The sequence below is a fragment of the Acomys minous genome, assembly GCF_964271855.1.
Source record: "Acomys minous genome assembly, chromosome: 12".
Classification (NCBI taxonomy): domain Eukaryota; kingdom Metazoa; phylum Chordata; class Mammalia; order Rodentia; family Muridae; genus Acomys; species Acomys minous.
In genome coordinates, this window is record NC_140493.1 from 111,065,341 (window position 1) to 111,326,080 (window position 260,740).

The 260,740-nt window shown below is 53.7% G+C and overlaps 7 protein-coding genes across 17 annotated transcripts; 5 read left to right on the forward strand and 2 right to left on the reverse strand.

Annotated features, from left to right (window-relative positions):
- The first annotated feature begins 4,130 nt into the window (after positions 1-4,130).
- On the forward strand, positions 4,131-34,488 carry CARD14 (caspase recruitment domain family member 14). 2 transcript variants are annotated; one of them, XM_084750593.1, is made up of 23 exons: positions 4,131-4,265; positions 4,945-5,179; positions 9,512-9,707; positions 11,372-11,591; positions 12,889-13,026; positions 13,776-14,101; positions 15,778-15,945; positions 17,419-17,538; positions 18,092-18,217; positions 18,709-18,858; positions 20,470-20,586; positions 22,689-22,831; positions 22,988-23,076; positions 23,900-23,960; positions 24,154-24,343; positions 26,989-27,115; positions 27,387-27,624; positions 28,013-28,076; positions 28,710-28,821; positions 30,283-30,456; positions 31,887-32,008; positions 32,859-32,974; positions 33,425-34,488. In XM_084750593.1, exons 4-23 carry the CDS (start codon positions 11,381-11,383, stop codon positions 33,630-33,632), a joined length of 3,000 nt encoding a protein of 999 aa, XP_084606719.1. In that variant the 5' UTR covers positions 4,131-4,265; positions 4,945-5,179; positions 9,512-9,707; positions 11,372-11,380; the 3' UTR covers positions 33,633-34,488. The 2 variants fall into 2 exon arrangements, with proteins under 2 accessions (XP_084606719.1, XP_084606718.1); XM_084750592.1 differs by having other exon boundaries at positions 4,132-4,265; positions 24,151-24,343.
- Positions 34,478-45,059, reverse strand: SGSH (N-sulfoglucosamine sulfohydrolase). 3 transcript variants are annotated; one of them, XM_084750604.1, is made up of 8 exons: positions 44,902-45,059; positions 41,719-41,879; positions 40,299-40,404; positions 39,622-39,709; positions 39,182-39,338; positions 38,765-38,846; positions 36,716-36,919; positions 34,478-35,308 (listed from the first exon to the last, which is right to left on the reverse strand). In XM_084750604.1, the coding sequence occupies exons 1-8, from the start codon at positions 44,990-44,992 to the stop codon at positions 34,749-34,751; spliced, it is 1,449 nt and encodes a 482-aa protein (XP_084606730.1). In that variant the 5' UTR covers positions 44,993-45,059; the 3' UTR covers positions 34,478-34,748. The 3 variants fall into 3 exon arrangements, with proteins under 3 accessions (XP_084606730.1, XP_084606729.1, XP_084606731.1); XM_084750603.1 differs by having other exon boundaries at positions 39,622-39,772; XM_084750605.1 differs by having other exon boundaries at positions 34,884-35,308; positions 36,744-36,919; positions 39,622-39,772.
- Positions 45,054-64,620, forward strand: SLC26A11 (solute carrier family 26 member 11). Of its 5 annotated transcripts, none has more exons than XM_084750598.1 (17): positions 45,054-45,149; positions 46,113-46,466; positions 47,375-47,567; positions 48,131-48,216; positions 50,364-50,443; positions 51,597-51,739; positions 55,464-55,639; positions 56,194-56,266; positions 57,287-57,337; positions 59,434-59,494; positions 60,440-60,495; positions 60,731-60,871; positions 61,589-61,716; positions 61,965-62,064; positions 62,472-62,605; positions 63,539-63,611; positions 63,816-64,620. In XM_084750598.1, the coding sequence occupies exons 2-17, from the start codon at positions 46,284-46,286 to the stop codon at positions 63,905-63,907; spliced, it is 1,770 nt and encodes a 589-aa protein (XP_084606724.1). In that variant the 5' UTR covers positions 45,054-45,149; positions 46,113-46,283; the 3' UTR covers positions 63,908-64,620. The 5 variants fall into 5 exon arrangements, with proteins under 5 accessions (XP_084606724.1, XP_084606728.1, XP_084606725.1 ...); XM_084750599.1 differs by having other exon boundaries at positions 45,074-45,149; positions 46,092-46,466; XM_084750600.1 differs by having other exon boundaries at positions 45,074-45,145.
- An 11,336-nt stretch (positions 64,621-75,956) lies between these two features.
- RNF213 (ring finger protein 213) lies at positions 75,957-171,196 on the forward strand. 3 transcript variants are annotated; one of them, XM_084751160.1, is made up of 70 exons: positions 75,957-76,006; positions 76,916-77,029; positions 80,505-80,668; positions 85,276-85,404; positions 88,983-89,423; positions 90,038-90,157; positions 90,485-90,654; positions 91,074-91,229; positions 92,108-92,328; positions 94,273-94,553; positions 94,934-95,193; positions 96,349-96,549; positions 98,235-98,457; positions 99,619-99,674; positions 100,469-100,622; positions 101,374-101,538; positions 104,923-105,012; positions 107,684-107,806; positions 109,167-109,347; positions 111,002-111,175; positions 111,987-112,136; positions 113,161-113,735; positions 115,032-115,197; positions 117,000-117,217; positions 119,533-119,673; positions 119,773-119,940; positions 120,939-122,088; positions 122,611-122,804; positions 122,962-123,117; positions 124,615-128,214; positions 130,657-130,793; positions 131,110-131,205; positions 131,839-131,957; positions 133,018-133,161; positions 133,521-133,645; positions 134,113-134,263; positions 134,471-134,609; positions 135,953-136,144; positions 137,241-137,273; positions 137,869-138,014; positions 138,435-138,589; positions 141,475-141,687; positions 141,937-142,118; positions 142,636-142,756; positions 144,898-144,998; positions 145,106-145,288; positions 146,816-146,985; positions 147,074-147,179; positions 148,300-148,411; positions 148,932-149,142; positions 149,321-149,511; positions 149,913-150,035; positions 150,601-150,711; positions 151,586-151,825; positions 152,615-152,696; positions 153,749-153,783; positions 154,838-154,932; positions 156,168-156,327; positions 156,966-157,128; positions 159,662-159,753; positions 160,230-160,481; positions 162,862-162,994; positions 163,216-163,299; positions 164,031-164,211; positions 164,402-164,603; positions 165,676-165,753; positions 166,193-166,387; positions 167,018-167,107; positions 167,200-167,378; positions 169,508-171,196. In XM_084751160.1, the coding sequence occupies exons 2-70, from the start codon at positions 76,924-76,926 to the stop codon at positions 169,662-169,664; spliced, it is 15,612 nt and encodes a 5,203-aa protein (XP_084607286.1). In that variant the 5' UTR covers positions 75,957-76,006; positions 76,916-76,923; the 3' UTR covers positions 169,665-171,196. The 3 variants fall into 3 exon arrangements, with proteins under 3 accessions (XP_084607286.1, XP_084607287.1, XP_084607288.1); XM_084751161.1 differs by lacking the exon at positions 137,241-137,273 and having other exon boundaries at positions 85,258-85,404; XM_084751162.1 differs by lacking the exons at positions 85,276-85,404; positions 137,241-137,273 and having other exon boundaries at positions 75,958-76,006.
- On the forward strand, positions 101,633-104,906 carry LOC311579744 (uncharacterized protein; the record flags this gene model as incomplete). Its single annotated transcript, XM_084750568.1, has 3 exons — positions 101,633-101,684; positions 102,653-103,958; positions 104,079-104,906. 3 exons carry the CDS (start codon positions 101,633-101,635, stop codon positions 104,197-104,199), a joined length of 1,479 nt encoding a protein of 492 aa, XP_084606694.1. The 3' UTR covers positions 104,200-104,906.
- A 3,673-nt stretch (positions 171,197-174,869) lies between the features above and the next one.
- On the forward strand, positions 174,870-191,150 carry ENDOV (endonuclease V). Of its 2 annotated transcripts, XM_084751168.1 has the most exons (9): positions 174,870-174,940; positions 175,243-175,414; positions 182,173-182,307; positions 182,636-182,675; positions 183,376-183,488; positions 185,119-185,187; positions 185,443-185,571; positions 187,734-187,807; positions 188,917-191,150. In XM_084751168.1, exons 1-9 carry the CDS (start codon positions 174,885-174,887, stop codon positions 189,140-189,142), a joined length of 1,014 nt encoding a protein of 337 aa, XP_084607294.1. In that variant the 5' UTR covers positions 174,870-174,884; the 3' UTR covers positions 189,143-191,150. The 2 variants fall into 2 exon arrangements, with proteins under 2 accessions (XP_084607294.1, XP_084607295.1); XM_084751169.1 differs by lacking the exons at positions 174,870-174,940; positions 175,243-175,414 and adding an exon at positions 180,000-180,109.
- Positions 191,151-223,332: 32,182 nt separating this feature from the next.
- Positions 223,333-232,417, reverse strand: NPTX1 (neuronal pentraxin 1). The gene is made up of 5 exons (XM_084749584.1): positions 231,764-232,417; positions 231,276-231,483; positions 229,235-229,479; positions 227,872-228,051; positions 223,333-227,216 (listed from the first exon to the last, which is right to left on the reverse strand). The coding sequence occupies exons 1-5, from the start codon at positions 232,205-232,207 to the stop codon at positions 226,995-226,997; spliced, it is 1,299 nt and encodes a 432-aa protein (XP_084605710.1). The 5' UTR covers positions 232,208-232,417; the 3' UTR covers positions 223,333-226,994.
- Positions 232,418-260,740: the final 28,323 nt, after the last annotated feature.

Sequence of the window (260,740 nt, forward strand, 5' to 3'; positions counted from 1 at the left end):
TAGGTTAAGTTACTGAGTTTCTGGTCTTACTTGGTGGCTGGAGGAAAATGTCACCTGACTTGAGAGGAGGTGTTCATAGTTACACCCAGGGACGCGGTGTGAAGGCGGCGACAGTCAGAGTGAACATAGGCACGGTGAGCTGCAGGGAGGGCAGACATGAGAAGGGCCGCCAGGGTCTGGCAGACTGACTGATTGCCACAGTGCCCCTTTCAGATGGGGCAGGGATGGGCGATGAGCTGGCTGCACCGAGAGATGGCGAGGAGACGCGGCAAGCTCTGAAGAGCGGTGGTGTCTGCTGTCTGATTCTGTGGAAATTTTACACGGAAGTTTACAGAGCTGATAGTTGGCTGGCCTGGGTGGGGCTGTCAGGATTACAAAAATTTCTGGGTCATGAGATAGGAGACTGTGGTGCCTTGTATTAGGGGGTGCGACAGGAGCTGCTGTCATGGAGTTTCCCTTCGTGGTAAGTGGTGTGAGGGAAATGTTCTGGAACAGTTGCGTGAATATTGTCTGATTGCCGGCGTGAACAAATAAAGCTTTCCTGAGCACCTGGATCCTGCTGAAGTAGACGCCGGTCAGGGTGGAAGGATGCGCAGTCTTCTGTCTGGACAGATGAGGGGTGCTCTCCCTGGTCACAGCTGAGATGAGTCCCCCTGGGGCGGAGAAGGCCACAGAGGCTCTGCCAGGATCGCAGCTTCAAACAGAACAGGAACTAATGTCACCACCTCTTGGCCTAGGTTGTTGCGCCTCTGGGCTCAGGCTCCTCACCCCTCTCCACCAAAAAAATCTCCTGCCTCATGGTAGGAGGGCTTATCTCCTGAGACCCCTGAATAGAAAGCCTCAATAGTTCTAGAAAATGCATGGAAATGCTACCATGTCAAGTGAAAGAGGGAGCCCACGAAGTTCAGCCCTAAGAACCAGAGGCCAAGCACGGTGGCACACGCCTGTAGTCCCTGGTACCCAAGAGACGACGAAGGCCACGCACAGTGGTACACAGGTGTAGTCCCTCGTACCCAGGATACGGAGACAGGAGGAAAAGGAGCTTATAACCAGCCTGGGCTTTGGGGGCTGGGAGAGCTCGCATGCACACACAACTAAGCATCCCCAGTATGATGGTGCAGGCTGCAATCTGGTACTCAGGAGTCAGAGGCAGGAGTATCATTCAAAGTTCAAGGTCGCCGGGTGGTGGTGGTGCACGCCTTTAATCCCAGCACTTGGGAGGCAGAGACATGTGGATTTCTGTGAGTTTGAGGCCAGCCTGGACTACAGAGCAAGTTCCAGGACAGCCAGAGCTGTTACACAGAGAAACCCTGTCTCCAAAAACAAAAACAAAACAAAGTTCAAGGTCATTTTCAGTTCCAGGACAGCCAGAGCCAGACAGCCATCTATCTCAAAATAACAATAAAATTCTGAAAGACAAAAAAGAAAACATAAAAAGAAACATATAACCTGTTTAGACTCACAAGGAGCTACAGACACAAGTCAGAAGTGAGGGTGAACTCCTGTCTTAATCACCACAGTGCCCAGGAGCGGTTACCTTCATTCACAGGGTAGTAAGGTGTGTCTCTGTCTATTCGGATGGTTGATTGCTTGACCCTCAAGGAGCTAAATGCTAACCGATTCTGGCATTGTCACTGCTACTGAAGAATCTCCTCTCTCAAAGTTGTGTAAAAATTGTTCTCCATCATCTTTGAGTGGTCAGTAAAGAGAGCTGAGCAGCCGATAGTGGGCAGGAGAGAGTAGGCTGGATGTGTGATCCCAGTGGAGGGGGGTCCCAAGTGGAGAGGGAGGGAGAGAGGGGAAGGTCGCCAGGCCCTGGGGAGATGATGGCCCTGAGGAATGAGGAGTTCCCATAAGGACATGCTTGGAGTGGAGCAGCCAGGGCAAGCCTGGATGGCAAGCAACAGGGGCACGTGGCTGGGAACAAGGCCCAGCACAGCACAGTCGGCTTAGAACAGCTGAGAATCTATCTGCCCAGCCGTAGTTCTTTTCTATTTATTTATTTATTGGGTTTTAGGAGGGGGGTGTTTTGTTTTGTTTTTGAGACAAGGTTTCTCTGTGTAGCCTTGGCTGTCCTGGACTCACTTTGTAGACCAGGCTGGCCTCAAACTCACAGTGATCTGCCTGCCTCTGCCTCCCGAGTGCTGGGATTGAATACAGCTGTAGTTCTTAAGGCTTTAAATTATGTAACAGGTCTCCGTCTCATTATTTGGGAGCTTGAACAAGTATCAGAAAAAAAGCCCCAATTATATTTACAGAGCACCCCACTAATAGTTATCTGGTATCCCTTAGGATTGCTACCGGGAGTCGCTTCCAGGCACGCTAAAACAGTTTTTCTGACACCCTGAAGCAGCGCACAGGTGGGTGGGGTAGGCTGAGAGCAGCCGGCGTCTTGACAACATGGCCCGTAGGGGTGGTGAGCATTGAGGACAAAGGACAGAAATGGGACCCAGGCTAGCCAGAGGACAACTCTGGGCAACATTACACGTAGCTGCAGTGTTCTGGAGGTAGGTCTTAAAATCACAATGTTAGCGTGAGTGGAGGCAGAGGAACCAGGCAAATGGGAGGCCCTGGGGGAGGAAAGATTCGGCAAAGCGGGGCAGGGGTGACACGCAGGACTGGTGTGTCACAAATACGGAGGACTATCCTATTCCTGCTCACCACTCATAGCTTCTTCCAACACAGCATCAACAGTTGCTCAACACCCAGCTGGAGGCCTGAGCAGGCACCTGATTCCCAGCCCACCACCGGGCGCCAATGCTGTGCCAAGGCAGGGCAGGGCAGGGCAGCAAGCCACTGTTTCCTGGGAGCATCAGGCAGAACGGGTGTCTCTCTGCTGCTACCTGAAGCTCGGGGTGCGTTTGAGTACTGTTCACCCGACGACCAGCCAGATCACATTTTGACACTGATGACAATTTTCTTCCTTAAAACTCTGGTAAAATTCACACCACTTGTAATGAGTGGGTTAAAGTGGAGGACTTGGTCTCCCAGCCCCCATAAGAAAGTCAGTCCTCAGGGCCATGCCAGCACACTTAGCATGCTTTCTTGTGTGCGCAGGAGAACCCCCTTTCCCCACCCCAACCCTCATAGCCTAGGCTGGTAATGGTCCTCCCGACTCTGCCTCCTGAGTATCAGAAGCTACAGGTGTGTAGCTGGCCTCTGCACATGGCCTCTGTACATGTAACTATATGAACATGCCTGGCCTCTGTGTTTTAAGAGCAGAGTTTCGTGGCCTTCTTTTGTCATGGGAGTTTCTTCGCAATTCTAGAACTATGTAGGCTTTCTATTCAGGGCCTTGGGTATGTAGCCTTGGGGAGATGAGCCCTCCTACCATGAGGCAGGGCCTTTCTTTTTTTTTTTTTTTTTTTTTTTTTTTTGAGACAGGGTTTCTCTGTGGTAGCCTTGGCTGTCCTGGACTTGCCTTGTAGACCAGGTTGGCCTCAAACTCACAGAGCTTAAAGGTCATGACTCCACGCCGGCTTGTGTGTGTGTGTGTGTGTGTGTGTGTGTGTGTGTGTGTGTGTGTGTGTGTGTGTGTGTTCTACCTGCATACACACCTGCAGGCCAGAAGAGGGCACCAGATCACATTATAGATGGTTGTGAGCCACCATATAGTTGCTGGAAATTGAACTCAGGACCTTTGGAAGAACAGCCAGTACTCTTAACCTCTGAGCCATCCCTCCAGCCCCGAGGCAGGGGCTCTTTAGGTGGAGAGGGGTGAGGAGCCTGGGCCCAGAGGCTCGACAACCTGACGAAGAGGTGGCGACATTAGTTCTTGTCCTGTTTGAAGCTGCGATCCTGGCAGAGCCTCTGTGGCCTTCTCCGCCCCAGGGGGACTCATCTCAGCTGTGACGTGGGAGAGCACCCCTCATCTGTCCAGACGGAAGACTGCGCATCCTTCCACCCTGACACAGTTTTGCTCGCTCACTCAGGCAACGTTCATGCAACTGTCTGCTCTAGGGGCGGGGCCGAACAGAGAACAAGAAAGACAAGAGTTGCTGTCATGTGCCACGAGGGAGGCAGGGAACCAGGCGGTAAGAGAGATCGGGCAGACAAGTCCGACAGAGAAATGCAACTGACCCAACGGGGAGGGAGGGCCCAAATGAGAAACCTGCAGTTTAAAATAGAAAGGCCTGGAAGGGCCGATTTATGGGAAGCTGGGCCTCGAGTGGCATCGGAAGGAGGTGAGGGGAAGGTCTTGGCAGCAGGAACAGCAGGAGCAAAGTCTGGAGTGGGAGTGAGCCCGGAGCCACAGACCTGGAAGGGTGAGAGGAAGGTGCTCGGTGCCGTCAGCAGGTGCCCCCTATGTACCCTGGGCACTGCAGACTTGAGGACCTGCACACTGAAGGGAGTGCCCAGGTCCTACTTATGCCCTCACAGGGTGTTACCGCCTGCTGTGTTGAGTGCTGGCAGTGGAAGGGGTCTAAGAGGCATGGATGTAGCCTCTTACATACCACACATGTAAACTGATTGGACACTGGAAAGAGACTCACCAAGGCTTTCGTCACAGCATAAGACTCTGTGGGAGCCAGGTGTGGTGGTGCATGCCTTTAATGCCAGCACTTGGGAGGCAGAAGCAGGTGGATTGCTGGGAGTTCCGAGGCCAGCCTGGTCTACAAAGCAAATCTAGGATAGCCAAGGATACATAGAGAAACCCTGTCTCAAAAAATAACAATAATAAATAAATAAAAATAAATAAAAGACTCCATAGGAAACGTTGACCTTTGATGGATCTGTTAGAGTCATTACGTAATTCCTATATTGATCATGGGAACCAGGAAGCTTCCTAAGTCATCTTAACCTTGCTAGGTTCTTTCCATGAGCTGAGGCTGATGACCTGGGCTGACTGCTCAGGAAGGAGGGAGGGGTCTCCTGGCCTCCACCACACCCTCTGTCACTGCCTTCAGCGGGGAGGTCCAGGCAATACCTGGCATTTCTCCACAGGTGATGGTGACTCTCACATCATCCACCCAGACATGGGAGGAGGGAATGTGCCGTATATAAGGCCTGCTTCTCTAGGCAGAGCCAGATGACTGCGCCCGTCAGACCTGCTCATCAGTTTCTGTTCAACCCAGCCCAGCCTGGGCCTGAGCCTCCGACTGTCACTGCTTTAGGACAGAAAGGCAAATGCAGCCTGTCCCACCAGAACCAGTCAACGTGCCAGAGCGGCTGTGAACAGGTCAGGACAATGGGCGGGTCAGGATGGGGCCCCGGCTGTTCTGAAGCTGGAGGGGCTATCATAGCCCACATAGGAGTGGGGGTGGTGCCTGGGTTGGGGGGGGGGAATGAAGGGAACAGCTTGTCTCATTGCACTTAATCAAAGTTCTGGAACATTCTCTGGTTACTGCATGTCTCTCATAGAGCCACAGGGGCTGGGCAGGTGAAAGGAATGTCGGGATTTACAGTCATACCTACTGAGTTGTTTTGTTTTGGTTGTTGTTGTTGTTGTTTGTTTTTTGGTTTTGTTTGTTTGGGTTTTTTGTTTGTTTGTTTTTTTGAGACAGGGTTTCTCTGTGTAGCTTTGGCTGTCTTGGCACCACTTTGTAGGCCAGGCTGTTCTCAAACTCACAGTGATTCCCCCTGCCTCTGCCTCCAAAGCACTGGGATTAAAGGCATGCACCATCATGCCTGGCTTCACACCTCCTGGTTACTGAGGTTGAACAAAGTGGAAAGCAGGTGTGGAGGCAGGGGTAGAGTGAGTCTGTCCTCAGTGGGACTCAGGTGTGGAGGCAGGGGTACAGTGAGTCTGTCGTCAGTCGGACTGAGAGACGGATCTGAGCAGAAGACTAGAAAGGACCATCCTGCTTTCTTTGTTTGATGACCTTCTCCTTGGCTGCCATATTTGTCAGCTGCTTTTTCTAACCTTCTTCGGGAAAGAGAGAGAGAAAGAGAGAGAGAGAGAGAGAGAGAGAGAGAGAGAGGGAGAGAGAGAGAGAAGGGAGGAGGATGGTATATGTGTGTATGAGTGAGTGGGAGAAAGAATGTGTATATGTGTGAGTGTGTGTTTGTGTGAGAGTGTGTGTGTGTGTATATGCGTGAGTGTGTGTTTGTGTGAGAGTGTGTGTGTGTATATGCGTGAGTGTGTGTTTGTGTGAGAGTGTGTGTGTGTGTGTATGCGTGAGTGTGTGTTTGTGTGAGAGAGAGTGTGTGTGTGTGTGTGTGTGTGTGTGAGAGAGAGAGAGAGAGAGAGAGAGGGAGGAGGATGGTATATGTGTATATGCGTGAGTGTGTGTGTGTGTGTGTGTGTGTGTGTGTGTGTGTGTGTGTTCTCCTGCCAGACAAAACAAGAGGCTGAGCTCTGGGGTCTGAGAAGCCTGACAAGGAAGGGGTCTGCTAAGAGGAGGAGGATACTTTCAGGAAGGCTGCTCTAGTGTTGGGCAGGGTGAGAAGATTCTAGAGAGATGAGGCTACCTTGAGGGGTCACATGTGGAGCAATTTTGATTTCTCACTAACACTCACCCTGATCTAATCTCATAAACACAGCCCCGAGCCGGGCACGGGGGTTCACACCTTTAATCCCAGCACTCGAGAGGCAGAGACAAGTGGATCTCTGTGAGTTCGAGGCCAGCCTGGTCTACAAAGTGAGCCCAGGACAGCCAAGGCTATACAGAGAAACCCTGTCTTGAAAAACCAAAACCAAAACCAAAACCAAACCCACAGTCCCACTTTCTGTTTGTTTTCTGAGATCAAGTCACGCTCCCCTGCTCAGGCTGGCCTCTAACTCTTAAGCTTGTGGGTGCTTCCCAAGTAGCTAGGACCACACCCAGCCATCGTGTGTGTGTGTGTGTGTGTGTGTGTGTGTGTGTGTGTGTGTGTACGCACGCGCGCACCCAAGGACCTCAGTAAATGCTCTCCTACTGAGCCGCATCCCAGTCTCAAGCAATAGCTTCCCTGATTTGTGTTTTTCTTGAGTTTTGTTTCCTTTTTTGTTTTGTGACAGGGTCTCGTGTAACCAGGTTGCTGTGTAGCCCAGGCTGGCCTAGAACTCCTCTTCCTCCAGCTCAGCCTCTCACGTTCTGGGTTGTAGCCATCACCCCTGCCTGGTTCTCCTGCAGTAGGACTTACCATTAGCCAATCAATAGCAGGCCAGGCCAAGGCCACACAAGGGACCCTGAGGCACTGCCCGGCTGCATCCACTTACATCCTCATCCTGGGCTGGCTTTGGGGCTCCAGAGGCCTGGGACAGAGCTAGCATCTGAAAAGCCCTGGCTTTCCAGTTCACCTTGACAGCGAAAGGGTCAGCCCAAGGGTAGGACCTTGAAGGGAAGAAGAGATGCGGACAGTCATATTAGCTAATGCTCCCAGAGCCACCGTGTCCACTGGGACCTAGTCTTGGAAGGCTCCAGAGGTCCTCATGGAGCTCAGCTCCCTTTTCTCCAGCCATGGACCTCAGGCCCTACTGGAGGCCAAGGTGTTTGGGGCGCCTGAGTTTCAGCTGCAGGCTAGAGTGTGGCTGTTGGCATCAGCTGGCATCCTGAGTCCTGATGTAGGGGAGAGCAACGTAAGTGTGATTTGCTACAAAGAAGTGAATATCCCTTGAGCCCTTGTTTGGGCTCACTTGGTGCCAGTTTAATCACAGAGCCGCCTTTGTCTGCATCTGCAGCTCAGGCGGGGTCAGGCTCTGGGTTGAAGTGAATGATGCCTCTGGACAGGCCCAGGTAAACACGATGCACTCTGTGCTGTGTGGGAAGTAAAGGAATCCGGTCCCGACAGTGACATCTTCCTGACCGAAGCTGTGCCGGGCAACCATCTCCTTTCTTGTGACTTTTCCAGAACTTTCCCCCACCGCAGCCAGCAGCTGCTCTCAGAGATGAGACAAACATCTAAAGAGGAAATGACCCTCTTGGTGGCCCTGCTGCAGAAGCTGCAGGGAGGGGTGCAGTCTGCACTCAACCCACTGTGCTCCCCTCTGGGTGGGAAGGGAGGGGGGAGGCGCGATAGCAGCCCAGCCCTCTCTGCCTGGGACCCCCTCCTCCTGGTACTGAGGCTGGTTTCAGGGCTCCTAGCCACCCCCGAACTTTCTCCCAGGTTGTTTCCCCTTTTCTGATTTTGTGGCTGCTTTTTTTTTCTCCTTTTAAACTTAATCTCCCCCATTTATTGGAGGAGAGGGACACTGGTGGGGAGGCCACCATGTGGCTCTCAGGGACTGAACTCAGGTCACCAGGCTTAGTGTCAAGTGCCTTTACCAGCTGAGTTTACTTGGGTCCCCACCTCTTTCATTTTTTTCTCCAAGACAGGGTTTCTCTGTGTAGCCCTGGCTGTCCCGGGCTCACTTTATAGACCAGGTTGGCCTCGCACTCACAAAGATCCGCCTGCCTCTGCCTCCCGAGTGCCACCAAGCCTGGCTTTATTTTTACTCTTCACCAGGCTTTGCAGGCTACACCTGACCCTGACCCTGTCCTGGTGTGGAGGTGAACACTGTCCTTTGATGTGTCCCATGACTGATATGATGACAGAGGGCCACACACCCCGGGAGTCTGGCCATTTCCAAACCTCCTTGCCCTGTGTGTCTAGTATGGTGAAGAGAGAGGCTCCAAACTACAGGTGTCTCTGTCCTCCAAGCTCCAGATGTGCCTAGGGCCCCTCTGGGAACGGCTGCCTCATGTTTCTGAGTTTCTGTGTTGCTAGAAATCTTCCTGGCAGCTTGGCTTGGCAACCCAAGGCTGGCTTCCTCTCCCTGGTCAGTGCCCCGCCTCTACTTTTTTTTTTTTGAGACAGGGTTTCTCTGTGTAGCCTTGACTGTCCTGGACTCACTTTGTAGACCAAGCTGGCCTCAAACTCACAGAGATCCACCTGCCTCTGCTTCCCAAGTGCTGGGATTAAAGGCATGAGCCACCATTGCCCGGCCTCTCCTCTCCTTCTTTAAAGGACCCAATGAGTCTAGAGAGCTCACCAACTCTGTCAGTGAAAACCTACTTCCAACAGGCTCGCTCTCACAGGTCCTGTGGGGATGTTCCCAAGCCCAGGTCAGTGCCAGCAGGAGCCCAGGAGTGAGCTGGTGGAGCTCATGACTGCCCTCCGCTCATCCTCACATGACCCTCTTCCTTGTGACAGCTCCGGCCTGCCACCTCCTCTCCAGAGTTCTCTCTGCATGAGAAGTTCAGAGGAAGGGTGTTCACGGAGCCTGGTCACTGAGTGGCCTATGAACACTGGGTGGCAATGACACCTACTCTCTCTCTCTCTCTCTCTCTCTCTCTCTCTCTCTCTCTCTCTCTCTTGTGTTCTGGAGTCCAAGCTCAGGCTCCATCCAGAACCTGCCATGGGTCAGAGGTGTCTGCAGCAATTTCTGAACTCAATCTTGTGCTTTTGTTTTGTATTTTTTGGTTTTTTGAGACAGGGTTTCTCTGTGTAGCCCTGGCTGACCTAGACTCACTTTGTAGACCAGGTTGGCCTCGCACTCACAGAGATCCACCTGCCTCTGCCTCCCGAGGGCTGGGATTAAAGGCGTGCGCCACCACCTCCCAGCTTCTGAACTCAATCTTTTTACTGTTTCTCTTCCCTCTTGCTTTAGTCTTTGGTGCTCGGACTTTGAGTTTTGGAGCAGGTCATGTGCTTTGAAGTAACTTCACAGCCCTTCCTGCCTGGCCTCGGCCCATTTCAGCGTGTGGAGAAAGAGCCAGTGTGACAGCTCATCAGCCGGGTTGGGAGACACCAGGCCCCCAGCCAGCTACAAGGAGGCTCTGTAGAAGCAAGCCTGGACGCCTCTGGTGAGTGGCTTGCTGGAGCCATGCTCCCGGCAGGCTTCATTGGCTGTTCCTCTTGATGCTGTGGAGAAACAGGTGGTTTGGGTTCACGGTTTGGGGATCAGCCCATCGCCGTGTGGAAGGTAGGACAGCAGGACAGCGTGACAGAAAGGACGCAGAGAGATGCATGCAGCTCTTCAGCTGGCTTCCACCTTTACGTTCAGTCTGGGCTCTCAGCCCACAGCCACAGTGGCACCCACACCCTGGGCAAGTCTTCACTCCTCGGGTAGACCTCTCTGAAGACGCCTGTTTACAGACATGCGCGGAGTTTTGTTTTTGTTTTTCTTTTTGTTTTTCTTTTTCTTTTTTTCAAAGTTTTGTTTTTTAAGGTGATTCTCAATGCAGTCCGGTTGATGGTCCAAGATTAGCTGTCCTGGATGGAGTGAGTACTGTTCGTGGGGACAGGACACTCCAGCCATCCTTTTCTGTTTGTAGTAAGCCACAGAGGGTGGCTTGCTATGGTTTTTGGGCCTCTTCAGAGCACAGACCTCTTCATGGAATTCTCAACGCCAACCGGCCCAGCCTGTTAGGCCAAGGGGAAAGAGTCAAACCGTCATGATCTGTGCACCCGACACTGCGCCTGCCTGTACTCAGAGACGCACCAGGATGCCACAGGGCTGTGTGGATGGGGAACCAGAGTGGCCCGGTGACCATCCACAGGAGCCTCTCAGGAGCAGCTGCTTTTATGTTCTGTTGTTTTTCGAGACAGGGTGTCTCTGTGTAGCCCTGGCTGTCCTGGACTCACTTTGTATACCAGGCTGGTCTTGAACTCACAGCGATCCGCCTGCCTCTGCCTCCCAAGTGCTGGGATTAAAGGTGTGCGCCACCATGCCCGGCCTGGAGCTTTAAGTGGACGACTCTGTGCGACTTGATCCTCCACAGAGGCAGGAACCAGCTATGACAGACGCTGTAGCAGTCGTTATTAAATGTCCAAAGATTGGGGAGCTATGTGCTGTGGTGCCCTTTCCAGCCCCCTGGCTGGTCTGAAAGGCACAGGTTTTTGTTTGTTTGTTTCTCTGTTTAACAAGGTCCAGGCGGTACATGCGCCTTGACTTTTATGCAGCCGCCTTGAGCCTCCCTCTGACTCCTGACAGGCAAATTCAGTCCTGGGCAGGTGCTCTTCCTCAGCCCTGTTCCTCACCTGACCCTTTCTGCCTGTAGAACAGCAGCCTTGTTACCAGCTGCCAGACACCCCCCAAGCTTACTCCAGAACACTCTCTCCACTGTGTGTGTGTGTGTGTGTGTCTGAGTGTGTGTGTGTGTGTGTGTTGCTGAGGATGGACCCTACACCCAGCACCTCAGCAATGCCAGGTACATACTGTAAAATACTGTAGCACTGAGCTATGCGCCCAGCCGCTGACTGATTTTTAGTATCCTCTTTAATTAATGAAGTCCCTGGTCCACGAACGGCAATTGGCAAAATGTGGTTTCACCAAGTGAAGCCTACTGCCTGCCTGAGGAGGTGAGGAGTCGGGAGTGAGCCTACTGTTGATGCAGGGCGTTCCTCTGAGTCTAAGTTGGACGCTGTTTCTCTACAAGAGGCGTGGGGCCAAGAGGGCTGGAGCAGAAACCCCCCTGGCCTCGGAAGCCCAAGCCCAGTGTTTGATCACGTCTGTCGCGCCCTCCAGAGTCCAAGCATGGCAGAGCTGTGCCGCATGGATTCCACGCTGACGGCTCTGGACGAGGAGACGCTCTGGGAGATGCTGGAGGGTCACCGCTGCAAGATCGTGCAGAGCATCTGCCCCAGCCGCCTCACGCCCTACCTGCGCCAGGCCAAGGTGCTGGGCAAGCTGGATGAGGAGGAGGTCCTCCACAGCCCCCGCTTCACCAACAGTGCCATGAGAGTTGGTGAGTCCGTAGCCGTTGGTCCTTCCCTGAGTCGCCTGGGCTACAGCTGGGATCCTCCTGCTCGGCAGCTCTACAAGGCTTGGACTATAGCCGTGGGCAGGCGGAGGGCTTCAACAGCAAGGGTGGCTATGCCTATCATCCCAACGCTCCGAGTGACTGAGGCAGGAGGGTTGCCACAAGTTCAAAGCCAGTCTGGACTACAGTGTGAGACCCTATCAAAAAATGGGGGAGGGAATGTAGCTCTGTCGGTAGAAATCTCTGCAGCAGCTGGGTGTGGCAGAGGCAGGCAGATCTCTGTGAGGTTGAGGCTAGCCTGGTCTATCAAGTGAGTCCAGGACAGCTAGGATTATAAGAGAAACCCTGTCTCGAAAAACCAATGATGCTGATGCTGCTGCTGATGATGATGATGTAAAAAATAATAAGAGAGGGGCTGGAGAGATGGCTCAAAGGTTAAGAGCACTGACTTGCTCTTCCAGAGGTCCTGAGTTCAATTCCCAGCAACCACATGGTGGCTCACAATCATGTATAATGAGATATGGCGCCCTCTTCTGGCATGCAGGTGTACATGCAGGTAGAGCACTGTATACATAATAAATAAATCTTTTTTAAAAAATAATAAGAGAAACCTTTGCAGCATACACACAACACTGAACTAAATCCCCAGTACCAGACATGATAGGGTCCACCTGTAACCCAGGCATCATCGCGGGGTGTGTCTGTACTGTAACCCCAGAACCTGGGGGGGGGGGTGGAAACGGGGAGATCAGAAGTCTCAGGTCATCTTCAGCTCTGACTCTGAAGTTCTAGGCAGCCCGGGGTTTTTGAGATTCTGTGTCAAAACACACACACATGCACTCGTGCATGCACATGCACACGCACACACACACACACACACACACACACACGAGAGAGAGAGAGAGAGAGAGAGAGAGAGAGAGAGAGAGAGAGGGCGCACTCAGCATAGTAAGACTATGTCTGCACGTGTCCCTTTGTACCCAGCTCATAGAGAACATTTTCTTGCCCCTGGCAGGGGGCCAGCTAATACCGATCTTGCCTCTTAAGTTGATGCTGCGTGAATAAAGGTAGTGTGTACAGAGCCTGCCCGAGCAGTGAGGGTGCACCTTGCTGCCAAGGATCCCAAAGAACTCCAACCCTCAGAAGTGCAAGGAGGTCCACACCCCTTGGTGGCTCAGGCGCTCTCTCTCTCTCTCTCTCTCTCTCTCTCTCTCTCTCTCTCCCCCTCTCTCTCTCCCCCCCCCCCCTCTCTCCCTCTCTCCCTCTCTCTCTCTCTCTCTAGGACACTTGCTGGATCTACTGAAGGCCCGAGGGAAGAATGGTGCCGTGGCCTTTCTGGAAAGCCTCAAGTTCCACAACCCTGACGTCTACACCCTGGTCACTGGGCTGCAGGCCGACATTGACTTCAGCACCTTCAGTGGTGAGAGCTGGTCAGCACACTGCACTGCAGCACTCACCCCGCACAATGGGCTTTGGCCCTGGGCTTGGCTCTCCCAGTTCATTGCAGTGGGAGAGGGTAGGCAAGAAGCCCCTGGACCTTGGGTGCTTCAGGGCCCATCGTCAGTGACCCTACACGGTGAGGAGACCCTGGGGGGCCGGCCATGCATTCCAGAAGCTGCCCTCCATACTGCTTAAGAGGAGGCCTAGTGCCTCTCGTCCCCGGGGTGGAGTGGGATGGTGAAGCTAAGACTTCCGCGGGCGAGCTCAGTCGTGCAGGATAGGCGGAGCCTGCGTGGTGGGGCACATGGTCATGCTCAGGAGCTGACGGACTTCTCCGGGAGTTGCTCAAGGATTCGGATGTTAAAAGAACAGGGCTCTTAGGGGACTGCAAACAGCAGCTATTAAGCTACCTGTTATCGTTTGGTGCGACAGAGGCGCATCCTTACCAGCAGATCTGTGCCTCCGCTGTGCTTCCCTTGCTAGCTCTGAGTCGTCCAATCAGCTATAAGGGAAGCTGCATGAGCATGGTAGGGTCAGGCAGGAAAGCCTAGAAGGGCAGCCCACATCATGACAAAAATGTGGAGTCCCCCCCGCCCCCCCCCAAAGCAGGAGGCTTTTAACGAGACCAACAGAGTAGGCTTGTAGGCTCTCAAAGGTCTGATCATGGGGTACAAGACCCTGGGGGACCCTGGGAGGGCAAGGTGACAGAGAGCAATCGCCCACGTGCAGGTCTCATGGAGACGTCCAAGCTGACGGAGTGTCTGGCCGGGGCCATCGGCAGCCTGCAGGAGGAGCTGGCCCAGGAGAAGGCGCAGAAAGAGGCACTGCTTCGGAGGTGCCAGCAGCTGAGGGAGCACCTGGGCGCCGCCGAGTCCCGCGCAGAGGGTCTGCGCCAGCTGGAGGCCGACCACAGCCGCATGAAGCGCGAGGTCAGCGCCTACTTCCATGAGGTCCTGAAGCTGAAGGATGAGATGCTGAACCTGTCGTTGCACTACAGCAACGCGCTCCGGGAGAAGGAGCTGGCCGCCACCCGCTGCCACAGCCTGCAGGAGGAGGTACCCGCACCGAGGAGCCCGGCAGCCAGGGGGTGGAGGGGAATCCAGCAGAACGTCTCTCTCTTGACCTCATCCGGGGAGCCCAGTCCACCGCCTGCAGACCTCCTGGGTTTCCCTCACGCTGTGCTTCCTTCCAAGGACGCCAGACCAACATAAGGGGGGCGGGGCCTTGGAGACCCGTTTCTCTAGGGCCTCTGGGCAAAAGAAGAAGACGGGCAGCTTGATCTAGCTGGGCAGTTTGGGGGTTCAGGACCCTAGACACACACAGACCCCTGGACCCTGCAGGTTATCACAGGAAGCTCTGCTTGACTGAAAGACCCAGTTCCTGTGGCTCTCAGCATCCCTAGCCCTCACTGGCTTGACCTTGTTGGTTTGTTGCTGTTAATTCAACTTAAAAAAAAAAAGATTTATTTAGTATTATGTATACAGTGTTTTGCCTGCATGTACACCTGCATGCCAGAAGAGAGCATCAGATCACACTATAGATAGTTGTGAGCCACCTTGTGGTTGCTGGGAATTGAACACAGGACCTCTGGAAGAGCAGTCAGTGCTCTTAACCGTTGAGCCATCTCTCCAGCTGCCCATTAATTCATCTTTATGAGTCCACATTCTCTCTGTAAGAGAAATTAGCAGAATACAAGAGGGCAGTGAAAATGGGGCCACTAGTGGCCATCAGTGTAACTGTAGAGATGGGAGCTGATACTAGGCCTCCTTGGTCTGCTCAAAGGGACTCAAGCCACTAGCTTAAGCATTGGATCTTATCCATAGCAAAATAAAGCTAACAAGCCTTTGCGTGACAAGATGGCTCAGTGGCTGTATTAGTTACGTTTCTGTTGCTGCAATAAAACATGACCAGAGCCGGGTGTAGTGGCTCACACTTTTAATCCCAGCACTCGGGAGGCAGGGGCAGGTGGATCTCTGTGAGTGCGAGGCCAGCCTGGTCTACAAAGCGAGTCCAGGGCAGTCAGGGCTACACAGAGACATCCTGTATCGAAAAACCCAAACTAACCAACCAAACAACATGACCAAAATAAATAAATAAATAAATAAAAGGAGGAGCTTGTCTGGGCTTATGGCCCAGAGGGAGTGATGGTAGCACACAGGCACGGTGGCCAGAGCAGGAAGTAGACAGATTGTAGCCTGGACTACAAAGAGGAAACCGACAGTGGGGCAAGCCTCCCCATAGTGACACGCCTCCTCCAGCAAGCCCTGCACCTCCTAACTTCCCCCAAATAGCACAGCCAACTGGGGACCAAGGGTTCAAACAACGGAGACAAAGGGGACACTTACCATTCAAACCATCACAGTGGTCAAGAGTGCACCCTGTTTTTCCAGAGGACCCACGTTCAGGTCCCAGAACCCACACTGGGCAGCTTATACATAACTCCAGCTCCAGGGGGATCTGACACCATGGGCCCCTGCAGGCAACCGCACTCACACGCACATGCCCACACACAGATACACACATATATGTAATTTAAAATAAATACTTTTAAATGCCCCGTCTTCCCACGAGGGTGTGGGAGGTTGCCCAGGAGGTAAACCCATGTGTGGTGCCTTGGAAGCTCAGGGCTGAGTCAACATCAGAAGCGGGGATGGGCAAGCTGCACCCCACCAACGCTTAGCGGAGAGACCGTCCCCACAGAGCGACCCTCCTCCCGCTTTCTCCCACACAGCTCTACCTGGTGAGGCAGGAGCTACAGCGAGCAAGCCTTGTGTCTTCATGTGAGTGGGAATCTCACGAGAGGTCCCTGAAGATGGCCAGTGACCTGGAGTCTGAGGGAAAGGAACTGAACCGCCTTAAGGAGGAGAATGAAAAACTCCGTTCGATGACCTTCAGCCTGGTAGGTCGTGGACCCTCAGGAGGCCAGATGTCCCTGCTGATCTGGAGAGGCCGTGTCCTTAGTGTCGGTGGGGGCCTATGGACTGTGAGACTGCTCACAGATGGTTTAGCTCAAGTGAGGGGCACGCCAGCCCCTCCTGTACATCCCAGGCGGTACACGCCTTTAATCCCAGCACTCCATCCCAGCCCAGAGGCAGTTGGATCTCTGTGAGTTTGGGGCCAGCCTGGTCTACAAATAGCCAAGGCTATTACACAGAGAAACCTTGCTTCAAAACACCAAACCAAACCAAACAAACATGCAAAAAGCAAAAAACAAAAACCTTGTCTCTATATTAGCTAATCCTATGGGAAATGTACTTTGTCCACATTATTCCACAATATTCCACGTGTGAGGCTGGGGTCTGCCGCGCGTGGTGGTACCTGTACTCCCGGCGTGAGAGCCTGAGGCAGAGATCCTGTAGCTAAGATAAAATAAAAGGCTGCATGAGCCATGAGGATCTGGAAAAACAAATCTGGCCTGCCTGTGAGACTTTCTGCATCTTGCCATCCATGATGTGGGGAAAGCCCAGGAACTAGGGAGCACCACGAAGCCCTGGAATTCTGAAAACACTTTACTTCTTCCCTTTGATTTCTTTCTTTCTTTCTTTCTTTCTTTTTTCAAGACAAGGTTTCTCTGTGTAGCCCTGGCTGTCCTGGAACTCACTCTGTAGACCAGGCTACCTTCAAACTCAGAGATCTACCTGCCTCTGCCTCTCAAGCACTGGGATTGAAGGCATGCGCCACTGCCCAGCTCCCTTTGATTTCTTTTAATTAAAAAAATTCACGGGGGGAATGGTACTGGAGAGATGGCTCAGCATTTAAGAGCACTTGTTGCTCTTACATTGACCTAAGTTTACTTCCAGCACCCACATGGCAGTGGGAACTCCAGCTCAAGGCAGTCTAGTGCCCCCTTCTGGCCACTGCAGGCATTGCATGCACATGGTACCCATACATCCACATAGGCAAACACTCATACATATAATCTTTTTTATAAATTCCTTCAAGCTCTGCTGGTGAAGCTATTGAAGAAGAAAGGCTAAATGATCCTAACGAGGAATTGGAAGAATTGTCTTTTCAGGGGTTCTGTCTCCTCGACCAGTTAAACCCAAAATGCCTATCTTCTCACTTATGACTGGCTTGGGTGGGTGTGCCTGCATGTGTGCGTGTTTCTGGCCACTGATGCCAGGGCCCTACATATGGTATGCACTCTCACTCCAAAATGCATCCATAGCCCTCATTTTTTTTTTTGAGTCAGTGTCCAACTAGCCTAAATTAGCCTTGAACTCAAGCCTAGGCTTGCCTCAAACCAGCAGCCTATAGTAACGAAGCCACACTATCTAACCTACACACAGCCTTGGGCTTTCCTGCGCTGTGTCCTTGGGACTCTGTTTCCCCACTGGCTCTGCAGAGGTTGGCTAACTTCGGTCTGCACCAGGTGGAGAAGGACATTCTGGAACAGAGCCTGGATGAGGCCCGGGAGAGCAAGCAAGAGCTGGTGGACCGCATCCACTCACTGCGGGAGCGCGCGGTGGCCGCGGAGAGGCAGCAGAAGCAGGTGACACCACCGCAGCACCCTTCCTCGGAGGCGTGACCCTCCGTATCGGGCGAGCTCATTTGTGGGACAGACAGACAGACTCATTCAATCATCAACACGCTTTGGCTTTGCTTATGTTACCCCGTAGCCCAGACCTCATCGTCAGGCAAGCAATGGAGGAGCATAGGCCACGTCAAAGGCTTAGAGACCATGAGAGCCCAGGCCTTAGACAAAGGAAGAAGAAGGGGGGGAGGCAACAGTGGCAGGGGTGGGGTGGGGTGGGGAAACAAAAATGGCACGGGGGTTGGGGGGAAGGCAACAGTGGCAGGAGGCAATCACTTACATATTTAGAGCCGTTAAACAGCGTGCGCTTCGGTGCACGTGTCTGCACAGTTGCTTGTTTGACTTTGTGGCTCTGTAGACAGACCTCTAAACCTGGTCCAGCAGGAAGAATATGAATTCGCCTCACTCCCCAACCAAGCCCCGTCTCCCTTTCCCTCATCTCCCCCGCCCCTACCTTCCCACCTAAGCGCTCAGAGCCTATGAACACCATGGGTGTGTCCCCACTCTACAGTACTGGGAAGAGAAAGAACAGACCCTACTGCAGTTCCGGAAGACCCAGGTGGACTGTGAGCTGTACAGAGAAAAGATGACCACGCTGCAGGGCCAGGTGGCCGAGCTGCAGAAGGAACGTGACCAGGTATCCTAAGCGTTGGGGGACAGACCTGCGGGGTTGGGGCTGGGGCGGGGAGATGTAGGTGTGTGCCCTTGCAGGCACTGAGCAGGACGGCTCCCCTGTCCCCTGCTAGTGTGTGAGTGAGACAACGGCTGCTGGTTCAGGGGATGGGATTCAAACTTCGGGGTTTGTTTCCTTGGTTCATGAGAGGTTCCTTTGCTCCCTTGCAATGCACAACCCCAGGCTTTCTGCCATTCTCCTAGCCTTTGCTCCTGACCCAAGATGTAGATTACCCGCCCCAGCTGATTAAAACAGTCTGCATACTCAGTGTGAGCCCTGGTTACTGCTCTCTGTATGAGTTAGTGTGTACCTTTACACGTTCATGGTAAGTACACACAGCGTGTTGTAGGGGGTGGCTGTTGCAGCTCAGAAGCCTGGTTCGTTGTTCCTCCAGCTGTAAACCCCCCCCCCGCCCCCGTAACTGCTCCCACCTGTCTCTTCTGTCTTGGCCGCAGGCGTACACAGCAAGGGACAGGGCCCAGATGGAGATTTCTCAGCGCCTGGTGGAGAAGGATGCCCTCCGCAGGAGAGTGTTTGAGCTCACGGAGCAGGTCTGCGAGCTGCGAACCCAGCTGCGCAAGCTGCAGGCAGAGCCCCCAGGAGGAGTGAGTGCTCACCCCCACTTGGGTAACGGGCTGCATGGGTGGCAGTGATGCTAAGCTGGAGAGACCGGGACAGAGCCCACACAGTCCTCCACATAGCTGTCTGCCCCTTGTCAGCAGTGGAGCTGTGAAGCCCTGAGCACACAGGGCAGGGCCAGCTTGCTTCTGCATCTCTTCATGTTGCTTGAGGAGAAGATTCTGGAACCAGTAAATCCGGGTGTGTCGAGGCATAAGAGGCTGTCCATATGTCCGCTTTGTATAGATGGTTTTCCCAAAGAAAAAAAATCCAGGAGCTGAGTGTCACAAGTGCTGTGGCGAGGGACCTGTGTGCTCCCGGGCTGTGAGTGTCACAAGCCCTGTTTGGTCCCATGGGCAGCATGAGACTGACTGAGCACCTATGGTCCAGGTGGGAGGCACTGTCAGAGACTCTCTCTCGTCCCAGCTCTTCCTGTGTATATGACCCACCTCCTCCTATGTGTATGAGTATACACGTGCACATACATGTGCATGTGCACGTGAGTGTGGTCTCGTGCCATACTCACACTTGGCAAATATTCTGCTACTCAGCAGTATATATCCCCGGCTCTCCCCCAACCTTTTAAGAAACTTTTCTCATTTTTGGAATGGGCTCGCTAAGTTACCCAGTCTAGCCTTGAACTTGTAACTCTGCTTCCTCTATCTCCTGAGGGGCTGAGTGCACAGGTTGGCCCAGCTTATGATACGTACATACACACATGTGTACATGCAAACACTAGCAAGATGACTCAAGTCAGGGCACCTGCGACCAAGCCTGACAACCTGAGTTCAGCCCCATGAACCCCATGGTAGAGGGAGAAAGCCAACTCCTGCAGGGTGTCCTCTGACCTCCACGGGCATGTCACGGTGTGTGCGTTGTGCACATATGTGTACACAGAAAGTAAATATAATCTACACATGCTATTTGAAAATATGTGTGAACATATACCTATTTTATGCATTGTGTATATGTGTCCAGACACAGAAGAAAGAAAGAAAGAAAAAAAAAAAGACTGGAAGAGCAGACACCAAAATACAAACTGCGTATGTGTAATTTATTTTATTTTTTGGTTATGCGTGTGTGCCTGAGCACATGGATATGCACCATGTACACACAGGAGCCTGTGGAGGCCAGAGCAGGGCATCACAACCCCTGGAACTGGAGTTAAGAGGTGGTTGTGAGCTGCTGTGTGGGTGCTGGGAACAGAACCTGGGTCCCCTGCAAGAGCAGCCAATGCTCTTAACCACTGACTATCCAAACTAACTGCTCACTCTGAGTTTGGGATGGTGGCCAATTTTATTTTCTTCCCTTTTCTGATCTGTTCTTCACCCACCCTCATCTTCTTCGTAGCATATAAATATATACATATATGTATATACACACTAGCAAACGGCAGCACACAACATAGGAAGACTGAACTGCACTTTTCTCAAGCCGGGTGGATGTCATCTCCCTGGTGGGTAACTACTGGGAGCGTAGCGACACCAGCACTTCACGCAGGAGCTGAGCCGGGAACCTGTCCATGTGGGGCGGGTGGGCGGGGGCAGTATTCAGGGGAAAGTTCCTGGAGCTGAGGAGCCATCTGGCCTCTTTGCAAGCCCAAGCAGGAAGGTGGTGCCCGGGAACTCTGCCTTCGGGGCAAGCAGAGGCTTGTACGGATGCATGCTGTGTGCCCACCAGATGACGGCAACTGCAGCCTCCTCAGCTCCACCGAGGTATGTGCTCCCACCCTTGTTCCCCCTCCCCCTTCCCCCTCCCCCCTCCCCCACTCTCTGCCCTCTGCCCTCTGGTGGATTCAACCCAACATCATCTTGGCTAAGATGTCTCCAGGAACCTTATTGCCATAGAGAAGAATTGATACCATTTCAAACAGGAAACCTACTCCCTTAGGGTTCTGGGAGCTGGAAACTGAAAATCAAGGTGCCAAAGGGACCACACACCTGGTGGCTTTGGGGGAGGGCCTTTTCTATCCCTCCAGCACTGCTTTCCCAACAGTGCTTGTCTCTCCAACCTCCACATCCACAGTCATGTGGAGTTCTCCAGATTTCCTTCCAGTGGCTCTCTCTCACGCTCTCTCTCATTTTATTTTGTTTTGTTTTGTTTTGTTTTTCTTTTTTTGTTTTTTTGAGACAGGATTTCTCTGTGTAGCCCTGGCTGTCCTGGACTCGCTTTGTAGACCAGGTTGGCCTCGAACTCACAGCGATCCGCCTGCCTCTGCCTCCCGAGTGCTGGGATTAAAAGCGTGCGCCACCACGCCCGGCCTTATATTGGTTCTCAACCTTCCTAATGCTGAGACCCTTTAATACAGTTCCTTATATTGTGGCTACTCCCCCAAATTATCTTCATTGCTACCTTATAACTTTAATTTGAGACTGTTATGAATTACATTTTTTGGAGATAGAGGTTTCCAAAGGGACTGCAACCCATGAGTTGAGAACCACTGATTTAGAAGGCACATCAGCCAGTTTCCCTGAGATTATCAACTTACATGGAAAATGTTTGTATTCAGTTCAGAGGTTTCATTCACAGTGGCTCAGGCCTGTGGTGAGGCAGAACCTCCCAGGAGAGCAGTTAGGAAAGCAGACAGACATACAGACAACAGACACACACATGCACACACACACACACATACATATGAGAGAGAGAGAGAGACAGAGAGAGAGAGAGGAGGGAGGGAGGGAGGGAGGGAGGGAGAGAGAGAGAGAGAGAGAGAGAGAGAGAGAGAGAGAGAGAGAGAGGCAGTCAGACAGACAGACAGACAGGATCTGACTTAATAACTCCTGCAGGGGACACTCCCAACAACCTAAATTCCTTCCATAGGCCTCCTCCTAAAGTTTCAATTATCCAAAAGCACCAAAGCTGGTAGACAAGCCTTAAACACATAGTCTTTAGGGGGCACCTAAAACTCCAAACTACAGCATCTAAACTACAGCAGCTGGAGAGATGGCTCAGCAGTTAAGAGCCCTGACTGTTCTTCCAGAGGTCCTGAGTTCAATTCCCAGCAACCACATGGTGGCTCACAACCATCTATAATGAGATCTGATGCCCTTTTCTGGCCTGCCAGTGTACATGCAGGCAGAGCACTGTATGCATGGGGATTTTTTTTTACCACACTCTGACCCAGTCTGACTCCTCAGCTTTGTTTCGTGCCTTCAAGTCAGGCCACAGTCAGAAGTTGTGGAGGGACCTGACTCTCAGGAGACATGGGTCCACCCTGCTCAGTCCCCCCTGGGATGTTTTCTTTGGGGTTGTGGCCGGGATGGGAAGGAACTTTGGGGCACAGTACTAACTTCTGGTTTGCCTCCTCATGCACACACACATCCACTCTTTAATACCTGAGGCGTGGGATCAGCTGCCCTGCCTAGCTCTCCTGTATACTTCAGGATGTGGCCATCTTTGCTCCGGCTTCCTCCCACAGTGCGGGCTCTGTTGTTCATGAGGCCGCACCCTCCTGCACTGGGTTCCTCTGTCACTCCCTCCAGGAAGCCTGCCACACCCCGGCATGTTGTTTTCCCCTGTGATCAGTTCCCCCTCCCCAGGGGATGGTGCCTGTCGTCCGTACCAACAAAGGTCCGGATCTCTAGAGCTGCTGTCCCACTAAGTGGACCGAGGTCATCTCGGTGCCTGCTCAGAACTGGCTCCGCCCTGAGCCTTCAGCTTCTCCCCTCCCCCAACCCTGGGACTCACTGCTTTATGTGCAAAATACCAAACACCCAACCTAGAATGTATACAGTAGGCAATCTACAAGCATGACTGAATGCCACTCTTCCTCTGCTTTCCTTTTCTGCGCTGTCCCCTTCTGTCCACCCGCCACCAGTCTCGCCTGTGGTGGGACCTGAATTCTACCTCCAGCCGTGAGCAGATGGACAGCTTCCGGTCCAGTAGCCCCATGCCTCCCAGCCAGCAGTCCCTGTACAAGCGGGTGGCAGAGGACTTCCTGGAGGACCCCCAGTCTCTAAGGTAGGACATGGTACAGGCTTGGGGGCCAGCTTTCGAGGGATGCTAACTAGACCAAGAACAGCCTGGGCTTTGGGCACAGCGGCTTGGGAAGGTGCAGGTCAGCTGCAGTGGGCCGTGCTTCCTGGCTGTCAGCTAACTTCCTGTGCTCGGTGACAGCTTTCCAGAGGCCCTCGAGGTGTGCCTTCAAGGGGCTACGGGGGATGACACAGACACAGACCTGGAGTATGAGATGTTGGACGGAGCAGGTGAGCGAGCTTGCGCCACGCAGGGATCTCTGGAAGTGATCGCCAAGGCTCCCACAGCCCAGCTGAGCTGTTTGCTGTTGTCTTTTTAATTTTCACATAGAGGCCAAGAGGGTTGTGTTCATGGCCACACAGGGCTCAGCATGTGTGTTCACAGGCATGCGTGTTCTCCTCCCTCACCTCCCGGTGAACAGACACCCAGGAGGCAGCAGGGGCTGGTGCTCAGTTGCTTCAGGCACATCTGCGTCTGAGAGAGCATCCCTTCTCCAGGCCACTGGCCCCCAAGGCTCTCTCAGCTCGCTTTATTTCCTCACATCTGTGATTGAACTGGTCCCTTGCCCTGCCGTCCACGAGCCCTTCACTGATTAGCACACTCTCACTTTCCACCTCACACCTGGGGCCACACCTGGCTCTCACAAAGGTGTTTGGCTCCTGTCCAGAATTCACCCCACAGCCACCAGAGGGCGAGAGTGCCCTGCGTTGTTCAACACAGTGGACCAAGTGACCAGAAATCTGCTCATACCATTGAGCCATCTCTCCAGCCCTTCAATTTGATCCCTAATTGAATCCAGAGATCTAGATGTTAGAAGTTTCCTCATCCTTAAGATGGGGTTCAGGTATTGCAGAATGATGCATGCAGCCCTCACCACGGATGAGATCAAAAAGCCAAGCATCAAGGAGGAGGGGATGCAGTAGGGGACCGAGCTAGGTCTGCTGGTACCCATGGCCAGAGGAGGAGGGCTGAGGCTGCAGCAGGGGGGCGGGGCAAGGAGCTGCTGCGCTTAGGCTCTGGCTGCTGTGTACCCCGTTCCTTGTTTCTTTCCAGACCTCTCCCAGGCAGAGGACAGCCTGCACGAGTCTTCACAGAGCCTGAATGCCTCAGAAAGGTGAGCTGCAGGCTGGGGACACCCTCCCGACCAGATAGCCAAAGCCTGGACTTGGTAGAGCAGAGTGTGACTGTATCTGCTCACTGTGGGTGGTCACAGCATTTCCAAGAGGATAGGCCAGAGCAGAGAGAGTTCCAGCATCTGGGGCTTTCCTCACCTCTGTGCTCAGGTTGTGCCTGTCTGCCCACAGCAGCGTCCCCGTGAGGCGGAGGCCAGCCCGCAAGATCCTAAGCCAGGTCACAGTGCTGGCGTTCCAAGGGGACGCGTTGCTGGAGCAGATCGGTGTCATAGGTGGGAACCTCACTGGTATCTTCATTCACCATGTCACCCCTGGCTCCGCAGCCGATGAGATGGCCTTGCGTCCTGGCACCCAGATCATCATGGTGAGCAACACAGGGAGGCCGTGCCCGCCTGTGCCAGGCTTCCTGGCCAGGGGAGGGGTTGGCAGGAGGGCCTCAGGTCTGTTCTGGATGAGGGTCACGGAAGGGAAACACAGCCCCCGAGCACAGAAACTCAGAGAAGGCCACTGGGTGGCGGCAGGTCTGGAGGTGAAGGGGGCGGGGCGCTTGTACCTGTCAGACAGATGATCAGCACCAAGCCTCAACACAGCCTTGACCCACTTGGTAAGGTCATTCTATTGCAGGTAGAGCTTTGGCTGTGTTTCTTTTTACTATGAGGATCTTATTGTCACTTTGCACGTGCACAGAAAAAAACATACATGACCTAAATTCACCTAACTACTGAGTTTTATTGCAAAATGTCCAAATCTGGATAGAGCACAAATTATATATATATATTGTAAAATAAATAAATATATATATCATAAATTGTTCTTATAAGTGAATACATGCATGAAGAGGATGATTTAGAAGTGGCATAACAGCATAATTGTCTTCAACTATGCCTGTGTGTTTGTGCATGCATGTATGCATGTATGGTATGTGTGCGTGAGTGTGGCTGCACAAATGTACAGCACACATGTGGGGGTCAAAGGACAACTGCGGTAGTTGTGTTCTCGTCTTCCACCTTGTTTTGAGGCAGGCTCTCTCTTTTGTGTGGTGGCGCCTGCACTTTGAGGGCAAAGGCAGGTGGCTCTCTGTGAGTCGCAGGCCAGCCAAGGGTACATAGAGAAATCCTATCTCAAAAATTTTTTTCATTATGTGTAAACCGGGCATGGTGACACACGCCTTTAATCCCAGTACTCAGGAGGCAGAGGCAGTCGGATCGCTGTGAGTTCGAGGCCAGCCTGGTCTACAAAGCGAGTCCAGGACAGTCAAGGCTACACAGAGAAACCCTGTCTCGAAAAAACAAAAACAAACAAAACAAAAACCCTGTCTCGAAAAATAAATTATGTGTTAGGGTGTTTTGCTGGCATGTATGTGTATGTATCATGTGTGTGCCTGATGCCCATAAAGGTCAGAAGAGGGTGTTAAATGGCCTGGAACCGGAATTACAGGAAGTTGTGAGCCTCTATGTGGGAGCTGGGAACTGAACCCTACTTTTTTTGGAAGAGCAGGCAGTACTTTAAGCACTGAGTCATCTGTCCAGTCCTTACTTATAGGTTTTGTTGTTGTTTTGTTTTATGTTTTTTTGAGAGCCTGGCCCCTATTTGTAGTTTTAATTATGTGTATGTGTGTGGGATGGATATGTGCACATGACTGCAGGTGCCTGCAGACACCAGAACTGGACAGCTGATTGATCCCTTGGAGCTGGAGTCACAGACACTTGTGCGCTGTTACGTAGGTGCTGGGAACAGAACCTGGGTCCTCTATAAGAGCATCAAGTTCTCTGAACCACTGAGCCAGATTTCTAACCCCAGTCTTTAAGCCTTTTAAAAATATCAAGAAACTGGAGCCAGGTGTGGTGGTGCATTCCTTTAATCCCAGCACTTGGGAGGCAGAGGCAGGTGGATCTCTGTGAGTTCAAGGCCAGCCTGGTCTACAAAGCCAGTCCAGGACAGCCAAGGCTACACAGAGAAACACTATCACAACCCACACACACACAAGAAGAAGGAGAAGAAGAAGAAGGAGAAGGAGAAACGAAACGGAAACTGGGATAGCCTTGGTCAACAAAGAGAGTCCGGACAGTCAAGGCTACACAGAGAGACCCTGTCTCGAAGAACCAAACCAAACCAAACCAAAAACATCAAGAAATGTGCCAGCTGGGTCTCACCCTATCCCTGAGGCTCACCTGTTGGCCTCAATGAGAGAAGGCTGGGAGTGGGCAGAGCCCCTGGGTGGGGGCATCCCCTTCAGAACAGGTGTCCACAGTGAAGCCAGAACATTCCTGAAGAGCCCATATGCTCCTCGTACAAGACATGCCTGTCCTCCTACATACAGATGCGAGGAGCTCTCTGAGAGTGTAGACCTACAACTGAGAAACCACTCATGCTGCAGAGGTCCTTCCTCTATGGCGTTTGAGAGACAGTCGCATCATCCTGGGGCTACACTGATCCGACAGCCCTAAAATGCATCACACACACACACACACACACACACACACACACACACACACACACAGCACATAGGAGCACATGGCTCCTTCAGGGAGGCCTCATGGAAGCCCCACCCAGTAGGGTTTCACAGCTGGGGAGATAAGGATGGGGCACTCTGGCCCTGAGTGGGTGAGCATCAGTGATGCCATTCAGCAGGCCCATGGCACAGGATGGTGGGGCGCCCAAACATACAGGACCCTGATCTAGAATGATCGGGAATGTTCTGGAGCCCCTCGAGGTCCCTGTTCGAGACAGGGAAGTGGCTATGACAAAGAGTCTATCCTCTTTGTGGAGGCGTTAAGATGGGTTGATGGGCAGCTCCTCAGGCCAGGGGTGTGTATGGTGCACGTGGGTGCAGTTGATGTCCTAACAACACCGTCCCCACACACGGCTTGTGACAAGGGCCATGAGAAGCCAAGATGGGTGAGTGGGTGGCTGAGGAAGGCCAAGGGGTCCTCTGCAGGCTCCCACTCCACCTTGTCTCAGCTGCCATACCGTCTCGGTGAGAAGTCCTCCTCCACTCTACGCCCTCAGGTGGACTATAAGCCGACTGAGCCATCGTTAAGGGCCACCCTGGAGAACACAACACTGGAGCAGGCTGTAGGCCTTCTCAGGAGGGTGAATGGTTCCTGCTACCTGTCCGTGAAGATCAACACTGAAGGTACCTGCACCACCCTGACACCTGCTCGACTCCCCGCTCCCCTCCTATGACCCTGTTGCACCCCAGAACCCAGGCCTCCCAAGACCAAGGCAGAGTCCAGCCATCTCCCTGAATCCCCCAGGATCCAAAGAACTAGAAACTTCCCTCTTTTACACTGGGCCTAGCACCAAAATGGCTTCCATGACGTTTCCTCCTATTTTCACATTCTGGAACCTTCCTTGTAAGTTCAGGGGGTCCAGGACTGTCAGCTCCCGCTGTCTTTTTTAATCAGGTTATAAGAGCCTAATCCAGGACCTTGATGCCAAAGTGGTGACCTCTGGGGACTCATTCTACATCCGAGTCAACCTGGCCATGCAGCGGAGGGGAGAGGGAGAGCTGCACGCGCGCTGCAATGACATCCTGCATGTCACCGACACCATGTTCCAAGGCCGCGGCTGCTGGCATGCCCACCACGTGAACCCCTACACCATGAAAGACATGGAGCCTGGCACCATCCCCAACTATTCACAGTGAGTAGCAGGAGTCCCAGGGAGAACATCTGCTATCACACCCCCAATGTGGAGGTTCCTCCTGCCCGGGAGGAAGCAGAGACCTTGCAGAATCTTCCCTGTCCGATAGCGGAGCGCCTGCCCAAGGATAGAGGGTCAAGGAAAGGTTTGCTTCTAAGCATGGGGGTCTCCTGGTGGTAGACACTTCTGTGTTATAGACCTGGCTTCTCATTAGTCCCCATTGGGACCAGTGTGGGACAATTAAATTAGCACGTTCCGGCCTGGGCTGAGGCTTGGGAGATATTTTCAAGGCCCAGAATGCAGCGCTTCTGCCCCAGCCTAGGTGTCCTTGGCCTTGGAGCCGCTGCTGCATCCGGCTGTCAGAGCTTCTCTTTCTCCCCCTGCTCAGGGCTCAGCAGCAGCTCCTGGCCTTCCTCCAGGGCATGACTCAACGGTGCACACTTCCCCGCAAGGTGAGGCTCTCTCCCAAGGGCACGGTCCCCGTGGGGTGGGCTGGAAGTGGGATGCTGTGGAATCCCGCGTGGGGAGTGTGAACCACAGGGCTGAGCGGGACAATCTGGACCCTGCGTACCCCACCAAGCCCTCAAAGGCCCGCGCGTGGAATGGGCCAAGTGAACAGGCCTGGCCTCACTCTCAAAGCTGCTCCCGCTCTCCCTCACTCTTCCGGTCCCCTGTCACCGACTCCCTTCCCTGTTGTTATTTCCTCTGAGGTTGGGCATCTTGTTCTCTTGGGACACAGAGCATCTTTCACTTTGAGCACCCATCTGTCCCTGAGCAAGGTGCTAGGAGCACGCATTCCTGCCTGGAGCACGCTAAGTTGGGAGGGGCCTGCTCTTCTCTCTGCCTTTTCTACGGGACTCCTCCCTGCAGAGCCTCGTTGCCCAAGGCCCCTCCCCTGCCTTCCACACCCTGGTGTGGGGCCTGGGGAGCCTGGCTGCTCCAAGGCATAGCCTGATTGTTCACAGGCTGTTCCGGACCTGCTTATGTGGCAGGGTGCCAAAGCTGGGAGGGGGTGCCAGGCCCTAAACCTGGTCTTGCTGGCTGAGCCCCGTCTCTTTCCTGTCCCCCTTCTCCTCCTGTGACAGCCTTCTGGAGGACCACAGAAGTTAGTACGAATTGTCAGCGTGGACAAGGCCAGTGTCACACCTCTGTCTCCATCCTCAGACCAAGGCCAGCTAGATTCCTGTAGGGAGGAAGGTGAGGCCTGGCTAATAGCACAGCGACCATTGGGCATTTGGGGGGGGTCACTTCTGGGCAGTGCCATCAAGGCGGTGTCCCTCACTAAAGCCGGGGGCTGTTATCATTTATTTACTTATTTATTTGTGTAGGTGCTTTGCCTGCATATATGTATGTATGTGCACCATGTGCATGCAGGGGCTCTGGAGGCTGGAAAAAGGCATCAGATCCCTTGGGACTTGAGTTACCATACTGGGATTGAACTCAGGTTTCTTTGGAAGAGCAACCAGTGCTGCAACAGCTAAACCATCTCTCCAACATCTACACCCCCCCCCCCCAGGCCAGGCTTTTTTTGTTTGTTTTTTGTTTTGTTTTTTCAAGACAGGGTCTCTCTGTGTGACTGTCCTGGACTGGCTTTGTAGACCAGGCTGGCCTCGAACTCACAGAGATCTGCCTGCCTCTGCCTCCCTAATGCTGGGATTAAGGGCATGCACCACCATGCCTGGCAGGCCAGGCTTTTTTATGGATCATAATAAATGTCTACATGCCTTCTGGACAGCAAATGAGCAGCACATTTGATGCTCTTTAGATGGCCATGCCCCACTCTTGAGACCTGACCCAGTGCAATATGCAGAAGCTGATCGTACACAGTGCGTGCAGGGTCTCCCTGGAACAGCGCAAACTGCCAAACTCCCAGTGTCACAGAAGGGAAGGTCACTAGGTGACCAGTGTATGTGCATGCTCACGATAGAGGTCTGACTGGTTGGGCCCGCAGGTAAAACTGCAGAGTGACGCTGATCAGGAGTGATTCTGGTAGAAGACAAATCATTCAGTTTCTTTAAGAAAGTTGGAGTGCATGATATAAGGTAGATACTGAGGCTGGGGAGACCGATCTGTTCACGAGGACACAGTTTGGTTTCCAACACCCAAATTAGACAGTTCACAACCATCTGAACCCCAGTGTCATGGGATCTAATGGTATCATCTGGCCTCTGCAAGCACTGCTGTACACACACACACACACATGCAAACCACTCAGACACAAAATAAAAATAAATCTGTTAGAAAACAAGATAGATGTTGAAGACAGGAAGAAGATAAATGAGCCTGGAGAGGAGCAAAGGGTCTAGGAGGGAGGAGGCTGGGAACCTGAGGGGCAGGGCTGGGAACCTGAGGGGCGGGGCTGGGAGCCTGAGGGGCGGGGCTGGGAGCCTGAGGGGCGGGGCTGGGAACCCGAGGGGTGGGGCTGAGTCCATAGGAAAGGAGGCTGAAGATGATGAGTGAAAAGAGGCCCCTACTCATCTTCCTTCAGGAGGAGGGACCAGGCTTCTCGCCTCAGAGGCTCACCTTGAAGAGCTGAGCGCTCTGTAGCAGCTGTGCGGGCATGCGCAGTTAGCAGCGTGGAAGCTGAGCCCGTTCTCCTGTATCAGTCTCCGGGCAGGGACAGAGGTGGGAGGCACTCACAGCCTCTGTCCTCCGCAGGTGGCTCCAGCGTGTGCTTCTGGGCAGAGAGCTGTTTCACCCTGGCACCATACACCCTGGTGCACCCCCACAGGCCCGCCAGGCCCCGGCCTGTGCTCTTCGTGCCCAGAGTGGTTGGAAAGATCCTGAGCAAAAAGCTATGTCTCCTCCAAGGGTTCAAGCGGTGTCCGGCAGGTGCGTGTTCCTCGGTCACATGGCCAGGGGCTGTCTGATGTGGGACACCGGTCAGTAGGTGACCGTGCGTTCAGGGATATGGTAACAGAGGGCTGCAAACTGGGAACACCAAAAGGTCACGACGATTGGATTGTCTCACTGTTCCCTGGACGTCAGGCCTCTGGGCCTCAGCAGAGCCCTGCTCTCTGGGTGCTGCAGGTGTGGGTCCTTCCTGGCTCTTCAGCTCCTTAGGGATGGGGGATGTCCCCATTCTCACCTTGGCTTTGGTCACTGCTGCTCTTTTTCCTTCTACGTGTCTTTGTCTATACATAGACGTCATAACCCAGCATTGTCTCACACAAAGGCCCTGTTTCCACAGAAAGCCCGTCCTGGGTCCTGATGGCATTAGTGGGGTAGGTCACTATTCCCCCCTTCAACACTGTCACTGTGAAGACAGGATGCACTTAGCAGGGTAGCATGGCTGGAGGGTTCTACCAATTTGCTACTTCGTGGAAGTGCTTTCTAGTCCCCAGGCCCATGTGGTGACTGACAGGGGTGGGTCACCCTGTGGGGTCCATCCTGCTCTCTTTGCTTTCAAAAGAGAGAAGGAAGCAGGCACCACCAGCGAGGCTCCTCCACTGAGCACCTCCCTGGGCCAGCCCGCGAGTTCCTCTAGAAACAGTCACCCTGAGGGCAGTTGGGGCAGACCAGTGGGACAAAGCTACAGACGGTAGGCTCTGCACTTGCCAGGGAGGGAGGGAGCTACCGCAGAGATGGAGGGCTGGCTGACAGGGGTTGGGGGTGTCTCTCCGGAACCCAGGGTTCCCAGCAATGCTGCGGGGGAGGGGAGTCCTGAGATGGGTACAGTTGGGGTGCCTCGACAGACACAGGCTAAGAGGACCAAGCTGGAACCATGAGGGGCCTGCTCAGGACGGCTCCCGAATGGGATCTCCACCTCAGCACCCCGACACCTGTGGCTGTAGCTCTCTATTGTGTAGCTGTCCTGAGCACTTAAGGATGTTTGACAGTTACCACTCACACACATACACAATAGAGAAGTGCCCGAAACACTGCCCAGTGTCCCCTGGGGGCCAGGACCATGCTGGGTGGGAAAAGGTGATTTAAGGGACGGGTGGGAGTCCTCAGGGTTAGTGGTTCTATTCCCCCTATAAGTCTGGGGCACGGGAAGTGCTGTGGAACACCGTCCATCTGTCTACTGCTGGCTTATCTATGGGTCCGTCCCTCCATCTGCCCTTCCCCCAGAGTCCACACATGCTGGTTCATGGCCGGGGTGGTGTTCCGCAGACTTCTGGTTGGAGGTGGTGTAGATTTCTACGTGACCACCGTGGGGGGCGTCTCCTGAATGTGGTGGGAGACCTCCAACGTGGGGCGCTCAGCAGGGCTCCCTCAGGATCCTGGTAAGTAACCACCTCATCTTATGTCACCACCAGAGTACCTGAGCCAGGAGGAATATGTCACATGGAACCAGAGAGGGGGCATCATCCAGGAGGCGGAGGCCGTCGGTGACCACCACTGGGTCACCCGGCATGCTGTGGAGTCTCTCATGAATACGGTAAGGGAAGGGTTCAGAGGCCACTCGGGTGGGGGGCAGCTCCTGCCCAGACTTGGGGAGTCACTTGTGGGCCCTACATAACCAGCTTCATGCTCTGTAGGAGGGACACAGAAAGATTCACGCCTGTTCCCACCACTGGGGAACCATGCGCTGATGCGAGACCTTTGGGCCTCAGTTCCCTTAACTTGGGGTGTTTAATAGATGTTTGTTAATAAATCTATTTATTAGAAGTGAATGGAGACATTAAGACTGTCTCATTTTACAGCTCTCAGTGAGCTGTTAAGTTTCATACTTCCACGAGGAGCAGGAAAGTCACCCCCTCCCCCACCATCCTCCCCGACACACACACACTACCCCCCACCCCCTCCATGGAGGGCTAGCACTGTCTGATTTTTAAAAAAGATTTATTATATAGTGTTCTGCCTGCATGTACACCTGCACACCAGAAGAGGGCACCAGATCTCATTATAGATGGTTGTGAGCCACCATGTGGTTGCTGGGAATTGAACTCAGGACCTTTGGAAGAGCAGCCAGTGCTCTTAACCTCTGAGCCATCTCTCCACCCCGCCCCACCCCCACTGTCGTACTCTTATGGTTTGCACTCCATGCAAAGTCTACCCCAATGCCAAAGGCTTGCAATTCCAGATCTCCCCAGGGACAAATCAAATGCCTATCACCCTGTAAGTCAAACGGCTATCACCCTGAGAGACCTACAGCAGGCGCCCTGTGCTCGCCAAGCTCACCTCTATCCAGGTCTCTTCCGAACACGCCCTGCTGCCCAGGGCTCCTCTCACTTCCTCCCAGACCTGAGGCCCATGAGCTTAACTTGCTTCTCTATGCCCTCCTGAAGAGCACCCACGCCCTGCTGGATGTCCGGCTGGAGAGCGTCCGCGTCCTGCACAGAATGGACATCTTCCCCATCATCATCCATGTCTCCGTCAATGAGAAGGCGGCAAAGAAGCTCAGGTAGTTGCTTGGGGAAGGCTGGGCAGCGGGGTCTAAACAGGTGTCTGAGCTATGGAAAAGCTTGTGGGACACAATAGCACTCTTTCTGCTCCAGCCCCGTCATGTCCCTACAACCTCAGGCCAGAGGTCCAGCTTGCCCTCAGGAGAGAGCCTGTTCCCGCCCCAGGGCACATTAGGCCCACGAAGCCAAATCCCACCCCACCTGGCTGGGACAAACACCCTGCTGCCCTTATCCTCTGGGAAGTGTGACTTGCACTGCACACTGCAGCAGTGGATGCCACCTGCAGCTGGGGTCCTAGCTTCTGTGGGAGCTTCCCTGGACAGGACGCCCACGCTTGTGCGCAAGAGCGCAGGCCGAGTCCGGACTCCTACAGTGCTCTGTACCGGAAGCCAACAGTGTGCTTTCCTGGCTACCTTGCTGTCCTCAGGCTCAACACCTCTGCTTTGCAGGAAAGGCCTGCAGCGGCTTGGTGCCACTGAGGAGCAGTTCCTGGAGGCGGCCCGGCAGGAGGAGGGGGAGCTGGACAGAGTGCCCTGTCTGTACAGCAGCCTGACCCCCGACGGCTGGAGCGACGTGGACGGCCTGCTCAGCTGTGTGCGCCTGGCCATTGCTGATGAACAGAAGAAGGTGGTGTGGACGGAGCACAGCCCCTGCTGAAGCCCGGACCTGGCTTAGGACTGTGGGGACCTCCCTGTGCCTGTTAAGGCTGTCAGCAAACAACCCCGCTTCCTCTCTGGTAGGGGCCTGACCTCACATGCTCCAGCAATCATGGTGTAAACGAAGCTACCTTCACACAGTACGACCTGGGCTTATGGAGGACCGGTGAACACTCTGCTAAGCCGGGGTCCTTCCTGAGATCAGCCCAGGCCAGCGCCCCAACCTCCTGTGATAACAGGAAATACTTCATGGGGGCTGTCCCCTCCTTTTACATTTCCAATACCAACGGAACTTTGCCAGCTCACTGGAGCTGTCCTCCCGCTCAGGGCAGGGGCACAGACTCTGGGCACAGCTGACCTACCTGTTTTAGCTGCTAAGAGCCAAGTGCTGCCACTGACACTGCAAACCAGACAGACTTACTTGAGTGGCTCTTTGACTCACAGCCTCTGTGCCCGGCCGCAAACACTGGGTTGCTTTGGTAGGTGTCCTGGACAGAGCCAGAGGACCCTTCCTGAGTGAAGACTTGACTCTCAAACTGACATTGCCCCTGGTCTTTCTTAGGGTGCATTACACCCCACTTGGTTCAAGCCTCTGCCTAGCCATAAGCAGAGTCATTTTTACCGAGTATTTGAATCTCACTGCCTAAGACCTACTGTGCTACTATGAAGTTCTGTATACTGTTTTTTTTGTTTGTTTTTGTTTTTTTTTTCCGAGACAGGGTTTCTCTGTGTAGCCCTGCTTGTCCTGGACTCACTTTGTAGACCAGGCTGGCCTCGAACTCACAGAGATCTGCCTGCCTCTGCCTCCCAAGTGCTGGGATTAAAGGCGTGCGCCACCACCGCAACTGGCTTTCTGAGCACCGTTAATACTGTTGTCAAAAGGTTTTCTGATGCTGAGGCCCACGGCTCTCACTGCCTCCCCGGATGGAATTGACAGGGGCACAGGGGACAGGCACTGTCTTTCTAGGTTCCTAGGCTGTGCTTCCGACCCTTGGCAAGTGGAGGAGGAAGAGGAAAGCTGGGGTCACATGCTGGGGTCACTCAGAGAGGCGACTGTCGGCACCGCCTCCGTTGGCCCCTCTGTGTCTCGGAGGGCTGGCAGGGGCCCCAGGGACTGTCAGAGCTCATTGTGAAGGGGCTGGCACTGAGGTGTAAGCTTTTCCTCTAGGACCCCGTCAGGGGCGCACACCCATGGGTCATGCGTCTCCCACTGCCACTTGACCAGCTGAGCTTTCAGCATCTCCAGCACTTGGGCGAAGTGTGGGTCGGCGGCCAGGTTCTGCGTCTCTCGGGGGTCCCGGCTCACGTCGTAGAGTTCCCAGCGTTCCCGGTAGTAGTAATGGTGGAGATCCTTGTACCAGCCCGTGGGCTGGCCGGATGTGGTGCGGTTCAGGATATCCTGGAAGGTCGGCGAGACATAGAAATCTTGGTCGATGGGAAACGGCATCTTGAAGTTGAGGTTGTGAATGAGGCGGAAGTTCTGGTGGTGCACGGAGCGCATGGGGTAGGACATGGTGACCTCGTGGTGGCTCTGGCTGCTGAACACGGTGGCCCACGGGGGCTCCATCTCCAGCGCGGGCAGCAGGGATCGGCCTGCGAGCTGGACCGTCTTTGAGCCGAAGATGGCGTAGCTGGGGTACGGGATGGAGAACCAGTCCAGGATGGTGGGGGTGAGGTCTGGAAAGGAACAGCCTCTTAGCAGGGGTCCCCGAGGGCTGAATCTGAGTCTCTCTAGAATTCCCATGCTTTCCCCCACCCCCGCCTCCCCACCCCTGTCAAGGATCAGACAACCAGTGGGGAAGGGCTCCTCCGGGCTGCACCTCTCATCACTGGTCACTTCTTGCCTGTGAGGCCCTGGCTTGCCGATATCCAGGGACCTTGTGGGGTCATGGCCTGGTGCTTTGTATTAGATTGCTAATTACTACCCCTACCCCCAGCCCCCCAGGACACACCTGAAAGTGATGCCTAAGAAATTATTCCAGGCTGGCTGATTAAAAGGCCTAACCCCCCCCTCCCCCCTCCGGGCAGGGCAGCATGGGGTAGGTGTGGCCAAAGTTCTCAGGTTTGGGGGAGAGAAGGATCTTGGGAGGAAGAGGGAACGGCCACCAAGGTTAGTGTGGGAACTGCACATAGCAGGACCGGCATGGAGGGAGGGAGGACATTAGCAAGTATTTGTGGATGGGAGGCAGCCCAGGTGGGATTTATTAGAGCAGATGCCATGATACGGGGGCTTGGGATGTAACGGAAGGTTGCTTAGGAGGTGATGTCTGCCACGCCCCAGGTGAAGTAAGGCTATTCTAAATTGATCAGGTGTCTGTGTCTTTACCGACTGTGAAGGCGGGTTGGATAACAATGCTGAGATAATTATAAACATGATAATAAACATTATTTAGGAAATGCTTTCTTTTTTTTTTGGTTTTTCGAGACAGGGTTTCTCTGTGTAGCCTTGGCTGTCCTGGACTCACTTTGTAGACCAGGCTGGCCTCGAACTCACAGCGATTAGGAAATGCTTTTAAATTAACAACAGGGCCTTCCAAAATCCTATGCATCCAGAGAGCCCTGGGTATGGAGGGTTCAGTAGTCACTCAGGGTCGGTCACATGGTTCCCTCACTCATGGTTCAAGGGCCACGGGGAGAGGTGGCTCCTGGGCTGGAGGGAGCCTATCTCGTAAGCCCCAAGAAGAACACAGGGGCTCTCTCCAAGCAGTGAGGGGCACAGCACGCGTCTGCCTGGGTTGTCTAACTCTCTGTTCCCCATACCTGCGGGCTTGGTCCCTCATGGCGAGGAGCTGGATTGCCAGCGCCTCTTAGAGCTAAGTCACGAGAGGCTCTGGATCCCGAGAAAAACGGAGATGGTTCTCAAGTGGGTAACCCACAGCCCATTGGTACCACCTGGAACCCACCAGACGCTCTGAGGGGGTCATGACCCGACAGGAGCAGGCCTCCCAGTCCCTACCCAGGTGGAAGAGCACTCCCTACATCAGGGAGCACTCCCTACATCGGGGAGCACTCCAGCACCTGACCCGTGCCAGTCCCACTGGACTGCACTTCTCCCCCATGAGACAGACAGACAGACAGCCATACCCAGAAGGCTCACGTAGGCCTCGCTGACCTGGCCCCAACGTTGTGGGTGCTCTGGGGATGACACCAACAAGGGCTCAGCTGTGCCGGGCCAGTACAGATTGGTCCTGCCACTGGGGAAGGGGATCCCGTTGTCGGACGTGAAGATGATGAGGGTGTCGTTGAGCACCCCGGCGCCTCGCAGCTCCTGGAGCACCAGTCCTACCCCTGAGGAGAGGAGGAGGGAGAAGGCTCGGGCACGTGTGTCCGTTCATCCCTGGGCTGTTACCTCCTGGCCCTCAAACACCCCTCCGGTCCTCCCTGCAGGCCAAGCCCCTTGCCTCCAGCTCACAGCCCCTGTACTTGAGCAGGCCACATGGCTTCCAGGGACCCCTCATCCCTCAGAACTGCTGTCACATTGCTGCTGCTATTGCCGAGCTAGTTTCTGCGTTTTAGAATCTTGTGTCTGTCCCATGGAGCAGAGAGTGACAGCTTGGGCAAGACACTGCTGTTAGGGACCTTTTCTTTCTTTCTTTTTTTTTTCTTTTTGGTTTTTGTTTTTGTTTTTGTTTTGTTTTGTTTTTTCGATACAGGGTTTCTCTGTGTAGTCTTGGCTACCCTGGACTCACTTTGTAGACCAGGATGGCCTCGAACTCACAGTGATCCACCTGCCTCTGCCTCCCAAGTGCTGGGATTAAAGGCGTGTGCCACCACGCCCAGCCCTTTTCTTTCTTTCTTTTCTTTCTTTTTTTTTTTCCTAGACAGGGTTTCTCTGTGTAGCCCTGGCTGTCCTGGACTCACTTTTGTAGACCAGGCTGGCCTTGAACTCATAGCGATCCGCCTGCCTCTGCCTCCCGAGTGCTGGGATTAAAGGTGTGCACCACCACGGCCTGGCGGGACCTTTTACTAGCACACCAGCAGGGATGTGATCCCAGTACCACCCCCTGCAGGCTTGGATCCCACCCCTAGGCATGTCTACAGGAGCCTGTCAGCGCCCTCTTCCTTAGAAGACAGACTTAGCAGATAGATGCAAGTTAAGGATCCATGGAGAAGGGGCCAGGCGTGGTGGCGCATACCCTTAATCCCAGTACTCGGGAGGCAGAGGCAGGTGGATCGCTGTGAGTTTGAGGCCAGCCTAGTCTACAAAAGTGAGTCCAGGACAGCCAGGGCTACACAGAGAAACCCTGTCTTGAAAAACAAAAACAAAAAACAAGAGAGGGCACCCAGAGACAGCTTAGCCACTGACATGCTTGCCATGCAAGAGTTAGGATAGCAGTTTGGATCCCAGAAACCCACATAATTGCCAGGTGGGTGAGAGAGCTTTCCTGGAGCCCCAGCAGTGCCCAGCAGAAACAGGATGCCCAGAGCACGCTGGCTCAGAGGACCAGCTCTGTCAGCAGCAGCTCTGGGTTTGACTGACAGGCTCTGCCTCGGAAAGTAAAGTGGAAATGAGACTGTAGATGAATTCCAACACCAACCTCGGGCCTCCATGCGCACACACACATTTGTACATCCACATATGTGTAAAAACGGGCATGCACAAACACATGCACGCATGAAAAATAAAAGAAACAATGTAGTTTAATTAATGAAAAGAATGTGGCTGGAGAGATAGTTTAGTGGTTATGAGCACTGGCTGCTCTTCCAGAGGACCTGGGTTCAATTCCCAGCAACCACCGGGTGGCTCACAACCGTCTGTAACTCCAATTCAGAAGATCTGTTGCCCTTTTTTTTTTTGGTGGGCACTGCATGCATGTGATGTACTTACATACACGTAGGCAAAACACCCATACAAGTAAAATAAGTGTTTTTTGAAAAAGAAGAAGAAGAAGAGCAACAGACAAAAGGGCAGAAGACGCACAGCTAAGCAGGCGACGTGAAGCTGGGGCTGGAGCTTGCCGTAACGTGGCCGCGAACCCAGGGATACCGAGGCCGCAAAAGCAACGACTCGGGCCCTCGACACCAACCCTGGCTCACACTATGTTCCTACTGGGACCCACTTGAGTGGAGTCCAGCCTGGCTAGAGGTCCCTGGCCTGTGATAAGAAAGACAGCCTCGGTCGCGGGGACCCACCTTGGTCCATCCGGCCGATGGTGGTATACTGAGCTGCTAGGTCTGCTCGGGCTGCTGGTGTGTCAGGGACAAAGTAAGGCACCTGAGGGAGAAGGCAGGGGCAGAGCGCTTGAGAATGGGCGGGGCCAGGGACCGGACAGGTCGCGGTCAACACCGGCCATTTCCGACTGGGTAGGAGGCAGTGCGCGTCCTTCCCCCATTCTCCCATGAACAGACCGGTCGGTGCAGCTTTACTCTGCACACAGTCAATCGCTTCGTCTCCAGGGTCCAGGGCTCCCTCTGCAGCCCGCACACAAGGACCTGGAGCCAAGTCCCCTCATCCTGGGGGTGAGGTCTGCAGCTCTAAGGAGCCCAGGGCCCTGGATTTAGAGCACGGTGGGTCATAGGCCTTGGAAACGTTGCAAGGCCCCCTCCTACCGTCACGTCCTGAGGGTCGTAGGTCTGGGGTGTCCAGTCTGGAATGCGCCCCATGCCGCTCTCCCCACTGCCAAACTTCTCACAGAAGGTTCCGTACTGGGGCTGGGAGTGCCCGCAGCGGTGGGGGTCGTGGAAAGCCACGTAGAGGAAGAAAGGCCTGAACATGGAGGGATGGGTCAGTGTGGGTGCCAAGGCCAGGCCACTGTCCTGGCCCCATGAGCCCCCGTTCTTGGGTCGGCACACTTTGGCTTGGCTTACTCTTACTGGCAAGTCACCCCAGCTCCCTTTTCTCCTGGGCATCTAGAATGTTTTCCTCTGCCCCTGCCACAGCCACCTGTGAGCCCTGGGATGACGGCCTAAGCCCACCTGAGAGGTCTGGCCCCCCCAGAGGGTTAGCAGGGCAGAGCCTCCCCTTACCTGCCACCCTCCCACCCTCGTACCTGTCGTCCCGAGTCTGCAGGAATTTCTGGACTAGTTGCTTGATTCTAGTGATGTTCCTCCCCACTTGCAGCACAGAGCTGTTCTCCTCTGTGAATGCAAAGTCGAAGGGGTACACCGCCTCTGGACCCACGTGCTTTTTCCCAACGATGCCTGAGGGTGGGCAAGAGGTCTGTCTGGGATCCACTCTGTCCCCTTATCCTGCCCAAACCCCAAACGTGTGGCTGCTACGGATGGGCAGCTTGGAGCCTCCCTCTCTAAGAGACTAGAAAGGATCACAAAGTGGCCTCACCTCCCCTGTGTACACGCTGGCCTGGCTGAGCAGCAGGTTACACAGGTTGGTACAAACAACGCTGTTAGGGACTTTCTTTTCCTTCTTTTTCTTTTTTAAAAAGATTTATTTATTTATTTATTATGTATACAGTGCTCTGTCTGCATGTACACCTGCAGGCCATAAGAGGGCATCAGATCACATTATAGATGGTTGTGAGCCACCATGTGGTTGCTGGGAATTGAACTCAGGACTTCTGGAAGAGCAGTCAATACTCTTAACCCCTGAGCCATCTCTCCAGCCCCTGTTAGGGACTTTCTAATAGCACCAGCAGGGATAGGATCCCGGTACCATCTCCTGCAGGCTTGACTCAGACCTGCAGCTTTGGCTGGGGGGGGCATGCCTCACCTGTGCGCACTCCGGCCTGGCTGAGCAGCAGCGGTAGGCTCCGCACCTTGTCGAAGGAGGTGAAGTGATGCACATCCTGGTGCAGCCCGTACATGCCATTCTGATGCTGCAGACAAAGGCACCCGATGCTGTGAGGCTGGGCTCTGACACCCCATGGCTCCTCCCAGGCCCCTTCAGGATGCTGGCCCTAGGGGACTCCGCCCTGCTCTCCCTCCTGTGCCAGGGGACACCAGCAGGGAGGAAAGGATCCAGGGAGGATGTGTTCCACTCCCCACCAAGCTACAGTGAGTCTGAGGCAAGTCTGGGCCTAGACCCTGTCTCCAAAAAGGTTGGGGTTTGTGCAAGATAGCTCATCTGGGAAAGCGTTCAGCCTGTGATGCACCACTCCTGATGTATTCACATGGTGTGAGGGAAGAACCGATTCCCAAGCCAGGTGTGGTGGCACACATTTTTCAATCCCAGCTCTTGGGAGGCAGAGGCCAGGGGATCACTATGAGTTCGAGGCCAGGCTGGTCTACAGGGTAAGTCCAGGACAGCCAGGGTTCTGTGTAACAGAGAAATCCTATCTCAAAAAACCAAAACCAAACAAACAAGCAACACTGACACAGGGTCTCTGCATGTAGCCCCGGCTGCCCTGGAACGCACTCTGTAGAACAGGCTGGCTGTGAGCTGCCTCTGCCTCCCAAGTGCTGGGACCCAGTGCTGGGATTAAAGCCAAGCTAACCATCTTCCACCCCAACAAAGATCTTGAAAAAGATTAGTAAGTTCTGACAAGGGCTACAAGGAGCAGATCCCACAGAGACTCTAAGCTCAGTGTCTCCACCAGTCATAATAGCCGAGCAGGAGGTGGTTCCACCTGCAAGAGGGCCCTGAAGTCATCAGATTTAGACAGAGTGGAGGGCGGGGTCATTCTGGCAGCAATGGCGTTGGTGGTATTTAATGAGGAGAGAGAATCTCAGCTAAAGCAACTTGTAGGGTGCCTGTAGTCATGTGAGCGTGTTTCACAGCACTGACCGTGCTGTTGAGATGGCAAACTTTATGTTTTGTGTACTTTACCATAACAACAAAAAAAGGAAGTGCCTTGACCATACACGGGAGCCCACCCACCATGCAGGGCACTTTCCCCACACAGCCATGCTTGGCCAACCCCACAATGACCCGTGAGTGACATCTCACTGTACCCATGTCACAGATGAGGACACTAAGGCACTGAGGGGTATGCTGTTTGTTCACAGCCACGGAGCGGCAGAGCCAGCTGAGCTGAGAGGTGGTAAGGCAGAGCTCTGGTTGCACCTGAGACCTCTGGGCTGTATCTGCCCCTAAGGGAAACCAGGCAGCACCCAGGGAGAGAGGCCAGTTCTCCTGGGCCCTAGAGTCACCTATCTACCCCTCCCAGCTCCATCCCACTAGCTACTCTTACCTGGGGCAGGCCAGTGAGGAGGCTGGCACGGCTGGGGGAACAGCTGCTGACTGAGGTAAAGGCGTTACGGAAGATGAGGCTGCGGCAGGCCAGGGCGTCCAGGTGAGGGGTGGTGATGGCGCTATTGTTATATGCGCCACTCTCAAAGCCTCCATCATCCGCTGAGAAAGTCAGAACAGAGGGCACGTTGGCTGGGCTCAGAAGAGACAGTCGAGGAGGCCACGGCGGGGGTGGGGAGGGGGGGGGCACACGACATGACAGGGTGGTACTGTTGAGAAGGCCTGGCCCTGTGATGCTCAGAACAAGATACTCCCAGAAGGCAGGATGCCTACCTGAGAGCTATGATGCCAGGCACAGTGAGACAGGAGCTGTGAGCAAGCAGGGACCACACAGTCAAGGAAGATTCCCTGGGTGGATGTGCTGACATGGGACCCAATGCTGGGCACTCAGGTGGGAATGTTAACAGTGGGCTAGTGTGCGGAGCACAACACCCCAGAAAACGTGGTGTCTTTGCAGGCATGTTAGCGGGTGGTAGCTGAATGCAGTCATGGCAGGCTACTGGGCCTCCCTGGGCTTTGCAGACACCTCACAAGGTGACAGCCAGGTGGGAGAACCATGCCCAGGACACAGCTGAGGTGCGTGTGTGCGCACAGCACATCGCTGCCTGTCGCTGAGACACAGTCCTCTTCCCTGAAGGCTACAACCTTGCAGATTGTGTATTTTTCCTTCCACCCTACAGGAGGCACCAGAAGTCTGGAGCGGTGAAGCTCCACAGCCATTGCTGGGCAGTTGAAATGGGGGAAGGCCACCCAGATCCTGCTCTGCAGGAGAGGGCAGCAGGGGCACTCCAGGAGTAACTGAGGAGAATCCCGGTGGCAACATGTCACTCACCTGCCTCAGAGGCAATGCAATCCTTCAACAAAGGCCAGCCTCCTGGCCAGCTGTCACCCGGTACCCCACTGGACCAACCATGCAAGAACCAAAGACAGCTGAGCAGGCAGGGCGCAGGGACAGGCGGGAGGACAGATGGGAGAAAGGGGGATGACAGGTGGGAGGAAAGGGGGGAGGACAGGTGGGAGGACAGGGGGAGGACAGGTGGGAGGACAGGGGGGAGGACAGGAGGGAGGAAAGGGGGAGGACGGCGGGAGGACAAAGGGAAGGATGGGGGGAGGACAGGGGGAGGACGGGTGGGAGGACAGGGGGGAGGACAGGGGGGAGGACAGGTGGAACCACTGCGTTAGGCGTGCCTTCTGCTGGAGGCCAGGAAGCAAGCTGCTTCTGCACACAAAGGTCCCAGCACCCGCTTATGTCACTGATACAGACTGAACTGCATCCTTCCAAAATTGATGCTGTCCCTGTCTGAATCCACAGTCCGTTAACGGTTAAATGGGGGTGGTGGTGGGGTCCAATCCAAGGGGACTGAGGCATTTCTGTCATGCTCAGGAATGAGAAGGCTGCCATCAACAAGCCAGGAAGGCCTCCCCAGAGCCAGACGGAGGAGCCACTGGCTGCCTGGTCCCAGTCTCCATATTCTGGAATTGCTAGAAATACATTTGTTTAGGCCAGGTGTGGTGGCGCACACACCCTCTCTCAAGAAAAAGAAAAAAAGAAAAGAAAAGAAAAAAGAAATACATTTGTTTGTTAAGATGGCCTGTAAACTGGGCAGTGGTGGCACACACCTTTGATCTCAGCACTCAGGAGGCAGAGGCAGGCACATTGCTGTGAGTTCGAGGCCAGCCTGGTGTACAATGTGAGTCTAGGACAGCCAAGGCTGCACAGAGAAACCCTGTCTCGAAAACCAAAACCAAACAAAAAAACCAACCAAAACAAACAAACAAAACAAAACAAAACCATGGCTCTGTGTGTGTGTGTGTGTGTGTGTGTGTGTGTGTGTGTTTTAACTTTTATTTTGTGCTTTGTGAGTATTTGGCCTGCATGTATACATGTGTGCACCCTGCCTGGAATGCCCACAAAGATAAAAAGGGATCATCAGATACCTTAGAAGTGGAGTTAAAAATCCTGTGAGGGGCTGGAGAGATGGCTCAGTGGTGAAGAGCGCTGGCTGCTCTTCCAGAGGACCTGAGTTCAATTCCCAGCACCCACATGGCGGCTCACCACTGTCTCTAACTCCAGTTCCACCGTCACACAGATATGCAGGCAGGACACCAAATGCACATAAAAATAAATAAATCTTAAAAAAAAAGAAAAGAAAGAAAGAAAAAGGAAAAGAATCGCTGTCAGATGCCATGGAGGTGCTGGGAATTGAACCTGTGACCTCTGGAAAGGTGGCAAGTACTCTTTTTTTTTTTTTTTTTTTTTTGGTTTTTCGAGACAGGGTCTCTCTGTGTTAGCCTTGGCTGTCCTGGACTCACTTTGTAGACCAGGCTGGCCTCGAACTCACAGCGATCCGCCCGCCTCTGCCTCCCGAGTGCTGGGATTAAAGGCGTGCGCCACCACGCCCCAAGCCTCTTGGGTTTTTGTAGTTATGGCTGTCTAAGCTGAGACAGGGCCTAAGCAGGCTGGGCCAGGCTCCGAAGGTTCCAGCATCGACCCTATCCATGGATGTGCACTCTGCGCAAATCTTCACTAGTGCCCCAGAGAGATGTGGGGGGTCGTGGTCCCGAGACAGCAAAGCACTGTTTATGTTACAATTAGCCAACTGGCCTGCCCAGACACCACAAAATTTATCAGAAAGTGTGGTCCTGGCCCAGGGCCAGACCTCAGAAGGCCTGGGTTGTCACAAGCCAGGCACTGATCACCCAAACAGGAAGTCTCGTGAACGCAGGAGGAACTTGGTGGTTTCTAAGAGGGGCTGAGGGAGTTTGGATGGCCAATGGAGTACTGTACCTCTGGGCCGGGAGTTGGAAAAGGGCTGTCCCAGGACACGCTGCAAAGACTCGGGGACTCAGGGGCCAGCCTCGAAGCTTCTCAGGAGCCTGTAAACCCCCTATGCCACGGGGTCTCCCTGGCAGCTCTGACTACAGATGTGGGAGTGCTGGGCCAGACCGGGGAGGGCAGAAGCGGGAGGACCAGACGCAAGAGACAGGAGGGATGGCAGTGGGGCTGCAAGGGAGCCGGCCGCAGGGGTCAGCACCGACCAGTGGCTGGGAAGAGCCGAGGGGCCGCTTCTGGGGCAACAGCAGGTAGCGGAGGACGGCCACGGAAGAGACGGGCGGCACTCACCAACAATCAGCAGCACGTTGCGGGAGTGCGCGCCGCCGCAGAGTCCCAAGAGCAACAGCACCGCGCAGCGGGCCAGTCCCGGGCTGTGCATGGCTGCGCCGGTCAAAGTAAGCGGTTCCGGCTCGCCCCTCCACCCCACGGTCACGTGCGTGTTAGGCCCCGCCCAGGTCCTGCCCACTTCGCCCCTGAGATTCCTGCAGACTCAGCTAGGGCCACCTCGGGAGACTCCGAGCCTCAGCGTCCGGTGGGTGAGTCTGGGTCCGTGGAGTGGAGAGAGGGAGTGCGTGGCCCTGCTGGGCTGCAGTCACCAGGGGCCGTGGACACGGGGCCAGCGCTGCGTCTCATGGTGCACCCAACACCCGGGCCCCTCCCCACCGCGTCCCGTTGGAGTCCCGGCGCCCTCAGCCTTACTCCAAGTTCTCCGACTTGCTTGTGGTCCCTACTGGCACCTCAGGGTCCTCACTGGACTCCGGGATCCCCCGCTAGCGGCTGTGTGTGAGTGGGGAGGAGTGGGTTTTGTCCAGAGCGGCACATCAAGGGCTGGGCGCGTGAACCAGTAGTGGGGAAGCAGCTATGGTGCTGGGACGTGTGTGTGTGTGTGTGTGTGTGTGTGTGTGTGTGTGTCCGCGCGCGCTCTTGTGTCCACGTCCCAGGATTTTAGCGGATGCTACGCGCCTAGAATTAATTCTAGAATTAATTCGGGAGTTCTACTTGGTCTTTGGAAATCAAACTAGTATCTTCAGGGCCCAACTCAGGCTGTACATGTCACAGGTGGGAGCTGGGTAAATCATGTGAGCCACCCCGCCCCGCCCCCATTCCTCCAACTGCAGCCCTCAGTGGTGGGTGGAGCCCTTCCTCCGCGGTGACTTGGTGCACACTTGTAAATCTTGGTTCCCTTGGGGCCTCCAGGCTGCCCACCCACACACTCTTTCCTGAGCCTGCAGGACCAGCTTCTCTCTGGGCTGGTACAGCCAAGTTCCCTGGGGAGGGGGCAAAAGAAAGGAAGGGATTCTTCAGAAGTGAAAATTCAGCCTTTAGGCATCCCATGAAGAACTAGTTTACCAGGTTTTGTTTGTGGGAGTGGGTAATGGAGAGACACTGAGGCTTGGGGACAGTGGGGTTCAGGGACAGTGGGTGAGAGGGGGAAAGAGAGGCCTTCCTGAATCCTTAGTCCAGGCTCATGTGCACAGGTTGCTGGCTTCTTTTTCCAGATCTTCACAGTTTGGGGAACTTGGCCGCTTGGCTCAGCCTCCCTTCACAAAAGACAGACTGGTCCCGAGGCCCTTGGGAAAGGGTCACTACAGGTCAAATCGCCACCTTCTCCCAAGCTCTGATCACTGCTCCCTGGAAGGTCTGGGTAAGCCAGATCCCCCAGCCTGGACATGGCACCAGACACCCGCTGTTGCTCTCGAGTGGCACTGCAGAGAAGGCTGCCCATCCTGGCCTGGCTGCCTGCCTACTCTCTGCACTGGCTGAGGATGGACTTTATTGCTGGACTCTCTGTGGGACTGACAGTCATCCCCCAGGCGCTGGCCTATGCAGAAGTGGCTGGACTCCCACCCCAGGTGAAGTGGCCATCCCCTCTCTCTACACGGCCTGACCCCTTCCTGTCCCTCAGTGTCTGTCTCGAGGCAGAAACAGTGGAGTCCGACACTTCCATGCGGATGGCCCCTTTGCGTCTAATCTTTTAGCATGTGACTGCCTTTTGGTGCCAAGCTGGTCCTGGGTTTTTTCAGCTGGGACCCAAATCATGCCTCAGGGTGACCTTAGGAACAGCCAGGTACTGGTGGCGTGTGTCTAGACATCCCAGCTCTTGGGAAGTTGAGGCAAGAGGATTGAGAATACAAGGCCAACCTATCATAGCAAGACTCAGTCACGAGACAACAGGTTTTGTTTTGTTGGGTTTTTTTTTCCCCCAAGACAGGGTTTCTCTGTGTATGTAGCCTGGGCTGTCCTGGACTTGCTTTGTAGACCAGGCTGGCCTCGAACTCACAGAGATTCTCCTGTCTCTGCCTCCTTGAGTGCTGGGATTACAGGTGTGAGCCACCACAGGCCCAACTAAGACAACAGATTTTTTTGTTTGTTTGTTTGCTGTTCTTGCAGAGGACCTGGATTCAGGTCCCAGCACCCACCTGGGGCAGCTCATACAGGGCATCCAGCACTGGCCTCTGAGGTCACCTGCACTCACATGGCACACACACACACACACACACACACACACACACACACACACTCATAGGCAGAATACTCAGGCACATAAAATTTAAAAGAAAGAACACTTTCTCAGACCCAGACCCAGACCCAGAGATATAAACAGCTCTCCGAGCGCTCCCCCACCCCACCCTTGGTAGTTAACAGAAGGAGAGAAGAGCACACCCTGGTGTGTGCGGGATTGACAGCTTAACAGCAGAGACATCGATGCATACTGACCAGCCCGGGCCTCCTGGGGTTCACTGTAGTCTTTCCCCAACAGTACGGCCTCTACTCTGCCTTCATGGGATGCTTCGTGTATCTCTTCCTGGGCACCTCCCGGGACGTGACTCTGGGCCCCACGGCTGTCATGTCCCTCCTGGTGTCCTTGTACACTTTCCGTGAACCCGCCTATGCCGTGCTGCTTGCCTTCCTGTCTGGGTGTGTCCAGCTGGCTATGGGGCTCCTGCAGTTGGGTAAGACTCCACTTTCCTGCTGTGGGATGTGTCTTCAGGCTGCTTCTCCTGGGGTGCTTTTCTGTGCATGGCTGTATACCGGGGGAGGGGGGGAACAGCCTCCAACTCGACTGTTTTCTGCACAGGGGCCAGAAATGTTGGGGCCCCAGAGCGGAGACCTTTCCTACCTTCCAGAAATGTCTAGAATACGGGGTGGAAAGTTGGCCACAGTTAAGAGCCTATACTACTCTTGCAGAGGACCCGGGTTCCGTTCCCAGTAGCCACATGGGCAACTTAGAACAAATGCTAGCTCTAGTTTCAGGGACATGGCGTCCTCTCCTGGCCTCTGTTCACACCTGCACACACACGGTGCACACGAATGCACACAAGTACACACATTAGATAAATTAAAAAAATAATAAATCTTTGGAAAAAATGTCCAGAGCAGCATGTCGGCCGTCCATCCTTAGCTGCAGTCTACCCCCCCCCCCAGCCCTCAGCCCCACTGTACCACTTCTGGGCCACGTGCACCCCTTCTCCTGAAGCTGAGTGGGTTAAGTGTCTCAGTTCTCTGTTGGCCACAGGGTTCCTGCTGGACTTCATCTCCTGCCCCGTCATTAAAGGCTTCACTTCCGCTGCCACCATCACCATTGGCTTTGGACAGATCAAGGTGGGCACACTGTCCGCCTGGACTCTGCCCCTGTGGCTGCTGCTGTCTGGCCTGGGAGTAATGTCAAGGCCAGTCTGCTAGCTGGGGCCTGTAGCTGTGTGTTCCCCGTGGAGCTCTCCGGGGTCTCCTCTTCCTAGGGGAGGTGTTGAGTGACATCTGGGGCTGGTGGCTGTACCCCTGGCTTTACTGTGTCTGTTTCTTGGTGCCTGGGTTTTCTGTTCTGTCCTTACGAGGAATTCCTTGGGAGACTTGTGGTTGCCAGCCAACTGCCCAGCTCCACATGGCTTTGCTGCTGTGGTCTCTCTTTTTCTTCTTCTTCTTCTTCTTCTTCTTCTTCTTCTTCTTCTTCTTCTTCTTCTTCTTCTTCTTCTTCTTCTTCTTCTTCTCCTCTTCCTCCTCCTCCTCCTTCTTTTTTTTCCTCCTTTTTTATTTTTGGTTTTTTGAGACAGAGTTTCTCTGTGTAACAGCTCTGGCTGTCCTGGAATTCTCTCTGTAGACCAAGCTGGCCTCGAACTCACAGGGATCCTCCTGCCTCTGCCTCCCGAGTTCTCTTTGCCATTTTTGTTGTTGTGGTTGTTTATTTGTTTTTTGTTTTTTAAGGATAGGGTTTCTCTGTGTCTAGCCTCCTGAGTACTGGGATTAAAGGCATGTGCCACCACGCCCGACTCCAAGGGTAGAATTTGCTGTCTCTGCTGCCAGCCCTGGAGGATGGACTGAGGTGTGAAGTGTCCATGCACCCAGCAAGCGTGTGCAGAGTGGGGCTGAACTCTGTCCTGCACTTGGCAACTTGGGTCCCTCATGGCATACTCAGGGCCACATGACTGGCTCGTCATGTGTCACCATGTGTCACTTGGCCCTGTGTCCGTCCCCACCCCCCCCCACCCCCCACATCTCCGCAAGGCATGCTTCCCAGGGCCAGGGGATGCTGCGCCTCTCTGTGCAGGCTGAGAAATCCAGGGTGGGATATGTGTATGTGTGTGAGGCAGTTCCGTTTTCCTTTTCTTCCTTCCTTCCTTCCTTCCTTCCTTCCTTTCTTTTTTTCTTTTCTTATATATATTTTTTCACACTGATGGCTAGTCACCAGGTCATACTTTCATGTGTGTAACTCCCAACACACACTAGGCCCCTAGATGGTAGGTTTGTCATTGTGTCCACTTTAAAACAAACAAACAATAAGGTGTGGGTGAGTGTGGTGAGGGGTATGTTCACGCCAGGGTGTCAGGGAGGCCCTGCCTTTACTTGGGAACAACGTAATCCTCCCTCCCCTCACGAGAGCTGAGTGGCCTCTTGTGTGATCATCCTGCCAGCGTGGAGATCCTTCTCTGCACGCCTGTTTTGTAATCCTAGCTGCCCACCTGGTTTTTAAAAATGCGATTAGAGGGCTGGAGAGATGGCTCAGAGGTTAAGAGCACCGACTGCTCTTCCAGAGGTCCTGAGTTCAATTCCCAGCAACCACATGGTGGCTCACAACCATCTACAATAAGATCTGGTGCCCTCTTCTGGAGTGCAGTTGTATATGCAGGCAAAACACTGTATACATAATAAATAAATATTTTTTTTTTAAAAAAATTTATTTATAAAAAAATGCAATTAGATCATGACCTGCAACCATCTGACATGGCTGGGTCTCCCCTGAGACCCAGAGCACGTCTCTGCTTACTTGCCCAGAGTCCTCACACCTCAGTGATGGCAGAGAGCAGAGGACCCCTCTGCCTGAGGGTGGTCAGTACCCAGCTCCCCTGGAGCCCTGCCTGTCTTTCTTGGTTTTGTGGTGGGTGTGGTTTTCTCCTTCTGGTTGGTGGGGACAGGGCTATGAGTGAACAGATGTGACTTTGGGCCAGTGTCTGTAGGTGGATAGAGGCCGACCAGGACATATGGTCCAGGACTCCAAACCACACAGTTGTAGAGCCGGTTTCCTTGCTTTGGGGTGTCCCAAACTGGATTTTTGTCTTGACTAAGATAACTCCACTCTCTTGCCTTAGTCTCCTGGGAGCCCTGAGGCAGCATAGCCGTGGGGATTGGGGGGGGGGTCCAGCACGGGACTCCAGGGGTTTCTCCTGATGGGGAGAGAGGGAGAGTCGGCAGAAGTGTGTGAGGAGCTGGCCTCTGTGGTGAGTGCTTTTCTAATGGCCCCTGTGTTTGAGCAGAACCTCCTGGGCCTGCGGAACGTCCCCCGCCAGTTCTTCCTGCAAGTGTATCACACCTTCCTCCACATCGGAGAGACCAGGTACCTGATGGCTTCTGTCCTTCCTTCCAGACCCCCTCCCCACCCCCACCTTCATCCCATCCAGGGGACCTGCGTTCTGTCCCACATGGGCCCTTGGGAGCAGTGTTGTTCCATCCCCCTGCAGAAAGTTAGACGCGCAGATGCCCAGGCCAGGCCAGACCTGGGTGTTGTGGACAGCCTCCCTGGAGCCTTCTGTGTCCCTTAGTCCAGAAAGCCAAGCAGTGTCTCACTTCCAATGTTCTTAGTGAGGCTGAGAACACAGACCCAGCACCAAGCTGATGCAGAGTCCAGCGCCAGCGGGCAGGGCCGGCGAGCCATGGAGAGAGCTGGGGGACCCATAGGGCACCTTTCCTTCAGGGAGTTAAGTACCCACCCAGCAGCCCAAGGGAAGCCAGAATTAATGGCCTGCTCCTTAAACCAGAAATTATTTGAGGAGACACCCAAGCTGTTGCTACCCCCACCCCACCCCCAGGGCCTGAAGCCAGTGGCAGGATGCTTCCTGTCTGCCCTGAGGGAGGTAGAGAGTGAGACTGGCCAATCATAGACAGTGCCATGAGCAGAGTGTCACTGACCATGCAAGCCCAAGCCTTCCAAACCTCTTACAACAGTCTAAGCATCTACAGGCTGGAGGACATGTGACTGAAAACAGGGCCAATAGTCCAGTTACCATGACGATGAAGGGCCTCTTGCCTCCCGGTCCTCACAGGGATGTGTTCTTGGGAGGCCACCGTAGCTCTGAAATAGACCAGAGATACAAGTGGACAGGGCGGAGAGAGAGACTGGGAGCAAAAGGCACCACTGAGGGACGGGGAGGGGCTGGAGAGATGGCTCAGTGGTTAAGAATACTGCCTGCTCTTCCAAAGGACCTGGGTTCAATTCCCAGCAACCATATGGCAACTAACAACTGTCTGTAACTCTAAGAACTGACACCCTCACACCAAGGCACATAAATTAAAATTTAAATAAAGTATTTAACAAAAAAGGCACCACTGAGAGCTGTACACTGGTCTGTGGTCCTGTTGTTCAGGATGCTGAGGCAGGAGGATTACAAGTTCAAGGACTGCTTGAGCTGTATAGAGAAACCGTATCTCAGCGAAAGGAAAGAGCAGAAGGTACAGTGCTGGGTCCACGCTGACTGGTCCTCTGTCTGCAGGGTGGGCGACGCCGTCCTGGGGCTGGCCTGCGTGGTGCTGCTGTTGGTGCTAAAGGTGATGCGGAGGCGCATGCCTCCCTCGCATCCTGAGATGCCCTTTGGCATGAAGTTCAGTCGTGGGCTGGTGTGGACTGTCACAACAGGTGAGGGGGCCTGCTGGTAGAGGCCCGGCTGGGGCGGTAGGTGCCTCCCACCCACGGCTGAGCTGACACGTGGCTGCAGGCGTTTACTGTGGTGGCTTACACATTTAATCCCAGCGCTCCCAGGCAGAGGCCAGCCTGGTCTACAAAGTGAGTTCAGGACAGCCAAGGCTACACAGAGAAACCCTCTCTCAAAAAACCAAAAAAAAAAAAAATTTACAGAATGATCATTACTTTTAAAAATATATTTAAAATTTAAAATATTTATTTATTTGTATGTGTGAGTGCTCTATCTGCACATACACCTGCATGCCAGAAGAGGGCATCAGCTCACTTTTCAGATGACTGTGAGCTACCATGTGGTTGCTGGGAATGGAACTCACGACCTTTGGAAGAGCAGCCAGCGCTTCTCTCTCTATCTCCATGCTGACATTTTTGTACATTTATACCCTGTGTCTTAGCCATAGTCACTCTATTCTCCCCTCCCCCTCCCGGGATTACCTCCAGCACGGCCCCTCCCACTTTCACTTTTTTTTTTTTTGAGACAGGGTTTCTCTGTGTAGCCTTGGCTGTCCTGGACTCACTTTGTAGACCAGGCTGGCCTCGAGATCACACCTGCTTCTGCCTCCAGAGTGCTGGGATTAAAGGTGTGAGCTACCATGCCCAGCGCAAGTAGTTTTTGTTATTGCATTTTGTGTTTTGTTTTGTTTTTTGTTCTGTTGTTGTTTTCAATGCAGGGCTCCTCTGTGTAGCTGTGGCTGTAGACCAGGCTGGCCTCTGCCTCCTGAGTACTGGGATTAAAGGCGTGCCCCACTGTTTTGCTAAATGTAAATAGGGTTTTTGTTTTTTATTGTGGGTTTTTTTTTTTCAAGACAGGGTTTCTCTGTGTAGCCTTGGCTGTCCTGGACTCGCTTTGTAGACCCAAGTTGGCCTTGGCCTTGAACTCACAACAATCCGCCTGCCTCTGCCTCCCAAGTGCTGGGATTAAAGGCGTGTGCCACCACCGCCCGGCTTCTTTTCTTTCTTGTTTGTTTGTTTGTTTTTGACCTCCAACTCACAGTGACCTGCCCACCTCTGCCTCTGAAATGCTGGGATTAAAGGTGTGCACCACCGCACCTGGCAGTTTTGGTTTTTCAAGACAGGGTTTTTCTGTGTAGCCTTGGCTGTCCTAGACTCACAGAGATCCACCTGCCTCTGCCTCCCTGACTACTGGGATTACAGGCATGCACCACCGCCACCCAGCTAAATGTAAATAATTTTAAACCAATAAGGCATAACTTTTGATCACAGTGAATTAAATTAAAAAAATCAATAGCTACTGGGAATAGTGGCTCACACCTGTAATCCCAGCACTCAGGAGGCAGAGACAGGCAGATCTCTGAGTTCGAAGCCAGCCTGGTCTACAGAGGGAGTTCCAGGACAGCCAGGGCTACACAGAGCAACCCTGTCTCGAAAACCCAAAAGTAAAACATCAATAGCAAAAAAAGCTGGGCATGGCAGCACGTGTGGAGGAGTTGGTTCGCTCCTTCCACCCTGTGTGTCCCAGACACCAACCTCCGGTCTTCAGACTTAGTGCCACGTGCCTTTACCCACGGAGCCACCTCTGCAGCCCCCACCACTATGTTTTTGTCAAAGTCTTTTCTACCTGTTAATTATAGAGCGGAATGTGGACTTCCAGCTGTGGCTCATGTTCCTGTCTGCAGGTTGTCTCAGATGTTGTAAAAATCTGTTCCTAGCCCAGCGTGGTAGCTCACGCCTTTAATCCCAGCACTCAGGAGGCAGAGGCAGGTGGATCTCTGTGAGTTTGAGGCCAGCCTGGTCTACAAAGTGAGTCCAGGTCAGCCAGGGTTACACAGAGAGACCTTATCTTGAAAAACAAACAAACAAACAAACAAACAAACAAAGTCTGTTCCTAGGTGCATGAACATGTAAAGTGGATTTGTTGTTATTCTTTCTTTTTTAAAAAAGATTTATTTATTATTATGTATACAGTGGGTTTTCTTTTTTGTTTGTTTGTTTTTGCTTTTGCCTGCGTGTATGCCTCTGCAGGCCTGAAGGGGGCATCAGATCAATGGCTGTGAGCCACTGTGTAGTTGCTGGGAATTGAACTCAAGACCTCTGGAAAAGCCTAACCTCTGAGCCTTCTCTCCAGCCCTGTTGTTTCTTTCCTGATATAAACCCTGCTCTTCTGTGTCTCTATAAGGTGAGATTTTTGTGGACATCAGATAAATAGGGTTTGTTTTTAAGCCCTGTAGTATTGTCTGCCTTGTTCTGGTGAGAATGTTTGCCCTCTGCTGTGCTGTGTGCTATGTGCTGTGCTGTGTGTGCTGTGTGTGCTGTGGTGTGTGCTGTGCTGTGTGCTGTGTGCTGTGTGTTCTGTGTGTGCTGTGCTGTGTGTGCTGTGCTGTGTGTGCTGTGCTGTGTGTGCTGTGTATTGTGCTGTACTATGTGTGCTGTGTTGTGTGTGCTGTGCTGTACTATCTGTGCTGTGTTCTGTGTGCTGTGCTGTGTTGTGTGCTGTGCTGTGTTGTGTGCTGTGCTGTGTGCTGTGCTGTGCATCTCCACACTTAGTGTTTGTTCTTTCCTGTTCCTCCCATCTCTTTATGGTTCCATTTTATTACCTTTACTGGCTTATTAGTTCTGTCTAGTGTGTGTTTGCTCAAGGTTATGTTTCACGGCTCTTTAGGGTTTACGGCATGCCTCTTTCTTGCAACTTCGTGGTGACACAGTAACGACTTGCCTCTTTCCCCTGTTGGCTTCAATGTCACTGTGACCTTACATTCTCCGCATGTGTATTACACGTCCCGTGGAAACATGGTAGCAGCTCTCATTATTTCTACTTTGGACTGCATCTGCCGACGCCATAAGGAGAAAGCCGTTCATACGTGCTCACCGCTTCTGGTCCTCTTTGTTTGTCCTTGTGAGTCTTGCATTCTGTGCTGACATTTCCCTCTGCACGGCGGCTAACCGTGTCCTGTGGTGCAGGCTTCCTGGTCAGTTCTCCCAGTGTTTATGTCTGAATAGGTTTTTATTTTGTCTTCATGTATCAAAGACAGTTTTGCTGGGTATAAAATGGGTATAGAAGTCTAGGTTTCCCCACACACACTTGGTACCTTAAAATAGTCCCTCACCATTTATCTATCTTACCTATTTATCATCTGTCTGTCTGTCTATCTATCTATCTATCTATCTATCTATCTATCTATCTATCTATCTATGCTCTCACTGTGTAACTGCAGCACTTATATAACACAGGCTGATCTGCTGTGTAGCCTAAACTAATCTCATACTTGCAGTCCCCCTGCCTCCTCCTCCAGATTTGCCAAGATTGCAGGCAAGCATTCCGCCCCCCCCCTCACCTCCCACGTGCTCATGCCTGCTCATGGCCACACTGGTTCGTGCTGAGTCTCCCAGGCTGCAGTGGGGGGTTGTCCTCTGTCTGTGACATGCATGTGCCTCGCTTCCCTTCCTTTTCTCCTGACGGCTCAGTGGTGAAGATCATCCATTGCTCTTCCAGAGGCCTGAGTTGAATTCCCAGCATCCACACGGTGGCTCAGAAATGCCTATAGCTACAGTGCCAGACATCTGACCTCCTCAGGCCCCGGGCACACACACGGCACATACACATACGTGCAAGCAAAACACTCATATGCATAAAATTAAATAAACAAATGTTCAAAATAAAAAAAGACTGTTCCTCAACGTCTCTTCCCCCTGTCTGCTCCAGCTCGCAATGCCCTGGTGGTCTCCTCTGCGGCCCTGATTGCTTACTCCTTCGAGGTGACAGGACACCATCCTTTTGTTCTGACTGGAAAGATAGCTGAGGGGCTCCCTCCTGTGCAGACCCCACCCTTTTCAGTGGCCACAGACAACAAGACCGTCTCATTCTCTCAGATGGTGCAGGTGAGTAAGAGGCAAAGCCAGCAGCCTGACTGAGGCCCGAGGTGCCCCCTGGTCTGGTCCTTAAGAAGGGGGCGTCTTAGGAAAGTGGAGGAAAAAGCAAATGGGACACAACCTCAGGGTTGTCCCCTTTGTCTTTCTCCCTTGGACAGCGGGAAAAGATGCTTTGCCAGTTTCCTCTTAGCACCTCTCTCTTCTGGTTTCCTCTCCAGTGTAAATTCCCACTTCTATCCTGGCGGTGGTGGCACACGCCTTTAATCCCAGCACTCGGGAGGCAGAGGCAGGTGGATCACTGTGGAGGCAGAGGCAGGCAGATCTCTGTGAGGTCGAGGCCAGCCTGGTCTACAAATTGAGTCCAGGACAGTCAAGGCTACACAGAGAGACCCTGTCTCGGAAAACCAAAAATTCATTCATTCATTCATTCACACTTCTGTAACTGGAGCAGCATTTGCTTCCACCAGCCACCAAGAAGGACCACACTGCAGGGCGGGTCCCTGCTTGACAAGATCCTTCCTGAGCACAGGAAGGTCACTCACTCACTGTCCTTCTCCTCTCAGGACATGGGGCCTGGACTGGCCGTGGTGCCTCTGATGGGCCTCCTGGAGAGCATCGCCGTGGCCAAATCCTTCGGTGAGATGCCCGCTGCCTCTACCTCCCCCCCTGCCCCCTCCCCCCCCCCCCCCCCCCCCCCCCCCCCCCCCGCACCAGCTCACTCCTTCCTGCTTCCTGGCTTCTTTGCCTACTCTAATTTTTTTATAAAAATTTATTTATTTATTATGTATACAATGTCCTGCCTGTCTGTGTGCCTGCAGGCCAGAGGAAGGCAGTTAATCCCATTATAGGTGGTTATGAGCCACCATGTGGTTGCTGGGAACTGAACTCAGGACCTCTGGAAGAGCAGACGATGCTCTTAACCTCTGAGCCATCTCTCCAGCCCCGCCTACTCTAATTTTTAAGAATAGAATTTGAATACAAGTAATACGTGCTCGTGTTTTTAAATGAATTGGGGTTGGTAGGGGAGTTATGGACATCTGTAACCTAAGGCATCGTGACTGAAGGGGGCGAGCACGGCCCAGCAGCTCGCAGAATGCAGTCTGGGCAAGAGCAAGGGCGCAGCCCTCCTAGCTCCCGGGCCCAGGCAGCACACCCAGAGTAAGGACTCTGGAGTGAGGACCCCATCCGAATGTGCTGTTAGCGTGCTGGCAGCCTGCGCCGGGTGGACGCACGCACGGGAGGCCCTGCCTGCTGTGGAGCCCTTGCTGACTTCTGGGCTGTGGATGCTCCTGCCATGTGGTGCTGAACATCACAGCAATCTACCTGCCTCTGCTTCTCGAGTACTGGGATTAAAGGCGTGCGCCACCATGCCCAGCCCTGCTTTTGGATTTTTAATCATTTCTTGGTTTTTTATTTATTTATTTATTAAATATTTATTTATTTATTTTATGTATCTGCATGTACACCCGCCCACCAGAAGAGCGTATCAGATTCCAGCATAGATGGTTGTGAGCCACCATGTGTGTTTCTTAGTTTAGATCAAGCATGCTCACTTTGTATATGTTTTATACGTGTAAACTTACCCAGACAAGTTGGCACCACATGAACTTGTTCTCATGCATCGGTGACCGTGTCTGTGTTGCCCTTTCTCTTTAGCTTCCCAGAATAACTACCGCATTGATGCCAACCAAGAGCTGCTGGCCATCGGTAAGGCCCTGCTGGTCCCTTGGTGTCTGCCCAGCTGCATCAGCTGTGATGCTTGGGAGGGAAAGGTTAGACTTCTTCTCCAGTGTTCCGGCCGCTCCAGGCAACCTCCCCTCCCCTGGTCTGTTCCTCCACCTGCCTAGCACCTGCTGCCGCTCCCAGCCTGAATGCTGTAGCCGTGTCCTGTGCCCCAGAGAGAGCTGGGGGGTGCGGCCAGATGGCCTCCCAGCTGGGTCTCCTCTCTAAGAGGGCTGGCAGTCCCCGCAGCCCAATGGCAGTGTTTGACTTGATGTTATTCCTCACTGAACTGCTGAATGGGGCAGCGGTTGAGTGAGGCCACCTGCCTCAACAGACAGACACGCCACACATGTCCAGGAGACGGTCCAGCTGTGACTTCTCACAGCGATCCTCCCTGCTTCTGCCCCCAGCGTGCTGGGACTGAAGGCGTGTGCCACCATACCCAGTCCAGGTTTGGCTTTTTTAGACAAGGTGTCATGTAGCTGAGGCCACATGTGGCCATTGGCCAAGGATGACTTTGAAGGTTCTGTAATGGACCGTACAGGCTTCAGCAATTAGGTGGCAGCAGGCTGGTGGAGCATCCCCTCTGACTCCAACACAGACTTGTCCCCAACTGGACATCGCCATGGGTCACTGTGTAGCCCATGGTCACTACCCAGGCTCTACCAAGCTGCCCAGGCCTCTTACTCTCAAAGGCCTGGCTTTGGCTCTGTGACCCAAGAGGGGTTGGCACTTAGGTAATCCCCAGCCTCTGAGGCTTTTCCTCATTCTTCTGTGAGTCTACCAGGCCTTCGTATGACCCTTGTTCAGCTCAGCCCGGCTATCTTAAAGGAATTTCCATACGAATAAGCAGTATATATTGAAATAAACGGTATATACTACAGAACATAAGGTAGCCCACCTACCCTGCCTGAGGAGCTGTTGGCATCTATGGCTGCTGGGGTCAGGGAGTCATTTTTCTTCAGTGGGATAGCTACTGGCCAGTTGTCCGTGTTCCATGACTAAGCCATTACACCTGCCCTTTCGGATAACCGGCTTCCTTACATTTGGTGCTAGGAAAGTTCCAAGAGCAGGGCCTTGACCCCGTAGTCACCAGCAGAGGTCATTGTAAAGGCTCCTGTGTGGGGAGGGATGTTGAGTAGGTAGAGCCTGGTAAGTGTTGGTCAAGATCTTAGTTCTTGGGTCCCAGGAAGGCAGTGGGCCTGGCTTTCACATAATATGGTCTGTAAGCCGGGCGTGGCGGCGCACGCCTTTAATCCCAGCACTCGGGAGGCAGAGGCAGGCGGATCGCTGTGAGTTCGAGGCCAGTCTGGCCTACAAAGTGAGTCCAGGACAGCCAAGGCTACACAGAGAAACCCTGTCTCGAAAAAAAAATAAAAAAATAAAAAATAAAAAAATAATATGGTCTGTAGTGTCGCCTGGGGGAAGCCTTTGACCTTCAGTCCCTCAGCTTGACTTGGCGCTCACAGCAGCCACATCTCAGGTACTCAGCCCTCTCTGGGAGGTGGATGTCGTCGCCGTGGTCACTGATGCTGCCTTTAAGGTGTCATGAGCCTCACACGGCAAGGCCTGAGCCAGATCTACTTTAAACCTAGAATAGGTGGGGCCTGGTGGCCCGCACCTGTGGTCTCAGCACTCAGGGATGGACAGCGCCACAGGTTCAAAGTCATCCTCGGCCAACGGCCACATGTGGCCTCAGCTACATGACACCTTGTCTAAAAAAGCCAAAGCTGGACTGGGTGTGGTGGCACACGCCTTCAGTCCCAGCACGCTGGGGGCAGAAGCAGGGAGGTTTGAGGCCAGCCTGGTCTACAGAGCAAGTTCCAGGATAGCCAGGGCTGCACAGAGAAAATCTGTCTCAAAAAAACAAAACAAAACAAAACAAAAAAGCAAAAACCTAAAATTAGAGATGGGGGGTTAAAAGGCTAGACTCCAATATAGGTAAATGTGATAAAGATTTGGCTCCTTTTCCTGGAAGAACACGGGGTGAGGGATCCCAGGTCCTCCCCTCCATCTTTCCCTGGTGTGGTTCTGCATTTGGCTCCCCCGCCCCTCCTGGTCCGCTTCTGTTCTCTCCCCAGGCCTCACCAACGTGCTGGGCTCCTTCGTCTCATCTTACCCCGTCACCGGCAGCTTTGGGCGGTGAGTGCTCCTGGTCTCTTCTCTGCGTTTAGGGTCAGCAGGGTCCAGAGACCCGGTTCCCCCTGCCATGCCCTTAGCCGTATTTGCTATTTTCCTTCTCCTCCACACTTGTCCACCAGACATTCTAAAGGCCTCGGGAAAGTTGTGACCATGTCCACAGCAAGGCAGGTGACATCCATCCCTCAGGATAGCTCCTGGCGTCCCTGCCCTGCAATTAGTAGTAAAAGTTCCTGGCCTACCCAAGTCCTCCAGGCACGCTGGTACCTGAGCAATCCCAAAAGAAAGTGGGTGGGCTGGAGAGATGGCTCAGCGGTTAAGAGCACTGACTGCTCTTCCAGAGGTCATGAGTTCAAATCCCAGCAACCACATGGTGGCTCACAGCCATCTATAATGAGATCTGGTGCCCTCTTTTGGCTTGCGGGTGTACATGCAGACATGCAGAGATAGAACACTCATGTACATAAAATAAATAAGTCATCCTAAAAAACTACACGCACAGGAGCCATGCGTGGTGGTGGCAACACCTTTAATCCCAGCACTCTTGATTTCGAGGCCAGCCTTGTCTACACAGAGTAGACAAGTGTACACAGTGTAGCCAGGGCTACACAGAGAAACCCTGTCTTGAAAAACTAAAGAAAACAAATAGACAAACCCCAGACATGAGTAGGGGCTGTGGTTAGGAAGAAGGAGTCCAGAGGAAGTGGGAGGGACATGAGAGGGAGCAGTGGGGACAGGTGGCAAGGTAGACATCTGTAAGACTGTCAAAGGCCACCAGGGGGTGAGCCCAGTGATCTGCAGCTGTTCACAGTCCACCCTGCTGAGGGGGCTCAGCCTCCTGCCTTCACCTCCATCTCGGGTCTCACTGGCAGGTCTCCCCATATAAGGCCAGACAGCTCCCCTCTCAGCAGCTGGGGACTGACAGGTTTCTGCCCTGTTGTCTTCCAGGACAGCTGTGAATGCTCAGTCTGGGGTGTGTACCCCGGCAGGGGGCCTGGTGACTGGTGAGCACCCCTCAACTCCCTGCCCCCCATCCCCCATCCCTGCTTTCTCTGCCTTGGGACCCTGCCCTGGGATTGGTGGAAGAGGGACGGAACCCCTCTTTCTCCGTGTAGGGCATTCCTACGGAGTCTGCGTAGGTCTGCGTAGGTCCACAGCTCTCCCCCACTGGGTACCAGGTTCCTCCAAATGTCAAATTGTGGGTACCTGCCCCCCCTCGATGACTTGCCACCCCCACAGGCGTGCTCGTGCTGCTGTCTCTGGATTACTTGACCTCGCTCTTCTACTATATCCCCAAGTCTGCCCTGGCTGCCGTCATCATAACGGCCGTGGCCCCGCTCTTCGACCTCGCGATCTTCAGGAGGCTCTGGCGCGTTAAGAGTAGGTGCACTGTGTGTCTGTGAATGCCGAGGGCATCTTTCCTCCCCCCTCCCTGCCTGCAACCCCACTGTGGGCTGCAGCTGTGGCATAGTGGGAAACTCAGGAGAGGGCACACAAAAAGCTAGGAAATGGTACCGTTGTCACTCAAGGTACCAGCTACACCCCACAACTTCTGTTCCTGTTAACAGATCTTCTAGGGTGCTTTAGGGATCTGACCACCACTGCTAACCCTGGGAGATGCTGAGTGGCAGGCCACTGGGCTCTCAGTGGAGGATGCCCCTGAACTAACCCTGGGAGATGCTGAGTGGCTGGCCACTGGGCTCTCAGTGGAGGATGCCCCTGAACTAACCCTGGGAGATGCTGAGTGGCTGGCCACTGGGCTCTGAGTGGAGGATGCCCCTGAGCTAACCCTGGGAGATGCTGAGTGGCTGGCCACTGGGCTCTGAGTGGAGGATGCCCCTGAACTAACCCTGGGAGATGCTGAGTGGCTGGCCACTGGGCTCTGAGTGGAGGATGCCCCTGAACTAACCCTGGGAGATGCTGAGTGGCTGGCCACTGGGCTCTGAGTGGAGGATGCCCCTGAACTAACCCTGGGAGATGCTGAGTGGCTGGCCACTGGGCTCTGAGTGGAGGATGCCCCTGAACTAACCCTGGGAGATGCTGAGTGGCTGGCCACTGGGCTCTGAGTGGAGGATGCCCCTGAACCAACACTTCTAGGGCTGGATCTGCTGCCGCTCTGTGTGACTTTCCTTCTGTCCTTCTGGGAGATCCAGTACGGCATCCTGGCCGGGACCCTGGTGTCTCTGCTCCTTCTCCTGTACTCTGTCGCTCGGCCCAAGACCCAGGTAGGCCCAGAGCGGGGAGAGTGTGCGTGGGAATCTCCGGCTCCTACCTCCTTGCTCGCTATCTTAAGTGCTCCTGTGCTCCTGAGAGTGGAGTGTTGGGGGCTGTCCTGCCAGCTCTGCCTCCTGCTGTGCCCCCATCCCCCATATGCTGGGCTTGGGCCAGGGCTTCCTGGTGCAATGAGCAAAGCCTGGACCACTATCCTGGCCTGCCTGCTTCTAAGCGTTCACTCGCGCCCTCCTCCGTGCAGGTGTCAGAGGGACAGATTCTTGTTCTGCAGCCGGCCAGCGGCCTGCACTTCCCTGCAATTGATGCCCTCCGAGAGGCCATACTGAACCGGGCACTGGAAGGTATGTGGACCAGCCAAGGTGAGCACTCAGCCCTGCAGTCCCCCTCACCACAGCCTTAGCACCCTCAGGGTCACCCAGCCTCAGGGCTCAGGGAGACCCCCCACCTGGTTTCACATTTCCGTAGTGTCCGCCACAGTTGGGACAGTCCCCATTGGGCAGCAGTCTGTGACTCCCTTACAGCCTGTTAGTAAGGGCTACGCTTGCTTCTGTTCCTGTCTGGGAATTGACATCAAGGGAACCTATAAAGGAAGTAGCTCTCTCCAGACAGTTGTTGCCTCCACCCTGACCCCTTTGCTAGGTGACAGGCCTGGGGACCGGTCTCCTGGTGACCTTTCTTCACCACTGCCATGGCCGCAGAGCCACATGCTCTGCCTGCCCTGTGGCAGACTCTTGGCCTGTCTCCCCAGCATCCCCAGCACGCCACGCGGTCCTGGAGTGCACACATGTCAGCAGCATAGACTACACTGTGGTTGCGGGGCTCGGCGAACTCCTGGAGGACTTCCAGCAGCGAGGTGTCTCCCTGGCCTTCGTTGGCCTGCAGGTAGGAGAACCACGCCACCTTGTGAGGAGGAGGGTCCATAGTTAATGTGACACCTGCAGACAGAGACCTATAGCCCTAGCATACAAGAGGCTGAGGCACGAATGTTTACATGAGTTCAAGGCCAGCCTGAGCCACACATCAAGTGTGAAGCAAGCCAGAGCTAGAGTAAGAACTTGTCCAAAGAACTATTAAAAAAAAAAAACTAAAAAATTTTTAAATCCTATGGACCTGTGATGTCATCGTAAGGACCCATGACATCATCGTTAGGACCCATATCAGGGCTCTCTGCTTGCTGTGGTTCTAACCTGGCAGGTTACTGACCACCTGAATCCATTCTCCTGTGGTCAGTGCTGACAGACATGCGGTATGTGCTCAGTACTGGGAGCTTCAGGCCAGGCTCTGGTCCAGGGAGAGCCGGGCTCATGGCCTTGTCTGTGTGCATGCCGAGCTCCACATGGTTGTTAGATCAGGATTAATGGAGGCAATGTAGGAATAACAGAAAGGCCAGGCGTGGTGGCGCACGCCTTTAATCCCAGCACTCTGGAGGCAGAGGCAGGCGAATCGCTGTGAGTTTGCGGTCAGCCTGGTCTACAATGTGAGTCCAGGACAGCCAGGGCTACACAGAAAAACTGTGTCTTGAAAACAGACAAAGAGTGAGCAATGCCAGCAGATGTTTCTGTGTCGGCTTTCTGGTCAGGTAGTTTTCCTATCACTGTGCCAGGTCAGGGGTTGAGGTCTGTTGTTTTAGATCATTAACCTTTTATGGTCACTGGGGACGGTTCCTTCCGTCCGGCAGGAGGACGGCTCTCCTCCCTCCATTCAAGCTGAAGCAGAGTCTCCCTGGAGCACAGTCCAGGCATCCCGCTAGGCCAGCCACCCTGCATCGCAGAGCAGGCCTACCCTGCGCGGTAACAAAGCCTGTCTGCCCCCCAGGTGCCCGTGCTCCGCACACTGCTGGCCGCTGACCTCAAGGGCTTCCGGTACTTCTCCACTCTGGATGAGGCCGGTGAGTGTGTGGAATAATCTTTGGCAACCTGTGATGAGTCAGGGACACCCAGAACCAGGGCAAGCGCCTGGCTTCAGGCGTACCCACCCTTTCTCCCTGTGCACCAGACCCTGGGGGACTGTCATTCCTTGAATCCCACTCAGTGGGAGGACCCAGCCTTATGTCACATTTTCAGTACTTGATAACATCCTGTGTGTTTTGCAGAGAAGTTCCTGCAGCAGGGGCCAGGCACAGAGCCCTACAACGTCCACGAAGACTCGGTTCCAGAGCACCAGGTCTCTCCGCTGCTGTCTTAGTTGGGCCTTGAAGGGCCTGTCACTGTGGCCTGATGCTCTTGTCGCCAAGCTGGCGAGACTGAAAATGGGCCACAGAGGTGGCTCTGGGGAAGAGGTGGGAGCCATGTGTGATCCTCAGGAGTCACTGTCCTGCTGTCCCCTACTTGTGGGTATTTGAGAGCGGGGCCAGAAAGCATCCTGCAGAGAGAGAGAGAGAGAGAGAGAGAGAGAGAGAGAGAGAGAGAGAGAGCACAAGTGAGACAGGAGGATGCATGGCTCCTGCCTGCACTGGCCGGCAAGCTGGCGCTTTCCAGTTCCCGAATTCCTCTTGGGAATCAGGCGTACCAGAGAAGAGTCAGAGAGAGAGAACATCTCAGAGATGGGTCTGACCACAGTGTGCCATCAGAGCTGAGCTGCAGAGGAAAGTACAGGGTTTTAAAGTGGAGTCATCACTTTGGGGATTTAGTAAAAAACAAAGCAAAAAATATTAATCCTTGTCTTTTAAAAAAAACAAATTGAAGAACTCCTCTACCGCACTCACTAAACTCTTCATCTGAGGTCCCCTGCCCAGGACACGTGTGGACCTGTCAGTGTGTGCACATGGTGACTCTCAGGTGAAGAACCAAGCCACTACTACATCAAGGTGCTTTGTAAACTGTCTTCATGCTGTTGTTTACTGTGAATTATTTATTGTGGTGATCAATGGCACTATAATACAAGATTTTTTAAATTTACTCTGTGTGTGTGTGTGTGTACAGTGTGTATACCTGCAGAAGCAAGAGGAGTCTGCATGTGTGTGTGTGTGTCTGTGTGTGTGTGTGTGTGGTGTGTGTGTGTGTGGTGTGTATACCTACACAAGCAAGGAGAGTCTGTGTGTGTGTGCGTGTGCGTGTGCGTGTGCGTGTGCGTGTGCGTGTGCGTGTGCGTGTGTGTGTGTGTACCTGCAGAAGCAAGGGGAGGGCCCTGAGTGTCCCACTGAGTCACTCTCAGCCTTGCTTCCTTGAGACAGAGCCCCTGACTGACTGACTGGAGGAAGCTGGTGCCGCAGTGACCGTCCTGCGCCTGCCCTGTCCCCTGCACCGGGGTAGAGGCTCACTAACAACCACATCCAACACTGTATATGGGTGTTGGGGATGTGCTAGTATGCGCTGGAATCATGTCCCTATTGCTGGCGTGTGCCATGGTGTGGAGCTGTGTCCCTATCGCCAGTTGTTCCTAGTGACATTGTTCCTGGGGAGACATGAGCAACATCTACTCAGTTTGGATAGAGAACTGTGGGTGGGTCAAAGGTCAAAGCACAGACACCACCGTCCAATTAGGCGAGGCAGTGAGCTTTATTGGGGTCACTTATAGAGTATGGGGGGTACCGTAGGGAGCAGAGGAAGCCGATGAGTGACGTGTATGGGCCCAGCCAGGCCAAGGACTCCAGTGCCTCGGGCCCATGGGAGTGGGCAGAGGGGTGGCAAAGCCTTCCTGGGAGCCTAGTGTATGCGGAAACAGGCGACTGCAGCTGCCCCTTGCTGATGGTTTGCAGCCTGAGCCTGCTCACCCGCAGCCCCTGCCTGGCTGCCCCGCCCCCTGTGGTAGACATAATAAACTCAGTGAGCCTGAGACTCCCTGGTGGAGGTAAGAGATGTGTCTGTGCATCCTCCATCTGTGTATCTGCCCTTTCTAAGTTCCCTTGCTGCCTCAGTGGGTCTGTGGGCTAGGCAGCTTGCCTTGTTCCCCTGTCTCAGCAGCCTGTAATCTACACGCTTAGAGAGGGAGGGGCCTAGTGACTCTGGTCGGATTTTTTGTAGTTCACAATCTTAGGGATCACAATGAGATAAAATATTCTGAAACATTTCCCCCTTTTTGTCAAAATAAAGGATGTTTTCTCTAACATCAATAAACTATGTACTGTTTGGTTTAAAAAAAAAGCTGGGCGGGCGTGGTGCCTCACGCCTTTAATCCCAGCACTTGGGAGGCAGAGGCAGATCACTGTGACCTCCAGGCCAGTCTGGTCTACAAAGTGACTGCAGGACAGCCAAGGCTACACAGAGAAACCCTGTCTTGAAAAACAAACAACCGGGTGTGGTGGCACACGCCTGTAATCTCAGCACTCGGGAGGCAGAGGCAGGCGGATCACTGTGAGTTCGAGGCCAGCCTTGTTTACAAAGTGAGTCCAGGACAGCCAAGGCTAACACAGAGAGACCGTGTCTCAAAAAACAAACAAACAAACAAAACAAACAAACAAACAAAACCAAAAACAAACAAAAAACAAATAAGTATTTAGTCTTCAACCCTATCAGAGACCTGAAAAACATAAATATTTTCTGAATAAGTGAGGAGAACTGCTACTTGGTATTGGCCTGAAAGGGTTAACTAAGGATTTTGGGGAAGAGCTCAGGGGCTGCCCCTCCTGGAAGGGTTGGGTGGCTCTGGCTCTGCTCCCAGAAGTCTTGGCAGTAACTCCTTGTGAACTTCTTGATATAGTTAAACAGTTGTTGGTTCAAGGTGAGGGAAGGCTTATAGTTATCTTCTCTCTTGTTCGTGAAATTTTCTCCCTTGACTGATTCCCAGAACGTGTTTAGTCTAATAGGTATGGGAACCAAGTTTGTTATTGGTAATAGTTATGAATAACTAATGTTACGTGCCAAGCCAGAAATATGCTACTTTAGAATATTATAAAAACTGTGCTTAAGAAATAAACCATTGCTATTTGCCACCAGAGCAATAGTCCGCCCGTTTCTTAAGGCTACTTGCCATCAGAGGAGTAGTCCGCCTGTTTCAAGACGTTCGCGGAGCTGGTCTCCGTCAAATAAGTAGGAAGTGCAGAGCAAGCAGCTTCCAAAACTGTAGAAATGGCAGAGACTGTTGGCCACCTGGACAGTCACCCAAGATGTCTGTGTAATGTTGGAGCATCAACTTCAGCCTTATGGCTCAGAATATCTGACAGGCTTTACTGTAAAGCAGGTAATAGGAAGGACTTGCCTACCTTGTCCTTGCAGAGCTCGGCAGTTGACTTTCCTGCATCCAGTGTGTTCAGTATTCTGTCTGCAGTAGAAGCAAGGACAATCCTTGCCCAGTGCCACAGTGAGGCCATCACCTAAAGGAGAATTTTGCTGATGCTCATCGTCTTTGAAGTTGAAAGGAGGTGCTGCCCAGAGCTGACATGTCTCATTGTCAAAAAATTCTCAAATTAGTAAAACAGCTTTTTTTCTTTTTCGAAACAGGGTTTCTCTGTGTAGCCTTGGCTATCCTGGACTTGCTTTGTAGACCAGGCTGGCCTCAAACTCACAGGGATCCACATGCCTCTGCTGGGATTAAAGGCATGTGCCACCATGCCTGGCTTCATCTTTTTTTCTTTTTTCTTTTCTTTCTTTCTTTTTTTTCTTTCAGTTTTTCAAGACAGGGTTCCTCTGTGTTATCTTGTCAGTCTTAGGCTCATTTTGAAGACCAGGCTGGCCTCGAACTCACAGTGATCCACCTGCCTCTGTCTCCTGAGTGCTGGGATTAAAGGCAGGCACCACCAAGCCAGGATGGTACAATACCCGGTAAAAAGAGTTGATACAGCTGGGCATGGTGGCAGGAGGCAGAGGCAGGGGAATGACTGTGAGTTCGAGGCCAGCTTGGTCTACAAAGTGAGCCTAACACAGACAGGGCTACATAGAGAAACCCTGTCTGGCAGGGGGAGGGGGAGGACGAGGACGGGACCCAATAACAAAACCTCCAAAAACCAGTTGATACATAGTATGGTATAACCAAAATATAATCTTAATATTGTATCAATATACAAAAGATCTATACCAATGTAACCAATTATAACCTTAATTTTGTATCAACATACAAAGATCATAAGAGTAGGTTGAATGATCTACCCTTTTTTTACTACTGTTCATATATAGTTCTTTCTTTTTTGTTACTTTGCTTTGCTTTTTCTTTCTTTCTTTTTCTTTTTCTTTTTTCCAAGACAGGGTTTCTCTGTGTAGCCTTGACTATCCCTGGACTTGCTTCGTAGACCAGGCTGGCCTTGAACTCACAGAGATTCACCTGCCTCTGACTTCTGAGTGCCAGGATTAAAGGCGTGCGCCACCACGCCTGGCTGTCACTTGAGGGTTTTTTTATTTTAGCATTTCTGAAGGGTGTAAGATGGAATCCCAGAGTTGTTTTGATTTGCATTTCCTTGATGACTAAGGATGTTGAGTGTTATTTATTTTGACACAGAGTCTGCATTTAGCCCCGGTTCTCCTAGAACTCAGTATGAAAACCAGGCTAGCTTCTAATTCACAGAGACCTGGCAGGTTCTACCTCCCAAGCCGCTGGAGAATAAAAGCCTGGGCCACAATGTTTCTTTTTTTGTTTATTTGTTTTTAAGGTTTGTTTTCATTTTATGTGTATGGCTGTTTCTCTGGCATGTACGTATGTGCACTGAGTGAGTGGAGGGCCCACAGAGGCCAGACAGGTGCTAGATCCCATGAAACTAAAGCCACAGACCTTCGTGGGCTGCCACGTAAGTTCCAGGAGGTGAACTTGGGTCCTCTGCAAGAGCAGGAGAGTCCTCAAGCACAGCGCCGTGTCTGCAGCCCTCTCAGTTCCTCAGCTTTCTACCTTTCCTCATAGTCAGGTCAAAGAAAGCCAGACTTCCCTGCGCAGGGTGTAGCTCAGCTTCGGGTGGTGCTGCTCAGTTGCCTTTGCCCTTTGCTGTTTCAGACAAGACCTCTCACTGTGGGGAGATGGGGATGGTAAAAGGGGGTACAGGGGGTTGGGGGGGTGGTGAGGACACAATCGGGCAGGGGAGGCAAGAATGAAACTCAGCTCGTCCTAATTTTATGATAACGGCATTAGACCAAGACTTCTAGAGTCTGGCCTGGATCACTTTTCTTTAGCCACATTTAAGCACAGCACAATTTTGGGGGAAAAAATTCAGATGACAATTTTTAAAAATAATGTAGTACTTTATGTGCATTCATGTTTTGCCTGCATGTATGTATATGCATATGTATGTAACAGTGCTGATCCCCTGGAACTGAAGTTACAGACAGTTGTGAGCTGCCATGTGGGTGCTGGGAATTGAACTTGGGTCCTCTGAAAGAGTAGTCAGTGCTCTTAACTGCTGAGCCATCTCTCCAGCCCTCAGATGATAATTAACTCAGTCCTACGTGTACAACAATTCAAGGCATATTCACACTGAGATTCTTTAGAAAGGGCATCTGGCTTCTTTCACAAGAATAGGCACTGTTGACTCAGAGATGGTGCCCAAGATTTAGGGTCTAGGGAGCTTGCCTGAGGTAAGCGTAACACCTGTGGGTGTCAGGATTGTCCTGGCCCTAAGATAACATAAAAGTCACTTAGGCTGTTTGTAAAGCTCAAGTGACATCACTCATAAGGATGGGTTTATGGTCTAAAAGCCACACTCAAGGTTTTAAGGGGAAAGGGTCTGAGATAAATAAAAACCAAAATTCTGGAAGATATGGGCAGAGCCTGTCTCATCAGACAGCAAAGGACCACCAGGTTGTAAAGCTCCATCCTGGCATTCCAGGGAGAGCAGGTAAGCACCTCATTCCATCCGAGAGGTGAGCTGTGCGGTTGACTTCCTCGACTTCTCCAGTGCTTATCTGTGTGCACAGGACGTTTGGACCTTTGTATCTCCCCATTTTAAAGTTGTTTGTTTTGTTGTTGTTGTTTTTGAGACACAGTTTCTTTGTGTAGCCTTGGCTGTCCTAGACTCAGTTTGTAAACCAGGCTGGCCTGGAACTCACAGTGATCCGCCTGCCTCTGCTTCCCGAGTGCTGGGATTAAAGGCAAAGGCGTGCACCACCACGCCCGGCTCCATTTTAAAGCTTTTTAATGGCAAAGTGGCAGGTGTAGCATGGTTGAATGCATTGCCTCTCTGGCTAATGTTGGCTCTGATTCCTTAACAATTCTACTTTATTATGAATTTATTAAAGGCATGTACCTCCCTTATAACCCGACTACCCTAAATAGGAGGAAAAAGAGATTAAGGAGAAAGAGAGTGAAACCTTCTGCCTTCTGGGTATCAGTTCTGTGGGGCAATTCCCCTGGTGTAATTTTTGTTTTGTTTGTTTTGGTTTTTTTTTTTTTCCGAGACAGGATTTCTCTGTGTAGCCCTGGCTGTCCTGAACTCACTTTGTAGACCAGGCTGGCCTTAGACTCACAGCGATCCGCCTGCCTGTGCCTCCCGAGTGCTGGGATTAAAGGTGTACGCCACCACACCCGGCTTCTTGCAGATCATCTATCCGACAGAAGCAGCGGCAGCTCACTGAGCTCTCCACACAGCTTTCTGCCTGCTGCAAAAATCCTAACTCCAGGCGAGAACCCTCCCATCTCTCTCTCTCCTAGGGATGTCGGTTTGCAATCTAATAGCCCAGTAGCCTTTGCTTCAATCCTGGGCCAACAGGGCTCCTTTGAGTCTATCACAGGTGTTTATCAGTCTGTAGAGACAAAGCCTTAGTGGGGTAGCATCCGAGACTGCCTTCACCCTGGGCCCAGACCAAGGCAAGACCACATCCTCCTCACAGACTAGTCTAGTTAATAGAGGCAAGCGAGTTACAATAGCGAACGGAGGCCCAAGGGAAGGGAATCTGATCTTAGCCATGAGGGCCACTCAGAGTTTCTGTCTCTTTGTACAAAACATTCATTTGATCACCTCTCTTGGAACTCTCTTTGTACACCAGCACTTGAGAGGCAGAGGCAGGTGGATCTCTGAGTTCTAGGCCAGCCTGGTCTACAAAGAGAGTTCCAGGCCAGCCTGGTCTACAAAGAGAGTTCCAGAACAGCCAAGGCTGTTACACAAGAAACCCCATCTCAAAAAACAAAACAAACAAAACAAAAAACCCCTAACCCCCCCCCCCAAAAAACCCCAAACAAAACCAAAAACAAGCTGGGGTACACGTTTTTAATCCCAGCACTTGGGAGGCAGAGGCAGGTGGATCACTGTGAGTTCAAGGCCAGCCTGGTCTACAAAGAAGTCCAGGACAGCCAACAGAGAAACCCTGTCTCAAAAACAAAACAAAATAAAACAACAACAAGCTGGGCATGGTGGCATACGCCTTTAATCCCAGCACTTGGGAGGCAGAGGCAGGCAGATCACTGTCTACAAAGCAAGTCCCGGACAGCCAAGGCTACACAGAGAAACTCTGTTTCCAAAAACAAAAACAAACAAACAACAACAAAACACAAACAAGAAACAAACCAATAAATAAAATAAGATTTTAAAAAACATGACCAAAAACAGCCTAAAGGAGAAAGGAGCTTAATTGTCTTACACTCTGGGGTCACAAGGAGGGCAGACAGGAACTGAAACAAGCCATGGAGGGAAGTTGCGTTCTGCCTTACTTCCCAAAGCTCCTTCTGCTCTTTCAACACCTAGATCTGCCTGCCATCGGCGGCGCTGCCCAGAGTGGACTGGCTCCTTCCACATCATCGTTAATCTAGAAAATGTCCGGAAGGTGGGACCACGGGCCAGCCTGACAGAGGCAGCCTCTCAACCGAGAGTCCCGGTTCCCAGGTGGCTGGTTTATTTGTAGTTTATGTCAAGTGGACAAGAAATGACCACCAGTCTGTGACTTGGCTCTTATTGGAGGCCAGTGACTGCGGCCCGGAAGGTGTGGGGTGGTTGGTGGACACTGCCAGTCCTGTTGGTCCCTCACAGGCACTCCATGTCCCTTTCTAGTGTGTCAGTGCTTTGCCTGACTTGCCTTTTTCTGGGTTAGTTAGGAGGCTCTCCCCAGCATGCCGCAGCATGGCTCTGACAGAAATTTCCTCAAGGTGGCTCCACTACCCGGGGTCTTGGGTGCTCCGAAAGCTGATTGTGCAGGTTGTGCCAAGAGGGGACAGAATCCTGGGGCTTCTGTGGAGACTGCTAGTGTCACTATGACCAGGAGGCCCCCGTGCTGGCTGTTCTGAGCTGGGTGCTAGGAGCAGCCAAACAGTTCCACCGAGTGGCCAAGGCAGCCCACAGAGCACACCACAGAAGGACTCTGAAGTTTTAAGGACACAAAATGACAGGAAGAAGCTGGAAGATGAGAGAGGGGCTGTGAGGCGTGCAGGGTCGGGACAGAGACTGAGGAGGAGAAGCCACAGTTGCTAGAGGCCTGCCGATGGGGAGACCTAGCCCTGACACCCAGAGCTGTCGTTTAGAGTGTTGAAGGAGCGGCCAGTAAGGCTCTGCCTTGAACGTCAAGATCACAGCTACGGCTCTCAGCCCTCTCGTTCTCAAGGATTGGAGCCACGGCCTCTGGGTTTGGGAACAGCTGGTGACCTCTGGAACCCTGACACTAAGAGGGCCATGGGGGAGCTCATTCCGGCAGAGTAAATGCTGCCCTGGGTAGCCACCAGCAACAGCGCCTTTGCATTCTTCTCACTGGATCCTCCGCCTCCCCGAATGGGACTAGGGCCTTCCTGGAGGGCTCTGCTCTGTGTTTCATAAGACACTCATGTGTGGCTTCCCCAGCAAGGTACTAGGGTGTTGTGTGTGTGTGTGTGTGTGTGTGTGTGTGTGTGTGTGTGTTTTGAGACAGTGTTTCCCCTGTGTAGCCTTGGTTGGTCTGGACTCTTTATAGACCAGGCTCGCCTCGAACTCACAGTTCCTCTGCCTCCTGGGTGCTGGGTGGTACTAGGTTCTTAACCAAAGCTCTTAGGTCCACCGTCTCCAACAAGGGAGAGATGCGAAGGGCCCAGTGGAGTCTTCCAGCCTCACAAGGACAGGTGCCCGTGCCAGACGCTCCCCTAAGACCTTCCTCTCCAGGTGCTGGTGAGTGAGTTTGAGACTACCTTAGCTATGTGTCTATGGCTGTGATGGAGCACCATGTCCAAGACGACCTATAAAAGAAATGGTTGGCTTAGGTTTATGGGTTCCAGGGGGCTAGAGTGGATGACAGAGCCGGGGCACAGAGGCAGCTGCCGAGAGCTCACGCCCTGATCCTAAAGCAGGAGGCAGAGAGAACGCACTGGGAGTAGAGGGGGCTTTTAAAACCCCAAAGCTGCCCCCAAGTGACACACCCTCTGATCCTTCCCAAACAGGTCCATTCGCTGGGGGCCAACTATTCAAACCTATGAGCCTATTGAGGCCTTTCTCCTTCAAACGCCCAGAGAGGAAGGGAACTAACTCATTCTGTCTAAGGAACAAAGTCGGCCTCGAGGCGGTCCTCCACATGCATGCTGTGGCTCAAGCCCAGTAACGTAAATAGAGGTGGCGCACGCCTTTAATCCCAGCACTCGGGAGGCAGAAGCAGGCGGATCGCTGTGAGTTCGAGGCCAGCCTGGTCTACAAAGTGAGTCCAGGACAGCCAAGGCTACACAGAGAAACCCTGTCTCGAAAAACAAAACCAAAACAAAACAAAGCAAAAAAAAAAAAAAAAAAAAAAAAGCTCAAGGACTCTCTCATCTACTGTAGTAGTTTACATGAGAACGGCCTCCACAGGCTCGTATGTTTAAATTCTTGGTTCCCCTGCACTTGTTAATACGTAAAAGTTTTGGGGGCAGAGGACCAGACTGAGATTCACAGACAGAAAGCCCAAGCACGGAGGGCGGCCATGCACTAGCAGTGATTACTGCCGGTGGCTTTTGGTGGACCCCTCGAAGTGACCGGTTGTTTATTTTCACTCTGTATGCAAGCGACCTGTAGAGGAGCAGTCTGACCCTTTCAGGTTCTTCCGTGGGTGGCCTCAGTTTGGCTAGGTCCTGGATATTGTCCAAGGTGCTGGGTAGGAGTCCGGAGCTCTCCCAGCCTCCTCGGTCCTCTGTGGTTGAGGGAGACTGGGAAACGCTGATGCGAGTACCAGAGAGATTCCTAGGGCAGTGGGCATGCCGGCCCGGCCCGCCCGTGTAGTCGCCTCGGGACAGGCGAGCTAGGCTGGCGCCACCGGGTGGGGAATTCCGGCCGGGCTGCGCGCCAGGGAGGCGAAGGGGCGGCGCTGGGCCCCGTGACCCCACTCCCAGCGCGGGCGCTTGGACGCGGCAGGTGCGAGCAGGAGGCTTCGGGGTTCCAGGCGCCGGTACTGGGCCAGGAGCGGGATGCAGATCCCGGGGGGCGGTGACAAGAGGCCTAGGGTGCGGGATGCGGGTTTCAGGGACTTGAAGGGCCTCCAGGGACCGGGATGCAAGATCCCCGCTTGGCAGGGCGCGGGTGTCACCAGTCGGCCGCCGAGCGACGTGCGGAGCTCCGGATGCTGTGTTTCGCTGTGTGCCGGTCCTGCTAAGGGAGAGGGGTCCGGTGGTGTATGGCCCCTGTGGTCACAATCCCGGAACGCTGCCTGCGTCCTGATGCGCCGGCGCCCAGCCGCCACTTCCTTCACTTTCCCAGTTTCGGTTTCGCCGCAGGCAGCGGGTCCAGCCGGGCCCTGAGGCTCCTACCCCATCAACTCTCCGGTTGCGGGGCACACTAGGTCAGCCTTGCTCCCCAGCAACGTCCAGGAAGGACGGGGACCCCCAACCTGCCCAACCCCTAGTGCGAGCTTAAAGCGGTCCCGGGCCTGCTGCTCCGCCCTGGAATCCGCCCTAACTGTAGCCAGAACTTTTAAGAGCAAGGTGTCTGTGTCTCGGGGGCTGATCTTTATGCGTCAAGGCCAGGAGCCTCCCGGGTCCCAGGAGCTGGGCTGAGCGGTGCATTAGCTGGCTGAAGAAAGAGGGCTGCCGGTAGTCTTAGCTGAAGCCCGAAGGTGCTTCGCAGTTTCAAGCAGCACAGGAGAACTGACTTTATGTGGTGTTGGCTCGGACTACACCACCCGAAAATGTGGTTGGGGACAAGCCCCTCACCCAAGGATACACTTCCTAGGCGTTGTTTCTGCTTGTTCTGAGAAAGTCAGGGTTTGAGAAGTAAAACTTTTCTTTTTGCTTTCGAGACCGGGTTTCTATGTAGGTATGGCTGTCCTGGAACTCACTTTGTAGACCAGGCTGGCCTTGAGCTCAAAGATATGCCTTCCTCTGCCTACCCCACCTGTGAAAAGCAGAACTTTAAAAGAATTTTACCTTGGCTGGGTGTGGTGGCACACTTTAATCCCTGCACTCAGGGAAGCCAAAAGAGGCAGGTGGATCTCTGTAAATTCAAGGCCAGCCTGGTGTACAAAGTGAGTTCCAGGACAGCCAGGGCTACACAGAGAAACCCTGTCTGGAAAAAACAACAACAGCCAGGCGTAGTGGCCCAGGCCTTTAATCCCAGCACTCTGGAGGCAGAGGCAGGTGGATCGCTGTGGGTTCGAGGTCTACAAAGGGAGTCCAGGACAGCCAGGCCTACACAGAGAAACCTTGTCTCAAAAAACCAAAAAGAAAACAACAACAAAAACCGGAGAATTTTTTTTGACACCTGTCAAGAAAAGACAGAGGGCTGGAGCAGATTGCATGGCTACCTGAGAAAACACTCGCACAGTATCAACACCTCTTGTGGCTCCAGAGCCCTCACACCCTGTGGCCCCACAATGCATCCTCTGTCCTTTCCTGTAGCACCTTTGCCACAAAAACCTCAGCCTCCCTTCTCCACCCTCTTAGTTTGTGAGAGTCCCACAAGCATAAATGCACTGTTACATAGTTGCTCCGCTGCTCATCTTCCCTCACTTGTTTGTTTTGGTTTTAAGAAGTTCTTTGTAGCCCTGGCTGGCCTTGAACTCCAAATCCCCCGGGCTCTAGCACGTGAGGCTCCGCCCAGTTTTTTTATACCCCCTTCAATGCAACATCTATTTAGTTTACAAGCCTAACCAGAGTAACTAGGAGGGAACCCATTTCCAGGAGAAAGAAAGGGCCTAAGTGATGGTCACGAAGTCACGAAAGGGGTGAGAGAGAGAGAGAGAGAGAGAGAGAGACAGACAGACAGACAGACAGACAGACAGACAGACAGACAGGAGAGACAGACAGACAGACAGACAGGAGACAGACAGACCTGAATGATGGTGGGTCTGGGGTGCTTGGAGAGAGGGAGGCATAGTGAAGACTAGGGATTGGCTGTGGCAAGTCGGGCCAGGGAGCTCCCACAAAGCTCACCTCCACAACCCAGTCTCATCTAACTGTGACCTAGCCAGAATACCAGGAGGGAGGAGGGGTGGGGCCAGCAGCAAGCGTGGAAGTAGATGTCGGAGTGGAATCCAGTGGCTCGGCCTCTGCCCCTGCAGGAGATTGCCCTAAGGGGTGAGAGTGGTTGGTGAGCTTCAGGTGGCCTGGAGCCAGGGTTCCCACCCTACCCTTGGCCTGGGCTACTTGTGACCTTGATCCTGGTTTTGTGCCACTCTTTGAACCCTGAGAAGGGTAAGGGACCCTCTACAACAGTGTACTCCCTTTGCTAGGAGCCCTAGCCAGGCCATCTGGGCTGGCTCACCGAAAACTGGCCTCCCATGATTCCCCCAACCCTCCCCTTTAGTTGCCTGGGGGACAAGGTGAGAGACACAGCACCAGGGCACCCGGCAGCACCTGGCTGCTGCAGGCATTCCCAGAGGCTCCACGGGCAGGCAGGTGGCCTCCCGCCTTGTCTTAGCTCCCAGTGCCCAGCTGGCTGGGGCTCTGCAAAGCATCCTTTCCTTCAGTACCCTTGCCTTCCCTTTTGTTTCGTTTCGTTTTGTTTTTTGAGGCAGGGTTTCTCTGTGTAGCCTTGGCTGTCCTGGAACTCACGTTGTAGACCAGGCTGTCCTCAAACTCGGCTCCACGTGCCTCTGCCTCCCAAGTGCTGGGATTAAAGGTGTGTGCCACCTGGTTTGACCTTCCTTGGCTTAGACTGGAGAGGGGGCGCGGAGGAGGGGGCGCGAAGGAGGGGGCGCGGAGGAGGGGGCGCGGGGGAGGGGGCGCGGGGGAGGGGGCGCGGGGGAGGGGGCGCGGGGGAGGGGGCGCGGGGGAGGGGGCGGCAAGGGGTTGCAAATTCCTGCTGGAGGGAGGAGCTGGATTTGAATTGGTGCTGGTGTAGGGTTTCGATTACCCGGAAACTTCTGGGTCCCAATCATTTTATTTTCCTTGAAAATGAAACTGAAGTTGGTAGCAGTCACGTGACAGGAGGCCGGCCTTTATAGCGTGCTGCCCCGGGGCTCTCTCTCCCTCCCTCTTCTGCAGGGCTTCGGATGGCAAGCATGGAGTGTCCGCAGTGCCATCACATCTCCTCAGAGAAGGCGCCCAAGTTTTGTAGTGAGTGTGGACAGAAACTGTCTTCTGCAGCCTCGGTGCCAGGTGAGATTAGGGTTGTGGGGGGCGGGGGGCACATTGGAACTCCAGATTGGAGAGGTTCCTCTTCCCAGGCATTGGAAAGCACAGCTGGAGGAGTCCCCAGTGGGCATTCGTGCCAGAGGGCTTCCCTGAGCCCTTGCACTTTTGGCAGAGCAAACTGTTTAGGTACCTATTACAGGTGCCTGCCATTTTAAAAGAGAAATAGTTTTGGTTTCAGTTCTTGGTGATAACTGGCCTGTTTTCCCCCAGGAGGGAGTAGCCTCTGGTGAGCTGAGGGACCCTGGGGATGGCAGCCTTGCCGAGCCCTTTGGGGAGGTGGACCTTTGGGGAGGTGGAGGGTAGGCGTTCAGGAGTCACCACCTGTGCCCCAAGCCAGGTCCTGCCACCCAATCTCAATTAGCCAATTAAAAGGACCAAACTGCAAGTGGAAAGCAGAGGCGTGAGAGATGGCTCAAGCAGTTAAGAGCACTGGCTGCTCCTGCAGAGGTCCCAGATCGACGATGGCTTACAGACTCCGGTGACTCCTGTTCCAGAGAGTCTGATGGCCTCTTTGATCTCCACAGGGACCAGGCACACATGTGACAAACAGACATTCAGGCAAAACACTCATATAATTAAAAATAGAATAAAGAGACATGTTTACATTTGCTAGGAGATCCTTGCGGCATGGACACATTGGAAAGAGGGAGCTTGCCCATTACATAGAATTTGAGCCCTGTGCAACCTGTGTGCCGGGGGTTGGGCTTTCCTGGCTTCCATGTGGAGAAAGCCTTGGGGTGCTGATGGGGCTCCTTGGATGAGTCCCTGGTCACAGGTTTGCAGACAGGCGGGCACATCACTAGTTATGAGGTTGTGGGACAAGCTCACATCTATCTTCTGCGGTCTGATGGTCACCCCCTTTTGTTCTTTTATTTTGGGTGAGCAACTGACAGAGTACACAGGTGGCCAATGCCTTTGCCTTGAGAAAGGGGCTAGGAGAGGGGAAGCCAGGATGTCTGAGAAGAAGGGTGCGTGGTGTTTTTACTGCATGCTATAAAGTCTTCTAATGAGGCTTGATTCCTTCTAGGCTGTCCTGGCAGGTGGGGAGTGTGGTTGGAGGGACAGGCAAGGAGTGCCGTGTGTACAGGTAGAAAGTGCTGCCGAGGCTGGCCTGGCCGCTGGGCCACAGTGGGTTGTGACTTGGCCAGATTGGAAACTGAAAGTGGGCTGTGTTCCGTTGGGGGCTAAGTACTGGCCTAGCATGCAGGAAGTCGGCATCCTGCCCAGCGCTGTGTGAGCAGAAGCAAGGAAACAGAAACTAGGTGTGTGGAATCCTTTCCTCCTGAAGCTCCAGGCTGGGGCAGCCTAGACTAGCACCTCACAGAGAGGGAGCCTTAGCTGGCTAGATGTGGAGCTGGGGCAGCCACGAGTCTGTGGCACCCGCCCATCAACCCTTTCTACCCAGAGGTCCCAAACGGCAGTCTTAGTAGGGGTCATGGGTGAAGGCACAGACGGGGTTCCTAATGGCTTTGTGAGGGTTAAGGGCTTTGCGTGCTGTGTGTCTGTGGGTATCCTGTGAGATTTAGGGTATAGACTCCCCACATCTCCCCTCCTCCCAGTCTGGTTAAGAGTACTGGCTGCTCTTCCAGAGGTCCTGAGTTCAATTCCCAGCACCCACATGGTGCCTCACAACCATCTATACTAGGACCTGGTGCCCTCTTCTGGCAGACAGGCACATACTTTATTATGAACTTATTAAACGAGCGTACCTCCCTTATAACCTGACTAGCCTAAATAAGAGGAAAAGGAGATTAAGGAAAGCAAGAATGAAACCTCGGTATCAGTTCCTAGAAAAATTCTCCCAGCGTAGTCAGCAGGATTTCAGCAGACCAGCAATTCCACCATAGTTGTTGCTGGAGCCCAAAGCTTTGAAGCCTTCCCTGGAGCCGTTCTCTCTAGGAGCATCTAGAAGTGGAGTGATGAACAGCCAAAACCCAAGTCCCAACAAAAAGCCCTGCCTCCTGTTTTGGGCACACACACACACACACACCTTCTCATTCTGCTCAAGGATGTTTTTCAGCTGGCAACAACCAAGCTCCCCCACTCAGTAGTTCGACTAATAAGTGGAAAAACTTCGTGCTCTCTCACATCTCTCACATCTAAGGGGTGAACATCCTGCTTTCTTCCTCCTCCCACACTTGGGATCAAAACAAAAATAGGTTTATCTCCTCTTCATTAGAGAGATGCCAGGCTTTGGCTAGGTAAGGCTAGCCTGGGCCACCTCCACCTGGAGCTGTGGGAGCCAGAAAGCGCTCCATCCCATTTATAATGAAATGGCAGCTGTGAAAAACAGGGACCTTCTCTGTTTACACTGTACTCTCTTCAGCTCTTCCCTTCCACTTACATGTGTGTTCATCCGCACGTCTGTATGTGGGTGCATGTGTGTCTCTCTGAATGGGTATATGTCTGCATGTGTATGTATTCACGTGTGTATATGTGTGTACATACATATGCATGCACATGTTTGTGTGCTTATGTGCAGTTAGAGGCGTTTGTTTGCTTTGAGACAGGATCTCACGTATAGCCCTGGCTGTCCTGGAACAGAGACCCTCCTGCTCCATCCTGAGATTAAAGAAGTGGGCTATCTCCTGGCCATTTAGATGATTTATCAGCCTGTTAGGCAGCATCCTTACTCAGTAGATCCCGAGTGCGCCCTGTGCCCAGGCACGGGGTCGGGGTGACGGGTTGTGTCCCTGCCCGTGCCACTGTCCAGAACCTGCATGGAGATGATGGCAGTGAGCAGGCAGTACTGACAGGGGAGGAACGGCGGGGGCTCAGGGGAGGAAGCGCGTCCACAGGAGCATGGGCCCCTGGGGGAGCAGTTGGGAGAACAGGCTAAAGTCTCAGGCACTGTGTGGAGTGTGTGAGAGACAGCCAAGCTTGAAAGCAGGTAAAATTCAGACCCAGGCTTGAGGTTTGAAGTGAGTGTGTGGGCCGCAATTCTGGATAGACGTGCATGTCAGCAAGGCTGAGACACGTGACTGGGCACTGTTGCCTGGAGGTTCCACTCCGGACCTACAGAAAGTCTGAGTGCTTTGGTGGGGGAAGGGGACCTGATGCTGTGGGCATCCTGAGTGCCTGGGGAGATAAGCCCCCTGGTGGAGGGAGAGTGGGAGTGGGTGGGTGTTCAGGTCCTCCAGTTTCTCTGGACAGGGTTTCTCTGTGTAGCCACGGCTGTCCTGGACTTGCTTTGTAGACCAGGCTGGCCTTCCAGTTTTTTTTTTCCCACCTGTCTGGTTTATGCCCCTGGTTCTGTGGCCCCGGGTTCTGACCCGTGAGGCTGGGAGCAGAGATCACACAGAGCCTCAGAGGATCTGGCCTCTCTTTGGGGGATACTGGTTGGGGGCAGCACCTCCCCTCCCCCACCCCCTCCCCCACTTTCCCTTTCTGGAACTTGATGCTCTTCCTTGGCCTGAGTCTACCTTCATCTGCCCCATAGATTCCAAGAGCAACACCTTGGTGGTGGCATCAAGCCCGGAGGCGAAGACTGAGCATGGACAAGTGCTGCGAGAGGAGGACAGCCTGTATTGGTCCTCAGGCTCCAGCTGGGAACTGGCAAACCCAGAGGAGCTTGAGTCCGATGCCTCCTGGACCACTCAGATGGTGAGTGAGCCACCTCCCGCCCCTTGCTTCATCTGCCTGCTGCTCTGCCTGTCAACCCTCTGCTCTGCCTCCAGTGGTCCCCTGGTGGGAGCTCACTGGTGTCCGGGGTTGGTCGGTTCTTGTCACAAAGCCAAAAGAACTAGCGAGTTCTGAGTTCATCAGAGGATGCAGGAGTCGAGGCAGAGGTGGAGCCTAGCCTCTCTCTAGGCCCAGAGGGCGTGAATATACCTGGAAAAACAGATGTGATCTTCTGGCAAAGATAGAAAAAAGTGCAAACCAGAGGTTGGTGTATTTGTCGTCAGACAGAAAAAGTCTGAGCCTCAGGCTATGAGAAGCATGGGAAGGGCAGTCGGGGTGAGGCGGTGGTGCCTACCTGGGATCATCGCACTGTGGGCTGGGGGCACAGGCAAGATCCAGAGTTCAAGGCCACTCATGCCTATGGTAGCAAGTTTGAGGCCAGCCTGGGCTACAGTGAGACTTTCTCCACCTCTTCTCCAAAGTCCCCCAAGCATAGGCTCATCACAGCCAGTCTGGTGGGACATGCCGTCGTGCCAGAATTTGGGAAGAGACAGGATCCTGAGTTCTAGGTCAGCCTGAGGTACACAGTGACAAAATAAGACATTGTATAAAAAACAATCAAGGCCGGGTGTGGTGGCGCATGCCTGCAATCCCAGCAGGAAGAGGCAGGTGGATCTCTGTGAGTTCGAGGCCAGCCTGGTCTACAAAGCAAGTCCAGGACAGCCAAGGCTATACAGAGAAACCCTGTCTTGAAAAACCAAAAACCACGGGGCTGGAGAGATGGTTCAGTGGTTAAGAGCACTGCCTGCTCTTCCAAAGGACCTCGGTTCAATTCCCAGCACCCACATGGCAGCTCACAACTGTCTGTAACTCCAAGATCTGACACCCTCACATGAATGCACATAAATTAAATGAAAATATTAAAAAAAACACGAAAACCAACCAAACAAACAAAAAGCCAACCCCCCCCAAAAAAACAAAAAACCCCAATCAAACCAAAAGCACAATTTGTATCTCAGAATTAGACGAAAGAAAGCAGCTGAAGGAATAATTGTCAAAAACTCCCCAAATTTGATTTTAAAATATCAATCTTTTCTTTTTTAATAATTTGTTTATTTTGCTTTATGTGCATTGGTGTTTTCCCTGCATGTGTCTGTGTGAGAGTGTCGGATCCTCTGGAACTGGAGTTACAGACAGTTGTGAGCTGCCATATGGGTGCTGGGAATTGAACCTGGGTCCTCTGCAAAAGTAACCAGTGCTCTTAACCACTAAGCCATCTCTCCAGCCCCTAAAAAAACAATCTTAGGTGTGTATGGTGGCATACCTTTCATCCGAGGGCTCAAGAGGCAGAGGCAGGTGGATCTCTAAGTTCAAAACCAGCATGGTCAGGCCAGGCGTGGTGGCACTCGCCTTTAATTCCAGCACTCAGGAGGCAGAGGCAGGCGGCTCTCTGTGAGTTCAAGGCCAGCCTGGTCTACAAAGTGAGTCCAGGACAGCCAGGGCTACACAGGAAACCCTGTCTAAAAACAAAAACAAACAAACAAGAAACCAGCCTGGTGTATAGAATTCCAGGACAGCCAAGGTGCACAGTGAGACCTTGCCTCAAAACACAAAACAAAACAAACAGAAGACATCAGCCTGGTGGCTCTGTAGTGAAAGTGCAGTGGCTGCTCTTCTAGAGGACCCAGGTTCGAATACCAGCACCTACCTCGTGGCTTACAAATGTATGTAACTTCAGTTCCTGGGAATTTGACACCCTCTTCTGGCCTCCAGGGATATAGGGTATATATGTAGTGCACATACATACTACATACATACATACATACTACATACTACATACATACATATATACAGTCTGTCTTAGGGTTTTATTGCTGTGAAGAGACACCGTAACCAAGGGCAACTCTTGGGTTTTTGGTTTTTCTGTTTTCTTGTTTTGTTTGTTTTGTTGTTGTTGTTTTGGTTTTGGTTTTTGGAGACAGAGTTTCTCTGTGTAGTCCTGGACGTGCTTTGTAGACAAGGCTGGCCTGGAACTCACAGTGATCTGCCTGCCTCTAATTCCTGAGTGCTGGGATTAAAGGTGTGTGCTACCACGCCCAGCTTTCTTTTGGTTTTTCAAGACAGAATTTCTCTGTGTAGCCTCGACTGTCCTGGACTCACATGGTAGACCAGGCTGGCCTCCAACTCCCAGAAATCCACCTGACTGCCTCCCAAGTGCTGGGATTAAAGGTGTGCTCCACCACGCCCAGCTCAGGAGCTGAGAGTTCTACGTTTTTATCTGAAGGCAGCTGAAGGGGACTGGATTCCACACTAGGTGGAGGTTGGGCATAGGAGGAGACCTCAAAGCTCACCCCCACGGTGACACATTTCCTCCAGCAAAGCCACACCTTCTAGTGGTGCCACTTACCGTGAGCCAAGCATTCCCACCCATGGGTTTATGGGGGCCATTTACTCAAACCACCATACATGTGTGTGTAGCAGCACGCTGATGGCGTTCGACGTGTATTTAATGTGAAGTGGGCCCATTCTCTGGGAGAGGAAACAGTGTTGCCTGTGTCTGGGGGGGGAGGGGAGTGGTCTGGAAGGAGTTGCCCCTTTGGGGTAATGAGAATGGAAGCCTGCTGGACCAACGACACTAGGACTGTACTGAATGGCCAGGAATTAGTCGCTTTACAACGGCTGGGGGCGGGGTGGGGACTGCTTGGCACTTAAGAGCCCTAGCCGCTCCTCCAAGGATCCATCGTCTTCATCAGGCGGCTCACGCCCACCTGTAACTCTACTCCAGGGGATCTGACCCTCTTCTGGCCTCTGCAGTCACCTGCATCCATCCCACACACAGAGAGACACACACACATAGTTAAAATCAAAAAACGAATTTTTAGGCCAGGCGGTGGTGGCGCACACCTTTAATCCCAGCACTTGGGAGGCAGAGGCAGGTGGATCTCTGTGAGTTCGAGGCCAGCCGGGTCTGCAAAGTGAGTCGAGGACAGCCAAGGCTACACAGAGAAACTCTGTCTTGAAACCTCCCACCCCAAAAACCCCCAAATTAAAAAAGTGCTCATACTAACAAAAATGCCGGAATGTGCCCGGATTGGGCAGCAGACACACACACGTGATTTCTAATGGGTCACCCGATGTTTGGCCTGTGACGCCTTTGCACGTGCGCTGACAACCTTGTGGTCTTTCATCTGCAAGTGCATTTCAGCGAGTGGCTGGAAGTGCAGGGCAACGCTTCAGCAGTGGACACTGAGGAGGGCAGTGGGAGAGGTGACCTCAGCACTGCTGGTCTTTCCATGGAGGCCAGTCTGGGGTCTTGCTGGCTTGTGGAGCCAGTGCTTGCTTGGCAGGAGGTGACCTGCTTCCACTCTTTTCTGGGCAGCCCGACCTTAGCACTGTTGGTCTTTCTGTGGAGGCTAGTGTGTGTGGGGTGGTGGGGGTGGGGACAGGTGTGGCATGAGGTGGCTAGTGTGTGTGGGGGGTGGGGACAGGTGTGGCACGAGGTGACCTGCTTCTGCTTCCACTATTTGTCTTCCCTGTGGTAGCTTTTGCATGCTGAGCAACAGGGAGCTCTTTGCTGCCTGTTCTGTTCGTGGGTTTGTATTGCAGTCTTGCAGGAAAGGAAGGAGTGAGTGGCTGAACGCTGCGTGAAACAGCCCTTCCTTCCAGGCTGCTCGGTGTGAGCCCCTGGGAGCTGCTGGCTGGGAAACAGGGAGTACAGGGTGCACGTGTGTGTGCCGAGAGGCCAGGCTCTGAGGGACACAGGGGGTATGGTGTGCACATGTGTGCTGAGAGGCCAGGCTCTGAGGGACACAGGGGGTATGGTATGCACATGTGTGCTGAAAGGCCAGGCTCTGAGGGACACAGACCGTATGGTGTGCATGTGTGTGTGTGCTGAGAGGCCAGGCTCTGAGGGACACAGTGGGTATGGTGTGCACATGTGTGCTGAGAGGCCAGGCTCTGAGAGACACAGACTGTATGGTGTGCATGTGTGTGTGTGCTGCGAGGCCAGGCTCTGAGGGACACAGACTGTATGGTGTGCATGTGTGTGTGTGCTGAGAGGCCAGGCTCTGAGGGACACAGGGGGTATGGGGTGCATGTGTCTTGCTGCAAGGCCAGACTCTGATGGACACAGGGGATATGGGGTGCATGTGTGTGTGTGCTGCGAGGCCAGGCTCTGAGGAACACAGGGGATATGGTGTGCATGTGTGTATGTACTGAGAGGCCAGGCTCTGAGGGACACAGGGGGTATGGTGTGCACGTGTCCTGCTGCGAGGCCAGGCTCTGGAGGCCTGGCTTGCCTCTTTGGTGACCTATGCATCTAGCATCCTGAAGTAGTCCATCTGAAATGGATGACAGCCCTTGAGAGCAGGCCGAAAGCCCGCTGCTGTGGACGTTGGAGTACTTGCCCATCAGTGCTCTGAACAGCCGCAGAGGCCTTCTTAGTGCCCCTATAGCTCCTGCCCTTGGCCATAGTAGACGCTCTAAGGTGCTGGGGAGGAGATGGCCGTGCCTGGCCCTTTCCCGAGGGACTTGCAGGTGCAGAACAGGGAGTAACCCTACCCTATGTGAAGGGGGTCATGTCTCAACAGGAAGTGGACCCAGAGGGTTTTGTAGATTCTTCAGAGGACACAGCTGGTGGCCCAGAAGGTGCTCAGTGCCCTCCCAGCAAGAGGAAGAAGAAGGAAACAGCCGGGTGTGAGGTCCTGGACACTGAGCAGGTAGCTTGAGAACAGTTTTGCACGTCATCCGCCTCCCCCCCCCCCCCAGCCTGCATGCTTACTGAGTCATCGCCACATTCCAAGTGCCTGGCGTTGGTAGCTGAGGAAGGCTCGTGAGCTGAGTCACAGCTGGGTGTGACTGCTGTGACTGAGGAGGTTGACCCCGCAGGATCCCAACTTGGGAGTGCATGTGGGAGGGGCAGGTTCTAATCTAAGGTGTTTGAAGGTCAGGGACCAGATGCCCTGAGGGGCCTCCTGTACAGAGTCATGTACGGTGTGGTTGTCTGTGTCTGACATTTGTGTCATTGAGGCAGGAAAGTGACACAGATAGGAGAGGAGACAACCTAATGGGAGGTTTGAGCGTGTGAGCCATTGGAAATTTTTTGGTTGCAAATCGCTGAGTAGCCAGCTGCAGCAGGCTGAGGGGAATTTGTTGCTTACATCACTGGTGCATTCTGAGGTGAGGCTTGATCCAGGCGCTGAGACCAAGGGTCCCTGAACAGCTCTCTCTGCTCTGACTTCCTGGTGTTGGATGTTCCTTAGCCTCACAGTATCCTCTGTGCTTAGGAACTCTAGTCCCACAGCAACCTACCTGCCGTGCACCATCAAAGGGATGAGAGGGCGCCTCTTCTGGCGGCCTCTGCAGAAGGAAAAAAACAAGCTTCTTCAAACCTCACGAGCCGTGATTGGGCTGGGAACCTGGCCCTCAGTGGAGAGCACCATTCCAGGGGATAGGAATGCGTGTTTTGTAACCTCGTACATAACGCACAAGGACTCATTCCACATCGAGAGCCGAGCTGTGTCCCCTGCACCACGTGGCTGAGAGCAGGGAGGGGGGTAGGGGACAGTGGACTCTCACACTTTGTTGTAGTGCTCGCAGAGAGCCTCCAACACGTCTTCGTTGATAATCGGTCATGCCTCATGCTGGTACCTTGCTGGTGCCGTCTACAAGTCTAGACCTGCTTTGTCCTATCTGGTCACCTTTATGATGACCATATGGCATAGGGACCTCTGTCTCCACTTATCGGGCACCTGGTGGGTTAGTAAGTAAACTGTCTAGGGTCACCTGCCTAGCTCGTGATGAGCTGGGTGGGAACTCAGGTCCCCCACATCCAGCCCAGCTGCTACTGTGTCCTCAACTCAAACTTAAGGTGTGAGCAGGGCTGGGACAGCACGGGGTCCTCTCCTAGGCTCTCAGCACAGAGGCTGGTGCCTGCAGGAAGGTCAGCAGCCCGCTCTGTGACCATCCCCTGCTCTCTCTGGCCCCTCGGGTACCTGGCCCATCTGTGCCTCAGGGCTGACATTTGTCTTAGGAATAGCGCTAAGTGGCAGTTATCCCACGCGCAGCCACTCTTTCTTTCAGTAGCCTCTTCAGTACGAGGGCTCCCCACAGGATCTGGCCTCTGTACAAACCAGGAAACCAATTTTTGAAAGGCTGTGCACCCCATGGCCCTGCCAGGAGTCTAGCCCTAAACAAGGCCCAGGTGGCACCAGTTTGCTCAAAGGAAAGGCTGGGGGGATGATGCCAGAGCAGAGAAAAGGGGTTCATGGCTGATGGAGAAATAGGAACACGACCTTGCCGGGCCGTACCTTCATGACCTGTTCACCCAGCAGCAAAGTCCAAGTCTAGCATGGCCCGAAGGCCCTCCCCACCTGGCTCGGCAGCCAACCCTGAGATGGAAGATCTGGCTCCACAAAAGTTTCTGATAGTATTTAGGGCCAGCAGGACCCTCACAGAGAAAGTCTGATTCAGACATGGAGGGTGATGAGGAGCAGAGACTCAGGGCAGGCATCAAGGATGAAACCTGGCCCAGGCTTCAAACGCTGGGGATGACAGAAGGTCAAGGGGAGAGGAAAGTATGGGCAGCCAGCACAATAGCGCCCACCAGTTTCTCCCTTAAATTCCTTTTTTTTTTTCTTTTCAAAATGCACATGTGGTTGAGAATGACTTTGAACTTCTAATCCTCCCGTCTCCAACGCCCGAACGGCTGGGACTATAGGCACACACCGCTGTACCCAGGTTGTATGGTATCAGGGACTGACGCCAGGGCTGTGTGCTCTCCAGCTTCAGATCCACTTCCTGTTTTCTTGTGTTTTGTTTTGGGGTTCTCGAGACAGGGTTTCTCTATGTAGTCCTGGCTGTCCTGGACTCACTTGGGAGACCAGGCTGGCCTCGAACTCACAGCGATCCGCCTGCCTCTGCCTCCCCAGTGCTGGGATTAAAGGCGTGTGCCACCACACCCGGCTTTTCTTTTGTTTGTTTGTTTTAAATAGTTTTAATTTTAATTTATGTGCATTTGGTGTGAGGGTGTCAGATCTTGGAGTTACGGACAGTTGTGAGCTGCCATGTGGGTGCTCAGAATTGAACCCAGGACCTTTGGAAGAGCAGACAGTGCTCTAAACCACTAAACCATCTCTCTAGCCTCCCCCCCCCCCTTTTTTTTGAGACAGGTTCTCTCTGTGTAGTTTTGGCTGTTCTGGACTTTAGACCAGGTTGCCCTTGAACTCATAGCGACCCACCTGCCTCTACCTCCCATGGGCTGGGATTAAAGGCATGTGCCACCACGCCTGCCTCCCACTTCCTAGTTTCTAGCACACAGTACTGGTTGCTGGTTCTCAGTTTAAACACTTACTGTATAAGGTGCCTGCAATGCCTGTCTGGGCTCACTTGGGATTCTGGGGAAGCCTTCCCGCACTGCAGATGTACCCCAAATCTTGTTTCCTTCTCCCAGACCGACATAACTCAGTGTCCATCCAACTGCTGTTGGTCTGTGGTAGGTGGTAGGGCCTCCACACATGAGGTTGGGGCTCAGGGCATCCTGAGTCAATTGACTCCATTGGTCATCCAGAGCATCATGTCCTGGGAATCTGCTCCTCAGGCTTTGGCCAAGTTCCCAAGGTGGGAAGCCTTGCCTGGCAGTCTGGGCAAGCTGCTCAGCTAGCCAGGGAATAGCTGCTTTTCTGTCTATTTGTTTGTTTTTTGAGGCAGGGTTTCTCTGTGTAGCCATGGCTGTCCTGGACTCACTTTGTAGACCAGGCTGGCCTCGAACTCAGACATCTGCCTGCGTCTGCCTCTGGGATTAAAGGCGGGTGCCACCACGCCTGGCTCACCCTTGTTTATTAATTCACTATCTTTTTATGCCATGTAATGCAGGGGTGTCACGTGTGGGGAGACTGTGAATGTCACTAATGTCCGAAAGGGGCCCCAGGCGAGCCCAGCGAGACTCAGGCTCTGGCAGAGCAGTGCGGCCCTGCCTGCCACCTGCGCCTCAGCTCCACCTTCCAGTCTGCCCAAGCCAGAGAAGTTGGCTGCAGTGGCTAAGTGTGCTTGTTCTTGCAAAGGACCTGGGCTCAATTCCCAGTGTCGATGTGGAGACTCACCCCTTCTGACACCAGGCACACATGCGGTGCATAGACATACATGGCAGGCAGAATTGTCACACGTGGACACAAACCAATAAAAGGAGCCGTGGGTGTGGTAGATCTAAGGCGTGGTCCTGGCAGCCAGCTTGAGGTTCTGGACGGGAGTCTAGAGGGAAGTGCCTTGGGTGCGGAGACTCACAAACATCTCTGTTTAGAGTAAAAAGGAGAAGAGGAGGAGGAGGAGACGGAGTGCCACGCCTTCCTCGGAGGCAGCTTCCTTGGTTTCCACGCCTTCTGGCCTCTGGAGTCTGGATATGCCTTCAAGCCCTGGATCTCAGGACTCAGTCTTACCCCAGAACCAAGCCCAGCTGGGAGGTGCTGCCAGCCAGCCTGGAGGGTCCCTGGACACAGTGAGGATGCCGGTGCTGGAGGATGGCTCTGTGCATGCTGAGGGCAGCCATAGCACAGGCAGCGCCACAGAAGTCGGGGCTCAGAACAACCCTGTTCCCAGTGACCCCAATACCACTAAGCCCTCAGTAGACAAGGGCCTGCCTGAAGGAGAGGAATCCGGCCCAGCTCTTTCTGCCGGCGAAGGCCACCCTGATGCTTCCCAGGAGGCGCCACTACCTGTGAGTGGAACACAGGCTGCCTCGGAGGTGAGCAGTGGGGAATGCAATGGAGGTGGGCCACTGCTTATACCCTTGGATATATCTTTTTTTTTTTTTCCAAAACATGGTTTCTCTGTGTAGTCTTGGCTGTCCTGGACTTGCTTTGTACACCAGGCTGGCCTCGAATTCACAGTGATCGGCCTGACTCTGCCTCCCGAGTGCTGGGATTACAGGCATGTGCCACCACACCTGGCTAAAATAAAAGCTTTGCTTGTTTTGTTTTGTTTTGTTTTTTGGTTTTTCTAGACAGGGTTTCTCTGTGTAGCCTTGGTTAATTTGTTTGTTTGTTTGAAACATGCTCTTTCTATACAGTCATGGCTTTCCTGGAACTTGCTATGTAGACCAGGGTGGCCTTGAACTCAGAGATCCTCCTGTTCCTGCCTCCCGAGGGGTGGGTAAAGGCATGTGCCACCACACCTGCCTCCTTGGCTATGTATTGTGGGTCCAGTGGCTTCGTTCTTCCTGGCACATGCCTCCCTGGACAGGGCAGGGCAGGGCAGGGTTCCACTCTCAGTTACCTCACAGCTGGTGCTGACTGAAGCCACAAAGGCAAAGTGTTTCCTCTTGTCAGTCAGGGTTCGGGTGGTCTCTGTTTCTTCCAGGCAGCTGATACCTCATCCAAGGTGGCCACTCCAGTGAAGAAGGCTGGGAAAGAAGAAAGCAGAGACAGTGCTCAGAAAGAGAAGCCATTGCCTGTGTGTCCTGCTGACTCCAAGGACCAGGTAGAGGCTTGACTTGCCAGGAGGTGTCCAGTATGCAAGGCGCCTTAGTGTCAGCCATAGTGGTCCCTTCCTCAGCCCGCCAGGGTTGAGTCACAGACCGTGGGAAGCCCTGCCAGGGAATGGCTGGTGCCAAGGCCCTAAGGTAGAAAGTTCTGAACCTGTTCTCAGAGAAGAGAGAAGCTGGTGAGGGAGACGGAGGCCATGACTAGCAAGGTTGAAGAGGGTGCCTATGGGCCACGGTAAACAGCTTACTAGGACAGCTGTGGCCCTGGCTGATGTGTGCTTAACACCTTGTGCTAAGCACTGGGATTTAATTGCTTGCCCCAGGAAGCTGACCTCAAGGGCAAGCTGCCTGCCACTGGGAGGAAACCAGGTGAAACTGGGGACGCCCAACAGGAAGACCAGAAGTCAGAAGGGAACAGAAATTATTCAGCTGCTTTGAAAAACAAAAAGGAGCAGAAAAACCAGGCTGCCATCACACCGGAGGTTACAGCGAGGTAGGACGTGGGCCCTTGCAGTGTGCCCGTGTTATGGCACTGCCGGAGCCATGCAGAGACTGCCGGCGTCTTTGGCAGGTTCATCTTCGGGAGGACGCTTTAGGTGTGCTCACTTGGGATCCCTTCCTGTTGGTCCCTGGGGCCTTAAAGTCAATGTGATCCCAAGGAACGATCGGTCCAGACTTCTACCCTACCCCATCCCCACGTGGGAGCTGGGTGGTGCCTCCTCGCTAGCTGGGGAGGAGGAGTGGTCTGCTGGGAGCCGTGCGTCTGAACCTGGGTGACTGGCACTTGCACTTAGGGGTGATGACACACAGCAGAGAAATAAGGATCTTGTGGGCACACGTGCGTGCATGTGTGCGTGTGCTTGCCTGTACGCACGCACCTGGCAGCTACTGTTTCCTGTCTGTTCTCCCCAGCACACTTAACCCAGAGGACGCAGTCACCGTCTACTTCCACGCCATTGTCTCCCCTGACTTTGGATTCAAACCCGACAACCACAGAGTGTGTGTCAGAGGAGGAGAGGGTCTCGGGAGGAAATGCTGGGAAGACGCTTGCGAGATGCACTACACCAAGTGAGTACTCAAGGGCTGTGGGGCTGTCCCCGTCACTCAGGGGACATCTGTCAGCAGCCTTGTAACCAAAGAAGTTGTGTATGTTCTGTGTTCCCTGACTCTGCTTCCTTTTTTTTTTTTTTCTTCTCCTTTTTTGGTTTGTTTAATTGAATTAGGGTCTCACTCTTTTGCCCTGGCTGTCCCTGGCAGTAATCTTCCTGCCTCATCAGCCTCCTGAGTTTCAGATTATGAGTATGTATCACCATGACTGGTGGGAAATAAATGGTTTTTATATATCTCCATATCTATCTATCTATCTATCTATCTATCTATCTATCTATCACTCCATCACTGCCAGTCTGAAAATAAGTGTTTCGCATACATTCTCTAGCATGCGTTTCTTTCTTTCTTTTTTCCTTTTATGTGTCGGAGTGTTCTATCTGCATGATGCCAGAAGAGGGCATCATATGCCAGTATAGATGGCCGCCATGTGCTTGCTGGGAATTGAACTCAGAACATTTGGAAAGGCAGACAGTGCTCTCTCTTTTTTTTTTTTTTCTTTCCCGAGACAGGGTTTCTCTGTGTAGCCCTGGCTGTCCTGGACTCACATTGTAGACCAGCCTGGCCTCGAGCTCACAGAGACCCACCTGCCTCTGCCTCTGGAGTTGCTGGGATTACAGGTGTGTGCTCCCATGCCCAGCTCCGCAGACAGGGACTGCTCTTAACTGCTGAGCCATCTCTCTGCCCGCATGCATTTCTTTTTCACATCTCACTGTGGCTTTTTTTTTTTTTGGGTTGCTGGCTGGAAATCATGCCCTGTTCTATAAAGGTGCTCTGGCCGTGGCCCTGGGCTTCACGGCGTGCCCTCTGGTAAATGACCATATCATGTTCCTCCACAGACAACTGCATGAGCTCGGGTCTCTCATTGAGGGCAGGATGGAGATTCCCAGGCAGAGCCTGAACAAGCCCATCCCTTACAAGTACGTCATTTACCGCGATAGCGACGGCAGCAGGAAGGATCCGGGGGAGTACGAGTTCATCTACGAGCAGCCACAGAAGAGAGGCGAGCACGTGAACCGCTGTCTGCGGGTTGACGCTAACCTCTTGGGGAGCACTGGAGGTAAGCCCTCGGGGACCCTGAGTGGGTCAGCTCACTCCCTGGGTCTCTGGGGAGCAGACATCAGGGTTTGGGCCCTCTGCTTGGCACTGGCCCTGCCTTTGATGGTGAGCAGAGTTGCCTTTGGGAGCCGGTTGTCTTAACCCTGTGTGTGAAGAGCGGGGGGGGGGGGGGGGGGGTGGTGGAGGGGGGGGGTGGGGAGGGTGGGGGGGGAGGTGGGGGGGGGGTTTCATCAAGTGGGTGGAGAGGAGCAGCTGTGCAGAGGGTCCCTGAGGGTGGGGCAGGAGGGGCAGCTCCTGGCTCTTCCAGGACTGTGAGAAGCTGGCTTTGACAGTGACATGTAGGAGAAGAGGCAAGCGTCCTTTCCATGTGTGTCGTCCGCGTGCGTCCTATGCGTCTTTATGTCACCTCCATTTGCTGGAGCTTGCAGGCAGGCATCCTGGTCCCCTGTGCTCTTGGGCAGAGCTGGCCTGCTCAGCCTGGGCCGGGCAGCAGAGCTGTTGGAACTGCCGGGGCGTGTGCTCTCGTCCCTTGAGCCAGAGTTGTTGAAGGACCATGGGGGACAGAGACAGGTGGAGCCCATGCTGAGTCACAGTCCTCTGGCTTTGCTCAGTGTAGTTGCTTTTTCTCAGTACTGAGGAGGGAACCCAGGGACTCAACATTACAAAGAGAGAGAGAGAGAGAGAGAGAGAGAGAGAGAGAGAGAGAGGAGAGAGAGTGCGTGTGTGTGTGCGTGCGCGTGTACCTCAACTCCACAGGCCCCATAATTTTTTCTCCCCCCCCCCTTTTTTTTGAGACAGAGTTGCTCTGTGTACGTAGCCTTGGCTGTCCTGGACTCACTTTGTAGACCAGGCTGGCCTCGAACTTAAGTCAGCCAGAGACTAAGTTGGCAAGAGAGCACGGTGTTCCTCAGACATGGCTGCCTGAAGACTCGGGTCCCAAAACCCTCTTCCTTGGCTCTTCCCAGACACTGGCTCAGTCCTACTGGCTTTGCCAAGGTCACTTCTCCCTTTGTTCTTTTATCAGGGCCCCTGAGACAGTCTTAGATTGGCCTGGCTCCCCACATGTACGTGTATGTGTGACACATGTGTGCCTAGAAGCCAGAAGAGGGCACCAGATCCCCTAGAACTGGCTGCTTTGAGCCACCACACAGCCTTTCACAAGAGCAGCCAGCAAGTGTCCTTAACTGTAACTATTGAGTCATCACTCCAGGCTTTTTGTTTGTTTGTTTGTTTTGGTTTGGTTTGGTTTTGGTTTTTCCAGACAGAGTTTCTCTGTGTAGCCTTGGCTGTCCTGGACTCACTTTGTAGACCAGGCTGGCCTCGAACTCACAGCCATCCGCCTGCCTCTGCCTCCCGAGTGCTGGGATTAAAGGCGTGCGCCACCACGTCCAGCTTCTTTTTTTTTTTTTTTTTTTTTGGTTTTTCAAGACAGGGTTTCTCTGTGTAGCCTTGGCTGTCCTGGACTCGTTTTGTAGACCAGACTGGCCTCAAACTCACAGCGAACAACCTGCCTCTGCCTCCCAAATCCTGGGATTAAAGGCATGCGCCACAACTGCCTGGCTTTTTTTTTTTTTAAAGACTGGGTCTCATGTAGCTCAGATTGGCCTTGGCTGCAGAGTCAAGGATGACCCAAAGTTTCCCATCTTCTGCCTGCACCTGCCAATTACCCGGCTCGCGGGTGTGCTCCTGCGGGCATGTTTGTGCGGTGCTGGAGTCCAGGGCTCTGTACATGCTCAGCAAGCACTGTGCCAGTGCACTGCACGCCAGCCCAGGTTTCCCATGATTGACTTAGGGCTGCACAGCCGGGGCTAGCTGCTAGTTAGCTGGTCACCTGGGTTTTCCCTTCTTCAGGCCTCGGCCTGCTCTCTTACATGTGTATCCTCCAACGGAAGCCTGGCTTCAGGCCTTTGGAGTTCAGCCATATGAGGCTCTTCTGTCCCCTCAGACTGGCATCAGTACGATGACATCATCTGCATGAAGCCTGGAAAGTGGCAGCAAGCTAAGAACACCATCACGGATGGCATGAGAAAGGACCTGGTCAAAGGGAAGAAGCACGCGGCTGCGGTCATGCTGGACCGCATCTTCAGTGTGCTCCAGCCCTGGACCACCATCAACCTGCAGAGCTTCATGACCCAGTTCCAGCAGTTTTACTTTGTGGTCCGGAGGCCTATGATTCACGACGGCCAAGCAAGGCCATGGTCCAGTCTCCGATATGAGGAGAGAGAGGTACCCGCTCCCCACTGTGTGTGACTAGTAGCTCTGGATAGGTGTCCCTTGGCTTAGATGACGCCTGGACTGAGTGGGCCAAGGAAGATGGGGGACAGGAGAACCTCATGCCATCCCCTCCTCAGGGGGTTCCTCTGTCCTCTGCCCACCTCCAGCATTTGTCCTGAGCTCTCCCAGAAAGGGCAGGCTCTTCCTCACACTTTACCCACACCATCACGTGGCTGTCGTAGGTTACCACCTGCAGGGCTGGGGTCTGAGCATCTGTGTGCTTCAGCGGTGAAGCAGGCAAGAGGGAGGTCCTCCTTGGAGTGCTCCCTGCTCTGTTAGCAGCCTCTCAGTGTTTCCTGCTCGGCTCACACATCTTTCTCTCCTGGGTCCAGGTGGCGTTGAACCTGTGGGAGCACATGAAAAAGCAGATGAACCCACTCCTGGACGGACGGAGCGAGGCGTTGCTGCCTGCCGACTGCCCTGTGAAGAGTAAACTGAAGTTGGGCCTGACCATCCTTTTCATGGTGGAAACAGTTGACTTTGCTGTGCCTAAAGGGGATCTGCCCTCACTGTGTTACCTCCTTATCCCAAGTGCTGGCTCGCCAGAAGCCCTTCATAACGACCTGAGCCCTGTCCTCAGCAAGCCTCAGATGTAATTCCTGCTTATTTTTATTTGATGTGTAGGGGTGTCTCACCTCTGTATGTTTGTGCACCACATGCGCACCTGGTGCCCAAGATTGCCATAAGAAGGAGGTGGAAAGTGGGAACTAAGCCAAGTCCTCATCAAGATCCACAGTGCTTTATTTGTTTGTTTTTTTGTTTTTTGAGACAAGGTTTCTCTGTATAGCCTTGGCTGTCCTGGAACTCAGTGATCTGCCTGCCTCTGCCTCCTGAGTGCTGGGATTAAAGGCATGCGCCACCAATGCCTGGCTGCAACAATGCTCCTTTTTTTGTTTTTGTTTTTGTTTTTCGAGACATGGTTTCTCTGTGTAGCCTTGGCTGTCCTGGACTCACTTTGTAGACCAGGCTGGCTGTGAACTCACAGGGATCCACCTGCCTCTGCCTCCCAAGTGCTGGGATTAAAGGCGTGCGCCACCACCACCACCGCTGGGGACAAGGCTCTTATTCACCTTCTCTCCAGCCCTACTGTGTTTTTGCCTCACCGTGTGGCCAGGCAGCACAGACTCAGGAGATTTCTGCCCTCAGCTTGCTGAGTGCTGTGGAGCTGTGGAGCTGTGGAGCTGTGGAGAGTGCATGTCCCTCCCCCCAGGAGCTTGGCAGGCTGAGGTGGAGAATCCCGTGAACCTGCGAAGTTGAAGCCAGATAGGGCATTGCTCGGAAAGGAATACGCGGAGTACCAGACTAGCTTCGAGTGCTTCCACATGTGTCTCTCAGCTTCTGTGGAAGCCTCCGGGATGCGGCTCCTCAGCTCTGCATGGGCCACTTAGCTTAGACAGCATGTTTTCACTGCTGGGTCACAGCACGTTTGAAGGCAGCCTCCTGAGCCCAGTGGCCCTGCCTTGGGCTCTCACAGCATCCTTTGTGTCTGGTTTGACTAGGACGTCAGGCAGCCTTCCCTGAGCAGCTCTTCCTGGGCTTGTTGCTTCCCCAGCTGAGTAGTGGAAACCGAGATGACTTTAGCAGGATCTGCTCTGGGGATCAATTGAGGGGTGCTCTAGGAGTGGAGCTGGGGCACCCCGTCTTTCTTACTACAGAACCATCCCCTGCCGTGGAGCCTGTCCAGCCATGCAGTGATCACCGACCACTGGGCCGTCCTCCCCTCACTGGTTCTTCTGTTCCCTTCTAGATGGCGTGCGTACTTGACACAGCTGTGCCACAGGTGCATAAAGGAGGGGGTCGACAGTTGGCTGGAGACCTTGCCTGTCTTGCACTACTGCATGCAGCTGTCCACACCACCCAGGAAGGACTCTAAGAGCCAGCGTGAGGACATCTGGGCAGGCCTTGAAGGAATCGCCTTCTTACAGTTTCGGGAGAAAATGTCCACTAAGTGAGTTGAATGGCTGTGCACTGAGCCTGTTCCTGCCTCGGACGGAGGCCAGGAGAGACAACATCCTCTCTCTAGCATTCATGTGGAAAACATTATGAAGACAAATCTAAATGTCAACAGGCCAGAGAGAGCCACTTGTTGGTCCAGGGCTCTGTACATCTCCAGGCCAACAGCAGCACGTGTGTTTTGTGAGCTTTAAGAGTACCGATGCTAGCCTAGCATTGGAGGCAGAGGCAGGCGGATCACTGTGAGTTCAAGGCCAGCCTGGTCTACACAGCGAGTCCAAGACAGCCAGGGCTACACAGAGAAACCCTGTCTCAGAAAACAAAACAAAATGAAACAAAAAGAGTACTAGTGACAAGTGATTGGTTATTTATTGCTTACAACCTTTATTGCCACCAACTAGTATTTTGCCACTCAGCTATCAGGTCAGGATGATGCCAGCCTCCTGAAGGAAGCCCCAGATTTGCTGCAGCCTGTCCCCTGCTGTCATACCTTTAATCCCAGCACTCGGGAGGCAGAGGCAGGCTACACAGAGAAACCCTGTCTCGAAAAACCGAACCAAACCAAAAAACAAAACAAAACAAACCCCCCCCCCCCAAAATCAACCCAAATCTATACTCCGCCCCCCTCAGGTTTCTCTGTGTAGCCCTGACTGTTCTAGACTTACTTTTTAGACCAGACTGGCCTTGAACTCACAGTGATCCATCCGCCTCTGCCTCTGGAGTGCTCGGATCAAAGGTATGTGCCACCATGCCCGGCTCTCCCCCCATCTTTTACAAAATACCTTCATTGTTGCCAGCTGGTAAAAGAGCCGTCTTGCATTTGACATACAAGCATGCATATTTTCAGCCTCCAATTTCTAGAAGTTACTGAGTACAGGTTATTTGGTAGAATAGAGGTTAAGACCTCAGGTGACCTTGAATAAAACCGACTGTTAACTCCACTTAGCCTTGCAGCATCTTTCTCTTAAGTAGGCTATGATGTGCTCACTCCGTGTTAGACAAGCATTAGGGAGACCCGTGGGCAGGGTTGGGTGTAGCTCACGAGTGACACGTAGCCAGCGGGGAGTAGCCTTAGGGTCAGGCTGGGAGCAAGTCCTGTGTCCCGGCCATGATGCAACTAAGGGCAGGCCTGTGGAGGCCGCTGTCCTTCCCTTACTTTAGGAATAAGAGTGTTGTGCTGTGGGATGTGATGGTGAGCCCTGGCCTCTGGGTGGGTGGGGAGGGAGGTCTTGCAGTCTTGGGTAGACAGGAGGAAAGGGGTGGGGACCATGAGCACCTTACAGTGTGCGGTGACAGTGGCCGTCCAGTGGGCGTTGGGCAGGGCTCAGAGTCAAGACAGCTTCTGAAGCAGCTTGCTGCAGCCTGGCCACAGAAACAGGTGTGGGCTAGATGCTGGGCACCAAGATCTCAGCTTCTGTCAAATGAAGCCATACAAAGCTGGTGCTCCACCGAGGCCTGCCACTGAAGGAGAGAGCCCTTCATGGCGGTCCTGAGGGAACGGGCCAGCCATCAGCCTCCCCTTGGAATTCCACATGCGCCCTTGCTTTCGTTACATGCCTGCCTGATTGTGTTTTCCACGAAGCATTGCAAACTTATAATCAGACCCTCCTGGTTTGTCTTACTCTGTGTCAGTCCTGACTGCTGCAGTCTCACACCGCGCCTCGTGCTGTCTTTCCTTAGGAGCCAGGCTCTCGAGTTCACGCAGCGCAGCTTGGATCTGATGCACGTGGATGAATACCTCTTCCGTTCCTGGTTCAGCCTGGTGTCTCTAGAAAGCTTAACTTCCTACTTGGAAAACTCCACAGAGTATCTGAGTCACGCACCCACTCGGGTCCTGGACTGTTTCCAAGGAGTTTCATATCGGCTGCAAGGGCTGGGCAAGATCTCCTACCAAAACAAAAAGGTGTGTTGTGGGAGCAGACCGGCAAGTGCTGGCTCGGCAAGAATAGGCTAGCTGCTACAGGGCGGGGAGCTGTCAGTGGTCAGTGGCACAGGGCTGGGAGTGGTCAATGGTCAGTGGCACAGGGCTGGGAGTGGTCAGTGGTCAGTGGCACAGGGCTGGGAGTGGTCAGTGGTCAGTGGCACAGGGCTGGGAGTGGTCAATGGTCAGTGGCACAGGGCTGGGAGCGGTCAATGGTCAGTGGCACAGGGCTGGGAGTGGTCAGTGGCACAGGGCTGGGAGTGGTCAATGGTCAGTGGCACAGGGCTGGGAGCGGTCAGTGGTCAGTGGCACAGGGCTGGGAGTGGTCAATGGTCAGTGGCACAGGGCTGGGAGTGGTCAATGGTCAGTGGCATAGGGCTGGGAGCGGTCAGTGGTCAGTGGCACAGGGCTGGGAGCGGTCAGTGGTCAGTGGCACAGGGCTGGGAGTGGTCAATGGTCAGTGGCACAGGGCTGGGAGCGGTCAGTGGTCAGTGGCACAGGGCTGGGAGTGGTCAATGGTCAGTGGCATAGGGCTGGGAGCGGTCAGTGGTCAGTGGCACAGGGCTGGGAGTGGTCAGTGGCACAGGGCTGGGAGTGGTCAATGGTCAGTGGCACAGGGCTGGGAGCGGTCAGTGGTCAGTGGCACAGGGCTGGGAGCACTCAGAGTGGTCAGTGGCACAGGGCTGGGAGCACTCAGAGTGGTCAGTGGCACAGGGCTGGGAGCACTCAGAGTGGTCAGTGGCACAGGGCTGGGAGCACTCAGAGTGGTCAGTGGCACAGGGCTGGGAGCACTCAGAGTGGTCAGTGGCACAGGGCTGGGAGCACTCAGAGTGGTCAGTGGCACAGGGCTGGGAGCACTCAGTGGTCAGTGGCACAGGGCTGGGAGCACTCAGTGGTCAGTGGCACAGGGCTGGGAGCACTCAGAGTGGTCAGTGGCACAGGGCTGGGAGCACTCAGAGTGGTCAGTGGCACAGGGCTGGGAGTGCGCGCACGCACACACGCTCGCGCGCGCGCGCGCGCGCACACACACACACACACACACACACACACACACACGGGCATGTTCAGAGGTCTTCTCCTGGCGTAGTCCCTGCAAACACAGTCATGTCATGACCGCTCCTTCCCTTCTCTTCACTGTCTTAGGATGTTGAAAGCGTCTTTAAAATGCTGATGCACCTTGTGGAAATTTATCAGGACACGTAAGTAGGCAGGCCAAGGGCGGCCTTGTCTTCCACACGGCTATTAGTTGCTCCAGCTTTGGCTGTTGAAATTTTAGCTCCTGCAGCCCTTGCTCCGCGCCCCTTCGCTGTACTTAAATATATCCGAGTCCTTGTTTTCACTAGAGGGCAAGTCAGGTTACAAAAGTCAAACTTGGGGCTGGAGAGATGGCTCAGCAGTTAAGAGCACTGCCTGCTCTTCCAGAGGACCCTGGCTCAATTCCCAGCACCCACATGGCAGCTCAAAACTGTATGTAACTCCTGTTACAGGGCATCTGACACCCTCACACAGACATGCATGCAGTCAAAACACCAATGTGTATAACACAAAAATAAATTTAAAAAGAAAAAGAAAACTCCCGCTGCTGTGATGAGAGTTGACAAAAGCAGCGGCAGGAAAGGTGTGTCCTCACGCACGCACGGGTAGAGGGGTGCGGGCCACTCTGGCGGGGAGGTCCTGTCAGCAGAGGCGTGAAGCAGGGCTCGCCTTGCATTGAAATCGGGAACGGGAGATGAGTGCTGGCACTCAGCTCTTCTCTGCTGTTTCTTCGGTCTGGAGACTTTGGGTCCTCGACACTGCAGCGTGTACAATTGACTGCTGAGCCCTCGTTCCAGACTCTGCCCATCTCCAGGCAGTGAAGTCCCTGCTCCCTCCATGCATAAACACAGTAACAGGAGCCTGTGCTTTTAGGACCAGGAGACACCCCACACATAGGACCTGCTCCTTTTAACTTTCGCCTCCCTATTTCACTGATTTCTCTGCTCTCTCCTGGCAGGATCTTCGGGGACAGCCTGTTACCGACCTGCCTGACTGAGTGTCTGACCATCCATGAAACTGTGTGCAAAATCACAGCTAACGTAAAACTCTATGAGATTCCTGCCCTGTCTGCCGAGCTTGTCTGCAAAATGCTTAAGATCAAACCTCCAGGAGTAAGTGTAGGAGGAGAGGGGCTTCTGACAGCTTCATTTTGGGGGAATATATATATATATAGTTCCCCCTCCCCGCCCACACACACAGGGTTTCTGTGTAGCCCTGGCTTTCCTGACCTTGCTTTGTAGACCAGGCTGACCTTGAACTCAGAGCCATCAACCTGTCTGCCTCCCCAGTGCTGGGATTAAAGGTGTGCATCACTGTGCCCAACATAAATGTATATTTTTTCTTTTTAAGATTTATTATTTATGCAGTATTCTGCTTGCTTGTATGCCTGCATGCCAGAAGAGAGCACCAGATCATATTATGGATAGTTATGAGCCACCATGCGGTTGCTGGGAATTGAACTCAGGACCTTTGGAAGAGCAGCCAGTGCTGTTAACCGCTGAGCCATCTTTCCAGCTCTTTTTATTGTTCTTCGAGATAGGGTTTTTCTGTGTAACCTTGGCTGTCCAGGGCTTGCTTAGTAGACCACGCTGACCTCAAACTCACAAGTGATCTGCCTGCCTCTGCCTCCCAGAGTGCTGGGATTATAGGTGTGTGCCACCACACCCAGCTAGTTTTTTTTTCAACTATGTATATGGTGGATATGTGTATGTAAGAGAGACAGAGACCACACCATGGCATGGGTGTGGAAGCCAGGACAGCTTTTACAGGGTCACTTCCACCATGTGGGTCTCGGGAGCAAACGCAGGTCATTAGGATGGATGGGACTGTAGATTCTGTAATCCCTCTCTCATGTGTCCTCAGGGTACCGAAGAGGGGACGGCTACACCAGCCAATGAAGACTTGGTGACAAACATCTTCCAGGAGACCCTGAGCACCACAAGAATGTGGCTGCGCAACATGTTTAAAAACAGCATGTTCTGTACCAGCCTGAACACTATCCGGCTTACCTACTCTGATGAGATGGCGGTAAGCATTTCTGGGAGCTATGAAACTGCCTAAGGCACATGGGTGTGGACCTAAGGGGCTGGGAACCCTCACTACTGCCCCAAGACCTGTGACCATGGGCCCCTCAACCCTTGGCTGGGCCCGTGAGGTGATGGGGCAACGGCGGTGTGAGGAACGCTGCCTGAAGCTGGGGACGTGGGCAGTGATAGCTGGACGGGTACTGGGAAAGGAAGCTCTGTCGTGCTGTGCCCACAGCGAACATGACAGCCACCAGGATGAGAGGCTCATCCTGAGGTGGCAAAAGAAAAGAAAAACCCCTGCACAGAGCCTGGGGTTTGGATTTTGGTTTGGTCTTCAGTCCTGACACCTGTGTTCCTCATTGTGTAAGATTTGACCAAGGACAGAAGTGAGGGAGAGCTGGGTAGGCCTCCGGGCCATCTCTGCAGCATTTCTGTGAGGCTATGGGTGTCCGTCTTTTGAAAAGACCCCGAAGGCGCTCTAATCCTGTACCAGTGCGTAAGTGGAGTGAGATAATGTTGTGTACTTGAAGTGTAGTTTCGTTTTTTGTTTTTTTGAGACAGGCTTTCTCTGTGTAGCCTTGGTTGTCCACCTGCCTCTGCCTCCTGAGTGCTGGGACTCAGATTGTGGCATTCACATGCGCAATCTTTTTTTTTTTTCTTTTTCTTTTTCTTCGAGACAGGGTTTCTCTGTGTAGCCTTGGCTGTCCTGGGCTTGCTTTGTAGACCAGGCTGGCCTCGAACTCACAGGGAAGCCTGCCTCTGCCTCCCTAAAGGCACGCACCACCACGCCCGGCACACAGCTCTGCACAGGTCGACTTGACCATCAGCAGGCTGAGGGGCAGCAGCACCCTGAGATGTTTGGTCAGGAAGTGCGAAGGTGTGTGTGGTTAAGCACAGGAGACCTACAGTGCAATTTCATGTGGTTCAGTGTAGTGCGCGTTTTCCAAGGAAGTTTTAATCATGGGATCCTGGAAGGTGAATCAAGAGATGGTGCTAACATGATCGCCTAAGTGTCTCACAACCATCAACATTATTAATGGAGGAAAGGACTTGATAGAAAAGACATGACCACCCACAGGCATGGCTAGTTAGGTCCTGACTGGGCTGTGGAGCAGCACAGCACAACACAGGACAGCTCAGCTCACACAGCACACACACACAGATCACATACACAGTTCACCCACACAGCTCACCCACACAGCTCACCCACACAGCTCACCCACACAGCTCACACACACAGCTCACACATACAGCTCACACATACAGCTCACACACACAGCTCACACATACAGCTCACACACACAGCTCACACATACAGCTCACACACACAGCTCACACACACAACACACCCACACAGCTCACCCACACAGCTCACACACACAGCTCACACATACAGCTCACACACACAGCTCACACACACAACACACCCACACAGCTCACACATACAGCTCACACACACAACACACCCACACAGCTCACCCACACAGCTCACCCACACAGCTCACCCACACAGCTCACCCACACAGCTCACCCACACAGCTCACACACACAGCTCACACATACAGCTCACACACACAGCTCACACACACAACACACCCACACAGCTCACACACACAGTTCACCCACACAGCTCACACACACAGTTCACCCACACAGCTCACACACACAGCTCACACACACCGCTCACACACACCGCTCACACACACCGCTCACACACCGCTCACACACACTGCTCACACACACTGCTCACACACACAGCTCACACACACAGCTCACACACACAGCTCACACATACAGCTCACACACACAACACACCCACACAGCTCACCCACACAGCTCACCCACACAGCTCACCCACATAGCTCACACACACAGCTCACACACACAGCTCACACACACAGTTCACCCACACAGTTCACCCACACAGCTCACCCACACAGTTCACACACACAGCTCACACACACAGCTCACACACACAGCTCACACACACAGTTCACCCACACAGCTCACACACACTGTTCACCCACACAGTTCACCCACACAGCTCACACACACTGTTCACCCACACAGTTCACCCACACAGCTCACACACACAGCTCACACACACAGCTCACACACACAGCTCACACACACAGCTCACCCACACAGCTCACCCACACAGTTCACCCACACCGCTCACACACACAGCTCACACACTCAGCTCACTCACGCCGCTCACCCACACAGCTCACCCACACAGCTCACACACACAGCTCACACACACAGCTCACCCACACAGCTCACCCACACAGCTCACACACACAGCTCACACACACAGCTCACCCACACAGCTCACCCACACAGCTCACACACACAGCTCACCCACACAGCTCATACAGTTCACACACAGAACACACACAACTCACACACAGAACATACAGTTCACACAGGTCACACACAGCATACACAGCTCACACAGCACACACATACAGCTCAACATACACAACACACACACAGCTCACACTCGCAGCTCATATAGTTCACACACAGAACACACACAACTCACACACAGGTCACACAGTTCACACACAGCATACACAGCTCACACAGCTCACACAGAGCTCACAAAGCTCACACAGCTCAGAATGGCTCTCCATGCTTACTTACCCTTCCGGTGAGATGAGTGCACGTTAGGGAGGAGAGGCCGCCTAGCAGGCACACCGGAGTAGGTGTTGTAATGTCCACACCTCACCCCCAAGTGGTAGACATAAAGAGTACCACTATGTGCCAAAATAAAACCCCAGGCTTGGGCTGGAGAGACGGCTCAGAGGTTAAGAGCACTGTTCGGTTTTCCAAAGGTCCTGAGTTCAATTCTCAGCAACCACCTGGCGCCTCACAGCCATCTGTAATGAGATCTGGTGCCCTCTTCTGGCCTGCAGGCAAAGCACTGTATATGTAATTAATAAATAAATATTTTTAAAAATAAAATAAAACAAAACCCCAGGCTTCAGTGGCAGGAAGTGAGTCTGCCCTTCACGCTATCATGCCTGTTTGAAACTTTTCAGGATACGGATTAGGGGGAGACCCTTTCCAAACAGAGAGCAGCCCGTCACACACCGGGAGGCTGCTGGTGGCACTGCATGTGTCGTAGTGACAGTGTAGAGCAGAAAGCCCTGTGGTTCTGCAAGTCTGTGCTCTGGCGCTTCGTGCTGCCATGCTAGTATGAGCCTTCCTCTCCTCGTGATGGGGTCTTCCTATGGTGTCCAGGTCAGCCTCAAACTCCTGGACTTCAACAATCTTCCTGCTTAGTCTCCCAAATACCTAGGAGCCCAGACCAGCAACCCTGCACTGGCCGTCAGTCCGACTTTCTTTTCCACCCCGTGCCTGTCACTTTCTGATTCTGCAGGTATGGCGACGGCTGGTAGAAATCGATTTCCCAGAGAAACACAGCTGGAAGGCGACACTGCTGGGAGACATGGAAGGGAGGCTCAAGCAGGTACCCGGGGCTGGGGCATGCTTTGTGGGGGATGAAAGAACAGAGAGGAGACCAGCCGCCTCACACCCATGTGAGTGTCAGAGCTGATGGTGGTAAGGCAGGGGGTCAGCCGTGACTTTGGACATGTGTTTCTGATTTGGCAACTGTCTTTTGACCTCAGAAGAATGTCAAAGCTTTTGTGTGAAGACCAGGGACAGAGTTGTCATGATGGGGACCCTAGTCATATATGGGGAAATCTTACATGCAGCAACAATGGAAACATACACACACACATTTGCTGTTCAGTGTGACTGAAGGCTGGAGGCATGCAAAATCAGTGGTTTTTTTATTTTTTGGTTTTTCGAGACAAGGTTTCTCTGTGTAGTCCTGGCCGTCCCGGACTCACTTTGTAGACCGGGCTGGCCTCGAACTCACAGAGATCTCCCTCCTGCTGCATCCAAGTGTAGTTTTTACATGATGTGTTTCATCCAAAACTGTCAAGTAGACCTTAGGAAAACACAAATAGAGGAAAACGGCTTATTTCTTAAAATCTACCAGTTTTCACAAGCCCCAGTGCTGGCAGTTTTGTTGTTTGTTTGTTTTTGTGCAGACGGGACAAAAGGCATTTTAAATTGTAGATTTTTGAGACGGCCTCTCTCTATCCCAGCAATTCCTCCTGCTATGGCCTCTCAAGCCTGGGACACAGGGAGGAAGCCACCATGCCTAGCTACAGATGGTGGGGTCATTGCGGACATGCTTAGCGTGTGTGCAGAGAACCTCAAATCATGGCAGGGGAAGACACCTGCTGCTTCCCTGGTGTGCATTAGTGAGGCACCCACTAACCACACCTCCCCCTGAGGCACCCACTGACCACACCTCCCCCTGAGGCGCCCACTGACCATGCCTCCCCCGGAGGCACCCACTGACCATGCCTCCCCCTGAGGCACCCACTGACCATGCCTCCCCCCTGAGGCACCCACTGACCACACCTCCCCCTGAGGCACCCACAGACCATGCCTCCCCCCTGAGGCACCCACTGACCATGCCTCCCCCCTGAGGCACCCACTGACCATGCCTCCCCCCTGAGGCACCCACTGACCATGCCTCCCTCCTGAGGCACCCACTGACCATGCCTCCCCCTGAGGCACCCACTGACCATGCCTCCCCCCTGAGGCACCCACTGACCACACCTCCCCCTGAGGCACCCACTGACCATGCCTCCCCCTGAGGCACCCACTGACCATGCCTCCCCCCTGAGGCACCCACTGACCATGCCCCCCCCTGAGGCACCCACTGACCATGCCTGCCCCCCCCAGGCACCCACTGACCATGCCTCCCCCCTGAGGCACCCACTGACCATGCCTCCCCCCTGAGGCACCCACTGACCATGCCTCCCCCCTGAGGCACCCACTGACCATGCCTCCCCCTGAGGCACCCACTGACCATGCCTCCCCCCTGAGGCACCCCACTGACCATGCCTCCCCCCTGAGGCACCCACTGACCATGCCTCCCCCCTGAGGCACCCACTGACCATGCCTCCCCCTGAGGCACCCACTGACCATGCCTGCCCCCCCAGGCACCCACTGACCATGCCTCCCCCCTGAGGCACCCACTGACCATGCCTCTCCCTGAGGCACCCACTGACCATGCCTGCCCCCCAGGCACCCACTGACCATGCCTCCCCCCTGAGGCACCCACTGACCATGCCTCCCCCCTGAGGCACCCACTGACCATGCCTCCCCCCTGAGGCACCCACTGACCATGCCTCCCCCCTGAGGCACCCACTGACCATGCCTCCCCCCTGAGGCACCCACTGACCATGCCTCCCCCTGAGGCACCCACTGACCATGCCTCCCCCCTGAGGCACCCCACTGACCATGCCTCCCCCCTGAGGCACCCCACTGACCATGCCTCCCCCCTGAGGCACCCCACTGACCATGCCTCCCCCCTGAGGCACCCCACTGACCATGCCTGCCCCCTGAGGCACCCCACTGACCATGCCTCCCCCCCCCCCCGAGACACCCACTGACCGTGCCTCCCCCCTGAGGCACCCCACTGACTATGCTGCCCCCCTGAGGCACCCACTGACCATGCCTCCCCCCCCCCGAGGCACCCCACTGACCATGCCTCCCTCCTGAGGCACCCCACTGACCATGCCTCCCCCCTGAGGTGCCCACTGACCATGCCCCCCCCTGAGGCGCCCACTGACCATGCCTCCCCCCGAGGCGCCCACTGACCACACCTCCCCCTGAGGCACCCACAGACCACGCCTCCCCCTGAGGCATCCACAGACCATGCCTCCCCCTGAGGCACCCACCGACCATGCCCCCCCTGAGGCACCCACTGACCATGCCCCCCTGAGGCACCCACTGACCATGCCCCCCCCTGAGGCACCCCACTGACCATGCCTCCCCCCCGAGGCACCCACTGACCACGCCTCCCCCCCCCGAGGCACCCACTGACCGTGCCTCCCCCCTGAGGCACCCCACTGACCATGCCTCCCCCCTGAGGCACCCACTGACCATGCCTGCCCCCTGAGGCACCCCACTGACCATGCCTCCCCCCTGAGGCACCCACTGACCGTGCCTCCCCCGAGGCACCCACTGACCGTGCCTCCCCCCTGAGGCACCCCACTGACCGTGCCTCCCCCCTGAGGCACCCCACTGACCATGCTGCCCCCCCTTGTCTGCAGGAGCGCCCTCGTTTGCAGATCTCCTTCTTCTGCAGCAGTCAGTGGCAAGATGGCGGAGTCCATGACAGCGTGTCCAGGAGCTTTGAGAAGTGTGTCATCGAAGCCGTGAACTCGGCCTGCCAGGTCACTAGCCGTTCCTGCATGGGTTCACAGGGGTTTTCTGATACGACCTGCCAAAGCCTGCTTGTTCTGTGACCCTACAGGGTTGTGTCATCCCTATTTGTGTCCAGAGCCATAGGCTGAGATCCAGCATTATCACCCAACTCCTTAAGAAACAGCATTGGAGCAGGGCGTGGTGGCACATGCCTTTAATCCCAGCACTTGGGAGGCAGAGGCAGGTGGGCTGCTGTGAGTTCGAGGCCAGCCTGGTCTACATAGTGAGTCCAGGACAGCCAAGGCTACACAGAGAAATCCTGTCTCAAGAAAGAAAGAAAAGAAAAAGGAAGAAAGAAAAGAAAAGAAAAAGAAAAAGGAACAGCACCAGGGGCTGGAGAGATGGCTCAGTGGTTAAGAGTGCCACCTGCTCTTTCAGAGGCCCTAAGTTCAATTCCCAGGAACCACAAGGGGCTTACAACCATCTGTAATGTGATATGATGCCCTCTTCTGACCTGCCAGGTGTACATGTAGATAGAGTACTCATATACATAAATTGATTTTTTAAAAACCCCATTGTTTCCTGTTCCCTGAGCTGTTAGGTGCCATGCAAAACCACAGCTCTGGGCCAGGTGGGGTGGCCCCTGCGAGTATTTGGGAGATAGAAGCAGCTGGGTCTCCGAGTTCAAGACCTACTTTGTCTATGTAACCAGTGTCAGGCCAGCCAGGGCTTCACGGTGGCACACGCCTTTAATCCCAGCACTCAGGAGGCAGAGGCAGGTGGATCACTGTGAGTTCAAGGCCAGCCTGGTCTACAGAGTGAGTCCAGGACAGCCAAGGCTAACACGGAGAGATGCTGTCTCGAAAAACAAAACAAAACAAAAAACAAAAGAGGCTTTGTATCTCAAAAACAAAAAGAGAAGCCTCAGAGCTGTTTGCACAGGCCTTGTCCCAGCCACCTTACATGCTGCGCCTCAGACACACCCCCGTGAGCGTCACTGCAGGGTTGTCATTTTCTGTCAACTCTGCCTATGCAGGACTGAGGCAAGGGCCGCGTTTATGGGAGGCACACTCACTAGCCAGCTTCTGTAGCTTAGCTCTGTCTACTGAGGCCCTTCATCATCTAGCTGGGTGTGAGGTAAGCTCCCGTTTTCATCGTCTCCCTGAGTTCCCTGAGGTAAACTCCGGTTTCTGTATGTGGAGATCTGGCTTCCCAGACTGTGTGGAGAAGACTGTTCTGCCCTGACTGACAGGCCTGACACCTTTGAACTCTGCCTCCCAACTGCTGGGATTAAAGGCATGGGCCACCATGTGAGGCTCATGTTTCTATTTTAAAACAAACTAATAAAACATTGCTACATGTCCCCCTCTTTACTCCTTTTCTTTGTAGTCTCAGACCAGTGTCCTCGAAGGGCTCACCTGGCAAGATTTGCAGAAATTTGGGACCCTCTTGTCTGCAGTGATAACCAAATCGTGGCCTACGCACAACGGGGAGGCCGTGTTTGACGTGGATGAGGTCGTCAGATACCTGCTCACGTGCCCGGATGTGCGGCAGCTCTTCAAACTGTGTGGTATGTGCAGGCGTCGCGGGGAGCTTGGGGAGGGTGGTGTTCTCGGCTCTGGGGGCTCTGGGAGCGAGCGGAACAGGACTCAAAACCCAACCTGACATTCAGCTGGCACGGGCTGATACAGGAAGCAGCGTGGACGGAGGGACCTGGACAGGCTTGTCCTACGGCCACGCTGTCCTCGAGGCTGCCTCCTGACAGTCCCTCCAGGGCCTCAGCTTCCGGATGAAGGGGTATTGGAAGGGCACAGGTGACGGCCTGGCTCTTGGTCTTAGGAGCTGGGGAGGTGGCTCAGCAGGTGAGGTGCTGGCACCGTGGCAGCACCACAGGCTAGCTATGGCACCCACACACCTAAGGTAACCCCAGTGCTGTAGGGGTGAAGACAGAAGGACCCCCTGAGGTGAGAGTCCTGGGTTACTGTTTATGGACTGCTTACACATGCATTCCCGTATGCTCTGAGGAACAAAACAGAAAGTCCCACCTGAGGGTCCTCCCAGGATACACAGACCCCAGGTGTTATGCCTTCCCCTGAACTCTCTCGTGTGTCTTAAATAAGCTGCTATGTTTAGATCTTGTAGCAGGAGTGTGCTGGGTTAGGCACTAAAAGCCCATGGCAGGCTGTAAGTCTCAAGTTGACTAGATCATTGGACAGTCCAAAAACAGCCCCTCACGGCGTGTAAGGTGTAAGGCAAAAAGCGTGACTGCTGGGGCAGGTGCCATATGTATGCATTTGCTGATAGCTTGAGTGAATCACATGTGTGTATTTTCAATTAAAAGCTTTTCTAGAAATTTTCACTAGAAAAGATAGTTCCCACACAGTTTCCCCAGCAGCCACGGGCTGCCATTCACATCTGCAATGTGTGGGCGTGCCCTTTGTGATGGATGAGCTGGTCAGTGTTGGCACACTGTTGTCAAGGCTGTGGGTTCTTAGGCCGCCCTAGGTTTTAGTAGATGTCTGATGGCATGTTTGGGGCACTGCAGTGTCAACGGCCCCAGGATCTGTGACGCCTCCTCCCTTACTGTCTGCTGGAGTTATTTTCTAGAAGATCCCACTGTTGGAACCAGTTGACTGCCTGGTTTTGGTCTGCAGGTAGCAGCATTAGGAGACAAAGTTGGGCTGGGGTCAATCTGTGTTTGAAGCATCCCCCATCTTCTTATTGCTTGACGCTGAGTTCTATTTTTATCCTGGGATAATATTCTGCTGAACGGAGCTCCCACTAGTTTCATGTGTTGTTGTTTTGTTTGTTTCATTTTTCTGAGTCTGGCCATGTAGTCTTGGCTGATCTGTGTAGGCCTGGCTGGTTTGGAATTAACAGATCCACCTGCCTCTGCCTCCCGAGTGCTAGGATTAAAGGCGTGCCCCACCACAGCCTGTCCCCACCATCATCTTTTAATTCAAATCTAATGATAACAGAGAAATTTTCTAGGGGTTTAAAAAGTAAATATATGTGTACATGGGCCGTTGGTGGCCCACATGGTGGCCAGGATCTGCGGCCATGCACGGGACATGCAGAGCCAGCAGCCGGGCACCATTCAAGTATTGGCGCAGCGGAAACTGCCTGGCCGCCGCTGTGCCGCGTGGGGTCATCAGGCCTGCATGGTGAGAAGTGACGGGCCCAGGAGACCCAGGTTCTGAACCGTGTGCTCTCCCTCCCATCAGGAACCAACGAGAAAATCATAGACAGCATCACCGAGGAAGGCAGGCAGCTGATGGCCGTTGCTGAGTCTATGTTCCAAAAGGTGGCAAAGGAACTCGAAAACGGCACCATTTTGGTTGGACAGCTGGAGCTGATCCTTGAGCACAGGAGACAGTTCATTGACATCTGGGACTTAAGTAAGTATCAGGTGGAGACATCACCTCAGGCTGCTGAGCAACAGCAAGAGGGAGACAGCTTGGGTGTGCCACTGAGCTTTACCCTTCTTCCTGGGGTCACTCGGGGCAGAAGCAACTAACTGGGGGTTCGGTGGCCCGAGAGCACTAACGGAAATAACCTTCCAGGACCAGCTGCGGGGAGAAATCAGCATTATTCAGGGACCGGGAAGGTTATATAGAACTTTGGGGAGGAGGTGGGGATATCCAGGGTGGGCCAACGTCATTGGCCAAAGGGCGCAGGCATTGAGATGCCTCATTAACCGGGAGGGACGTTCCAGGAATCCCGGGTGCTTGCGGAATGGGGTCTTATTGGGAGAACGGGGGTTTCTACCAGTTGCAAATTTCCCTCAGGCAGAGGGTGTGGGGATCTGGTCTCCCCAGATCAGGCAGAGAAGAGGCAGCCTGGCTGACAAAGGGTTCCTACATCTTGTGGAGCTCTGGGCTGCCTGGTCATGGAGGCCTGCAACCTCAGAGGCAGGGTCCAACAGCCACTTTGTGGGCAGACTGTGTTTCTGGGCTTTGTCACAGCCGGCACCTCCACCCAGAAAGTTGAGGAATGTCATGAGAAAGCAGCAGGATGGCGGCCGTAAGAGCTTCCTCTGTCCCGTGCTGCCAAGTGCATGGTGCCACCGTTTTCGTAGACTGGCTCAGCAGAGTCTTCTTGGTGGCCCCTCACTGCCCTGACCATGGAGCATGTGCAGAGAGAGGCAGCAGAGAGCAGCCACACGGAAGACACACACAGAACTGTGTGAGCAGTCAACTTACTTTCCAGATAAGATGAGGCTGCCAGCCCAAGAGAAGGCCTGCGACGTGAAGCACTTGCTGCACAGGAGAAAGGGTGATTTGCAGTTCCTCAGGCAAGAGAGTAAATACGTGGAAAGTCTGCTGAGTCAGTTCAGGAGAGTGAAACACATTGTACAAGGTGAGTGTCAGGGTGAAGGGCAGGGAGGGCAGAGTGAGGATGGTACCCACACAGAGTCAGAGATGGGGGTGTCGTGTGTGTGTGTGTGTGTGCGCGTGTGCGTGTGTGTGTGTGCGCCTGGCTGCATTTGAGTTTTCATGGAGAATGACTAGAGGAAGGGCTGGAACAGGGCTCAGGAGCTGGAGCAGGGGGTCGGGAGCTGGAGCGGGGGTCGGGAGCTGGAGCGGGGGTCAGGAGCTGGAGCAGGGGGTCGGGAGCTGGAGCAGGGGGTCGGGAGCTGGAGCAGGGGGTCAGGAGCTGGAGCAGGGGGTCGGGAGCTGGAGCAGGGGGTCGGGAGCTGGAGCAGGGGGTCAGGAGCTGGAGCAGGGGGTCAGGAGCTGGAGCAGGGGGTCGGGAGCTGGAGCAGGGGGTCAGGAGCTGGAGCAGGGGTCGGGAGCACAGCATTAGTCTAGTGTAGCAAGTCAGCAGTTTGCCCACCCTGCTGTATGGCCACACATTCCCAGCAATTAAGAGGTTGAGGCAGGAGGATGATCAGTTGAAGGACAGCCAGTCTACATACTCAGACCTTCTCCTTTCCCTAACCAATAAAAGAGAAGTGATAGTTGTTGTTGTTGGTGGTGGCAGCGCACACCTTTACCTGTAGCCATGGGGAGGCAGAGGCGGGGGTGGGGAGTCTCTGTGAGGTTGAGGCCAGCCTGGTCGGTAAAGTTCCAGGACATCCAGGGATACACAGAGAAACCCTGTCGTTTTTTGTTTTTTGTTTTGTTTTTGTTTTTTGTTTTTTTTTGAGACAGGGTTTCTCTGTGTAGCCTTGACTGTCCTGGACTCGCTTTGTAGACCAGGCTGGGCTCAAACTCATAGCAATCCGCCTGCTTCTGCCTCCCAAGTGCTGGGGGGGACTTAAGGCGTGCGCCACCACCACCCGGCTGAGAAACCGTCTTAAAACAAACAAACCCTAATGCTGAGATCAAATGCTCCTTTGATCAGAGGCTCAACTTCCAACCTTTCCCTTTGGTTTCCATAGTGGAGTTTGGGACTCTAGAAGCCACACACTCCGAGGAGCTCAGCGGTAAGAAACTCAGTGAAGCCGTGACGGGAGCAGAGGGGGCCTCGCCCTCCAACAGGAAGACACATTACTGCCTGTGCCCTGAGATCCGAGAAATGGCATGCACGCTAGACTCCCTGAAAGACAGCTACATCTTCCAAGTGTTTTGGAAAGAGATGGCAGAGGTGCTGAATCCGAACCTCAGGGAGCTGAAGCTTATGCTCCCAGAGGCCCACGAGTACCTGTATGCCCCTTGCTACGGGAAATTCCACACGCTTTATGAGAATCTCAAGTCAGGAAAGATCACCTTTGCCGAGGTCGATGTCATCTTCGGAGACTTTGTAGACAAATACGATAAACTGGCCGCTGACCTTCAGCTCATGTGCACTATGGACCCTCAGGCCCAAAAAGATTGGATCCCAGTGTGTGTAGGGCAGATCAAAGAGTACCACACCCTGAACCAGGCTGTCAGCTCTGCCAAGGTCATCCTGCAGGTCCAAAGGGCATTGGGCCTGACTGGTGACTTCAGCGTTCTTAACCCATTGTTAAACTTTGTAAGTTGTTTGCTGGCTCTTCTGAGAGCTTTTGGCTGGGGGTTGGGGGTAGGGTGGAGGTGGGGGCTTCTGGCTGGTGGGGTGGAGCAGCTAGGGACAAAAAAGCTCTAACTATGCTCAGCCACTTATATACACTATATATGTATGTTTGTGTGCGTGTGTGTGTGTGTGTGTGTGTGTGTGTGTGTGTGTGTGTGTATGTGTGTGTGTGTGTGTGTGTATTAAGCTACATACAGCAAGAAGGACCACAAAACAATCAGGAATTACATAAATGTTACATTCATAGTGTTTTGGCTATTTGCATTTGGCAACCTTGGAGAAAACACCTTTCCTTTCTTGGTGAGTCCACAACTCTGAATGTAAACCAATTTATATCGTATTTCATCTCTATCAACCTAAAAACTTCTATCTAGATCTAAAAACATCTTAACCGCTGAAACAACTCCTTTCTTAATGAGTTATGTGAGCTTTGTGGCCAATGAGCTTCAGGCTGACTGTCGGGCTCAGCAACTTAAGATACCAGGCTCCTTTCTCACCACCCTACCCGCCCATCTTTCAAGACAGGGTTTCTCTGTGTAGCCTTGACTGTTCTGGACTCCCATTGTAGACCAGGCTGGCCTCGAACTCACAGAGATCTGCTTGCCTCTGCCTCCCAAGTGCTGGGATTAAAGGCCTGCACCACCATGTCTGGTTTACCATGATCTTTTTTATTATTACATTTGAGATTATAATTTCTCATGCCTCCCTTTCCGAACTCTCTCCTACATGCCTTTCCTTGCTCTCCTTTAAATTCACGGTCTCTGTTGCCATGGCCTTTAATAAAGAGCCCAACCACTGAGGTGATATGTCCCAGATGCAATTGCCTCAGCTCTAGGGAGCAGAAGCAAGTGGCACATCACCTGGCAGTGCTGAGGTGGGAGGTGTTTTGTTTCTATTTTGAGACAGGGACTCACTACACAGTCTGGCCGTCCTGGTGGGTGCTTTATAGACCAGGCCTTGACCTCACAGATATCCACTTGCTTCTGCCTCCAAGTGCCATTATGGCTGCCTTTGGTCCCGTTTTTCAACCAGTAAAAGAGAGAGAGAGAGAGAGAGAGAGAGAGAGGGAGAGAAACAGGTATACAGAGATGCCTGGTAGTGCTACTGTGAGGAACAGAGCTCAAAAAGTCCATGGGAGCTGTTGTGTGGAGTGAGGGGTGTCTTGAGGTGGGGAGCAGGAGGTGGTGATGTACGTGTCCCACGCCCTTGCTGTGGGTGGTGACTGTTCCTGCCTACAAGCTAAACTTCATCTTCTAGGCGGATTCCTCTGATGACTTTCGTCATCAGAAGCTCAACCAGATGAGCGTCCAGTTCATCCGGGCCAAGAGGCTGCTCCAGGACATGAGCGAGCCTCGCCACCGCTGCCTGGAGGAGCTCGCCCGGCAGATGGAGTTGGTGAACTGGCTACGCGAGGCCCTGAAGGGTAAGGCCGGCCATGCAGGCTAGCCTGCATCATATGGCCACACGATGTGTACAAAGGCCAGGAAAGTTGCTCATTGCCTTCTTTAGGTAGAGGGGCAGTTTCTGTCTTGTGGGCTGGGGCGTATTTTGCCTAGATAGTGTCTCTGAAGTTCCTTTGTCATTCCCTGTTTCCTGTGAATAGCCGAGGGTCTTTAAAAAAAATGCAGCCTCCTTTATGCTTTTTAAAAAAATATTTATTTATTATTATGTATACAGGGCTCTGGCTGCAAGTATGCCTGCAGGCCAGAAGAGGGCGTCAGATCTCATTTTAGATGGTTGTGAGCCACCATGTGGTTGCTGAGAATTGAACTCAGGACCTTTGGAAGAACAGTCAGTGCTTTTAACCTCTGAGCCATCTCTCCAGCCCTCCTTTATGCTTCTTAATTTTGTTTTATTATTTTGTGTGTAACAGTGTTGTGTCTTCATATGTATATATGTACACATGTGCCTGGTGCCTGTGGAGTTCAAAAGAGTTACAGTTGGTTGACAGCTGAACTTGGGCTGCCTCCAAGACCAACAAGTGCTCGTAACCACTGACCATCTCTCAGCCTCTTTTTTTGGGGGGGGGTGTCTTTGAGACAGGATTTCTCTGTGTAGCCTTGGCTGTTCTGGACTTGCTATGTAGACCAGGCTGGCCTCGAACTCGCAGAGCTGCATCAGGATGTGCCAGCACTGCCTGACATCCAGCCTTCATTTTATTTTATTTTATTTATTTATTTATTTTTGGTTTTTCGAGACAGAGTCTCTCTGTGTAACTTTGGCTGTCCTGGACTCACTTTGTAGACCAGGCTGGCCTTGACGCCAGGCACATTATTTTTTCAAGTAAATAATTTTATATTTTATGCGTATGGGTGGTTTTCGTGCATGTGTGTCTGTGCACCCTCACGTGCCTGGAATCCAGAAGAAGGGTGTCAGATCCCCTAGAGCTAGAATGACAGATGGCTGTGAGCGGCCATTGGTGCTGAGAACTGAACCTGGGTCCTCTGGGAGGGGACATTTTCTTTTTCTTTAACTTTTTCTTCCAGAAGACAGGAGAGCTCTTGCCCAGACAGGTTTTTGTGACACCCTCATGGAGGTTTTTTCCATCAGAGAGTTCTGTAGCTTAGATGGAGCAGAGGCGGGTGTTGGGGAAGTGAGAGGCAGGACCAGTAAGTGGAAGGCCTGCCTCCTGCTGCCATGGGGGCTGCTGTGTCTCTCTCAGTGTTGCTTCCCTGTCAGCTTTGGCTCCACTTTGAGGCATGTCTGTTACATGGATCCGAAGCCTGGGGAGTTTTTCTCAGTTGTCAGCATATTCGTTACCAGCTGAGCCTCTATGGGTATGAGTCTCTATGGGTTGTTTTTGCTTGTTGGGTTTTTTGTTTGCTTGTTTGTTTTCGAGACAAGCTTTCTCTGTGTAGCCCCGGCTGTCCTGGACCCACTTTGTAGACCAGGCTGGCCTCGAACTCACAGAGATCCACCTGCCTCTGCCTCCTGAGTGCTGGGATCACAGGTGTGTGGCACGGTGCCCGTCTCTTGCTCTCTATGTTTAAAGTGACGTTGTGTAGCTTCAAAGCAAACATAACACCTGGGACCTGGTGTCTGAGGAAGGTTAGATGTCAGTCAGTACGTTAGGTTTGTGTTCCACAGTCTTAGCAGAGCAGCTAGGTCAAAGCAGGACATCAGCCTGGTGTCCAGTTATGGCTGCACTCAGGGTTGCTGTCACTCAGCACTCAGGGTTGCCGTCACTCAGCCTGGCTGGTGCTGATCTTCCCCTCTTCTCTCAAGACATCAACGAACTCAAGGTGTTTGTGGACCTGGCCTCCATCTCTGCGGGGGAAAATGACATCGACGTGGACCGGGTGGCCTGTTTCCACGATGCCGTGCAGGGCTACGCCTCTCTGCTGTACAAGATGGACACAAGTGCTGGTTTCTCTAAGTTCATGGACCACCTGCATGAGCTCTGGAGGGCCCTGGACAATGACCAGCACCTGCCCAAGAAGCTGGTAAGTGACCTCAGGATGCACGCGCGTGTAGCTGACTCGGTGCGGCAGCTGACAGTTCATGACCCCAGGGGCTGTGCAAGGCTGCCGTGATGGCGGTAACCCACGGGCTGTAAACGGCTGCTGTGATGACAGTAACCCACGGGCTGTGCAAGGCTTCCACAAGCGACAGTAAACGCCCCACCCTCACCTGCTGTGGCAAGGCTGCTATAGATGTAGCTGCTTTGGTGACAGACCCACTTTGTGTTCGGGAATGTGTTCTCTGTCTTGAGTCAGGAGGGCGTATATGGAGAGGCATGTTGGAACTGGGTCTCCGCCACACAAAGCGGGCAAGAATGATGTGGGAATCTTGCCTGGGGGTTTCTCTGAATGGCCACTCTCATTTTCCTTCTATTATGAGTATTTTCCGTGATTGGCACTTGAGGAGCAACAGCTGAGATTGTCCTTGGGCCTTCACATGCATGTGCACAAGCATGTTCCTGCATGTGCATACAAGAGTGTGCTAGCACACACATGCTCACACACGGACACAACCTTTCTGTACTGGGGTGTGCACTTACTTTCCAGCTTTCCATGGGATTGAGATACTGTCCAGCATCAATGGCCTCAGGCCTAAAGAAGGGGCAATAGGGTGCAGAGAGGGAAGTTTGCAAACTTGCTGCTAAAAGCTCACATCTGGTCGTTCTCAGAAACCGTAAATGGACATTAAGAACCTGGGACTCAGCCGGGCGTGGTGGCGCACACCATTAATCCCAGCACTTGGGAGGCAGAGGCAGGCGGATCTCTGTGGTCTACAAAGAGAGTCCAGGACAGCCAGAGAGAAACTCTGTCTCAAGAAACAAAAAACAAAAGGGAAAGGAAAAAAAAAACAACTCAGGACTCAGGTTTAAGAATGGCTCAGCCTCAGCTGGGCGTGGTGGTGCACGCATTTAATCCCAGCACTTGGGAGGCAGAGGCAGGAGGATTCCTGTGAGTTCGAATCCAGCCTGGTCTACAAAGCAAGTCTAGGACAGCCAAGATAACATAGACAAAAACCTTTCTGGAAAACAAACAAACAAACAAACATAAAACAAGAATGGCTCAGCCTCTGCTGCCCTTACAGAGGACCCAGGTTTGGTTCCTAGGACCTACATGCTGGCTCACAACCTTCCCTTTACTCCAGGCCCCAGGGGGCACAACACCCTCTTCTGGCCTCTCATGGCCCCAGACACACACATGGTGCACATACATATGACACAAATACTCATGCACACAAAATAAAGTACATTTTTTAAAATGAAAGAAGTTGAGTGCACACCTTTAATCTCCGAACTCAGGTGGCAGAAGCAGGACAATCTCTGTTTGAAACCAGGCTGGCCTCGAACTCACAGAGACCCGCCTGCCTCCGCCTCCCAGATGCTGGGATTAAGGGTGTGCACCACCATGCCTGGCTCAAAATAAGACATTTCATTAACAAGCAAATAAACAGTGTGGGGCTGCATAGAGCTTTCTCTGTGGGGAGCCCTGCAGTGGGTGTCCAGCTGTGGGGGGCCCTGCAGTGGGTGTGCGGCTGTGGTGAGCCCTGCAGTGGGTGTCCGGCTGTGGTGAGCCCTGCAGTGGGTGTCCGGCTGTGGGGGGCCCTACAGTGGGTGTCCGGCTGTGGTGAGCCCTGCAGTGGGTGTCCGGCTGTGGTGAGCCCTGCAGTGGGTGTCCGGCTGTGGTGAGCCCTGCAGTGGGTGTGCGGCTGTGGTGGGCCCTGCAGTGGGTGTCCGGCTGTGGTGAGCCCTGCAGTGGGTGTGCGGCTGTGGTGGGCCCTGCAGTGGGTGTCCGGCTGTGGTGAGCCCTGCAGTGGGTGTGCGGCTGTGGTGAGCCCTGCAGTGGGTGTCCGGCTGTGGTGAGCCCTGCAGTGGGTGTCCGGCTGTGGTGAGCCCTGCAGTGGGTGTGCGGCTGTGGTGAGCCCTGCAGTGGGTGTCCGGCTGTGGTGAGCCCTGCAGTGGGTGTCCGGCTGTGGTGAGCCCTGCAGTGGGTGTCCGGCTGTGGTGAGCCCTGCAGTGGGTGTCCGGCTGTGGTGGGCCCTGCAGTGGGTGTCCGGCTGTGGTGAGCCCTGCAGTGGGTGTCCGGCTGTGGTGGGCCCTGCAGTGGGTATCTGGCTGTCCTCTGTGGTGAGCTCAGCACCTGCCAGCTAGGGCTTCGGGAAGCAGTGGAAGCCCAGAGCTGAATGACGTCAGAAGACCCAGACACAGCTTGTGTGCTGGGGTGGGGTGTGGTGTGGGGCAACCAAGTCCCAGCAAGGGCATGGCTACTCGCTCCAGAAGTGTTTTCTGCTTCTGTCCCAACAGAAAGATTCTGCCAGGAACTTGGAGTGGCTGAAGACAGTGAAGGAAAGCCACGGGTCGGTGGAGCTCTCGTCTCTGTCCCTGGCCACAGCAATCAACAACAAAGGCATTTATGTTATTAAGGCACCCCAAGGTGGCGAGAAGGTGAGCCTCCTGGTACAGTTTTCAATGGCCCCGCAGTCTTGCTATAAAGTCATGGGACTCTGTGCCAGAGCTAACTTTCAAATGCGTGCCGCCTCCCAGGTCTCCCCAGACACCGTTCTCCGCCTCCTCCTCCCTGAGGACCGCGGTGCCCAGGCGCAGCTGCGCAGCTACTCCATGGAGGAGCTGAGGGAGCTCTTAAATAAGCTGATGCTCATGTCTGGCAAGAAAGACCGCAACAGCAATGCAGAGGTGGAGAAGTTTTCAGAGGTGAGTGGTTGGGTTTGGGCTGCTGCCCACAGGGGCTGCTCTGGCCTCTGGCTAGGCCAGACACCTTTGGAGAGGCTCTGAGTTGGCTTTTGACACAGCTTTGCTAAGGAGGCATGGCACCCCAAATCAGACCCCAGAGAAGTATCTGGGGTGGGGCATGCACCATGAGCAGCGGGTCCTCCTCAAGAGCCTCGGGAGGAGCTGTCACCAGCTGTGGAGATAACAGCCAGATACTCTTAGAAACAATCACTTCACTCCATCAGCTGGCAACATGTGTTATGATCCTGTTGAAGCCAGACGATATCGAATTTGAGTCTAGCCTGGGAACATGAGACCCTGGACACACACGCACGCGCGCATGTACACACACTCACGCATGCACGCATGCGCGCGAGCCCCCTCATGGTCTTTACACTGACATTCTTTGTCTTTCCCTGGACATGGTGGCGCATGCCTTTAGTCCTAGCGCTCAGGAGGTAGAGGCAGGGAGATCGCTGTGAGTTTGAGGCCAGGCTGCTTCCATAGTGAATTCCAGGACAGCCATCGCTACATGTGAGACCCTGGAGGTGGAAGGGCAGAGCCCTCAGGGGCCCCTATGAGCCTCAGCAGCGCTGGCTGCTTAGTCCCATTTCTAGAAGCATCCTGACACTTGTAGTTTGAAGACTAGTTCTGATCATAGCTAAGTTCATGGAAAGAAAAAAAAAACCCTAGCCTAGTCTCAAAAACCCAAAGGAGAAAAAAAATAAACGAGAAAGAAAAGAATTCCTCCTTAAGCCGATTGTGTAACTAGGGAAGGGACGAGCTGTTGTGGGGTGGACATTAGGCAGCTCTTTGTGGGAAGTGTGTTCCAGTGAGCCAGTGACATGGTCTAAGGCCTCAGAGCTGTAAACGGTGGGGCTCGGGGGTGAGGGGTGGGGGCGTGCATGTGGGTGGGGCAGGGGGGGTTAGTGCATCTTCCTGCAGGCCTGTGCTATGCCTTTTGTCTCCCTTTCCCCTAGGTCTTCAGCAGCATGCAGCGGCTCGTACATGCCTTCATAAACCTGCACTGCGCAGGCAACATGCTGTTCAGGAACTGGACTGCTGAGGTCCACTGTTGCCCGAGCGGGGGCATCACCATGGACTTTGAGTTGCCACTGCTGAGCCAGCTGAAGGAGAGTGGGGACATCCTTGAGCTCCTGGGCGCCCTCTGCAGGCAGATGGAGGACTTCCTAGAGGACTGGAAAACAGTAGTCATCCAGAAGAGGTCCCAACACTTTTACCTCAACTTCTACACAGCTGAGCAGCTGGTCTACCTGAGCAGGGAGCTCAGGAAATGCAGACCCAGCGAAGCTGCCCTCATGATGCTGTGCTTTGTCAAAAGCAAGTGCACCGTCCAGGACCTCATCCACGCCCTCAGCTCCAGTGAGAGCAAGGCTGCCAGACACAGCCTGAGGGAGGCTTTGAAAAAGCTGCTTGGACAGCTCCTCTCCGAGTCCAGCCTAACAGGCAAGCTTCGGCTTATCATGGGGCAATCCCTAGTGTGCATGAGCACCTTGCTGCCGGGCTGCCTGGACCTGGATGCCCTGGGGAGATGCCTGGCTCAACTGGCCATGCTGGGAGAGTCTCCTGTGGAGCGGCCACTCCCCAAAGGCCTGCAGGTTGGCCAGCCTAACCTGGTCTTGTGTGGCCATTCTGAGGTGTTGCCGGCCGCACTGGCCATCTACATGGAGGCCCCCAGGCAGCCCCTGCCCACCTTTGACGAGGTGTTGCTCTGCACCCCGGGGACCACAATGGAGGAGGTTGAACTCCTCCTGCGCCGCTGCCTCACAGTGGGCTCCCAGGGCCACAAGGTCTACAGCTTGCTCTTCGCCGACCAGCTGAGCTATGAAGTGGGCTGCCAGGCGGAGAAGCTCTTCCAGGAGCTGTGCACACAGTGCCACCGTGAAGACTACCAGCTGGTGATCGTCTGTGATGCTGCCCGGGAGCACTGCTACATTCCCTCCTCCTTCAGCCAGTACAAAGTCCCCCTGGTTCCCCAGGCCACAATGCCGGACATCCAAGCCTACCTGGAGGACCACTACCAGGTCCCCAAGCAGATCCCGTCAGCCGCAGATGTATTCGGAGACCGGATGTGTGTTGGGATCATCACCTCTGAAAGAGCTGGTGTTGGTAATGACCGAGGTCCCTTCCTCCAGACACTTCCCTCTCCATCGGGGGGTGGCTTAGTCAAGGCCTTCTTCAGGGGTTTTCTGGCTCTTCCCTCGCTGTAAGCCAGTAACCTTCTAGGACTCTGCCCTTTCTTGCCCAGATGGGGCAGTTCCTGAGAGCCTCATCCGCCTCCGCAGAGCTGACTTCCCGCAGTTTGCGTCCTTGGTGAACCGCACTGGGTGTGGTTGCGATTGTGCCTTCTGTGCCTTCCATCCTGTCCACTCTTCCCTGAACCGCGCTGCTCTGTTAGGGGAGAGGTTGGTCCCTCCCACTCCTGCTTTTGCCTTCCCTGACTTAGATGCACCATCAGTGGCCAGGAAAAGGCAAGGTTGGCCATGGTGGTAGGCAGGGGACCTGAAGATTCAAGGGAAACGGAGCCAGTAAGCAGTGGCCATGCACTGTATCTGGTTAAAACACCTCTGTTTTCTCTTCCTCCTCCTCTGCGGATTTGGGGGTCTAACTTTTTATATGCTCACATTGTAGGAAAGTCTCTCTACGTGAACATGTTGCATGAAACGCTGAAATCACAGCGAAACGATGGAAAGGCGCCTTTAAAAGTTATTCGGTTGACAGCCCCTCACATAGACGAGAACCAGGTCCTGAGCTCGCTCCTGCCCTTCTTGAATGAGTACTATCAGAAGACACCCGTTATATTCCACATTGATGTGAGCACCTCGGTAAGTACCCAGCATCACCGGGGGCACACCAGGGGACGTGGTTCCCCTATGGTGACTGCCTCCTCTCCCCCTGCCCCCCTCCCCCCCCCTCCCCCGCGCAACACTTCATCCCTCTGGCAGCCTGCCTTCTCACAAGCCCACGCGCTTCCTTCTCTAGGTACAGACCGGAATTCCCATCTTTCTTTTCAAACTCCTCATTCTGCAGTACCTAATGGATATAAATGGGAAAATGTGGCTTCGGAACCTACGCCATTTGTATGTTGTTGAAATCACACAAGGGCTCTCGGTACAGCCAAAGAGGTCCTCCAAGCTGGTGCGTATCAAGAGAAACAGCAAAACACAAGGGCTTGGTTGTGGTGGAGCGCTCCTTATCCTGTTTTTGTTTTGTTTTGGCCAACCTGATACAAGCTTGAGTTATCTGAGAAAAATCCCTCCATCAGAGCGGGAGAGATGGCCAGGCTCCCAATCAAAAATGTAAGATCTGCAGGCAAATCTGTATGGCCTTTTTTTTTTTTCTTATTTTGGTTTTTCGAGACAGGGTTTCTCTGTGTAGCCCTGGCTGTCCTGGACTCGCTTTGTAGACCAGACTGGCCTCGGACTCACAGCGATCCGCCTGCCTCTGCCTCCCGAGTGCTGGGATTAAAGGCGTGCCACGCCCGGCTCTGGCTGCTTTTTTATGCTGGTCAGCTGGGGCTGAGAAATTAACCTCCTACTGAGTCCAGCATCGCTGAGGTGAAATCTTCCAGAAGTGTCTCCTCAGGGTCAGCACACAGGTGCTGTGGTCCGGAGGGTGCCAAGGCAGTACCTCAGGCTTGCGGCTGAAGTTGATTCTGTTGAGAGTTGGCATCTCTTGGCAATTCAGGATAAACTTGAAGTAAGATTAGTATCATGAAGGATTTCTTCGTAAACTTGCTTAGGAAACACAAGTTACACAAGTAGAATTTAGCTAAAGGACCGCCGCCTCCAATATGCCTGGAAGCTGGGGTACTGAGCAGGCTTTCCTGCAGTTTCTATGCCCTAATTAAGGCATGGAGGTTGGTGGGGAAGCTTCTTCACAAAGACTGACCTCCAGTTAAGCTCCATTCCCACAACAAAAGGAGACCCTGACTCACAGCTGCCCCTTTGGACCATCTTCTTACCAAAAAAAAAAAAAAAAAAAAAAAAAAACCAAAACAAACAAACAAACAAACCAGGTAGCTCAGGGTCACAACCATTAAGTCCCCTGTGGTGGGCAAGAGGCCCCCAGTAACTACTATTCAAAAAGAACAACACTGGCCTATGTAAGAAACAATGCTGACAGAAGCCCATGTGCCCAAGTCAGACAGAGAGGTCTCCCATCCCTGTTCAAATTGCTCAGAGTGCCATCTGGGTAAGCCTAAGGGGTGTGTGAGTTAGCCATGCCTTCCATTAGGCCGGCTCCTCTGAGCATTTGCCACAGCCAGGCACACATCTACATTAGGGAGCCTTTGCCTTTGGTAATGTCCAAGTGTGGGGAGCAATTTCCCACTGGGGAGCACAGTAGCTCTATAACCCCCACATCAGAGAGAAGGGGTTCCTCTTGTGCCTGAGGACTGAAAGAGGTTTGGTGCTTACACATACGCACAGGGACACCCATGTGCAGAGTGAAGAAACAAGTCCTAGAACGTGTTAGAAAATTCTTCCTTGTTAAGGATGTGCCTGTCCTCTGCCTCACAACCCTAGAAGGCAAGAGACAAGTTAAATCCAGTGCAGACCGCCTGGAGAGCTGAGACACAAAGGCAGTTGGGGTATTCGGTGACAACCGGTTTTATTTGCATTTCTTTCTTTTCAGAATGCACATGCACCCCAATTCAAGTTCCTTGATATCTTCCCCAAAGTCACCTGCCGCCCTCCTAAGGAAGTGATAGACATGGAGCTGACTCCCAAGAGGAGCCACAGAGACCCTGGGATGTGCCTGAGCGAGTTCTGCAGCACAGCTTTCCAAAGGCCCTACCAGTATCTAAAACGGTTCCGCCAAAACCAGAACCTTGACACCTTCCGGTACCAGGAAGGCTCCGTGGAAGGCTCTCCCGAGGAGTGCCTGCAGCTCTTCCTCATCTACTGTGGCCTGATAGACCCATCCTGGTCTGAGCTGCGGAACTTTGCTTGGTTTCTGAACTGTCAGCTCAGGGACTGTGAGGCTTCTGTCTTCTGCGACTCAGATTTTACTGGAGACACGCTCAGGGGCTTCAAGAACTTTGTGGTGACCTTCATGATCTTAATGGCAAGGGACTTCGCCACACCCACTCTGCACACGTCAGACCAAAGCCCAGGCAAGCACTTGCTCACCATGGACGGAGTTGCTGAAGAAGACCTCGCTCCCTTCTCCCTTCGAAAGAGGTGGGAGTCGGAGCCCCACCCATACGTCTTCTTCAACGGTGACCGCCTGACCATGACATTCATAGGTTTTCACCTGCGGTCCAACAACAGCGGCTATGTGGATGCAATCAATCCCTCGGACGGGAAGGTCATCAAAAAGGATGTCATGACCAAAGAACTGTTTGATGGGCTGCGGCTTCAGGGAGTGCCCTTCAACATCGACTTTGACAGCCTGCCCAGACACGAGAAGCTGGAGAGACTCTGCATGGCCCTGGGCATCGAGTGGCCCAGCGACCCCGATGACACGTACGAGCTTACCACAGACAATATGCTGAAGATCCTGGCCATCGAAATGCGGTTCCGCTGCGGCATCCCGGTCATCATCATGGGAGAGACAGGCTGTGGGAAAACCAGGCTCATCAGATACCTGAGTGACCTCAAACGTGGTTGTGTTCAGGCAGAAACTATGAAGTTGGTGAAGGTCCACGGTGGGACCACCCCGGCCATGATCTACGCCAAGGTCAAGGATGCTCAGAACACAGCCCTGTACAATGATGCCCAACACAATCTGGACACCATCTTGTTCTTTGACGAAGCCAACACAACAGAAGCCATAAGCTGCATCAAAGAGGTCTTGTGTGACCGGACAGTGGAAGGCGAGCGCCTGAAGGGCTCTGGCCTGCACATCATTGCTGCCTGCAACCCTTACCGGAAGCACTCCCAGGAGATGATCCTCCGCCTGGAGTCAGCAGGTTTGGGATACAGAGTGAGCGCAGAGGAGACGGCAGAGAGGCTGGGCTCCATCCCGCTGCGGCAGCTGGTGTATCGCGTCCATGCTCTGCCTCCAAGCCTCATTCCTTTGGTGTGGGACTTTGGACAGCTGGACAACTCTGCCGAGCAGCTCTACATCCGGCAGATCGTGCAGAGACTGGTGGACTCCACCACAGTGGAGGAGCGGGACACCAGGGTGATCGCAGCTGTGCTCTCTGTCTCTCAGGGGTTCATGAGGAAGAGGGAGAACGAATGTGGCTTCGTCAGCCTCAGGGACGTGGAGCGCTGTGTGAAGGTTTTCAGGTGGTTTCATGACCACAGTGAGATGCTCTTAAGGGAGCTGGATGACTTCCTCCGGGAATCCAGTGACCCCAAACATACTTTTGAGAGAGACCCTGTTCTCTGGTCGCTGGTAATGGCCATTGGGGTATGCTACCATGCCTCTCTAGAAGAGAAAGCACCCTACCGGAAAGCCATCAGCAGGTGCTTTCCAGAGCCCTACAATGACAGCAAGGTCATCCTTGATGAGATCACTCAGGCGCAGGATCTGTTTCTGAGGGGGGCACCCATAAGGAGCAACATAGCCAGGAACCTGGCTTTGAAGGAGAACGTCTTCATGATGGTGATCTGCATTGAGCTTAAGATCCCCCTTTTCCTGGTGGGGAAGCCTGGCAGCTCTAAATCCCTCGCCAAGATCATTGTGGCAGATGCCATGCAAGGGCAGGCTGCCTTCTCGGATCTCTTCCGCAGGCTGAAGCAGGTCCACCTGGTGTCCTTCCAGTGCAGCCCTCACTCCACCCCGCAAGGCATCATCAGCACCTTCAAGCAGTGTGCTCGCTTCCAGCAGGGCAAGGACCTGCAGCAGTACGTCTCTGTGGTGGTGCTGGACGAGGTGGGGCTGGCTGAGGACTCACCCAAGATGCCCCTCAAGACCCTCCACCCCCTGCTGGAAGATGGCTGCATTGAAGACGATCCTGCCCCATACAAAAAAGTAGGCTTTGTAGGCATTTCCAACTGGGCCCTAGATCCTGCCAAGATGAACCGGGGCATTTTTGTGTCGCGCGGCAGTCCCAACGAGAAAGAGCTCATAGAGAGCGCCGAGGGGATCTGTTCTTCGGACAGGCTGGTTCAGGACAGAATCCGAGGGTATTTCGCTCCCTTTGCCAAGGCCTATGAAACTGTGTGTCAGAGCCAGGACAAGGAGTTCTTTGGGCTTCGTGACTATTATAGCCTCATCAAGATGGTCTTTGGCAAAGCCAAGGCTTCCACAGGGGGGCTTTCCCCACGAGACATCGCGCACTCCGTCCTTCGGAACTTCAGCGGTAAAGACGACATCCAGCCACTGAGCATCTTTACAGCCAGTCTCCCGGAGGCCAGGTACAAGGGAGAGGTCAGCACCGTGGACCTGATCAAGGAGAACATTTACGGCGGGCTGCAGGCATCCAGCAGGGGGCTGGACAGTGCCGAGGCCCGTTACTTGCTTGTGCTGACCAGGAACTATGTGGCCCTGCAGATCCTACAGCAGTCATTCTTTGAGGGCCAGCAACCCGAGATCATTTTCGGCTCCAGCTTTCCCCAGGACCAGGAATACACCCAGATCTGCAGGAACATCAACCGGGTGAAGATCTGCATGGAGACAGGGAAGATGGTGGTGCTGCTGAACCTGCAGAACCTGTACGAGAGCCTGTACGACGCGCTCAACCAGTACTACGTCCACCTCGGGGGCCAGAAGTACGTGGACCTGGGGCTTGGCACCCACCGAGTCAAGTGCCGCGTCCACGCCGACTTCCGCCTCATCGTCATCGAGGAGAAGGACGTGGTGTACACGCAGTTCCCCGTGCCTCTCATCAATCGGCTGGAGAAGCACTACCTGGACATGAACACCGTGCTGCGGGGGTGGCAGAAGCGCATTGTGTGCGAGCTGCAACAGTGGGCGTGCGACTTCGCAGACGCGAAAGCGGACCAGTTCACCGCCAGGCACAAGTACGGTCCTGCAGACGTTTTCATCGGCTACCACGATGACGCCTGCGCCTCTGTGGTGCTGCAGGCTGTGGAGAGGCAGGGCTGCAGGGATCTGAGAGAAGAACTCTACCGAAAGGTGTCCGAAGAGGCCAAGCTCATCCTGCTGGACTGCGCGACACCGGACGCTTTGGTGCGGCTGAGTGGGTCCTCACTGGGCTCGTTCGCTGCAAAGCAACTGTCGCAGGAATATTACTACAGCCAGCAGCACAACTCCTTCTTAGACTTCCTCCGGGTCCACCTGCGCATGGCCCATCCAGAATGCCAGGCTGTCTTCACTGAGGTGACCGCCTTCTCATATCCTCACCCTCTGCTCTGTCACCCGCGAGTCCTTGGGTCGGGAACTTGAGCAGGGATGAAGCATAGGGTGTACGGTTTTGCTGAGACTAGGCTGCTCATTACATTCTGAGCTGGGGGATAAGGTCAGTGTTCCCAGCTCTGCATGTTTGTCCGTGTGTGTGGAGCTTAGAAAGGTCAGGGACACAGGGCGTCTGCTATGTAGGAGACATGGGGTGGACAGGAGAGATGACTTTCTTCTTCTTCACTCCCCTAGACCCCAGACAGGGTTTCTCTGTGTAGCCTTGGCTGTCCTGGACTCACTCTGTAGACCAAGCTGGCCTCAAACTCACAGAACTCCGTCTGCTTCAGCCTCCCTGAGTGCTGGGACTACCGGCATGCGCCACCACCTCCCGGGAGATATGATTTTTCTTTAAGAGGCGCCCCCAACAGCTGGCTGGGCACCCGCGAGGGTGAAGGGATTGGGATGTGAAGATTCTGGAAGGATTTGTTGGTGGAGCTTGAAGTTCAAAGTTATGAGTTCTGTGTTCTGAGTTTGAGATGATCCTCTGTGGCTTCCTTGCTTAAAGGAGAAGCAGAGGGGAAGGCGTGTAAGGGCACTGGCAATGGGACAGCAGCAGTGAGACAGAAGACCCTCATGGAAACAGACCCGTCACACCATTTCAGAGCAGCAGAGAGGCACATGGGATCCAGAAATGGCTGGCAACCCAGGAGTGGTCGCACACACCTTTAGTCCCAGTACTCAGGAGACAGAGGCAGGCAGATCTCTGAGTTCCAGGCCACCCTGGTCTACAGAGTGAATTTCAGGGCAGCCAGGGCTACACAGAGAAGTCTTTGTTTTGAAAAACAAAACAAAGGCAGGAGAGATGGCTCAGAGGTTAAGAGCACTGGGTGCTCTTCCAAAGGTCCTGAGTTCAATTCTCAGCACCCACATGGTGGCTCACAACCATCTATAATGAGATCTCTTCTAGTATGCAGGGGTTCATGCAGGCAGAGCACTGTTTACATAACAAATGAATCTTTTTTATGTGCATTGGTGTTCTGCCTGCATGTGTATGTGTGAGGGTGCCAGATCCTCTGGAACTGGAGTTATAGACAGTTGTGAGCTGCCATGTGGGTGCTGGGAATTGAACTCCGATCCTTTGGGAGAGTAGACAGTGCTCTTTAACCACTGAGTCATCTCTCCAGCTCCCCAAAAAACAGTTATTGGGCTCAGTGGTTAGGACCTGGCTTCACCTCCCAGACCCCACATGGCAGCTCAGAACCAGCTCCAGCTCTAGTTCCGAGGGATCCACTTCCTTCTTCTGACCTGTGGCCACCAGGCACACACATGGTACACAGACGAACACGCAGACAAAGCACTCACACACAAGAATGAAAAGGAAGGAAGGAGGGGATGGTTGGGTGCAGATGCACAGGCTAATTGCTGGCTTCAGTGAGGGCAGTTGGCCACAGAGGTATTGGGGACAGGCCAAGCTGTGGACCTCCCCCCCACCCCCCCCCACCCCCCACCCCCAGCCCCGCCAACTGCCTGGCAGCTTTGCTTAGCAACACAGGAGATTTGGAGATGAGGGAATCTGAGGCTCAGACATTAGTCTAGGAGGTGAGAACTGGAGCCAGCAAATCCTAAAGGATATCTGAGTTCAAAGTTCAGGGTGTGTCCCGCCGTGAACTACTGAGAGAGAGAGAGAGAGAGAGAGAGAGAGAGAGAGAGAGAGAGAGAGAGAGAGAGAGAGAGAGAGCAATGGCTAACCGAGTGGCAGCATGGAATTGGTCTAACAGGTTCTCGGCCTGTAGGTCACAACCACTTTAGTTAGGTACAGAGGCCAAAGACCCTTATACAGGGATCACATATCAGATATTTATGTTCCATTTTATGACAGCAGCAAATTTACAGTTATGAAGGAGCAACAAAAATAAGCTTAGGAGGGACCAGGCATGGTGGCGCACACCTTTAATGCCAGCAATCGGGAGGCAGAGGCAGGCAGATCTCTGTGAGTTCAAGGCCAGCCTGGTCTACAAAGTGAGTCAAGGACAGCCAAGGCTACACAGAGAAACCCTGTCTCAAAAAACCAAAAAACAAAACGTAGGGCTAGGGCCAGCACAGCACGAGGAAGTGCTTATAGGGGTCACAGAGTTAAGAGGGTTGCAAACCACTGATTTATAATAAGTGACATTTGTATCCTAAGACTGAAGAGGGGTCCAAAGCAGGAAGGAGACTAAGTCATCTGTCAGGGTGTATCTCCTCTGATGCCGTTAACCCCGTAGGTCGCCTTACCTCGCCTGCCTTGTCTCTGGAGATGCTCTGGGCCTGCGTTTTCTCTCTGTAGACACACTCAGCCATGTGTACAAACCTGGGCAGTGCTCAGCCTCCTATGCTCGGTTCTCCTCATTGGTTTCTGGCCAACTTTTATCTCCCTCTTTGCAGATTACCACTTTCTCCCGGCTGCTGACCAACCATGACTGTGATGCCTTGGAATCTGAGCTGATGGGACTGGCCCCAAAGCCGATGATCCTGTCCCTGCAGCAGTATGATACTGAATACTCCTTCCTTAAGGACATCCGGTGAGCCTCAGCCCTGTCCGGTGCATCGGCAGAGCTGTGACTAGCCCTGGTTAATGAACGGGAAAGACTTCGCTCTGTGGTGGGTTGTGCCTAGGCCTTCTGCTCTGCCACTCTGTCCCCACCACTCTATTCCTATGCTAAAACGTCCCGCCTGGTCTTCCGCCTCCTCAGGAAGCACTGCTGGCCACGTCTGCTCACCTGATGCAGGGACTCTCTCATGCCTTTTCTGCATGACCCTGGCCCCACCAATGCCACAGGAGCATCCTTTATCATCTTCCAGGGCATGGGACTCTTATCAATTCACTTTCCCCTCCAGGTCCTGCTTAATGAACCCAGCCAGGCGGAAAATCCTAGTCATCCAGACGGACTTTGACGATGGTGTCCATAGCGCCCAGCTTGTAGCCTCTGCCAAGTATGTTGTCAGGGTCTTTCCAGAAACAACCTGGGGAACCAGCCCTCACTCCCAACCTCAGGAAACCCTCACCAGATGAGGAGTTATGGGGAATAGCTCAATCACGTAGCCAAAGGACCAAGTCTAACCCCAGCACCCATGGAAAAGCTAGGTGCAGTGATGCACACTTGAGATGTCAGTGTTGGGGAGGCAGAGCCAGAGGGTCCTTGGACCCAGTGACCATCAAGCTCCTAATTAGAGAGGCCAGGTCCTCCTAGTAAATCGCCCTGGAAATCAAGACAGAGCATTCCTGAGGAATGACACCCCAGGTTCATCTCTGAGTTGCACGCGCGCGCGCGCACGCACGCACGCACACACGCACGCACACATGTGCGCATGCACAGAGAGACACACACAGACAGAGATAGGGAATGTGAAATTATAAGCACAAGTAGGTCACTAATATGATATCTAAAAATATCATTGATTGCAGTCTCTTTTTGGTCACTGTATTCCTAGGCCTGTGAGGCTGAAGTGGGGGCAGAGGTGTCTCCCCTTCCCCAACCCCTGTCAGCTCACAGGGCATGCATCCGCTGGCTCCCAAACCACAGGCTGTTTGCCTGGCACTGATTTCTGTCTGTTTTTTCAAAACAGGTATTCTGCCATCAATGAAATCAACAAGACCCAGGGAACAAGGGACCTCGTCTTCGTTTACTTTATCACCAAACTGTCCCGAGTGGGAAGTGGTACATCGTACGTGGGGTTCCATGGAGGTAGGACCACAACACTGCAGGGTTCCCCGAGGCTGTTGGAGGTGTTTCTCATGTGAGCCTGTGTCTGGAATAGAACTTAAATGCCAACAATTCTATTGAGCTGCAATTAGATTTCTTACCAGTCACTGTCTGAAGCCATTAATTTTAGCTGGGTTATGGTGGTTACACACACTTGCAACCCCAGCTTTCCGGAGGCTGAGACAGGAGGGTTGCAGGTTGAAGGCCAGCCTTGATTGCACAGGACGAGTTGGCCTCAAAAGCAAACAAAGACCCTTTGGGACACAGCAGTGGCTTCATTTCCTCTAGGTGAGCACTGTCGTCTCGGACCCCACTTCTATGGCGTAGGGAAGTCTAAGTGTCATACACCATTAGCACCAGGCCGCCAGCTTTCCTTTCTTTTCCTTGTGGGAGAAATGTTATTTTCACATCACTCTTCCACTCCGTGTCTCCTGCTATAAGACACTTGCCTTCCTAATTATGCAGTGGTGTCTGCAGCAGGTGTGAACAAGGCCCCTAGAGTCACCCACGGACCCTTTTTACAGAAGTTACGTTAGGCCTTAAACAGTACTTTGGTAGATCTTGTGGTTTGTCTTATGTCCAAGGGCCTAGACTTTGGGGGATACTGATCACTCTTTCAGCAGTGGTATAAGTAAAGATCCAGGTTAGGGGGCTGAAGTGATGGCTCAGTGACTAAGAGCACTGGCTGCTGGTCTAGAGGACCCGTGTGGTGAATCATTATCACCTAAACCTGCAGTTCCAGACAATCTGATGCCCTCCAGGAACACACATGGCACACATATATACGTGTAGGCAAATACTCAGATACATAAAAACCAATCAATCTTAAAAACAACTAGCTGGCTCAGTTCAGCAGGTAAAGGCGCTTGCTGTGGAAACTGACAGACGTCTGAGTTTGATCCCTAGGCTCTATATGGTGGAAGGAGAGAACCGAGGACTACAAGTTATCTTCTGAATACACACACACACACACACACACACACACACTTATAAATGAACACACCCAAGTTATACAAGACCCAAGTGACTTTGTCCTTCACAGGGCTGTGGCGGTCTGTACATATCGATGACCTGCGCAGATCTGTAATCATGGCCTCAGATGTCACCAAGCTGCAGAATGTCACCATCAGCCAGCTGTTCAAGCCAGCGGAAAAACCTGATCGTGAGTCACAAGACAGTCACCTTGGTACATGAGATAGGTGACAAGAGAGAAATGCCAGCTGTGGTGCTGGACTCACCAGCCTCTCTCTCAGCGGAGTTCACAATCAACAGTGGGCAGAGGCAGGGGGAAGGCCGCCTGAATCCGCCACAGCATGCGGGGCTACTGTAGGACCCCTTTGACAGCCCTTACAGGCCGGGCTATGGAGTGCCTGAGCCAGGAGTGGGACTGATATACAATGCATGCGTTCCCTTGATACTAGGGCCACCACTGCAGTCAGAGACCTGGAAGCCTGGCAAGTGCCAGCCTCGTCATGAACCAGTCTGTCACACCCCATCCTGGTTCTTCCTGCAAACTGGGACATGTCTGTTTTATCTTCTGCCCAGCACAAGATGACCCAGTGGAGGAGATGGAGACAGAGACCAGCAAGTCAGGGGAAATGGCGGAGGAAGAAATGGAAGTGGGACGTCCAGAGGAGATGGAGAAGGCCTCTGACCAGGGAGGCTTTGATGTGAGTCTAAGCTAAGGGAGACTCCTGAGCTGCGTTTTGTGCCTCTCTCCTGGATGGGGGGATTACGATTTGAGGTAGGGGAGAGTGGGGCTAAGCTGTGCCCTCTCCGTCCACATCCCTGGTTCACTTGCAAACGTCAGTCATCCGGAGATACAGCCAAGAGGCTTTAGTGAAACTTTTGCTATCTTTAAGGTTTTGTTGTTGTTGGTTTGGTTTTTTGAGACAGGGTTTCTCTGTGTAGCCTTGGCTGTCCCAGGGCTCATTTTGTAGACCAGGCTGGCCTTGAACTCAGAGCAATCCACCTGCCTCTGCCTCCCAAGTGCTGGGATTAGAGGTGTGCGCCACACCTGGCTAAATTTCACTGTCTCTAACAGCATGATCACTAACACAAACCCATCTCACAGGGGTGGCCTGGCCCTTGTGTCCAGACTGGAACTGTCCCACTAGAATTTTGTTATCTTCCTCAGTGTTCAGAGCTCCTGGACACCACCAGACTGCTGCGCAGTTGCGTACAGGGTGCTGTGGGGATGCTGAGAGATGAGAAGCAGAGCGGTGCACGCAGCATGAGGAGAGTCACCATTCTTCTTGGCCTCTTAAATGAGGACAGCATACTCAATGGTAAGCACTGTGCTTCAAGTGCTGGGCACCCCCTACTGTGAGGGTGTACTTCCAGGCTTCGTGGACTTGATAGACGCAGCAGGTATCACTGGCATCCGTGCCCAAAGAATGAGCAGCTTTCCTCTTGGGTAAGGTGGGTCCAAACTATGACGATCCTACAGCCTGGTGTGCACACGTAGGACAAATTAGGTCCCCTTGTCTTCACAGCCACTTTTTTGCGGGAATCTAAGATGCGCCTCCACGTTCTTCTAAACAAGCAAGAAGAGAACCAGGTCCGAAGTCTAAAGGAGTGGGTCAGCAGGGAGGCTGCAAACCAGGATGCCCTCCAGGAGGCAGGCACCTTCAGGTACAAGGGTAGACGAAGAGAAGCTTGGAGGCCTTTGCATAAAACCAGTGCTGTGCTCCTGCTGGTGTGACTCTTACTGCTGGTGTGACTCTTACTGCTGGTGTGACTCTTACTGCTGGTGTGACTCTTACTGCTGGTGTGACTCTTAGTGCTGTACTCCTGCTGCTGTGACTCTTAGCGCTGTACTCCTGCTGCTGTGACTCTTACTGCTATATTCCTGCTGCTGTGACTCTTAGTGCTGTACTCCTGCTGGTGTGACTCTTAGTGCTGAACTCCTGCTGGTGTGACTCTTAGTGCTGAACTCCTGCTGGTGTGACTCTTAGCACTGTATTCCTGCTGGTGTGACTCTTAGTGCTGTACCCTTTCTGGTGTGACTCTTAGCGCTGTACTCCTACTGGTGTGACTCTTAGCGCTGTATTCCTGCTGGTGTGACTCTTAGCGCTGTACCCTCTCTGGTGTGACTCTTCCTCCTGCTGTGACTCTTAATGATGTACTTTCTGTGACTCTTCCTACACCCCCGAGCAAGTTTGATATATAGCTTGCCTTCCCAAATGAACCTAAACCTGGCAATCTCAAGTACATGGTGCAGAGCTCGGAAACATTAAACTGCATCCCAGGAAGCGTGCTTTCTTAACTGACCTGACCTAAGAAAGTGACTTTGAGATCTTTGTGTCATCAGTAGCTGCATAAAGTTGAATTTGGTCATTGTTTTAATTGGACTGGCTTTTAGAAATAGCTGTATAGGGCTGGAGAGATGGCTTAGAGGTTAAGAGCGCAGCCTGCTCTTCCAGAGGTCCTGAGTTCAATTCCCAGCAATCACATGATGGCTCTCAACCATCTATAATGATATATGGTGCCCTCTTCTGGTGTGCATGCAGACAAAGCATTGTGTATATACGATAAATAAATAAATCTTAAAAAAAAAAAACAGGACAGGGCCTTCGCCTTTCTGCTGGGCGTTTCAGCCACAGTTGTAGAGCTCCATGCAGCTCTGCCTGGATTCCTGGCCTCACCCCTTTTTTTGTTTTGTTTTAAAAATATGTTTATGAGTATTTTGCACATGTCTGGAAGTGCACCACTTCCAGAGTCCAGAGAAGTGTGTCAGATCCCCTAGAAGTGGAGATGGTTGTGAGCTGTGTGTGCTGCCATGGCTTGGGGCTACGGTCGTCTGGAAAACTGGCACATGCACCTAACCACTGCGCCATCTCTCCAGCTGCTTTCCGGGTAACGCCGGAAAGATGTCGCTCTGGCTTCTGTGTCGGAACCTCGGGATGGCGTCGTGGAGGCGGCAGTGCATGTCCTGGTTGCCCTAACCACAGTGGGTTCCCTCTGCCCTGTTGCAGGCACACCCTTTGGAGGCGGGTCCAGGATGTGGTCACCCCATTCCTGGCAAGCATGATCTCTCACATCGACAGAGATGGTAACCTGGAGCTGCTGGCCCGGCCAGACTCACCGCCCTGGACCCAAGACCTCTGGATGTTTATTTACAGTGACATTAAGTTCCTGAACATCCCTCTTGTGCTGAGTAACACAAGGTGAGTGGGCGCCTTGCTTTATGGAGGGAAGGTCATCACAAACCAGCTCCTTTCCCCACCCCACCCCCCAAGCTACTGATGTGCAGGTGCTGTGCTTAGGGTGCCAGGTGCACCTGCCCAGTGCTCATCAACCCCCTGGTCACTGGTCTCTGTCCCGTCTGCTCAGGCCACCAGGGTCTATTATGTAACTCAGATGCTGCGCTTGGTGGAGCTTAGGCTTTGCCTTCCCTGCTCTGCATCCCTGGGCCTGACCTTGTGGAGCTCCAGGATGTAGGCTACTAAGAAATACAAAGAGGGAAAGCCGGGCGCGGCCTGTAATCCCAGCACTTGGGAGGCAGAGGCAGGTGGATTGCTGTGAGTTAGTTCAAGGTCAGCCTGGTCTACAAAGTGAGTCAGGACAGCCAAAGCTACACAGAGAAGCCCTGTCTCGAAAAACATACATACATACATACATACATACATACATACATACATACATACATACACAGATGGTGCCACAAGTACGTGTGCCCATAGAGCCCAGAAGACGGTGTTTAAGCTGGAGTTACAGGCAGCTGTGAGCCACGCAGTGGGGTACCTGGAATAGAACTCAGGTCCTCTGGAAGAACAGCAAGCACTTTTAACCACTGAGCATCTCTCCAGCCCTGGGAATGGGATTGCAAATTGCTGGTGGAAGCACTTATTTCAGAATAGGGTGCTGCTGATGTTCATGAGAGACGACCTCTGCTTACAGTCAGACTCCTGAGCACAGGGGCAGGAAGGGCACAGGGGACCTGGTTCTGCCGCAGAACTTTTGGCCTCCTGATACCAGTTTGCTTTTGTCTGAAAATGAGGGTTTTTCTTGAGTTCCTTTACAACAGAATTCCTGACGAGACCTACAAAACTGAGCCTTTTAATTATTTTTAAATTTTAAGAATTATATGAGTGTGTGCATATAAATACACATGCACGTGGAGGGCAGAGGTCAGCATTGGGTGTCTTCCTCCATCACTCTCTGCCTTTCATTAAAGGTGTGTGTGTGTATGTGCATGTGGGGAGGTGGGGGGTGGGTGTATGCACGCACATGTGCACATGCTGTTGACATGGTTGTCCACAGGGACCAGAAGAGCCTTGGGAGCTGGAGCTACAGGTACCTGTAAGCCATCTGATGTGGGTGCGGGGAACTGAACTCAGGTCCTCTGGAAGAGCAGTATGTGCGCTTAACTGCCGAGCCGTCTCTCCCACCCTCCACCTTCATTTCTGAGCCCTGTCCTCCCATCTGAAGCTTGCCCGATTGGCTGGCTCAGCTAGACAGCCAACACCAGGGGCTATTCCCTACCTACGTGCACACAACTGCACCTGCCTTCCCCCACCCCCCAAGAGACGGTTTCTGTGTGGCCTTGGCTGTCCTGGATTTGCTTTGTAGACCAGGCTGGCCTTGAAGTCACAGAGATCCTCCTGCCTCTGCCTCTCTGTGTGCTGGAGGTTCCAGGCGTGTGCCACTGCACCTGGCTCGGGTCCTCAGGCTTGCACAGCATGACTCGATTGTCATCTCCCGCCCCCCACCAGGTCTCTCTCTCCTTGTTTCCTTGATGTACTGAAACGCTCCCTAGTACGTGCAGGCAAGAGCTCCATCACAGAGCCGCGCCGCTCTCAGGGCCGAAGGGCTGGTGTCAGCTGTGCACACTACCCGGCGTCTCAGGCTCCACCTCACATGAGCCTTATTCTCATTTGCCTCGTTGCAGGTCCAAAACCGAGATGTCCTCCATCCTGGTGCAGAGCCACATGAACCTGCTCAAGGATGCCTGCAATGCCGTCCCCTTCAGCTGGAGGATCAGGGACTACCTGGAGGAGCTCTGGGTGCAGGCTCAGTATATCACGGACACGGAGGGTGAGGAGCTCTGGGTGCAGGCTCAGTATATCACGGACACAGAGGGTGAGGAGCTCTGGGTGCAGGCTCAGTATATCACGGACACGGAGGGTGAGGGCTCAAGCCAGCACTGATGACTTACTCTGGCCAGGGCAGGACAACTTTGCGGGCTTCAGGTTTAACACTCTGGATGTGGGACAGGCTCCAGCATGTCATTCCTTCATCTTAACATTTCTGTTGAGGGGCTGACAAGATGGCTCAGTGAGTGGGGCCCCTGCCACGGAGCCTGCTGTCGCTATGGAAGGAGAGAACCGACTGCCCCACGTTGCTCTCTGAGCGCTCCCTGGCCCCAGTGCAGCAGGGCCAGCCCTCCACCCTGCGGATAAAGGCTCCTTGGGGCACTGACTTCTTCTGCTCACACAACTCTCTTCCTCTCTGTAGGATTATCAAAGAAGTTTGTGGAAATCTTCCAGAAAACTCCCTTGGGCAGGTTTCTTGCCCAGCTCCCTGTGGCACAGCACCAGCAACTCCTGCAGAGCTACACGAGGGACTTCCTGCTCCTGACCATGAAAGTGTCTTCTCAGGAGGAGTTAGAGGTGGGTATGGAGTCAGGGTCAAGAGTGGAGCTTATAGAATGTGGAGAGGGACACATCCTCCCCTCAGACACAGTGCTGCCAAATTAGAACCCCTTGGAGCTGCATGGAGGGCTCAGGGTCAGGCCCTTTTAGAACCAAACCCGAGTCATCTGAAGGAGCTCTAAGATCGCCTCACAGCTGCCAGCATCGGGGCATACATCTATGACCCTAGCACTTGGGAGGTGGATGCAGGCGGAGCAGAAGTGCAAGGCCATAGTAAGTTCAGGACCAGTCCGGGCTACATGAGAGCAATAATAATAATTAATATCAATATAATAATAATAACAACAATAATAACAATAATATCAATAATAATAACAACAAGAACAATAAATGAAATGATTCCCTAAAACCTTCACACTTCGCTGCATTGGTACAAATTTGACAACATACTACAATTAAAGGTTAATGTAGTCTACTTAGGAATTAAGACTTTAGCCTTGGGGCTCAGTGGTTAAGAGCACTGACTGCTTTTACAGAAGTCTTAAGTTCAGTTCCCAGTAACCACACAGTGACTCACAACTACCTGTAATGGGAAGTGATCCCCTCTTCCTGTGTGTGTGATGACAGAGCACTCATATATAAAATAAATATTAAAAAAAAAAAAACAAATAAGCAAAGTATAGCCTTGTTTGATTTGTGGAACTTGTAAGCCACCAGCTGATAAAACATCATACACTATCATAGAGACTCTGCATACCTCTTCAATCTTGCCAGTAAGTTAGTACATTGTAAATATTTCTTAGTGCCATGTTTACATATTTCCTTAGCAGAATCGATCTGAGTGCGGCAGTGGCTGTGTGGGACACTAGGGACTGAGCGGAGACATCGCAAGGTCTGGCGAGATGACTCCAAAGGTTCAGCGTGCACACTGGCCCTTGGGGGATCTAAGTTCCCACCACTCAGATCAGGCGGCTCACACCTGCCTGCATCTCCAGCTCCAGGTGGATCCTAAACCCTCTTCTGGCCATGTCCCTTTGCGACATGTATATGTGTGCATGTGCGCACACACGCGTAAAATAAATAAAAATAAAGGTTTTGAAAAGTAATAAAAAAAACTGACTTTTAAAAGAGATAAGAGTCCATGCTGAGAAGGCAGAGGCAAAGACAGATACCCAAGGACAGTCGCTCGAACACTGAGACCAGAAAACATGTCAACAGCATCTGCACTGCACGGACTGTTTGTGCTAGACGCAAATGCTGGAGTGCTCCTGTCAGCTTTGTTTCTAATATAAGGAACTGGAAACAATGAGAGAGAGAGAGAGCTGAGCATAGCACACCCCTGTAATCCTAGGGTCTGAGAGACTGAGGAAGAAGGACTGTCAGTTCAAGACCAGCATGGGGTCCCCAGGAAACCCCTGTGCTGAATGTGGAGACTTCAGTTCCAGCGCTGGGGAGGCAGAGGAACTCTGTGAGCCTGGTCTACATAGTGAGTTCCAGGATGGAGCTACATAGAAAAATCCCCGCTTTTAAAAAAAGAAAAATCTCAATGAGAATAAAGGAGGGACAGATTAAAGAGTAGTGATTATTTGTTGGTTTTTTGTTTTGTTCTAGAACTTTCTCTGTAGACCAGGCTGGCCTGGAACTCATAAAGATCCACCTGCCTTTGCCTCCTGAGTGCTGGGGATTAAAGGAGTTCAGCACTGCATCAGCCTAAGTGTGGTGATTTTAATATGAGTGCTTGCCATCCATTAAAACAATGGTCTTTAAGTTTACTAGTGTTGGAGAGGTGGAACAAAATGACCCCAGATGTCTTAATTAAACTTTATGTTGCTACAACAAAACATCATGACCAAAGCCGGGTGTGGTGGTGTACGTCTGTAATCCCAGTACTCTGGGGGCAGAGGCACATGGATGTCTGTGAGTTCCAGGCCAGGCTGGTCTACAAAGTGAGTCCAAGAGGACTCAGAGAGAGACTCTTTAGGCATAAAGTCATTGTGTAGTTTAAAATTTGATTTTCTGTCTAAATGTTTTGTAAACTCTGCTCCACAATTGTCCCTCTGTTATGTCAATAAAACAGTTTATAGCCAGAAAATAGGGCTGGATTTCCTGGCAGCCAGGGGAGGAGGAGGAGGAGTTAGCGAAGGAGCCACATAGAGAGGGCAAAGGAAGTTGAGGAGGAAGGAGGTGGAGCTACCCAAAAAAAAAAGTGGAAGTATCACGGGGATGTGGGCTGGGAGCAAGACAAAACAGCATAGAAGCTAAGAACAGACTTCAACTGCTCAGATTGTGTTGTGAAGCCTTGTATTATAAAAGAGTCTCAATTATTTGTGTGATAGTCGGGTTAAGAAATAAGAGAAATAAAAACAATTGCATAAAAATAAAACCAACAAAACTCTGTCTCTCGAAAACCAAACCCCAAACTAAAAACCTCCATGACCAGGAAGCAAGTAGGGGAGGAAAAGAATTATTTGGCTTAGATTTCCAACTATTTATTATTATTTCCAATTATTTATAATTGAAGGAAATCAAGGCAGCAACTCAAACAGGACAGGTTCCTGGAGGCAGGAACTGATGTAGAGGCCATGGAAAGCATAGAACGCAGGACCGCTGGCCCAGGGGTGACCACAATGTGCTGGGCCCTCCCCAGTCAGTCAGTCAGTCATAAAGAAAATGCCTTACAGCTGGATCTTACAGAGGCACTTTCTCATTTGAGGGTCCCTCCTTTCAAATACTCTAGCGAGTGTCAAGTTAATATAAGACTAGCCAGTGAGGGAAGCAGTGAGTTGGTGCTTGGCCTGACGCCTCGAGTGTCTCTCTCATGGCTTTTGAATATTTACGGTTTTCCATAGGAAAGCATATCTTCTTCATGTACAACTATGCACTGAAGTTCTTTTGTCTCACAGTTTCTGGAGATGGCCCTGTGGTCCTGCCTCAGAGAGCTCCAGGTGGCTTCAGGAGTGCCCAAGGACAGGCTGTCCTTGCCCTGGGTGCACCTTGCCTATCAGCGGTTCAGGATCCGACTGCAGAACTTCTCCAGGATTTTGACGATCCACCCCCAGGTTCTGCGCAGCCTCAGCGAAGCAGCAGAGAGGCACAGATTGGCTGGGTGTGAAATGGTACGGGTTCCCTGGGGGAAGGCCAGCTGCGCCTCAATGAGGGCTTCAGATTGCATCCTGGGAGCCGAGGGCTTAGCCAGCCATGTCCTCACTAGATTCTTTATGGGCACATCTGCAGGGTGATGGAGTAGGAGGCCAGGAGCCTGGACCAAGAGACACTAACTGAGGATGGGGGGGGGGGGTGGTACTGAAGGGTGGCAGTGGTGAAGAGCACCCAGCCGGGTCACATGCCAGCTCTCCTCGTTCCAGACACTGGATGCGTTTGCCGCGATGGCCTGTGTTGAGATGCTGAAGGGAGACATCCTGAAGCCCAACCCCCAGGCTTGGTTACAGCTGGTGAAGAGTCTGGCCGTGCCACTGGAGCTTGTCTGCTCAGAAGTGTATTTGCGAGACAGCGGGCACATGACCAGATCTGTCATCCAGGAGGTCAGGTGAGCGGCAGGAGCCCCTGTGTACTGGAACCTACCAAACCCTGCAGCGTTCCTGGGAGAGGGTGGACACTCACCTCACTCACCTGGTTAACTCTGGACCCGCCCTCAAGTGCTGGGCAGCTCCTTCCACCTGGTTGTAAAGACCCAGGAAGAAAATGTTCCTGGGTGTGTTCCAGTGTGGACAATAGGGGCAGGCAGGGCAAGCAGAGAAGGGGCAGGCTGTCAAGGTCAGCAAACAGTCCCTGTGCTCAGCTTGCAGGACCACTGGGTGAGGCACTGAACTGGAGGCAGGCTTTACCTAAGCCTGATGTGCGGAGGAGCAGGGAGTGCGCCTGCAACACAGTGCTGTTCAGGGACAGCGCCGGACAGTGGGCCTGCATCTTACCCTTTGCTCAGCTCCTGCGCTCTCCCCCCATAGCTCAGGATCCCGTGAGAACTCACTGGGGACGCTCAGGATCCCCTCAGAACTCACTGGGGACACTCGGTCAGAACTTGCTGGGGACACTTCTCTTGACAGGGCCCTGTGGAATCGCATTTTCTCCGTTGCACTCTTTGTGGAGCACATTCTCTTGGAGACTGAGAGCCAGATTCCGGAGCTGAGTCAGCTAGTAACCAAGCACGTCTTCTTACTAGACAAGGTGAGTGCTGGGCTTAACGTCTGCCTGTCTCCCAACAGTGTGGAGAGCCGAAACCCCCCCTGCGTTATTGCTTAGGGCTCTGGCAGGCTGGCATGGCAGCGATGTCATGACAGGTGGCTGCATTCTTGACAGTGCTGTTTCTCAGACTGGTAGGCAGGGAATAGCACTGAGCTATGAGCACTCAGCTGCAATCAGCCAGCTGTGCCCTCTGGCTGGGGAGGGAGGGATTAAGTTGCCGCCCTCAGCCTCTAGAGTGACCCTAAAATGACCCAGTGGCCCAGCCATTGCCATAGTCATAACAGCCATGAGCAAGACCACTATGCTCTGGCCCCACACAGCGTTGATAAAGTGAGTGACATTACAGGACACTGTTCTGCTCAGCACCACATAGGCTCTGCCTCCCTTCCCGTCCTCATCCCTCAGGGACTTTACCTGCAGGAAGCCAGCTAGGGATGGGCACTGGCATGAGAGAAACCCAGGCCTTAGGCCTCATGCAGTCATTAACATGCCTGGGGGTGCGCTGGGAGGCTGGTGGGGAAGCCTCCCCCAGAGGGAAGCGCAGGAGCCTCGTTTCTCATGCCTGGAACAGAGTGGGCCCAGCAGCTTCAAAGCAGCTCCTAGAAGCCAAGGGTGCAGGGTTCTTTGCTCCCTCTGATTGACATCTTCCTTCCTGGTATCAGCCCATGGGGTGTTGAGCGAATTGTCCTCGATCTCATCTTTCCTGTGACCTGGCTGGGCGATACGGGGCCTCAGGTCTCATCTCCCGTTAAGGTGGGAGGGAAGGCTGTGTTTGAGTGTCCAAGTGTTTGTGAAGCTGCCCTGACCCTGACCAGGGGTCACAGTCATGAGGTCCAACCTCCAGCAAGCACTGTTAGAATCTTTAGGAGCACATAGTTGGGTTTTCTTTTTCACTTAGCTATGACAGGAAGTACGGTTACACACACACACACACATACACACACACACACACACACACACACACACACACACATGAAGAAAAGCAGGTATACAGCTAGATTCTTATGTATATGATCTGCCTTCTGAGGTGTCTCTCATAACCGTCCTTCTAAGCACTTTGCCACAGATGGTTCAAGCACTGGCTTTCTAGTTGGCTGAGCCTCTGTTACCATTTACACCCAACCACCAGGCCCCTGCCAAGATGCACAGTATACAGAGCACCCCATCTGAACCATGCACACTCAGTCACGCCGAACACAACTCCACCATGCAGCCATCCCCGCCATCCGACTCCTAAGCTCTCTTGGCCTTCGCCACTAAACAACTCCTCCCACTCAGCTCCCTTCAGTGTCTCTTCTGTGTTCAGTCTCTGTAACCCTGATGATGCAGGTGCCTCGTGTGACCAGAGCTTAAGGTAGTTGTCTCGGCTGTGGCTCCTTAAACACACTGCAGTGTGTCAGGTCAAGGGTAATTGCACTGTCTGACCGTAGCTAGTCCTCTGTTTGTGAACATTTGGGTTGCCTCCACCTTTTGATCATGGCAAGCAGCTGGGAACTTAAGCGAGGAAGCACTTCCTCCTCCCTTGGACATGCTGGCTCCTGGACTTGTGACCCCAGCAAGGTGGGAATAGGGGGGTCCCTGGGGTTCTCTGGCTGGCTAGCCTGCTTAGCAAGATTGAGACCAGTTGTTGACTCTGTCTTTAAAACAAAAGGTTGCGGGTGGCACCTGAGGAGTGACACCTAGGGAGACCTCTGGTCTCCACACACATGTGCACATACACAGATGAAAAGCATAGTCACCAAGGGCAGTGGGACAGCACGGGATAGAGGGTCCCCCATGCCTGACAACCTGAGTTCACACTGATAGAAAAATAAGATAGTGTAATTAAACAGTTTGCTTTCAAAGGACATTAAAATATGGGAATCATTTCTTCTTCTCTTCCTCCTCCTCCTCCATCTTTGGGTTTCTCTGTGCAGCCCTGGCTGTAGTCCAGGGTAATCTTGCTTTCTAGTCCAGGCTGGTCTCAAACTCACAGAGATCTGCCTGCCTCTGCTCCCGAGTGCTGCGGTTACAGGCCTGTGACATTATGATCATCGGGACAAGACCTGACATATGAGACACTGGTGCTAGGTCACTCTCAATACTGTGAACCCTCACTGTTCACCACTGCCCTTCTCCCTCAGTGTCTCCAAGAGGACTCTGACCTCAAGACCTACAGGCCGTTTGCGGCTGTAATGAAAGTCCTCTGTGACTGCAAGGACCAAGCCGGCAAGACGTTCAGCAGGTGAGATGTGGGGTATCAACTCTGAGGGTGCCTGCATCTGAGGTGGAAGAAACTGCTTCTTGCAGCAGCTTTTCTGGTCTGGATCTCATCACCCTCTTGGGTTCTAGGTTTGGTATTCAGCCATGTTTGATCTGCCAGGACGACCCACAGGATCCTGTCTGTCTGCCCTGTGACCATGTATATTGTCTGCCTTGCATCAGAACCTGGCTCATCCCAGGCCAAATGATGTGCCCCTACTGCTTTACTGACTTGCCAGACAAGTTCTCGCCAACTGTTTCCCAGAGACAGAGGTAACCGACGCTTCCTCTTAAGAAAGCTTCCTCTCCTTCCTTTCAACCTGGACTTTGCGGGTGCCAGTTCTTCCGTGAGCTTCCCTGGGAGTAAGGGCCTCAGAGAACTCTCATAAGCAACCCAGGAAGCAAGCCTTCCTGGACATCTGCCTCAAATCCCTTTCCCAAGTAAGACAGGCACACACATGGAGACAGCAAACTTAGGAAATAAACCAGGAAGTCACAAGTAAAGCCCCTGGAAGGGAACCAAGCATGTCATGTAGCTGCCTCTTTTAGTGGGGAGGGCTGGAACAGTGCTGGGGATGGGACGCAGGGAATCATGTGGGCTCAGCCTGTGCTTGGCTGCTCACCCAACCCCTGCCTATGATCTGCTGTGTGTGTGTGTGTGTGTGTGTGTGTGTGTGTGTGTGTGTGTGTTCATGATATGTATGTAAATGAGAGAGAGTCCATATAGGTATCTTCCTCGCTCCTCATCGTTGGGACAGGCACCTACCTCAGTAGCATTGCAGCTCACCTCTGCATGGCTGACCAGCCCTAACAATCCTGCTCCTCCTCACACCCCTAGTGCTCAGATTATAGGTCAAGGCAGGCGCCAATGAAACCAGCTCCCCAGACCCTCAACTGTCCGCCTGATGCATGCACACAGCTCTAGTCTCTCACTGAGGATGACACACCTGGCACATCTGGCTAGCTTTCCCGAGGTAGAGGGGTAGAGTCCTCAGGCGACTCTATGAGCCTCAGCAGCCCTAGCTCCACCCCCTTAGTCCCATTTCTAGGAGCATCCTGACATAGTTACGTTCATGGAAAGAAAAAAACCCAAGCCTAGTTTTAATCCCGGCAATTGTAAGGATAAAACAGAAGAATTGACATGAGTTCAAGGTCAAACGAGTACCTAAACCAAAATCCTATCTAAGCAGCACACACTCTGCCTGGAAGGAGTGGGAATGCCTTCTACAAGTGTGTTGTCACACTCCCCTCCCTCCTCCTAAGGAGTGGGAACACCTACAAGTGTGTTGCCACACTCCCCTCCTTCCCCCTAAGGAGTGGGAACGCCTTCTACAAGTGTGTTGTCACACTCCCCTCCCTCCTCCTAAGGAGTGGGAACGCCTTCTACAAGTGTGTTGTCACACTCCCCTCCCTCCCCCTAAGGAGTGGGAACACCTTCTACAAGTGTGTTGTCACACTCCCCTCCCTCCTCCTAAGGCGTGGGAACGCCTTCTGCAAGTGTGTTGTCACACTCCCCTCCCTCCTCCTAAGGAGTGGGAACGCCTTCTGCAAGTGTGTTGTCACACTCCCCTCCCTCCTCCTAAGGAGTGGGAACGCCTTCTACAAGTGTGTTGTCACACTCCCCTCCCTCCCCCTAAGGAGTGGGAACGCCTTCTACAAGTGTGTTGTCACACTCCCCTCCCTCCCCCTAAGGAGTGGGAACGCCTTCTACAAGTGTGTTGTCACACTCCCCTCCCTCCCCCTAAGGAGTGGGAACGCCTTCTACAAGTGTGTTGTCACACTCCCCTCCCTCCTCCTAAGGAAAGCCATCGAGAAGCACGCCCGGTTCCGGCACTTGTGCAACAGCTTCTTCGTAGACCTGGTCTCCACCATGTGCTTCAAAGATAACGCACCCCCTCAGAAGAATGTGATCGACACCCTGTTGTCCTTACTCTTCATACAAAAGGAGCTGCTGAGAGATGCTTCCCAAAGTGAGTGGCCTCCTTCCCGTAAGTGTAAGAGCCAGAGTCTCAGCTTAGCGCTGCACCATGATATGAGCTATAGCCCTCTTCTCTCCAGCTGCAGAGCACCGTGAACACACAAAGTCTTTGTCTCCATTTGATGACGTTGTTGACAAGACTCCTGTCATCCGCTCCATGTTGCTAAAACTGCTTCTCAAGTACAGGTCTGTAGTAAGATTTTTAGTTTCTTTGAAAAACATAGAAATAGTACAGGAATATGTTTTTGTATTAATCCCAGGTGTGGGATATGGGGCTGCTTCAGACTGTCCACAGCAGCTGACTATGATTTACCTGGGGGTGTGGGGGACGTGGGGGCATGATTTTGCCAGCTGCAAAAAGTTTCTGTGATTGTGTGATGTTTACAAATCTGGGACTTTTCATATCTAAATGCTAGGGCCCCAAGAGGCGGGCAGGGTTGTTGGTTGCTTGCTGTTGGTCACAGCTTGTTACGTAGTCGTGCACAAAGAAGAAATCAGATACTCTGATGGTGAAGACCAAAGTTGCCCCAAGGAACTCAGCGCCTCCAATCAGCAGGAAGGGGTCTAACAATAATGTCGCCCCCTTCCCCTCTATCCTGCCCCTGCTAACTAGTGTTAGGGGTTGAAAGAATGGGAAAGGGTGGAGGAAAAAGGAGCCCACAAAGCAGCCAGGGCTGTAGGCCTCACCTAGGGCTATGGGCCTCACCTAGAGCTGTGGGCCTCACCTAGGGCTGTGGGCCTCACCTAGGGCTGTGGGCCTCACCTAGGGCTGTGGGCCTCACCTAGAGCTGTAGGCCTCACCTAGGGCTGTGGGCCTCACCTACCTTCCTTCAAGGGTGCTTGAGACACTGTTGTCACCTCACAGTCAGGTGGAGCTGCCCTAAGTTAGGATCCAGCTGCTTGTTTCAGGTTATGACATCTGTGCTTGGAAGGGCAATTGCAGGAGCACAGATCTGGGCCTACTGGCATTTTCCTGAGGACAGAGGGATCCTGTCACAGATAGACAGTTGCTACCAATGACACAGTTTAGTGAGACAACACGTATTCACCACCCACTGATCTCACTCCGTAAGACTTAAGGTGATGCCAGTGACTCTATATGGTGTTTTTTTCCAGTGCATTCTCCAATAAAATGTATCAACAGTGCAAAGATTTGGTGTCACAAAATCCTGTATGTCAACAAACATGTGGGTGCTGGGCAGCACTGTGGGAGAGCACTGGCACATAAGAGGGCCTTGGTTAGAGCCCAGCACTTGGGGGAGCCCATACACAGAGGCAACCAGGAGCAGCGTGTCTCTTCTCACAGCTTCCAGGAAGTGAAGGATTACATCCAGAGCTACCTGACCCAGTTAGAGAAGAAAGCGTTCCTAGAGGAAGATAAGACCGAGCTGTACCTGCTCTTCATCCACTGCCTGGAGGTATGGTGGTTGTCGCTGCATTGCTCTTGGAAACTGAGAACCATGTGGTCCACCCAGTGAAAACTAACAGGCCGCCACTGTAGTCAGGACGATCAAGAGGCATGAGTTGCCTCGTGTGCTTCAGTACCACCTGTCCCTCGAGGGCCACCATGAGTCACTTAGTGATGTCCTAGCTGGGGTCATTCTGTAAGTGCAAGTGACTGAGTTCCCCAGTGAGACATTTCGCAGACGGGGATGTGCACTTGTATCACCAGTTACCACAGAGAACAAACCTGGAGCATTGGCAGTGGTCATCACCCGCTCATCACTAGGGACATGTTCTACCATCCTCACAATAATCACAGATAAAAGGACGGCAGTTTTCCATGATTAAAAAAAAAAAGTGCACTATCGCTTTCAAGGATCCCACCCTCCCCACGGCTCTGCACGGGCACGCTGTGGCCACGGCCGGCTCTGCACGGGCACGCTGTAGCCACGGCCAAAGACTGACTGATGCCTTTTTATACCCTTCGTCCCTCAGGACGCGGCACGTGAGAAGACAAGTGCTGGCCACAGAAGTCATGAGCAGGGCCTGAGAGAGGAAGGCCATTTCCTTAGCACGTACTCCCCAGGAGGGCGAGGCCAGGAGCCTGGCCGTGCTGCTTCAGTGGAGTACCTGCAGGAGGTGGCCAGGGTCCGCCTGTGCCTTGACATGGCCGCTGACTTCCTCTCGGAGCTTCAGGAAGCCTCAGGCAAGTCTCCACCTAAGCCTGGGAGCTATGGGGAGCCCGGCCTTAGGACAAGGCTGTCCTCTGCCACACACCCTTTCACGACAGGATTACAAAGAGCAGGCCCTGGGCCTCTGGCTGGCATGTGTTGACAGGAGACGCCCTGTCCTTCCTCTCCCCTGCTTTCTCCCCAAACTCACAGAGCTGACTGAGGAGAAGCGGTGCTTCCTGACGCACGTTGAGCAATTCTGCGCTCGAGTCAAGAATGACTGGCACCGAGTTTACCTGATGAGGAGACTCTGCAGCCAGCGCGGGGTGGAGTTCCTGCAGAGCTTCCTCAGGCAGGGCCATCCGTGCCAGTGGGTGTTCCCCAGGGATGTCCTCGCACAGCAGGTGAGGAGCAGGGCTTGGGCACGGAGGGCATGGTCCTACAGTTCTGCTTGTAGCACACTGTGGCACTGGCTATGAGAAATATGGCTTTTAAGGCCTCGCTCTATCTAGCACCTGTCCTGACACTCAGAAATCAGTTCTTACTGTCTCAGGATTATAAAATGGCATCAAAAATCCTGACCTTCTTAATTCTTTATTATCGTCACCACTGGAGCTTAGCGGTGACAAGTTTTATGTCACCTGGGCTCACTACAGTGCTGTGGAGAAAGCAAGCAGCGACAAAGTCAGTACATCCCTCCCAGTCGCTGCTCTGTCACCTCCTAACTCAGAGGGCAGCCTGGTGCCTTTGTCTGTCTCTCACGCTGTCCCCACTGTGACTAACCCCTATATTGCTGGGATTGCAGAAGGACCACCCAAGTCAGATGGACCGATACCTAGTACATGGTGATGAGTACAAGGCTGTTCGTGATGCAACGGGCAAAGCCATGCTCCAGTGCAAGACCCTGGACATTGGGACTGCTCTGACGGTGAGATGACTCTGGAGGCCTGCCTCTTCCCTTACATACATCAAATGATGGCATGCCCTCTATAATAGAAACCAGATGTTCCTGGCCTCCTGCCTACACTGGGAACTGGTGTAGTGACCCTGGAGTTGGTCTGTGTCTAACTGAGACCCTGATGAGAAGCCGCTCCAAGCTCCCTCAGACCTGAAGAAGGCCGGCATATCTCAGATTCCTCTGCATTTCCACGGCCCACATACGCTCCTGACTGTTCTGATAATGATGCCAAGGCCTTTAGAATTCTGCCCTTGAAACTGTTCTGGGTCTCTTCCCATTTGAATCCCTGCTCACTCTGCCCTTGTGCTGGGAACAAGGGGAGAGAAGCTCTGTCTCTTCTGTCAGAGCAGAGGCTTAGGAAGTGTTTCTGACAGAAGGGACAGGTGCTGGCTGTCTAGCAAAGTGCACAAACCACGGATCCCAGAGTGTGGCCAGGAGATAGATGCCTCTCTCTCCTCAGACTTGTGGTTCAGTGTCAAGGGCCTGAGAAGAGCCAAATAGCTTTAAATCTCACGTGGTGTCTTTGCCTCTGTAGGCCTGCAGAAGCTCCAAAGCCCAGCAGAGGACCTACTTACTGCTGGCCTTGTACACAGAGGTGGCCGCGTTGTACCGTTCCAGCGATGCCAGCCTCCATCCAGAACCCGAGGTGAGCAGCCCTACATAGCAGGGCTGGTGTCCACAGTCCCCTCAATGTCACAAACAGAAATTGTGCTGATAATTTTCTATCTTTGATGGAGATTTTCCACCTTTTTAGATGGGAGATCTGTTTTCAGTTTGGCCCCAAGCTTGCAGAATCACAACTAGCATTTAGTTCCAGACTGTAAGGTAGTGTGGGGATTGCCGTGGCAAGCCTCGTCCCTGAGGAACTGCTCTGAACTTCTGCCTGTTCAGCCACATTTGCCTTGATTTTTGGTATGAAGGTGCAAACTACTAAAGCACAAACCATGAAATTACATGACGTTTCTTTTTTCTGTGGTGCTTGGGATATCATTGTGCATGCTGGGTAATGCCTATCACGGCGTCCTTAGAGCATGTCTGTTTTTCTGTTTTTTTTTTTTTGAGACAAGATCTTGTTGTGCCTCAATAACCCAAGCTGGCCTCAAACTCATGACCCTCATGATGCTCAGGCATGGGCCACTGTGACCAGGTGCTCAGGCATGGGCCACTATGTGCAGGTGCTCAGGCATGGGCCACTGTGACCAGGTGCTCAGGCATGGGCCACTGTGACCAGGTGCTCAGGCATGGGCCACTATGTGCAGGTGCTCAGGCATGGGCCACTGTGACCAGGTGCTCAGGCATGGGCCACTATGTGCAGGTGCTCAGGCATGGGCCACTGTGACCAGGTGCTCAGGCATGGGCCACTATGTGCAGGTGCTCAGGCATGGGCCACTATGTGCAGGTGCTCAGGCATGGGCCACTGTGACCAGGTGCTCAGGCATGGGCCACTATGTGCAGGTGCTCAGGCATGCGCCACTATGTGCAGCCCTACAATGTTAATGTTAGAACATTTCTCTCATCAGCAAATCGAGGCTCTGAACAACTTCATTAAGGAAAGCCAGCTCCTTTCTGATGCTAACATCAGATGCTTTGCAAAGGCGCTAGTGGGCAACACTCTTCCCCTGCTGCGGGCCAGGTCTGCTAACAGCAGCCTGGAAGGCACAGTGACTGAGATGGCCATCCACGCTGCAGTCATACTCCTCTGTGGACAAAACATCGTGATGCCCCTGAGGGACTTGGCTTTCTCTCCGGCCAAAATGGCGGTAAGAGCACTTCTGTCTTCCTTCTGTGCCTTCGGGGCTTTGTCCCCGTAGAGAACAAGCCTGCAGGCTTGGGAGCTGTTCAACCCCTTTGTCTTCTTGATTTTAACACTTTCGCCAACAGTGGCCTGTGTTGCTGCCCCACACACTCCAGGCTTCCCTCGGGGAACAGAACCATGGCATGAGTATATATCCAAAGGGGAGTTGATTTGTTAGATAGCTGGGCGTGACATGGTCTGGGCAGCCTCTCGTACCGGAGGAGCTGAGCACCCCACAGCTGCTCAGTCAGTGTGGCTGAGCCCCTGCAGTCCCAGCTGCACTGAAGTCCTAGAGGGTTTCTGGAGAGACACTGTCAGGGATGGACGACACAGTACCAACAGGAAGATGAACTCAATAGTAACGTACAGACGGTAGATGAGCTTGCCAGCATGATGGGAAGGCAAACGGGCTCACAGCACACAGCACACAGCACACAGCTCACAGCTCACAGCACACAGCACACAGCACACAGCTCACAGCTCACAGCTCACAGCACACAGCACACAGCTCACAGCTCACAGCTCACAGCTCACAGCACACAGCTCACAGCTCACAGCACACAGCACACAGCACACAGCACACAGCTCACAGCACACAGTTCACAGCAGAGTTTTTCCTAGAGCTGCCTTTATATGGGAAGGTGCCACTCACATTAGGGTGGGTCTCCCTGGCTGGAAGTCAAGGCCGCCCGCCTTGTTCTGGCCTCTGTAGGCTGTGCGCTCACTTATGCCCTGTCCTGCTTTGGCATTTCAGAATGCTTTTCTTCCAACAATGCCCGAAGACCTGATGGCTCAAGCCAGGAATTGGAAGGGCATGGAAAGACTCTCCTGGTACAGTAAGTGTTGGCATTGTGCTCTCCTGGGATCAAACGATCAGCCAGTGACTACACCGGCCTTGGTTTGTGCACTGGGTCTGTGGCTGCCTTTGGTGGCCCACAGAACAACAGTGGCTCACAGGGCCCTTTGCAACGTACTTGTGCTTTCCTAAACCCTGCTTTTGAGAAAAGAGGGGACTCTGAACCACACTGGAGTCCATACAAAGTCAAGGCATGGGGCTGGAGAGATGGCTCAGAGGTTAAGAGCACTGTCTGCTCTTCCTGAGGTCATGAGTTTAATTCCCAGCACCCACATGGTGGCTCTCAACCATCTATAATATGATCTAATGCACTGTTCTGTTATGGAGGCAGAGCAGCGTATGCATAATAAATAAATAAATCTTTAAAAAAAAGACAAGGCACAAGGCAGCAGGTGACTCAAAGATAACTCTTGAAATGCAGAACTAGAAGGCAAAAAATCATATAGCCCAAACTTTGTGTGAATTTTGCTGTTTGTTTGAGTAAATTATCTTGTAAAAATATTTAAAAATTTTGTGAGATAAGAATAATAAATCTGGCCAGGTGTGGTGGTGCATGCCTTTAATCCCAGCACTTGGGAGGCAGAGGCCAGCCTGGTCTGCAAAGCGAATCCAGGACAGCCAAGGCTAACACAGAGAGACCCTGTCTCAAAACACTAGAAAAAATAATAATAAATCTGGGCTGGAGAGATGGCTCAGCCATTAAAGGCTTAGACTCACAGACAAAATATAAAAATAAATGCAGAGAAAGAAACGTGGAGCACTGTTGGCTTTGCTGCCGAGTTAACTAGTGTGAGTCAGCAGCCCCACTCCTCCTGGCTTTCCTAGAACTAAGTTCAGGCATCTCCACTAAGCACATGGGTGCTTTAATAACTAGACATGCATCCTACGTTACCTCACAATCTACCGGAAAGGTCAGGTTTCTAGGAAAGTCCGAGGCTTGTGTCACACTTGCCCAGGGACAGAGGGGGCAGAGTGTGGTCTCAGTGGATCATTTGGACCCTTACTAGCCAATGTGTCCTGCTCTTTTAACAGATTGTCCCAATGGCCATCCGTGCACTGTAGGAGAGGTGAGTTTTGGGGTTTGGGACAGGGCTTGATTGAGCGAAGGCTCAAACTGTGGGTTCCCCGGGGGCTGGGATGAAACCTTGGCCTTCTGAGGACCACTTGTGGTATTTTAAGAACGAACCTAAACGTACTGCAGACTTCCAGCCCAGGGCTCCTCCATGCAGAGCCACGACATTCTCCAGCATGGGGCCTGCTCCACACTTTTCAGAACAGTTAGCACCATGCTTGGCCTCTGCACAATAGATGTGAGTGGCGACACCTATCCAAAGTGTCACAGCTAGAATGCCACAGCACCATGGGCCCCAAAGGGCTTCTGGTTGGCGGTCTCCACATGCTCAGAGCACACAGCAGGGGTCAGGGACACTGCACAGTGGAACCACATCCTGAATACCCCAGTGCCACCCCAGGCCCTGTGCTTGCTGAGCAGCAGGCTAACTGTGTCACACTGTTCATTACAAAGAGGCCTGGAGGGAAGCACTGAGGGAAACACTGCGCCCTTTCCAAAACCCGAGGCAGGAGAAGAACCTTCCCCAGGCGGCTCCATGCTTTGGTGTGCTATGGGCGCTCTCTCTCTCTCTCTCTCTCTCTCTCTCTCTCTCTCTCTCTCTCTCTCTCTCTCTCTCTCACACACACACACACACACACACACACACACACAGAGTTAGAGCCACACTATATAACTTTTTTAGAGGCCCTTGGGAATAATCTTAATGGCTGAATTATTATTTTTTAAGTAAAAATCTCCAATGTACATAAATCTAATCAGAAGCAAGTAATGCTGTTTTTCATGGTGCTAGATAGTGAAACCCTAAGACTGAGTATACAGGTACAGGAAAGGAGTAAAAAAAAAAAAAAAAAAAAAGGCAGAACTTGCTTCAGGTTTCCCTATTCTGTGTCAATCAATCTGGGATTCAAACCTACTCTACCTTTCAGAAGAGTCTATGCTTCCCCACATGGTGTCCACCCTGTCCCCACATCACACCCCAAAAATCAGTGCACATAGAGGAAGCAATCCCTTCCCATGGCAGAGCATAAACAGCGCTGTGTTCACTCTAGTGTGGTCAGCCGATGGAGGAAAGCTCCTGTCCAGACTGTGGCGCTCGGATCGGAGGCCTCAATCACAAGCCGCACGAGGGCTTCCGTGTCATCAGGTACATGGCTGAGCCCTCCTTCCCAGGAGCAGCTCTGGGCTTCAGGGCTGTTTCTACTCTTTTCCTAAACCGTCACTCATTGGTGACACTGCGGTCCTTCTGGATTTATGTCATACGTGGCACCAGTGCCAAGGTCCCTGTCATCAGGAAACCATAACTGCTGTCAGCAGTCTTAACAAAAAGCAGCCTGCATGCTAGTATTTACTAGTACAGACGTGTTCTGTGGGTTCCTGGGCTTAACCCCTTCCTTGCACAAGTATTTCTTCCATAAGCAGATGCCCTGGTGCAGTCAGGTCTAGCAAACTGGACCAGTGCTTGCCTGTCTCAGCACATGCAGCCTAACCTGCACTTGTAAACCGTCAGCCTTAGTCCTCACGCATCTCCTTCCCGCCCTCCCGTGGGCGCTGGCTTGGCGGTTAGGTGTCTGCATAGGATCTCACACAATATCCTTGGCCCTCCGGGGCCTTTCTCCGGCCCAGGCCTGTCTCAGCCCCCTGGGTGCTAGGGCTCCAAGGGAGTAGCACCATACCTGGCTTGTTTTTTTTCAAAAAGTGAGGAAAATGAACACATAACCAGGCTTGTCCAATATTGCCACGCCTTGGTATGCGTGAAGGGTGGCTTCTAAGAGAGCCATGTGACAATCTAAATGCCATGCTCTACCTCACAATTTAAGGAAGGCAAGCCTGTCCTGGTTTGGTTTGCCGTTGTTTGTCCCTGGGGAGACAGAGGGCCTGTTCTAACAGACTTCACAGTCTAGATAAAAGTGATCCCCACAGTGTAGCTGGCCACTGGCTTATGATCGATTGGTGGGCCTGTCTGCAGCACAGGCTGTTCTGGCACTTGTGGTGCGCTGGGGGCTCATCTCTAAGCAGAATGTCCTTGACATGCAATAGATGTGTACTGTCCACCTACGACTGGCTAATGGTCTGACCATGGGTTCCAGTTATTGGGAAAAGAGAAGGTGGAAAATACATGCATGGTCGCAAACTGTCCCAGGCCCTAGTTGCCCAGAGTCAGATGCCCTCTGCCTCCGGAGTGCTAGGAGTAAAGGCGTGGGCCACCGCGCCCAGCCACTGTAAACTGAGTTTTGGCGGTGGGCAGCTAGAAGGTAGGTTTGAAAAGAAAAAGACACATAGGCAAGCCTCCAGGCCGCTGTCCTGGTCCAAGGGCCTAAGCTGCGCCCCAGAGCTGGATCAGCCTGGCAATCTGCCCTTGGCTCTTCTCTTCCTTTCCAGAGACACTGTGGACAGAACGCAGACCGGCCACGTGCTGGGCCGCCCGCAGTCCAGCGGTGCGGCAGCGGCTTCGGACAGAGGCCTGTCCCCCGTGGCGTTTATCCTCACCCGGCTGCTCACTCATTTGGCTATGCTTGTGGGAGCCACCCAGGATCCCCAGGTATTTGTAATAAGCTGCTAACTAGAGTTTGCTCGAGCTGCTAGAGATAAAGAGCCTGCCGCTGTCTCCTGTCAGCCCTTCTGTCCTCACCCTGCTCGATAGTGCCTGAGGAGTAAACGGACTGTTGGCGCCTGGTCTGCCAGGTGACAAAAACCTACGGTCTCCTAACCTTTTCCAACATGGCATGAAATGGGATGAAGTGTTTTTCAGATTATATAAAATCCACTTCATTTTTTATTAATATTTCTCACAGAGGTAAAAGTTCTATCCCTGAAGGATTCGCTGCCCAGTTTTCTTTCTAATGGCGTGTGTCTGCATTTATGATGTCACCTGTACACAAGGTGTAAGGATCAGATCGTAAAGTGTACTTTCAGAGTGCAGCATGGAGAAGCTAAGCTCATTCATGCTGCAGCTCCCCCATATTAGCACTAACCAAGAGGACAGAGTTCAAGGTTGGGGTCTTATGTGCTCAGAGAAGCCCACAGCTGGCTTCTGCCTGTTCCTCCCACCTCTGCCTCACATCACGCCTAAAAGCCAGCCCCTGACTTGATGCTGGTCTTGCTCTTCCTGGCCTCTCCTGGGCTCACCATTTCCTCTGCATATGAGACTCCCTGAGCACCTTGTTTCAATACTTCCAGGCCCTGGTCAATATCATTAAGCCTCGGGTCCAGGACCCACAAGGATTCCTACAGCAGCACGCCCAGCGAGACCTGAAGCAGCTAACCAGGATGCTGGGCAAGAGTGCAGATGAGACCGCCAGCGTGGTACACCTCATCCTGTGCAGCTTGCTCAAGGAGCAGAGTAAGCAGAGGGGGAAGGGCTGCGCTGCGCTGAGGAATCGCTTCCCAAGACTCCCGCGCAAGTGAAAACCATGAACTGGAGCTAAGCATGAAAACCTGTGCTTTGCTCAGGACGTGGGGCAGGGGTATTGTGAGTTCAAGGACAGCTTGGGCTTCACAGTAAAAGCAGAGGGAGTTGGGGTGGGGAGCATGAACTTGTACTGGGGAACTGAAGAGGTTGCTCTGTCCCTCCCCCACTCACGTACCTAACAAGGGCCTGTGCCACTTGGGAGTGTTTCCACACAGGTGCAAACCTATTGTGTTGTAGAATCAGTCACTAATGGGAGGCAGAGGCAGGTGGTGAGTTCGAGGCCAGCCTCATCTACAGAGCGATTCCAGGACAGGCAAGGATACACAGAGAAACCCTGTCTTGAAAAACAAATAACCAAAAAACAACAAAATAGATTCAGTCACTAGCCTTGCTTCTGCTTTTTACTAAAAATCCCATGTTTGTCTACTTGTGACTGTTTCCGTGTACACGGTGGGTTTTTTTGTTTTGTTTTGTTTTGTTTTCTTCGAGACAGGGTTTCTCTGTGTAGCCTTGGTTGGTCTGGACTTCTGTAGACCAGGTGATCTGCCTGCCTCAGTCTCTGGAGTCCTGGGATTAAAGGCATGTGCTACTATGCCTAGCACGTTTTTGTTTTTTTAAGATTTATTATGTATACAGTGCTCTACCTGCATGTCCACCTGCACACCAGAAGAGGGCATTAGGTCACATTATAAATGGTTGTGAGTCACCATGTGGTTGCTGGGAATTGAACTCAGGACCTCTGGAAGAGCAGACAGTGCTCTTAGCCGCTGAGCCATCTCTCCAGCTCCCCCACCCCACCCTTGTGTACACAGTTTATTTTGAAGAAAGAAAAAAAACAAACAAACAAACTCTGCTCACTGAGCTGACATTTCTGTTCTAAGAATTTAAATCTACCAAGAAAGGACATGCAAGATGACTTAATAAATATCACTGACGGTGGCATCATTTTAAAAAAGATTCCGTCACATGTATGTGAGTGCCCTGTCTTGGTACAAGCCAGATAAGAATCAGATACCATTACAGATGGTTGTGAACCACTGTGTGGGCGTGGGGAATAGAACTCTGGACCTCTGGAAGAACAGACAGTGCTCTTAACCCCTCAGCCATCTCTCCAGCCCCTGAAGAGGGCATGATTAAGAATGACTTTTTCTTACCTGGTGCCGGGGAGTGAAGGATTGGGCCCTGAACACGGCAGGCAAACGCTCAGTCCTGTTCAGCTGTGCAACCATCTTTAAAAAGCACCTGCAAGAGAACATTTTATTAAGGTGAGGGTGCACACCTGCCTCAGCACATGTGTGCATGGAGGAGGACAGCATTTAGGCAAGAGAAGCCTCCCTTGCTGCTCCTCTGCATGCTCAGTGGTAACCAGCCTGTGGGCGCTTAGGCGATTCTCCCGTCGTCACCTCCCATGCAGCTCTTGCAGTGCAGATGTCACAGGTGCAAGCCACCACATCAGGTTTTTATGGGTCCTGAGGACAGAGCCCGGGTTTTGCATAGCCAGTGCCTCTTACCCACCACCCCAACCTTATGGTCCATGTGTTATTTTAAAGTAAGATAATAACAATAAAAAGGTGCTGTCTGCAAACTGAGCAGCCACTCCTCTAAGGCCTTCCTCCCCAGTCAGCTTTGTTTGCTATTTATAGTAAAACTTCTTTTCATTCAAAACCTGTTTTGGTGTGATTTCCCACAAAGGAGGGTGCTCTAGAAATCTGCCACTATCTCAGCATCTGCATCACCTCCATGGGTCCTGGTCTGGGGGTAGCAGCTGCGTGGCTGATGGTGGCACTTGGCTACTGCCACTACTCCTGGGCTTGTGGTTTTAAGTTCTGTCCTTAGTAATTTTGTTCAGACTGGATTCGTGATGGCAGCAATGTAGTCAAAGGAATTGCCTGAGGTTGAAGTATCATAAAAGTAACAGCAGATGATTTGACCAGGGGCTGTCAGCATCCCTGGGGCACCTAGGAAGGTGTTCCCACAGGGGCTGTCAGCATCCCTGGGGCACCTAGGAAGGTGCTCCCACAGGGGCTGCCAGCATCCCTGGGGCACCTAGGAAGGTGCTCCCACAGGGGCTGTCAGCATCCCTGGGGCACCTAGGAAGGTGCTCCCACAGGGGCTGTCAGCATCCCTGGGGCACCTAGGAAGGTGCTCCCACAGGGGCTGCCAGCATCCCTGGGGCACCTAGGAAGGTGCTCCCACAGGGGCTGTCAGCATCCCTGGGGCACCTAGGAAGGTGCTCCCACAGGGGCTGCCAGCATCCCTGGGGCACCTAGGAAGGTGCTCCCACAGGGGCTGTCAGCATCCCTGGGGCACCTAGGAAGGTGCTCCCACAGGGGCTGTCAGCATCCCTGGGGCACCTAGGAAGGTGCCTCCAATAGCACTTCCTATTGGCATTTAGTGCCTACTGTTTGCAGGGTGCTGTGGCTCTTATTCTAGAACAACCCACATTTTTTTGTTTTATTTGTAGAGGTGTTAGATTTGAATGCAGAATTGTCAACCAAAGAAAACAGAAATGCCTGGGAGAAGGCCTTTGAAGCCTTTCTTCTACATGAACTGGAGGTGAGCTGTGATAGCTGCTATCTCTTCTGTCTAGGATAGCAGTAGGCATCTCCCACGCATCTGCTGAGCACTCTACCCATCACCCCTGGGGAGGGACTGCAGGAGCCTCCGATGTCAGTGTCCTCAACCTACAGCTTGCTCGACCTCACATTTGATAGCTGATGTGAGGGGGAGATGCAGATATGCTGTCCTATCAGAGACCCATGAGGCTGCCCAGCTCCCACAGACAAGATGCTCTGCTCAGACAGGAACAGTGCTGAGAGGAACAAACATGCCAGGAATGAAGTGAGGGGATAAAAGAAAAGCAGTGCGTGTGGGTCTCTTAGTCCCAGGGTTTTGTGATAATTGTTAAATTATAATGGAATCCAGCAATGGGACAGGCCAGGAAAGGAGGGCAGCCATGGTAAGTTACTAGGTGTCCCCGCCTGTGGCAGCAGTGTCTCAATTCTAGACTTCTGTATTGTTTCCTCATCCAGCCTCTTGACAAAACCTTGCCGGCTATAAATGCTCTTATCAGCCAAGATGAGCGCATCAGCTCCAACCTCTTGACCAAAGTCATATATGGGGACCCAGCGACCTTCCTGCGCCACTTGCCCCCCAAAAATGTGATTAACTGCTCGAAGATTTGGAGTTGCAGGAAGACGATCACAGTGGAGTACCTGCAGCACATTGTGGAGCAGAAAAACGGCAAAGAGACCGTGCCTGTGCTCTGGCACTTCCTCCAGAAGGTACAAGCGACTGCTGGTTGGCCTCACTCGTTCTGTGCAGACATTTCCCGGAAGCAGGAAGCCCTGAGCCTTACTCAGAATAGTGACTCCCAGAGCTGAGCTCTGAGCAGAGCCAGTGCTGTGGCTCTAATGGGATGCTGGGAGCAGGACACCCAAGGAGAGAGGGAGGGCTCCAGCCTTTGCAGTGTCAGGCAGTCTGCAGCGCAGCCACAGGAAGAGCACACAGGACTTGCTTAGTGGCCATCCAAAGAGAACTTGAGGGCCATGAGGCTACCTAGCTACTCAGCAACAACAAAAGAGCACAGGTCATCTGCAGTGTCCATGGTTACTCCTCCCACACATGCAAGTTAGGAAGGTGAGCTTCAAGCAGGCTGGGAAGCTCTGAGACGCAGCATCAGAACCACAGTTCTATTACCCCCTGGAGCCCTAGTCATAGTGATGTCTCTGTTACCCTGAGGACCAGTCTTGGGTGTTCACAAAGTAACTGCCTGTGTTGTGGATGTTGTCACTTCCTGGGTAGTTTTCTTCAGCTGAGGAACAACAGTTCTAACTGCTTCGTCTTTTGCTTCCAACAGTCACATGCTCACAAAAGACACTTTCTTGTTCTTGTCTTTTTAATTTTAATGATTATACACACATCTTACACATGCTCACAAGACTGCACCAATGAAATCCAGCCCTCCTCTGCCAACCTCTCTCTGCCTCTTCTCCGCATCTGTTGCTCTCTACGTCTGGGCTGAGAAAGCCTTTCCATGATGGACTCACTGTCTCTCTGTCCTCGTGGACACACTGAGGCGGTCCTGGAGACCAGTGGGGTAGAGTGGTGCCTACTATCCTACCTCTAAGTCAGCCTCTGAGGCCATGCATCCAAGTGCATGGTACTTGTCTTCCTGGATCTGACTTACTTGACTTAATGAAGTGACCTCTGGAGGCTGGAGAGATGGATCAATGATTCCGAGCACTGGCTACTCTTCCAGAGTCCTGAGTTCAAGCCCCAGCCCCACACATGTTCACAACCACCTATACTGCACCCACTGCCCTCTGCTGGCATGTCAACAGACATGCATGGAACACATGCATGAAGTAGATAAGAGACCTTCAAACCAGCTGAATCCATTTCTCTGCACATGACAAGATTTTATTCATCTTGTGCTCTGTGGCTGAGTGTCTGCCTACGTCATGTACACCACACGCTTTCTGCCCATTCATCTACTGGTAGGCATCTAGGCGGAAACTCTTAGCTGTTGTCACTAAAGTCACAGAAAACATGGGCACATGGGTCTTTGGTCAACATATCTCATTTCCTTTGAGGATATAACCAGAAGAAAGGCTAAACTGTGTGGTAATCAACATTTAATGTTTTTGAGCACCTGCCATACCCTTTGACATAATAGCTGTTCTAATTTACACTCAACTACCAATGTTATTCATTTTCTCCACAGCTGGCCATCATATGACATGGGCTATTTTTCTTACTAGCTTTCTGACTTGCTGAGATGGTATTTCAGTTTATCACCGATTGATTTTTCCCTGATAGCTTATGATATTGGGCATTTCTTCATACACCTGTTGGCCATCTGTAGTTCTTCATAGACCTGTTACCATCTGTTGTTCCTCATACATCTGTTGGCCATCTGTAGTTCCTCATACACCTGTTGGCATCTGCAGTTCTTCATACACCTGTTGGCCATCTGTAGTTCTTCATAGACCTGTTACCATCTGTTGTTCCTCATACATCTGTTGGCCAATCTGTAGTTCCTCATACACCTGTTGGCATCTGCAGTTCTTTTTGAGAAGTATTTATTAAGATCATTTGACCACTGTTAATGGGATTGTTTGGTTACTGCTAAATTTTTGAGTCTCTTGTGTACTATGGACACAAGCCTCTTTTAGGCAAATGGCAAATCTTTACTTCTATTCTGTAGATTATCTATTCCCCTGTTGACTGTTCCCTCAGTCTGGCCTAGCCCCACTGTCAGCTGGTGCTTTTGGATTCCTGTCTAGAAACCCCTCTTCACTCCAGCACGTCTGTTTCCTTCTGGCAGTTTTGGGTCCATCCTGGGTTGATTTTGTGCTGGCTGACACGGGATCCAATCCTTAAGGAAGGCCTCTTCCAGTGAAGTTGGGTACATAGGCTTGGCCTTGGGTGGCAGGGCTGTGTGTAGAGCAATGTAACCCTGCAAGACATCTGTGTGTACTTAGAGAAAGAACAGGGCGGCCCTGTGCCTGCCTCTGCATTCTGTGGTATGTCACTATGTAAAATAGAACACTGACCAGATTAAACCAGCAGCACCAGTTCCCCTAAGAACCCATAAAACTGCACGCTGGATAGCGCCTCTAAGTAAGAGAGTATCACGACTAAACCTCCTCCTTTCTACAGGAAGCAGAACTGAGGCTGGTGAGGTTCCTGCCTGACATCTTGGCCCTGCAAAGAGATCTAGTGAAACAATTCCAGAACGTCTCAGAAGTGGAGTACAGCTCCATCAGAGGCTTCATTAGCAGTCACCACTCAGGTATGACTCTACCCAAGCTCTGAAAAGATGTCGTGACCGTCGGTGTTTGACAGATAAGGGGATGAGGGCTCAGTAACAGGTGTGTTGTGCCTCAAGCTCTCAGCATGAGATGAAGACACCCTAATTCCAGCTAGCTCAGCTGCGGCAGGGAGGGCACAGAGCTGTTGTGGGGCAGAACTTGGCTATACTGTCAGTTCTTACCAAAATGCTTTGCTCAACAGAAGGGCTGAGAAAGCTGTTAAAGGATCGAATCACTGTCTTTCTGTCCACATGGAACGCACTCAGACAGTCGCTGGAGACCAGTGGTGAGTGTCCTCCCTCCAGCAGAGCAGAATGCCACAACACAATGTGCTGTGCACACAGTGCTCTGGAGCTCAGCTCTGCCTGTCACACCTCGCACCCTGCAAGCTTCAGATGGAGGCTGTCTTAGTTAGGGTTACTATTACTCTGAAAAAACACCCTAACCAAAAAGCAAGTTGGGGTTTATGTGACTTATTCCTTTCAAGGAAGTCAAAGCAGGAACTCACACAAGGCGGAGACATGGAGGAGGAGCTGATGCAGAGGCCGGGGGAGGGGGGAGGGGGGAGGGGGGCTGCTCACTGACTTGCTTCCCATGGCTTGCTCTTAGAGCCCAGGACCACCAGCCCAGGGATGGCCCCACCCATAATGGCTCATCCCTCCCACATAGATTACTAATTAAGAAAAAAGCCCTACAGGCTTGCCTACAGCCAGGGCTTACAGAGGCATGTTCTCAGTTGAGGCTCCCTCCTTTGACTCCAGCTGGTGCCAGGTTGACTAAGACTAGCCAGTACGGAGGATCTGCGAGAAGGGCGATGGCATTTGAACCTTCATCTTCTTGAATCCCAAAACTTGGCTTTAAGAAAGAGTTGGGCTCTCTGAAAACTTGTCAGCACGTCTGGTTAAAGGCAAGGCCTCAGAACCAGCGCCCTGCTGTGTCAGATGGGGTGGCCATGTCTGTGGCTGAGACAGCATGGGGCAGCGACACTGTCTAAGGAGTAGCCCTGTCGTTTTCTAGGTGAGATCAAGCTACCAAAGAATTACTGCCAATCCGATTTAGATCTGGATGCTGACTTTGAGGTCATCCTTCCTCGGCGACGGGGCCTGGGCCTCTGTGGAACAGCTTTAGTCAGCTACTTGATTAACTTACACAATGAAATGGTCTACACGGTGCAAAAGTTCTCCGACGAAAACAACAGGTGTGTGCACAAGCCAACAGACCGTGGCGCTTGCCAGGCCTAGGCCCCTGAACTTCTGCTCTTTCCGTGCAGACCCTCCCTTAGCCCCTGTCTCCAGAGTCGCCGTAGGCATACAGCTTTCACCTGTTCAGACCACAGAGGCTGAAAGTGTCCCCATGTGTCTGTTCTGACCATGCATCTTGTCCCTCAGCTATTCTGTGAGTACCTCTGAGGTTGCCGACCTGCATGTCATCAGCTATGACGTGGAGCGGGACCTGACTCCACTGATCCTCTCCAACTGCCAGTACCAAGTGCAGCAGGGCGGGGAGACCTCCCAGGAGTTTGACCTAAAGAAGATCCAGCAGCAGATCAGCAGCCGCTTCCTCATGGGCAAGCCCAGGGTGACGCTCAAGGTATGCTGAGTGCACTGTGCCATGCAGTCTCATCCGTGTCACCTCCTTCCCACCCTCATGGCTATGGTGATCTCGAGTCCTGTGGTACTGCCATCTGCCCCTCAGTCCCCTCCAGACAGCCTCTGCCACTGTTGCCCTGTTTGTCGGCATCCTGTGCCCAGGCACCAGTGTGCCTTCTGTTGACCTCATCCTTTACCTGCCATAGCCTGCCACTTTAGCAATGTGTCGCGGCACTCCACGGTCCTCTCTGTCCTCCCTGCATGGCATCCCACTGCCTCCCTTCACTTGGCAGAGAAGGCCCTGTGGCCTGGCTCCTGTCACCTATGGACCACAATGGCAGCCACACTCTGTCCCTTCATCTGCACTGCTGGTGATCCTTCTAGATCATTGCATGTAGGTTTCTTTATTTCTATAGACATCCGTAAGTTTACTGCGTAGCTGACAGTTAGGCTGTGTCTTGGAGCCATACGTTATTTCACACTTGCTCTGATTGGCCTGCTGTCCAGCCAGTGACTCTCTGGTCCAAGGTCTTCACTTGTCATTGAAGGGGTTGTGAATGAGGGGTCCTCCAACACTGGTTCCCTCTGGTGCCCTCTGCATACTCAAAGTAGTACAGAATAGGGTTTCTCTGTGAAGCCTTCACTGTCCTGGATTCACTTTGTAGACCCTGCTGGCCTTGAACTCACAAAGATCTGCCTGCCTCTGCCTCCCTGAGTGCTTGGATTACACTGTGCCTGGCTTAGTGCCGTAGTGTATATGGAAGCCTCTCTGAAGCCATTGGAGGAAGGCTTCCTTGCTGTGTCACTGTTTGCAGAGATGGTGTCTTCAACACAGACCTACTGCAGCAACACCACTGCCTTTCCCAGGAAGGCCCGGGCAGCTGGGCACTGCTACTGAGCTGCCTTTCCCAGGAAGGCCCGGGTAGCTGGGCACTGCTACTGAGCTGCCTTTCCCAGGAAGGCCCGGGTAGCTGGGCACTGCTACTGAGTTACTGAGGGAGAAATGTGCTTGCCATATAGTGGAAGTACCCACTGTGGCTACCATCCCTAAAACCTTTTCTTTCTCCATTTAGGGAATACCTACCCTGGTATACAGACATGACTGGAACTACGAACATCTCTTCATGGACATCAAGGACAAAATGGCGCAGGTGCTCTTAGCAACCCTTGTGACTTGCTGGGAAGCTCTCTCCAGCCTCATGACGGTCTACTGTGAGCACTGGAGTCTCAGTGTCTTTCTAAGAGCCCTGGGACTCCAGAGGAGAGGAGGACAGCAGATCACTACAGTTTCTTGTCGAGTTGAGATATACTGGCATCCTGTGGGGCTGGTCTCTCAGTGACATCATTTACAGCTGTGTGTACTGAGGCCAAAGAGTCAGAGGCCTTCATGTGTCCCTGCTCTTTCCTAGAAATTCTGAGAGGAAGCTGAACATCTGTGTCTCCTCATAGGGTAGTTTTGAGGTTCTGGGAGTTTGTGTCTATTTCCATGGAGTCTGGAGGGCACCACGCACCAGCAATGTGCCTTCTAGAAAGCCTGTTCCAGCTCTGGCTTGAGCAGTGATAAAACTAACTTTGCACTCTGTTCCCCAGAGCCCACTCCCTAACTCAATCATCAGTGCCATCAGCGGACAGCTGCAGTCCTACAGTGACACCTGTGAAGCCCTGTCCCTCATAGAAGTCACCCTGGGTTTCCTGAGCACAGCTGGTGGGGATCCTGGCATGAAGCTGACTGCGTACGTCCAGGACATCCTACAGATGGGGGAACAGACAACTGTGGTCTTGAATGTAAGTGCTAGTGCCAAGCCTGGTGGTATAGACCAGTAATCCCAGTATTCAGGAGGATGAGGTAGGAAGATTGCAAGTTTCAGGTCAGCCTGGGCTACAGAGTGAGTTCCACCATGCCATACTAGGCTTCTGAGCAAAGCCATGTCTCAAAATGGGAGAGAAGTCCTGTTGGAAAGTGTTGCATGGGAAATGGGCACAGCCCTCCCCAGAACTGGCATTCCTCACACACCAGTGCACCCTGCGCACAGCTCACTCGGGACAGTAGGCTGACATATCTCGGCAGGGCCCACCATCTGTGAGCCACTGCACATCTGCAGTGTAGGCTGTCATGGGGACAGGTCAGTGGACCTTGTGGAAAAGACTGTCTCATGGCAAGGGAAGCAGAATGAGCTCAGGACAGACAGGGTGAATGTAGCCGGTGGTGGCGCACACCCTTAACCTCAGCACTCGGAAGGCAGAGGCAGGCGGATCTCGGATTTCGAGGCCAGCCTGGTCTATAAAGTTCCAGGACAGGCACGGCTTCACAGAGAAACCCTGTCTTGGAAAAAGAAGGCAAGTAGTGGAGGAATGTGCCTATGATGTGGCAATTAGACCCTTTAATGAACATGAGTGACTCTGTTCCTTTTTCAGGCCTTAAACCGTTGTCAGCTGAGGCACATCACTGCCCTCTGGCAGTTCCTATCTGCACATAAGTCAGAACAGCAGCTGCGGCTGAAGAAGGTGAGTCTCCCCTCTACTTTCCACTGTGGAGGGAGCAGCACCGAGCACCCTGCCCAGGCCTTCATGCATCATGTGTTGACCCTTCCCCTCAGGAGCTGTTTCGGGACGTTGATGTCAAGTACAAGCAGGAGCTCAGTGCACAGCACGCGAGGCTCCTCAGCACCTTCCTCAATGAGGCAGGCCTGGACGCCTTCCTCCTGGAGCTTCACGAGATGATCGTGCTGAAACTCAGGGGTCCCCAGGCTGAGAGCAGCTTCAACCCCAACTGGAGGTATGGCCTTGTCCAGCTGCTGGCAGAACACCCTCGGCCTGAAGACAGCCCTGTCCTACCCTAACCCTCCTTATGTCATGTTTCTGTGCTTTGGTGCTCTCTCTTCTCCCTCCCCCCTCTTTGGTTTTTTGAGATAGGGTTTCTCTGTGTAGCCTTGGCTGTCCTGGACTCACTTTGTAGACCAGGTTGGCCTGGAACTCACAGCGATCCACCTGCCTCTGCCTCCCGAGTGCTGGGATTAAAGGTGTGCTACCACACCCGGCACTTTTGGTACACTCTAGCTTTGGTTTGGCTTTCAATTCATCAGTTTAACTCTGGCTGTCCTGGAACTTAATCTGTAGGTCAGGCTAGCCTTAAAATCAGAGATCCGGCTATCTCTGCCTCTCAAGTGCTAGGATTTCTTTTAATTTGAGTTTCTATTTGTTTTTAATCCATTGTGATTAAAAAACAAACAAAGCAAAAAAGTAGAAAGTTAAGGAAGCCACCCAGTAGGTGAAAGTGCTTGTCACACAGGCATGAGGCCTTGTGTTTCCATCCCGGGCATCCAACCTATCTCAGAAGCTCAGTATGGCTACATATGTCTGTAACCGGTACAGTGCATGCCTAGCACATGCTGAGCCCTGGCTCACTCCTTGGTGCTGCAGCATGGAGGAGAATGATAACACAAGCCTGTAGCCCCATTGCTCTGACTCAGGACTTCATCTACACAAGTCGAGGTCAATCTCTGGGCCACAAAAACTACAAACTCATGTGTTCTCCTTATAACACGTAGACTGTTACGTATGCCCTCTCTTCCAAGTGTCACTCCAGTGGTCCAACACCAGCATCTCCTTTTCCTCTGCACATCCATACTTTGGAGGCCAGGCACATTTTATGCTCATCGGCTATTTGTGAATGCTGCTCTCGACTGCTTTTTTTTTTTTTTTGGTTTTCGAGACAGGGTCTGTGTTAGCCCTGGCTATCCTGGACTCACTTTGTAGACCAGGCTGGCCTCGAACCCACAGCGATCCGCCCGCCTCTGCCTCCCGAGTGCTGGGATTAAAGGCATGCACCACCACGCCTGGCTATCAACTGCTTCTTGTTAGTTTTTATTTTATTTTGGGCTGCTTATTTCCTTTGACTATACGTGTATGTGTTTGCCTGCATGAAAGTCTGTGCAGCACTTTAAAGCAGATTCCCCAGGGAGGTGTTTGACCTGACCCTGCACCTGCAGTTCTGGAGATGTGTGACCTTCTGTGTGGTGCTGAGACTCTCTGGAAGAGGAGCCAGGGCTTAGAACCCTAAGCCATCTCTCCAACACTGCTGCTTATCTGTTAATGATTTGAACAGAAATGACCCTACTATAAGTTGTCTACAGGGAAATACACAAGCAAGAATCTGCTTTCCCATGCTGTTTATAAAACAGTCCTCTGAATCCAGGCAGTGGTGGCAGCAGAGGCAGGCAGATCTCTGAGCATCTCAGGCCAGCCTGAGCTACAGTGTGAGTTCCAGGACAGCTACACAGAGAAACCCTGTCTTGAAAAGACAAAAACCAAGAACAAAAAACCCAGACCTCTGTTTCCTGCTATTGCACTATGGTTCTACAGCACGTCCCTCCTGTTTCTGCTTTTTGAGATAAGGTCTTGTAGCCCAGGCAGATGAACAACTCGCAGATGGCTAGGGGGACAGGCCTGTCACACCTAGCTCAGCAACATCACTTTTTCTAAACATTCGAAGTCCAGCTCTTTTCAGTAATCAGTTTCTATGTCCATTTCTTTCAGGATGATATACAGCATACACCTATGTACATTTGCATTCTATAAACTTAGTCAAAAAAGCTTTACTGTCCTAGACTTACAAACACTATTTCTGTTCTCTTTCCTGGGGAATTTGCAATCTGTTAATATGATAGTGAGCGACTACAATAGTGAGGCTTTGGTTTTCCGAATGGTCCCGCTGTTCACTGTAGCCATGCCAAGAGCTATCTAGCTTTGCTGTGAGGCCAGCTCCATCTACCAGGAGCCCTTGGCTGACCTGAGATTCTCAGCTTGTCTGGGCTTGCGAGCATCTTGGCCCTCTTGGCTGGGTAAGCATGACCACTGGCGGGGCTGCGGTGTTACAACGCTCTCTCTTGTTCCTTGACTTCACAGCCTCAAGGACACTCTAGTAAGTTACATGGAGACTAAAGACAGTGACGCCCTTCCAGAAATGGAGTCCCAGTTCCCAGAAGAGATCCTCATGTCCAACTGCATCTCAGTGTGGAAAACAGCTGCCACACGCAAACAGGACAAGCGGCAAGCGAGGTAGAGCAGCTCAGCCTTCCCACCTCCCGCCAGAGCTCCCAGCATGGGCTGTGGCCTCTGTGTGAGGGCAAGTGTGGGCACAGCACTGGACTCAAAGCTAACATACAACTTACAATCTGGGGGCTTTTGAGAGATAACCCGTTTCTACATCATGTGCCTATTCCAAAACTTCAAGTATGATGAAACAAAATCGGCAATCAGCTGACTCCTCTACAATCCAGAAGAAACAAGGGAATCACAGTAAGGTCACACCCAATATTGAACCTTTTACTTGATGTTCCATGGCCACCACTCTACTGCATTGAGGAAAAAAAAAAAAACACATGGATAGTGAATTTTTAAATTCTATTACATATGGACAGAAGAATCTAATTTAATCTGTCTTCCACTCCCTTAATTTCTAAGTACCACATGCCTATCTCTTGGTTTTCAAGATGTGTGAACATTACACTAACCCAAGAACCCAAGGTGCTGCAGAGCTGTGAGGACACACGAACAAAGGGCAGCTTCAGCCCCAACACTGGGGGGGGGGGGGAGGACTAGACTGGAGAGCAGGGACTTTAGGTGGTGGCGGAGGACTTGCCTACCCTATGCAGAGCCCCAGGGAAAGGGACAAACAACAAAACAGAGTAGACTGATGGCCAAAGCATTTCCCGTTCTCAGTGAACATGGGTCAGGTGTTTGGGAGCTGGGACAGTGGTTCCCTAAAGTGTCTGCGGAGTTCTGTGGGGAGGTTCTGACTGTGTAGCTGTCCAGTAGGCATGCCCTGTGATCTTAGCTTCCCTGAGTACACACGATCAGATAAGGTGAAGGCTGGAGGGGTCCACCTGTCCTGTGATGCCCTTCTCACTCTGAGTGTCGCCTCTTTGTGTCATGATCAACATTGGCCCCTGATCCCTCTAAACTAATCCTGATTCTGGAAACTCATCATCATTTGCAGAGATGTAAGAATAGTGTTTACAAGTTGGAAGTCATTTCTTTCAGACTCAAACTTGAACTCTAAGGCCCACGTAATCTGAGCTACTCAGATGGTGGTCAGGAGCGCATGCGTGGACTCAGCTCCACCAGCAGAAGGTGCACCTGGAACCATGCTCTGTTCTGACATGGGGACCGGGCCCTGTCAGTAACTCAATTCAGATGGTGATTTCACAGCAACAGTGATCTCTGTCCTCTGTCGCCTGCATCCAGGTTTCGTGTTGAATGGAGGTTCTGAGGCAGGGCTCACTTAACCTCCCACCCTGGCCCTGGAGCTCCTGTGATACCTCAGGTTGGGGTTTAGCTCGCCCTCACCATCAGAGAGCAGCCCAGCCCCACAGTTTCTTGCTGTGAAGGATTTTTTTGGCTTTGGCCTAGGTGGTTTTTTTTCCTGTTATGAAGTATTTTTAATTAAGATGTTTTATTTTGTATGCTATTGCTTTTAAAGTCTTAACTGTCTACGTAGAGTTACCGTGTCTGTACAAAATACATGGAGCTAACACGACAAAAGTAAATTGCAGCATTTTGGTCATAACTGTTTTAATAAACTTGAGCTTTACAGCTAAGAGTTCTTTTTGGGCTGGGGAGATGGCTCAGTGACTAAGGTCCAAGACTGACAACTTGAGCACAATCCTTGGGAACCACATGGTAGAAGGAAAGAACTGGTTCAACCGAGCACATGCACATACACACAAGAATGAATTACAACCCAGCTTTAGTGCACGCCTTTAATCCCAGCAGGCAGAGGCAGGCGGATCTCTGTGAGTTCGAGGCCAGCCCGGTCAACAAAGCGAGTCCTGGATAGTCAAGGCTACACAGAGAAACCCTGTCTCAAAAAACAAAACAACAACAAAAAGCCCTTAATTTTTAAAATATCCTTTTGAATGCAGAGCTTATATTTATGACACAGGTGCATGAAATATTTTGGTTTTCCATGGAAGTGTTCCTAGCTACAGAAGTGCTGAGGACACACCTACACTAGAGTAGCACATGGGGTGATCCGCCCTGCCCCCCAGCAGGCTCTTGTTTATGAGGAGGAGCCAGGGCTGCTCTGTCTGCCTCAGGAGAAACCTCACTGAAAACACCCACCAGCAACAGATGGGCTGACTGCAGTGAACTGCTATGGATAAAGACCTCTTAGGAACAGGAAATAAAGGCAGGGAAACCACTGCAACATTTGCCATTTGTTAACTGAAATGGCTGTGCCCTATGTCAGCTCCAGAAAGTTCTAGTGATAAACAGTCACCACGAAGAAAGCAGTGGCTCAGAGGGCTCACCCAGGTCACACAAGTGACCCAATCCTGGATGTTCCAAGTGCACCAGGGCATCAGTGGGGCGTTTCTCCTGTGGTGCTGCTTGTTACATGACTTCCTGGGGAAACGTTAGCAAACATTCACCCCAACAATGCATTGACAAAAAGACCACAGAAACCACTCCAAACAAGTCTAGTTTAGGTAGAGGGGTATGGGTGACTCCAATGCTGCACCACTGTAAGGCACAGCCCTGCCTGGATGTGAGTTCTCAAAGCTGCGCCCTGCGGTGCAGTTTACAGGTGTCTCCACAAGGCCCGTCTCCCCCAGCCACCGCTCACTGCATTTGACCTGGGAGTGAAGTCTAGCAAGTCTTGACTTCTGGGCTCCTGGGGCTCCCTCCGCCTCTCAGGAGCCAGTGTTCAGTTAGGACATGTTGAATGTCAGGCTGCAGGAGCAGCTGGGCCTGGAGAGGTCATCACGGGGCTGAGGAGAAACCCCGAGGCAGTGAGATAAATACCAAGCAGTGACTAGCATCTACATTGCTTTCTGTGCTTTTCCGCCCCGTGGTGTGCTAAGCAAACCTGGGCACAAGCTTTCAGAGTCCACAAGTGTTTCCTCATGCTGGAAAATGAGCATGAGGAAGCGCCTTTCTGCTGACAGCAATGCTGGCAACTCACACCACCTCTGTAGTACTATGGTACAAGCCACCCAGAGTGTTCCAGAGCCATCTGGGGCAAGAGTGAGAGGGGCAGGGCGCAGCCCTTACAGCAGCCCCACACTCTGGGCTGTTGCTCCTGTCTTCTCTTCCCATTCGACATCAATACCTCAGCCAAGCTTCCTCAGAACCTACAACTTCTGCCCTATCATTGGCACAAATAATTTCCAAACACCAAACTCTACCCTGACCACTGTCCACCAAAGCCAGGCCTTCCTGCTGGCCGCTGGCTCTCCTGTCTGCCAGCTGCAGTTTCCTCCTCTGCAAAATGCCTTCCCGTTCTAGGGTAACGCCATAGCACAGTGCCTGGTGTGCAGTGGCTGCTGGACAAACGGGACTCTCTCAGCTGAAAGCCTGCTAGCTCTCCAGATCCTGTCAGCTGTGTTACAGGAAGCCTTTCCCAAGCCACAAACTCTAGTGTGGTCTAATCCGGTCTTTTATATTTTACTCCAGGAACATATACTTATGTACGTATACAAAACTATAACTTAGGTATGTACTTCTCTGAATTCTCCTGGCAAAATTTAAGCCAGTTGGTACTCCAAACTTAGCTGATGCCATAAACACCCACCACACCTTGGGACATGTATACCTGTCGCTCCCTCTGCCTGCCACAAGTGTGTTTACATGCTTTCTTCTCTGACCTTCGCACCGTGTGTGATGAGTTCTGCCATTTTCATCCTCCACTGCCTTCTCTCGCCCCTTCCTCCCCTCCCAACCCCACTCCTCCCAACACTGGGCTTAATTAGAGATGCTTGTGTGAGCACGGGCGGGAGGTCACTTCCTAGAACACAGGCAGCTTAACAGTGACCACAGCACAGGAGAGAGTGACAGTCCACCATCCACAGTAACCATCAAACGCCATAGTCCTTCAGGGAGTGGTGGGACAACATTCAGACCTAAGAATCACTGCACACAGGCCACTGCCAGGTCAGGGTCCCCTTGCTACGTTTATTTATTGTTCTCTCTAGCAACAGCACAGCACAGCTGCACATCCTCTCGTTGCCAGCACTGACCAGAACCCAGAAGGCAGCGAGCACTGAGGAAGTGCTGGTGTAAGAGTCAAATGTGAACCACCCACAATACCAGAGACGGTGCCTTCGTCCCGCTTATGTTTACCAGATCACAGGTGAGCAAGAGGGCCTAAGCCCCGGCCCCTCCAGCTGCCATCTGCTTGCCTAGTCTCTTAAGGTGAAAACAAACTAACGAAAAGTGTAAAAGTGCTGGGGAGACGGTTCAGCAGTTAAAGTGTGTGCTGCTGTTTCAGAGGGCCCAAGTTCAATTGCTAGCACCCATGTCAGAAGGCTCACAATCTCCTGTAACTAGCTCCAGGGCGCCTAACTCCTCTGGCCTCCACAGAGACCTGCACTCGTGACACACCACACATGGGTAAAAATGAAGTCAATCTTAAAAAAGCAAACTACAGTCTGCTGAGCTCCTACCATGGAGAGGGAGGGACACACGTCAGATGAGGCCAAGTCCTGAACTGACAGAACACGGGCATTTGGGGGGAAGAGGCCTATCGTTGGGCATTAGCCAATTTTGCATTTTGGTTTGGGTCGGCACCCTGTGGTGGCTAACCTTGGTTGTGGACTAGGGGCTGGGCACACCTCTGGGCGATTTCCTCGATTGGATTAGCCGCGGCGCAGAGACCCACCTGAATCTAGGGCACACCTGCTGGGTGTATAAAAGGACATGGGAGAAGGAAGCGTTTGCTTTTTCCGGCCTCCCCTCACTCTCGACTGCCAAGGCTAAATCTCCATGATATATTTTCTATCAGTTCTGTTCTCTAGAGAAGCCTGACTGACATACACCGTGCTCTGTAGGATCTTTTCGTTTATTTATTTTGTTTTTTCGAAACAATTTCTCTGTGTAGCCCTCCGTATAATTGAAACTCAATTTCTGTAGACCAAGGTGGCCTCGAACTCAGAAATCCCCCTGCCTGCGCCTCCTGAGCTGCGCCACCGAGCCCCGCGCTCTCCATTAGCCTTTCGAACCGTTATATATCTGACTGCGAGTTTCTCACAGTCGAGACAGCCTTGAAAGTCTACGCTGCTAACGCGTCCCTCAGAGGGCTGGAGGCGCCGGGATGGCGCAGGGCGGAGCTCGCATTTTCAAACCCCGGGCGGCAGCCCACCTACCGGACAGGGGGTCGCGCGGAGAGGTGGAAGCCAGCGCTCGACGCCCCAGCTCTGCTGTGACAGCGGCCCCTGGTGGCGGCGACGAAGGCTAACGGCTCCGCGCCGGAAGTGACGTTGTTAAAAGCGTCGGGCCCCTAACCATGGCGCACAAGGCCGCGGAATGGCCGCCAGAGGAAACCCTGGCGCTCTGGAAACGGTAATGGGCAATCGAGTTCGGGCAATACGCAAGGCGGGTAGCCTTCTCCAGTGACCTTCCCGACCTCACAACCCCCGTGGCGGCCGAGAAACTGGACGTCGGTGCCGCACCGCAGGCCCGGGGCGGGGCGCCAGCTCCCGGAAGCTGCCTTTGTGGGCGCGGCCCTCACTTCCGGGAGCGCCGTTCTCCCCCATTCTGGCTTGATGGGCAAAAGGAGAGCGGGTTGGATGGGAGGGAGGACGCCCCGGGGGTCGCGCTCTCCCGTGGGCCCTGAGCCCGCCTTGATGTTTTTGCCCCGCTAGGGAACAAGCCCGGCTGAAGGCGCGCCTGGTGGACCGGGACACGGAGGCCTGGCAGCGGGACCCCACCTTCACGGGCCTGCAGAGGGTCGGGGGCGTGGACGTGTCCTTCGTGAAAGGGGACGGTTCCCGGGCCTGCGCGTCCCTGGTCGTGCTGAGCTACCCAGAACTCAAGGTAACCGGAGCGGGATGACGAGGCCGCTGCGCTTCCCTCCAGGTGCCATGGGCAGGTGCCAAGTCAGAGCCGGGGACAATTTTGTAGAATTTTCTTCTTTAAAAAAAAAAAAATCGGCCGTGTGGTTTTCAGAATTTTTTCTTTCTTTCTTTCTTTTTTTAATGCTAGGAAGCTAACGCGGGCCTTCGAACATGCTAGGCAAGGAATTTGTTGATTGATACCCTTCCACCTCGTGTGTATAGGTTGGAATGCCATTGAAGGGAACATTTTAAAGTCAAAAAGGAAGTGCTGTAACTTTGAAGAATCAGTGGCCAGACAGTGGGTGGGGTAGCTCAGCGCCTAAGGAGTAACTGGTTGTTCCTGCAGAGGCTCCAGGCTCCCTTCCAGCTCCCACAGCAGGCTGCCCACAACTGCATTTAAGTGATCTGAGCTGACTTCCGGCCTCTGTGGGCACCGGCATACATGTGTTGTACATAAACTCCCACAAGCCCACACATACCTACACAAATGGTAAATTAAAAGTATTTTTTAAGGGATCCGCAGACAGTGCCAAGTCTGGTTGCCATCTTGGGTTGCTCACCCCCAGAACACAGCACAGGTTTCCCTGCCTTCCCAGACGTCTTGCTTTACATCTTGTCTCACACTGGCTCCATTTTTAAAGTTTTCTTTTTCTTTCTTCCGTGTAGCACTGATTGTCCTGGCCTCCCTTTGTAGACCTGGCTGGCCTGAACTCTCAGAAGCCCACCTGCCTCTGCCTCCCACATACTTGGATCAAAGGTGCGCACCACCACACCTCGCTATTTTAACTTTGGGCTAAAAATTTAAAAAAAAAAAAAGTTTTTCAGCCAGGCATGGTGGCCCACACCTTTAATCCCAGCACTCGGGAGGCAGAGGCAGGTCGATCTCAGAGTTTGAGGCCAGCCTGGTCTACAAAGTGAGTCCAGGACAGCCAGGGCTGTTACAGAGAAACTGTCTCTAAAGACAAAAAAAAAATTATTGTTTTTGGTTGTTATTTTCATACATGTTTACTGTTGTACTTTATCTCCCCCACACAGTACTCCCATTCCTCCCCCACGTTCCATGTCTTCTGCCTCTTAAGTGTTGCTGGACTCTGTCCCTTTGTCTCGTCCTCTCTGTCCCTTGCATGTGTATGCCACAGTTGTCCCTCTGTAGACTGCTTTCCTGTTTCTTCATAGGCTCCCCTGCCTCAAATGTTGCTCTCTGGTCTCCATGGAGAAGAGAGCTGTTTTCATAAAAAGCAGGTGTGAGCCAATCACTGGCCCTCTTAAAACTTCCTGTCTGGCGTGATGGTGCACACAGCTGTAACCCTGGCCCTTGGGGGGCTGAGGAGGAGGAGCAAAAGCTCAAGGCCAGCCTGGGCTACATGACACCCTGGCCTAAAGCAACGGCAAAAATTGTCAGTGCCCTTCCCACGGTCTTCTGGTTAATAAAGTTCATACTTGTTACTGTGACTTAGAGGCCCTCTGTGCTCTGTTCCCTGCTTGGTTTGGTGTGACCCTGATGGTTTAACTCCTTCCAACAGATCGGATGGCCTTTCTTTGTAGACAACGCCTTCTAGAGTGGGCTTCACCTGGCTGGCTCCTGCATCCTGAACTGCAAGAGTCTCTCAGCATCCTTTTTAGTCTCTATTATCAAACAGAGCAAAATGCCTAAGGCTGGTAGCTTGTAAGCAAGAGTGTTTCTCACAGCTGTGCGGGTTGGAAGTGGAAGATGAGAGAGTGGAGGGAGCGCGCGAGGCGTCCAGGCTCCCATCAGCCCTGCTCCCTGCTTTTCTGTTGTGGGGTGTCAGGGAAGACTGCTGGGACCTCGGGGTCCCAGTGTAGCACCGAGCTTTTCTCAGGGTGCGCTTTTAAGGACAAAAACCATGTCCTGGGCTGACAGACTTGAGTTAACAAGATCAGGTAGCAGCGGAGCTACAGAAGCTAAGAAGCAAGCTTAGTACGTTTTGAAGCTCGCGCAGGACTCTGGACTCTGACATTCAGGCCTCTGCTTTAGTTCTGCCAGGTGGTCCTTATTACATGGTTGAGTTTTACAGCCTGAATGGTACTTTCTTCATGGAGTCAGTTGTGCCGAGCTCTGGGGCCCTGTTACACTCCCTGTGTCCTCGGGTGTGATATAATCACTTCCCAAGTACTCTGCACTTTCTTATGGAGACCCCTTGTAGGTTAGAACTTCAGTGAGTGAGTTTAAAGTGCATAGCAACCCTGATGAGCCTCTCCTTTGCCACACTGAGATGAACTTGGCCTGCTGCCAGGAACCATGACTTGCTGTGGGCCATGCAAGGCACTGGGATGCTCTAATGAGACTCAGCCTGTGGCTCGGCAACAGCAGCAGCCCAGGAAGCCGTGGCCGCACCCCAGGGTTAGCATTTCCTGTCTCCACTCCTCCAGAAGCAGCAGATTCTTCCTGCCTCTGTAGCTTCCTTGCCCAGAAGGCCCCTTTGAGTGCCAGCTCAACACCAGTGCAAGAAGCCTGCTGTTCTCAGAGCTGGGCACGGAGCACGGTGGGGGTAGGGCTCGTGTCCCTATGGGTGCCAGGTTACTCTACGATAGTGTAAGGGGTAAGAGCAGAGACAGCGCACAAGTGGATACCCTGGGTATACCACTTCCCACAGCACCCCGTGCACCACTTTCACCTCTGACCTAGTGAGAAAGATTGTCCTAGTTAGTTTTTATAGTCAACTTGACACCATCTAGTGTCAGATTGACCTGTGGCTGTGGCTGTGAGAGATTTTCTTTTCTTTTCTTTTTTTTTTGAGACGGTATCTCTGTGTAGCCTTGGCTGAGCTGGACTCACTTTGTAGACCAGGCTGGCCTCGAACTCACAGCGATCCGCCTGCCTCTGCCTCCTTGAGTGCTGGGATTACAGGCGTGCGCCACCAGGTCCCGCAAACCTTGTTTTTCAAAAAAAGAAAAGTTGTATAGGAAGCAAGCGGCACAGAGTGCCACCTTCCAGCTTTTCCCTCTGCAGACTTCAGCACCCTGACTCTGGCCTTAAGCCCTGATTAATGTCCCTGCTGTCGGAACACTTTTGACCCATGTGAAACCTACCGGGCAGCATTCCACAGCTGTGTTGTAGCCCCAGCACCAAGCAGAGCACCTGTGCCTGACTTACACATGACGGAACCCACGTGAGGATGTGGATCTGCCCTTCCCTAAGCTTGTTAGTTACTTACACATGGCAGAAACCATGCAAGGGTTGATTGGCTCCTGCTCTGAGAGTGCCATCTACCATGGTGGGGAAGGCGCGGTGCCCGAGGGCCAGGCTGCTTGTTCACGGCTCAGCCAACCAGAAAGCAGGGGAAATGGAAAGTTAGGGCTTAGCTCTCTCTCCTAGGCCCCAGCCCATGGAATGGTCCGGCCCACATTCAGGGTGGATCTGAGTTGAACCTCTTTGAAAATATTCTCTCAGACACACTCAAAAGATGTGTCTCCTATGTGATTTTTAAACATGTGCATTTCGTCTACCTGTGTGTCTGCACTGTGTACATGCCTGACGTCCATGGAGACCAGAGAGGGCTCTGGTTTCCTAGAGCTAGAATTACATACAGTCGTGGTTAAAAGCTTCCCGGTGAATCCTGGGGGTTGAATCCAGGTCCCCTGGAAGAGCAGCCAGTGCCCTTAGCCATCAAACTATCTCTGCAACCCCTCTTAAGAAATTCTAGCCCGGTGTGGTGCCGCACGCCTTCAATCCCAGCACTCGGGAGGCAGAGGCAGGTGGGTCCTGTGAGTTTGAGGCCAGCCTGGACTACAAAGTGAGTTCTAGGACAGCCAGAGTTAAACAGAGAAACCCTGTCTCAAAATTTAAAAGAAAAAAAAAAAAGAGAAAACATGCTCACGCACACACAATGAGAAAGAAAGGACAGGTGACCATCACACTAAAGTTGAGCATGGTTTGGAGACGTGTAACTTCTGTCAGGACCAGACTGTTTGTGGGTTGGAGAAAATTTGGAGAGATTGCTGAGCAGTTCACAGAGGACCTGGGTTCAGTGCCCAGCCCCTCATGGCATCTCACAACCATCGGTACCCAGTTCTAGGGGATCCCATGGCCCTCTTCATGGGCAGCACTCACGTTGTGTATTTACAGGCCTGCAGACAAAACACTCATACAATAAAAATAATTAAAATGAGATTGTAATGATGGTGGAAACACCAAAACTCATTGAATCACACACTTTACAAATGAGTTTGTAAAACGTAAAGTTGCCACAGGAAAGCTGTTAAACACAGTTCCTGAGCTCAGCCGATTTGCTGGGGAAACCCATCTCCCACAGTAGGGCTCCCATAAGCAAAGCTTGGTTGGAGAATTAATGGTTTCCTTTCCCCAGCATCCCTGGCAGATGGCAGCCTTATGGGATGGCTCCTCCCATAGCTGGCCATCTGTAGCCTGTGTTCTTTCTCTGATGCTTACTCACCAGTGCTGTCCAGGCAGCCCAGCACAGAAGGAAGGAGCCGTCCCTACCCTCCTGCTGATGCCTCCTTCCTGCTTGCTCTATCCTGAAGGCCACAGCAGCTGACGATGCCTCATTTGCTGGTGGCCTCCAGTGATGCTGTCAGCAGGACCTGTCTCTGTGCCTCGTACCTAGAACTAAACACAGTCCAGCCCAGCAAGTAGAGTTCACCCAGTGCACTAAGGTTCATGCAGATCCATGGATCTCGGTCCACACACATTTGTGTAAGTGCAGCCCAAGACACTTGGCATTTTTCTTAATTGTTTTTGATATTGCAGTATAATTGCAAATGTCCTTTTCCTCTCTACTCCCTCCAGACTCTCCCAGACACGTCCTCAGTGTTCTCTGTACAGTGTTACCCGTATGCCTGTGGTTTCAGGGTTGGCCATTTGGTTAACCAAGTTGGCATGCTTTTCCCCGGGGAAGACTGCGTCTCCTTCTCTCAGGCATCCTCAGTTGCCTGTAGTTTCTTGTCTGTGGCTGAGGCCTCCTGGGCTTTCCCCGTCCGAGTTAGCATGCCTATTGGTGTCAGCCATTTAGGCAGCTGTGTTGGTGGGAGTTCGTGGCTGCAGCTTCTGACATTTCTCAGAGACAGTCTCACAGCAAACTCCCTGTTCTCCTGGTTTTTAGGATCTTATCACTCCCGCCTTTAATCCCAGGACTCTGGGAGGCAGAGGCCAGGCTGGTCTACAGAGTAAGTCCAGGGCAGCCAAGATAACAGAGAGACCCTGCCTGGGCGGGGACGGGTGGAGTGATCCCGGCGTGCCCCGCAGTGGGGCTCCTTAGGTTCGCGTTGTGTTACAGGGGCATCTGCCAGTCAGGGCTGGGATCCATAGCGCTGCATTTTGTTTTATAGTTTTATTAGTTTTTATTTTTTGGTTTTTTGAGACAGGGTTTCTTTCTCCATGTATAGCCCTGGTTGTCCTGGACTAACTTTGTAGACCAGGCTGGCCTCAAATTCACAGCGATCCACCTGCCTCTGCCTCCCGAGGGCTGGGATTAAAGGCGTGCGCCACCATCACCCAGCTCAATGCTGCGTTTTGATCAGTTGTGTTTTTCTGTAGTGGTCTTCATCAGTTGCTGAGTCAGTCTCTGAGTAAACACCCCACTTGGAGTCATGGATGAAATGTTAGGAGGCCCAGCCCCAGCACCCAGTGGCCAGTTCTCTAGTTGCCTTTAGGTGCAGATCCACCCTCAAGGGCCCATGGGAATTGTAGTCTGGAAGCGCTCATCAAGAGCCTAGGCAGAGGAAGGTTCTAGAGAATATGGACACAGTAGGAGGTGGGTCTCCACAGCAGGCCAGTGAGGCTGATGGAGTTCCAGTCAGGCGCTCACCACCTTGTGCTGTATGCGGAGCCCTACCCTGTGCTCAGATGGGGTGTTTTGGTTTTGGTTTTTTGAGACAGGGTTTCCCTGTGTAGCCTTTGCTGTGCTAGACTCGCTCTGTAGGCCAGGCTGGCCTTGAACTCACAGCAATCCTTCTGCCTCTGCCTCCTGAGTGCTAGGATTAAAGGCGTGCACCACCAGGCCTGGCTGTTCAGTTGGGTTTTAGAGAGCCACCTTGAGGTGATGACAGGGTACTTTAGCTAGAGAAGACCTAACAAAGGTAGCTGCTCTTTCCAGAGCTCTTTGGGTTGTCTCTAAGCTCCTCCTGAAAGCTCTCTGGCCCCCTGCGTCCTCCAGGCCTCCTCACAGAGTGCACCAGGCCTGCTGTTCTGAGCTCCACAGCACGGTGCACTAAGTTCAGCCCAGAGTTTGTCTTCCTGAGTTCCTCCATTCTTTTGGTCTCTGTTCTTGCAGCTTGCCTGGCTCTGAGGCATTCCTGCCCATCTCCAAAATGTTCTGAGATCTTCAGAAGCCTTTCCTACCTGCCCTGGTCCTTATGAGGTGCACACAGCACTGTCCAGGTTCACAGCATACTTGCCCAGGGGCTTCTGCTCTGAGCCTCAGTAGGCCTGAGGCTGGCCATCACCTCAGCCAAGCTCCTGAGAAAGATGAGACGCGGGGTGCTGTTGCTCCTCAACACACCAGTCCCTGTGGGGTGTTCCTTGTACACACTAGGTCTTGGGGCGCTCCTCCATACCAGCTCCCAAGCAGGTACCTGTAAGATGAAATTTAAGTCGACTCTCCACCGCCACTTGCAGGCAGATCGTTTTGCCCTGTCGTTCAAACCCCGGTCAGTCTCATCCTGGGCACAGGCGGGAAGCAGGGGTGGGAGGCAGAGGAACGGAGTGGAGCAGGTGGTTGCAGCCGGCAGCTGACCTGTACCTGTGGGCCTTGCTGTCAGGTGGTGTATGAGGACAGCCGCATGGTTGGCCTGAAGGCTCCCTATGTATCCGGCTTCCTGGCCTTCCGAGAGGTGCCCTTCCTGGTGGAGTTGGTACAGCGGCTGCAGGAGCAGGAGCCAGGCCTCGTGCCCCAGGTAGGTGTCCTGGCACTGTGGCCTGAAGAAGGGTACAGTAGCACTCCCAAGCAGGGCACGAGGGAGCTAGTGGCCATCCTAGCCTGCAGCAGTGAGAGGTTCTGATAGAAACTCTAGGCCTGGGGCTGGAGGGTAGACACCTGCTCATCCGGACACCAGTTCTGGCCAGGAGTGCCCCTCTGCTTGTGCATGGGGAGGGAAGTCCCCTCAGACCACTGCCAGCCATAGAATGGGGGATGGGTGTTTGACAACCCAGGGCCCCTGTTGCCGTCTCCCCCTCTGGCTGCCCAGGACAGCCCAGCTGACTGACTCCCCTGTGGCGCTGCAGGTGCTTCTTGTGGATGGAAACGGGGTGCTTCACCAACGAGGTAACCCTCCTGAAAGACTCAGAGTGGGTGCTGCGTGAGAGTGAGTGTTTTCCACCCAAAGGAGCCCCTACTGTCACCCACCTCTGTACCGGCTGCCTCCCACAGGACACTATACTGGCCCTTCCCTAGTATCTCATCTGGGTTGTCCTGGTGACTAAAGAGGCCCAGGACTGAGCTCAGGTTAGCTCCATTCCCACCCAGCCCTGAGCTGCCAGGCAGGCTTTGTCCTGCCGCTGTGGCCTGAAGAAGGGGACAGTAGCACGAGGGAGCTAGTGGCCATCCTAGCCGGCAAGAATGAGAGGTTCTGATAGAAACTGTAGGCCTGGGGCTGGAGGGTAGACACCTGCTCATCCGGACACCAGTTCTGGGCTAACAGGCCACTTCCTGGGTGCATGTGCCCAGCCACTGCAATCCAGGCCCCCTGACAGACGGCCAGACCACAGGGAACAGGTGCAGAGGCCTGAGGACAGCAGCAGGTGGAAGAGGGAAGGGTTATTAGCATGTGTGTGCCTCAGGTCCCCCACGCTGTCAGGGAGGGAGGCTGCCCGTCCTCCACCCTTGACACAGCAGAGGTAGGACAGAGGGCCTCGTTCACAGTCCAGTCAGCTCGGGTCCCACTGAGTCAGTCTGCAGATGAGAGGTTCTGGTAGGTTCCCTAGCCCATCCCTACCACTCGACTCACTCCCTTTGCTCCCTTCAGGCTTTGGGGTGGCCTGCCACCTTGGTGTCCTTACAGAGCTGCCCTGCATCGGGGTGGCCAAGAAGCTCCTGCAGGTAGACGGGCTGGAGAAGAGTGCCTTGCACAAGAAGAAGGTGAGGGGGGCCTGCGACTCCCTGCGACTCCCTGCGACTCCCCAGTGTGCACCCGTGGCAGCCTGGGGGTGGGGCACCTGTGGCCCTGCTGCCACACATCCCTGGGCGCTTCCCTCCACACACCCCTGCACAGCTCATCTTGCAGTGGCTCCCAGCCCTCAGAGGCTTGTTGGGCACCTCCCATCATATTTGCCTCCCCCACTTCCTGGCCTCTGGGCTACTGCAGACCTCAGGCAGGGCCACGCCCTCCAGTTCCGGGCCAGGCTTTCCAGTTTTCCCATCTCACCCTAGCCGCCTTCTCCCCTCCGTGGTGTTCCCAGACAGCCTGCAGGCCCAGCTTACTGTGGTGCCTGATTCCGCCCTTACTCCACCTCTGCTTTGCTGTTTTCCACCCCAGAACCCCGCTGTGGCTATGCCATCCCCATCCAGGGGAAGCCGTTGACATATTGTTTATGCCGCTGGGCAAGGTCCAAGAGCAGAGACCTGGCCGTCTCTTTTCCTGGCTCCCAGGAGCCTGTGCAGAGAGTGACTTACCAACAGCGACTGAGCTAGTGGAGTGGGGAAAGCCCAGGTGCCATATCCATAGCTGGGGAGGAGGCATCCAGGAGGTGGTAGCTTCAGCCTGGACTGTGCCCATTGGCATGTGTGCCCTCTGCTTGCCTCTTGGGCCTTGGCAAACCACAACCCCTTCTCCATGCCCCAGTGGCCAGGGTAAATGGAACCTCCTGGCAGTGACCTCAGCGCAGTTGCCAACATACCCCATGGCACCTCTGAGGTGTAGCCTTGCTGGAAAGTGGCTCCTAGCCAAATGAGGCCCTCTCATCACTGCTTAGACCTTTAAATGCAGTTTGCTGGGTTGGAGAGACGGCTCCATAATTAAAAGTACGCACTGCTCATGAGAGGGCCCGAGCTGGGTTCCCAGCACCTGGGTAGCATAGCTGACTCCAAACAGTCCGGTGCCTGTGGCTCCTGTGAGCACCTGCACTCACATGCAGATACACACACACACAGACACACACAGACGCACACACACAATTTTTAAAAGTAATCTTTTAAAGAACCAAGCTTGCATGCAGCTGGTTCAGAAGGACAGTGGGTTGAGGGGATGGCGGTCAGTAAGTGATGTGTTGCACACAGACTCGAGGTTGATCCTCTGTAAACAGAGCTGAGCATGCCAGAGAGGCAGAGAGGAGGACCCTTGGTGAGCTCCAGGCCAGTTAGTGACTCCTTAAAGAAGGCGAAGACGCTCCTGAGCAGGACACACCTGAGCCCACCTGCACTTTGGTTTTGTTTTGTTTTTTGAGATGGAGGTCTCGCTGTGTAGCCATGTCTGGACTCAAATTCACAGAGATCTGCCCTCCGCCTCCCTGGCGCTGAGACTAGAGCACGCATTAGCACTGCCCTCCGCCTCCCTGGCGCTGAGACTAGAGCACGCATTAGCACTGCCCTGCGCCTCCCTAGCGCTGAGACTAGAGCACGCATTAGCACTGCCCTCCGCCTCCCTGGCGCTGAGACTAGAGCACGCATTAGCACTGCCCTGCGCCTCCCTAGCGCTGAGACTAGAGCATGCATTAGCATCTCTGCCATGCGCGTTTTCTAAGGTGCTTACAGGTTTTTCTCTGTTTCCCAGACTGCGCTCCTGCTGGCTGGGGGAGACACGTTTCCTCTGATTGGCAGCTCTGGGGCTGTCCTGGGAATGGTGAGTGGCCAGAAGGCTGTGCCCTGTCCACTAGACCAGGCCTCAAGGTGGCTTATGCCCTTGCAATATCCTGTCACCAACCAGGGTACACCGTGTCACATCCTCCCCTGGCCCCCTGAAGGTGCCTGAGAGCCAACAACCCCTGCATCCTATGAACGCCGTCCTGCCACCCACGACACCCATAGAACCTCAGCCCTGAGGCTGCCCCTGCCCCAGAGGAGCATGCTCATCCATGCCTGACGCCTCCGTCCACAGGCCCTGAAGAGCCATGACCACAGCACCAACCCCCTCTATGTCTCTGTGGGCCACAGAATAAGCCTGGAGGTCGCTGTGCGCCTGACCCACTACTGCTGTAGGTTCCGGGTCCCAGAACCTATACGCCAGGTATGGGGACTGGGGTGGCAGTGGGGACTGAGTGACGTCGGCACCCAGCCTCACCTGGGGTGGGTCTCTGCGGGGATCTGAGGACAGGTCCCCCGCCCCTGGCTAGAGAGAGAGCCACTGGAGCCCTGGAGGCCAGCGTGTCGGGTGGAGGTTGCTTCACCTGGGTTCTTGCCCCTGTGCCTGCTTCCGCCCTGCGGAGCTCCTGCCTGGCACCAGCAGTGGAGGGTTAGATAGAGCACCTTGACTTCCCACAGCCACTATGTCTCAAGCGAGACCGGGGGAGCGGCCCTTGTCAGAGGGGTGTTCTGTGGCTCCGTTGAGGAGGCTTGTGGGCTGCCAGGGACACCAGTTGGGACCCCAGCATATGGCTCTGCCAGAAACTTGTTACCTAAGCTGCTGGTCAGGGACCCAGAGGCTCAACACTCTTATAAGCCAGTCATCTCAACCTACAGGAAAGAAACATGCAGCTGAGACCCCAACACGTACAGGGCACCTTTCTGCGTCACCTGTTGCATGCTGGTGCCTGCCAACAGAGGCCTCTGGGTTGAGGACACTGGAAAAGCCACTCTTTAGAGGGGAGGGCAGGACAGTCCAGGCTCTGGAAAGGCACTAGCAAAGCAAATCGGGGAGGCAGGAAGCCTCAGACTCCAGGCCTTCCTAGACAAGGACTTAGAGCCGCTGTTGTCTTTGTCAGCTGTGGGACAGTTTTTCAGGCCACACTCCATACACTCAGGAGGCTGTGAGGTCTTTGAGAGGCTGCAGGCTCAGTCCTCAGAAGAGCTGCAGATGCACAGGATGGCCACCAGGTGGCAGCAGTGCGCTGTGCCTCTTGTGATGCTCAGCCCTGCTACTGTAAAGATTGCGCAGAGGTGGCCTCTGGGAGTGAGCTTTTGTCAACCCAGGGAGGACCCCTCATCTGGGGTGCTACTGTGGTTACAGGTGCAATGGTCCCTCAAACCTGAGTTGTGTCCCTAGCCCAAGAAGGCCTTTCCCCTTCTGCCTTGGTGGTCTAATGAGAAAGCCACTGATACCCTCCCTTAGGGCTTGCAGCTGTGCTATGCAGTCCCAGACTTGCTCTTTTGGCCGTGGTTTTTCCAGAATCACAGTGGTTTCTGCCCTATCAGGTAGAGGGCCAGCCTCCTGCAAAGCACCTTGACTGCTTCCTGGAAGCCAGAGCACACTTAGCACAAGAGAGCCTGCCCTGCCCTGGGCGCACACAGAGCAAGCACGTGACTTCCTGGGAGCCCAGGCTGGCAGGGAGGAGGGGACAGAGGCTTGGTGCTGCCCAGCAGGCCTGGCTGTGGCCCTTGGCATGTCTTCTTTCCACGGGCGTCTCAGCAGAGCTCCCTCCCAACAGTTCCACTTCCTGTCTCTGGGGTCTCCTCTAGGGTCTGCTCTGGGACCACCCAGTAGGGCTGTTGCTTTCAGGCCCTGCTGTGTTCCTTGTACCAGGTCCAGGCTCTGCCCATCAGGACCCTGGCACTGCCACACCCGCTTCCTTAGCTGGAGAGGAGTTGTCTGCAGGATTAGCTGTTGCTATCTGAGTCGTGATCCCAAAGCTGAGCTAAGCCATCTGAGCTGGATCAGAGGCTTCCTGAGGCCAGGACCTCAGAGCTGGCAGGGGTGTCCAGGTGGAGCCCACACAGTGTCCCTACCTGTGGCCCACATGCCCTTTGTTTTGTTTTACTTTTTGTTTTTTGAGACAGGGTTTCTCTGTGTAGCCCTGGCTTCCCTAGAACTCACTCTATAGACCAGGAACTCATAGAGATCCTCCTGCCTCTGCCTCCCAAATGCTGGGGTTGCAGGTGTATGCCACCTTGCCCGGCTTTGGACCTTTTTTGTTATGGTAACTTGTCAAACTTTCTAGAGATAGGCAGGTGTGACAGCTGACAGCCATCAGAGGGGCAGCCAGAGAAGACAGACACCTGGCCTGTGAGTCAGAGGCGGGGCCTGAGCAGTGTGGAGGAGCAGGAGCCCTGGGCCCAGGTCTCACCAGGCCAGCTGATGTGGGAGGAGCCAGGACCCTCAGCCCCAGGGCTCTCAGCATCTCGGTCAGCTGCACACTGGTGGGGCCACCTCTAGAAGGATCTAACAATGTGCTTCCAGGCTGCTGGGGATGGGGAGCCATGCCTGGGGCCTGGCCACAGCTTCGTGTCTTTCAGGCTGACATCCGCTCTCGAGAATACATCCGAAGGACTCTAGGACACCCCGGGCCTCCTGAGCAAAAGCAGGAGAGGTGAGTGTGGGACGAAGCCTCAGTGGGCTCAGGCCACAGAGGGAGGCCAGGCCAGGCCCAAGGTTGCTATCCTAGTTAGGGTTTCTGTAGTTGTGAAGGAACACCATGACCAAAGGCAAGCTGGGGAGGGAAGGGCTTATTTGGTTTACACTTCCACATCATCGTCCATCACTGGAAGAGGGCGGGGCCGGGCAGGGCAGGGCAGGGCAGGGAGGCAGGAGCTGATGCAGAGCCCTGCTTCAACTGGAGAGGTGCTGCTTACTGGCATGCCCAGCCTGCTTTCTTATAGAACCCAGGACCACCAGCCCAGAAATGGCCCCACCCACAATGGGCTGGGTCCTCCCTAATCAATCACTAATTAAGAAAATGCCCTACAGGCTCCCCTGCAGCCTAATCTAATGGAGGCATTTTCTTAATTGAGGTTCCTGACTCTCAGATGACTTTAGCTGTGTCAGCTGATGTAAAACTACCCAATGCAGCTGCCTTGCCTTTTCTGTCCACTTCGTCTGTCCAGGGGTCCAGGTCTTCCCAGAATGGGTTTTGGAGTCAGACGTGGCTCTGATCCTTACAATGTTCCCTCACGTGCCTGTTTCCTGCTGCAGGAGTGCTTGTTCTTCAAGGTTTGAGACACAGTGAGTCTGTTGTCAGCTGGCACAGTCTCAGCTAAGGACACAGGGCTGTCGTGAATTCTTTACATAAACTGCTATTACTAAAACAGGCCTTAGGGAAGCCTTGCCAAGAAACAGGTACTGTGATCCCATTTCACAGGTCAGGAAACTGAGGCATGGGCATCAGCAATAGAAGGTAGTATATCTGGCAGCTTCAGTTGTGATCCCTGCCTCTGGTGCACCTCACTACCCAGGTGAAGACAAAGGCCCTGCCCTGGGTGGTATGCTTCTCAGGCTCTTCCCCCTGGTAGCTGGGGGCTCTTCCTGGACCCACTGTTTGAGAACTGTGGCCCCTGACCCCAGCTTCACAGGTGAACCTGGCCAGTCTGAGGGCAGAATGCTCCTGTTTCTCCAGACTAGCCCTTCAGCAGGCCTTCCAGAGACCCCTGAAGAGCAAGGGGATTTCTGACACACCCTGGCTTTTTATGATGTCATTACTAGGAGCCAGAAGGAGCAGAGACTAAGCGCATGCCCCCAAGGAGGCCCAGGAGCACCTGCAGATCAAGGCAGGCCTCCTGGAGATGACAGCGGAGGCTCCAGCACAGACCTCAGAGACCCCGAGCCAGGCTTCCAGGAGCAGCAGCAGGACCAGCAGTTGAAGGGCAGCGGGCATCACAAGGACTCCGACCTCTGCGCTCCTGCTCCAGCCTGGGCAGATGAGCTCTAGGAAGTGTGGGCACCTCAGCCACAGGCGTGGTACAGCACCAGGCCTCAGAGGCACAGTGGCTGAAACCCCAGGAGGATGTGACAGACATAGTCTAGCTTGTGCTGGTGGCTGCCAGCCTTCTCCATCTCCAGCTCCAGTGTGGTCACCATGCCCCATAGGACCACATTCCAGACCAGGAAATACACAAGCACCCAGAGTACATGCAGAGCCCAGGCCTCAGGTCCGCAGAGGTCCTGAGCTTGGCAGCCTTGTCAGCGCCCGCAGCGCTGTCCCTCCCCTTCTGCTGACTGCCTGGCCGGCTTTATTCTCAGGGGTCACTTCTGTCACCAGCCCAGCCACTGTAGACTGTCCTTCAGTGGGCAGAGCCAACTGCAGCCCCCACAGTGCCTACCTGCTGCTGAGCTTGAGGGACCTGCAGTGGGAAAGCCTCAAACCTGGAGCAGGCTCAAGAGTGGGCGTCGGGGAGTCAGCTGCAGGAGGGTGCCAGATGGGACGCCGGCTGAGGCCCATGGTGAGAAAGCCCCAGGCTTGGCTCCTCACTCCTCTTCCTGCCTCCCTCTCACCAGAGAGAGCGTCAAAATCCCATCCCACTAGGAAGGCCAGTCTGCTCTAGCCCGGGGGCTTCTTCTCCGGGTAGGCTTACGGTGGCTCACCAGCAGCATGGCTCCAGGACCCTGTCCTCTCACACATTCTAGGCTCACCAGAGTGGCAGCTGAGGTGGGACACAGAGTTGGTGCACCTGTATTGTCTCCCTGCGCACACCGCTGAAGGGCGGTGAGGACAGCATGGGGTGGCTCTCCTATGATGCCCTGTCCCCTTTAGATTAGCTGGGCTGCTGAGTCTTCCTCCTCAGCCAGTCTGCTGTAACTGTCAGGACCCCCAGACGTAGGTCTGCTGCCTCTGCCATCTCTGATGAGCTGGTGCCCACTCCCTGGGGTTTCAAGTCTGGGACATGTGGTCCTGTCACCCAGTAATGAGGTGTAGGGCAGAGGGAGGCACCCTCCCCGCCACACACCTGGTGTGTAGGCGAGCCTCCATGGGCAGGACCCCCAGGGCCACCCAAGGTGTCCACATCCCCCACCTGCCGCAGGGGCTTGTGGGAAGGGAGGTGTGCCCTTGACCAGGAACCCCACACAGCTGTGGCTTCACTCTCCCTTGCTGAGTCAGAAAGTACCTTGGATCTATCAGAGTGCCTCAGACTGGAGTGTCTCCAAGGGGTGCAGCCCCCACTGGCCCTCCCTATCACTCACACGCCCTGCACACCCGCACACCACACGCACACTCACTCACACTTCATGTTCCCTAGCATTCCTGTGGAAGCCAAAGCTGGAGGGCCTGCAGCTGGCCCAGCCATCTGTTCCTCAGCTCTTCAGATTCCTCCCTCCTCAAGCCCTGTCAAGACAGTTGTGGAGGGATTTTGGGGGGGATGTAAGCAAAAGGCTGAACTGCAGTGGCTGGAATCCTCAAGCAAAGCTCGTGTGTCCAGTGGGCGGTAAGGCCTGTCCAGCCTCCCGTGCAGCCTCCCGTGGCACCCAAAGGCGCCACAAGGAGAGATGGGTGAGGGTTTCGCACAGGGCGTCCTTGCCTGAAGAGAAGCTGGGGCCCACAGGCCAAGGCCACCTCACAGATGAGGAAGAAAGCTGCATCTCCTCCCACTCCTGTGAGCCACCCGAGTGTGTCTGGGGACCCAGCCTGGTCACCTACCCCACCATACCTGTCTCATCTGTTCTACTGCCTTCCCCAGGACACACACAAGTCATATGCACAGTGCCCAGAACACTGACACCACTTGGACCCTCTTCTCTGTAAGCCATGGGCAGGATGGCCACACCCCGCAGGGAGCTCCCCAGGCTGCCGGTACAGCAGAAGCTGCAAGGAAAGTACCCATTTCCCCACCCAGGGAGGCGCAGGCCAGAGCCTGAAGGTGGCTTGTAGGCATTTAAGCGATTTGTTCTGAGAGAAAATCCTTTCAGTCATTAAAATACAACTCGCAAAAACAAACAAAAAATACGTCGGTGTGGTGGCGCACGCCTTTAATCCCAGCACTCGGCCGGCAGAGGCAGCGGATCTCTGAGTTCAAGGCCAGCCTGATCTACAGAGTGAGTCCAGAACAGTTAAGGCTACAAGAGAAACTCTGTCTCAAAAAAACAAAACAAAACCCTTGTCAGCCTTTTGGAATATTCACTGTCCAGTTTTGCTCAGTGGTGTGTGTGTGGGCCCAGCTACTGGGGAGCTTGAGACCTGAGGAACGCTAGGCCTGGCTTCAAGGCCAGCCTGAGCAACAGAGGCCTGAGGCTTTGTCACAGACAAGCAGAAAGAGGATTCATCCTGTGCAGCCATTACCACGCTTGTCCCAAAGGGAGCCAGTGCTATTGGCCTGCAGTGCCCAACCCCCCTGAGAACCGCCCACTCTGTGTGCATGCCTTTGCCTGTTTCCAGGCGCCTAGGGTGGGTACCGCGTGCCATCACTTCACTCCTTTGTGCATTTGGTTTGTCCAGTCCTGAACTCCCACGTGCTTGGCTGGTATCTGCCCAGGGAACCCTCTATCATGAGCTCCTTCGTAATGGTTCTCATGGGCCCACACCTAGGAGGTCCTAGGTGAACCTATGCTTAGCTTTGTAAGAAACCCACCACCAAGCTGCCTCTCACAGGAGCAGCTCCTCCCTCAGCCCTGTCACCACCTCAGTGGCATGTCCCCTCACCTTCCAGCACTTGTTACTGTGTGTCTTTGGACTCTGGTCACCCAGTGAGTTGGAAGAGACGTGATGGAGACTGACTTGCCTGCTGACGGGTGGCATCAGAACCTTTTGGCCGCTTGTATATAGTGGGATAAGCGCCTGTTCACATCCTTTTCATGTTGTCCCCTCCCCTCTCCCCATACCCCCACCCCCCATACACACACTCTGTATTTCTCTGTGTAAGTGTAATTGCGTTGTTTGTAGTTGAGTTTCAACTTCTGGATTTTAGGATTCAAGTCTAATCCATTACTTTTCTCTACCCCCGAGATCACGGGAAATAGCCCCACTTTGAGTCCTCCTTTGGCAACCCCTGTCTCTCAGTCAGCATGGCCAACATGTAGTGGCCTCCTTGGTGGCCTCCTGAAATGACCTGGGGCAGTGGGAGCACCGGTTCCCTACAGGGGACCCACACGAGTCACCAAGTTAAGAGAATCAGGCTGACACCACCTCTGCACCCCAGCCTTCCCTGCCTGTCCCCACGTCACCAGCCATGGCCCTGCAGACACTACAGGAGGAGGTCCAGCTCCACCATGGCCTTTGGATGGTGCAGAAGTGTGGGGGCTCAGGACAGCATCCAGTCATCAGGGAGTCAGAGACGGGGTTGAGGTTTGGCGTGGGTCTGTGCCTCAAAGATGCTAGAGTTCAGCACACGGGGTGCCAGCCAAGCTTGGGGACACTGTAGGCCAACGCTGTGGTACCCTGTGCTATCAGTGATGTTTGAGACCCTAACCCTCTCACCCCCACCCCAGGTGACGAACATGAGCCCAGAATTTGCCAGGCTGCACTACTACAGGGCTGGGATAGTAGGGTGCAAGGGCAGGGGGTGCAAACGGAAGGAGCAGGGTGGATAGAGCATGGACTGTGGGCAGGTCTGGAGTGGGGTGGCCAGACTCCAGTGCTTGAAGGCAGGGGCCCCTAAGTGCAATGGCGTCTCAGCTCCTTCCCGCAGAACCTTAAAAATAGGGCGGCTGTGATGTCCATCTCAGCGGACCACAGCTCTCTAGGGCTAAGAATATTCTTGAACCTCTTAATAATTCAAGTCCGAGCCAAATAGATTTTCATATTCATCTGCGGCTTCTGTGCCCCCCCCCACCAGCGTACCCACCCCTGTCCAGCAACTGGGAGGAGGAGGCTTCCAGGAGGAGGCAACCTAAGCTGGCCTCTGAGTCACTCAGGACCCAAGCCACTCTCATTTCCTGCTCAACACCCCAATAAAGCCACTTGCTCTCTCCTGGCTTTGGGGAGCTCATCTGCTCCTTTGACCCCAGTGGCTGCTACACAGCCCCTCAGGAGTATTATCCTACCTCAGAGGAGTCCTTGAAGAGCTTGCGATGGCGCTGTGGCCCAGGGAGTACATCTGTGCAGGGCTCCAGCCCAAAGTCTCCGCTCTTGCAGGCTGACTGTGCTGCCCAAGTCACTGCCTCTCGGTGCCTCTTACCTGGATGGTGAGATGGTGGGCTAGTGTCTTCAGAAGCAGGGTATCGCCTGGGCTTCCTTCCTCTTCAGAGACAGGGAAGGCTGAATATACCCCTCACCTGCCTGCCAGCCAAAGACCTGGCATCAAAGATGAGGCACAAGCATGAGGCAGAGGCTCACCCGCCTGGCCCACCTGCCCCAACCTCAGCCCAGCCCAGCAGCCCAACTGCACCTCCCTGACCAGGTCAGGCAAGAAAATTTACCAAATTATTAATTAAAAGTAAAGACGCAAAATAGAGGCATCGCTGACATGCAGATGAATGGCCCAAGAGGTAATCAGGTGGGTGTCACAGGAGATGGAGTGGAATTCTGTTTCCCATCCCCTCCACACACAGAGCAGACATCACCGTCCACTGCACCAGGTCCTTCAGGCCTCCTGGGAGAGGGGAGGGTAAAATTCGGGGGTCCAGACTCCGGGCAGAGGCACCCTGATCCGGTCCTGATGGAGACCTGCAAATATGGTCTGAGCCTGGGTCAGGGTTTTATTTTGTCTTGTTTTGTTCTGAACAAGGTCTCATCACAGCGCAGGTAGGATGGCCTTGCGCCTCTGGTCTTCCTCTGTTTTCCTCCTAGCGGCGGCAGCGTTACAGGTCTGTATCACCACGCTGGCGCTGGGAATCAAACCCAGGGCGCTGTGCATGCTAGACAAACACCACCAAGCAAACGGCATCCTCAGTTTTGGTGTTGGCTTTGCTCATTTAAGTTTCATTTGCAGTGTTTTTCTAGTCAAAGCCATAAGCCTGCATTGTTTGGGTCTGGAAGGCTTGCAGTGAAAAGTTAGCACCTCCTTGCCTGAGCCTCCTCTCAGAGGCAAACTGCTATTTTACCATATGATTATTTACTTCATTCTTTGAAAACTATTTTTTAAAAGAAATCTTTCTTTTATAAAGATGTATCTATTATGTATACAACGTTTTGCCTGCATGTACTCCTGCGCGCCAGAAGAGGGCGCCAGATCTCATTACAGGTGGTTGTGAGCCACTATGTGGTTGCTGGGAATTGAACTCAGGGCCTCTGGAAGAGCAGTGATCTTAACCTCTGAGCCATCTCTCCAGCACCCCAACCCCATACAAATTCTTTTTTTTTTTTTTTTTTTTTTTTTTTTTTGGTTTTGGTTTTTCGAGACAGGGTCTCTCTGTGTTAGCCTGGGCTGTCCTAGACTCACTTTGTAGACCAGGCTGGCCGCGAACTCACAGCGATCCGCCCGCCTCTGCCTCCCGAGTGCTGGGATTAAAGGCGTGCGCCACCACGCCCGGCCTCCCATACAAATTCTTTATCTCCTAAAGTTTATGTTTTTTGTTCGTTTTTTCGAGACAGGGTTTCTCTGTGTAGCCTTAGCTGTCCTGGACTCACTTTGTAGACCAGGTTGGCCTCGAACTCACAGCTATCCACCTGCCTCTGCCTCCCGAGTGCTGGGATTAAAGGCGTGTGCCACCACCGCCCAGCTCTAAAGTTTATGTGTTAATGCTCTGACACCTCTCCAAAGGGTTCTGGGAGGAGCAGTGGGCAGGATCATGCAGAGCCACCTGGCCACACACACACTCCAGGTCCCCATAATGGAAGCTAAGCAAAGCGGAAGTGGGTGCTGACGGCTGGCTCGTGGGGCAGGGTTGACCCTCTGCGGACTGATCACTGCAGTTTCTCCCAGGCCAGGGCTGGCTGGCTGGCCTCAGCAGCCCACACTTCTTCCCCCACTAGGTGAACCCGGGGCTGACCAGAGCCTCCAGCGGCTGCGGCAGAAGCTCCGAGCACTGCGGGCTAGGTGGTTCAGCCTCAGCCACGTCATGTGACCTGGAGCATGAGCCATGTCCACGCCCAGCCAGAGCCAGGAACTGGGTAAAGCTCTGCTCATCTGGGGAGGAGGGGGCCTTCTCAAGGGAAGATGAACACTGTTTCCAAGAGTGGGCACCCCATGTGAGGAGACCACGGCCATGGGATCTCATAAGGCTTGGTCTCTGCGGTCCTAGGAGAACACCATTCTCTCTACCAGGCTTTCTCTTCCTCCACTGGCGAGGAGCAGTATGATTAAGGCTCCATTATTAACTTGCCAATCTTATTTCTGGGGCACAGCCGCTAACAGCTTAGGGGACCCACTTGGCATATAACGAGGTCTCCATGACAAATTACTTGGGTATCAATTAACTATCTGGGGAAATGTCATGCAGGCTCCGTCACGCTGGCAGGGGAGAGAGAGCCAATTAACCTGGAGCCGTCAATCCAATCCACACCCAGCCTCCAGCAGGGCTGGGAGTGAGGGCAAAGGAGCCTGCAGGGGCCCTGAGTGGGCAGAGCCCCTTCACTCACAACACAGGCCACGGCCGAGGGACCAATGGGTGTGTTAGGTTGTCGCTGGGGAGGGATAACTGCACAGCCAGGTGTCTATTGCATGACATGGGACTCTGCAGGACGCAAAGGGGGACAACATCCTCATGGTAAAGAGCAATTTATAGAGCTGTGAGAGAAAGGGGTGAATGGACCCCAGAAACACAGGGTTGGGGACAGAGAAGCAGAGAACAGCCCAGGTATTGCCTGTGGGCAGGCTGCAGCACGCTTGGCACATGGGGACCAATAGGGACACGCTGACAGAATCTAGTTCTTTTGGCAACCTACAAGGCTTTGAGGTGGTCTCTGAGGCTTCCTGGGCCTGCTTTCCCCCTCTGTGATGTGTGCAAATGTGACCCACTGCAGCTGTGGCTAAATTTGATTCTCTCCCTTGCTCTGACAGGCTTGGCCCTGACTCCTGAAGGCCACGACAGGTGTCCTGGGGGGAAATGCATCATAAGCCACAAAGACAGAGGACCCGGGGGACTCCAGTGTGTCTGTGCCATCACTGCCTGTACCTTGAGGGACATGGCTTTGCTTTCAAAGAGACCTTCTGGGTGCTGGGGTGTGCCCGCTCAAAACAGCTGCATGCACCCTGAGCCACCCCACCCCATGGCCTTGCCAGTGCTGCCCAGCCAGCTCCCTGGTCTACTCAGTAACCAGTGATTGGCAGCTGCCACTTCCCAGCCCCCAAGCCTCATGCCTATTCATGACACTGACATATGGCACCTCCGTGGGGGGCTGGAGGGAGCTGCTGGTTGAGAGAGTGCAGCGTGTCCCCATTCGAGCCCCGCTGAAGCAAAACAAATGCAAGATGCGAGGGGAGCAGAGGCGGCCTGGAGGCGTGTGCGCGCCTGCCTGCCTGCGCCTGTCTGCACACTCACCCTGCAGGGACGCTGTGGGGAGGATACGGGGTGAGCTGGGGGGGGGGCTGCAAGGAGTAGGCCTCGGGGCCTCCCGGTGTCTCCACTGTGGGGTCCTGAGGACTCAGGCTGTTCATCCACTGCCCTAGGCAGCCTTGCACAATACCTTTTCTTCTCTTACCCCCAACACTGGGCTGCAGGCCATGGATGTGCCAGAGGTCTGCAGCCTCACAAATGAGCAGATCTTTGGGTGTGTTCTTTTTGCAATCGGGATAATCCTAACACCAAAACAATCCAGAGGGCTCCAGGCTCAACCTGTGTGTCCTCTCTTTCTTTTTATCTTTCCATTGTTGGTGTACCAGGCTAGGGTCTCCCTTGTGGCCTGGAACTTGTGCCTCCCAATGACAGGTGTGTGCTACCATGCTCTGGAGGTATCGTGGCCAACAAAGGTCCTGCTTTATTCCTTGCTAGCCTTTGTTCTATTTTATTTTATTCTATTTTATTGTTTTATTTTTTTACTCTGTTCCTGATGCCTGAAAAAGCGGGTTGAGCTTTCAGGCATCCTTGGCAGGGTTGAGATAAGGGCTCCTTTGCCCAGTCCAGGACTGGAAAGCAACTGGCTGTGTGTATTCTGTGTGTACCTCCCAACCCTGCGACGCCTCATCACCACCTGTCCGCAACGGTGATAAGAAAACAGCAGGAGGTGAGGGAGATGCCGGGGCCTGGGAGAGACACCTCCACGGTGTGGGCCTGCCTCAGGGGGGACTTGAAGAGTTCCACAGTGCTGCCCATTAACTCCCTTCCCGAAGCTGTTCTGGGAGGGAACCCTGCAGACACTCTTGCCCTGATGGGCAGCACTCAGGCTGGCTGGGCACCGGGCCGACTATGTTTAAGGCACCGCTGTGCATCGAGGCATCTGCTGTCACCATCTCAGGGCAGATGGCTGCCAGTGAGCTAAGTGTGTGCGGGGGAAGGGGTGCCATAGGAACCCCTTTCCGCAGGGAGCCTGGGGGCGGGAGAGGCAGGCACCCGCTAGAGCGAGCAAGGAGCAGACCACATCCGAAGGAGGGGCTGGGACCACATAGACTCTTGGGTGGGGTAAAGCCAATGAGTCGTGGAGGCCTTGCCCATCCTTGGAAGAGAGCTGGGGTCCCGGACTTATAGAGCAGGGGTGTTCTGTCCCACCAAACCTAGCTGGGCGGTCTTGGGCAAATCCTTTCCTTTCAGGTCCCCAGTGCCTGACAGAAAACTGTCTTCAGACAGCCGCCAGCTCCCAGACTGCAAGCTTCAGTAGGATGAGGGTGTCACCAGCACAGAGACATTTGTCTGTTAGGGGGCGGTACAGGCATGACACAACTGCACACCCTAGCAGGCTCATCCACAGCTCTCTGAGCTTGGGATTTGTTTTGTGTCAGTTGAGGTCACTGCGCGAGGCGGATCTCCCCACCAGCTGTCCCTAGCCACACTGGCGGCGAACAGAACCACAGGGTGAGGCTCTGACCAGTCTTCTGGGCAGGATACTGGCTGGGGGTCAGAGGTCTGCTCCCCTCCTGGCCATCCCCAAAGGCAAGTCTACTGTTCCCAGGATTTACAGAGGAAGAGACACGAACCCCAGTTCTCAAGGAAGAGACTGAACACAATTCATCCTGGAAGATTATGGAGAGACAGGTCCTCCAGGATATTAGGACCTGAGTAAAGGGAACTGTGGGAAAGTCATCGAGGGAACAGCCCAGGGCCACCAACAGCCTTACAGGTCTATTCGGTGCCCCAGGTTCTAAAGCCTGTAGCTAGAGCGTGTATGCTTGAGGCAGCTCTCTTCATCTGTGCAATCACCCTTTAACGGTTGTCTGGCTGTTGCCTCTTAAGACTGAGTGCGCTGAGGCAAGCTGCAGAGCTCTGAGCGGCACCTGGGGCTGAGCTGCCCGTCGCAAGGCTCGGGTGGGGACGGGGTGGAGGTGGGGGGAGGGGGCGGGCTGCCCCATGCCAGCCCTAGTGCGTGAGATTGTGAAGACTCGGTGTCCTCTAGAGATGTTGCCTGGTACCTCCAGAAGTCAGGGAGGGCAGCGTGTGGCTCCTCCGTTCCTCCTTTTCCCTTTAGGCCTAAGGAGGCTGCTCCTAGCTGGCAACACACTCTCCTGCTTTTCCCAGTGCCTCCTCCTGCCATGACTCAGCCCGGCTGTTACTCAGCCTTCCTTTTGCTGGCAGCTGCCTTTTGTTTTTTAGGTTTTGCGTCTCCCCCCCCCTTCCCCAAGGTATAATACTGACACTGAACCAAGGAAGGATGTCTCTCACAACACTAGCCTCTGCCTTTGAGTGACCAGGAGTGGCCCTGGCTCATGATGGCTAAGGTGGACAGTGACCAAACACTGAGTCTAATCACCTGGGCAAGGGAGATTTGGTTGCCTGCAGTTCCCACCAGATTCTACCATTCCTGGACCACCCATCCAAAGCCAGCCTTCCCAGCCACCTCCTGACCCAAGGGTCCGACATGTCCTTGATTTCATAAAGTGAGCATCCAGAGGTCAGAGGCCCTCTTGGAGAAGAAAAGGCCCAGAAGCCCAGTTTTCAAGGGGGCAAACAGAATCCAGAGTGTGTCTAGAGAGGTAGGAGACTGGTCCCGCTGCCCGTGGCTGCTCTGGAGAGCTGATGAAGGTGGCCTGGCCCTGAGGTTCCTTCTGGCCTTAGGAGGCTCCATGCTGGGCAAGATGGCCTGAGAGAGATGACCCTCTCCTGGGACTGGGCCCACACAGCAGAGTGGCAGACAGAACAGTAGTAAAAGGGGTGAGGCGCCACGACTTCCCTTATCTTTTCTTTCTTTGGGTTTTTTGTTTGTTTGTTTTTTGGTTTTCTGAAACAGGGCTTCTCTGTGTAGCCCTGGCTATCCTGGACTCACTTTGTAGACCCAGGCTGGCCTCGAACTCACAGAGATCCATCTGCCTCTGCCTCCCGAGCGCTGGGATTAAAGACGTGAGCTACCACCGCCCAGGTGCCCTTCCCTTATCTTGAAGTGGGGGTGGCACCTCCTTGAAGGGTGGCAGCTCAAGGTGAGGCAGGAACAGTAAGGTGCGCCCAGACGTCACATTCCGGTCTCGTCTCTGTATCTGGAAGCCTCACTGAGGAGAGAATCAGCTTGAACCAGCAGGAGACTTGGGGAGGAGAAAGGGGAAGAGCTTGCGATGGGCATCTAGGGACTCGCTGGCGCTCCTGTGGCTTCAGAGACTGGCCTGCCACCAAGAGCGGGATGAGAGGCTTTTGCCTCCTGGACAGCAGCCCAGGGCTCCAAGGTGCAGAAAGGGCTAGGGCCCTGGTGAGTGGTGTCTTCACGGTCCCTCGTGGCCGCCGGTGGATAACCCCATCGGGATAACTACAAACTGACATGAGGTTCAAAGAAGTGAGGAAGAAAGAGCCTCGCAGCCTGTGGGCTGAGTCGGCCAGCTCTGCCCAGCCCAAACCTTCCTCCCCACCTGCAGTGCCTTCTCAGCCCCTCCCTCCTGTCCTGCTCTGTACCCACATCTCATGCAAGGGCTGGACGGTAGCCTCAGAAAGATGTGTCTACCGAGAACCTGTGACTGGGACCTTATATAGACAAGAGTCTACAGATGTCACCAACTTACATGCCTCAAATATGTTTCCCATCACTGGGCATGGACCCAGCAGCCCGCATTGGCTGTCCTAAAAGCCAGGGTGCTTTGCCCCCTTGCTTCAGTGATGATCTGACAGGCAGGGAACTGAATGGGGGTGGGCGGAGTCAGCTACCAGCACTGTAGCTGCAAGGGAGTCAGGGAGGGAGAATTCCCACATATGCCTCCTGAAGGAATGTGAGGCCTTTTCCTAACACGGTAGCTGCCACCTTTTTCCTCTACTCATAAAGAGGAGAAGACGCCAGACGTGATGGCATGCATCTTTAGTCTCAGCACTCAGAGGCAGATACAGGCAGATCGCTCCCAAAAGGCGGGAGAGGGGAAGAGACTTGAGACACAGAGAGGGGAGGCCCTGGGAAGGCAAAAGCAGTGGTGGGATATCCCACGAACCAAGGGCGGTGATGCTCACCAGCATCCCAGAAGCTGGAGCAGGGCCTGAGATGAGCTCTGAAGGGTCCACCCTTCTGGCATCTTTATTTTGTTTTTTTGTTTTTGTTTTTTTCGAGACAGGGTTTCTCTGTGTAGCCTTGGCTGTCCTGGACTCACTTCATAGACCAGGCTGGCCTCGAACTCACAGTGATCTGCCTCCGAGTGCTGGGATTAAAGGCGTGCGCCACCACCGCCTGGCTCTGGCATCTTTATTTTGGACTTTCTGGTTCCGTAGAGATGTGAAGGAATTATTTCCTCGGGCACACATAGCCTTCCCTTCTCCTTTCTTTCAGGCCAGGCCTACCAACATGGAACTAAGCACGGAGCACAGCAGTGGTGACAGCAGACAGGCACACAGGGTGTCCACAGCCCTCAAACCAGGCGTTTTGTCCCTTCCTCTGTCCCCATGGTATAGTCAGTCCTTGCTGACCTCCTGACCTGTAAAAGTATAAATACCTCCTCCCCCTTTCCAACTCATCCGTCCTAGCATTCTCCCTCAAATCCCTCAAGTTGCTAAGAAGTCCTTTGTGGGTGAAGGGAGTGGCGACTACCTTCCTCTTTGTGGGAGCCCACCTTTCTGAGCTGAGGTGGCTCCCTTGCAGCTATAGCACTGGCAGCTGACCAAGGGGTGATCAGTACCAAAGCACTAGAGCTGAGGGCCATGGCTTTCAGGAGAGCAGATGTGGCTGCTGGGTTCATGCTCGTTGGCGGAAGATGTATGTTTGGCGCATGGCTCTTGGCGTGTGGCCTGCAAAGCCACCTCTATGCTTCTTTGGCTGAGTGAATGACCCTCCTAATACCTTGCAACGTGTCCTTTCTCATGAAGCCAGCCCACATGAATTCTGTTGGCTTGTGGAAATCTGTAGGCTGAAGGGTGTCTAGGCATGGCTCTCAGCTCTGTCCGTGGGGGCAGAGAGGTCTTGCCCAGAGACCAGCTCTTGAGTTCCTTGCCCTCCCAACCTGGCTGCATGGGAGGCCTCGTTGGAACATGGCTGAGCAGCAGGTCCCAGAATCAGCCTGCACTGGGAACACTGCCGGTCAGGACACTGGGTCCCATGCCCCACCAAGGAGCAGGGACTCTCCCCTCCACCATGCCCAGCCCAGGTACTCCCTGTGCTCCCACACTGCCTCAGCCCCCCCGAGCCCTCTCAGGCCTCAGGCCTCACTCCTGTCCAGGCGGCTTCTCTGTACTACCTCCTTCTTAGAAATGAAGTCATCTAGAAAAATAATCCAAAATTAGAAAGTGGAAAAAAAACCAAGAAAGTGGGATTTTTTTCCCCCTTCAAACATTTGGTAAGACACCTCCCACACGGATGAGTGTCCACAGGGGCCTGTTTTGGTCCAAGAGAGACTGTGCCTCAGGCTGTGTGAGGCAGTGGGCCTCTGAGCCCCCACGACAGGGGTCTGCATGGGACCTCTGCTTTGCACCTGGCAAGGGTCAGACACTGACTCCTGATCCTGGGAACCCTGGTCCCCCAGAGCCATCATCTGTATGCAAATGTCCAAGTCCAGAGGGGGAAAGAGAGCTGTCTTGGGTGCCAGGCCAGGGAGTGGCCTTAGCTCCTAGGTGGCTCGCTGCCTCCCGTCTCTCCGTCTTCCCACCAGCCCACGCCCTGCTGCAGAGTTCTCGTTTGTTTATTTATAATTTATACTCAGCCTGCTTCCAAGAACGCTCTGAGGCCCTTGCTGAAAAGCTGTTTCCTGGCTCCTCTGGGCTGCTGTCAGTCCTGGGCTGCAAGCTGTGCACACTGTCATCGCTCTCAAGCTAACGGCTCAGCAAGGCTTCCAGGGCCCTCCGGATGGACAGTCTCCCCCATACCACCTGTGTGCCCCGGCTTCAGGATGCAGCTCCCAAAATCCAGGATGCCTTCTTCCCTCCCCCAGCCTCCCCCAGACCTCACTCTTCTGCCCGCTGCATCCCAGCTGCCCCGCCCTCCCCCCAGACCCTGCCTTTTCCTGCACTTACTACTGTAGGTAATGAACAAGGATGGCAGTCAGGATGATGCTCCAGCCAAAGGGGTTTCTGGATAATAATCATGGATGACATATGAGAGAAGAATTTCAGCAAGGACAGGCTGGAAGAAGCCACACCTTTGACCCTTGACCCTTGACCTTTGACCCAGAGATGTGAATAGAGAGTAAAGATTGTTTTCAGGGCTTGGATGTCAAGCTGATCAGGACATGGGGTGTAAAGACAGCATAGTGAGGACATGTGTGTGGACAGCTGCATTTGGCACTTGTGAAGTCATAGCTTTGGAGATAAAGGAGGCAGCTCTGAAGATCCAGGCAGTCTCCAACCCCAGGGATTTGAAATAAGAAATCTCCCTCTTAGCTGGGTGGCAGTAGTGCACGCCTTTAATCCCAGCCCTCAGGAGGCAGAGGCAGACGGATCTCTGAGTTCAAGGCCAGCCTGGTCTACAGAGCTAGTTTCAAGAGAGCCAGGGCTACACAGAGAAACCCTGTCTTGAAAACAAAGAAATAAAAATAAAAATAAGTCCCACTCTTCTAAAAATATTAAACTTTTTTTTCAAGACAGTGTTTCTCTGTGTAGCCCTGGCTGTCCTGGAACTCACAGCGATCCACTTGTCTCTGGCTCCCCAGTGCTGGGATTAAAGGCCTGCGCCACCACCACACCCAGCTAAAATATATTAAACTTTTGAGTTACTTGTTAAATAGCCAAACCTCATAATGGACACACTTGGGGTTGTAGATGGTACAGCGTCGTGTGGCACTAACCCTGGAGTGACATAAACACTTGTTCACTCCAGACAGAGAGCCAATGATAGAGCAAAGCAAGGGCACCACCACGGCCCAGCTCGGTGAACTAACGGGTTTTATTGGACCCACAGGAATATGGGTGAGGGGTCATTTTCAGGAGCAGAAATGAGTCAAGACAGCCGCCTCCCCAAAGCCCGCCCACCCCAGCATGAGTGACAGCTCACAGAGGCTGGCCACTGGAGCGCACTGCACAGTGCAGGCAGCTCAGCAGCTTGAAGACTATAAACCTCTTCCGGGCAGCTCGCTGGTCGCTGCAACTCTGGTCTTCCAGGCATTTGGGCTGGCCTTCCAGGCCTAGTGAATCTACCTGGTTTCAGGGATCTTCTTTCCCGCAGGATGAAATGTTTTCACCTCCTCTTAGAGCATCCTGTGTTGCTTTACCTGTGAACACCCAGTGTCTTTTTTTTTTTCTTTCAGCCTGATCACAGTTCCCTCCCTCCTCTCCTCCCAGCACAAAGGCAAGTAACTCCAGGGAAAGGCACATCCTGACCTCAGGAAGTTGAGCAGGCCAGGAGGGCAGCCAGACTAGGCTGACTATTAGGGTAACACGGGGTTGTTCCCATAGCAACTCGGGCCAGTCAGGGGGCTCCCCAAAACCAAATCCTTAACCCCAGCTTCACCAGCTGCTTTGGGGCGCCTGAATGTCTTGCTTCTGAGTAGAGACCACAAGGCTGGCCTTGCCTCGCTGCCTTCTTGGGGTTTCCTTGTCAGCCAGTGGCCTCCTCCCACCCCCCAATGACCTAGCTCTTCCTCTGTAAAGTCACCTCGGGCTTATGCCTCTGCCAGCTCCACAGCTCTGAGTTTGGCAGAGCAGGCGATGTCGTTGCCAGCCGTGGAGTATGCAATCGGCTGCCCCTTCATCCCTGTCCGCAGTTCTCACCAGTGCCAGCTTCCTCCCTGGAAGACAGGAAACCCTGGCAGGGCAGGCCCTGGGGAAACTGGTGGCAAGAGAGGATGCCATCTGGGGCATGGCGGGGATATTCCGCCACTTGGTGGGCCCACTGCGGAGAGTGGCCTTTCCCAGGAGCTGGCCGTCCATGCCACCAAGCTCCATGGTGCCATACAGACATCCTGGCTGTGGGAGTCGAAGCATGCCAGCTTTCCATTTCTGACCACAAGGCTGCCTGCCAGAACACCAGAGTCTGTTGGACCCCATGACACAGTCCCGGAACCTCAGATTCTAGAACCGAGGGACGCTGGGGCAGGGGGACATGAGAGAGCCACACACAATGCTGACACAAATGCCTTTGGGGCATCTGCTGCCAGAGAGGCCTATGCTGTGCTCACACGGCCTGTGAGCATATGGTTGTCCTGGCTGCCCGAGCCACATGCCTACAAAGAGTGTCCCTCGCAGTGCCTAGCCCCACAGGGAAGCTGTTTGTCCGGATGTTTGGACACAATTTTGGGCAGTCCCAGAAGCTTGTCTGGCTCCCTGCCTGGCCATGTGATCCTCCAGACACAGCAAGCAGCCCTGAAGCCAGATCTCACACTTACTGGCAGTGTGGCCTGGGCCAGGAACACGTGTCCTCCTTTGTAAAAGGCTGGTCATATAGACCAGAGGCCACCGAGAGCCCCATGGAGCAAGGGATGGGGTGGGTTGAAGGAGAACGCCCCCACAGGCTCATGCAGCTGAATAATTGGTTCCCAGTTGGTGAACTGTTTCGGAAGGATTCATAGGGCAGCCTTGTTGGAGGGGGTGTGCCACTGGGGTGGACTCTGAGGTTTCAAAAGCCCGCACCAGGCCCAGTCTTGTTCTCTTTGCCCTTGTTTGTGGATCAGATGTAAGGTCTGAGCTACTGCTCCCTCACCATGCCTGCTGTCTTGCTCCCTACTGGTGACGGCCATGGACTCGCCCTCCGAAACGGCAAGGAAGCCCCAATGAAACACCTTCTTTCATGAGCCATCCTAGACTCTGCTGGGACAGGCAGCTACCCACCAGGGGACCCGCAGAAGAACTTCCATAGGCTGCGGGGAACAGCTCCCATCTCCTCCGTCCTGTGCCTGGCATGCCTCCAGCCAGTGCTGTACCTAACTTAGTGTGTTCTCCTGGGAGGGGCTGCCCGGATGAACTGACATCTTTAGGCAGAGGTATCTTGACCCACGGTGCAAAGGAAGGACTCAGTGAGGTGCCTGGGTGCTCCTACAGGAACGCCTTTGCAGAGAAGTTCAAGGGACCGCTCTCCTGATACAACGGGGGCAGAGGCCTTTCAGCCAGCCTCTCCAGCCTTGGCCAGCCTCCTCCTCACCTCTTTTCAGGAAAGAGGAAGTCTGTGTTTACAGAGCATATCCGTGCCTTCCGCCTTCACAGTCAAGGTGATCAACTATGTTGGATGGTAAGAAGACATACACAGGAAAAAACATGGCAGGGGCAACGATGCGGTGCGCGGCTTTAAATAGGTGATCTAAGGAGGAGGGACTTCAGGTGGTCCTGAAAGTGAGTCACGGGATGATCAGGCTAAGGCTCTGAGGCAGGATGGAGCAAGGGTGTGAGAAAGCAGAGGTAAGCTGTCACTGAGGGGAACAAGAGAAGCAGCCCAGTCTGTCTCCCAGCGAACACGCCCCTCACTGAGGCCAGGTCCCCACTGCTCCAGAACTACAGGCTGTCTCCTGGTGGTGGCACAGCTGGCTGGCTGCGTTGCCATGACAACCGGCTCAGCTCCCTCTTGGGGACCACACCTCAACCCCGGCTCCAGACTTGGCCTGCCAGGAGTCATCTGAGCTTTCCCCGTGGAAACACGGCCCAGCGAACCCGTGTCTACCTGAGGGACAGTGACAGTGAAGTGTCCAGGAGGGAGCTGTGCCTCACAGTAGGCTGGAGAGTTTGGTTAAAAATAAGGTTTGAATTGCATAACACACGTTCGGTGTAGAAAACTTCAGCAGACACTTAAAAAAAAAAAAGCCCTTGACCAATGCTGTATTGAACCATGGTGTTCTGGTTGTGGGCTTTTCTGTTTATTTTGTTTTTATTTTTTGTCAACTTCAGGCAAACTGGGGTAATTTGGGAAGAGGAAATCTTAATTGAGGGGCTTGCTCTATCAGACTACCTGTAAGCAAGCCTGTGCGGACTATTTTATTGATTATTGATTAATACAGAAGTGCCTAGCCCATTATGGGAGGTGCCTCTCCTAGGCAGGTGGTTCTAGCTGGTGCAGGAAAGCAAACTGAAAGCCCAGTGTAGCAGTGTAGTGCTCCAAACCTTTAGTCTCAGCACTTGGGAGGCAAAGGCAGGTGGATTTTTTTTAGTTCAAGGCCAGCCTGGTCTACATAGTGAATTCTAAGACAACCAGAAGCCCAATAGTGAGACTCTGTTTCAAAAAGAAAGAGGAGGAGGAGGAGGAGGAAGGAGGAGGAGGAGGAGGAGGAGGAGAAGAAGAAGAAGAAGAAGAAGAAGAAGAAGAAGAAGAAGAAGAAGAAGAAGAAGAAGAAGAATTAAACCAGGCGATAATCCCAGCACCCAGGAGGCAGAGGCATGCAGAACTCTGAGTTCGAGGTCAGCCTGGTCTACTGTGTGAGTTGCAGGACAACCAGAGCAACACAGAGAAACTCAGCCTCAAACAAACAAACCAAAAAGAAGAAAAGAAAGAGAAAGGGCGGAAACTGAGCACGCCACGGAGAGAGAGAGAAGCGGGAAGCAGCACCCGCCATGGCTCTGCTTCAGCTCTGCCCTAACTCCCTCAGACTGTGACAAAGAAGTGTAAGCCAGTAAACCTTTTCCTCCCACGTTGACTTTGGTTAGTGTTTTGTCACAGAAATTGAAAGCGAACTAGAGCACACAGTAACACACGGGATGCTTTTATCCTGCCTTTTTGTCTCGGGGGGGGGGGGGGTTAGGGCTGTTCCTGAGGTGATTGGTGCAATAGATGGGGTTTCTTCCCATTGTGGGCCGGTGCTCACATTCTTGTTTCCCCTGGTGTCCCCTTCAGGGGTGCCCGATCTGTGATGGCTATAGTAGAAAGCGAGGAGACATAACATGCAGGTGAGGACCGAGCATCAAGTTCAGTACCCTCCAGGTGGGAGGGGTAGTCCAGTGCGAGCGCTCGTAGCCAGGTAAGACAAGAAGGGGCAGCATGCCAACTCTGCCTCTGTGCAACGCAGGTTGCCCCAGGACACCCAGCAGGGTCTCCCCCTACAGGGATACCCTGGAAGGAGCTCCTGGCTTGGGTTCTTATTTTTTGTAAGATTGATTGATTGATTGATTGATTGATTTATATGAGCACTCTATCTGCATGTACACCTGCACACCAGAAGAGGGCATCAGAGCCTATTATAGATGGTTGGGAGCCATCCGCATGGTTGCTGGGAATTGAACTCAAGTACTCTGGAAGAGCAGCCAGTGCTCGTAACCACTGAGCCATCTCTCCAGCACCAGATTTAGTTTCTTTTGATTATGTGTAGGTGTGCATGTGTGTGCATGTTGGTATATACACACATGAGTGCAGGTGCTCTCAGAGGCCAGAGGCATCACGATATGTCGTAGAGCTGGAATTTCCGGAGGTCAGGCTTGGTGGTAGGTGCCTTAACCCTCCCTCTCACCCTGGCCTGGGACTCTCGGTGCCTCTTTACTTCTGTCAGTTAGCTACGTGCCCAGCCTCTGGCCCTACCTGAAGACACAGCTTCTCTAGGCTCTGTCTGGGAAGCCTTTGTGTTACCCCCACCCACACCAGCATCTGAGAAGAGCTCCTCTTTGGTACTTTCATGTCTGGGTGGCCTTGTTTTTCCTCAGAGCCTTTGTCTGACAGAATAGAGCATGGTGGATCTCTGCTCATGGGCATCAAGTGACAGCCGCGGTTCTCTGCATTGCTCTCTGAGGGGGCCTTGCGGGCCTTGGAGGCCTGGGGTCAGCGGAGCAAACAGCCCTGTCTCCTCTCTGTCTTCTCTCCAGTCTAGGGAGCAGTTCCGGCATTTAGAGGTTCTTACATGTGCCAGTCCCCACACCCACCAGCCCTGCAGGACAGAGAGAGCCCTGCCCCCACCCCCACAGCCCCAGGAAACCTGCTTCCAGATGCCTCCACCCCACAGCCCCAGGAAACCTGCTTCCTGATGCCCCACGCCACAGCCCCAGGAAACCTGCTTCCAGATGCCCTCACCCCACAGCCCCAGGAAACCTGCTTCCTGATGCCCCCACCCCACAGCCCCAGGAAACCTGCTTCCAGATGCCCTCACGCCACAGCCCCAGGAAACCTGCTTCCAGATGCCCCCACCCCCACAGCCCCAGGAAACCTGCTTCCAGATGCCCCCACCCCACAGCCCCAGGAAACCTGCTTCCAGATGCCCCCACCCCACAGCCCCAGGAAACCTGCTTCCAGATGCCCCCACCCCACAGCCCCAGGAAACCTGCTTCCAGATGCCCTCACCCCCACAGCCCCAGGAAACCTGCTTCCAGATGCCCCCACCCCCACAGCCCCAGGAAACCTGCTTCCAGATGCCCCCACCCCACAGCCCCAGGAAACCTGCTTCCTGATGCCCCCACGCCACAGCCCCAGGAAACCTGCTTCCAGATGCCCTCACCCCACAGCCCCAGGAAACCTGCTTCCTGATGCCCTCACCCCACAGCCCCAGGAAACCTGCTTCCAGATGCCTTCACCCCGCAGCCCCAGGAAACCTGCTTCCAGATGCCCCCACCCCACAGCCCCAGGAAACCTGCTTCCAGATGCCCTCACCCCACAGCCCCAGGAAACCTGCTTCCAGATGCCTTCACCCCGCAGCCCCAGGAAACCTGCTTCCAGATGCCCCCACCCCACAGCCCCAGGAAACCTGCTTCCTGATGCCCTCACCCCACAGCCCCAGGAAACCTGCTTCCTGATGCCCTCACCCCACAGCCCCAGGAAACCTGCTTCCAGATGCCCCCACCCCACAACCCCAGGAAACCTGCTTCCAGATGCCCTCACCCCACAGCCCCAGGAAACCTGCTTCCTGATGCCCCCACCCCACAGCCCCAGGAAACCTGCTTCCTGATGCCCTCACCCCACAGCCCCAGGAAACCTGCTTCCAGATGCCCCCACGCCACAGCCCCAGGAAACCTGCTTCCAGATGCCCTCACCCCCACAGCCCCAGGAAACCTGCTTCCAGATGCCCCCACCCCACAGCCCCAGGAAACCTGCTTCCTGATGCCCCCACGCCACAGCCCCAGGAAACCTGCTTCCAGATGCCCTCACCCCACAGCCCCAGGAAACCTGCTTCCTGATGCCCTCACCCCACAGCCCCAGGAAACCTGCTTCCAGATGCCTTCACCCCGCAGCCCCAGGAAACCTGCTTCCAGATGCCCCCACCCCACAGCCCCAGGAAACCTGCTTCCAGATGCCCTCACCCCACAGCCCCAGGAAACCTGCTTCCAGATGCCTTCACCCCGCAGCCCCAGGAAACCTGCTTCCAGATGCCCCCACCCCACAGCCCCAGGAAACCTGCTTCCTGATGCCCTCACCCCACAGCCCCAGGAAACCTGCTTCCTGATGCCCTCACCCCACAGCCCCAGGAAACCTGCTTCCAGATGCCCCCACCCCACAACCCCAGGAAACCTGCTTCCAGATGCCCTCACCCCACAGCCCCAGGAAACCTGCTTCCTGATGCCCCCACCCCACAGCCCCAGGAAACCTGCTTCCTGATGCCCTCACCCCACAGCCCCAGGAAACCTGCTTCCAGATGCCCCCACGCCACAGCCCCAGGAAACCTGCTTCCAGATGCCCTCACCCCCACAGCCCCAGGAAACCTGCTTCCAGATGCCCCCACGCCACAGCCCCAGGAAACCTGCTTCCAGATGCCTCCGCCCCACAGCCCCAGGAAACCTGCTTCCAGATGCCCTCACCCCACAGCCCCAGGAAACCTGCTTCCAGATGCCTTCACCCCGCAGCCCCAGGAAACCTGCTTCCTGATGCCCTCACCCCGCAGCCCCAGGAAACCTGCTTCCAGATGCCCCCACGCCACAGCCCCAGGAAACCTGCTTCCAGATGCCCTCACCCCCACAGCCCCAGGAAACCTGCTTCCAGATGCCTTCACCCCGCAGCCCCAGGAAACCTGCTTCCTGATGCCCTCACCCCACAGCCCCAGGAAACCTGCTTCCAGATGCCCCCACGCCACAGCCCCAGGAAACCTGCTTCCAGATGCCCTCACCCCACAGCCCCAGGAAACCTGCTTCCTGATGCCCCCACCCCACAGCCCCAGGAAACCTGCTTCCTGATGCCCTCACCCCACAGCCCCAGGAAACCTGCTTCCAGATGCCCCCACGCCACAGCCCCAGGAAACCTGCTTCCAGATGCCCCCACCCCACAGCCCCAGGAAACCTGCTTCCAGATGCCTCCGCCCCCAGACAGAGACCGCACGGCTCCCTCAGATGTTTCCTTCCCAAATCACTTTCCACTTCTCGGCCTGAAACGCCCAGTGGCTTCCCGTACCACCCAGGAGAGCCTGCGTCCTTTCCACACTGTCCCCCCCTGTCCAGCCAACGGTCTGGGGAGTCAGGACAAGTCACCGTTTGCAAGCCACACCGTGGGAAGCTTGTGTCCAGGTGGAGGAAGTTGGGAAGGACCTGTCAGGACATTTCACGGAAGCCAGGTGCTGCTCCCTGATTTTTACTGAGAACCAGGAAGGAGCTAAAGCTGGGGAAGCCACGACTGGTTTTCAGGTGCTCACATCCTGCGTGCAGAGGGCGCTCCAGCGGATCTCCGTCATATGTCAGCATCTCGCTACTACTGTACCATCTCCAGGCCGTTTGCTAGTGGCTTGGCTTCTGGGAGGCCCGTGTGGTCTGACCCTGGCTGCCCCTCATCCACACACTGCATCGCTCTTTCTCTTCCTCGTGCTGCCCACACCTCTCTGCCTCCCAGGTGTGGTAGAGAGACCTGCTGCTGGGAGCCCCGCTACAGCGTGCTGGTTCCTTCTGATGGTCAACCTGACATCCTCAAGAAGCGCCTGGGAAAAGGGAGTCTCAGGCAAGGGAGCGTCCATAACAGCCTGGCCTGTGACCATGTCTGTGAGGACGTTTCCTGCTGGTTGATTGACATTGGAGCCCCCAACTTACAATGGGCCATACCTGCCCTGGGCATGTAGGCGTGGCTTATGCAAGAAAGGTAGCTGTGCCAGATGGTGGTGGCGCACACCTTTAATCCCAGCACTCGGGAGGCAAATACAGGTGGATCGCTGTGAGTTCGAGGCCAGCCTGGCCTACAAAGCGAGTCCAGGATAGCCAAGGCTACACAGAGAAACCTTGTCTCAAAAACCAAAACAAACAAACAAACTCTCTTCAGGTTTGGTTTGTACGTGGTATTTTTCACAGCCACAGAAAAGCAAACCAGGCCACTCAGGGATGAAGTGGATAGCTCCCAGCTTCTCCCTTGCCAGGTCAGGGGCAGCGAGGGGTCTGCTCCAGCTCTGCCTCTGTGCTCTCAGGAACCAAAAGAAGACACCCAGCAGGGTCTCGCCCTCTCAGGACACCCAGGAAGGAGCTCCTGGTTTGAGACTCTTATCTTTTTGTAAGATTTATTTATTTATTTATTTATTTATTTATTTATTTATTTATTTTTGTTTTGTTTTTCGAGACAGGGTTTCTCTGTGTAGCCCTGGCTGTCCTGGACTCCCTTGTAGACCAGGCTGGGTATGCACACATGCGGGCTTGCACTTCAGTCTGCCCTGCCCTCGGTGGAACCCTAAGTTCCATGGTCCCCACTCTCCTCCCTCTCCACATCCTCCAGATCCCACACTAGAGCCAGGTGACACCGCCATCTTCCCACACTAGAGCTTCTTGTTTGTCCCAAGCCACTTAGGCAGCCTCTGCCATCAGCCCTGCTTCTCGTTCTGCTACGGGACTTGCCAAGGAGGACAGAGCGCGCAACCCTGCCTGTCTCCCCCGCAGTGGGCGGCCTCTCCTCCCCGCTGGCCACCCTGCATCTGCCGCCTCCTCTGCCCCCAGTGCTCCAGCCCGAACCCTGCCTTTACTGTTAGGGCAGAAGGGCCTCAGCTCCTGACTAACTGGACTGCCGCAGCCAGTGGGCAGTTTGGCCATGGGGTAAATCTTCATGGTTCTCGAAGCTTCCTGGCTGCTGACAGCCAGGCTGGTCCAGACACATCACTGCTGTCCACCCAAGCCCTGAGACCACAGCTGGAAGCCACCACACACACCTATTCCCTTCTCTATAGGAACATCAGCCATGTTGAATTTAGGGCTCACCGCAGTCCTATCCAACTTCATCTTCACTTGATCCAAGTCACAGGTTCTGCATGGACATGAATTTGCGGCAGACACCATTCAACCCAGTGAGCTCTGCCAGCACATAATAGAAGTCCCATGTCCCACGAGGAGGAGCCACCACATTCCTCATACTGGACGGACACACACACACACACACACACACACACACACACACCACCACCACCACCACCATCACCACCATCACCACCACCACCACCACCATCATCACCACCATCACCACCATCACCACCATCATCACTACCACCATCACCACCATCACCACCACCATCACCACCACCACCACCATCACCACCATCACCACCACCACCATCACCATCACCACCACCACTACCACCACCACCATCACCACCATCACCACCACCACCATCACCACCATCACCACCACCACCATCACCACCACCACCACCATCACCACTACCACCATCACCACCATCACCACCACCACCACCACCACCATCACCATCACCACCACCACTACCACCACCACCATCACCACCATCACCACCACCACCATCACCACCATCACCACCATCACAACCATCACCACTACCACCATCACCACCATCACCACCACCACCACCACCATCACCACCACCACCATCACCACCACCACCACCATCACCACCACCACCATCACCACCACCATCACCACCACCACCACCACCATCACCACCACCACCATCACCACCACCACCATCACCATCACCACCATCACCACCACCACCACCATCACCACCACCACCATCACCACCACCACCACCACCACCACCATCACCACCATCACCACCACCACCACCATCACCACCACCATCACCACCATCACCACCACCATCACCACCACCACCACCACCATCACCACCACCACCATCACCATCACCACCACCACCATCATCATCACCATCACCACCATCACCACCACCACCACCATCACCACCACCACCATCACCACCACCACCACCACCACCACCATCACCACCATCACCACCACCACCACCATCACCACCACCATCACCACCATCACCACCATCACCACCACCACCACCACCACCACCATCACCACCACCATCACCACCACCACCATCACTACCACCATCACCACCACCACCATCACCACCACCACCACCACCACCATCACCACCACCACCATCACCACCACCACCACCACCATCACCACCACCACCACCATCACCATCACCACCACCACCACCACCACCACCACCACCACCATCACCACCACCATCACCACCAACACCATCACCACCACCACCACCACCATCACTACCACATCCACCACCACTACACTGTTACATGGTCATTATGGGCAGCAGGTGTGCCCTGGTGTAGAGTGATGTCATTTCCCAGATGAAAATATGGAGCATGTGTTGGTAGCCCTGACTCCAGCTGTGTCTCTCTGTCCCTCCTAACCCTACACGGCTTGTCCTCCAAATCCTCCACCTTGCCTATTCTCTCTCTCCCAGCGTCCTGGAAACTGTAGTCTCTTCCATGTTTTAAGCAATCGTGTCTATAGTCTATTCCTGTCATGTCTCCTCGCAGTCTGGACCACTGGAAGCAAGAGAGACAGCAGCACTGTCAGGGGGTTTCCTCAGCAGTCAGGCTGGCCTGGGAGGTACAGTACTCCCTCGTGTGCCAAACGAGCCCGTTCTTTTTCAAGGAGCATTTCTGTGGTGTTTTTCCCCTACTTTCTGCATCTGTGCTGACATTCTGTGATTCTTAGAGAACCGACTCTGAAGAGCAAAACCGGGAGCCAAGAATCTTCGAGCCAGAACTGCTATGAGAACAAACAGCCAGGGCCTCAGCCTACGGGGTTCACGCTGTGGGTGGGCAGCCCCTGCTGGCCAACCCCAGCTCCACAGGGAGAGGCTCACTTGTGAGGAGTGGAGTACACCGACCGGGCGGGGCTGGGGGCGCGGGGGACGGACCCACAGCGTCTAGTCAGGCAACAGATTTCTTGGGCATGACATCAAAAGCATGGGCAAGGTGAGAAAATACAGACAGCATCAGAATATGCTTGCTGTGTGTCTCGGTGTCTCAGGACGCGAGCAAGGGTGAAGACGACCCCCGGGCCCGCAGAACATGCCAACAGCTGTAGAAGGCGCTGAGCCAGACTCTGCACTTGGCAAACCCAGCAGCAGCAAAAGATTGGATTCAAAACTGGACAAATGCTAGCTCAAGAGATAGAGCAGCAGCCAGGAGCTTGCAGCTCTTCCAGAGGACCTGCATCAGGCAGCTCACCCCACCTGCAACTCCAGCTCCGGGAACACCTACGCCCTCTTTGCTAGTCAGTCTCTCTCTCTGTCTCTCCGTCTCTGTCTCTCTGTCTCTTTGTCTCTCTCTCTCTCTGTCTCTCTCTCTGTGTCTCTCTCTCTCTGTGTGTGTGTGTGTGTGTGTGTGTCTGTAATAAAAAATAAAATCTTTTATTTTTAAGGGCAAGTGACTTGAGTAGTTATTTTTTAGGGGTGCCAGGCACATCGAATGTGGGGCTCACCATGATCCTATTCGGCTTCATCTTTCTTTGTACATCAAGAAAATATACAAATTGCCAAAAAGCACTTGGATACCCTGGCTCACACTGGTCATTAGGGAACTGTAAACAGAAGCACCCCCCTGTCAGGACAGCTACACTCTCCCAAGCCTGAATAACAGTGTTGGTGAGGCTGTGGATGGGCCAGGGCCCCTTCTGCCCTGCGAATGTGACAAAATGACAACCTGAATTATCCCAGGCCCCGCATGGTGGAGGAATTTTAAGGGGAATAACACCACCTGACAATACTCCCACACTGCCAATATACACACAGAAATAAATAGGTTTTTTTTTTTTTTAGTTTTTCAAAGGTAGAGCCTGGGGACAGTAGGGTGCTTGCAATGTAAGCACGAAGACCTAAGTTCAGATCCCCAGAGTAGGGGCGGCCATATGTACCTGTAACCCCAGGCTCGGCAGTCCTTCAACACAGAAACTAAACACAAACTGTCACGTGATCCAGCAACCCTACCTCCGAGAATGCAGCCAAGAGAAGCAGAAACATTGTTTGCCAATCATCTATTCTTTTTTTTTTAATTTATTTATTTTTATTTTGTGTGCATTGTATGTCTACGGGTGTCAGATTTTGGAGTTACAGACAGTTGTGAGCTGCCATGTGGGTGCTGGGAATTGAACCAGGGTCCTCTGGAAGAACAGTCAGTGCTCCCAAATGCTGAGCCATCTCTCCAGCCCTCAATAATCTATTCTTAAAATATTTCTTAGGCTGAAGAGATGGCTCAGAGGTCAAGATCGTAGCTTCCTTTCCAGGGTCCCCGGGTTCAATCCCAGCACCCACATGGTGGTTCATAACCATCTCTACGTCCAGCCCCAGGAAGCGTAATGTCCTCTCTGGCATCTATAGGCACAGGCGTGCACGTGTGCACAGACATACACAGAGACAGAACACACATGCAATACAGTAATAAAGCCAGGCAGTTGTGGTGCGCACCTTTAAGCCCAGCACTCAGGAGGCAGAGGCAGGTGGATCTTTGAGTTCTAGGCTAGCCTGGTCTACAGAGAAAGTTCCAGGACAGCCAGAGTCACACAGAGAGACCATGTCTCAGAACAACAACAACAACAACACAGTAAGAAAAAATATTTTTAAAAAACACTTATTTTTTTGTCATGTAATTTTTTTGTCCAGCCCCTCACACTTACTTTTAAAAGCAGTTTATTTAATTTTATTCTATGCGCATTGGTGTGAAGGTGTCAGGATCCCCGGAACTGGAGCTATGAACAGTTGTGAGCTGCCATGTGGGTGCTGGGAATCGAACCCGGGTCCTTTGGAACAGCAAACAGTGCTCTTAACCACTGAGCCATCTCTCCATCTCCCTAGCATCTCACACTCATAAGAGGCAGGGCTGAGGTTGAATATGCGATGGACCCTTTTGCTTAACAGGTACGAAGCCTCTGCTTGTAGCCATGCAAAAGCTCAGAATATAGCAACGGAAAGGACTGGTGAGCCCGGCGAAGTCACCAACAGCACTGGGTGCACACCCAAAGAAGCAAACTTGGGCTGGAGAGATGGCTCAGCGGTTAAGAGCACTGTCTGCTCTTCCAAAGGTCCTGAGTTCAGTTCCCAGTAACCACGTGGTGGCTCACAACCATCTATAATGAGATCTGGTGCCCTCTTCTGGCGTGCAGGTGTACATGCAGGCAGAACACTTTATATATAATAAATAAATAAATAAATAAATAAATAAATAAATAAATAATTTTTTAAAAAGAAGCAAATTTTGTTAAACACTTACCAAAGCATAATGTATATATGAGTGTGTGTATGTGTGTATGTGTGTGTATGTGAGTGTACATGTGTCTGTGTGTGTTTGTATGTATGTGTGTTTTGTATGAGTGTGTGTTTGTGTGTATGTGACTGTACATGTGTGTCTGTGTATGAGTGTGTGTGTATGTGTGTGTTTGTGTGTATGTGAGTGTATGTGGAGAGGGGGCGCTGAGTAGGAGGGTCATCTTGCATTTGAGAACAACCCAGACTAAGAGTAAGTTCCAAGTCGGCCTGAGCTGGAGTGATGTGGGCCTCACCACCACACTCACTGAAAAAAGGGAGGGAACCGGGGCTGCCAGATGGCCTATCCCACACAGGCACCAACGGCCTGAGTTCAGTCCCTGCCATCACATGATGGAGGAGAGCGCTGACCCCCATATACTCGGTGATATGGACTGCCCATAGATGAAAGCAGGGGCCCGGGATAGGGCTCAGAGGCTAAGAGCACTCACTGTGTAAGCACCAGAACCCACCCGATCCCCACATGCCACATGGAAGCTGAGTGTGGCCATGTGCACCCGTAACCAGAGCAGGGAGAAGAGACAGGCTGATCTTAGGAGTTTGGTGAAGCCGGGTGGTGGTGGGGCACGCCTTTAATCCCAGCACTCGGGAGGCAGAGGCAGGTGGATCACTATGAGTTCCAGGCCAGCCTGGTCTACAAAGCGAGTCCAGGACAGCCAAGGCTACACAGGGAAACCCTGACTCGAAAAACCAACCAAACAAACAAAAACAAAAAACAAAAAAAAGTAGTTTGGTGAACTTCTGCTTCAGTGAAAGACGCTGTCTGAAGGGAAGGAGCCAGAGAACTGTAGAAGATGGTAGAAATCCTGCATACACATATATGTATACACACACACACACACACACACACACACACACACACACACGGCGGGGGCAGCTTTTGTTTTGTGTACCTTCTATGTCAGGTCCCTTAAGAAGGGGTTTGATGCTGGAGACTGCCTAGATGGACGCCTGGACACCTCCCCGCTGCCTCCCATCTCACCTGCCCCCTGCTGTGCCCTAGGCAGCACCTCTAGGCAGAGCCCAGCTCCACCCACCAGCCGTTCTCTGCTGCCTCTGTGGTGAGATCAGGCTCCCTTCTGAAGCCAACTTTCTGCACAGTGAAAATGTTTTCTTTGTGCCCACTTGAGCAGATGGCCCCCCACCTTGGCCTGAATTGAGAAGCACAGAAATCAAACAAGGGACAGACGGGCTCCTTGGCACCCTGTCACAGGCACAGAGTGTGCACACGCACACCGTCCCCCTGTCACGGGCACGGAGTGTGCACTCGCACACCGTCCCCCTCCCTCTGCTGACCTTCTACTTGTTCCACGCTGGATCTGGCCCAGGTGCTGGAGCTCAGCCCCCAAGCCTGGTTCCTTTTCTGTCTGGCAGCTCCAATCCCGACTTGGGCTCTTAGCTCAGGTGTCTGCTTGTAGCAGGTGCAGAGGTAATTGTTCTAGAAGAGATAAGTGGATTCGCTACCCTAGCCCAGCACCTTCCCTTACTGAGAGGCACCAAATGGGCCTGGGTGGCTAAGCAGCACCCAGGGCCCATCTTGCACTTCTATCTGTGTGGGAGCTGGGAAGCTTCTAGGCCTACCATTGGCATTCAGAAAAATGAATCCCTACGTGGTCGGAAAGGAAGAGTCTGGACAGAGGGTTTGGGAAAGTCCCCTAAGATGGCCAGGAAAGGTACCACATTGGGAAAGTCTGGCTACTGGGGCAAGTTTGTGCTACGCTTCCTCTGAGGACCACTGATGTGCAGTGGACTAGGGGCACTGAGCCTGAAGCCCCAAGGAGAGCCAGGTGACTCTGGGCACCATCTGGCCCCTAACCCCTTATGGTCAGTGAGGGACAGAACGAAGGAGCCCTCTGTTCACCTCCCAGATCCTTCCTCGGGGAGCCAGGAGACAAAACGACTTCCAGATCTTTAGAGTTCTGCTGCTGGGAACACCCCTTTAATGCCAACATTTGGGAGGCAGAGGCAGGAGGATCTTTGTGAGTTAGAGGTGAGTCTGGTCTACACAGCATGTCCCAACCCAGCCAGGGCTACGTGGTCAGACGTTCTCAGAAATCCTGCTTATCCGGTGCCTCAGGCACCTAATCCGAGTGCTTGATAAAGGGCTGGGGGATTACCCTGGTGACTTCTAGGCCAGCCTAGGCTCTAGACTGGGGCTCTATCCTAAAACATTCTCTGTCGGAGTTCTGGGACCTTCTATCAGAGGCAGCCTGTGCTGGTGTCTAGCTTGCTGTCTGCTGTGGTGACAAACACCATGATCACACGCGACCTGGGTGGGAAAGAAAGCTGGGCTCGTGCACGTCAATCAGCAACCAAGAAAATGCCCCTCAGACGGACCCACAGGCCAATCTGATTTTCTCAATAAGAGATTCCCTCTTCCCGGAACAATTTAGCTGGTGTCAAACTGACAAAACAAAACAAACTGAACCAGCCCAGGCACTGAATTTGGATGGACTTGGTGGCCCTTCCAAGGGCTGGGCTAGGTGGCTCTGCTGCTGTGGGCAGGGTTGCATGGACCACCAGAGTGTAGGGTGCTGTGCGGGGACAGTCTACCATGCAGGGCCAAAGGAGTACATGTGCTCCTCAAGGAGAGAAACGCTGGGACAGCCCACCCAGATGCCTTGTGGGAAGAGACAAGGCAGAAAGAAGTCCAGGGCTCCTGCACCCAGGCTGGTGTGGCACAGGGATGAGGGGCAGGCCCCGCGCATGTGGGCTTCCCTGGGCACTGCGGGCACAGCATGGGCTGTGTGTAGCGAGAGCCAGAGGCTTGTGCTAGGCTTGCAAGGGTGGCAGGCTGCTTCCAGGGACCCAGGGAGTGGCTGGGACAGCACAGCACCTTCCCAAGGCGTTGTCACAATGGCCTAAGGACCTCTCCTGGCCTCGACCTTCCCAAGTTCCAACCTCCGCACAGCACAACACCGAAGGCCAAGCCCCAGCTCAAACTACACCCAGTGTGGGCATCTCCTGGCGAGCACCAACTCTCAGCATCCTGGGAGGGACTTGCTCATGGGAACGGTCAACGGGTCAGGAAGGACAGCATCCAGCCCTTCCAAAACTGACACCAATGAGAGGAATCCCAGCAGAACTCCAGGTGAGTTTGAGGCCAGCCTTGTCTATAGAGTGAGTCCAGGACAGCCAAGGCTACACAGAGAAACCCTGTCTTGAAAAACTAAAAAAAAAAAAAAAGAGGGGGGGTGGGGAGAGGAAGGTAGGGACCCCCACCTATGTGTACCTGCCATGTTAGCTTCCCCCACCCCCCATCCCTTCCCTCCCACCCCTTCCCTCCCCCGCCCCCCGCCACTCGACTCCTCGCCCTAGCTCCATAGCCCTGTGAGATGAGTCCCACCAGGTGATCAGGTGAGGGCACTAGGCTTAGAGTCAAGACTTCTGGTTCTATTAAAGCTGTACGGCTTTGAACACGCTGCACAGCCTCCCCAAGCCTTAATCCAATAGCTAGGGGTCTTGTCATTGGTGCTGATCATCAACACAGCAAAACCTGCATCATCTGGGACAGGGTCCTATCAAGGGATTGTGTGGGTTAGGCTGGCTTGTGAGCATTTCTGTGAGGGATCTGGGTAAACTGAGGACGTAGGAAAATCCGCCCTGTGGAACTACTTTACAGGTCTCAGCTCAAAGAAGAGGGAGCTGGGCAGAACTATTCCTTTCTCTCTGCTCCTTTAAGATTTACTTTTTGTTTTGTTTTGTTTTGTTTTGTTTTTCAAGACAGGGTTTCCTGTATAGCCTTGGTTGTCCTGGACTCGTTTTTGTAGACCAGGCTGGCCTCAAACTCACAGAGATCTGCCTGCCTCTGCCTCCGGATTGCTGGGATTAAAGGCATGCGCCACCACACCCGGCTTTACTTTTATCTTTATGTGAGTGAATGTTTGTGTTGTGTGTGCAGTGCTGGCTGAGACCAGAAGAGACTGTAGGTCCCCTGGCACTGGAGGTACGTATGATTGTGAACCACCGTGTGGGCGCCGGGTATTGAACCGGGGACCTCTCCGAGAGCAGCCTCTACCAGGGAAGACTGGAGGCAGGCCTCGTTTCATGTGGCTATGGGGAAGTCATCATCTCTGCTGAGTAGGTTTTCCAGTATGGCCTTTGGGGGAGGCACCCACACCCCCGTAGCCCTTCGCCCATACTTTGTAAGGGAGCCCCAAAACTCATTAGCTCCCCAGAGTGAACCTCAGTGGAAGTGTGCCACAATTTGTTGTTGAGACCTGAGGAGAGGTGGGCGGGGACGGCGTCTCCTGGGAAGGAATTTTAGCTACACAATCTGTCTCTAGTGGGTAGTGAGTCTCCCGTCTCCAAACGCCTCAAATACAGCGTTGTGTATTCCAGAGACTCCTGTGACCTCCTTCTGGCCCTGGGTCCTTGACTGTACCCAGACATTTACACAGGTGTAAGGTGCAGGGTTCACGGCTTCCCTCTGGCTTGCCTGGATGTCACTTGCCGATGTGCCAAAATCAGGTCTGACAACTGTGTAAGCTTGTTTCTAGGATGTGGGTTTTTAGTTGTTGGAGGCAAGGTCTCACTATGTAGCTCTGGCTGGCCTAAAACTCACTATGTAGACCAGGCTGGCCTTGAACTCTGCCTCTGCCTCCCAAGACGGGTCTCACCATGCCTGGCTTTGTTTTGTTTGAGACAGCTGTGGCTGTTCTGAAACTTGCTTTCTAGACCAGGCTGGCCTTGAACTTTGCCTCCCTTTGCATGGGAGTAAAGACTTTGATTAAAGTGCTGGGACTAAAGGTGTGTGCTGCCGCCTCGTAGCTTCTTTATAATTTTGAATGAGTGTTTAACAAAGGCAGTAAGTGGGAGGCAGAGACAGACAGATCTCTGAGTTCGAGGCCAGCCTGGTCTACAGAGCCAGTTCCAGGACAGCCAGGGCTATACAAACCCTGTCTCAAAAAACCAAACCAAACAAACAAAAAAAGGCATCAGGGATGGAAGTGTAGTGTGTGGCCTGGAGCTGCTCACACTGTGCATGACGCTGCAGTCCTTGCATGAGAAGATCACACCCACCAAACCACAGCTCCTGTGTCCTGGCCAGGGAACACCAGGACACTGCCGGGAAACCCTGGGCAATGCCAGCAAGTAGACAGAGGCCAGTCCCTTCTGCAAACACAATGTGCTCCTGTGTATGCATGGCCAGGGGTCCGCTGAGCCAGCAAGAGGCTCTAGTGGCTTCCATGGCCCCTGACCTCAGGTCCTTAAGCACTCTTGGATCTATAAACCAGGACACGTGGACCCCGGCTATCTTTTGCAAAGCTCTACACCTACCGAGGGTCAAGCTTGGTCGGAAATACCCGATCTGCTCCCACCGTTACCTGTTCCCTTCATTTTAAAGATGGGCACATAGGATTCATCCATTAGTGGGGCCCGGCAAAGGGGAGCAGATGTGTTTTTGTGGGAATCAGTCTCAGGCCCCTGAGTTCCTCCACATGCTCAGTAGGGAGGGGGCCCAGATGCGGAGCCTGAGCCACCGTGCACAGCAGGCCCAGCATGGCCGTGTGGAGAGCTTGGAAATCTCCTTGGCTCTTTGCCTCTGTGTCAGCTGGGGCAGGGCAGACTCACTGACCATGCAGTCTAGCAGAATTGGTAGTCTCCAGCTTTAGTGGGAGAACTTGTCATTAAAAATAAGGTGAGGGAAGCGGGGCGTGGTGGCGCACGCCTTAATCCCAGCACTCGGAAGGCAGAGGCAGGTGGATCTCTGTGAGTTCGAGGCCAGCCTGGTCTACAGAGTGAGTCCAGGACAGCCAAGGCTAACACAGAGAAACCCTGTCCCAAAAAAACAAAAACAAAAATGAGGTGGGGAAAGGGGGCTGGAGAGCTGCCACAGCAGTGAGGAGCGCTGACCACTCTTGCGGAGGATGTGGCTTTGGCTCCCAACCTGCCTGAAACCCAAGTTCCAGGGGATCCAGTGCATTCTCCTAGCCTCTGCTGAAACCAGGCACACATGTGTTGCACATACATACATACGTACATACATACATACATACATACATACAAGCAAAACACCCACATGTTAAGTAATAATAAATCTAAGATGGTAAAAAAGGGGCTGGGAATGAATGGTGGTGCTCGCCTGTAACCCCATCACTCGGGAGGCAGAGGCAAGTGGATCTTTGTGAGTCTGAAGCCAGGCTGATGTATAAAACCAAGCCTACACAGGGAAACCCTGTCTCAAAAAAAGTGAAAAAAAAAAGGAAAGGAAGAAAGGAAGAAAGAAAGAAAGAAAAAAAAAGTGGAGAGAAATTGAGAGACACCAATATTGGACTCTGGCCTTCACATGCATACATATTTACCTGAATACTTTCTTGAATGAACACACACACACACACACACACACACACACACACACACACACACACAGGAAAGAGAGTCCATTGAGACCAGATTCTTTCTTCACTCTTTACTGTGTAAAAATAAACTCAACAATTCATGTCATCTCAGCAAGAAAATGGAGGGAAAAGCAAGGATACCAGTATAAACAGTGCACTTCCAGAATGGCCAGTGGCTGTGGATTTTTACCCCTTTGATACTCAAAAGGCTGCAGATTGTATGAAAAATGTACAGCTTTGGTTAGCAAATAATGAAAAAGTAAGATACATTGATTCTTTCCTATTTTACAGTATGTACATTGTAACAATATCAACTCTAGGGGGTTGCTTTTTTTTTGGCAAATAAGACAAAATTGGGACTCTAAGTATTGGGCTTTTGTTTCTCCTCAATGACTTGTTCCCTTTTGAACAAATTGCACGTTAAGTCCACTGCGCACAGAAGCAATACATATCCCATTGTTAGCTGAGTGAGTTTACACGTGTTTTAGATGAAATCATGACTGCTTTGAGCCACACTCGGGCTACTAAGGATGCTATACCCTTATGTTATCAGAGAGTGACCCTCATTTCTTCTACCAAGCTCAGAACTGGTACCCAAACGCTCCTCTCCTTCCACAGAACCAGTCAGCTCCTAGACAAAGAACCCACCATCAAAGGCTTTTATTTTTAAACCTCCTGGTCCCTAACACACCTTCAAGATCTGGTGGCCCCTTGTCAGAGCTCATTAAAATGACTGTGAACCTCAGGCCAGTCTGTCTTTTCCCCCTCACTGCCCGCAAGACAACCCCTTGGTCTCAGGTCCCAGGGCTGGTGACAAAGTGATCTTTGCAGTCTTAGAAAATAAGTTGGGAATCTACAAAAGGAAAAGAAAGCATACAAAAATGTATCTCTTTCTTCCAAAATACACGCTTTCAGTTCTACATTTTGGTGGAGCCTGAAAGTATTTCCAAGGGAGATATAGGTTGAGATAATTTATAGGTTTGTCCTATTCTTTCATAAAAATACTCTTGTTTGGTAATAAACTTTTTCTTCTACAGTAAGAGAAATAATACTGTGTTATCAAAAGCAAGAAGGCTTACAATTCAAGTGGGCTCTCGGCCCCCTAGGGCCTGGGAGCCTCCGTGGCAGCTCTACCACCGTAATGCCCAGGGTGCTGTCGGACACCATTGGCAGAAGCAAACACTGTCTCGACAGTGCATTTTATCTCTTATTTTATAAAATGGCTTACCTGAGAGAGGCATGTATTATTCAGTGCAAGAGGGAACACCAATCAGATTACGGAGTCAATGGAAAGTATGCGGATTAGATTTGCGGCTGTCATTACCTTTCTCAGGGCCAGCAAAGTGCCAAGTATGAACACAGTGACGCGAAGGAGGGCTTGGCACAGACTCCAGTTAGGGGCAGGGCAAGAGCTAGGTGTCAGCTTCTGTCCCTGGCACCGTGGGGGCCGCAGGGGAGAGGAGCTGAGAGATGAACGGATGGAGGCATAAGCATGTGTGTGTGCTCTGCCCTCTAAGCCAGGGCAGAGGATGGCTTGTGGTCCTGAACGGACAGCTCCCACCCCACCCATCTGGGTGCAGGCGGTCTGGGGTCCGCATTGGCAGGGGCTGGGGCTGGTGGCAGGGGTTGGCAGGAGTGCACCGGGCACAGCTGGCTCTGGGCCTTGCCTGGTGATGGCTCCCAGAAGGCTAAAAGTAAGGGTGGGGCTCTATCTGGTCTGGAAAGTTGATTCTAAGCTCACACACACACTCTCTCTCTCCCAAGCATGGTACCATTCGGGCTTGTTCTCAACCTAGATGTTAGAGATGCTTCTTGCTATATCTGGGGAGGAGGGGGGGGAGAGGGATGCTGATCGCTCTCGACCTCCCCAACACCCCCCACCCCCCACTCCGCGGCTTGCTTACCCAGCCATTTTTCAGTAGCTACATGGGTGATCACAGAACACTCGGCACACGACACAGAACCAGAGAAGTCCATGCAGGCAAGGGAACACGCACTGGACCAAGGGAGCAAGGAACACACCACCCCGAGGGACATGCAAACACAGAAGATCCCCGCAGATCCAAGGATGCCACAACCCGACGGGCGCGCTGAGGAAGCACAATTGTCTAAGAAAAAAGCCACTGCTGGGCAACGACAAGTGGCACGCTGCCTGGCTCGCACCCTCTGAGGGGGTGACGCATCACAGAGCAGCGACCGGGAACCGTGCAGACACCCACAAGAACAGTGACACGGGTAGCACACGGACACACACGGATGCACTAGGTTCAGACACGACACGGACCTGTGTAGGAGACAGGTGCCCCTGGGAGGCGCAGCAGGTGCAGGCCCTGCTCCTGTTGAGGAAGTGCCTGCAGCTGCAGGTGAGCCAGGCAGTGCGTAGGTTTCTAGAAAGACTTGCCAGCCTTTTGCTAGTCAGGCTACTGGAGACACAGTCCAAGTGTCATTGGGCATGTGCCCACAAAATGGGGGGACAAAGCAGGGGTCCACCCCACCTGGACAGAGCCTCCTTAGTGTTCTCCATCAACAGACACGTCACACTTTGCCCCCCTCCTCTGAAGGCCCAGGAGGGGGTCACTCGTGTTGTTTTAAACAAGAAGAGCCACAGGCTCAGCGCACAGGCCAGTGGCCGGTCGGGGCTGCTGCTGGGCTTGTTCCCATGAGATGCAGGCATGGATGGCAGGCCCCGTCCTGGCCAGCGGCTCCACATGAGAGGTTTCTGAGCCCCTGGCCCCTGAGAGGGGTCTGAGCTAGCTCACCTGGGCCTGGGTGTGCTGGGAGGGGGTATGGCTGTGAAACAAATGCCATGGGAAGTCATTCCCATGGGCTGTGGGTCAAGTCTCAGTGCCCTCTGGAGCTAAGACCAAGCACGTGACAGTCCCCACTTTAAGCCTCTGGTCTCTCATTGCCAGAGGGAGAAGGGAGGGCGTCAAGGCCCTGTGTCCTGGGACTCTGGAAGGGCTCTCTCCTGTCAGAGCCACTGGGGCTGAAGTAGCTTTGGAGGCCAAAAGGGAATAACAGGTCCCAGTCTTGAGTGACAGATATAAGGAGGCAGGAAGGCCAAGGGCGAGGTACAGCCTTGGGACGGCTGCCTGCTCTACCCTCAGATGCAGACAGCCTGACGGGGGCGGGGAGGGGATGACTGGTAGGTGGTGTTGACCCTGGGCAACCAGAGGACCCACTTATCATCCTAAATAAAGCTTCCTGTGGAAAGATCCCCCAGCCTTAGCAAACCACTCAACAGAGACCTATGTCACTCCCTAAGAGGTCTGCAAATGAGGATAAATGCATGGAAGAGGACGCCGGCCCAGCTCTGAGGCACACAGGCAGCTGACCCATCCGGAAACTCACAGAGAAAGGAGGGAATGAACTACCTCATTTGAAAAGAAAAGCCGCCCCTACACACGAACGCTCCTCTCTCACGCAGTTCTGCAATGTCAAAGCTGATGCCGCCTGCTTTAGCTAGGCATGCCCGGGAAATAGTCAGGCCCCTGGGGAGAAGGGGGTGTCCTTGGGGCCAAAGAAGAGCCGGGACCGCTTCATGTGCACAAGGAGGACAAACCAGGCTGTGTGCGTGTGCGTGTGCAGGGGCCATGGCCTTGAGTCATTCCTGGGGAGTGGGGGGGGGGAGGGGGGAGAAGAGAGACGATGGGTCGTCACTGCACAAGCAGGGTGGGCAGGCGTGGGGGGCTGGGGGCTCAGCCCTAGCCTGAAGCCTTCAGTTGATCTGGCGACAAGCCTCAAAGGTCCACTTGGTGGCTCCACCAAAGATCTCAATCTGGGACTCGGCCCAGGCGATGACATTGCCGGACAGGGCCTTGCTGCTGCAGGTGGCCAGGTTGTACACCTCACCAGGGGTCAGCTTGCGGTCCCAGATGTTGAAATGCGCCAGCTCACCCACAAAGGCTTGGGTGGCGTCAAACCCTCCACCTAGAGTGTCCTTTGGAGAAGAGTCAGGGACGAGAGAGAGGAGGGGTTGGCTGGGCGACCTAGAGGCCTCGCTGAGCCACCCAGCACTAGGGGTGAACCTGGGTATCCTTGCCTCCCTACCAGGTCTCCTCCCCTCAAGTAACAAGTACTTAGTACTGTTTTCCTTGCTGCACCTGCCTCTCCCTGAGAGGAGCCTAGGGAAGGGGTTGGTACCAGCCCTCCCTGGATACAGGTCTTCCCACTGAGGGCCTCGCAATACCACCCTTCACATGGCCAGTCCCCCTGGGGACTGATGAGTAAGGGGGCCAGTGAGGGCCACAGGCAGCCATGGCAGATCCCTCTCAAACACTATCTACTGGGAGACCAGGAATGGAAGGCAGACTTCCTGTCCCCTCATCTCCCTCCCAGCCGGTGCCCAGTGGGAGATGAACCATTTCACAGGAACTAAATTATTCATTGCTAAAAGTGGAACTGGGCTTCCCATGCCAAAGAGAGGCCTGCTGCAGTTCCCACGGGTGCCGGGACCTGGGCCCACTCCACGGAGCTTCCTAAAGCCCACCCAGAGCAAACCGGGACCATGGTGTCACCCGCTACCTGCACACACATGCACGGACACACACACACGCAGGCTTCCCCTCTCCCTCAGCCTCTTCCCAGGCCAGTACCTGCTCCTGGCCCAGCACCAGCACACCCTGTGGTTTGATGGGGTGATAGGGCGCCAGGTTCTCTCCGTTTCCGCCCTGGGTACCATCCTGATAGGCCTCCCAGACGCCATCCCGGGTGGTCCAGGTGACACAGATGTGGTGCCACTTGCCATCGTTGATGACAAAGGGCAGCTTGGCCACCTGGGAAGGGGGGATGATACACACTGTGGACACTACAGCCCTGCGCTACCCAGAGCAGGGATGCCCGCAAGTCTCTCGCTCCACTTTACAATTCTTGTTGGGCTGTTGCTGAACGCTCACAGCCCCACCCATGGATGGGCCACGGCAGCCCACTGGAATCCAGCAGCGTTGCCAAGGAGCCTTTGAGACCCATCTGGACACATACCACTTTGCTCCGCCTTCCCTCTCTTAGCCAGTCCTGTGACTCTGTGTGTGTGTGTGTGTGTGTGTGTGTGTGTGTGTGTGTGTGTGTTGTGTGTGTGTGTGTCCCTGGTGGCTAAGTTTACTGCAGCCTCCAGCCTCCCCACTGGGTCTCTCATCTTTTCCTGCTTTCCACCCCCAATTTCTGGGTCCTCTGGTCTACACTGCCAGTTCCTGCAGAGAACTTGTGTGAGGCTCAGACCGGCCTGAAACAGATCTCGTACCCACATCCACTCTAGGCAAGGGGGACCCCACATGGCAAGTCAGACCCCACAGGGTCCAAGACAGCACAATGCCTTCTAGGGCGCAGCGTCAAGCCTCTGGTCCTGCTCCTAGGCAGGTTTGAGCCACTTACTACTGGTGATGGAGTACAGAGGAGGGGGCTGAAAGCTGGCAGCTAGTTCCGCTAACCGGGAAGGCAGGGTAGATCTAAGCTCACTGGAGAGAAAGCTACCCTCTCCTGGGTGGGAAGGGGCTGGCTTCTTCCAGAGAGGGGCAGAGAGAGACAGATCTATCTAGACAACCAAAGCATTTCACCTTAGAGTATCTACAGTCACCAAACACAGAGAGCTCAAGCCAGTCAGCCAGCCAGGGGAGGAGGAGCCAGAAGACTGGCAAGACGGACTAGAACATTCCAGGGACTGTCCTCTGCCATCCCTCCCTTCCTCCTCTCCACCAGCTAAGGCCTCTTTCTGGAATGCTCCAGCTCTCGCTGTCATCCTGTGAGGGCAGGTGAAGATGTTCACCCCCGTTTCTGATCTGATTCAGCCTCCACTTCCCTCAGTCCTGCTGGGCAGACATTTTTCTCAGAACCACAGCCCTCACACGCACCTCACACCCTGGGGTTCTAGACCCGCAGCCCCAGGAGCTCGGCAACATCCCATCCCAGGGCCCCGGGTGGGCCTTACCCGGTCGCCCCAGTCCTGTCAGGGGTCAGCATTACCTTGTCATTGATGAGGATCTCCATGGGATTATTGCCCCACTCAATGAGGACGAGCTCGTTGGCCTGCCCAGGCACAGCATAGGAGAAGGGCGTGCCCACTCCTGGCGCCGCGCTGGACTTGAGCCACATGCACACGGTGAAGGCGTACATCTCCGGCAGGCTCTTCTTCACCTTGGCATACATGTAGTTGGTCCGCAGTGGGAACGTCAGCTGAAACTTGTCTCCAGGACGATTGTCTTTCTGACCTAGGGAGGACAACATGAGCCCTGCCATCTTGGACCTTGATCAAACGCTTATGGTATGAGTCGTGTTTGGTCGCCATCCCTGCCCCCTGCCCCCCCCCCCATCAAATCTCGTGATGCAGACAGGGCACAGGGCCAGCTGGGGTTTAAAAAAAAAAGCTGACCCAAGGTCTCTGCACTCTGGGCCTGGCCAGCTCTTGTTGCCACATGGCCACCCCTGGGGAGGCCAAGGTAGGAGAGCCTAGGACAGGCTGTGGACCTGCCGCTGGGCCGCACTGTGGGCACGGAGAGGGAATTGAGCCTGCCTCAGTGCACACTGGCCGAATGACTGTGAAGGTGTGGCTGTAGGGGAAGAAGGAACCAGGCTAGCTCCCCTCTGAGGAGCCCCCTTGGGGGCCGACCTGATTTAGGCGGTGATGGTGTTCAGACTGTACTGGGCTTTCCTCTCAATCTTCACCAAAGACAAGCATCTCTACTGCCTGTCCCCTGTGCTGTAGCCAATCACTCAGTCCTTTGCACAGCTGCCCGCATCCTCTACCAGCTCCCCCTGCTCCCCACGGATGCTGCCTGTAGCCCACTGAGAGGCAGGACAGCAGGGGAGATCAGCTTTCCTTGAACCAGGGCCCCTAAGGTGACACTTTGAGGATGCCACACAGCCTCTGAGGAGCTTCCTGGAAACCTGGGCTCCAGGCCTGGTCCCCCCATGACCGCTAACCAGCACCCTCTGGGAAAGTCGAACCCTCACCTCCACCTCCTCTACACTCCCTGTGGCTGCTCCTGGGCCCACTTTGACTGATTCCCAGGAAAAACAGGTCCCATTGAGCACTGCACACTCACCCCTTTAGAGTCAAGGAATGCACCTGCCTTGCCAGCTCCTGGCTGTATCCCTGTACCAGAGCCCAGGGAGAATCTAGTTCCCAAAGTAAGAGTGACTTGTAAAAGCAGAACAGGGCACCTAACCCTAACGACCCTCAAGGCAGGTGAGTAACTAAGCACAGCTGATCCAAGCCCAGACCCCCCCCTCCCAATTCAGAATCGTAGTTTGGGGGAGCAATACTAGCATCTCTCTGGAGTGTTTTCTTTTCCCGAATCTCCCACCCCTCCCTTCTTAGGTTCCTCTTTCCCTTGATGTTTTTTCAGTTACATAACACGCCTTAAGATGGCACTGTTTAAATCTATCCAGCACATTTTGCAGTCTGGGCCGGGTCACGTGGTCCTGCTCTGAGCTGGGCTGCCAACCTCCCCCCCCCCTTTTTTTTTTACAATCTTGTTTGATTTCTGTGACTTCAGGGCACTGCTCATCAGGACACCCGGGCAGGTGCTAGGGGCCAGCCTGAGTTCACAACCAGGGCAAATGCAGCGACGTGGAAATGCAGTGGTCACTGGAAAAAGAAAATCCGAAAGAGGGGACTCAAGGCGGAGAGAGAGGGAGACCTAAAATTCCTGAAAGGACACCAGGGGCCTGAGCAACTGGGATAAAAGATCCTCAACGGCCAGAGAAGGCTGGTGTCCAGCTCTTTGCTGGTGAGAGAGGCCCCCAACTGAAGCAAGGCTTTCCAATTACTAAGGAAGGCTCGGGCCAGAAACAGCTACTGTGCAAAGTTACTGGAGATTAAACAAATCAGACTTGAAAAAAAATCCTGCGCGTGTCCTGACTGTACTGCACAATCCCTTCTTAGGCTCTGCTTGCTTCCCCAGGGAGGTACCTACAGCCTGGGAACCGCACAAAATGCCAGGGCGGGGAGCAGGACCCGGGCCACGGAGCCAGGAGCGCGCTGCATGCACCCCTGAGCCCTTACCTTTCTCCAGCTCGCTGATCCGCTGGTGCAGGGAGGTCAAGGCGCTCTCGATCTTGGCCCTCTCCTCTGTGTCATTCTTAGGGCCCCCTTTGCCCTCCTCCAGGGTGTTCACCCGAGACAACACCTGCCGCTCCAGGTCATCGATCTTGCTCTGCAGCAGATCCTTGAGGCTGTTGGTTTGGCTGGAAGAATTGAGGCGGCTGTACTGCTGCGGGGGGCACAAGGGCAGGGGAAAAACCACACCGTTAGGCGTGCAGCCGGGACCCTGCGCGAAGGCCCGCGCCGCTGTCCCCGGGGCGATTGCGGGGGCGTCCCGGAGGGAAGCTCTGGCGAGTGGCCGCCCTCGGCGCCCCGCAGGGTGGGAGAGGTGCCGGCCCCGCATGAAGAGGCAAGAAAAGGGGGGCGGGGTGCCGGACCGGGTCGGGACGGGGTGGGCGAGGGGCAGAAGGGCGCACAACACGGAAGGGGAGACCGCAGCTCACGCGGACCTCGAGGTTCTCCAGTCGGGTTTTGAGGGATTGCAAAGTTTGCCCGAGTTGGCTGAGCGTCTCCGCGGCCGGCGTCCGGGACAGGTCGCCCATCGTGTTCTTGCCTGAGCCGGGCTGCTTGCGACCGCCGCCCGACCTGGCCTCTCCAGGACCCGCGTCCAGGGTGCTCTGGCTCTCACAGCGGCCAAGCTTGGTGGTCAGCTCCCTGATGGTCTCCTTCTGGCTGAGGATGGTCTCCTTCTGCTGCAGCACGGTCTCGCGGAGCTGCAGCACGTTGCTCCGAAGCTCCTCCGCGCCGCCCGCGGCCACGGACGCGGCACACATGTCGGCGTCCACTGGTACCGAAGTGCAGATGAAGCGGGTCGGCCCGAAATCCTGGGCCCGACTGCCCAAGAGGCAGAGGGCGAGCAGCGCACAGGTGCGCACGGCGCGGCCGGCAAGCATGGCTGCGGGCACCTGGAGCACCGGGCCCGCTCCGCTTTTGTGGGGCTGGGGCTGGGACCGGGTTCGGGCTGGCCCGGGCAGTCGCTCCGCAGGCTGCCGGCGCTCTGGGCACCGCGCTTTTCAGCTGCACAGTCTCACCGGCCACGCTCCTCGGCCCCCACTGCCGCCTGCGCTGCGGAGCCCGCGCCTTTTATGCAGCCGCGGGAGGGGCCTCGGCGCCGCCGACGTCAGCGGGGGAGGAATCCCGCTTTAATTGTGTGCGGACGGGCCCCGCGGCGCTGCGGGGGTCGCACGGGAGCGCGGCTGGAGCTAACTCGGCCCTCTCCATCTCGTCCCTCCCGGATTTGCCACCGCCCCCCTCCCACCGCCTCCGCACGCACGCCCCCGCCCGGGCTCGCGCCGCTTCCCCGAAGGCTCCCAGAACACACGGCCAAGGGGTAGATTGGCCGCGGGCCTGGATTAGATGCTGGGGCAACCTTCCGCTCCCCCTAATCTCCAACAGGACTCGGAGATGAAGAAAGGCCACAAGACCAGCCCAGTTCGCTTGGTCACACTGGGCGCTCGCGGGATCTGGGCTTTGTGCCCTCGCAGCCCTCTACTCCCCAAATCGTCAACGTCGGCGTACCCAGCGCGCGGCTCGCAGGGGTCCAGAAAAGAGGTCCCGAGGCCTCTCCATGATACCTAGACGTCCGTTTGAGGCTGAAAGCCACGGAACACGCTAGGTCTGGGGACTCCCACGCCCTGGTTTCCCGCTCTCCTCATTTCCCCCTTTCCCAACTCCTGGAGATTGTGGACCTAAGAATGCCCCCTTCCTCGAACTGAGAGCCCCCACTATGTACTCAGGGTTGGGGCTTTCTCGGATCTGCGGGTCGATCCCCTCCTTTCATCCGAGTCACCCTAGTTCCGGGCAGGTGGCACCCCAGAAGCTGGCTGGCTACTCAAAAGGGGCTCCCGCGGGAGCTCCTTCCCTTAAGAGTGTGGATGCGCTCTGGGCGTGTCCCTGTGTGTGTCCGTGTCCGTGTCCGTGTCCGTGTGTGTGTGTGTGTGTGTGTGTGTGTGTTGAGCTCTGCATTCTATGAGAGCCTTGCCTAGCCCATTCCTCAAGCTACCGGATTTGGGGGGGAGAGGTCCAAGAAGTGGGCAGTGACTTCGCATCTGCAGAGATTCGCACCTCTAACCCTTTTCTTGCAGACACCCCACCCACACGCCCACGCCTCTTTATTTTCTGGTTACTGGCATTGCCTGGCTGGGATTCCAGGCCAGGTTCCAATGCCTCTGGAGACTCCGGACAAGGGTCTGGGCTGCAGCCCCACGTCGGAGCCAGATTCGGACCTGGGAACTCGCCCAAGCTCCAATTATGTTGAAAAGAAAACGAAGGCAGGGAGAGCCCAAATCGGCTTTTAAATGACCGGAAGAGCCCCAGCTACAGGCTGGCCGGGTTAGCCCCGTAGACTGCCCCTCCCCACTTCCAATCAAACGTTCAGTTGCCCCACCGCCTTTTACAGGGTGCTGCGATGGGTCAGACTGGGTCCCCACTGTGAGGCGCCAGCTGGGGACCCACCGGCTGCCCTCAGACAGAAGATCCCAGATATGGGGAGTGGGCATCACCAGTGGTGAGAGTAGAAGCCAGGTTGACAAAGAAGCCACTATCCAGGTCGTCTCCAACGCCTCCTCTTAGCCCCAAGCCCCGGGGGCGCCCCGCTGCCTGTGTTCCTTGTCTGGGCTTTTAACCAACCCTAGTCCGGGCTGCGAGCCGCCGCCGTGGCCCCTGCATGCCAAACGCGTCGCTGGGCCGCCGTTTCTGGGCGCCAGAGGGACCCCGCGGCCCGCACGCAGCTGTCCTGGGCTTTGGTGCAGGAAGGGAGTGCGGGACTCCGGTTCCAGCGGGTCCACTGTGGGGCACCGAGCGCAGGAACTCGCAGAGGCTCGCATCTGAGCGCCCCCTAGGTTCTCCCTTGGGACCCAGGACTAGCCTCGAGCCTCTCCGCACGATTCGTGCACCGGGAGCCGCACTGGGGTAGACGGAAATCCAGGGGAATTGTCCACTCAAGGGGCGCTGCGCTGCTTGGCGATGTCTGTCCCTAAACTCACAGCCTATGGCGGACGGACGCGGGGACCTCGCGCAAGCCTAGCGCTTCGGCCCCGGGCGCCGCCTCCCCCACGCGTCTAACGCGGAGCAGTTCACCGCCTGGCCCTGCGGCTAGGCTATCCCCGCTCAGAGTGCGTGGGCGCGGGAGACTAGCCTGGCCCTTCCCGGCAGGTGTGTAGAGGGAGCTGGAACGCTGAGCTCGATTTTGTATCTTGAGCCCCAGGAGTGGTCCAGGACTCAGATTTTTAACCATCCAGGAGCCCTGGGTGGCTTGGAACTATCACACTTGGGCACTAGGGGTGTGTCACCTTTTGACAGAGGATGATGGGATCGGCCAGCTCAGAGGGTAGGTAGACAGGGATCCGGCCGGTGTCCTAGGGCCGGCAAGACCTTTAGGATCTGTGGAGCCCGGAGCAGGGAAGACAGTCCATTCGGCCACCATCGCTCAGTCCACCTGGAGGCGCTATGCAGACCCCTAATAGGCGCTGCCCAGCCCAGGTGAGTAACTAACTACACTGCCAGAGGCATCTACCCTTTTTAAATCCTTTGCAGCCCTCCTCAGCATCCTGAGTAGGGCGAGAGTCTACCCAGCATCCTGAGTAGGGAGAGTCTACCCTGGTCGTTATAAAGCTGGCTCTGCCCCGCACTGTTCTGATTGCCTAGTAACCTAGAGGGTTGAGGAAAGGAATGGAGGCCCACCTTACCCAAAACCATCAGAGAGCCACACGGAAGGAGCTGCCGGGAAAGGCTATTTACAGGGGGGCAGTGATTTCTCCGCGCCTGGCCTGAGCAGGACATGCCAGAGCCTGGAGCTGAGGTGAAAAGAAGCGGGATGAATCCTCCTGCCTGGGTCTCTGAACGTAGCCCCACACCTGGGACGACTTGGGGTCTAGCGCAGTGTTACAGTGTATTTCCACCACTCTCATGCAGAGCCCAGTGATAACTCCAGGGCAACGGAACGAGATGCACTAAATAATTAGGAAGTGATGCATTTAGAACACCTGGTTTTATTATAATTATTTAATTATAATTTGATACAATTTAAGCCTTACTGATGGCTGTGTTAACCAACCTGCAAACTTCCTGAAGTTTGAACAGCCAGCTGGCCTGGGCTCAGCACACCGCTGTGGGAGGGAGCAAGCAGTTCCCACATTGTGTAGGCCAATGAGCATGAGGTAAATTTTGTTTTGCAGGCTGATGTTTGGTGCCGGCTTGGAAAAGGTGGGTGTACTCAGGAAACTCACACGATACTCTGGGGACACATCCTTTACCCACAGGAGGGTGTGGGGGAGCTCACTCAGGTGCACCCCAGCCCTGCCCTGCAGCATGGCCATGAGTAGCTCAGGACTCAGGCACTACCACCCCCATCAGGACAGGGTTTCTGAGGAGGAACAGGGCCAGACAGGGGCACCAGCCTCCCCAACCCCTGACTCTGAGCCCTTTTAGCATGAAGGCCCACTTTGCGCTTTGGGAAAGCTACCCCAGCTGGGGAGAACCTGGGAGTGTGTAGAGAGGCCCCATTCCCCCTTCCCGAGAAGATAAGTACAGAGTCTCACTAACCTATGGGGCACAGGGCAACCAGGCACAGAGCCATGTGCAAACAAACCCTTCTGGGGCACATGCGTGTCTGCCATAGATCTGCTGGCATCTCATCTGGCGAGGAGAATACCCTGTAGAGGGGCAAGGGACTGGTTTTTTCCTTGCCCCCATCCCTGTGCTGTTGGGGGGGGCTGACCCTCCTGGCCCGTGCAGGCACCACTGATGCGTTCTCTGTGGCTGTGTTCCTCACACAAGGCTGGAGCAACAGTACCCACAGATAGCAGCCTGAGGGCTTTTTACTGCCACCAGGAGCGGTTCCGCTGGGACCACTGGTAACTGAGCCTTGAGGACACAGCCAGGATGTGGGAAACCTCTCCTTTCCCCTAAGGCACCCGAGAGACTGAGGGGGTGGGGTGGGGTTGCTCTGACAGCATGGAGCAAGCCTCAGGGCCTCTGAGTCACATCCTCAGCCCCCCTACACCTTGCCTTAGAGTCACTGTCCTGACAGGCCCCATCCACCATCTTGTGGCTTGCAGAGGACCTGCTCCCTGGGTGTGCTGGAAAGGTCTCTGTTCTCTTCATGGACATGTCTGTGACCATCACCTTATCTTACAAACAAGAAATTCTTGTACCTTTAATTTTTTTGTTTGTTTGGTTGGTTTGGTTTGATTTTTGGTTTTTCAAGACAGGATTTCTCTGTGTAGCCTTGGTTGTCCGGGACTTGCTTTGTAGACCAGGATGGCCTTGAACTCACAGTGATCCACCTACCTCTGACTCCCGAGTGCTGGGATTAAAGATGTACACCACCATGCCTGGCTCCCTTTAATTTTTTTTTTTAATTAAAAATAATAATAATGACACCGGGCTAGGTGGCGCATGCCTTTAATCCGAGCACTCGGGAGGCAGAGGCAGGTGGATTGCTGAGTTCGAAGTCACCCAGGTTTACAAAGGGAGTCCAGGACAGCCATGGCTTCACGCACAGAAACCCTGTCTTGAAAAACAACAACAACAAAAAATAATAATAATAATTAAAAAGAGAACAGAATATTTATTATTGGACTTGAGAGTTGGCTCGGCTGTTAAATGTGTCTTGCTCTTGGAGAGGACTTGAGTTTGGTGCCCGGCACAGATGACAAGTGGCTGACAACTGCCTGTGACTCCAGTTCCAGGAGACCCACCCATCTCATGCCCCCGTGGACACCTGTGGCCATGTGTGTGTGTGTGCGCACACACACACAGAGACACACACACACACTCACACTTCACTCTGGCGATGAGCGTTCCTGTGCACTGAGCCCTTGCCAGCCCCTGCTTGCCCTTTTCACGTCCTTCTGTATTTGTGTCTTGGCTTTATTGTTCTGGAAGCTAAAGAAACGCACAGAGGCCCAGCACAGGAAGTCTGGTTAAATGGGACGGCCATCAAGTCCTTCCATTCCAGGCAAGAGTCCCTGCCAGGCACCAGAAGGAGCTCACACTGGGAAGCTACACACACACACACACACACACACACACACACACACACACACACAGACACCACAGTCAGTGTGCAGATGGGTGCGGCTGTATGGGGCTCTGTGCTCCAGCGCGTGTCACTCACTCCATCAGGATGTGGCCTTACTGTTTGCATTCACTGTGAAAATAATACAGGGGGGCTGGCCCTGCTGCCTCAGGCACTGAGCAACTGGGCAACCGACTCCCCCTAGGCTCTCTGTGCCCTGCCTGAGGTCCCCCAGGAAGGGTCACCTTCTGCTGAGCCCCTCCTGCTCCCTTTGAGCCATCCAGGCAGCTGCTGGCCCGATCTGGCTGGGGACAGACCCCTGCGTGGTCTCTCGGCCTGTCCTTCCCCTGTCATCCTATGGGCTGAGCCCAGAGTTAGGGTCGGGGTTAGGAACGTGGGCTGAAGACTTGTTTGCTGGTGCCAATAAGCAGGCGTTTGCCCGTGGGAGGGCGATGCTGCCCGACTGTTTGAAGCAGGGGTTTCAGATGCCAGGCAAGATCTTGGGCACTTAGCACAGTGTAAACATTCCTAATGTTTGCTCCCAGTTTGGCAAATATTTCCAGAGCATCTGTCGAGGGCAGGCAAGGTGCCAGGGCCAGTGATGAACAAAATACCGACCCCATCTCTGAGAGTGCTCCATGCAGTACAGCAGACAGACACGCACACACTCTCCTCACTGAGCCCACCAGCAGGGACCGCCCAAGCCAGTGACAGGTCCGAGTGGTGTGGGGAAGCATGACCTGCTGGCCAGGTGAAATCGGAGCAGGGCATAGTAGAGTGTGGGAGCCACAGGGTGGTTCGCGTGGTCCGCGCGGGAGCTGCAGGTGTAGGTCAGTGGCAGAACACTTGCCTGGAGTGCGCAAGGCCCTGGGTTCAATCCCAATACCACACGCTCACAGGCAGCATTCAACAGCATTAGGCAGGACAAGCAAGGGTGGCTGGGTGTTTCCCTTGTCAATCATGAAGTGCAAAGCAGGTGTCATATGGGGGTGTGGCAAGAAGAGTAAGACTCATCCTGTGAGTGCCTGCCCTCCTCCAAGGAGGTGTCTGGGTGCCCTGAGATCCCAGAAGAATGGCAGGGCCGATAGAAACCGTGAGGGTCCACTCACTGGAGAGGTGAGGACTGAAGGCTATAGCGGAGGTCAGGGAAGAAAAACGGGACATCTTAGGGAGTCAGTGACAGCCCAGGACATTTGTCTGTGGCTTGGGTTTGGGTCAAGAAGGACAGACAATAGCCCAAGAGGTCTACAGCTCTCTTCTTCTTGGGGGAGTGTTTGGGGGGGGTGTTGACGATGCCCTCACGGGAGTGAAGGTATCGGCTGGACAGGTTTGCGAGAAGCCTGTCCATGAGTCGTCACCCCAGAGCCTTGCCCTTCCTTGGTGGGGTCTCCACATTGTAAGACAAGACATTCCAAGCTCTGCTGAGTCAAAGTGGTCTGAGGGTGTTGGGACCCCTGTGAGGATATGACCCTGCAGCCTGGGAAGGGAGGTTCAGGGAGGGAGGCCAACCAGGAAGACGGTGGCATTAAAGAGAACACTGGGGAGGGATGCGGCATTCAAAGGACCGTCTAAGATCTCTGGTCTCTGTGTTTAAAAAATTAAAGACTGCAACAATGGCATCACAGTGCCGGGCGTCTGCGCAGTACTTTCTGGACTTTGAAACGCCTTGCATCACTCATCTTGCTGCCCTTCCACCGCTAAGCTCATAAATGCAAATGAGAATGTTCCGGAGTGAGCCAGGCGAACCCCAACCCACATTAACTCCGTCCTAGGTAAGACGCTCCTTCCCGCTAATGGCATCTGGCTGGTGTGAAGGGTACCAGGGCCCTGCCAGCTCGCTGCGTCCTTGCACATCAATTTCCCCATCTGCCAAACACTAGGAGAGAGAGCATATGAAATATAAAATGAGCTGAGGCATAAAAGTGTTTCAAAATAAAAATGGTGTGTACCGGCAAGGGATTACAGTTCCTACAAGGCCTGTGTGTGCACACCATCACTCATACCTAGGAGAGGAAACACGCTCTCATGCCTCTTCACTTGGGGACAGGGTGGCCCTCGATTGACATGGCACAGTATGGTTATTGGGGTGCGGTTGAAGGCTCCCCGGGGCCATCTAGGGCGCTAGGGCAATGATGAATGTCAGAACAAAAGCAGAGTTCAAATAAACTCCTGGGCCCTGTGCAAAAGTGAGTCCCTTACCTGGCGTGGTGGTGCACACCTTTAATCCCAGCACTTGGGAGGCAGAGGTAGGAGGATCTCTGTGAGTTCGAGACCAGCCTGGTCTAGGACAGCCAAGGCTACATAGAGAAACACTGTCTTGGAAAAAAAAAAAAGTGAGTCCCTGGCTTTGTTGCTTGAGGAGCCTAGGAGGGAGCTCAGCTGGTAGGCTCTGGGTGTGCTCTGCCCATTTTGGAATGAGGCAAAGGAACATACTTCCAGGAAAGCCGGACCTGGCTTTCAGCGCTTGCTCATTCATCCACTTACCGGATGAGTAGTCTTCAGGGGCCTGCAGAGTGCCAGAAACTCTCCCGAACCCTGGAGACACAGAAAGGTTTCTGGCTATTTTTTGTTTTAATTGATGGATAGAATTTTCTTGGTTTTAAGTTTCTCTTTGGAGTACTTCTCTTAAGACACTGGCTTCCACTGCCTGTAATTATCAGAAGACGCCTGTAAGGTACCATGGGGATGGATCTGAAGCTGGGCTGCAGCAGCCCAGAGTTCCCCAGTTCAAGACTTCGTAGTGTCCCAGAGAAGGTCTTTTGGCTCTTTGCTAGCCTCTATTCTGAGTGAAAATGTGAAAAAAAAAAAAAAAAAAAAAGAATCTGATGGGTACCTATAGTTCAAAGTGAATCCAGTGAGTTGGAGCAGTGGGAGGGAGAGGAGGGGGCTCTGTAAGTAAGCCCTGGGGTCCCAGGTCTGCCTCTTCAGTTCCAGCTTAACTCTGGGTAGGATAGGAACTGAATTAAGTGGAGGCAGACAGGCACTCAGTCGATGGACTGTCAGACACACGGTGAGCCCCAATCAAGTGGGTTAGAATAGTTATCTCATGGTGCTATGTGGCTAGCTCGAACGGGCCAGGGAGGGTCTTAAAGCCGCGCAGGAGGCTGTCCAGAAGTTCAGAAGGAGCGGAGGGCCCAGCACTTAGCTCAAGCTGGGCGCCCCACTTCTCTGCACCTCCTCTTGACTCAGTGTCTACATCTCCTGGCCCTGAGGGTCCCTCCCCACTGTCTCTCCTGGGAGCTCATGCAGACGTAGAGGGGCTCCTGGGATAGGAGCAGGATCCTCCTCAAATGCCCTGTGTGGAAGAAAGAAAATGGGGCGGGGGGGGGGGGAGACCTTAAACTGCTTAAGTAGCTGGAAAAAGCAGGGGAGAAAAGGAGTGAGGTCCTTCCTGGTGGTGACATCAGGTCCCTAAGGGTCACTGGAAACACTCTACAACAGGAAGCTCCGAGCAGCCCCCAGCCACCCCGCCTGATCTCTCTAGGTCTCTCCTTAGATCTCTTTTGCCATTCCGCAGCACAGGGATACACACCCCCAGCCGATGGTGCCCACTCTTGTCATGGACGGTCCCCAAGTGCCGTGTCCACCAAGTGGACACAGAATGGTGCTGGTCACACCAGGTGATGCGGGGAGAACGGCCCACCCCCTTACCTCAAGGAGGAAGTGGGCCAAACAGGAGAGGACTGCAGAGTGAAGAGCTGCGGGAGGGGTGAGGAGGCCCCATCGCTCTCCCAGGCTGTGGCTTCATCCCGAAGAGGCCCCACCCCACCCCCGCCCCCTAAGCTGCAGGAACATCCTCCGCATAGACGCACATCCTCCAGGAAATACGGTAGTGGGAACAGGGTGTCCATGCCTGCGACCAATGACTTGGAAAACCATTTCTCTGCCACCTCAGCAAAACCCCTGGGGAGTGAGTGGCCGTGGAAGGTGCCGCAGGCGTGAGCTCCAACTACTCCGGGGTATCCATGGGCCCCCGACATCACTCTCCATCGCCGCTCTGCCACCCCTCTCACCCACTGCCAGCACTGCTCTTCAACCAAGCCCCCGCCAGCCTCAGGCCTGGCCTGGGGAACCCAGCCAAAGAGGAGACATCTAGTGAGCACACGGCCGCCGCTGACCCAGGCCAGGTCTCCAACTCTTAAGAAGCAACTCTTAAATGCACTTCTGAAGCAGGAGGAAGATTGTTCGGGCACCAGCAAAGGCCCTAAGCGGAGTGGGTGAGCAGGTGCGGACTCACTGCTCATCACACTTCCCTGGTAGGTCATGTGGAAAGTTCCAGACCGCACTTGGAGCCTGGGGAGCCTCAGAAAGACCTGGAATAGCTTGTTGTTGGTACCAGGCAGGGAGCCCAGGACCCCGCTCTGTGTGCATTACAAGGCTGATCAACATTAGCCCATGGTTCTCCCATGGCTCGGAGGTCCCATTGGCCCCTTCATTAGCCTTTGCCAAGCCCAGGTCCCTGAGCCTACCTACTTGTCCTTTAAAAAAATTGTTTGTTTATTTTTGAGACAAGGTCTCACGATGCATCCCTGACTGGCCTGGTACAGAACTGGGTGGTACGTAGACCAGGCTGGCCTTAAATTCACAGAAATCCGTCTGCCCTGCCTCCCGAGTGCTGGGATTAGATGTGCGTCCCCATGCAGGCCTTGTTTCCTTGTTCTCTCAATAAGCATCTGCCACTCACAACAAGGTAGCTGTGCCCCTACCCCCACCCCTTTAGCATCCTAGGGTGGAAGGCAACGGGGGGGGGGGGGGGGGCTTGTCTGGGCCTGCAAATAAACAGTAGCTTTGGGTGCCCACAGATGCTGACCTGGGCATGGGGGCTCAGAGCTGCGTATAGGCTGTACCAGGAGGCCAGGGCCCCGCTGCAGTTGCTCTAGTCTCAAAGCCTTGGGCAAGTCACTGCAACTTGGAAGCCTTGGCTTCTTAGCTCTGAGCGGTAGGTACCTTCCACCTCTCTTTGCAGGTCATGTTGTCCTGGGTGGGTGGGGAGCATCTGAGGGCAGGGGAGGAGCTGGTAGCTGGCCGGAGCTGCTGGAAGAACAGCAAACAGGACGGAGATCTGGCCACCAGGAAGCTCACTTCCTCATGGTCGGTCTCGGGGGGCCACTATGCACCCGGATGGATCCTGCCCTTCTCGTGGGAAGAGCCGTGGGAGTGATGCCCATCTGGAGGCATTAGGTCCCACGCATCACCCCTTAGAGTACGGGGTCCTTGGGAGTGCAGGTAGGAGAGGCAAAAAGTGACAGGAGGCCAGCACATGGCTTGGGGGGAATTGCTGCATTTTGCTGCAGTATCTGCTTGGAGCCTTAATACCCGCGCTCACTCCTGTGTTCTCTCTCTCTCTCTCTCTCTCTCTCTCTCTCTCTCTCTCTCTCTCTCCCTCTCTCTCTCTTCTCTCTGTACATACACCTCTCCCTTTATCATTTCCCCTCTCTGCATACATATGATCTCTTTTCCTCTCCTTCCTCTGGGCTCCCTCCCTGTCCTCCCTTTCCCCTACACCCTGGCCATCACACTGCTTGCATTTGCCTCTGAAGCCATTGGCTTCTTCCTGTCATTGCCATCGGAACTGACAACAATGCAAAGCGCCTGTTTTACACCCAGTGGCCCAGCAGCTCTACAGAGGCGCAGAGCCTTTGATGCCAATAATTAATTTGGCTCCATATTGCATAACATCCTAAAAAGCTTTCTGGGGTGAGCTCCTGTGGGCCGGACACTGCAATCTCATCAATATTGCACACGCCGGGCACTACTCTTGTGTGGTTTCATTAAAAATTTAATTTGTGGTTTAAATCTACAGCGTTCGCCTTAAAAGGATGGGAGGGAGGCAAAAGAAGGGGGGGGCAGCCTTCGAATTGGGGGTGAGGAGGCTAGTAAAGAGGAATCCCGTGCCCCAGGGGAGGGGGCCTCCTGGCTGGCAGGAGGGGCTACCCCAGCTCACTGGCCAATCCGTGTGCTCGCTGTCTGCTGTAGCCGGCTGCAGGCAGGGTGATCAGACCATTCATAGAAAAGATTTCTTCACAGTTCTTTTCTTTTTTTTTTTTTCACAAGAGGGCTGTGCCTGGGAACCCAGGCTCTGGAGGAAGGCCAGGTAGCGGGGATGACATTTTTTTCTCTTGGAGACTGTCTTCTGTGACCCTCCAGAACCAGAGATAGAGCCAACCCCCCCCCCCCCCCCGCCTCCCCTGGCTGTGTGCCATCTGAAAGGTTCTTTGCCTCTGAGTTCAGGGCACCCCACCAAGGACAGTGGGACTGAAACTGTCTGGCAGCTCACCCCACGATCACCATCACCCTGGTGTGGCTATAGGTGGACATGGGGGTGGGAGAACCGGGCCAGGAGACACCCACAGGAAAACGCTGGTGTCTGGAGGACCACGCCTCTTTGTTTCTTGTGGCTCTTACTGCCTGTTCAGAGGTTATGATGTGAGCTGTCTCCACACAACCTCACACCCTCCCTCGATGCCAGCCCAGAGCCCCCCCCCCCAACTCTGCTGGGTCCCTTTCTTCCTTCCAGTGTGGAGGAACCACATGAGAGCTCAAGTTCTGGGCATGGGGAGTGGAGGGAGGGGTGGGAGAGGCCAGCGTAGGGGACACTCGGGAACTTAATGAAGCTGTCTGAGCTCTGCCCTGGGGACTCTCACGTCCAGTCAATTGTTTCCTTTCGGGAAGTGGGGAGGATTTGTGCATCCTGGCCATCTTCTGATATTGTTCCAGAGCGATTAAGTTAACCCTCCTGGGGCCAGCTGGAGAGAGGACAAATTGCTTTGCGGAATTGATCTGCTGCTGAAGCATTTAGCAGCTCACCCACCCTCAGCTGTGCCCACCTTAGGAGGCAGCTGTGCGGGCTCCTCCCCTCCCCTCCTTCTTCTCCCCCCCCCCACTCCCTCACAAAGGCTCTTGCCTTGCACTTGTCTCAGGTCTCCTACCACACAGCCAGGCCTGAGCCGGGGACACAGGCAACACCAGCCTTGGAACATGTTCCCTCCCCACAGCGTCAGCCTGTGCAGACACCAGCTGAGGGGTAACAGGGTGCTGGGATTGGGAAAGGAAAAGGAGGAAGCCCAAAGAGGAGGTGCCAAACTAGCCCTGGCTAAGGGTTGCAGGGGTGGAGGTGGGGGCTGTAGGTGGGGGAGGGGCGGGTGTCTGTTCTGGATTCTTCTTCTTCTTCTTCTTCTTCTTCTTCTTCTTCTTCTTCTTCTTCTTCTTCTTCTTCTTCTTCTTCTTCTTCTTCTTTTTCCAAGACGGGGTTTCTCTGTGTAGCCTTGGCTGTCCTGGACTCGCCTTGTAGATCAGACTGGCCACTCATTCACAGTGATCCACCTGCCTCTGCCTCCCCAGTGCTGGGATTAAAGGCGTGCTCCACCACGCCCAGCCGGTACTGGCTTCCTATTGTCCACAGGTCCTCTACTCCTTCCTAGACAACAGGGCAAGAAACACTGGCTGTGCTGCTGTTGTTCTTGAAGATGGTGTGAGCCGGGGTAACTGGGGTGGTGGGGTGAGGCTCCTGGACTCACAGTGGATGCTGGGCTACCGGGGCATGTGCCAGGCCAGCAGATCCTTCTAGATGCAAGAACTACCCGGGATAAAAAGGACTTGGTCTTTGTGGGTGAATCCTGATGAGAAAGCACACTAGAAGGAAACACGCTCCAAATGCTCCCTTCCAGGGTCTTACTGTGTAGCCCTTGCTGGCTTGTGGCTACTTTTTTTTTTTAAGTCCTTCTCTCCTTTTTATATAATTTATAATTTAAAGTCTCTATTAGCTGCTTTAGCCACTTTTTAAACTCCACTATCAGTGAGAGCAAGTCCAGTTGCACTGCTGTGCAGCCACCATCCCCACTCATCTCTGCAACATGTCCATCTTCCCAAGCTGAAGCCTTGTACCACTAAACACCAGCTTTTCGTGTCCATTCCCCAGCAGGCCCCAGTCTACTTCCTGGCTCTATGCTGCTCACTGTTCCAGGGACTTAGTGCCACGCAGCCACACAGCCACGCTGCCACGCAGCCACACAGCCACATTGCCACACAGGACTTGCCCTCACCTCCCCTTTTACCGACTGCAAATCCCCTCACGGGTATGCCAGCCCCAGCTGACCACAGTGGCTAATGGCCTTTGTTTGTTCTTCCACATGTACACGCTAAAGCAGTCATGATAGTTCACACAGATGAGGAAGCCCAGGCTACACTGAGGTTCAGGAGTTTATCCTAGGCCACAGCCTCTTCCATCAGGGGTCTGCTGGTTCTTGGAGCCATATTTCTCAGGCCCAGCTTTTCTGAGCTTACTCATTGTCAAACATTCCTAATAAGGTATCTGGAAGGGATGAGCCATGATGGACACACCAAGCTGTGGCATTGCTGCTCACAAAGTGTTCTGACACTCTGAAGGCAAGCGGGTGGGTCTCACCTATGTGGCCAGTGCTCTGTCTCTTAATATACCAGCTGAGCATCCAGAAGTCCACCTCAGTTCTGACTAACTCCTTGGTGTCACCACAGACCCCCAAAACTCCAGGCGCCTGGCCCTCAAGAAGACAAACCCACCATGTCAGGCACTAGATCAAGACCACAGTTATCACCTATGTGTCTGACCAGACTGTCAATAATAGGGTTCTAGAACCCCCACTCAGCTTTGACAAGTCTGAGTGATGGCTCTCGAGCCCCAGAAAACACTTTGTGTTTGGTTACAGAGGGTAAGGCTCAGGCGAGAGGCACCCATCTTCCATGCTCTCTTGAGGTGGCTACCAGTCCAGAAGCCCTGGACCCCATTACTTAGAGTCTTGTGGGGGCTCCATTATGTGGCCGGTCAAATCATCACTGTGGTTAGTTCATCTTCTAGCCCTTTGGTCCCCTTGGTATCACTGGGTTACAAGCGATCACTTCTGGCCCCGGGCATTTCACATCTTCCAGGTGGCTTTGCCTTTCCCGTCTGACGTGGCCACTGGGTCCCTGAGGAGTTGCCCACTGACCACATGACCTAGGAGGGAATGAGAAGGCAAGCTTCCCATTAGCGGCAGCTGATCTCGGGCGTTTGTGCCAGGCTGTGGCAGCCAGTTTCCTAACAGACAGGGGGTCCCTAGCACTCAGCCTCTGCTGAATGCCAGCTTCCGTCTGGTCTTCCAGGTCACAGATGCTGTTTCAGAAGGTCCTGTCTGTGTGAGCCAGCCCCAGGTGCTTTCCGTGGGATAGTGCCTCTCAGCTGGGAGCGCAGGCAAAGGAAAAGCCATCAGGTTGTCTGTATGGTGTGTGAAAGGTCCAAGGACTCCTCCGTGGGTACCCTAAAGTTTAAGAGTACAAGGCTATGTGTAGTAGTGCATCCTTTAATCCCAGCACTCAGGAGGCTGAGGCAGGTAGATCACTGTGAGTTCGAGGCCAGCCTGGTTTACAAGGTGAGTCCAGGATAGCAAAGGCTACACAGAGAAACCCTGTCTTGAAAAACCAAAAACAAACAAACAAAGAGAAAAAAAAGAAAGAAAGAAAAATCTAAGCAGCAGGTTAAGGGCAGAGTGACTTCTCGCTGTCAGAGTCTCCGTTGTGAGCCACTGTACCTTATCATCTCCGAATGGGCACAGGAGGAGGTAGGAAGCCCAGCCCACTGTTGCACAAGATGGATTCTCAAGCTGCCTTGGTTGGGCCATCCACAATGCCCGCATAGTACTGTGGCCACAACATGCGCTCTGGTCTGAGGCTCACTCCACTTGTTCAGCCCCCACAGGCCCCCTCAACCCCCAGCTGCCATCCTGCCCTCTCAGAGGCGGCTCAGCAGAGCTAAGTATAAGCTCTTGAGTCTCCAGCTTCCAGGATTCCTGTGGTCAAGACCCCAGCTGCTCTCGATTGTTTCTGAAGTGTTTTGCTACTGGGACGCCTCAAGCCACTCCACAGAGGGACATAAATAAAGGCGATAGCTTGGCCATCCAGAGGCTTTGCACGGCACTTTCATCCTGGCATCTTGGCACACTGCAAGGCAGCCCTCAGCCAAGATGGAGAGGGAAGGGGCAGCTCCAGCTCTGTCTCTGGGTCAGGTGCCTCTGTGCTCTGCAGCTGGGGGCCAGGTGCAGAGTGGGGTGGCTGACCCCTGGGACACAGCACAGACCTAGGGAGGAAGCTAAGAGGTGAGGGCTGCCAAGTGCCGGAGCTCACACCGTCTTTATTTCCACATCAGCTGGACACAGGTGTGCAGATAGGACATGCCAGGGAAATCCTAGGGCCCAGGAGAGGCAGCATCCTTTAGGGTGAGCTGCAGCAGACATCACTACTCAGCCCCCAGTGAGTACGGTGGAGATGCCAACGGCCTTAGCTCCTAGGAGTTACTCTCAGAGCCACCAGCACCCAAGCCCTCATCTGGGTCATGTCGGGATTGTCCCTCTTCAGTGGTGAGCCACTCACCTCCCCCAACCCCTGGAAGCAGAGGCTGGCTCCTGCTCTGCTGAGGTTTGGGAGTCAAACCTCACCGTAGGGCAAAACTAGGAATAAAACACCACCTGATTACAAACCCCAGCGGGGTATGGGGAAGAGTAACTTTGACCCAGAACTGCTTTGCAGTGGCAGGGAGAGCTGGAGAGGCACGCCATGAGGGACAATTAAAACTGGACAGGCAATTCACTGAAGCCTCTCAGCTGAGGCCTGGTAAGCTCGAAGTAGGTGACATGCTTTGGGCATTTCCCAGGGGGGCTACAGGGACCCTGTGAGCTGTAGGGGTGGGGGGCAGGCAGGAGAGTGGTCTGGAAGCATCCATGTGGAGCAGGAAGGGGAGCCATTCTCTTAGGACACTGTGGAAAGGAGTGAGGAACTGTGAAGGGAGGCTCTGGAGCCACGGACGATGGGTCTCGAGGGGGGGAGTGCCGGATCCGGGACTGAGAGGGCCAAGTGCCCTGTGTGTGTTGGTTTGTCCCAGCCATGTGTGTGTAAGAACAGAGCTGGGAGAAGCCGGAACTGGGGCAGCGCAGGAGGTCTCCAAGCTGGAGGAGTGTGCCCTTTCCTATCTCTGTCAGTGCTGAGCAGGGAGGTTCTATTCTCTTCCGCCTCCTCATGCCCATCTGTAGTCTGTCCGAGGATCTAAGCCCCATGAGCCAGAAGGCAGGTCACGGTGAACAGAGCCGGCCAGCCCAAGCCTCTCTGACCCAGCCACCTTCCCCGAGGCCAGAAGACTCAGCTCCCTTCACAGTGGTGCATAATTAGATTCTACACAGGCCTTTGGGCTGACCTACATGTTCCGGCACCTGACTTCCCTGCCTGAGTGTGCACCTGATGGTCTGGGACCTCCAGGCCTCTCAACCCTGTCAACCTCCCGGGTTTCACTCAGCAAGGTCAGGCTGGCAGGAGTTGAATACTTGCACGGGCCATTCCCACTCTGCCAACCTCCGGGGACAAAGAAGGACATCCCCAAGATAAGGGCACCCCGTATGGCTCCCGAGACATCTGAGCCATTCCCGGGGAGCTAGAGCCGTGCGAGCGTGGCCGGACACTGCCCTCGGTGTGAGTGAGGAGGGACCAGGGATCTCTGGGGATGAACTCTTTGTCTGTAGCCTGGCAACGCAAGACGCGGAGGCTCCGGGCATGCAGTCCTAGAGGGTGCCTCAGGCACTGGCCTGGCAGACGAGACTGTGTGTCTGCCCATCCTCTGCCCTCTGGCCAACAGGACAGAAAGACAAGCAGCACAGGTAGAACATCCTCTTGGGCTTAGCAGTGTCTGGGAGGCGGGAGTTTTTCCCATGGTTCCCCTTTTCAGCCAAAACTCTGAGCCCAAGAGTGGCCAAGGGTTCCTGTGCTAGATCTCAGGTCTGTTCCAGTACACAGGATCCCCCCTCATGACCTGACCCCAGCCCATGCCTTTCCCTGCTCAGTTTGTGCGGGGGAGGGCCCAGGTGGCGGGGGTGGGGGGTGGGGGGGTAAGGTGGGGGGGTGGGGGTGGGGACTGGACTTCTTCTGGCTCCAGGTGAGCAGATGCACATAGATGCACAGAGATCTCTGGGGTTGGGGCCCAGGGGTGGGGGTGGGGAGGAATACAAGGTTCCGCACCTTGTCCCTCAGCAGGTCATGCCTCTGGCACCTTCACCAGCTGTCTTCCCTGTCTCCCTGGCTAATAGAGTACTGTGCTTGTTCTGGTTCTGACAGGTCCCAGCTTGTTTTTCAAGACCTTGTCAGCAGGAGCCCGCCAGGGAAGCAGGTGTGATCTTTAATAGGGATGGCTCGCCCTGTTCTACCCAGGCTGAGAGGGGCCACACACTGAACCGTTTCTGGTGACCCAGACCCATCTCCCTGGGACAGGGAGCCTCAAGAGGACTGGAAAGGGACGGAGGTGACTGTTTTCAAACCGAGAGCTAAGTGATCTGACCCAGGAAGTGTGGGAGGTCCCACGAGTGACATCACACTGAACCCCCCCACCCTCACCAGACCCCTTGCTCTCCCCGGGGGTGCCCCAGGCTCGGGCTGCAGATGTGCCTCAGCTCGGTTTCACTCTCTCACAAGCACAAAAGCATGAGGCCTGCCCTGCGAGGCTGTATGAATAATAGAACTGAAATCAGGCCCGGTTAAAAATAGATCTTCTTGATAAATATTTCAGGGACCATCTTTAGGATATACAGATCCCCTGAATGAGGAGCTAAAGCAAACCGTCTTATCGAACCCAAGGAGCGTAGGAAAGGCTGAGGGCCAGCCCAGCCATTGTGTGGGGTGTTGAGGCTCCAGCCTCACATCCACCCACTCGCAATGACGTGTGCAGCCGATGGCGCACGCAGCGGCGGGCAGCGGCGGGCAGCGGCAGACTTCGTTGCCCTGAGCAGCTGAGGAGCTTTGAGCATGTTAGTCACCTGTGAATTGTATGGAGACAGATCAATTACAGATTGCTCTTGGCTGGTGAGGCTTGGAGTTCAGAAAAGTCAAAAGTTGGTTCCTACGTGTCCGCTGTGTGGTAAGACTTCCGCCATGAGCAGAAGCCAGGGGGCTTGGGAACCCCACTGGGCTAAGAGAATCTGGCTTGGAAGGCAGAGGCCACTGGGGTTTTAAAGTGTTGGCCTGGTTCAGAAAACTTTGCAAACACAGAACAATCTTGAAGGTCTGCATGAATTAGGATGTATGATCTAAGCCAAACGATTGTGAATAAATTATGGAAATGTCACAAAGCCCTGGCTCCCTGTGCTTGACACAAACTAGAGTCCTTTGAGAAGAGGGAAACTCAATCGAGAAAAAAAAATGCCACCATCAGAGTGGTCTGTGGTTTTCAAAGTTAGTAGCTGATGTGGGAGAGCCCCGCCCACTGTGGGCGGTGCTACTCGTGGGTAGGTGGTCCTGGGGTGTAGAGGAAAAGAAACTGAGCCAGCCAGGAACCGCCCCCCCCTCAACATGGCCTCTGCCTGAGCCCCTGCCTCCAGATTCCTACCCTGTTTGAGTTCCTTCTCTGACTTCCCTCAGCAATGGAGTGTAACTTGAGAGTATTAAGCTGAAATTAACTCTTTCCCCCCAAGTTGTTTGTGGTTATGGTATTTTTATCTCAGTGACAGAGACCCTAACTAAGTCACTCTCCTCCACTCAGCTTCCCCTGGAAGAGGGTAAGCGAGGAGGAGTGCCGGAGGCTGCCCAGCAGGCAGACCACTCCTCAGAGACCCTCATCTGCAGCCCCAGGGGGAAGGGCTGACAAACTGAAAACCGGATGTTTCTTTTTGTCCAGCGTCTTAGCGGGGCTGTAGTGGTTGTTAACCGCTCTCCGCGCTTTGCCACGATGCAAGGATGGCAAGAAGAGTAAGGTTGCCAGAAAGCGGGCCAAGAATGGCAAAGAGCCATAAACAAGTTTAGGGGCAAAGCCTAAAAAACCCAGAAGTGAATCAAAGGCGAAGTCCAGGACAAGCTCAGCAACCCAACTGTAAGTCTATTGTTCCAGCTTTAGTCCTCGGCCAGGGAAGCCCGTTAGGAGGTGGGATGGGGTGAGCGGGGGATGGACGCTAGTTGGGGGGGTGTTGGGGGGGTGTTGCTGGGTAGATGGATATCTGGATGAATTGATGGATGAGTTTGTGAATGGTGTGTATCTGGGTGGGCAGCTAGATGGGTCAGTGTGTGCTGGGTGGGTGCCTGGTGGGTGGGTGGCTGAGTGGTGGGCAGATAGAGAGTCAGTAACAGCTGATGCGTGAAAGGGTGCTAAGTAGGTGTGTGCGTGGATAGGCCAATGAATAGGTGGATGGGTGGATGGGTGGATGGAGAGTACGTAGGTCAATGGCTGCATGAATCCGTGGATAAGTGTGCAGGCAGGGTGGATACATGGATAGACGGTGGGTAGATGTGTCAGTGGTGGGTGGGTGGGTGAGTGGGTGGGTGAGTGGGTGGGTGGGTGAGTGGGTGAGTGGGTGGGTGAGTGGGTGGGTGGGTGAGTGGGTAGGTGGGTGGATGAACGGATGAGTGGGTGGGTGAGTGGGTGAGTGGGTGGGTGAGTGGGTGGGTGGGTGAGTGGGTAGGTGGGTGGATGAACGGATGAGTGGGTGGGTAAGTGGGTGGGTGGATGGGTGGATGGGTGGGTGGGTGGGTGAGTGGGTGGGTGGGCGGATGCACAGGTGGATGGGAAGGTGGGTAAGCGGATGGAAGGTGGGTCCTTGGATGGGTGGATGTATGAGTGTTAAGAGGCATTAGACTCCAAATGGAGACTTGATCACAGAATAAGCTGGGAGGTCAGTCCCCTCTTATTTTAGGGTTGTGCCTGTGACGTAACATGCACACTACAGGTTCACCTCTCCCCATCTTCTACTCAGATTCCAGGTTGATGATCCTGGAAAGACCGGACATGTAGAGCAGGAGAGGACTGGGAGGACCAGGTTTATGGAGAAGGACAGCCGCGGGTCATGGGGGGAAATATCTGCTACTGCACAGGCGGCCTGGCTCTGAGGGCTCTGAGGACAGACTGAGGTGACATTGATGTCTTACTTACCCTTCTAACTATGAAGAGGCACCATGACCAAGGCTACTCAAAGAAAAAGGAGTTTGTTGGGGCTTACAGTGTCAGAGGGTGAGTCCATGACTATCACAGCAGGGAGCATGGCAGCAGGCAGACAGGCACGGTGCTAGCTGAGAGCTTATCTTCTGCATGAGAAGAAGAAAGAAAGAGAGAGAGAGCGAGAGAGCGAGAGAGCGAGAGCAAGCTAACTGGGAATGGTGCAGGCTTTGGGAACCTCAAAGTCCAGTGACACACCTCCCCAAACAAGGTCACACCTCCTAATCTTTCCAAAACAGTTTCACCAATTGGGGACGAAGTATTCAAATACATGAGCCTATGGGGGCCAGTCTCATTAAAATGCCACAATCAGTAAGCTAGGAGTAGCTTAGGATGCTCATAGAACAAAGGCGGATGTATGAAGGTTCAGACAGCAGAACTCTGTCTCTCCACGGGTGTCTTCTCTCTGAGGTTCAACTCATCTGGACAGGGTTGGACAGACAAAAGAAGTCAAAGACGCCAGGCAGCAGTGGCACAGGTCTGTAATCCCAGCACTCAGGAGGCAGAGGCAGGCAGATCCCTGTGAGTTCAAGGCCAGCCTGGTCTACAAAGAGAGTCCAGGACAGCCAAGGCTACACGGAAAACCCTGTCTCAAACAAGCAAACAAACAAACAACAACAACAAAAAAGAAAGTCAATGACAAAAATGACAGAGAAGATATTGAAAAACGACACTACTATATCTACATTTGCTTTAGATTTTTTCATCTTTCCTTTTTTTTTTTTTGATGATGTATGCAAGAGAAAAAATCATGAAATGCTTTCATTTCTCTGTGATTGAGCAAACTCTTAAAATATTGAAGTATTTTTAAATAATTGATTAGAACTAACCTCAGTGGAGCCAATCAGCCATTTGGCAGGATTGCTTTAAACTTTTAGGGGCTTTTAGCCCCCCTGGCTTCTAACCTTCCTCTTGTCCCATTCATTCAGGGCTGAGCGGACTCTTCACTCTTCTGAGCTTATGATGTCACAGTGTCACTATTGAGCTGTGGGATGGCTCCTTGGTGGTAGATTCACACACACACACACACACACACACACACACACACACACACAGCCCTAGCTTGCCCACGTGTCTGAGGGGATGGTGAAAACCACGGAGGGAGGTCCATGACAACCGGCCTGGACATCTGAGACTCCGGGAGAAAGGCGTCAGACTTCGCCATGAGATGACTCTGCCTGCATGGATGATAGATGATAATTATGGTCTGGGGGAAACTATGGTGTGATTGGCTTGGAAAATGGGTCAGCCATCAGATGAGCTAGGTTTAAACCTTGCCTGGTGGGTTATAAGGTTCCTACCAGCTGGGTAGTGGTGGCGTGCATCCTTAATCCCAGCACTTGGGAGGCAGAGGCAGGTAGATCTCTGTGTTCAAGGCCAGCCTAGTCTACACAGCAGTTCTGGGATAGCCACGGCTACACAGTGAAACTCTGTTTCAAACAAACAAACAAACAAACAAACGTTTCCTATCCTCTCCGTGCCTCAGTTTCCTCATTTATAAGGTAAGACCATGCGTTGACGTTCTCAGCAGTGACTGAGGTAAAGGCTTCTACAGCTCAGGGAGACTCTGAAGTGAGAGGCAACTACAGGAGGGTATCTGCAGTACTGCACACCATGAGGCCCCGGGTTCCAAAATACTACTGGGAAAACTACAGGAGCTACATGACAGTGGTTGTGTGGCTAGCCACAGCTCTCCGAAAGAAACACAGTCCTCAAAGACTCACATCCATCTGCCCACAGCAGTGGTATAAAATGAGGAAATAACTCAAACATTTAATGAATGCATAAACAAAGTGTGGTCTAGCCACATAATGGCTAAGCGTTCAGCGTGAAGTAGTGACACTCTGGCATACGCCACAACATGGATGTTGCTTTACCTTACGCCCTATGGAGTGACAAGCGACCTGGGCCAGACATCAAAGGACAAATGCTCTATGGTTGCATCGTGAGAGCTCCCCAGAGTTGTGGTGGGAGCGTGCAAGCTGGGCAGGTAGCCTGAGCAACCCTGGTGCTCCTACAACAGGAGAGAAAGCCAAATCAGGGGAGCTTCCAGAACTCATGCTAACCATGGCCGACAAGAGCCGCTGTCTCCCGCTGCCGAGCTCGGCGGGTAAAGGCGCTTGCTGTGGAAGCCGGGAGACCACGGAGTCCCACCCTGGAGTCGTGAAGCAGTGGCAGGAGGTAACTGACGCCAAAACGTTATCCTCTGGCTCTCACACACACACTCACACACTCACACACACACACACTCACACACCACAGCACTCATGCTCCCATCACACACACTCACACACTCACACACACACACACTCACACACTCACACACACACACACACACTCACACACTCACACACACACACACTCACACACACACACACTCACACACCACAGCACTCATGCTCCCATCTCTCACACACACTCACACACTCACATACTCACACACTCACACACACACACTCACTCACACACACACACACTCACACACCACAGCACTCATGCTCCCATCACACACACACACACACACTCACACACACACTCACACACACACCACAGCACTCATGCTACCATCTCTCACACACTCACACACTCACACACACACACACACACCGGGGCACTCATGCTCCCATCTCACACACACACACACACACACACTCACACACACACACACACACCGGGGCACTCATGCTCCCATCTCACACACACACACTCACACACACACACACACACCACAGCACTCATGCTCCCATCTCACACACACACATACACACATTCACACACACACACACACACACACACACACACACACACACACACACCACAGCACTCATGCTCCCATCTCACACACACACATACACACACACTCACACCACGGCACTCATGCTCCCATCTCACTCACACACACACACACACACACACACTCACACACACACACATTCACACACACACTAAGAATTGAGACCCTGGCTCAAGGTGGAAGGTGCAGCTGAGAACCGGAAGCGGTTTTCTGGTCTCCACGTGTGCACACCGGGGCAGGCATGTGTCCAGGTTCACACACATGAACACTTTTGCACATATAGTAAATAGAGAGCAGGGCAGAGAAGGAGAAAAGGAGAGAAATGTGGGGGTGGGGTGCGGGGGTGAGCACGCCTGGGGAAACTGCTTAGTGAAGTCCTGGCCATGGTTCCCAGCACCACACACAAAGGCAAAATCAAGCAGTACAGACAGGCTCAGGCCCGCCTGCTGTCTCAGATGCTTTCTACTCCTAAGTACTGCAGCAGACACCACCACGCCCCGCCCCCGCCCCGCCCCGCCCAGTCCCGCCCCCGCCCAGCCCAGCCCCGCCCTACCCCCCCCCCGCCCAGCCCAGCCCCGCCCTAACCCCGCCCAGTCGCCCCCCCAGCTCCAGCCCCAGCCCCACCCCAGCCCCGCCCAGCCCAGCCCCGCCCTACCCCCGCCCGGCCCCCCGACCAGCCCCCGCCCCCGCCCAGCCCCCGCCCAGCCCCCGCCCCGCCCCGCCCAGTCCCGCCCCCGCCCAGCCCAGCCCCGCCCTACCCCCCCCGCCCCGCCCAGCCCCGCCCTAACCCCGCCCAGTCGCCCCCCCAGCTCCAGCCCCAGCCCCGCCCCAGCCCCGCCCAGCCCCGCCCCGCCCTACCCCCGCCCGGCCCCCCGCCCAGCCCCCGCCCCCGCCCAGCCCCCGCCCAGCCCCCCGCCCCGCCCCGCCCAGTCCCGCCCCCGCCCAGCCCAGCCCCGCCCTACCCCCCCCCCCGCCAAGCCCCGCCCCGCCCTAACCCCGCCCAGTCGCCCCCCCAGCTCCAGCCCCAGCCCCGCCCCAGCCCCGCCCAGCCCAGCCCCGCCCTACCCCCGCCCGGCCCCCCGCCCAGCCCCCGCCCCCGCCCAGCCCCCGCCCAGCCCCCGCCCCGCCCCGCCCGAGGCCTACTTGAAGTTCATGCAGTGGCCACTTCTGTGGGCTCCCCACTGCGGCTGACAAGGTGAGGACACAGTTCAGCTGTGCTGCTCGTCCCATCAGGCCTGTGTCCTGGAGCAGTCAGGATTCAGTTGTTACTTCCTGGCCTGGGGCATCCCCGCCTGCGCACAGCGCTCCTGGTCTTCCTCCACACCTGAATTCCATCTCTGTCACCCTACTCTCTCTCTCTCACTCTGCAGCCTTTGGCTGGCCTCAGAGTCTGAGAGCTGGGATTCCAGGCGTGCACCCCAAAGCACCCCTGCCACGGTGTGCATGGACGTGTGTGTGGCCACCTTCCCCAGTGAAGACAGGGTCTCTCACTGAGCCTGGAACATTGCTGAGTAAGGTGAACCAGCTACCCTCCCCCCACCCCATCCTCCTGTTTCTGTCACCCTAATGCTGGAGGTGACAGTTAACTATAGTTACAAACTGCCAGACCCGGCCTAGTCTGCTTTGTTTGTTGTTTGGTATTGTTATTGGCTTTTTGTTTGTTTGTTTGTTTTTGAGACAGGGTTTCTCTGTGTAGCCCTGGCTGTCCTGGACTCACTTTGTAGACCAGGCTGGCCTCGAACTCACAGCGATCCTCCTGCCTCTGCCTCCCAAGCGCTGTCTGTGGTTAAAGGCGTGCACCACCACTGCCCGGCTTGTTTTTATTTTTAACTACTCTTTCAACAAACAATTTAAAAAAAAAATATTGGAGAGATGGATCAGTGGTTAGGAGCACTTCTTGCTCTTACAAAGGACCTGGGTTCAATTCCCAGCACCCATGTGGTGGCTCACAATCACCTGTAATTCCAGTCTCAGAGGATCCTTGGCCCTCTTCTGGCCTCCAAGATGGCTGCCATCAGGTCCTCTGTAAGAGCAGTGAGTGCTCTTCACTGCTGACCCCTCCCCCACCCCCTCCTTTTTTGAGGCAGGGTTCATGGCCTTGAGTTCCTGGTTCTCCTGCTTTGGAGGTCCATGGGTTGGATTACAGGTGTAACCATCACATCAGGCTTTCTCTTCTGTCTTTTTTTGTTTGTTTGTTTGTTTGTTTTTGGAGGCAGGGTTTCTCTGTGTAGCCTTGGCTGACCTGGACTCACTTCGTAGACCAGGCTGGCCTCGAACTCACAGTGATCCACCTGCCTCTGCCTCCCAAGTGCTGGGATCAAAGGCGTGCGCCACCACTGCCCAGCTTTCTTCTGTCTCTTAAATGGATTAAAATAGCCCTGGTGCCTTCTTGTATAGCAGAAATAAGTATGTGTTGGGGGGGAGGGGCGGTTGCAGTGGAAAAATCCTGATGCCTGTTATTTAATTAAAGACATTAACTTTCTCTGGCAGTCAAGGCTGGAGGCACCCAGGAGAGTGGCTCTGTAAACTCAGGGCGGCTATAGCATTCTCCCCAGGGCACCTGGGCCAAGGCGCCAAGGGGCTTCACAGCCAGCCTCACCTTGTGGAGGAGGAAACGCAAATGCTTCTTCCACACTGGACTCTTCCCAGCTCACCACACTCTGTCCACACTCTGCCAAGCAAGACCGAGCATTGACCTTGCGGAACAAACACAGTCTTCAGGACAATTTGGCTAGAGACACGGACTGGCAGTCCACCGTGGGCCCACACCCAGCCCGTAGGGTTAGTAGACAGCATCCAGGTGAGGAGAGAGTCTGCGCCTCCCTCGTCTGGGCAACCCAGGAATAAGGGTGGCGAGGGTTTGGCATCTCGGTGGCCTGGGCAGGAGGCAGGTGTATGAGCTGGCCCTGACAGGGGCAGATGGCCTGACATAGTGCAGAACAGTCACACATTTTGCACGCCAGGCTTCCTCTCAAATGCTGCCTCAGTGGGTTAAACAGAAACATCTGACTGACAAGAATCTGTCATCTTGACTCTTCATTCTCTGTCTCTCCTGTGAGAGAAAGAGAGCGTGTGTGCGCACATGTGTGTGCGTGTGCGCATGTGTGCACAGTTCCTTAGGCACTGTCCACTTCATTATTGTTGTTGTTGTTATTTTGAGACAGAATTTCCTATCTGGAACGTACCACATGGCTGGTCAGTGAGCCGTAAGGAGCCTTCTGTTTCTGCCTACCTAGTGCTAGGATCGCAAGCGTGTGCTACTACCTGTGTTTTTGTTTGTTTGGGTTTTGTTCTGTTTGGTTTGGCTTTTCAGGGTTTCTCTGTGTAGCCTTGGTTGTCCTGGAACTCACTTTATAGACCAGGCTGGCCTCGAACTCACAGAGCTCTTGCCTGTGCCTCCTGACTGCTGAGATTAAATGTGTGCGCCACCATCACCTGGCTTTTTTTTTTTTTAATGTGGCTTCTGAACTAGTTATGTAGAAATAGATAAAAAGTGGTGGAGGTAAACAAAACAAAGCAAAACATGTCACGGAACTCTGCGGGAGACGAGGCAGAAAGACTGACAGCCAGGGAAGAGGGCATGGAGGACACTGCAGACACAACCGAGCTGGCTCATGAACAGTGTATAAAGTCAGAGGCCAAGGCAGCATGGCCAGGGTCTTGCCCGCGTCTGCACAGATGGGGTCCTAGAGCTGAGAGGAGAAACGGACACATCCTAATACTGAAGGCATCTCCAATTAATGGCCACTTGCAAGCGAAAATTTTCATTTCCTCCTAAGGAGTCTCACTGGGGAAACAAACCACTCTTAACAGTAGGGCAAAGCCTGGCAGCAGATGCCAACACAAAACTAACTCAACGGTTTCTTTGTCAGGGCTTTTTTTTGGGGTTGGGTTGGGGTTGGGGGCTAGGGTCTCACTGTGTAGCCCTGGCTGGCCCAGAACTCTCTCTGTGTAGATCAGGCTGGCTTGAGTTAGAAAGATCTGCCTGCCTGGACCTCCCTTTGCTTCAGGCAGGAGTGCCGGGATCAAAGGTGTGTGCCACCACATCTAGAACCTCGTGTTTATCCTTAGGGCCATTGTCACCTGCTTGGACGGGGCCCAGCTGTGTGAGTTGCTCTTCTCTGCCTCCGCTGGGGAAATGTGAACCTCATCCAAATAACCAGCCAAACAAAAACCTTCAAGGAAACGACACCCAAGTCCACCATCACAGGGGAGGCTTCAGCACGCCTCAGCAGACGTGTCCACAGGCAAGTCGCAAGCAAAGAGAAGACCCCAGCCTATCTCTGAGTGACCCTTGGCAGGGGCAGGGGAACTCAGCCAAAAAGAAGAGGCCAGGAAGCCAGAAGCTGTTTTGTGATCCCTACGCTCAGGATGGCCCCTCAGCACAGCTGAGGCTAGGCATGAGGGGCTGCATAAGAGGACCCCTCCCACAGAAAGCAAGGAGGGTCCTAGGCCGCAGGGTGCCTCTCGGGACTCCTGCAAGTCTGACTCCCGCCGAGGGTCAGTCGCTGGCACAGACTGTGACTGCCCCTGATGAGCAGCCTTAATAGCAGGCTTGGAAACCAGCCCGGAAATCTGAAATTCTATAATGACTGGAGATCATTTGGGTCCAGCTCCCAGGAACTTTATGATGCTAAAACAGAGCTGGTCCGCTGCATCCCTGAGGTGTGCGGCTGAGATACTCAGATCTTAATTCTGAATGCCACAGCCACTGAGTCCCTGCGGGCCCAGCTCCTGTCCTTTCTAAAGGGTGGTGGCGCAGGACCTGCTGTTTAACCCTTGGTATTTACCCACAGCAGTCAGCTCACTAGCCCCATCTCAGACTTGCTAGAGTAAATGCTGTGCCCTTTTCAGAGAGCTGTCATGTATAACAAACTGCCTCTGTGTCCCCCGTTCCTGCCCCCAGCGCGCCCTGCAGGGGGGGCCTGCTGGCATGCAGGGCAGCTGTGCTCTGCGGTGGGCTGCTCTGTCTCTGGTGATCTTGCCCCATCCTTTTCCAGGTGCTGCATTAACTCTTCATGGGGAGACACAGGAGAAAACCTCAGACGGCACCAAATGACAAGTCAAAGTATGATTTCACTAAAGTCCAACTTGCTGAGACCAGTGAACTTACTGGATTTGCTTACCGAGCACAGGTAAGGGGTTACTTATGGGAGCATGGGTGACCCCCAAATGCCTGCATCACCACAAAATCCCTTCCCATCAATGGAGTCCCCTTTTCAATCAACCTTCTTTCACTTGCTATATAGCCCAGCAATTCCAAAGATCAGCTAAGGAGTGACGACCAGGCTGTCATTGTTATCAGGATGCGGGAGGAGGAGGTGTCCTCAGATGGTCTGAGATGCTATGTGGTCCCAGGTGAGGGGCTTTGTTACCATCACCACATACTTGGCTACTGTGTCATCTTGCTATGCCCAGAGGTAAAGGGGCCGAACAGTACTCGGCCAGAAGTCCGACGAGATCCAGAGCTGGTTCTGTGCCCTGGGCACACCCAAGAGAAGCAGCCATTGCACCTCTGTTTGCCAGCATCAGTCACATGACTGGAACATGACAGAGTGGGAAGGAGAGGGGGACAGAGACCCAGGAGCCTCCCCCCTCCAGCTCTGGCCTCAGCCAGAGAGGAGAGGGGACATCAACAGAAAACA

Bases quoted from the DNA above. Each gene is read 5' to 3' on its own strand.
- SLC26A11 (XM_084750598.1), top strand. From the start codon at position 46,284: ATGGCACCAGACACCCGCTGTTGCTCTCGAGTGGCACTGCAGAGAAGG. The intron at 59,495-60,439 runs GTGAGTGCTCCT...GTTGTCTTCCAG, and splicing joins GTCACCGGCAGCTTTGGGCG to GACAGCTGTGAATGCTCAGT. The intron at 62,065-62,471 runs GTATGTGGACCA...CTGTCTCCCCAG, and splicing joins ACTGAACCGGGCACTGGAAG to CATCCCCAGCACGCCACGCG.
- RNF213 (XM_084751160.1), top strand. From the start codon at position 76,924: ATGGCAAGCATGGAGTGTCCGCAGTGCCATCACATCTCCTCAGAGAAG. The intron at 98,458-99,618 runs GTGTGTTGTGGG...TCACTGTCTTAG, and splicing joins TCTCCTACCAAAACAAAAAG to GATGTTGAAAGCGTCTTTAA. The intron at 119,941-120,938 runs GTGAGTGGTTGG...CCTTTCCCCTAG, and splicing joins AGGTGGAGAAGTTTTCAGAG to GTCTTCAGCAGCATGCAGCG.
- ENDOV (XM_084751168.1), top strand. From the start codon at position 174,885: ATGGCGCACAAGGCCGCGGAATGGCCGCCAGAGGAAACCCTGGCGCTC. The intron at 174,941-175,242 runs GTAATGGGCAAT...TTGCCCCGCTAG, and splicing joins ACCCTGGCGCTCTGGAAACG to GGAACAAGCCCGGCTGAAGG. The intron at 185,572-187,733 runs GTATGGGGACTG...CGTGTCTTTCAG, and splicing joins TCCCAGAACCTATACGCCAG to GCTGACATCCGCTCTCGAGA.
- CARD14 (XM_084750592.1), top strand. From the start codon at position 11,381: ATGGCAGAGCTGTGCCGCATGGATTCCACGCTGACGGCTCTGGACGAG. The intron at 20,587-22,688 runs GTATGTGCTCCC...ACCCGCCACCAG, and splicing joins GCCTCCTCAGCTCCACCGAG to TCTCGCCTGTGGTGGGACCT. The intron at 23,961-24,150 runs GTGAGCTGCAGG...GTCTGCCCACAG, and splicing joins AGCCTGAATGCCTCAGAAAG to CAGCGTCCCCGTGAGGCGGA.
- NPTX1 (XM_084749584.1), bottom strand. From the start codon at position 232,207: ATGCTTGCCGGCCGCGCCGTGCGCACCTGTGCGCTGCTCGCCCTCTGC. The intron at 229,480-231,275 runs GTAAGGGCTCAG...TGTCCTCCCTAG, and splicing joins GATCAGCGAGCTGGAGAAAG to GTCAGAAAGACAATCGTCCT. The intron at 227,217-227,871 runs GTACTGGCCTGG...TCTTCTCCAAAG, and splicing joins TGGTGCTGGGCCAGGAGCAG to GACACTCTAGGTGGAGGGTT.
- SGSH (XM_084750603.1), bottom strand. From the start codon at position 44,992: ATGCACAGCCCGGGACTGGCCCGCTGCGCGGTGCTGTTGCTCTTGGGA. The intron at 39,773-40,298 runs GTGAGGCATGCC...GCCCACCCTCAG, and splicing joins CCAGGCCGGAGTGCGCACAG to GCATCGTTGGGAAAAAGCAC. The intron at 35,309-36,715 runs GTATGGCTGTCT...GTTCCTTTCCAG, and splicing joins GGCCTACGTGAGCCTTCTGG to ACCTCACCCCCACCATCCTG.